This window comes from Delphinus delphis, chromosome X (assembly GCF_949987515.2).
Source record: "Delphinus delphis chromosome X, mDelDel1.2, whole genome shotgun sequence".
NCBI classification, from domain to species: Eukaryota; Metazoa; Chordata; class Mammalia; order Artiodactyla; family Delphinidae; genus Delphinus; species Delphinus delphis.
The window spans coordinates 884,700-1,116,210 of record NC_082704.1 but is presented as its reverse complement, the minus strand read 5'-3'; the positions used below and the strand labels follow the sequence as shown (position 1 = coordinate 1,116,210).

Sequence of the window (231,511 nt, the reverse complement as noted above, 5' to 3'; positions counted from 1 at the left end):
GGAAAACTAGGCTTTCTATGATAGTGCTAAGACTCTCTTCTAGCTTACTGTGCGCAGGCTGAGGTCATCCACAACACACCCTGGGCTTAACACTGCGAGTTGCTGAATTATTCCACCGGGTCTTGTAAGTGAAACAAAGGGCACGCTTCGAAAGACTGGGCCTGGAGGGTTGGAACGGGGACATCGGATGGCGTTGGGCTGAATCTGAGCCCCACTGGGAGGACCACCGAGGAGTCAGACTCCTCGGGAAGGAAGGTTTCGATCACCTCACCAGGCCCACAACGCTGATCAGCTAAGGCATTGTCTCTCCCCTTTCTTTTCCCTACTGTGTTCTGTAGGATGGGTTGGTGGCAGTGAACTCGAGCTAAGTGGCATCGTTCAGCCTGTCAGGCACCCGCAGTAGTGATAGCAGGTTTCTCACCAGAACTAGTTCTGAGTTGTGGTTTGGGGTGTTTTTTCCTGGCTGTTTAACCTCAAAGCTGGTTCTCCAATCCTCTCACCATTTCTGTCAGAGACCCAATATCATTCTGATCAGCTCTTTTTCTGCTTAAATCAGTCAGGATCAGCTTCTGTTGCTTGCAAATTAAAACCCTGACTAGTACAACATCTACAAAGAGTGTGTGGTCAGTCCAAGTTTCCTCATCTCTAAAACACGCCAAAACTGAATGAAGAAATAACAAATATAAAAGGAGAAATTAAAGTTAGAAAAATTAAAAAGTAGGACTTATTAATAATCAAAAAACGGGTTCACTGCCAAAACAAAAATCAATAAAACAGAAAACACCAACTAACCTAACCAACAGGGGAAAAAGGAACAGAGCACAAATTCGCAATGACAAGGAAGCAATACCTCTGAGAAGAGTAAAAACAAATTTAAAAAATCAGAAAAGCATTTCATAAAATTATATGTGATAAATTTGATGGCTTGGATGAAACAGACACTTTTCCAGGAAGAGTATAATTTATAAAACTGACTCAGGGAGAGACAGACTAAACAGACCAATTTCCATAAAAGAAATAGAGTTGACAAAGATCTAAACACACACAAAAAAGCAACAGATACAGTTTAGAGGGGAATTCTGCCAAAATTTTAAAGGGCTGTTAATTCCAACTCTACTTAAAATATTCTAGAATATGGCAAACTTCCAAATTTTTATATGACCCAAGTATAACATTTATGCCAAAATCTGCTAAAGATTGTACAGAAATAAATAAAGCCAAATTTAAAGCCAAAGACCAATCTCACTTATGAATGTTGATGCAAATATCCAATATAAAATATTAGTATGAATAATCCAACAACACAATGAAAAATACACCTTGCCCAACTGGGGCTTATTCCAGAAATGTAGAGGTGGTCTAATATTAGATAATCTATTAATAGAATTCATTGCTTTGCTAGATTTAATGAAAAAGTCATATGACCATCACTAGAAATGCTGAAAAACTTCTTAATAAAATTCAACAATGACTTCTGATTAAAAACAAACTCAGTAATACAGGAATTGTAGAATATTTCACTAACATAAAGAAAATATATTCTCCTAGCCCCAAAGTCAATATTTTTCTTTCTTTCTTTCTTTTTAAAGTATTTAAAAAGAAAATTGTTTTAAGATTTTTTAAAAAATTTGTTCTTCGGCTGTGTTGGGTCTTCGTTGCTGCACATGGGCTTTCTCTTTAATTGTGGCAAGCAGGGGCTACTCTTTGTTGCGGTGCGTGGGCTTCTCATTGTGGTGGCTTCTCTTGTTGTGGAGCACGGGCTCTAGGTGTGCGGACTTCAGTAGTTGTGGCTCGCGGGCTCAGTAGCTGTGGCTCGTGGGCTCTAGAGCTCGCGGGCTCAGTAGTTGTGGTGCACGGGCTTCATTGCTCCGCGGCATGTGGGATCTTCCCGGACCATGGCTCGAACCCGTGTCCCCTGCATTGGCAGGCGGATTCTTAACCACTGCGCCATCAGGGAAGCCCTCTTTCTTTTTTTAAAGAGCAGCTTTATTGAAGTATAAGTGGCACACAAAGAACTGTACATAACTAATGTGTACAATTTGATGAGTTTGACATATGTAGACACCTGTGAAATCATCAGCACAGTCAAGGTAGTAGACATATCCATCACCTCCCTGAGTTTTCCTGTGTTCCTTTGTGTGTGTGTCAATGTGCGTGCAGTAAGAACACATACATGACATCTACCCCTCTAACAACTTCTATAATATAGTATTGTTGGCTATAGGCATTATGCTGTCCAGCAGACCTCTAGAAATAATTTATCTTGTATAACTGAAACTTTATACCAGTACAGGCCAGCAATTCCACTGGTGGGTATATGCTCAAAAGAATTGAAATCAGGATCTCAAAGAGATATCTGTCCTCCCATGTCCATCCATCAGAACATTGTTTACAAAGCCAAGACATGGAAACAATCTAAGTGTTAGATGATGGATGAATGCATAAAGAAAATGCGATATGTCCATACAATGGAATATTATTAAGCCTTACAAAAAGGCAATCCTGTCATTTGTGACATATGGATAAACCTGGAGGACATTGTGTTAAGTGAGATAAGCCAGACACAAATGGACAAATACTGCATGATTCCACTTATATGAGGTCCCTAGAACAGTCAAACTCATAGAAGCAGAGAACTGGATGGTGGTCACTGGGGGACAGGGGGAGAAGGAAATGGGGATTTGTTGTTCAATTGGTATAAACTTCTAATATTTTTCTTAATAGGAAAACATTGAAGGCATGCCTGTAAAAGTCAAGATCAAAATAAGCTTGCCCATTGTCAATACTACTGTTTCACATTGGGGTGTTAACCAACACATTTGGACAAGAGGAAAAAAACCAAGATACGTAAGAATTGAAAACGGAAGTGGTAAAACTCTTTCTATTTTGGGGACTTCCCTGGTGGTCCAGTGACTAAGCTCCGAGCTCCCAATGCACGGGGCCCATTCCGTCCCCAGTCGGAGAACTAGATCCTGCACGCCACAACTAAAGAGCCCACATGCCGCAACTAAAAGATCCCGCCTGCCACAACTAAGACCTGGCGCAGGCAAATAAATTAAAAAAAAAAAAACTCTTTCTTCTTGGGATGACATGATCGTATACACAAGAAATCCCCAAAGAAGAATCAACTGAAAAACTACTACAAAAAGTAAGAGAATTCAAAGGTAAGAGGATAGAATATTGATATGTTGGAATTATATTGGACCAATTTTGTGCATCTTGGCGCCACCTGCCTTCCAGGCCCAGCTGCTCACTCAGTGGGGAGCCATGGCCTCTGCTGAGAGACCCTCCCACCCTTCCCAGGCCCGAGCCAGTGAACCCTCAAATACTCCAGTTCCTTCCACCACTTCTGGATTTAGATGAGACACCAGGCCAAAAAACACTGGCTTTCCCAGTGGCTGCCCCAAAAGGCACTGAGAGACAGGAGCCGTAAGGGAACTGGCAGATACATTTATCTCCCTTCTTTGTTGCAAAAGACGGTTTCAAGGTGAATCGGTTCTACAGAGCCTGTCCAAATCCATCCAAATATCCCAACCAGTGGCTGTGTTTTCTCACGAAGCTATGGCCAACTCAGTAACACACGAATTTGCACATTCTTTCCTTTCTTCCTTTTTCCCATCACTCTCACTGCACTGAGATTACAACCCCAACAAAGCCTTGGCAAAGAAGCCTTGGCGCAAGTTCTGTTTTCTAAGGAATTCAGGTGAAGACAGAAACCAATAGCCCTATGAATACAAACAAACAAACAAAAAACCCCAAACAGGCATAAGCCTAATAAGAATTGTGTAAAGACCAATGTGAAAAAAACATAAAAGCTGACTTGGATAGAAAGGCTCCACACCATGATGTCAGTTCTAAGTTCACTTAAAAATCTAACTTAACTCTCCTCCCCAGTAATAACAGGTTTTGTTTTGAAATTAAGCAAGCCGATTCTCAAGTTCATGGGGGAAAATTAAATCAAAACTAGCCAAACTAAACTCTAAAAACTCTTAAAACTCTATAACTCTAAAAACTCCAAAAAAAGAACAATAAAGGGGGACTAGCCATATCACTATTCAAATCAACTGTAAAACCTCTATAATGAAAGCAGCTTAATAACGGCACATGAATTGACAGAGGGAGCAATGGAAGCTGAACCAGAAACTGAAACAAAAATAAATGTGGTATTTGTCTTTCTCTTTCTGACTTACTTCACTCTGTATGACACCTCTTTCTGACTTACTTCACTCTGTATGACACCTCATTACAAATACCGTATGCTAACACATATATATGGAATTTAAGAAAAAAAATGTCATGAAGAACCTAGGGGTAAGACGAGAATAAAGACACAGACCTACTAGAGAATGGACTTGAGGATATGGGGAGGGGGAAGGGTGAGCTGTGACAAAGCGAGAGAGTGGCATGGACATATATACACTACCAAACGGAAAACAGATAGCTAGTGGGAAGCAGCCGCATAGCACAGGGAGATCTGCTCTGTGCTTTGTGACCACCTAGAGGGGTGGGATAGGGAGGGTGGGAGGGAGACGCAAGAGGGAGGGAATATGGGAACATATGTATATGTATAACTGATTCACTTTGTTATAAAGCAGAAAATAACACACCATTGTAAAGCAGTTATACTCCAATAAAGATGTAAAAAAAATAAAAAAATAAATGTGGGAATTTCATATATAATAAGGAAGGACAGTATCTCAAATCAGTGGGGATACAGATGAACTTTTTAATAAGTAGTGCAGGCAAAACTGTACAGCCATTTGGAAAAAAAATAAAGTCGGATCCATTCCTTACATCTGCACCAGGATAAACTCCACATGGACCCCAAATCTCAATGCCCCAGACTCGGCACCCAAGGGCCCGAAGCGCTGAGCAGGTGACCTCCCTGGGGAAGAGTGGCCGTGGGCCTTGCCTGAAGGGCGGGAAATGTGCCAAGTCGCTGCCCTGATGGGGCCACACCCAAAGGCAACCACCCCCGCAGTGCAGCCACACTGGAGTCCCAAGCCTTTGGTGGGATGGAGCTGAGGGTCACACTTTCAAGTCAACCCAGGTTTTGGAGACCCCATCCCCGGCCACGTGCAGGCACTTGGGTCTCCCCTGTAGACCCCCATGCCCTCAATAAACCTGAACACTCAGGGAAGAAAATGAATAAAACAAAACAAGGGGCTTCCCTCGTGGCACAGAGGTTAAGAATCTGCCTGCCAATGCAGGGGACACGGGTTTGAGCCCTGATCTGGGAAGATCCCACATGCCGTGGAGCAGCTAAGCCCGTGCGCCGCAACTACTGAGCCAGCGCTCTAGAGCCCATGAGCCACAACTACTGGGCCTGCGTGCCACAACTACTGAAGCCTGCGCTCTAGAGCCTGTGCTCCGAACAAGAGAAGCCACCGCAGTGAGAAGCCTGTGCACCACAACAAAGGGCAGCCCCCGCTCACTGCAACTAGAGAAAGCCCACGCGCAGCAACGAAGACCCAACGCAGCCAAAAAAATAGATAAATAAAATAAATTAATTCAAAGCAAACAAACAAAACCATACAAGCACCAGAAGAAACCACAGGTGAATTCCTTTAAAACCAGGGAGGGGGAAAAGGCCTTCCTAAATCTGACTGAGAATCCAGAAGCTGTAAAAGAAAATACTGACACATTCTACTACATACACTTTTTCCCTTTGCACACACACACACACACACACACACACACACACAACATAAGCAGAGTCAGAATACAAGTGACAAACTGGGGAAACGTACACAAATCTCTTCTCACAAAGGACTTATCACCCCTCAGAAACTGCGACTAAAAAGACCAACATGTCAACAAATGTTCAACCTCCCTCCGAATAAAAGAACTGCACATTGAAACGACGCAGAAATACCATTTCTCACCTATCAGATGGCAAAAATCCCCAAGTTGAACAACACATGCTGGAAGGAATGCAAAATGGAACATTTGTTAATGTCTACTACATGTATAGATTCATAGCCCCAGCAATCCCAGCTCTGGGAATCATACAGATATACCTGCACAAGTACAAAATGTCACATATACCATGCGACTAGTTGTGGCAATGGATGCAAAATCAAAAGAGCGGAAACAACTCAGGTGTCCAAAATAGGGAACTGGTTGAATAAACATGCTACAGCCACACAGCAGGACACTGTACAGCTGTCAAAAGTAGTGAAGATCTCTGGTCACTGACATGGGCAGAATTCTAGAACAAAATTTTTTTGAGAATTTTCAAGATCTACTCTCTTAGCAACTTTCATATATACAATTCGGTGTTACTAGCTATAGTCGAGATGCTGTATATTATATCCTTAGGACTTACTTATTTTATAACTGCGAGCCTGGACCTTTGGACCACCTTCTCCCACTTCACCCCCCAACCGCCATCCCCCACCAATCTTTCCTCTGTATCTTTGAGTTCCTGCTCAACATTTTTGTTTTTTAAGATTTTACATAAAAGTGAGATCACATGGCATTTGTCTTTCCCTGTCTGACTTACTTCACTTAGCATAATGCCCTCAAGTTCCATCCATGTTGCTGCAAAGGGCAAGATGTCATTCTTTCTTACGGCTGAGTAATATCCCACTGCATGTATATGTATGCACCACAGCTTTTTTTTTTTTTTTTTGCGGTACGCGGGCCTCTCACTGTTGTGGCCTCTCCCACTGCAGAGCACAGGTTCCGGACGCGCAGGCTCAGCGGCCATGGCCCACAGGTCCAGCCGCTCCGCAGCATGTGGGATCCTCCTGGACTGGGGCACGAACCCGCGTCCCCTGCATCGGCAGGCGGACTCTCAACCGCTGCGCCACCAGGGAAGCCCTGTACCACATCTTTATCCATTCATCTGTTGATGGGCACTTAGGTTGCTTCCACACCCACCTTGAATATTGTAAATAATGCTGCAATGAACGTGGGGGTGCAGATATCTTTTCAAGTTAGTGTTTTCGTTTTCTTTGGATAAATATCCAGAAGTGGAACTGGTTGATCACATGGTAGTTCTATTTTTAGTTTGGGGGGGAACCTCCATACTGTTCTCCGTAGTGGCTGCACCAATTTACATCCTCACCCGCAGTGCAGGCGGCTTCCCTTTTCTCCACACCCTCTCCAGCATCTGTTATTTGTGGCCTTTGTGATGGTGGCCATTCTCACGGGGGTGAGGGGACATCTCACTGCAGTTTTGATTTGCTTTTCCCTGATGATTAGTGATGTTGAGCATCTTCTCATGTGCTTGTTGACTGTCTGTATGTCTTCTTCTTTTTTTTATTGGAGTACGGTTGCTTTACAATTTTGTGTTATCTTCTGCTGTACAGCAAAGTGAATCAGCTCTATGTATACACATGTCCCCTCTTTTTTAGATTTACTTCCCATTTAGGTCACCACAGATCTCTGAGTAGAGCTCCCTGTGCTTGCCTGTATGTCTTCTTAAATGAACAGACTAAGATATAGAATGGGATACTGTGTAAGAAAGTGGGGCGTAAGAAGCTATGTACAGGGCTTCCCTGGTGGCGCAGCGGTTGAGAGTCCGCCTGCTGATGCAGGGGACACGGGTTCGTGCCCCGGTCCGGGAAGATCCCACATGCCGCAGAGTGGCTGGGCCCGCGAGCCGTGGCCACTGAGCCTGTGTGTCCGGAGCGTGTGCTCCGCAACGGGAGAGGCCACAGCAGTGAGAGGCCCGCGTACCGCAAATAAAATTAAAAAATTAAAAAAAGAAGCTATGTACATATGTCCTCGTATTTATAGAAAGAAATACTGGAAGTGTGAAGGAAAAAACTAAGAAAAATGGTTACTTGAAGGCTAAGGGCAATTAAGATGGATGAAGACAGAGGTGAGGGTGAGATTTTTCATTTTTGAATCATGTAAGTGTGATACTTATTCAATAACAGTTTAAAAGCTGAGATAAAAGCAGAAGAAGCAACTGAACAAAATTGCCCCAACATAGACCCATGAAAGGATTTAAGACTTAGGTTGCAATTAAAATCATGCTGTACAAACATAAATACAAATGTCTTTTATATATGAAAAGATGTTCAACCTCACTCATAAAGAAATTCAGTTAAAATAAAATACCATTTATCAACTCTTGACTTTACAAAGATCAAAACGTTTGATAATACACTACATTTGGGGCATTGCAGAGAGACAAGCACTTTGATATCTATTGGCATTTTACATTCACATACACTTTGACTAAGAAATTCCACTTCTAAGCATTTTTTTACAAGCAGAATTAATTGCACATGACTACACAGACCAATGTACAAAGATATTCATGGCAGCATTGTTTATAGTAGCATGGGACTGGAAACAAGAAAAGGTCTATCACAGTAGCTGCATACAGTGAAATATTATGAAGTTGTTAAAGATAATGAGAAAGATCTCTATGTGCTGATATGGAACAATCCCCAAAATATACTAAGAAAGAGGGTTATAAAATAGTGAATATAGTATACTACCATTCGTTCAAAAAATATGCTTGTACATGCATGGAATATATCTGGAAGGAAAATCCGCAATGCTTGCAGCTGGAGGGGGAAACTTACTTTTCACTGTATATATTTTGATATGCTTTGATTTTGAATCATATGCATATATTCCTTAAAAATACACTCTCTCTGGCAACATATAGTGAAAATATATAGAGAGGAAGGACTCTTCAACAAATGGTGTTCAATCAATTGATTAACTATTTGTAAAATACAGTGAGTACAATAAATACTAACTGAAGAACATGAAAACACTAGTTAGAAAAGGTATCTGCACCCCTATGTTCATTGCAACATTCTTTACAACAGGCAAGATTTGGAAACAACCTAAGTGCCCACTGATGGATGAATGGATAAAGATGTGTATACATACACAATGGAATATTACTCAGCCATGAAAAAGACTGAAATCTTGCCATTTGCAACAACACGGATGGCCCTAGAGGGTATTATGCTAAGTGAAATAAGTGAAAGACAAATACCAAATACCATATGATTTCACTCATATGTGGAATACAATAAACAAATCAAACAAAACATACAAAAACAAACACATAGATACAGAGAAGAGAGTAGTGGTTACCAGCATTATGCTAATGTCAAAACCAGAGAAAGAGTACGAAAGAGAAAAACTACAGACCAATATCCCTCATGAACAAAGTCACAAATACCCTCAGCAAAATATTAGCAATTAAATCCAGCAATACATGAAAAGGGGCTTCCCCGGTGGCGCAGTGGTTAAGAATCCGCCTGCCAATGCAGGGGACACGGGTTTGAGCCCTGATCCGGGAAGATCCCACATGCTGTGGAGCAACTAAGCTAAGCCCATGTGGCACAACTACTGAGCCTGTGCTCTAGAGCCCGCAAGCCACAGCTACTGAGCCCATGTGCCACAACTACTGAAGCCCGCACGCCTAGAGCCCGTGCTCCCAACAAGAGAAGCCACCGCAATGAGAAGCCCGCACACTGCAACGAAGAGTAGCCCCCGCTCGCCGCAACCAGAGAAAAGCCCGCGTGCAGCAACTAAGACCCAATGCAGCCAAAAATAAAATAAAATCAATTTATTTTAAAAAAACAAAAACATGAAAAGGATAAAACATCACAACCAAGTGAAGTTTATCCCAGGAACTCAAAGCTGGCTCCAGATACAAAAATCCATCAGAATAATTCACCATAGTAACAGACAAAAAAAAAAAAAAAAAAAAGAAAATGCATATTATTATTTTTACACATGCAAGAAAGGCACTTAACAAATCCAATTCACGATAAAAAGTTTCAGCAAGCTAGCAATACAAGGGAAGTTCGGCCTGAGAAAAGGCACCCACAAAAAGCCTACGGCTAATGTACTTAAAAGGTGAAAGACTAAATGCTTTCCCCCTTAGATCAAGAAAAATCAAGGATGTCTGTTCTCATCATTTTTATACAATATTGATAGTATTGAAAGTTCAAACTATAAATAAGTGAGTTTAGCAAGGTTGCAGAATACAAGGTTAATAAACAAAAATCAACTGACAAACGAATTCTAAAACTGGTATGGAAAAGCAAACGACCAACAATAGCCAAAACAACTCTGAAAAGAAAAACTAAGTTGGAGGGCTAAAACTGCCTGCTTTCAAGAATTACTATAAAGTTCTTGTCATCAGAACAGCATGGTGTTAGCATAAAGATGAACAAAGACATAAAGGGAACAGACTAGAGAACACAGAAATACTTACATAAATATGACCAATTAATTTAAAAATTTTTTTATCGACAGAGAAATTGTTAAAATATGTTATGTCTATGACCAGGAATGTTACGCAATGGTTTAAAAGAATGAAGCAAATCTATACGTACTAACTTGGAAAGATGTCCAGGATTGTTGTGAAAAAAGAAAATCGCAGGACAGTTTGTATAGTATGATCTCATTTGTGCAAAAAGAAAATTGTATCTTCTTCGAAATTTTTAAAGAATAACACTAACCAAACTTCTAACAGTTGTCATCCCTAGGGAGGGGCGTGGAAGGGAATGAGGAGGGGTGCACAGGAAGGATAGGATGTGGGGAAAATTAAAGAGGGTCTTTCACTTTTTACTGTATTTATTCCTAGATCATTTGGCTGTTTATAAGAATAAGTTAGTATATTTGTGAAAGAAAAAACAGAAAAGAATCAACCATCTTTTAAAAGAGCAGTAATTCACCTGTCAGAATGGCAAAAAGTCTACAAACAATAAATGCTGGGGAGGGTGTGGAGAAAAGGGAACCCTCCTACACTGTTGGTGGGAATGTAGACTGGTGCAGCCACTATGGAGAACAGTATAGAGGCTCCTTAAGGAAGTAGAAATAGAGCTACCGTATGATCCAGCAATCCCGCTCCTAGGCATATATCTGGAAAAGATGAAAAGCCTAATTCAAAAAGATACATGCGCCATAGCAGCACTATTCACAGTAGCCAACACGTGGAAACAACCTCAATGTCCATTGACAGAGGAATGGATAAAGAAGATGTGGTACGTATATCTACAACAGAATATTACTCGGCCGTAAGAAAGAATGAAATATTTGCAGCAACGTGGATGGACCTAGAGATTATCATACTAAGTGCAGTAAGTCAGAGAAGGACAAATACCATATGATATCACTTATATGTGGAATCTAAAAAAAAATACAAATGAACTTACAAAACAGAAATAGACTCACAGACGTAGAAAACAAACTTATGATTACCAAAGGGGAAGGGTAGGGGATAAGTTAGTTCAGGATTAGTAAATACACACCACTATGTATAAAATAGATAAACAACAAAGACCTACTATATGGCACAGGGAACTATATTCAATATCTTGTAATAACCTATAGTGAAGAAAATCTGAAGGTGTACAGCTGAAAGTAACACAATATTGTAAATTAACTATAGTTAAATTTAAAATTTAAAGAGCAGTGATAAAACTATCTTTCATAGATTCGAGAATGAAACACCAGCTTACCTCGGACTGAAGGACTTACCTAAATACAGACTTAGCTTCCATCTGTGGTTTACAAACATTGACAGAGAGCTACTTGGCTGGCAGCGCAAAGAACTAAGTTATTGCCCTAGTTGTGCCACTAAGTAGCTTCGTTATGTCATTGTGTAACACATGTGAGACTCTGGACTTCTGGAGGACAGGGATAAAGTCTCTTTTGCTCTCTCTAGCCAATGGCATAGGGCCTGGTTCAGAGTTGGTGCTCAATTAAAAGGAAGACGGAATGAGCACTCCCGACAGGATCTGAGTGAAAAGCGGCTTGTGAGCACTGACAAATGATCGCCATCTAGTGGCAATACGGGATTCCTACAGAACTTAAAGACGAGCGGAAACTGACTATGGGGTGTGTTTCAGGGACTCCTTTCAACCAAAGAGCATCGACTGTCGAAACGACTATGTCCCTCATTATAAAAAGTTCCCAATCATAGCCTGAGAGGCCCAGGTTTATGTCTTGGAGTGTTGGTAAGATGACATCTAGGTAGTCTTGTGTCCTAAGTCTCCTCCTTCACCACCCCATCACATGCCCCACACGCCTATAAGCTGTGCAAAGTCCACGCCTGCCACACCTCCACTGCACCTCAAGAGAACGAAGCTCATGTAATAAGAGGTACGGACACCCATGCCTTCCCGAGGTGGATGAAGTACTAATAAAGTTTCCTAAGCCAGTCTGGTCAGGACAAGATAGAAAACAGGATTGGAAAAAAATCTGCCACGAACTTTGCAGTCCAGGTTCGGCACCTTCCTGCATCATCTGACAATATGCCGTAAACATTTAAGATGTCTCACATTCCGAAGGGCAACAAGGAAAGCTACCTCGAGCTGGCTTTGTAAGTGCTGCGCTCTGTGACAGACCCTCATCTGAATATCATGAGTCTTCAAAGCAGATGCACCGTTAGCGAAGCAGCTGGTGCCTTAGAGGCTGAGCAATAGTGGACCTCGTGTCTATAGACTCGGGGACTCAAAAAGAATGATGAAGGTAAACAGTGGTAGTAATCAGAAGAATCTAGGTGTGTCTACGTCTATGGCATCTACACGCTAAGTGGAACATGCCTCTAAAACGCTGCTCAGCAGAACAAACGGCAAAAAGCTTCGCAAAGAGGGCTTCCCTGGTGCCGCAGTGGTTGAGAATCTGCCTGCCAATGCAGGGGACACGGGGTTCAAGCCCTGGTCTGGGAAGATCCCACATGCCGCGGAGCAACTGGGCCCGTGAGCCAAAATTACTGAGCCTGCGCGTCTGGAGCCCGTGCTCCGCAACAAGAGAGGCCGCGATAGTGAGAGGCCCGCGCACCGCGATGAAGAGCGGCCCCCGCTTGCCACAAGTAGAGAAAGCCCTCGCACAGAAACGAAGACCCAACACAGCCATAAATTAATTAATTAAAAAAAAGAAAAAAACTTCGCAAAGAGTCGCAAGAGACGGACACTAGTGTAGTCCCGGGTCAATGGAGAAAGGGGTCTGAGCAGCTGTACGTTGCTTGTCCCGAGGACGCGGGTGGACATAATGAATGTTCGAGCTGTGGCTCGTACATTTAAGGTGGGCTCTCCCGAGTGCCCCTTGTCTCATCCTAGCAAAAGTCCATGGTTACCGGAGGTTCTCGAAAAGCGCAGTGTCCGCACAAAGGAGAAGCTGAGAAGCGACACCCTGAGGAAGGCTGTGGACGGTCGTGTCCGACGACAGCTCCGCGGGAAGACGGTGCTCGCGACCCCGGGGGAAAGCGGAGCCTCCGCGCCCGCCCCGTGCAGGCGGCACGTCCCGGGGTCCCCGTCCCTCTCCCCCACCGCGGCACGGCGACAGGGCCGCTCTTTCGGGAGGTTCCCCCGGCCGCTCCCGCACCGAGACGGACGCCCGGGCTCGCCCCACCCGCCTCCCTCCCGTCGGCTCAGCGCGCTCCGGCTCGACGTGCGATCTCGCTTTCCGTCCGCCGGCCTCGCCCGCAGCCCGAGCGCGGGGCTCCCGGGCCACTCCGAGGCCACCCCGCGGCCACCCGGGGCCCCGAGGACGCGCGGCGACGCCCCTACTCACGTAGCGCTGCAGCTTCCTCTCGGGGGGCGACTTGACGAGCCAGCCCGTGCACACGGCGTCGCCCGCGCTCATCGTGCCGCGCTTCCTCCGGCTGGGCCGGCGTCCGCGGCGGGAGGAAGTCGGCGGGGATGCCGGCGGGGCGGGCCCAGCGCCTCCCGCCCGCCCGCCCGCCCTCCAGCGCCGCCCCCGCGGCCCCGCGACCCCCGTCCTGAGGGGACGGGCGCCACCCCCGGCCTCGGGCAGGAAAGCCCTGCGGGCCAGAGCCGGTCCCCCGCCGCCCTCGCCCCCGCCCGCGGTCAGCCGCGTCTGAAGGGCTGGTGCCCGGGCCTCGGGGTCACGAGAGCCGAAATCTAGACCCCGCACCTGCAATGTCAATGCTTAGGGATGAAGAAAAGCCTAACTGCCCCTTGACTTCCCGTTTCCACTTGGTGGTTTGCAAATTACTGCTTCTGCTGTGCCCCTCCCCCGAAGACCTCTTTATCCGGTGATGAGCTCTGCAGCAAAACTAAATCCAAATCATCCATAATCAAAAGGTTCAAAACTGGAAGTGCGGTTTGCAGTCTCTTTGACCCGAAGGCTTTAAAACATGGATCCAAGAATGATGGTGCAGGCGGTGTGCTGAGCCCGGTAAGTAACAGCCACGCACATGACACTTACGCAGACATGCGGCTGCAGGGCCGGTGAGTGTGCACACCACTGGACAGGCATTAGCTCCCTGGATCCATACACACTATCAAGTGGGCTTGATCATGATCTCAGTTGTGCGCGTGAGTGAAATGAGAAACAGGATCATATCACCCTCCAAAGTCGCACAAGTAGGAACTCAGCTGAGAGGCAGCCAGGCCTCTCTGTGCTGCTCTCCGAGGCACACTCTGCCCTTTATGAACACACTTTATAAACGGAAAAGCACGGATATCAAATTTCGGGGCCGCATCCACAATGCTAATCCGAGTGATTAGTATGGCGTCACCTGGCCAGCTCCCTGACCTGTAGTGCTCTTTTCCCTCGGCGTGACACCTCTCCCTTAGAAGTGACACTTGGAAGAAACAAATGCCACATCATTTCTTTGACTTACAAAAAGACTTCTCAGCCTCCTACCATACATCTGAAATTTCCACAGTGATGACTCTTGTATGGTAGGGTTCATGTGTTGTTCTGTAATCAGTCAGGGTTCAGTGGAGGGAACAGAGTTTGCTCTAGGTGTTTCAAGCAGAAAGGGATTCAATTTAGGGAAGAAGGTGCTTATAAAATCAATGGAGTGCTGGAGCATTGGGAGTCTGTGGGCGCTGAAAGCAACAACAACTCACTCCTGGCAAAATAATACTGCTATCCTATCCCTCCTACAAAACTAAAAAGCACTCCCTAAAACAGGACACCAAAAGGCCCATCCGTCACTGTAGCCATCTCTAGTTCAGACACCACCTCACTTCAATATCCTAAAACCTAAAGAAAAACATAAAGCTAACCTCTATCAGTCTTTATTTGACATACATAAAATCTGGAAAGAAGGAATATGGGAAAAGTTTATATGTTCACCACACACACACACACACACACACACACACACAGACGCGCACACACAGCTACTACAATTCTCCTTTCTATAACTGATCTTGAGATCATAATTTCATTGGTCTTCATAACTTCCTTCTTCGCTACAGTCCCTGTCCTCCTTTTGCTCTCCAGCCTCAGCTGGTCAGAATTCTTTACCTGGTAAGTCAACCAAACCTTTATTCCCACTGAGCCTGAATCCTTAGTGGTCCTGCCTGGATGTGACAGTAGTAGGAGATGCCCCAGAGGATCCCTTGGATTTGAGACATAGTCCTTCCCAATCCCCTGGTATAACAGTGACCCTGTTTCAACTTGGCAATCAATGTCAACCATCCAAGCCTGCTCAGGAGACCTGTGGTTCAGTGGCATAAAGACCCTAAATGGCAATATGATGGGACCAGCGTGTGGGTCCTGGTTGAAGCATTCCTACCTCGGAACCCAACAGAGCTCTAAGCCGCTCCACGCTGGGAGTAGATGAGTAGGTGTGACGGTGAGAGGAGTCCTTCCCACTTCTTGATTGTGGGCCCGTGGATTCTGGCTAAGGAGGAACAGCACCATATAGCGGCCACCAGCTCACCTCCCCCTTTCAGTGTCTTTTCACCCACCTAGCGTAGGAAGTGAGCCTTCACTAGACTGACCAGCACAGATCCTTTCAGGCCAGGGGTTTCAGGGCAATCTCTCAGTGTCAGCACGTAGCACACGTCTTGTGTCTTATAGTGATTGCCTTGGTCGGAAGCACTGTTATGTGAAATATTGTGAAACTGAGTGCAGGACAGTAAGTCTACGGGTGGCCATGCTAGCAGAAAGGTGGCCCATGACAAGCACCTATTCAAGTGAGGACAAATTGAAGAATAGGGTGGCCCCTTCCCCACAGATGTGGTCTGATTTCATCAATCGCCACAAGGTGGTGGGCTCGTCCCCCAGGGAAGGCTACCTTATTGGGAACTCGGTGTGGGTCTCTGCTGTGGACAGGCAGAGTACTTAGCAGCAGCAGTGACAGTGGCCATGACCACATCAACTGATGGCAGTTCCTGGGAGGGGAGCCTCACCCCTGCTGATTCCTTTAACCTCTGTAAACAATCTCCCCATTAGATTCTCCTCAGTTCAACCCATAGAGCCTCTCATTTGCTTCCTTCGGAGACCCTGACCAACAGACCTATGAGGTTACACGTGGGAGTCGAGGGAAAGAGTGTCACCCACAGCAGGGGCCACAGAGGTTGATCAAAAGGAAAATACGATGGCAGTAGAGGGCATGATTTCCTTCAACACTCCAGGAACCCACAGTCTGTTTCTCCTTTTAGGACTTGCCAAAGCTCCATGTAACGTTGCAGTGCATCGAGTGGCTGGTACCTGCCGCAGAGACTTTCCTTGCCTGGGGTTCCACTAAAAACACGTCACCTTACAGATTACTTGCTGAAGCACTGGTGGCACAATTTCATGTCGTATATGTTGCCTGCAGAATCTGAAGAGCCCCAGCAAATGCGGTGCCCCTTTCTGAGTGGTAGGTGGTATGCAGTGCGGCAACTCACTGAATATCCAGTACGGTCCAGACCATCTCAAAACATCACTAAGGGTCAGCCTCTTGAGTTTTCATGGGCGTTATCTCCCACACTCTGGCATACAGGTGTCCTAATGAAGCATCTCTGCTACCTCTTGTCCACCAGGTGCAGTAAGCGTGATGTCTTCGGTGTAATGGCCCAGCATGATGTTCACCGTGATTGTTGAAACAATCGAGTTCCATTCATCCGAGATGATGACAGAGAGTCACAGGATGGCTTGTTTGCACTCCAGCCTGGGGAGACTAGATAATTTGAATAGCAAGTGGTTTTTTGGAACCTGGATTCCCTTTGTGGCTTACCCATTTCTCATTTATTTAAATTAGGTTTAGGAAAAACAAATACCGTATGCTAACACATATATATGGAATCTAAAAAAAAGGGGCTCTGAAGAACCTAGGGGCAGGACAGGAATAAAGATGCAGACGCAGAGAATGGACTTGAGGACAAGCGGAGGGGGAAGGGGAAGCTGGGACGAAGCGAGAGAGTGGCATGCACATATACACACTACCAAATGTAAAATAGATAGCTAGTGGGAAGCAGCCGCATAGCACAGGGAGATCAGCTCGGTGCTTTGTGACCACCTAGAGGGGTGGGATAGGGAGGGTGGGAGGGAGGGGGACGCAAGAGGGAAGAGATATGGGAACATATGTATATGTATAGCTGATTCACTTTGTTATAAAGCAGAAACTAACACACCATTGTAAAGCAATTATACTCCAATAAAGATGTTAAAAAAATAAAATAGGTTTAGTTTGAAATAGATAACCAACAAGGATCTACTGTATAGCACAGGGAACTATATTCAATATCTTGTATTAACCTATAATGGAAAAGAATCTGAAAATAATATATATATATATATATATATATATATATATAAAACTGAATCACTGTGCTGTACATCTGAAACTAACACGACATTGTAAATCAACTATACTTCAATAAAATAAATGAATAAATAACATTTTTTTAAAAAACAAAAAAGAGCAAGGCTCCCCAACCAAAAAAAAAAAAAAAAAAAAGGTTTAGTTTGGCAGTTCTTTAAGTACTGTAAATCTTGTAACTAGGAGGACTTATGAAAATAAATGTCCACTATTAAGGAAGAGTTTCTATTTTAATTATGTTATGTGGGGCCAAGTGGCCATGCATCTAACTTATTCTCTGTGAAAAGAGAGAAAATTTGAAAAGAAAATTCTTCTCCAATTTCTGGATGAGGGACAAACATGAGGAGATAGTTATACGTGTGTGTGAAAGGCCAATAATGTAAAATCTGCAAGTAAACACAAAGAATTATACACCATGACCAGGTGGGGCTTATCCCAGAGATGCAAGGCTCATTCAGTATATGAAAATCAGTGATATCCACCATATTGACAAGCAAAAGAGGAAAAGTCACAGGATTATATCAATTGATGCAGAACAAACCCAATATCAATTCATGACAAAAACTCTCACAAAACTAGGAATAGGGGGAATTTCCTCAACTTGTTAAAGAACATCTATGGAAGACATATGACTAACATCATATGACTAACTTCGTACTTAAATGGTGAAAAACTGGGCACTTTCCCCTAATGGTTGGGAACAAGGCAAGGCTATGTGCTCTCACTACTCTTATTTAACGTAGTGTTGGAAGTTCTAGCCAGTGCAATAAGGAAAAAAAAAGAAAAAGAAAGAAAGAAACAAAGGGCACACAGACTGGGAAGAAGAATTAAAAGTGTCTTCATTTGCAGATGATATAATTGTCTTCATAGAAAATCCAAAGGAATCTACATGAAAAATTCCCATAACTAATAAGTGAGCTTTACAGGGTTGCAGGATACAAGATCAACACATAAATCTCTGTACACAATTTCAAGGCTCATTATATAACTACAGTGATCAAGATTGTGTGATATTGGTAGAGGAATAAACACATGGATAAATGGAACGGAGTAGAGAACCCAGAAATAGACCCACATACATTTACCCAACTGGTTTTTGACAAAGGTATAAAAGCATCCGCATGGGGTATGCCACTCCCAGAAAGGGGCCCACCAAGCATCGTACTTTCTTCGTGACAGTGGGTTCGAGGTACAGCAACTTGTTTTTCTCTCTGGAGGGACAATGCCAATATGCTTCAGTCCACTGGTGCCCAGAAACTTCATGAAAGTTTTGGGCCCCTGAGTTTTTATGGGGCTTATCTTTCACTCTGTGGTGAAATATTTGCTACTGCCCGTGCACTAGATCCAGTCAGCGTGACGTCATTAACGTGGCAGACCAGTATGATGGTTTGGGGGACAATGAGATGATCACGTCAATGCCCAGGGACTTCATTATGTGCCCGATAATTGAAGGGACAGTGACCGGGGCTTTCTTTTGACCCTCTTTCCATAATTGTGCTCAGTCCTCCAGGAAGCCTCTGTGGGAATTCATCCAGCTGCCAGTTATGCGATCAGGAACTGGGGAAAGAGCCACAGGGGGTCCACCGGGAGGAAGACGCAGACTAAAGACTCCATTTCCGACCAGTGGACCACAGTGGAAAGTCGGAGGAAGGTTTAAAGTACACAGTTGTGTTATGTGTACCTGGCCTCACCTTCGCTTGAGGGCTGAGTCTGTGAATTGATGGGGTCCGGGAATTAGATGAGGGGCCATGATTTTCCATCGTGGTGATTCAAAGCAGGCTGCCGTTCACCAGATCTAGAGTTTTTGTTGGTGGTGGTCTACTACAGGTGGCCTTTTAACAGGATTCCATGATTCATCACCCTGAAGATCCTTGGGGATAAAACATCCTTGCCATCTTTACATGGCCTTATCCTCTTCGGTGTCCTTCTTCTCTTCTAAGGATACTTGTCGTTGGATTTGGGGCCCACCTGAGTCATCCAGGATGACCTCATCTGTAGATCCTTAACTTCAGTACCTCTACAAAGACCCTTTTTTCAAGTAAGTTCGTTTTCATAGAGTCCAGGGGTTAGGTCCGAAGTGGGGGGCCAGTCTTCATCCCACTATAGATGTGAAGCCATTGAAGGGCTTTGAGTAGAGGAGGGACATGGCCTGACTCACAAGTTAATGGCTCTTTCCAGGGGCTGTGTTGAGGAGACAATATAGTTGGAAAAAACAGAAAGAGGGGGTAAGTGCAGGAGGCGAGTGGAAAAATGTAGGAGAGCCATGGTGATGACATGGACTCCAGTGACAGTATTGAGGGTGGTGAAAAACTACCAGATTCTGGATCTTTTGAAAGCAAAGCCGAGAGGATTTGCTAACAGATCAGATGAGGAGTGTTGGAGAACCATTAGTGAGTACCTGAAATTTAGCCAAATATATACCAACGGAGCATTATAAAATTATGGGATGGGGAGTGTAATTAACTGCTCGTGGATTGGTTGATATTGAGGACTTTGGCTATGTATAAAAAATCAAGCTAGAGCATTAATATTATTACTACGGGAGGGAAGAGGGCTTGAACCTGGAGCTTGCTTGGCCGTTCAGTACCACAGCCACGAACCCGCCTTGACTGTCCAGCAGTTCACATGGAGCCCCGTCGTGGAGCTGAAATCTAGCTGTGCTGTAACCGTAAAGCGCACGCCAGAAAGACTTGGTACAGAAAAAAAACACAAAAAGAGCGTAAAATATGCCATTCACAATGCTGTGTATTGCTTATATGTTGAAATGATAATATTGTGGATCGCTGCGTTAAATAAAGTTTGTTATTAAAATCGATTTAACTTTTAACGTTGTACTTTCTTTTCCAAATGGCTGCTGGAGAATTTAAAAGTCCACAAGTGGCTCGCACTCTTGTTTCTATCGCCAGTGCCACTCTAGCTGGATGGGAATTACAAGCGGCAAAGGACGCTATGCGCCTCAACGTCTTCATTTTGCCATCGGGACTGATCCGACAGCCACCTTCAAGGGTCGGCGAGGAAGCAAGGAGCGCTCAGGCGGGTGCCCGTGCGTTCCCGTCCGGGTAAAACCTCAACGAAGGAGAGCGAACCGCTGCCGGGCCATGCCCACAGACTACGAGCCGCCCCGGCGAGCTGCGCAGGCGCTCCTAGACCTGGCCGCCGAAGGCGGGGAGAGGCCCAAGGCGCACGCGCGGACGCGCCAGCGTCCCGGCCGCGTCCACCAATGAGAGTGTGCAGCCGTCCCGCGCGCGCTTGGGGCTCTGCCCCGCGAGCCCGGCCCCGCCTCGCCCCGCCCCGCTGCACGACACGCACGGGGCGGCGCACAGGTGGGCGGGCCCTAGTGGCGCGGCCTGACGGCGGCGGGAGTCCGCGGTAGCTTCCTCGGCGCTAGCCCACGCGGCTCGCACGCTCAGCGGGGCAACATGGCGGACGCGGAAGGTACGGGTGGTTCTCTCGCGGGTGGCCGGGCGGGTTGCCGCGGGCCGGGGCCAGATCCTTCGGCTAGGGGAGCCGGGGGTGGGGGGACAACTTCGAGGCCCGAGCTTTCCGCTAGCTCCAGCTGCCGGGCCTCCTGCCGACCTTGTCGCTTGGCCTTGGCTCCACGGGTGAGGGCGAGAGAGCGAGAGGCCCCCGCGGTGACGTGACGCCACCAGCCCGGGCCTCCCGCCGACGGTACAGTCCCCTTAGGGCCCGGGCCGCCGCCGCCGGCTCGGACGCCGCGGTCAGCGCCGCGCGATGAGGGGAAGCAAAGGGGCCGAGGGGCTCGGGCGTGCGCGGAGCGCTAAGTCGAGAAAAAGTTCTAGGGGCCACCAGCCCTCGGGGACCGTTGGGCGGTCGCTTACGGGCCCGCGGCCAGAGCGCCGTGGGCGTTTCAGCCCCGCGCGGCCACGTGGTGAGCCGGGATGGAGGGCGACACGTGCGGCTGCTGTCTGGAGCCCGCCGTGCAGCCGCGCACTCGGCCTGACACCGGCGGCTTCCCCTGTGATCCTAGACAAGCATCCGTTTTCTACCTACCCTTGTTTTAAACTTCATTGTCTTTATTTTCGGGGAAAACTCCTAATTCTTGTGTGTGTGTTTTTTTTAAGTACTTATTTTACCGAAGAAGCATAAGAAGAAAAAGGAGCGGAAATCCTTACCAGAAGAAGATGTAGCAGTGAGTACGAATATGTTGTACTTTGCTTTGACTGAAAAGAAAGGTTTCTTAGCTGACAGATTACAGAAAAGAACTGTTTTTAAAGGCTTTGGAGGAATGGGCTGTAATTGAGTGGTCGTTGTGTAGAAAGTACACAACGCCCGCCAACCTGGGTCTTTGCTGTGAGGCACACCCAGCTAAGTGTTGCTGGCCGCACCAAGTGCTCCCCCTGAAATTCTCTTATCAGACCCACTGCCCCGCTTTCTCTTAAAATTGCTGTGCCCGTCGTGGTGGCACTTCGCTTACGCTTCTCAGCTCTTTGTTCATTTCTTTTTCCTTTGGAGGTCCCGGGGAAAAGGCATAGACTACCTTGCTTTTTATTTCAAAGGTATAGACTTCTGTGGTAGTAGTGGAACTGTTCAAAGTCAGGTGGGAAATCTAACAGGCTGTGTTTCTGTCCTGTGGAAGGAAATACAACACGCTGAAGAATTCCTCATCAAACCTGAATCCAAAGTGGCTCAGTTGGACACATCTCAGTGGCCCCTGTTGCTAAAGGTATGTGTTTCGCATCAGGTCAACGCTTGGCTTTTACATTGTTTTTGAGCATTAAACAGTTGATTGAGAGTGCATCCTGGACTTAGGAAATGCTAGATGAGGCCGTCTAAAACACTGTTCCTCAACGTGTCTGAGATGAAGGACCAGGGTTTGTTCGGGTTTTTTCCCCCTTCATTTCCAATGTACCCAACACTTGTAGAATACAGGTAAATTTTACAACAGTGTCACGCTGCTATCACATTTTATAATCAATTCTCAATTTCTGTACTTAGCCTCACCTTACAGACCTGTCCTGGTTTGTGGAGTAGAACATGCTTGAGAGCATGCGGCCAGTGCCTGGCATGTTAACTTGCTCCCTAGAAGTTACTGGCTATCGTGTTGGGTTTTAACTAGGGTACTTCGGTGATGAGTTAAATTACAAGTTTCACAAATGACATAATGGGCGCCAGCTACGAGATTAGGAGGCAAATTTATTGAAAGACTCCTTGACACACCGTTTGAGTAAATCACTAAATATGAGGTAAAAGAGAGATTTGCATATAGAATTGAATACAGTTGAGTTTCTGCTTGGCCAGATGTGTCTGCCATTTAGACAGCATCTGCTTCTCTATTTTTACCTGCTGGTAAACCAGGTTGGCAATGTCCCTACTGTCATGGAACTTAAAATCTAGGGGTGGGAGATGCAGTTAAAAAAATCATTGCTGCTTGTGGAAAGTACCAAGATGAAGCTAAGGGGCTTCCATTGACGGGAACCCTTTCAGGCTGGTGGTGGAGCCCTGGAAAGGAGAGTGAGAAGGGGCAGACGTGAGGAAAGTGGGGTAGGAGTGCCTGGGGCAGGTGCAGACCAGTCAGGTGTGCGGAGCCGTGTTGCCAGTCCCCCTCCATTTGGTCCCGGAGAAAATCAAAGCTAGTCCATATTGTACTCATAAGCCTGCACAGTGAAGCCCAGTTAGTTCTGTAGTACCCCAAGAGGTCTTTCTGGAGGAGGGATCAAATTTGTCGTTTTCTTACTCATATAGGTAATTTTTCCAGCATGTGGGGAGGCTTAGCGGTCTGTCACAGCACATAATGGAAATATAGGAGTAAGATCTAAAACAAGAAGCTGAAGCGTCGCCATATCATGGTTCATGGTGGTCCTGACTCTTGTTTCCCACATGTTAATGATTTATTGTTTGTTTTGTGTTGTATCATTGCTTTCTAGAATTTTGATAAGCTAAATGTAAGGACAACACATTATACACCTCTTCCTTGTGGTTCAAATCCTCTGAAGAGGGAGATTGGGGACTATATCAGGTAAGTGTGTTGGAAACAGCACTGTCCAAACTTCCGTTCTTTTCAAAATGACCCTTTCACATCAGTTATTCACGGAGGTAGCGGTGGCATTGCCCTAAATACGCTATCCTGTACCCATGGTGAACTCTTCTTTTGTACTCTTCAGATTTAGTTTTCATTAGAGGACCAGAGCCGATGACACAGTAATTTCTTTCCCATTCTAGGACAGGTTTCATTAATCTTGACAAGCCTTCCAACCCCTCTTCCCACGAGGTGGTAGCCTGGATTCGGCGAATACTCCGGGTAGAGAAGACAGGACACAGTGGTACCCTGGATCCCAAGGTGACTGGTTGTTTAATAGTGTGCATTGAACGAGCCACTCGCTTGGTGAAATCCCAGCAGAGCGCAGGTATGTGGGAGAGGGAGGGAAGACGGGGCTACTTTGAGATTGGAAGGCTTTCTGTGTTTCCTTTCCTTTCTACCTTTTGGCTCTCAGAAATGATTTCTTCATTAGTAAAATCATAAAACAAAAACAGAAAACAGAAGCAAGGGATATTCTTGGTGTGTGTGTGCCTTCTGTCCTCAGCCAGACCCTGGTGGGGCTGCCTTGTTTGGAGTTCTAGGTGCTTTTTATGCACACGTTGAGCCCAGCTCCAGGCCTGTCACTCCACGCTCCTCTAACCGCCCTGCTGCTTCTGCCTAAAGTGCCTCTCCTTCATTGGCATTGGGGAGAATTCTACTTGACCTTCTAAGGTGGTCTCCAGTCAGGCTCTCCACGGGCGCTCCGGCTGTCCCTGTCAGCATGTTGAAAGTTGAGCTCTCGATGAGATAGCGTCTTCAGTCCTTTCTCACATCTGCACCGTGAAATCTGTCTTAATGCAAATTTTACAGAAACAGGAGTTCAAATTGCCTGCTTTTTCTGGCTGTACAAAATGGGAGTGATATAAGCATATAGAAAATACAGAAAACTCAGTGGCCACACCTGACTACTCTTTTGTCATTTTACAGGCAAAGAGTATGTGGGAATTGTCCGGCTGCACAATGCTATCGAAGGGGGGACTCAGCTTTCTAGGGTAAGTCTGTAATTGTAGGGAAGGCACCTGTTAGCAACTGGGGTCTCTGAGGCCCTTGCCCTTGTCAGTGGGCTGCCGTGGCCAACCTGCTCATGTCCTTTCTGAGGAGAGGCTTCTGCTCAGCACTGGGCCATCCCTATGTAGTTGAAGAAAGAGTCAAAAATTGAAAGGCCCTTTTAGATCCTAAATGATTGAAAGAGACCTTTTGTGTTTCAAGTGTGCCCTTAAACTCCCCAAATCTGCCCTTTGATCTTATTTGAGTTTTGCTTTGTGCTTATTCTCAGGCCCTAGAGACCTTGACAGGTGCCTTGTTCCAGCGACCCCCGCTCATCGCTGCAGTGAAGAGGCAGCTCCGAGTGCGGACCATCTACGAGAGCAAGATGATCGAGTATGATCCTGAAAGGAGATTAGGTGGGTCCTTAGGCCTGCGAGGCACTGAGCCCACGTAGAGCACACGCGCGTAGGAATGAATTCTGGAGAATTAGTCTCTTAAAAGTAGATGCCTTTAGTATGTGGTGTAGTCGTGGCCTGTGTCCGTTGTCTCTAGTTTTGTTGGTGCGGATAGAGAATAACTCTGGGTTTCTCAACCAGCGGTGTGTTTACTGCTTTTGCACGTGTCTTAGGAATCTTCTGGGTGAGCTGTGAGGCCGGCACTTACATTCGGACGCTGTGTGTACACCTTGGTTTGCTACTGGGAGTTGGTGGTCAGATGCAGGAACTCCGGCGGGTTCGTTCCGGAGTCATGAGTGAAAAGGTACGTCATCGCGGGGCTAAGAGTTTTAGAGCCGGCTGGTACTTGGGTCCTCCAGCCCTTGGTGGAACTCTACCTGCTTCACATCCAAGAAAAGGCAGTTTCCAAAGTGTTGAGTTCAGTTCAGGGCAGCTTCCCTGTTCTGTTAATTAAACTTTGGGACATTGAAACACAGGCTGGCGGGGGGGTGACTGGATGGATAGCATTACTCTATTCATTTACCTCCTAGCCTACAGATATGGCTGCTTAGATTTAATAGACCAACAGGTAAAGAGTTGACTCCGAAGAGACCGGAGACTAATGAGCTTGGACTAGCAGACGGGACTAAATTCATTCCGTGTTTGGAAGTGTGAGGTCCGTTTGCCTGTCGGGGATACAGCGGCACTCGAGTAATTTTCATATGTGGCTACTTTCCAGGACCACATGGTGACGATGCACGATGTGCTGGATGCCCAGTGGCTGTATGACAACCACAAAGATGAGAGTTACCTGCGGCGAGTTGTGTACCCTTTGGAGAAGCTGTTGACCTCTCATAAACGGCTGGTCATGAAGGACAGTGCGGTAAGTTCTGTTTGCACCAAACGTGACCTCGAGAGATGAGATATGGTCCGTGTCCTGAACACTTCATTCTATTTAAAGAGATGAAATTGGGCTTTGTGAACTTGTAGCGATTATTTTCCCTTGGTTTATTTTCTGGTTTCGTAGATTGGACACTGGATTCATTTATTTGTTTTTTTGTTCTTGGAAGCATTTATGATTAACTTTTTATTAAATCAAAAACAAATATAAATTAAAGTAGAAGTTTAATGCTAGGAGTAATTTCATTTCGAAATAAGGCAAATACTTTAAAAGTAAGTAACTTGGTTCAAGAAATAGACTATCAGTGGTACATAAACTTTGCCCTCTTGTAAACTGGTAGTTCTGCATGTGCCTAAGACACCTTGGTTTATTTAAATTACTGCTAGAAAAGGTTGTTTTGATGGGGATAAAAGGTTGAGACTAGAGAGGTTCAGAGATACGATAAGTTAGTTCTCCATTAAAGGCTTTGTTTTGTTTAAATAAATCCTAGTTTGAGGTCATAAAACCTAAACGTCACAGAGATTATCAAGCTTCTTTTCTTAGTATACTTACTAAATAACCTTAGAGTAATCTTAACGATGAAAGGAAATCTGCAGTTATTTGTGTTGCTTTGGGTTTCCTCTTTAGTAGTTATTTAAGGTTGAGTAGTCCAGAATTGTAAATAGCCTTATTTTTAATGGTATTATGGTCAGAGAATACGGCCCTATAAGTTAAGATGCTTTGTGGCCTAGTGCGTAATCAATTGTTGTTAAACAAGTAGCAATAAAAATTTTTTCTAACTTTTAAAGATGTAAATTTTTGTATATATTTAATAACTCGAGCTTGCTCGTTCATATTTAGATCTTAAATTACATAGATGTTTGATGACTGTATAGATGTTATAGTTTGTAGTAAAAGACAGAAAAACTAATGAGGCATACCAAAACATGCCCCTATAGCGACTGAAAAAACTTAATCACGTAAAACAGAACAACATAAATGTGATCCCCCGTTGCGCTGGGGTCAAACTGGTCGCTTCTGGGTGAATTTCAAGGGAGGGTGGAATATGGTGAGTGAAGACAAGGTGGCACAAGGCGGGTTGGACGCATGGAGTGCTGTCGAGCTCGGGGAGAGTTGGCCTCGGCCGTCTTGCTTGTGAGTTAACTTTGGGAACCTGTCATTATCCAGATTTCCCAATAAATCTGATACACCTCCCAGCTCTGTCAGAGGTTTTTCCCTTAATGATTAGAGGCATGGAGAAGAGCAATTAAGGAAAACTGAGGCTGGGTGTTGGTTTAGTATGAAGGCAGCTCTAAGTGCCCTGGGTAGGAGTGGCTGTTTACGGCCCCCGCTGACATTTCTGAGTCGACGTGCGTGAAGCGCCTGGCCCGTGCTGGGTGGCTGCCGTGAGCCTGAGTCCCTTCATAAGCTAGACCGCGGCCAGTGGCCATGGGTGTCATTGGTCCTCTGTCACGGGTGGGGGCGGGGTGCAGGGCGGCGGCCGCCTGGGGCCGCGGCGCTCACCAGGGACACCACCCCGCAGGTGAACGCCATCTGCTATGGCGCGAAGATCATGCTCCCAGGCGTCCTCCGGTACGAGGACGGGATCGAGGTCAACCAGGAGGTGGCGGTCATCACCACCAAAGGGGAAGCTGTCTGCATGGGTAAGAGGCGAAGGCGCCCTTGGCCCTCCTGCGCCGCTGCAGCCAGGCTCACTAACGGGCTCCCCCGGGCCTGGCCCCTCGGGCTCATCCGATCGCTGTGTCGCTCGGGGTCTGTCGGGGTGCTCACAGCAAAGGGCCATGTCAGACAGGCATAGGCGGCAGGGAGGTAAGTGGGGCTTCCTCTCGCCCCACGGGCTGCTGTGAGGAGCTGTGTCTCAGCAGTTGGGCTCTCCTCGGCTCTCCAGTGAAAGGAGGAAATCATCAGCGAAGTGGGGGTGAATGGCTGTGGTAATTAAAGAGCCTTCAGTCCACTCCTTGTCTGCTTGCAGCACTACCTTGTGAAAGTTTAGCTACCGTCGGATTGTCCCTGTGTGTGGCCTGAGCTCCAGGCAGGACACGCGTGTCTTTGGGGTTCCTTATTGAGGTGTCCCTTCCCCTCTGGCTGCTTGCTCACAGCTGAAAAGGAATTCTGATGACCTGCTTTATTTCTTGTGCAAATTACAGGTTAAATAGCTGTGGTTTACTTATTAAGAGGTCCCTTCTGAGGACCTAGGAAGCATTGATTTTTATGAGTGTGATTAGTGTCAGTATTTTTTGAACTCGATAAGTAATGTGCTTTCACAGCTTTTCTTCCTCTAATGGTGGATTTCCTCCATATGCAATGCTCAGCAAAGGAAACCTCAAGGCAGGAGAGCTTAAGAGTTTTAAATAGGTTTTTAAAAGTTGTGTAAAACAGTGGCATTCGGGCTCATTGATTATGGAGTCTTTCCCCTTCAAGTCGTTCTTTTATCTCATTCCAACGCCTGCAGCTATTGCATTAATGACCACGGCAGTGATCTCCACCTGTGACCATGGTATCGTAGCCAAGATCAAGAGAGTGATCATGGAGAGAGACACTTACCCTCGGAAGTGGGGTTTAGGTCCAAAAGTAAGTGGGACTGGGCGTGTGCCCTGCTGCCTTATTCTGTTTTGCCTTGTTGAATCCTCACTTGGGCAGCTCCCACTGTGTGTCCACTGCCACGTCCTTGCCTCGTGCTGGGCTCTGGGGAGTCAGTGGTAAGTAGAAACGGGCCTGTCTCAGACCTTAGAGATTTCAGTCTAAGGGGGACAGTAGATAGGCAGTGCTCAAATTGCACAGTGGCGTGGTGAGGGCCTTATGAAGGGGTGTGGAGAGGTGCCTAACACGTCAATCAGCAGTCCCCGATGAAGGCTTCGGCCTGGTCGGGGAGTCGGGGTGAGGGATCTGGAGCCACGCTAGTGTGCGGTACGTAGTGTTAGATGTTGAGGTGAAGCGGGGAGGGAAGAGTCCAGGGCTGATGGAATAGCATGTGCAAAGGCCCTGTGGTCAAAATGACACTGCAGAGGCTCCCACTGGTACAAAAAGGTTTGCAACCTTTGATAAGTCCCATGTTTGCTCCTATTAGAGGGAGGGTGAGTTTGGAGCACTCTGTTGAGAACACCCAAGGGGGGCACCTTAGTTGCTGTGTGTGTGTGTGGTCGTGGTACATGCTTTATGTGTTGACACTGTACTAACGTTGAAACCCTGACGGTCCACCAGGCAAGTCAGAAGAGGCTGATGATCAAGCAGGGCCTTTTGGATAAGCACGGCAAGCCCACGGACAACACGCCTGCCGCCTGGACACAGGAGTATGTGGACTACAGGTAAGGGCGGGCAGGATGTTTCCCAGCCATGTGGTGGGCAGAGGGCACGCTGGCTGCAGTGCTATAGTGACCGCAGGGGAGGAGGGGAAGGCGGGGAGCCCAGACGTGGGAAAGGGGTGGATTTAGTTTGGGGGAAACGTGTAGGACCTGAGGGGACTGGCCTTGGGGCGTGTGGAGTAGCCGCTTAGGGCGTTGGGCAGCACGACAGACAGTTAACCGTTTCTAGTCTGGCTCGTGGCACTCCAGCAGGAGTCAGTCTGCGACAGCAAGTGGTGAGTTGTTCTGTCCAGCATCAGGATGTTGATGGTGGCCTTAGGCTTGCCGGATCTGCTGGGAATGACTCTCACCTGTCGCTCCTCTTTCAGCGATTCTGCCAGGAAAGATGTCAAAGCCCCCCAGGTAGTTGCCGAAGCAGTCAAAGCCCCAAAGGTGAGTGGCGTGCTCTGAGGGCTTCGCCATGTGCCGTCCAGCCACACGTGCTGGCTCAGCGGGGTGGGCCTTCCTGCCCCCCTCGGGCTCTGCAGGCTCCAGTTCACGTTCCCTGTCGTGTCTGCTGGCAGGGGTGTGGGCTCAGCTGAGGCCATGACCCCGGAACAGGGTTGGGTCAAGGGGCGGCACAGGCATGTTGAAGTAGAGGCCGTGACGCTCGGGACCGGACAAACCCCTCCGGACGGCACCAGCTCAGTGTTGCGACCGGCCGCGGGAAGCACGCGGCGGCTGCTCGGCTCGGGGGCTGCGGGCTGTTGGTGTTAGACTGCAGGATGGCTTGTCTGTACCTCGGGTGGCACAGAGTGTCCTGAGAAGAGCTGCTTGTGCCCTGCTTGGGGCCCGCGCTTGCCTGTCTTCTCTGAGCACTCGTGGGAGCGCCCCTGGGGGGCATGCGGTCCTGCCTTTGGCTTCAGTGAGGACGTGGCCTTTCTGGCCCGGCCCTGTGTTGCTGCCCTGGCGCTCCTGCTGTGCCCCTGGCTTCCTGGTCTTTGAACCCTTGGTAAACAAAGCCCTGTTGGGGTCTTTGAAAACTTCCTGTTGGATCCAATCAGCGTCTTCTCTGCTGGCTCCTCCCCTTTTGACTTACTGAAACTTTCTCATCCGCATTTGCCCAAGATCTTAACATTTGATCAATTGTCTCCACCTTAGCGGAAGCGAGAGAGTGAAAGCGATGAAACCTCTTCAGTGGCTCCCCAGTTGGTCAAGAAGGAAAAGAAGAAGAAGAAAGACAAGAAGGCCAAAGCTGCTCTGGAGAGTGTGGACCAGCCGGGAGATGGGGTGTGTACAAACACGTCCAGGGCCCAGGGCTCTCTTTGTCCTTGAAGGGGAAGGAATTGCCCGCTGGTGCCGGCTTGGTTACTCGGGGAGTTGCCCTGTGGGAAGGACGGGGCCGGGCCCAGCTTTTTTATAGTAGCGGCTCAGAGTTAGGGTTGTGTTGATGGTGGGTGGGGAGGGTGCATGGCTGGGGGATCTAAATGCAGGGGCATCGTGGAAAACGCGGGATTTGTGTTATGTGCAAAATTTACGTATTGCAGGATATCCTTACGGATCCTGAAAAGGCTTAGTTGACTGTGTGGAACTTCCCTGATTTCCTTTGGGGAGAGCGGCAGTGCTTAACAGACGCTTGCTTTCTCTTTCCCCCAGGACAGTGACACCACCAAAAAGAAGAAGAAGAAGAAGAAAATAAAAGTGGAAATCTTCGCTGACTAGTGGACGCCACTTGAAGCACTGTGTCCAGGTGGGAGGAGGAATTAAAGCCTTATTGAGAAAACATAACTACATTTGTTCTTGAGGGAATGAACCTGAGATCCCGGAAAGGGCGGAGAGTCCGGCGCGTTGGAGCAGCTGCTGCGACCTTGCTGACGTCCCCTGGCGCGGTCATCCCATCTTGTCCTGTTTTAAGGACACCGGTGAAGGGGGCGGGTGTCTCCCCTTCAGACCCGGCACTGCCCGGTGAGCATCCGCAGCTGTTTCCTGGGGGCCGTTTTCACGTCATGGGCCTCTCCTAGTTTGCTTCCCCCTTCCCTCATCAAAAAAGTTTATAAAAATCAAGTCTGCTCAGCAAAATGGTATAGGGCAAGTAAAAAAAAATATAACTGAATCATGTTATTAATTGAGGGGTAATCATTTTTCCAGTGTCTTGTGAGGACTCTAGTGTCAGTCTCCTCTGTCACCCCGTATTTCCCTTCTAGATGGAGGCCTGGCCAAGGGCTCTGTCGTTCCATCTCATGAGTTATTTCCAGTCACTGCGTCACTGCTTGTGTATATAGGCACCACTTCAGACACTTAAATCCACCTGTGAGAGAATCCCCAAAAAACCATGTCTCCGTTCTTTGTTTTAATCCTCAGTTAGCTTCATTGCTGGGAGAAGGTTGTAATTTTTACTTATTAAAGTTTACTTATGAAATTTTTAAAGTATTCCTGTTGGATTTTCTGATTGTTGATCTCAAACTAGGAGGACAGAAAATATATTTTGATTAAAAATGTTGGGTTTCCCTGGTGGCGCAGTGCTTGCCGATGCAGGGGACGCGGGTTCGTGCCCTGGTCCGGGAAGGTCCCACATGCCGCGGAGCGGCTGGGCCCGTGAGCCATGGCTGCTGAGCCTGCGCGTCCGGAGCCTGTGCTCCGCAACGGGAGAGGCCACAACAGTGAGAGGCAAAAAAAAAAAAAAAAAAAAATGTAGGGACCTTTATGTCCTAGTTGAAATTTGATGCTTTTCCTTTATGTTTGGTTACTTTTCTTTCTCTGGTTCTGCGTCTTGTAACACTTCCCTCTGGGCCCGTCATCTGGCATGAGATCAGATACTCTGGAATCTTCATCAAGACACTGACGAGATAAGAGGGGACTCATCACAAATTAAGTGATGTCCAAGCTACTTGAGAGGAGAAAGGTTCTCAGTATTACGTGGTGGGTGTGCAGGGCAGGAGGTGCCAGTGCCTGTGTCTGTTGACAGCCCTTAAGTATCTGCAGACACATCTGGGCACAAACTCGACGAAGGGAGCCACTGAAGCTTTTGCTTGGGCTGGAGGGCGCAGTGGTGGAGGATGTCTAGGAATCTGAAGGCCTTGGTGAGAGGTCTAGAGCAGTTTGTGGGGAAGTGCTGCACTGCTGGCTTGTCACGGCCTCTGCTGCCCGGGACCCTGAGCGCAAGTTGCACACCTGGGCCCTAGACGTGCCAGGATGTACGCCTCCGGGAAGTTCAGTGTGTGGCCACGGTGGGTTCCCATCTGGGGTAAGATGCTCTGGGGTGCTTGTCTACGTGGGCGCTAGATTCAGGAGACCTGCAGTGTGACTTTTGAGGGCACAACTGCATCTTAGTTCTTTGGGGCTAATGTGACTCTCAGCTGTGTGAACAAGGGAGCAGAGTATTTTGTTCTGGACACATTAGTTTAAATCTGGGCAGCAAGTCGGGGGTGCTCTGAAAACCATGTTGAGAATAGAAGAGAAAGCTAAAAGGAGTGGTTATTAGGAGGAAGGATAGATCTGGTAGACATGTCGAAACCAAGGCCAATGCAAGTGGAAGCAAGGACTTCAGAGCACTCTCCCCACTGGAGCAGAAACTGGACGGTCCCCTTACACCTTTGCTCCCAAAATGTTTTTTGTTTGTTTGTTTTGTTTTTTGTTTTGTTTTTTGCGGTACGCGGGCCTCTCCCTGCTGTGGCCTCTCCCGTTGCGGAGCACAGGCTCCGGACGCGCAGGCTCAGCGGCCACGGCTCACGGGCCCAGCCGCTCCGCGTCACGTGGGATCTTCCCGGACCGGGGCACGAACCCGCGTCCCCTGCATCGGCAGGCGGACTCCCGACCACTGCGCCTCCAGGGAAGCCCCCACAATGTTTTTATATGTTACACACACGTATGTGTTCACATGCACACGCCTGGCCCAGCACACAGGCACCAGCCACGTGCACGTAGGCTTTTAGCCTGGCTGACCTCTAGGCTTAAGGTCCTCACAGGCCTGAGGGAGACTTGTGAACCCAGCAGAGGCGTCTGGTGTTGGTACCATCCTCCAGCAGCTGCTCCCAGAGGCTCGGGGCACAGGGCGAAACCCAGAGAGTTAAAAGGTACAAGGTCATTGGCGTTTTATTTTAACACAGCAACACTTCTATTGCTTTTGAGGGTTTCGCTAGAGCAGACCTCATCCTATTGCACAGCTGTTTCATTTGGCAGTTTAGAAAGTTGCAGTTAAAGCTTTCTTCAAAGCAAAGACAAATGAAATGCCCAGTGTGATTGAAGGTAAAGGAGTGCAGGCTTCAGAGGGACAGGGTCCATTGCTTTTCCTCCCCGTGTGTACCATCTTTGATCAGCAGCTGTGTTTGGGTAGTACTTCCGGACCCCAATTTCCAGAGATCCTTTGGAAATCCTGATCCACGGGGCCCCGTCTATCAGGGAAGTCAGAGCCCAGCCCTTCAGAAACCTGAACAAGATGGATACCCACTGGTCATGAGGATAGTTGCAGAGAGCTGGAAGCTGAAACAGAGCTAGCTGGGGCGATCCTGTTTGTCTTAAAGCAAGGGGAATGGAGTTCCTAAGGCTCGACAGGGGCCCATAGTCGTTCCCCCTGTTCTGCAAGCTTAGTAAACCCAGGAGACGGGCACCCACTGCGGAGAACTGCATGCCCGGTCAAAGGCTTCTTGCAATTTCTTAAGGGTTTCATCGACGCTGTTATTGACCAGTGAGAGGTCAAAGTAGTGAGCATACTGGCCACGGATGGCCTCGGAGTCCTTCTGCAGCTGCTGCAGGGCTTCCGTCTGTGGAGGAGACAGAGAAAGGGAGGGAGGGAGGGGGAGAGAGGGCGCCATGGATGGAGCAGGGATCCACCCGTCTGCACCCCAGCACCACCGACTCCAGTAAAACATACAAGTACAGTGAGATTGTGTTTCCCCTCTAGCAGATTTCACCGAAGATGAAACTGCATAACATGCTCCTGGCATAGGGACGACCTCTCTCAACGTTCCCAACACAATCCTGCCTGGAATCTCTCCTACAGATGTATTTGCACGTGTCAAACGCCGTACACACAGGGCCATCGACCGTCGTATTATTTATAATAAGTTTTAAACCTAAATAGCCATCAAGAAGGCAATGAGGAGACTAAATGAGTGTCTGCTACATCCACACGATGCGAGACCACAGCTACTGAGAGAGCGCAAAGCAAGGCGCCTGCAGGGTGGGTTTGGGGCGGCTGGGCTCTGGGGAGCGGGGAGGCCTTTCAACACGGTCCTGGCCTCCTTCCCGCCCCTCCCCGCACAGCACGCACCACGTGGGCCCAGGGCCGCCTCTGTTCTTCACAGTCCCTGCCCTGCCCCCAGATGCCCCTCTTAAGCCCATGGCGCACCAGTGTCAGGATCTGCTCTTCTGCAACAGTGGCCTGGCTAGTGCATTAACAACTGTGTGCTGAACAGACGGGACAGGCACACGTGCTCTGGCCCCTGGCCGGGCGGGAAGGGGACAGCAGCAGGCAGGGTTAGGTTTAGGGTCGGGAAGCTGAGCTCTGCCGGCGCTCTGGCCAACGATCCGGACCGATGCCCGGTCCTCACGGGCCTGGAGAGCGGCCCCCACCACCACCCAGCACAGACCCTTCATCCCACCTGAGTGCCCTGGTCAGTGGGTGCGATGAACACAATGAAGGGTGAAAGTTCTGCTGTCCGAACAATCTTCAGGGTCTGGAAGGAGGGAGTGGAGGAAGAAGAGAGGGGAAGAACAGGAGTTAGCTGTCGTGACGGACCTTTGCGATCGGCATCTTCGGGCCTCGCCAACCCCCGCGCCGTCTCCAGCATTTCTGGTCCTGCTGTTCTTCCTCCAGGTGATCCCAGGGAAAGCTCGTGGCACAGATCTGCACTCGCGGGAGGGTCCCACGAGCTGTGCCCTTCAGCACCCTTTTCCCATCCGCTCCTGCCTTCCATGCCTACCCACCTGGGGCTCAATGTCAAGGATGGCGATCTTGTCCTGCTCGTGGATCTGGTGCACTGTTTCAAATTTGGTGCCAAACATGTTGCCCTGGTAGCTGCCAAACTCCAAGAACTCGTTGGCAGCGATGCTCCGCGTCATCTCCGCTGTGGAGACGAAGTGGTACTCCTTCCCGTCTTCTTCACTCTTCTTGGCCGGCCGTGTCGTATCTGTGCACGAGAACCCAAATCCCTGAGCAACTCAGGGCCTCCTGGGCTCCCGAGGGCTCGGACGCTGGCGTCGCCACCGCCACCCCAGCTGCGCTTAGCGCACGGAGTTTCCCGGAGGGGTGTCTCACACAGGACCCCGAGGGGCTGACTTTGGGAAACGAAGAGGACCAGGAAGTCCCCCATCCGCCCAGAACACATTTAACTGTCAAGAGCCAGAGTACCATCCTCCTCCCTTTATGAAGAAGCATCTCTCAAACACCAACCCCAGGGACACGGAAGCTCAGAAATGAAGAAATGACAGCTGAAAATATTTTAGAAACAGATCTCCGGGCTACAGTCAGGATTTCTGGGAAGTACACTGAAAGTCTCCTTTTCGTTGTTGGGAAAGAAGAGTACTCTGGTTTGCTTTAAACTCACACTGCTAAATGCTGGAATGTCCTTAAGTCGCAACGTTTGCGATTACTCGTGTAAGTGACCCTCTGAGTAAACCGTGCTACGCATGCTGTAGCTTGAGGCGCGACCCCTGGTCGCCTGCGTCATCCTCTGGTCTGTCTCAACGGGCACCTTCTCCTCAATCCACAACTGCCGCGCGTCTTTCTTTCCATCTTATAAAACGATGACTCTTCTTTGACCTGAGTTATCCTCACCTCTTACCCTTTCTAACTCACTTCTCATTCTAACTTACTGAATGATGGAACTGTCGTGGTTATTTCTACCTCCAAGGCCTTCTGCTTTCTGACCCCAGTGTGTCACTCTGTCCTCAAAGGCAAAATGGAGAAGGAATAAAAAAAATACAAATAACAGGTTTAGAATCCAGTTTTCTACACAGATTCGCTCCTGGGAATGCAACTAATCTAAGCGTCCGCCTGACTGCTGGCCTGACCCTTCTACAGCAGCTGCTGGGGTTACGGGGGCCTTACTGAGCGCTACTTTGAGAAAACATTTCATGAAAATTGGTGGCTGTCCTGTAATTTCCTTAGCCACTCAATGGACCGGAAGAGAGCTCTCAGAGTGATTTAGGCATATGAGAAAGTGTTTATAATATAAATTAAAATGAAAGAAAGTAACATAAGTTTTTAATAACATATTATTTGTTTAATCTTTTAAAGCAGTATAAAAATGTTGACCACTGCTTCTCTTATGTAGACAAACAGCACAGCTACTTTTTTAGTGGGAGCAACTATGGGCACAAATTTGTATCTTTCCAAATTGGCTTTTCTTTTTATAATCAAACATTTTTTTAAAAAAAATCACAAAGGAGGGACTTCCCTGGCGGTCCGGTGGTTAGGACTCAGCGCTCTCACTGCTGGGGCCTGGGTGTCATCCCTGGTCAGGGAACTAAGACCTTGCAAGCGGTGCGGTGCAGCTGAAGAAAAACAAATCACGAAGGAAAAGACAGATGACCGTGGCAACGTGTCCTTGAGGCCCCCCGAGCTACTCACACGGGGCGGGGTACGCGAACTTGTCCGGGCTCTGGCTGAGCAGGGCGCTCTTGATGTGGCTGCGGCCCACGCCGCTGGCTCCTGCACAGACAGAGGAGATAAAGGCTTCCATTTCTTGCCCCAGGCACAAAGGTGGGGCTAGGAAGAGGAATGGGATAGGGGTTTTCATCTCTCAGACCCTCGAGATGAGCTACAGGTCAAAGCGAGTTGCGTGGCTTCTGGGCTGGTGTCAGGAGGACCGGGGGGCTCCAGGCGCTGGGGTCCCAGTTAGGATTCCGAAGACGACTGGCATTTCCGCAGAGGAGCCAGCTACCACATGGCATTTTCTGTTTATTTCTGAAGTATATTTGCCTTACTGGACTCTGAATGGAACTGACTTTTACTGGAAATTTAAACAGAACCCTCATACAGGTCCTCTAACCAACTCATGTTTTCACTCTAAAGATGGGGAGGACCCGGAAGCATAGGCCTGGAGCACCCCTACTGCCGCCAGACGGACAGACAGCCCGAAAGAGTTAGTTGCTGAAAACCATGTGAGGTTTACCCTATGTTGTAACGTGAACCCGGTAAGGACTCAGAAAACTCCTTATATCTGCTCCACGTGGAGGACCCAAGACACCTGCCTTCCCGTTTCCTTTTCTTCCTCACTGCCCTTGTTTTTTTGTTTGTTTGTTTGTTTTGTTTTTTTGAGAGAGGGAGTGAGGGAGGTTACGTACTGCAGGCAGGGAAATAAGAACAGAAATGCAGAGATGTACTCTAAGTGGCAAAGCAATGAGAAGATACCGATGAGCACGAGGGTCTTCCTCTTGAACGCAGGGAGCCGAACAACTTCCTCGTAAGAAACAACATCCAACTGATCAAAAACTAGAGACAAAGAAAAGCAAGCCGTGTTCATGCCAGAGCTGGGCACACAGCGAAGGCTGCGACCGGCTATACCGGCTCGGACAGCATCAGGGACAACCTGGATCGTGGATGCCCTTCCTTGGGGTCTATTTTTTGGTTTTCCCAACCCCCGCACCATATAGACTCAGCACGGCTGTTGGTCAGTCCTCTGGACTCGGATTTTCTCTAATCTTTTGGCCCCCAACCTCTCCACTTCTTCTCCACAGTTCGTTACCCGACGCGCCTGTCATCTCCCCTTATCTCCAGCTCGCGCTGCTGTCCCTTCCTCTCTGCCACCAGCGCGATGCTCCGGCCACATCTGCCTCACTGGAGGCCCCTGACATAGCTTTTAGGCCCTGTGCTTTGCTCCTGTCTTTCTCTAGAATGCTCCCGGCAGGAAGGAGGCATTCAATAAGTAGTGGCGCAATCGCAGATTATTCTTCACTTGCTATCTACAATCCACTCAAACGCATTTATAATGTTCATATATTTCCAAACATGGCAGCTAAGGGACAAAGTGTGAATTAGTTCTAAGGAAAACAGGCCACTGTCTGGGGCTGTTCAGACCCTGCAGTTGGCCACACTGATGGCACTGATGTACTGAGAAGGGTCTGGAAGACTGTTGGGTTGGCTCCCTGGGGGTGAGAACGATGTGCCGGGCAGCGGGGAGGCTGGGGAGCGTACTTGCGCTGTGCTTGGCCAGGTACTTGTCTTTGTACTTTTTCTTCTTCCCGAAGGGACTGCAGCTCGGAGCCTCACTCGGAGCAGACTGAGCCCCGCTCGCCACGCGCCTGGAGGGAAGAGATGACCGAGGACACTGGTGGCTTCTTGGTGTAAAAGCCCGGGGTCATTCGCCTGTGCCGTCCCTTCTACACAGAACCCCCAGACCCATGTGCCTCCTGCCCTTTGTGTCATCCCAGACCCCGTCCTCCTCCGGCAGAGAAAGAGGGGGCTGCAGTCCCAACGCGGGCTTAGGGACCTAAAGCTTAGGGAAGGCATTTGTGGCAACACAGATCCACGGATGAAGGGAGAGCCAGTCGTCCTCCTTCACCCATAAGGGCCAGTCAGGCTCATCAAGGCATCACTGGCCCCCCCACCCCGCCCATTCTTCCAGGAAAAGCGGAAGGTTGGCCCGGTTGAGAAACAGAAACTATACACAGGATGAGATTTCCGTAGCTGAGCAGCGTGGCGGCCATGGGTCCCGCCATTGGCAGCTCACCACTCCTGCAGCTCGGGGGAGGGGATCAGGCCCGCCGACCCCTGGGAGGATCCTTCCACCCGTCCCTGCCACCAGTTGCTGTCATCCTTGTTGATGATCTGGATGACGTCCCCGGTGACGAACTTCAGCCCCGCCTCCTTGCAAGGGATCAGGTTGTCCTTTTTGGGATCATAGTCAAACTGTGCTCTCATGAACATCTGAAAAAGAAGGCTACTATCTGAAATGCACTTGTTTCCTTGTGAACGCACCCGAAGTCCTGACCCCACGATCTACTTCTACACGGAAGCTTGTCAGTTACAATACACGGATACACGTGCTCGCCATAGCATTATCTATTAGAGCGAAATATTAGAAACAATCTGATTTTCCAAGAATGGGGAATTAATTAAATACGGCCATCTACAGAATATATTACCATGCAACTACAAAGATCAATTTGTAGAAGAGTATTTAATGTCCTGGGAAAATGCTGCTGATATAACATTAAATGAGAATATCATTAAATAAAAACAATACCTAGTACGCTTGAAATTTTAAAGGAGTATTTCTTTCTACATAGAAACAAAAAAGACCGGAAGAAGCTATATCAGAATTTAATACCAGTTACCTCTGCTAGGAAGATTAGGGGTAAAAATCCAACCCAAAGAAATAAAGAAATAATAAAGAGCAGAAACCAGTGAAACACAAACTAGAGTTGAAAGGATCAAGAAAGGCAACATTGGTTCTCTGAAGACTCATGAAATTAAGGCTGATTAACAAGCTAGAGAAGACACCATTTCCCAGCAGAGAGCACAACGTAACACCACTATCACAACGGCCAAGATGAAGGAAAAAAGCCCAGATAATTCTAAGTGCTACAGTGACCACGTGGAAGAGCTGGGACTTGCAGCCGTGAATGGAAAACCCTGGAAAGTAGTTCGGCAACATTGTGAAAGAGGCACGCAGCCTAAAGCTCGTCAGAAATGCACCAAAACTCAGGTACAGAGAGGTTCATGGCAGCACTAAGTTTTGTAAGAACTAAAAAGCTGGAATCACAGAAGGCCCTCCAGAGCACAGTCATACAACAAATGAAGAAGAAGGAATCGCCTGTTGCTACAGCACAGACTTCACACCGAGTGAACAAAATGAGACACTAAAGGATTCATACTGCATGAGGCAATTTACACAAATTTCAAAAAGGGGCAAAACTCGTCTCTGGAGTTAGAAGTCAGGGCTGGCGGGACTGGAAATGGGCACGGGGACGCTACGGTGCTGGTCACGTGGGTGTGTTCAGTTTGTGAAAATTCATCTACTTTTACACTTACGATTTGTGTCCTTTATTGTATATGTGCCCATATATACCAAACCTTCAATTTAAAACAAGTTTTTTAAAAAAGAAAATTATACCATCATACGATAAGTGACCCGTGGCAGAAACTTCAGAGTTATTTTTTTAAAACTTCCTTCTTCCACGTTTATCTGTCAGGGCCCCGCAGCCTGCCAGTTTGTAACACATGTTAGTTTGGTTCAGAGAGTACCAGGCAGCTATGCTTGCTGAGATATTTACAATCACATCACTTCAATCAAATTCGAAGAATACACACTGGGCCTGAATCCTGCCATCATCACAACAGAGAAGATGGTGCCACCTACCTGCAGTGCAGGAAGCCGATTTTGCTGGTTGGGAATTACTTTCAATGAGATCATTCCTTTGGTTTCTTTCTATTAAAAAAGAAAGGTGAAATAAAATCGTCATGTAAAACGAGCCGGGGTGACTGGGGGTTTCATTAAGTCATTTTTCCCCTCCCAAAGTCCTGGGCATTTCTTTCCCAATAGCCATCTTTACTGTACACTTTGAAATCTTGTAGCACAATGCTTCCTCCAAGACAGAAGTGTCATGTGCCCCATAACCAGCATAACAAAGAACAACGAACAAAGGCTAATAGTTTTCCCTCCTCCGCGCAGTCGACCCCCAACAGGTCCCCAGAAGTACTTAAAATGAGCCCTGGCACACGAACAGCCACACATTTCTCCACACCAATAAAGGGCCAGTCATGTGCCTAAATACTTACACACAAATTCAGACATGTGTATTTTTGCTAGTTGGTTTTAACAAAAATGGGATTATACTATATGCATTACTCTATGACTTGCTTCCAGGTTGATACATGAAGACCTCACTCACTCTGTCTCATGGCTCTGCCGCATCCCTTGCTCAGCCACCATCCCCATTACTGGGCGTGTCCACTGTTGCCAGTTTTTTTTTTATTACAATCTGCCGCAGTAGACACCCTTTAACGCGTGTCCTTATATATTTGCATTTGATTTATACAGAATAGAACCCCATGATGGAAATGCAGAGTCAAAGGATAAAAACAATTTTACAGCTATCCTCAAACTACTCTTCTAAAAAACTATAAAAATTCCACTCTCACCAGGAGCATATGAGAGTCCCTTTCCCCTGAAATTCTTGCCAGAATTACATGTTAACGTTCGTTTTAAATTTCTGCCAATCTGATGGGTGGAAATTATTTCATGGTTGCTTTATTTTGTAATTTTATTACCATAACCAAAATTGAGCACTTTTCAAGAGCTCATTGGCCACATGCTTTTTCTTCTTATATATTTTGCCCAGTTGTCTAGTTGGTTGTTTGTCTTCTGAAAGCCCAGAGTCCTAACCACTGGACAGCCAGGGAACTCCCTAGTTTTTTGTCTTTTTACACAAAGTTTAGAAGCACTTTAAATATTAGAGTTGTTAACTGTCTACCTATTATATGCACAACAAGTATTTCTCCAAGTGTATTGTTCATGGTAACTTTTGCCAGGACACAAATTACCTTTTACACAGTTGATTTTATTTACGTAAATCAAAAAGAAGCACAAATGTTGAATGTTCGCATACTTGAAATGGTTTTTATGCAAGACGAAGGGATACAGCTGTGCCATCGGCTCAGAGAAAACACGTGCATCACGTTCTATTGAGAAGCAACCATTAGGCCAAACTGCTCCTCGTGTTGGTGACCATGAAACGATCCAGCCAGTGTCCCGGTGGGAAACAGGTGGCCCACTCCAGAGGGTGGGAAGACGCTGAATGAAGGGTCTGGGGCACGTGGTCCGACACTGTTTGCAATTGGTGGATATGTCTTGTAAGAGTCGAATTTTCATCTACCTGTTCTCCCTGCAGTGTTTTCTTTTCTAGTCTTTTCTTTGTGGAAGGAACTGGGTCGTTGGTCCTACAGAGTTGCTCATAGGTGGGTTATGCCTACTTCAGAGTTATATCTTACAAACCCCTTCACCCTCCACATTCATTTACCAAGGTCCTGTCCATTCTATTTCGGTTGTTTCTTTTCTTCTGCTTGTTTTGGGTTTCATTTGTTTTCCTTCTTCTAGTTTCTGTGGGTAGAAGCTGAGGCTGTTGACTGAAACTTTCTCGTTTTATAATCCAGGCGTTTCCACCTTGGTCCGAGTTCAGTGGCATTCCACAAAATCGGATACACTGTACTTTCATTTCTATTCATTTAAAGACAGTGTCTAATTTGCCTTGCGATTTCTCCTATGGCCTGTGACTTCTTTAGAGGTGTGTTAACTTCCAAATATTTAGGGATTTCCAGGTATCTTTCTGTTTTTTATTTCTAATTTCATTTCATTGTGGGTGGACGGTGCATTTTTGTATGGTCTGAATCCTTTAAACCTGTTGAGGCTGTCGTGTGGCAGAGGGTACACAGTCTATCCTGCAGGATGTGGCAGTCCTGACAGTGTTTGCTTCAAGTATTCTGAATCCTCTGTCATCAGGTACATGAATATTTAGGACGTGAGGCATTTCAAGAAGCAGGGTAAACCCGGTCCCTGTTATTTCATCTGGGTCAGAGGTGAGGTCTATCCTTAAACAGCCATGCTTCAGAGCTCTCTAAGGTTCAGTTTCCTCAGCTCTGGTTCAAAGTAAACTTTTCCCTAAGTTGCTATTTTCTGCTTCATTCCCTGGCTGGTACCCTGGCATCTCCTTGCTGAGTGCCTGAGGGGTGCTTCCTACCAGCCGTGACCAATTACACCCGACTACCCCACGTGTTTTTTCCTGCTTTGGTTACAGGAAGGGTCTCTGCTGTGTTCAGGGGCGGACAGGGATGGTGAAGAATCTCGAGAGGCAAACACCCAGCACGATGCCCGGCACAGCTGCGTCTAAAGAGCACATTCAACATTTCACCTATTATAGCTCAGTTGTTCTCTGTAACAAATCTATGACATAAGAACAGCAATTACTACCATCTTCATTTTACAGATGACCTAGAGAAGTGAATTCACCTGCTCCAAATCACAGGGCTGGAGTAAAGGAGAGCGGGATTCAGAGCTGCCATTGCAGTCCAATGCTCTTTCTAGACAGACACTCTGGGTCTTTTGCCTTGTTTTAGAAGTTTACTAAATGAAGACAGAGAGCTGTCATTTCTTGCACAGAATAAAGATTAGCAGTGGTAAGAGGCCCTTCAATGAGGTATAAACACTTTCACAGAAAAACGAGGTACACAGACACCAATGCGGATCGATGCTTCACGAAGACAAGGGCATAGTGAATACCCACCATTGCCTTCTGCAGCTGATCTACTGAGTGATTAGTCACGTTCGTGCCGTTGATTTCTAGGATCTCATCTCCGACGTGAAGGGAGCCTACCAACAGAAGAACAAACGTTCAGACGAAAGAGGTGTCAACAGAAGTCAAAACGCCACAGAGAAGAAACCACGATCTAGAGCATGTTGTACGACAGACTGTAGAACACACAGGGTTGAAACCATTCAACCACGAGAGATGGGAATGTTCTGTTCATGGCCTTCAGGGACCTAGCAAGACAGGCACTTGACGGTTTAAGATTATGTCATCCTCCTTGACCTCAGGACTCCAACTGCAAAATAAAAGCACTTGGTCCTGAAAGTGTCCTGGAACTAGAGTCCCCCTGACGTCAGGGGGCTATGACACAGCTGAACACACTCCAAGGAACAAGAAAGCTCAATGTTTCTCTGTTGTTTAGCTAAGACCTCCAAATGCTACCAAGTGGTAAAGTTGATCGCTGTTTAGATTCTATGTGAAGAATGGGTATCGATACCTGTGCTACCCTTGATGCCCAGAAAAGCACTTTTACTCAATGACGCATCTGCAAATTGACGGCAGCGTCACATGGCGATACAACCGTTACTTGTCGTTATTTGTTAATATCTCTTTTCTCAGTTTATTTTTTTTCTTTTCTTTTCTTTTTGGCCGTGCCATGTGGCTTGTGGGATCTTAGGTCCCCGACCAGGGATGGAACCCGCACCCTCGGCAGTGAAAGCGCGGAGTCCTAACCACTGGACCGCCAGGGAATTCCCTATTTTCTCAGTTTAACTGGTAGCCTCAGGAGGTCGAGATGGTCTGTTTTCTTCACTGCTATGTGTTCACAGTCTAGTGCAAGGGGTTGCATATAGTAGTTGCTCAAATGTTAACTAACTGCAGAAGTATTGGCATGAATAAGTGTATGAGAATGCTCAGAGGGAGCGACAGTGGCGCCGGGCGATTCATCATTCGAAAGAGCCAGTCATTACGGCACAAGAAAATCTCTTGGCACGCACACAGATGCTCCCTGTTTTGAACACTATAAGCTTCGTGCCCCTCAGCCCTGGACAGGGAGTAAAGGATGAATCCCTGAACAGAACACGCCTGCACCTTGTCTGTGAATCATGCCGCCGTGGAGGATTCTGGCCACCGTGCAGGACTGCTTCTCATTCAGCTTCAGCGTGATTCCCTGGAAGACAGACGAGGGCACAGCAAGCTTAACTGCAAGCTCTTTCTGAGTTGATCTTTAAGACAACTTAAGGCAACTTCTTGGGAGAAATATTTTCTGTCTGCACACGAGGTGTCATCAGTTGGCAGGGGCAAGAAGCCTGCCATGAGGGGCCTGGGGTGGGGAGGAAGAGGGATTACCATGGGCTCCGCGGTGACCTTCTCGAACTGGATGAGCCGCACCTTCCGAGCCTCCTGGCCCTGGGCCCGGGTGGGGCTCCCCGGGGCGGCGGGCCCGTTGGTGTACATGTCCTCCGTCACGGCGCTCAGCTGGGGTGACACAGTCTGTCGGGTCAAAACAGCAGAGAAATGTATGAAGCAAGCAGCCGTCGGGTCGTTGTTGCGCGTCCAAACCCCAAAGGCTCAGCAAACCAACGCTTATCTCCTAAGGCTGGTGGCCAGTTGCATTAGACTTGATGTGAAGCATTATTTACCCAAGTGGCTACCCCTGCCATCAGCCCGAGACGACACATCAACTGTGACCCCTTGACCCCGACCATGAAGACAGCAATGCTGGACGGATTACACTCTAGAAAGATGTCTTTAGTATAAATCTGAAGTAATTTAAGGCCCGTGGCCTTGGCAGGAGGGCACACAGAGGGATGGATTTTGTAATCCATGGTGTTGGGTCAACCCTGCACAGGCCAAGGGCACGTTGGTCCCCACAGCACTTTATATACAGAACCAGTTCCAAACGTGCAAGGTAAAACCACCAAGCTTTGAGAAGAAAGCACAATACATCTTCAAAACCTGGGAGGAGGCAGAGAACTGTAAAAAATGAAAACTAAAACTACAAACACTTTAAAGTTAAGAATATCTGTTCGTGGAGAAACTCCACTGAGACAGGCAAAGGTTTAGTAGACACAGAGAGCAATAATCAAACAGCATACAATTGATCTCATCAAAACTAAAAACTTCTCACCAAAACTCTCAGCCTGAGAGTACAAAGACTTATACCTACAACATGTAAAGAATTCTTCTCACTCAATAACAGGATGATGAGCAATGAAAAGATGGACGAAACGTCTGAACAGACTCTTCACTAAAGGCCTATGAAGAGCCAACGTCACCGTGATACCACTCCGCAGCCACTAGGGAGCCTACAGTGAAAAGGACAGATGTTGGAAACGCCCAGACATCGCCGGTGGGAACGCTAAATGGCGCAGCCCCGTGGAAAAGAGTGTGGCGATTTCTTATATCAAGTTAAGCATTCGTTGACCCTATGCCCTGGCAACCCCACTCCTAGGTGTTCACCCACAGAAAGGCTTGCACACAGAAGTTCACAGCAGCTTTATTCACTATAGCTGAAAAGTCCACCTGCAGGAGGAGACCATTCATGCTGTTTTAGAACAAGCAAAAAAAACTACAGTAAAAAAAATTTAAGACAGTGGTTGCCTCTCATAGGATGGGAAGGGGTAGGCTGGGTAAGGGCATGACAGACCTTCTGGAGTGGTGATGTTCCAAACTGTGACCAGGGTTGCGTTGCACAGGTGTATGCATTTGTTAAAACTCATCCAGTGCATTTCACTGTATGTAAACTTAACCACAAAATTTAAAAAAGAACCATAAATACTGAACCCTAGCTGATGATATGCATGCTGAAGCTTTTAGGGGTGCAGTGTTCTGATCTTTGCAACTTATTCTGAAGTGCAAAACAAAAAAAAAGGTGAATGGATGGTTTTGGGATAGATCTGTGATAAAGCAAGCATGGCAAAATGTTAATGGTAGAATCTAGGAGGTATGGCTAATGGAAGTTGCTATAAAATTGTTTCATCTTTTCAGTGAGATTGAAAAATTTCAGATAAAACATTGGAAGGGAATGGCACTAAGACAGTGAAAAGGCCATGGAGCAGGGAACTGGAACCCTTGTGGGGTATCCTACTGTGGATGGACTTTGGGGTGCTTCCAGGTTTGGGCTTTTAAGAACAGTGTCGCTCTGAGACCACACGCCAACGAGAATAAGTGGCTGCTGGACAATATGAATAAATCTCCTTGAAACGCTCCTTCTCCTGATACAACAGTCAATCAAAAACCATATGCAGAAGGAAGAAGCCCGACCCTGGTTTATGTGAGGATTGAGCTGAAAATGGATTGTGGCTGCAATCCAGCCACACCTGGGGGTGCCCCTCAGAGACCGTGGGGAGGGAAGATCTTCCCAATGGGTGGAGCCGTGAGCAGGACACCTCGTCAGCCACTTGGTGGCAAAGGAGAAGCGGGAATATCCCCAGGTGGGAACAGCTAGACCTATCTGTCTGTCTACAGAATGAGGGAAGTACTGGCAAAGAGAAACTGCCTTGTGTAGCAACTAGAACTTCAAAAACCCCTCATGCCGTTGAGTCACACGGCACTGCTATTAAAGCAGAATTGTCTAACAAAGGGCGATACTTAGAAAAGTGACTTATGAGACCTGGAGCCCAGAACCACACAGAACTTCAAGGCCGTCTACAGTAGATAAGCCATTAATACAGTTACCACTGCATCTGTGCGGGGGCATCCTGGCACACAGACACCATGTAGCCCTGAAAAGGAGGTTCAGAGGTTAATCTGGAAGACATATTAAGTGGAAAAAAAAAGAGTGAGGAAAGGTATGTTATCATCAGCATAAACAGTGAAAGATAAGAATATCTTCATATTTGCTTGTAAATGCATCATTTCCCTCTGGAAAGAGACATGAACAACAGGGAGGAACTGGGTGACTAGAGAAGGAGGTGAGAAGTAAACTGTATTCGTTTCATTTCAAATTAATTTCTAAACAGGCAAATGAAAGCCTATTATTCCTAAAGCCCTACAAAGTACAATGCTTTCTATTCTGGCAAGATAGAATTTTCCTAAGTGACTGTGATTTAGGTTCAAGTTGGCAGCCTAAGTACTTGCGTGTAGCCTGGACCCTGTTTAAATGAGACCAAAGGGGGAGGGTAAATAGAAACCCACAGACAAAAAACAGGAAGTCATCAGGGATGAGAGATTTCAAAAATTTTTCCAGAAGACAGCAGAGCCTGGAACGTGCACACAGGAGGAATTGGCCGGGGCAGAACGGGCTGGGGCTCGGGCTTCTGAGAAAACGTCTCCTGAAAAGCTGCCCACCCAACCTACAGCTCCACTTTCAAGGCAGGAAGAAGGAAGAAGGGCCAGGCCAGTGGCATCTGTCCCAGAACTTCCCCAGTGGATATCTGCTCATGGCTCATCAGCCAGAACTGCAGAACACAGCGTGGCCATCCCAGGCTGCAAAAGGGGCTGAGAAAATAAGAACTGAGTTGGGCATCTTGCCGCCCCGAACAAGATCAGGGAAAAGCTGGGTCAGCAAGAAGTGGACTAAAGCTGTTGGGTCAGCAACCGGTCAGAATAATACAAAAGCCTTCACTAACTTTCCCTTTTTACAATCTACCTACAGCAAGTCACGAAACGACATTAAGGTCCACACACACATGACAGAGAACAGATGAAGGGAAGGGCTACCGATCCTGTGACTACAGTGAGAGGGAAAGTTGACGAAGGAATGAATGTAGAATTTAAGGTTCTGCTTTATTTTGTTGCGTTTAGTAACAATCAGAAGACCCGTCCCTGTGGAACCTGCCCCCCTGCAGATGGGCACACGCTCTCCAGCTCACTCTCCACGGCACCCTGGGAGGAAAGCTAAGCGTGAGCTGTGGATCCTCCTGCATCTGGGATGTTATTTTTTACCCACAAGTGGCTTCACTCACCCGATCCCTGCAGGTTACATGAAAAAAGTACCTCTGGACGACGTGTAATGTACGTGATGTAAAGGCACAGGCCCTTGAACAGCTGAGACAATTTTGAAAAGGAAGACAGTAGAAGGAATCAGTCTACCTGGTTTCAAGACTTATATGGTTACAAATAATCAAGACGGTGTGGTCTGGTAGAGGGGCAGACATAAAGATCAATGGAACAGGAGAGAGAGCCCAGAAATAGACCCACACAGATACGTCCAGTTGATTTTGACAAGGTGCAAAGGCGATTCAACGGAGGAAGGGTAGTCTTTTCAACAAATGATGCTGCAGCAATTGGACACCCATAGGCAAAAAAAGAAACACTGAACTAGACCTTTAAAATGGATCATGGACTTAAATGTAAAACGTAAAACTACAAAACTTTTTAGAAAAAACATAGTCATCAGGGTTTAGGGCTAGACAAGAGTTCTTAGACTTGGCACCAACAGCGGGATCCATAAAAGGAAAAACTGATAAATTGGACCCTTAAAAATGGAAAACTTTACCCCTGTGACAGCCTATGTGAAGATGATGAAAAGACAAGATGTGGACTGAGAGAAAACATTCCCAAAGCCACATCCAATGGAAAACTCTAACATCTAGAGTACATAAAGAATGCTCCACACGCAACAATAAAAACAATCTAATTAGAAAACGGGCAAAAGACATGAACAGATATTTCACTAAAGAGGATATGTAAAAGGAAGGATGGCAGATGAGGACATGAGAAGACGTTCAATGTCATTAGCTATCAGGGAGAAATGCAGATTAAAACCATAATGAAATATACCACTACACACCTATCAGAACAGCTAAGATAAAAATTGGCGACAAGACTAAATGCTGGTGAGGGTGCAAAGAAACTGAACCTCTCGTCCATGGCTGGTGGGAATGTAAAATGTTACAGCCATTCGGGAAGAGAGTTGGGAACTTTCCTAAAAAACTAAATGACTACTTTACAACCCAGCAATGGCACAAGACAAAAGTCTGTGCAAAATGGGTACATGAAGGCTCATAACAGCTTTATTTGCAGTAACCCCAACCTGGAGACAAGGAGAACAGCCTATAATAGGTGAGCAGTTCAACAGACTGTGGTCTATCCATACCTCGGGACGCTTCCCAGCAATAAAAAATTGCATACAATATGATTCCAGTTATATAACATTCTAGAGATGGCAAAATTATAGAGGAGGAGAACAGATTAGTGGTTGCCAAGGGGACACGGGGAGATGTGACTATAAAGGGGTGGCACCAGGGAGGTCTCTGTGCTGATGGAACAGTTCCATATCTTGATTGTGGTGATGGTTACATATATTCAGACATGTGACAAAAGGGCACAGAACTACACTCACACGTCATACCAATGTCAAGTCCATGGTTTTGATGGGGTACTATTTTTGAGCTTGTAGTAGACAGAGGAGAAGTTATTGCATAAAAGAACTAGCAAAATGGCTGGCAAGTCGCACTTGTCTGCAACCGAAGAGCTATAACTAAGAGCACAGTACCAAAGAACGGACAGAGGCAACAACCAATCCTTGAGACATCTGCAGGGTACAGGATCAGTTTCCAGACTCTGGGATGGGTAAGTAAGAGGCCACAACACACAGTGACCAAAGAGTTCCTCAAAGCATTGCCCATGGCGACCTGGAACCATGTGGTTAAAACTCTTCAAAGCTAGGTAGCTATTGCCACAGACCCATTTAAAGAGAATGAGATCAAATAGCTCTCTAAGTAGACTCAAGAAAACCAGAGGAAAAGCAGCGTCAAGCTGGAAGGAAGAATTCTTTCTCTCAAATTAAGCATCTGTACTAGTTGTATATTTTTACCATGCACATGTGTTAAGAGATTGAATGTACAGAATGAGGAATTCAAGGATTGCTGACTGAATGACTGCTGTGAATACACAAAGAGCTCAAGTCTCAAATCTCTGGCCTCAAAGCATGAAATAAAACTTAGGACTTTCCTTGATCCTGACTTACAAATCTTTTTTCACTAGTAGTTGTGGGGCTGAGAAAGCTGAAAACCAAACTCAGAAATTAATCCTATGGATCTATCAGCATCTACCATTTATCTGTGTCAGTAACCAAAGCAGGTACTGGTGGCCATAAAACCTGACAACATAGATCAGATTATTTTATCATGTGCCGTAAAGTACCATCAATAAACCACGTATGATGATTCACCTGTGTTTCGAGACGTGCTGGGCCCGTCTACAGTGACAGGTTCGAAAGTCTCAGTCCACGGAAGACAAAATGACCTTTGCAAGGGGCCGACGCCTACGTGATTGTGTGCCTGGAACAGGCAGATAAAGCGGCACCCTCCGCTCATCGCCTTCTCATTCGGCTCCATGACACAGATTGCTTTTAACACATCAGCCTTTAAATTAAGGACTCAGCACCCAGGAAAGTTCAAGACTTGCTATCTCAAAGGCTGGTCTTTTAAATGTGCTTATTCATCAAGACGTCCCCCTTCGAGATGACTCAGAGCCACTATCATGCTCACCCAGAAGCTGCAAATGATGAGTAAGATAAACGGAACCCTCCGACGTGGCGACCAAAGAACCAACTAGCAACAGTGAGGCTTCCCTGACTGCTCAGCAAGAGGGGGCCAGCCTCTCCTCAACAGCACCTGACATGCAGGAAACTCCCTCAACCAGCCCCCTGCACCCCTCACCACAGACAATCCCAGGAGCAGGGCTAGACAGACAGACAGATGCGCACGGAGCCAAGGTGCTTCCTTGACCCCAGCCGTGGGTCTGAGACCACACCAAAGGCAGGACACGTCCACAGAGTTCAGCTGGCCCAGACCCAGCTTTGAAGAATGGGAAGGTTACCCGCCTGCCACTCAGGGTAACTAACTTGTCCAGGTTGACAACTTAGACTGCAGTCTGTCCCCTGTCCCATCTGTCCATCCGTCCACTGGCCACGTGCCGGGCACCTGTCCTGCCCCTGAACTGCTCTAACTTTTCTTGTTTCCATAGCTGGTAATACATTCATTCCAACGTGCTACAAATATTTCGTTTGTTTACTTTGTCGCCCCAAAGCTGAGCCGTCTTTCAATCCTTACCAGCCCACGACCACCAAGTGATGCTGAACAACGTGGTCAAAGGTACTAGATGGCATTTCGCAGAGTTCACTTCACAACTTTGAGACCAGCCTTCTTCCCCGCCGCCCCAGCAGGACGGGGGCAGCTCTGCAGCCTCTCGGCCTTTAATCACACACACTGCTGGGGTGGCAACGCCTGTGCGCTGAAACCCCCTTCGGAGGAAACATCTGCAGCGGGTTCAAAGGGCAGAGGCAGTGGCTCAAAGGAAGTTGGGATTAAAAAAGAGATGAAAAACAAACTTGGCAGCGGGTGGCTTTCCCACCCAAACAGTCGGATTAAGAGCCGGTGACAGCGAATGGAGGAAAGAACAAACATTTGTTCAGCCTACTGTTAGGCTCCTTGCCAACTGTTTCCATGTGGAGACTTAGAAGAAGGCCCAGGCCAAGAAGGCAAGTGATCGCCGCAGACGGCAGGCAAGGTCAGGCTCCACTTTGGGAAAGAAAACAAGAAAGACTATGAGAAAACCAAGAGGGCTCAAGGTACCAGAAACAGCTGAGCACTGTTTCACCACAAATGACAAGAGCTGGGGAAGAGTTGGGGAAAGAGGAGCGCCTCCGAGCCAGAATTTTCCGGCAAGTGACTTTTGAGCAAAAACCTATACAGACGACCCTTGAGCGATGACGGGTTTGAGCTGCACGGGTCCCCCGACACGCGGATTTTTCCCATAGTAAACACTGCAGTGCTACACAATCCGCGCTTGGTGGCCTCCGCGGATGGGAGCTGTGGTCACAGAGGAGCCGTTCCAGCGGCAACTGCGTATGTACTTTGCTCATGTGTATTTCTCTATGGGAAGGAAAAATGGAAAAGTGAAGACTCAGAAAAGAGAATGTCATGTTACAAAAGTTGTATTCTGGTTCCCTAATTCAGAGCATTTCTTCCCATTTCCCACCCCTGGGGTCACTTCCCCTCCTTTTTTAGCAACAGTGAAAGATTTGAGCAACTCACTGCTTAGGGGAAAAAAATCTCTGCAGTCAATGAAATGTCAACTGATTTCATCTCCCTTTGCCCCAGGGGACATTTGGTAGCAGTGTCTCAAGACCCCCCCCCCCCCCCCCCCCCCCCCCCCCCCCCCCCCGTCAACCCTGAATGTCCCCTGCCTGGAGCGCTATTCGCCAGTGACGTCCTGGCCCCTGCACAGCAGGTGATGCTGCGTCTCCCCGCCCAGGAGCCCACAGACAGCTCTTCTGAGTGGAAACTCACCTGCAGCCTGACATTTCTTAGGTCATTTCCCATGTGGGACAGGCCCAAGTGAACTTTCAGGGACTTTCAACGTATTGCTTCAGTTCATGGGAGAAGGGCTACTTCAAACAGGACTGAAGAGAAAAGTAGGAATTTTACAACCAATCTTATGTGTACTAAGGGATTGCAAAAAAGAACAAGGTCAGAGAGAGCTCATAAAACGTTTCTCCAAGGAAGGAAACATGTACTTAAATATGGGAGACAGGCTACACTTCAAACCTACTGCAAAATTATATTTTGACAATACTTTTTTTTTTTTTTTTTTTTTGCGGTACGCGGGCCTCTCACTGTTGTGGCCTCTCCCGTTGCGGAGCACAGGCTCCGGACGCGCAGGCCCAGCGGCCACGGCTCACGGGCCCAACCGCTCCGCGGCATGTGGGATCTTCCCGGACCGGGGCACGAACCCGCGTCCCCTGCATCGGCAGGCGGACTCTCAACCACTGCGCCACCAGGGAAGCCCGACAATACTTTTTCAATACCAAATGTCAACTATAATCAGAGGTGAAACTTTGGGCTTCCAGTCTTTAGAACTTTTATAGAAAGCAATCTCCCTAAATGAAGCCTTTGGCAACGTGAGTTTATGAACTCCTTTAAAGCCAACAACTTCCTTACAACTTTTCTTGGTTCTTGCTAGGACAGCAAAACGTGCTACTGCTGCTGGACAGGTGCTACGTCAGGTCAACATCACCACAACCCTCTAAGCAGGTCCACTTTACAGAGAAGAGAAATCAAAGGCACAGGCAGAGCCCAGGGTTGGCAGCAGAGACTGCTAAGAGCCCCAGAGGGAGGGTGAACGTCAGGAAGTGAGAGTCAGCAGGTTCGCGGGGTTAGGCCACCTTTCATCGTGTGGAGATTCTTCTTCCAGTCTCCACACCTCGGCAGGTCTGGACGCTTTGCATTCAGTGCTTTACCAGGTTTTCTTATTTCATGTTCAAATCCTTTCATACACTCAAGCAAAGTGACTAAGCAATAGACTGTATCTGGTATTTTTGCAGGATCAACTCACAGCTCCACAAAAACTGCTTATTACTCAGAGGGCAGTGAAAGGGCCTCTTTTCAAAACCGCACACGACTTCTCCAGCCTCCCCACCAGGAGGAGACAGGTCTACACAGGGTCTGGGCACGGAGTTACAGGTGACACTCAGGTTTTGCTAAGTGAAAAGAGCCAGAAAGAAAAGCCTGCATATGTTTGGAGTCTATTTATAAGACAGTCTGAAAAAGGCAAAGTGGTAGTGTTTTCCAGAAGTTGCCAGGGTGGCTTCCAGGTTTCCGGGGAAATGAACCTAAAGGACCATCAGGGAACTTTCTGGAGTGACACAAATGTTCTACATTATGATTACGGTGACGGCCACATGATGGGATGCATCTGTCAGATGTCACTGAACTGCACAATCAAATCCGTGAATTAGATGTATGCTAGAGTAAACCTCAATAAAGTTTCCAAAAGAAAATTTAATAAAGAGAGGTGGTTTTATTGGGGGGGAGTGAGTTAAGGCTCAGCCAAGTGAGCTGATTGTGGGGAAGAAAAAACAATCCCATGTCCAAACTTGTGAGGAACCAAGTCGTTTTAGAGCCTGAGCCCCTCCTAGGGTACATGCTGCTGCATAACTTCCAATTTTGTCTTGGCAGCTGAATAACCAAGGCCTTCCCCACGGGTTCATCCTGATTTGCAACGACAGACAGGTGTGAATGCGGAGACCTGAGCTGATGCCACCCAGCCCAGAGTCCACAGCTCCACAGTCTGCTTTACTTTGCGGATCTTCAGTTTCCTCATGAGTGAAAGCGGATGGCTCTGCTGAATCGCATGTCCACCTCTTAAGTCACTTATTAATTCAGCAAACATTTCTGAGGACCCACTTACCAGGCATTTAAAATGTAAAAAGTGAGTGTGAAACGGCCCTGCCCTGGAAGATCTTGTAGTCTAGGAAAAAGATTCACACTGTGAGTTCTGAGGCTGAGTTATCAAAGGCAAGATAGCTTCTGCCTGGCCCTCTGTCTCTGTCTGTGTGTCTCCGTGGACATCCTTTCTTGGAACCTGGCCACTGTGTTGTGAGAAGGCCAGGGGACATGGAAGGGCTGCTGGCCGGTGCTGCTGATGGCTGACAATGAGACAGAGCGTCGGCCTTCAGATGAGTGAGTGAGCGAGCATCCTGGTGGCCGTGCCCTTGTGGGAGAGACCCTGAGTGACCACCTTACCTTGCTGGGTCCTCGCCACACCCAGAAGAATGAGAGATAACAAGAAAATTATCAACCCTTCCCTCTGGGAATCTTTGAGGATGGAGGTGATGAGCTATTTATGGGCCATCATAGGAATCTGGGGGGCAGAGTTACCTGTGAGATGACTGCCCACAAACAGACACAGGGGTCCACCCACCTGCACCCCAGCACCAGGGGCCCTGCCTAAATGCACAGGGACGGTGAGTGAACACTTTGGGGCCAGCGTTGGCTTTTACAACCCTTTCTGCTGACACAACCACCAAGCAGTCCTACTCTCGGATCTGCTCCTTACAGTCTTTCTGTGACCCTGACTTCCGTCCACGAAGAAGTTTCTCTTGACCTTAATCAGCTCTCGGTCGAGGCCGCGGCCTCTCCCGATTCTCGCCTAGAGGCGCTTCTGGGGGCCACCAGCCACCGCGCCCGGAGTCCCGCCCGAACCCCGCCGCCCGCCGCGGCCTCCACCCCGGGGGCAGGACCCCCGAGGGCAGGGCGGCGGGCGGGAAGGGACCGCGGCCGGAGGCGCGGCCTAGAGACGAGGACCGGCCTGCATCCCGCGCCGGGCCCCGGGGGCAGCTCACCTCGGGCCGGCTGCGCTTCTGCAGCAAGTGCTCCAGGTAGAGGTCGGAGAGCGCCGTGCGCATGGCGCTCCCGCTCTCGCCCTCGCTCGCCTTCAGCGTCATCTTGCGGGACCTGGGACGCCGGGCGCCGGGACGCGGGGACGCGGGGACACGGGGCCGGACAGAGCCTGGAGCGGCAGGGCCCCGGGCCTGCGGCGCGGAGGCGGCTGAGGCGGCGAAGGCGACTGGGAAGCGGCGCGGCTGGTCAGTCACCACCCCGCAGGCTGTGCGCCGAGAGCGCGGGGGAGGAGCTCCGCCCACGCCCCACCCTCGCCACGCCCCTGCCCCCGCCTCCCGTCTCCCCCCTCCCCCTGGGCCCCGCGGGCCCCTGGCGCGCTACGCACCTGAGGGCCGGAAGGAGGCGCTGTTCCCGCCGAGGCCCCTGCGGCTGAATCCCAGAGGGGTCATAGGAAAAAGCACACCGCTCCCAAACCACAGAGGACCCACGGCCTGGGGCGGGTTGAGCGCTCGACCTACACCCGGGCCGAATTCGTGGGGATGGCAGGGGAGCATCCGAGGGCTGCGACGGCCGCCCCTCCGACTCCAGGCTCCACCCAGAAACCGATGTGGGCACAGGACTTTGAGAAAAGGCCTTTTAAGGCTCCTGTGCTGCTGTTATCTGTCTTAGGCTACAGCTCCTACTGCTAATGCCACAAAAAATTGAGGGATCAGTGGAAGCGAAGAAAGCCAACATTCCTTCCGAATCCTAGAGCAGAATTCCTTATACCCTAACGCCTTCGTGGCGTTAAAACAGAAGCCTAGACGACAGACTTTCTGAACAAAACAAACATTTTCTGTGCTTACAGAGCTCAGGGCTGTCCACGATCTGTACACACCTTTGCCTGATAAACACCTGGCCCCTTGACCCCAAGGGAGTAACCTCGCAGTATTATAAGCAGTTCATTACTCTATGTAATCTTATTTGGACCTTCCAGTACCTCATAGACAAGAAGGGCAAATCCAGGGGCAAGAGTTTGCAGCCAGATCATCCAGTTTTCTCTGCTAAGAGGCTGAGCTCACGTGATTGCTGGCTCCCTTCCCCAAGATTACCCTGAAGGAACTATAGAAGGCTGAGATACACACACACACACACACATACACACAGAGGCAGAGACACAGGCACAGAGGGAGAGAGAGCTATTGAAATTAAGACAGTGCGATACCAGTGCAGGGATAGATTAATGGAGCAATGAGATAGATTAGAAAACGCAGAAACGCACCCAGTCATGTGTATAACTGTGTATACGATACAGGTGCCATGTTAGGTAAGTAAAGAGGGACTTTTCATTAACCAAAGCTGGAAAATGGTTATTTATATTGAAAGAGATGAAGCTGGAACCCTCCTCCATGTTATATGCAGAAAAAAAATCTATTCCAGATGGATTAAGGACTTCTGTGTCAAAAACACAACTTTAAAGCTCTTGACAGAAAACATCAGCAAAGAACTTTTAGACTTTGGGATAGAGACAAACCATTGACTATAAAACAATATTGATCAGTTTGACTTTAGCATTAAGAACTTTTACTCATCAAAAGACAAGCTAAAAAGCAAAAAAGATAAGTTGTGCTTTTGCAGAAAATATTTTCAATACACACAACTGACGAAGAATTCCTACTATGAACATATAAAGGTCTACAAATCAATAAGGAAAACACAAACAATCCAGCAGATAAATGAGTAAAAACCACGAATAAACATTTCACAGATGGAGAAACCCACGTGAACAATAAACATATGAACAGATGTTCAACCTCATTAGTGATCAGACCACAATGAAATACCACTGCACCTCCATTCAATTATCAAAAATTTAAATGTCTAACAATATCAAGTGTTGGAGAAGATGTGAATCCATATGAGTTCTTGAATATTGCTGCTGGGAGTACTGCTGTTGGCAGTACTATCTAGGAGAACAGTTTTGCATTATCTCATAAAACTGAACAGGACCTTCTGAGCCAGCAATCCCACTTCTGGGATAGGTTTTGTGAAACTTGATAATCTAATTTTAAAATATGTGTGGACTTGTAAAGAACAAGAATTGCCAAAGCATTCTAGGAGAACAATGTGGGGGAACTGCCTTCTAGATTGCAAGACTTATAACAAAGCTATGTTAATTAGGAGAGCATGGTGTGGGCACAGAAATAGACAGACCATTGGAACAGAAGAGAGACGAGAAATGGTGACATGACAAGAGGCACTGTAGAGCAGTAGGGAAAGGACACGCTTGCAGTAAGGGCGACTGGGGAGCCATAGGATCAAAACAGAAACCGAGACAGGTTACAGGTGAAGGCAAACACGCCACCTAAACTATTGCCGTCGGAGACTTCCGAGGGAGTGAATCCTCGAGCAAAATGTAGTTAAAAGTTTTTGTCGAGGCAAAGCTCAGCGTGGAAAAGTACTGGGAGGGCAAGTCGGCTGACTCAGGATGCATGGTCATACAGCTGGTCTTTTTTTCAACATTCCCATGCCTTTTTCTGCTCGGCTGGTTCCAGTTCAGGGTGCTCAGTGCTCAGAATCAGGCTTTGCTCCTTGGAATTTATTGCAGCTATCTGCTTTTCTCAATTCCTAGAACTGCCTTGAGGCACACAAATTCAGTTCAAAGTTCATGACTGGAAAAATATAGTTTCTCACAATGTTTTTAAAAAATGAAATTAGACTTTACCTCACACCACACAAAAATGTATTCCGAGTAGCTGAAGGACCTAAAGGCGAAAGGCAAAACTATAAAACTTTTAGAAGACAATATAGGAGACATCCTTTATGACTTTGGGGTAGAAAAGCACTTACGCAGAGGAAAATGATTGCCAACTCGCACTACGTTAAAATAAGCACTTCTGCTGATCAAAATACGTCATATCGAGAATGAAAATACAATCCTCAAACTGAGGGAAGATATTTTCCACAGCTATAGCCTACAAAATATTAGTATACAGAGTATAGAAAGAATTCCTACTGACCCAATAAGGAATAAATGAAACTAAAATTAGAAAAATGGGCAAAATTCATAGAAGAGGAAGACAAATGTCCTATAAACACGTGAAAAGGTCTTCCATCTCATCAGTTATCGGGGAAATGCAAAGTAAGGAAACAATAAGATATCATTACTTATCCGCCAGATTGGCAAAAATTTAAAAGGCTGGTGATGTTGCATCTTCTCAAGGATGCGGATATATTTAATAATTGGCGCCTTTGACTCAGAAAGTCAATCACAGTGTGATAGTCTTCAGAGGAACTCTTGCACTTGTACACTACAAGACATGCATTAATATTTAGAATAAAAAAAGACAGAAACAATACAGATGTCCGTCTACAGTCGATGGTGTAAATGATTAGAGGTCTTTTCTTACAACTGGGTGGAAATGGGCTACAGGCATCGACGTGGAGGAATCTCAAAACAGAAAATCACAGGAGAATGCATGCCTATGATTTAGTTTTTATAGTTTAAAAAGAGGCAGGGCTCTGGCGTGAGGAGACAGGATGGGGATTACAGACCCAATGCAGCCAAAAATAAATAAATAAATACATTTATAAAAAGAAAAAGCAGCTTAAAAATTCTGGGGCACCAAGCCTAGGGGTACTTCAGGAATTTTTAAAATACAAGCAAAATTAAATAATATATTGCCAAACATAACTGGCAAAAATGTAAAGAAAACCAAAGAAACAACGCAATGTTCAAGAGAGGCGGAACCTGGAAACTCGTACAAGCGCTACGTGGACCAGCGTAAGGCTTTAACATGCTCACGGCCTGTGACCCAACGACTGCACGTTCAGCAGTTTGTCTTAAGGAACAAGCTGGGCAAGATATAAAGACTATAAAGATGTGTGTAAGGATGCAGCTCTTCTTTTCATTATTACTTAGACTTCCCTCCCCGGCTCCCATGTGCTGAGTAGGGGGGGAGAATTTAAGTAAACATCCAATCTGATTTAAAGGTTAGTGCAAGCTGATAAGTTAAACTGTCACTTCAAGTTTGATCAGAGGATGGTCTCCTCCTGCTGTGTGGAGTGTGGGACAAAGGGTGTGTGGCTGGATCTCACCTCCGCATCAATGAGAACATCCATTCGGTCTTTCTTTCTCTTCGCATTTTTCAGGAGTAAATTCCTAACCCCGTCCGTGCCCGTGCTTAGGCCCAAAGTCTGGGAGGCATCCTCAGAGCCTCCCTCTTTCCCACCCCTCACCCGACCCATAATCAAACCCTGATGCTCCTTCCTTCACCCTCTGTCTGGATTCCGACTCTTCCTGCAACTCTGCCAATTCCCACCCTGGTCCCAACGAAACTGTCTCTCACCTGGATTTCGGTAAACCTCCCAGCTGGTCTCCCTGCTTCTGACCTTCTCAACGTGGCAACTGAGATGACCCTTTAAAGACACCCATCAAATGACGTCCCTTCTCTGCTCCCTGCTTTCTGTTCGCTCCCAGTAGAGCCCAGATGCTTTCTGAGGCCCACCAGACCTTACTCTCATCCCAGCCCCTGGCCCTGCTGTGCCTTCCACCCGAGCCAGGCTTGGTGTTTGTTTTGTCACCTTCCCAGGACAGGAGGTGTTCAATAGTGCCCACGGAGTGAATGATTTCCAACTCAGAACAGCAAAGGGGAAAGCAAATGAATAATGTGTAAAACTATCACCTGCATTACATTTGCAATAGTGAACAAGTACAAACACCCTAAATTATTATTATATGGGGGGTGGTTAAACGACTTCTGTCGAATCCACTGCAAGGAATACTATGCAACACTTCCTGATATGGAAAGATAGCCACGATATGTCATACAGTGAAGGAAATACGTTTAAATTTGTTTCAGCACCTCTCCAACTTAATTGGCCACAAAGCCCTATTGTGTCATAACTTTTTTGTTTGTTTGTTTGTTTGTTTTGTGGTACGCGGGCCTCTCACTGTTGTGTCCTCTCCCGTTGTGGAGCACAGGCTCCGGACGCACAGGCTCAGTGGCCATGGCTCACGGGCCCAGCCACTCTGCGGCATGTGGGATCTTCCCGGACCGGGGCACGAACCCGTGTCCCCTGCATCGGCAGATGGACTCTCAACCACTGCGCCACCAGGGAAATCCGACAATTTAATTTTACCTGATAGATACTTCCTCAATGCACACAAATAGCACACTCTGCACTCTCTTGGAATCTTCTAGTACTTCATTGGACTGGTTCACCTATGAGGATACTGGGAAAGGAAGAGAAAATGACTGCTGAACTGAGTTTAAATTCCAGTACACTGTCTTGGTCTGCACAGAGCTACTTTGTAGTTACATCACCTTTTCCAAGATAGGATTTTGGACAGCTTCTTTTCTTATCACGAACCAAGTAATTTCATATTGCAAAAACTGCGTTCATGACTTGAGAAAGTAAGAGTAAGAGTGTGGTATCAGAGTGTGATCAGATAGTTTTTCGTCTTTTGTTTTTAAAGTTTCTCTTAAAAAACTTACTAATTAAACAATATGTTTTGTTGTGGAAAGATTGGAAAGTGCAGACACACAAAAATAAACATGAAACTACATAACAACAACAATAGTGATAATTAAAGTCACCTATTCACTATCACAAGGAGATGACCAATGTCTAAATCTTTCGTTAGGTCCTTAAAAGTTTTTTTCCCTGTACATATAGTTTTTCACAACAAATTGGGTGAAATTGCATATCCTCTGTTATAATCTGCTTTTTTCCACTCAACAATATTTCATGAATCTGATTCCATGTAATTACCCTTCTACAGCAACGTTTTGGTGACTGTATAGCTCTCATTGTATGAATGTTCACTGCTTTCTTTAACCAGCCAAGAATCATTTAAGTTGGTTCTATTTTTTCACTAGTATAAACCATACTAAAAATTCGTAGATTGAATACGTGTGTTTTTGCGTACTTGCCAGGGCCCCGAGAGGTTGGCCAGCCTTCCATGCTGATTTCCTCAGGTAGCAAGCAGCTAGCCTAAGCCTTCTGTACAGCCACCGCTAATGGTGGTGGTGAATAAAGGGGGTGAATAAAGAGGCGCAGAGAAACTGTTTGCAATCCTGACTGTGAAATGCATTCATAAAAAATCAAGTATTATTCGGCGTCTAGTATGTGCCCAGTCCCAAGTGCCAATTTTTCCTGGGACTTGATGCACCCCGTATGACTAGAGACTCAAACCTTCCTTTGATTTTGCAATATTAAAAAAAATTAGGCCTTGAAGTGTTTTCTTCTGTTGAATTATTTTGGTTGTTTTCTACCAAAAAATTAATTATGTCTCCTGCATCTATCATTTTTTTCTCTAATCTTACTTTCACTAAGGTCTTTGTTTATCCAGCTTTTTGGATCCTTTTATATTTTGTCATCCATGTCTTCTTTTGTTTTGTTCTTACTGTCCTTGTTTGTTCCCAGCAAGCAAGGGTTTACTGGTTTTTCTCACCAGGCTGAGCCATTTACTTCAAGAAAGGAAACATTTCTCTCGGCATGTTGCCTGCCTGTCTTCACAGAAGCCCCTCCGTGTGTGCGTGTTTCAGCAAACCTCTGATGTTTCTGATGCAGCCGGCCTGTTGGCCAGAGTTTGAGCAACAGTGATTTAAAAGATAGAGAATCAAATGTATGTTGACTTGAGTCCTGGCTTCTTTAGTTGTGAAATGCAGTCTTCCTCTGTGCTTGGGAAGAAGGAACAGGGTTGGTGAACACAGAGCCTGTACTTCCTGCGGCGGGGGAAGGACAACTCTGAAGGGGGTCACCGGAGGCCTTGCAGGGCTTGCAAGGCGGTTCAGCTTCTCGCTTCCTGCCCCTGCCCCCCGCAGGCGTTGATCCCTGATAATACCCTGCACACCACACTCCCGCCACACAGTCTGCTTCCAGAGTATCTGGTTCTCTCAAGTCTGGGTGTGGCTCTTCTTGGTTAAGAGAGCTTTGAACCGAAGTAGACCATGTGCCCCTGGTCTCCAGCTTCCACCCCCACCCCTGCCCCATACAGTGATGGTGCAGGAAGAGGGCAACGGCTGTAAACCCTTCCCTTTGAAAAGAGGAAGACCGGGAGGCCTACAGCACTCCCTGCTCTGTAGTCATTCTGGAATCCTGCTGGCCAGACATTGATCAGGCCCAGCTCTTCCTCCGAGAAGGGGGAGCTCCCTGCCTGTGGCCCATCCTCCAGGACGCTCCCTGGTCCACTATTCTCTGTGGCTGTGCCTGAAGCAAGTGTCCTTCTCATGGCCGATCCGAGGTCTGAGTACTGCTGTGCGGCTCAAACAGTGAATAGCTCATTTAGTTCTGTTTGGCTCCTGTGAGTTCCAGGTGCCAGGAACCATATCCAAGTTTGTTTCCTAGACATGGTTCTTGATCTGTGGTCGTTTTGAGGTTATCGGGAGCCTTAGGTGGGGATGCCACACCCTTCACCTGATCTTTGACCTCAGCCACTTTATTAGAGTCCGCAGTTTGAACAGCCCTGAGCCACCAGGTTGTAATTATTCAGTTGTCTTATTTCTCTGTCTCTAGTAATCAGGACAGAGACAGGCAAGTGGTCATGTCTTAGTAAATACTGATTGAATTAATGAAATTCAGGCTTTGCTAGCTAAGCTTAAGTATTCTGTTAGCTATTTCAGGAATCTCTTTGGCTTCATATGATTTAATAATAAATATTTCAGCAAATTTTCAGGCAGTTGAAAAGTTAATCATATGTTTTCCATGTATAGTTCCTAAACTAAAGGGAAGGATAATTAGGAGTTAATGAAGTTAGTGTAAGAAAAAAAAAAGATCAATTGCAAACACTGGTCTTTAAACGTCATGTGTCAGTGGCTGGAAACATAGGGAGTGGGTTAGAGAAAAAAAGAGAACGTGCAGGAGACTTTTTCAAAGGGGCACACATGGGCTTTCAGAGTGGTGTTCCCACAATCACCTTCCTCAGAACTTTCCCTTAGTTACAGATGCGCAGGCTGGTGTGGAACTTGGCTGTTCCTGCCTCTCCTTCGGTTCCCCCTCTCCTCCCCCCAGCAGCTTACGTGAGGCAACAGAGGGTCCCCATGATCGCTGAAATGATCAGAAAAGCAAAAATGGCAGCTGTAGGGATGGAGCTCCTGATGAGATCCCACAGGTAATCACTGAAGTTGCTCAGCCAGGACCTGGGAGTTTCTGCAGGAAGAGCATAGACAGTCACTGAAGAGAGCCCGAGTAAGTGATGAAGCTGGGATTTGAAACCTGGTTCAAGTTCAAATAGTTGTCCCAGATCTCAGGCTCTTATAGTTGCCCAGGGCCCATATTCCTAACAACTTTGCTGTGCTGAGAGATTAAAGGAATACACTTTTGGGAAAACAAAGGTATCCTCCGATGGACATCATCTTTTCCTCCTTGTATGTGAAATAGGAACAATAATGTCCGCCCCAGATCGCTTAAAGGTTGTTTGGAGGTGTCTGTGAATCAATGGGGTACACTGTGAGCAAGGAGCACGACTTAATAGACACCATGCTGTTGCCTAGAGGGTGTTCGGGAAGCTGAGGGCCCTGGGTGTCCCGTGAGGAGAAAGGAGATGGCTGCCTGCCCAGTGGCACCAACAGGAGGAGGCCGGGGGCGGCCGGCAGAAGGAGGTTCAGGGTCTGCTGATCGGGGAAGAGGCAGGGCAAACAAAAGTGTCTGTGGTGTGAAGTCAGGAGGGTTCACCACTCACAACGGTACCCTTTCCAGCGATGGGAAGGAACTCGGCACCACGCTGGGCTTCGGGAGGAGCTAAGCCATGGGTCAGCGGCTCATCAGCTTTAGCTGAAATTTCGCTTCCTTTCTGAAGTCCTCTTGACCCCTCCCCCCAGACAACTTCAATTATCCCTTGTCCTCGGGGAGTATTTGTCATATTTTATGGAAGGTTGACACCTGTGGCTTTGGCTTAGTGGGTTCATGCTTGTTGAACCAAACCAGAAATACTTTGCTTTCCTGTGAACATTTTTTTTAAAATACAGAATCACTCTTTCCTGACCGGAGACAGGAATCTTACGTCCTATGAAGATAGGAACATTCATCGTAACAGCAAACACACCCCTTGAGCGTGGTTCCAATCCATCCTGGTCTTGTTTTCCGAAGGCAGATAAAGGTGACAGAGACAAAGCGACAGTTTCCAACAAGAGGCAAGTCAGAGAGCACAGCAGAAATCCAGTGCTCAGCAGCTTTGGGGGTTCCATGCGCCCTCCCGAGGGCCTGCACCGAGGGGAGATGGCTTTTCCCTTGGCTCGTCCCAAGGCAGCTCTGTCTGAAAAGTCAGAAAATGGTGGTTTAGATTTTATTGCAAACCTAGAGCTATTATGAACACAAGAAAAATTCACTTACTGACACTGTTGAATCCTGAACACAGTCAGTTTCCAAGGCAAAAACCAACCCGCCTTCAAGAAACAAAACACAAGACAGAAATTGACTGTGCTCCATCGGATCGGGTACCTGACATCCCCTCCTAAACCACATGCCCCTTTGGGCTTTTCCAGCTCAATTAGTGGAAACTCTTAAGTTGTTCAGGCCAAACCCTGTGGTGTCATCTTTGACTCCACTTTTTCAGTCCCACATCCTTTTCATTTTGTTTTGTTTTGAGTTGGGTTTATTACTGAATCAGCAAATAAGCGGTATAAATGGTTAACCAGGTATGAATTTCAGTGGATAAGGGGGCACAGTCCATCATGGGGGTGGCGGTGGCCCAGAAGTTCTGCAGTCACAGGAGTTCATAGCTTCCTGCTTGCTGCCACTGAACAGCCAAAGAGATCTCACTTTGTTGTAAGTCAGGTAGTATCCTACTGACTTCCCTGACCTCATGGCCTATTATCTACTCTTGATCGCTCCACCTCAGCCTCATTTCCTCTGGAACAAGCCACACGTGCTCCTCTCTGTTTTGTTCACATAGGCTGTTCAGGTGCTCAATAAATATTTTTTGAATGAATGAATGGGTGGTGAATTGGGGCAGATATTGTTCATTGCCTGTCATCACCACCCCCTCTTCACTTATTACGTGCAACCGGAGAGGCTAGAAAAGCGGAATCGCTTTCTCCCAGCCAGCCTTGCTGCTAGCAATGGCTGTGGGACATAGTTTTGGACACTGAAGCATAATGGAGATCTGATGGGTGGCTTCTGGGAAGACTTTCTGCTGTCTTGATAAAAGAAATGGCGCTACCATTTCCCCTTTGTGTTGCCTTGAACATTCTTTAAGTGTTACCTGGGGTTGGAGGAGCCATCCTGTGACCATCAGGCAATGGACACAAGGAAAAGGCCAAGAAAATGACACCTATTCTGGCTCTGACAATTTTAAGCCACTAAACCAACACCTCTATCTGCCCACCTCTCAACTACTAGGTCTGAGAAAAATAAACCCCTATTTGAGCTTTCTATTACTTAAGACATTTAGAACTGACATTCTCACCCACTGTTGAGACCCGTGTCAGGTAAGGTGGCAAAGAAGCCAGTGAATCAGGCCTCCGTCTTAAGAAGAAGCTGGCCAGAGTCTTCCTTCAAGGTTTCTGAAGTTCCAAATAGAATTCTACTCCTCCTTATGATGTCATCTACCGCATTTGATCTGCCCCCAGTCTCCCTCTATTTGACAGCTAAGCATACAGATGTTTTCTTCTGTCTATGCATAAATATTTGTGTCGATACTGAAACCCATCCTCATGGTAGCCATATCCTCTTGGGCTTGAAGCTTTCTAAGATATTTTGTTTGCCACATGGTATCTACTGCACCTTCAAATAGTGTATGTATGGGATTTTAATAGATGATAAAGGTGGCATTTCATTTCAGTGGGGAAAAAGAGATGGTTTAATGTGATGACTGGCTATTCATTCGGATGCACTGACTGAAGTGACAGCCATACACACAAAAATAAACTCTAGATGGATCAAGGACTAAACAAAAATAAAACCATATACATATCGGGATAAAACAGGAGTGGAGTTTTTTGTAATCTTAGGGTGAAAAAAGCTACTTTGAATATGTCATAAAACCCCAAAGCCATAGGTGAAAATAATGATAAATTTATTGCATAAAAATGTAAAGCTTTCATACAGCAAAACATTGTAAAGAAAGATAAAAGATTAATGACAAACTAGGTGAAAAATTCCACAACATATATGACAGATAATAGGTTAATGTCCTTAACATACAAAGAACTCTTACAAATCAATTTTTTAAAAAGGATGATCAGCTCCATAGAAGAACTGGCATAAATGAATCAGTCAGAAAAGCAATGGATAAATAAATTGTGATATATATTATATAATGGATTACTCTACTGCAATTAAAGTGAGCCACTAGGAAATATATGCAATAAGGGTTGTTTCCAGTTTGGAAGTGTTATGGGTAGTTTTGCCCTGTCTCTTGGTTCACATGGCAGTTCTGGGTCTAGGTCATTACCCAACAGAATTGCCACAGGCTATCTTTATGCTCAACTTTTGTAGATAATGCCAGATTGTTTTCCAAAATAATTATACCACTTTGAGTTTATTTTTGTATATGGTATGAGGAAATGTTCTAATTTCATTCTTTTACATGTAACTGTCCAGTTTTCCCAGCACCACTTATGGAAGAGACTGTCTTTTCTTCATTGTATATTCTTGTCTCCTTTGTCATAGATTAATTGACCATAGGTGTGTGGGTTTATTTCTGGGCTCTGTATCCTGTTCCATTGGTTTATGTGTCTGTTTTTGTCTATTTTTGAGCCATTACCATACTGTTTTGATGACTGTAGCTTTGTAATACAGTCTGAAGTCAGGAAGCATGATTCCTCTAGTTTTGTTCTTGTTTCTGAAGATGTTTTGGCTGTTCAGGGTCTTTTGTATTTCCATATAAATTTTAGAATTGTTTGTTCTGGTTCTGGAAAAATGCCACTGGTATTTTGATAAAGATTGCATTAAATCTGTAGATTGCCTTGGGTAGCATTGTCATTTTAACAATATTAATTTTTCCAATCCATGAACACAGTATATTTGTCCATCTGTGTCATCTTCATCAGGGTCTTGTAGGTTTCTGAGTACAGGCCCCCCATTAGCCAAATCAGCTGGAGTATGATTGCAAACACTGAACTCGTAAAAGTGATCCCAGGAGATCTGGGCGATGCAAATACAGCATTTCTCACATTAGGTTCACTACATTCTGCTGCAGCCTCTCCCGGATTCTGGTTGGTCACAACCTCTAGAAAACTTATAAAAGGGGGGTTTGTGGGATGGGCCAGAGGCCAGACTACTGCCTTTACTCCTTCTAGTGCTAATGGATGTCAAGGTTAAGAATCTCTCTCTCTGCTACTGGATCAAGGCTCCATTTCTAATTTTTTAAATGTTAGCTTCACCTCATAAATTATAAAATTTCATTGTTCACATTTTTATTTCCAGTATAAAAGCACAACTCTCAAAGGCATTTGTTTTCACACACCAATGTTTTGTTTAACTGATTCTTGAGGGAACCAGCGGGAAGACAAAAGAGCTGGTTTCAAGAGCATTTGAAAAATAAAGATGTATGTGGTCAATGGGAAAAGAATGCCAAAACAAGGTGATTAAGTTAGACATAAAAGTGGTTAACCTTTTACAGGGAGTCAAACCATATCACCTTATTGATTTCTGTAAATTAACCTCTAACCTTAATGGACTTTTACAGGACAGTAAACCATTCCCAACCTTATCTGTCAGGGATGGGGCGAGGTGGGGGTTCCTCTTGGGCAGTTAGGGTACAGAATTTCCTGGTACATTTTGTTGTGTCGTTTCAGCAGGAAATTAGCTGAGGAGGGAGTAAAATGAGCGCATGATTAGAATTACAATGTTGTATCTCCTATCCCAGAGAGCCATGGATTTTCCTCATTTTTCTGTGGAAATATTAAAAATATGTCCTTTAGAAGCCTAGTATGATCATGACCTTTCTTGGTCACCACAGAGGAGGAAGTGGTGGCCGTGCCCAGAGGAGAATGCTTTCCAGCTGAGTTTCCTCACTGCTTTTTGCCTGAGTACCTTGGAAGGAAGGACCAATCTGGGAGCGGCCGCAGCAAATGCGCAAGAGGTAAATTGGATGCAACAGCCCCAGAGAACGCAGGACACATGATGATTGATTTGGGAGGCTTCAGGGCATATCTGCCGGGACTGAGGAATTGGAATACATAGAAAAACGATGGCACCGTGGGCAGCGTGGGGCACGAAGTGACCCGGAGGGCGGGCTCAGAGGGATGCTGGACCCGAACCAGGAAAGGGCCCGGGGCCAGGAAGGAAGGACCGGGCCTCAGTACTGCTGCTGCGCCTCGCAGCCCAGAAGCTCCAGCCTCAGGGCGATGTGGTGCGCCCAGCTCTGCGGGTGAATTCGAAGGAAGCGGGTAAACAGCGGGGGGTCTAGAGCGTTCACCACGGGTGTGAAGGAGTCTTGATTTCCCTGAAAAATCTGAAAGAGGAGAGATAGCATTTGTTGGTTGACAGGAAAAGAGTTATAATGTTTACACACACACACACCCGAGAGGCTCCCCAAGTCCATTGGCCTCCTGCTTGGTCTCCCTAAGCTCCGCCCCCTCACGGGCACCCACTCCAACGCCCATCGCCCAGCACGCACGCTTTTTTTCACTTCCAATTGAGGGACCCACGCTTCCGGTAGTCCAGGATTGAACCCTGGGAGGTGACTGGATGACTCGGTCCCCTGTCTCTGTACCTGGGAAAGTGGTTGTGACATCTAGAATTAAGAGCATCCTTGCTAACCTCCTGTGGAGGCCGTGCTTCCAGCTATGGCTTCCCTCTGGAATCTTCTCACCCACTTTCCCAACTAATTCAAGGAAGTTGTAAACATCATGATATTTTACTCCCAAATACTTCAACCTGCCAAGGCTTTGGGTCTCAGTTTAAATGTTACCTCCGAAACAGGACTCTTGTTGACTCTGAATCTCCTCTTGTTCATTTCCTTTACACCATTCAGAATCTTCTCATTTATCTGTTTACCTGCTTATTGACCATTTCATTTGTTTTCACCACCAAATGTCGGTTCCATGACAGCAGAGACCTTGGTCACTGACCTTCCACACGTACAATATATATAGTATATACGTAGCAAATATACTATAAACATTTGTTAAAGGTTGTGTGTTTGATAAAACTTCCGGGAAACAAAAGAGATTCTTGGATAAATATTTGTGGCATACTTTGGAGGCTTGTACATCTTCTGTTAGACTTATTCCTTGATCTTTTCCCTCAAGAAACTGAAAGAATAATACAAGGAACACTTAAATCTCCTTTAATCTACAACAGACTCCTAGTCTCTGGTCTTTTTTTGTCCTTCATGGTGTTGACATTTTAAAAAGTCTAGGACCATTGCGTTGTAGAATGTCCCACATTCTAAATTTGTGTGACTGTTTTCTTATTATTAGGTTTCAGTTCAACATCGTTAGTGAGAATATTAACTAGGTGATGTGCCTTTCCCACCATATCACATCAGAGGACACGTGATGCCGATTCCTCCAGAGTTTGACCCTTAGTTAAGGTGATGTCCACCAGATCTCTCTTTTATAAAGGTAATAACTTCCCTTACCCAACAATCTGTGGGGTTAGACTTTGAGACTGTGTAAATATTCTGTTCCACGTTAAGCTTTCATCCAATGGTTTTAGTATCTGCTGAAGCTCCTTGCAAGTATTATATACTGTATTGATGATTGGTTTCTTAATTTTGTCATGTCTTCTACATTTATTAGCTGGAATTCTTCTGTGGAGAAGAACGTCTCCTCTCCCTTTATATTTTTGATGATGATAATGGACTCCAAGATGTTCCAGTAACACCTAGCAGTTTCCTGGCTCTGGTCTTGAAATCTCTAAGGAGCCCAGGTTCCTTTTACTAGGAAATGGTATTTGGAAACCAAGACTGTTCTGGGTTGGCTTAGGCTCTGCTCCAGGCCAAGGCTCACGTACGCCATGTCTTCTCAGCTTGGACATTTTTATCTCATGGCAGAGAGCAGAGGCACCAGAGACTGAGCCAAACACAGGATCACATTGAAAGCTTCTGTTGGAAAGTGGTTTATATCATGTCTACTTACACTGCATTGGTCAACATGAGTCCTACTATGAAGCCCAAAGTCAATGGAGTTTTCAAAAAAGGAGGAAGTGAAAAATCAAGAATAATACCTTTGTGACTTCCCTGGTGGCCCAGTGGTTAAGACTCCACCTGCCAGTGCAGGGCACATGGGTTCGATCCCTGGTCTGGGAAGATTCCACATGCCGTGGAGCAAATAAGCCCATGCGCCACAACTACTGAGCCTGCGCTGTAGAGCCCACGAGCCACAACTACTGAGTCCGTGTGCCTAGCGTCCGTGCTCCACAACAAGAGAAGCCACCGCAATGAGAAGCCCGCGCATTGCAATGAAGAGTAGCCCCTGCTCGCCACAACTAGAGAAAGCCCGGGTGCAGCAACAAAGACCCAATGCAGCCAAAAATAGATAAGTAAATAAATAAAATAAAAGAATAATACCTTTTACCTCATCTGCTATTTTCTGTTCATTCATCACAGCAATGAGGTGATTTTACAATATGTAGTCAGAGATAAGAGGTTTGGGTGGCTTGTTAGGTTTCTTAGTCCACAAGCACCCTCTACTGTTGATAAAGAGAAGTGCAATTTCTGTAACAGATGGGATAGTAAGATATGTCTTGGGATTTTGTGACTCATTTATGCTTTTCCAGAACACTTAATTTCCACCACTGAAACTTATGGTATTCTTTGTCTTCTAGTTATTCTGTGAGTTATGGGTGGTTTTATATTCAATTTTAAAATATATCTACAGAGAGATAGTTAGATAGAGAGATGGTTTTTGAAGGCTGTATGGAGAGATTTAGGCAGCTGCCATTATTTGATGAGAATGTGCAACTCAGTATTTGGAATTTTAAAATGCTATTTTAAATTAGTTTTCTATTTGTTTCTGGCATGTAGAAATACAATAAAATTTTCTATTGATTTTGTTTTCAGCAAGCTTGCAAACTTATCTTAGTAATTCTAATAATTTAGATAGATAGATTCTTTTGGATTTTCTATGTATGCCATCGTATCTTCCACATATTATGAGAGGGCTTTTTTTCCCAATCCTAACACATTTTATTTCTTTTTCTTACCTTACTGCATTGCTTTGGCCCTCCAATACAGTTTTTAATAAAAGTGGATGGGGCAGATTAAAGATGGCTATGAATTTTTTTGATACTCCTCCCATGTAGAGGTAGGTGTATTTTGACTTTTTTTTTTTTGGCCATGCCACGCAGCTTGCGGGATCTTAGTTTACCGGCCAGGGATTGAACCCAGGCCGTTGCAGTGAAAGCGCAGAGTCCTAACCACTGGACCTCCAGGGAATTCCCTTTTTTTTTAAAAAAAAATTGAAGTATAGTTGGTTTACAATATTGTGTTAGTTTCAGATATACAGTAAAGTGATTCAGTTATATATACTTTTTTTCCAGATTATTTTCCATTATAGGTTATTACAAGATATCGAATATAGTTCCCTGTGCTATACAGTAGGTCCTTGTTGCTTATCTATTTTATGTATAGTAGTGTATATCTGTTAATCCCACACTCCTAATTTATCTCTCTTCCCCCCACCCTTCCCCTTTGGTAACCATAAGTTTGTTTTCTATGTCTGTGAGTCTATTTCTGTTTTGTAAATGAGTTCTTTTGTATCATTTCTTTTAGATTCCACATATAAGTGATATCATATGATATTTGTCTTTCTGTGTCTGACTTACTTCACTTAGTATGATAATCTCTAGGTCCATCCATGTTGCTGCAAATGGCATTGTTTCGTTCTTTTTTATGGCTGAGTAGTATTGCATTGTATATATGTACCACATCCTCTTTATCCATTCCTCTGTCCTTGGACACTTAGGCTGCTTCCATGTCCTGGCTATTGTAAACAGTGCTGCAGTGAACATTGGGGCGCATGTGTCTTTTGATTTGTTTTAAGTTGGGGGGGCAATTGATTCTGCAGGCTGATAGAGTATGGCGGCAGAGGTGATGCTGTGCCAAGTTCAAGAGGACTGACGGCTTCCACCTTGGTTTCTTGGAATCTAGCTTTTATGTAAGAAGAGTGACTATCCTAAGACCACCATGCTGAGAGGCCCTGAAGAGACGCCAGTGGATGAAAAGGTCAAGGAGAACCAAGATACCAGGTAGGTGAGCAAAGAAACCAGCTAGGAAGTAGATCCATCCGTCCATACCCACTGAAACCCCATGGATCACAGACAAACCAGCCAGACAGATCAACCTAAATTCCTGATCCACAAAATTGTGGCCAAGTTTCAGGGTAGTTTGTGATGCAGCAATAGATAAATGGTATCTTATTTTTAATCTCAAAGGGAAACCTTTCTGTGTTTCACCTAAAATATTATATTTGCTGTAAAATTTTTGTGAATATCCTTTATCAGATTGCGTAGTTTCCCTACTAGTCTTAGTTTGCCAAATTTTCCCATTAAGAATAGATATTGAATTTTATGAATCTTTTTCTCAGCATTTATTAATGTGATGGATTGCATTAATTTTCTAATGTTAAGCCAACCTTGCATTCCTAGGATAAATCTAACACATACATATTGCTAATATTTTGTTTCGGATCTATGTTCATGAGTAAAGGTGGCCTATTATTTTCTTTTCTAATAAAATTGTCTTTGTTGTCATCATTTAAAGAGTTGGATAATGTAAATACAAGCTTTTTCCATTTTTCTGGAAGAATCTTTGTAATAATGGTATTATTTCTCCCTTGATAATTTGGTAGAGTATTTAATATAGCCATCTGAATCTGGAGGTTTCTTTGTAGGAAGATTTTTGAACACCAATTCAATCTTTCAAAGGTTGTAGGAGTTTCCGCACTTCCACTGCAGGGGGCCCAGGTTCCATCCCTGGTCGGGGAACTAAGATCCAGGAAGTTGTGGGGCGTGGCCAATAAAAAAAATGGTTGTAGGAGTTTCAGCGTTTTTGATTCCTTCTTGAGTAAGTTATATTTACTAGAAATTATCCATCTTACCTAATCTTCCAAATTTACTGTCATAAGGTTAATAAATATCCTCATTTTTTTATGTTGGCAGGATTTTACTGGGTGGTAAAATCAGTCATGCAAGTTGGAAATTTTGTTTTTTTTGGCTGTGGCTGCACAGCTTGCGGGATCTTAGTTCCCCCACCAGGGATTGAACCCAGGCCCTCTGCAGTGGAAGCTCAGAGTCTTAACCACTGGACTGCCAGGGAAGTCCCTGAAAAATTTTTTTAGTTTTTGCTTGAATGCATGAAAAATATTTCACCAGATTTTCTTTCTTTTGGGGGCAGGTTTCAGATTTTTCCTTTTAGCATCACATGGATATCATTAATTATCTTCTGATTTTCATTATTGCTTAGAAATCACCTGTCAGCTTGTCACTCTTATTATGGTAATGTATGTGTCTTCTGGTTCCTTTTTATTGTGGTAAAAGGTACATAACATAAAACTTATCATCTTAACCATTTTAAATTGTAAAATTCAGTGGCATTTAGTACATTCACCATTATCTAGTTCCAGAATATTTCTATCACTCCAAAAGGAAATCCAGTACCCATCAGGAAGCCACTCCCCGTTTACCCTTCTCTCCAATCTCTTGTAATCACTAATCTGTTTTCTGTCTCTCTATATTTTCCTATTCTGGATATTTCGTATAAATGGAATCATACAATATGTAGTCTTTTGTGTCTGACTTCCTCCACTTAGCGTATTTTCAAGGTTCATCTATATTGTAGCATGCATCAGCATGTCTATGTTTTTTAATGACTGAATAATATTCAGCTGTATGGATAGACCAGAATTTGTTTATCCACCAGTTGATGGACATTTGTGTCATTTTCACCCATTGGCTATTGTGAATAGTACTGCTATGAGCATTTGCCTGCAAGTTTTTGTTAATTGCCTATTTTCAGTTCCTTTGGGTACATACCCAGTAGCAGAATTCCTGGGATCATATGGTAATTCTATGGTTTCTACAGTGGCTGCCTATTTCGCATTGCCATCAGCGGTATGGGTTCCAATTTTTCTACATCCTTGCTAACACTTCTTACTTCCTGTATTAAAAAAAATTATAGCCATCCTAGTAAGTGTGAAGTAATATCTCATTGTGGTTTTGATTTGCATTTTTCTAATGACTAATGATGTTGGTGTTGATGTGCTTGTTGGCCATTTGTATATCTTCTTTGGAGAAATTCCTATTGAAGTCCTTTGTCTATTTTTAAATTTGGTTGTCTTTTTGTTGAGGTTAAGAATTCTTTTCATACTATTTTTCTTCTGTTGTTTGTGATTATGGTTCACATCTAAAACACCATTTGTAAAATCCAAGGTCATGAAGATTTACCTCTATATTTTCTTCCACGAGTTTTAAAGTTTTAGTTCTTATATTTAGGTATTTGATCTATTTTGAATTAATTTTTGTATATGGTGTGTGGTGACTTCATTCTTTTGCATGTGGCTATCCAGTTTTCCCAGTATTATTTGTTGAAGAGACTATTCTTTTCCCATTGAATGGTCTTGGCACCCTTATCGAAAATCAATTTACTATAGATGTATAGCGTTATTTCTGGACTTGAATTCTATCTTTATGTCACTACCACAGTGTTTTGATTACTGTAGCTTTGTAGTAGGTTTTGAAATTGGGAAGTGTGAATCCTGTAACTGTTTTTTCAAGATACTGTTTTTGCTATTTTGGGTCCCTTGCAATTACAGATGAATTTTAAGATCAGCTTGGCCATTTCTGCAAAAATGGCCATTGGGATTTTGATAGGGACTGCACTGAATCTGTAGAAAGCTTTGGTTAGTAGTGCCATCTTAATAATGTGTTCCAATCCATTAACCCAGGATGTCTCTCCATTCATTTAGGTCTTCTTTAATTTTTCAAGCAATGTTTTGTAGTTTTGAGTGTATAAGTCTTGTACCTCCTTGGTTAAGTTTATTCCTAAATATTTTATTCTTTTGGATGATACTGTAAATGAAATGTTTTTCTTAATTTTCTTTTCGGACTTTTCACTACTAGTGTGTGGCAACACAACAGATTTTTGTGTGCTGATCATGTATCCTACAACTTTACTGAACTCATCTATTGGTTCTAATAGCTTTTTGTGGGTTCTTTAGGATTTTCTATGATAAAATCATATCATTGGTGAAGAGAGACAGTTTTACTTCTTCCTTTCCAATCTGAATGCCTTTTGTTTAGTTTTTTTTTTTGTAATTTCTCTGGCTATAACTTCCAGTTCAGTGTTGAACAGAAGTGGTGAAAGTGGTCATCCTTGTTTGTTTGCCACTTCTCCACTATTTCTTTCATTCATTCTGGATTCCACTTATATATATATGGCTTTCTCTGTATAGCATATGTCTCAATTTCTTTTTCATATGTTTCACCTTCTGTGCTCCATTCTCGGTAATTTCTTCAGATATATGTTCCAGTGACTAAATTCTCTTTGGCTGTGCCCAATTCACTATTAAGTCTTTCTTTGATTTTTAAACTTCAACAATGATGTTTTCTAATTTCTAAAAGTACTGTTTTTTCCAAAACTGCCTAATAATTTGTCATTTATTTTTATGTTTCCATAGCTCATTGCTTTAAATATTTTGTGCATAATTACTTTATGATATATATCTGATAATGTCAATATCTGGTATTCTTCAGATTCTAAATTTGTATTGATTGTTTCTGCCCATTTGTAGTCAAGTTGGCTTGTTATCTTGTATGTTTGCTGATCTATGTTTATGATCTTATCATTTTAATATGTAGGAATCCTGGAGACCTAAACTGGGAATGCTTTTTCTCTAGAGAAATCATTCTTCCAGAAGCCAGGAGGTGCTACTTATCTGCAACTAGGTCTGCTACTTTCTGGGTTTCATTACTTAATGCAGAAGTCTCACATTCCATTCTTGCATTTTGCTCGAAGCTTGGTCTCCTGAGAACAACACTAATATAAGCATTTGCCTTTACGAAAGTTCCTCCATTTTACATTTTCTCATTTTTCACCTCTCTTTGCTCTGATTTAAGCTCATTATTTTAAAATAAAAGCTCATTTTTTTTGTTTGTTTTGTTTTTTGCTGTTGGTGGTGAGGAGGCTGGAGAGTCCCCTTTCTTCATTGAGTGTAGCAGTGCATTAAGAAGTATGTACTATAGGGCTTCCCTGGTGGTTCAGTGGTTGAGAGTCCGCCTGCCGATGCAGGGGACACGGGTTCGTGCCCCAGTACGGGAAGATCCCACATGCCGCGGAGCGGCTGGGCCCGTGAGCCATGGCTGCTGAGCCTGTGCGTCTGGAGCCTGTGCTCCGCAACGGGAGAGGGCACAACAGTGAGAGGCCCGCATACCGAAAAAAAAAAAGTATGTACTATCAGTGCTATAGCCTTTTAAAAATTTTGGTAATATATACATAACATATATTTTAACATTTTAACTCTTTTTAAGCGTACAAGTACGTTTGACAACAAGTACATAACATGTACATTCACAATGTTGTGCAACTATCACCACCAACCATCTCCAAAACGCTTTATCCTGCAAAACTGAAACTCTGGGGAATTCCCTGGCGCTCCAGTGGTTCGGTCTCTGTGATCTCACTGCTGAGGACACGGGTTCAATCACTGGTCAGGGAACGAAGATCCCACATCCCACAAGCCGCGCAGCGCGGCCAAAACAAAACAAAAAACCAAAAAATAAAAACAAAAACAAAACTGAAACTCTGTCTCCATCAAAAATAACTCTCCATCCTCCCCAGCTCCCAGCCTCTGGTAACCTCTATTCGACTTTCAGTCTCATTGTAATTGTTAATTTTACATGTCAACTTGTCTAGGCCATACGTGTCCAGATATTTGGTCAAACATTATTCTGGGTGTGTTGGTGAGGATATTTTTGGATGAGATTAACATTTAAATAGTAGAGTGAGTAGAGCAGATTGCTGTCCCCCCCACCCCAAGCGGGTGAGCGTTATGCAATCAGTTGAAGGTCTGAATAGAACAAAAAGGCTGACCCTCGTCTGAGTAAGAGAGAATTCTTTTTGCATGGCCCATTTGAATTGGGACATTGGGTTTTTTTCCAGCCTTTGGGCTCAAACTCAAACATTGGCACTTCCTGGGTTCAGACAGGAACTACACCACTGGCTCTCCCCGTTTCCAGACCTTCACACTCAGACTGAAACTTTCGCCATTGGCTCTCCTGGGTCTCCAGCTTGCTGACTCACCCTGCAGATCTCGAGACTTGTCAGCCTCCATAATCATGTGAGTCAATCGGTTCTGTTTCTCTGGAGAACCCTGACTACTATATAAGTAGAATTATATAATATTTGTCCTTTTGTGTCTGCTCTAATTAATTTAGCCATGCATGTTACAGCATGTATCAGAGATATGCCCTTTTTAAAATGGGAATTTCCTCTAGAACATACATTATCAGTACTCTGGTTCACTAAACTGCCAGAAGCAAAAATGTTTAATCCAGCCTTGAGGGAACAAGGAATTCTTGGAGGAGATGATGTTTATCTGAGACTTGAAGAATGCACCAGGTGAAAGGGTCAATAAGAAGTACCTAGAAAAAATGTTCTAGGTAGAAGAAACAGTACATATAGAAGCCTAGTGTGAGAAAAAACATGCTGTTTTTAGGGACTTGAGGGTTCCTTAGTATGGGTGGAGCTTAGAAAGCCAAGGAGCAAGTAGCAAGAGACTATGCTAGAGAGGTCGGTAAGGGCCACCATCCTGAATGACACCAACATCTGTGAGGATAAGCAACTTTTGGCTCTACTCTGCTCTTCCCTGGGAGGATGCATTCTTGCTTGGAGTCACTGTGTCCTCCCAGGATGCCTTTCATCGTGTCCTATTACTATAGATACTCAGTAAAGTTTATCCTGAAAGTCTGGTCATATATCAACCTTGTTATGTTTCTAAATGTCAAGTTCTAAGACAGGCTTTGTGCCTTTCCTGTGAGATTAGCGTACCTTTACTTTGCCATTCTGAAGAAACAGAGTCCAGTTATGGCCATCTTGACTACTGGATATGAGGAACTCCTTCACATACATGCTGGTGAGCAGAGATTTCACCCCCTGGGTGGTTATTCCTGTGACTCTCATTGTCTTCCGGAAGTCCACTTGCAGCCACTCTTTTTGATTATTTGCCTGGGGAATGCACCAGGTGCATTAGAGTAGTATCTTTTTGGTCACTATTTGCTCCCATAAATCCCCAAATCCCTTCTTAATCATATCACAGCACTTATCACTGCATATTAATTATCTGTTTGTCAGTCTCCCTTATTAGACTCGAAGCAAATTGAGGGCTGAAAGTTTTCATGATTCATCTCTGTATCCCCAGGGTTAGCCACTTAATAGGGGCCCAGTAAAGGTTTGCTGAATGAATATATGAGTAATATACAGACTGACTAGAGTATTAAAAGTTTGGCAATGTGTTATACAACCTATTTTGTTTAAAATAAGCCCCTGGGGGAACAGAGACCATTAACTCCATCCATTTCCCCAAGCTAGTCAGTGATTGAAAATCACAAACTGAGTGGTTCCAGAAAAGAACTGTGCCCAATGAACTGTACATAACTATGACCCTTTGCTTTGTTGATATTTCTCTGTAAAACTGGATTTCAGCCACTCCAATTCTTTGACAAATATTAGCCCAGTACTACATATAGATATTCTGTTTCTAGGAGGTTCAATTAGGGATCATTTTCCCCATTCACATGGCACACCCACTAAATAAATATCTGTGGGGTTTTCTGTGTATAGTCAACTTTCCTTGACACTCTTTGTGGGAACAAGCAGGTGATAGAAGTAACTGAAGAAACAGTCAAGAGCTTACCCTATCCTTTCCCAACCACTACTCCTTCTTCTGCATCAGTTATATGGCAAATTTGTTCCCTCTTACCCGGGGTCTCCAGGCATTAGTCCTCCCTTGGAGGTGAAGTCGGGCTTGTGAAGGAGACCAGGTGGCAAACATATTGCTTAAGTGGGATGAGGCAGTAATCTGTGCATCTGATATTGCTTTACTCTCCATTCCCAGTGCCATGTTGCAACCTCAGAGAAATGAAAGGAGAATGTAATCACAAGAACAAGTTGCAGCTGAGGTTCTGCTGGCCTGTCTCCACTGATATGTTCTAGGGCTATTGTCATCACGAAGTCATTTTCCAGGCACTAACTTTTGCATGCTACTGTTAAGATGCCCCCTATTTTCTTGTCAGCTCTGCTCAGCTCTGTTGGACTTTGATTTGCCTTGTTAATAGTAGTGTAGGAGGTGGCTGCCCCTGGGGAATCCCATGGTTAGGATGACCAAGTCATGGGTTTGCCCAGGACTGTACTGGTTTTAGCATTGATAGTTCTGTGTCCTGGGAAATCCCCCCAGTCTCGGGAAAGCTAGGATGGTTAGCCATCCTACTCATGGTTGGGAGAGGTAAGGACATGGGATGACTTGACACTTACTGTTTAAATCACAGCCCATCAACTCCATGCGAAGAGTGCTGCGGATGCTGTAATGCGTTGGGTGCAAGCGGACATACCGAGCAATAATTGGAGGGTTAAAAATATTGTGTTTTATCCCAGATGAATCCACATTGCCAAAGAAGACCTGTAGGGAGGTATTAGCACAGATACATGTAAAATGAAGAAAGAATAAGAAGCAATTCCTCCCAATCATATCTTTCTTCTAATTGGCTCTGTGCATTTCTCAACAGCACCGAACACCCAACTAAACCATTCTGGCCAGCCAGATGTTAGAATGCAATATGCGAAGGAGAACATCACAGGGAGAAGAATGGAACAAGGGAGATTAGGTCTGAGCAGGTTAAGTGTCTACTTTGGGGTCCTGTAAAACGGTCATTCATCAAAGTTGTGGAAGCCATTTAGGCCTTTGCTAACCCAGTGTGGGCCACAGACCAGGTGCATTAGAATCACCTGGGAGACACGCAACATCTTGAGCCCTATTCCAGGTCTACTGAATCAAACCATACAGTTTGAGAAACAATAGCTTAGGGCAGAGGCCGCTGCAGCTGTGAAAGGGGACTTGGAGTAGGCGGCCTGCCATATGGTCTCAGGATGACCTTCCAATAATGTGTGTGTGAGTGTGTGTGTGTGTGTGTGTGTGTGTGTGTGTGCTGTGGGGCGTTAATTAACGATCCCTTGTGTATGAATTCATGAGACACATGTTAATATCCAACTTCTGGGGTTTAGGAACTTGACATGTCTAGGTTCTACAGAAAAGTACATGACATATTTAAGGAATAAGGAACACAGTTTGAGAAATATGGTAGTAATTCCAATTCAAAAGGCCTAGATTTAAATCATGGTATATAGAAAAAAGAAAGTTGAAAATCCTCTCTCATAAAACACCTGGGATTCTCTGTCTGCTTGAACACACTAAAACAGGAATCAATGTACGGCTGTTGTATAATCAGACATCAGAGTTATAGTATTATGGGGAATTTAAAAAATTGTTCTTCCATGTAACAATTTTTTCTTCCTATGGGATAAAAATGTTAATAAATGTATAGCATTGCCCCAGAAATCACAGCATTTAAAAAATATTTTTATTGGAGTATAGTTGCTTTACAATGTTGTGTTAGTTTCTGCTGTACAGCAGAGTGACTCAGTCATACACATACATGTATCCACGCTTTTTTAGATTCTTTTCCCACACAGGTCGTTACAGAGTACTGAGTAGAGTTCCATGTGCTATACAGTAGGTCCTTATTAGTTATCTATTTTCTATATAGTAGTGTGTATATGTCTATCCCAATCTCCCAATTTATCCCCCCCTTACCCCATGGTAACCGTAAGTTTGTTTTCCACATCTGTGACTCTACTTCTGTTTTGCACATAAGTTCATTTGTACACTTTTTTTCGATTTCACATATAAGTGATATCATGTATTTGTCTTTCTCTGTCTGACTTACTTCACTCAGTATGACAATCTGTAGGCACAGCATTATTTTTGATAAATAGATCTGCTTCATTTTTAACTCAATTATTGTGTCTTGATTAGATACCTTCTTAGGAAGACAATGTATTAATTCAACAAATAGTTAATGACTACAGAAATCCTAGATTCCATGTATTATGTGCCAGAAACTATGTGCTAGGTGGCTTCACTGGTGAATTCTAGTAAATGTTTAAAGAATTAATGCCAATCCTTCCCCAAACTCTTCCAAAAGATAGAAAAGGAGGAAAAACATCCTAACTCATACTATAGGGCCAGCATTACCTTGATACCAAAGCCAGACATATATACCAGAAGAAAGAAAATTACAGACCAATAGCCTTTATGAATATCGATGCAAAAATCCTCAGAAGAATTCTAGCAAGCTGAATCCAGCAGCATATTATAAATATTACATTCCATGTCCAAATAGGAATTATCCCAGGAATGCAAGGATGGCTCAACATAAGAAAACTGATTAGTCAAAACCACATTGATAAAATGAAGGGGGAAAGCACCCTCATGATCATCTTAGTTGATGCAGAAAAAGCATTCAACAAAATCTAACAACTTTCATGATTAAAAAACAAACAAACAAAAAACACCCAGCAAACTAAGAATAGAAGGGAAATTCCTCAACAAAATAAAAGGCTTTTATGAAATACCCTAGCTAATGTCATACTCAATGGGGGAAGACTGGAAGCATTTTCCCTAACATCAGGAACAAGAGAAGAATCCTTGCTTTCAGTGCTTCTACTCAAGACTGTAACGGAAGTCCTAGTCAGAGCAATGAGGCAAGAAAAAGAAATGAAAAGCATCGAAGTTGGAAAGGAAGTTAAACTACTTCTATTCTCAGATGACATGCTCTTCTGTACAGGAAACCCTAAAGAATCCACAAAACACATTAGAGTTAACAAACGAATTCAACCAAGTTGCAGTATACAAGATCAACACACAAAAATCTGTTGTGTTTCCATATCCTAGCAATGAAAAAATAATCCAAAATGAAATTGACAACAGTTCTATTTCACACAACATCAAAAGGAATAAAACACACAGAGATAAATTTAGCCAAGGAGGTGCAAGGCTTGTGCACTGAAAACTACAAAGCACTGCTGCAAGAAATTAATGATGACCTTAAAAAGAAAAGGGGAAAGACAGCAGATTTTGTGGACGGGAAGACTTAATACTTTTAAGATGGCAATCCCACCCAAAGTTGTCTAGAGATTTAATGAAATCCCTATGGAAATCGCAATGCTCTGTTTTACAGAAATGTAAAAGCCAATCCTAAATGCATACGGAATTTCAAGTGACCTTGAATAGCCAAAATAATCTTGGAAAAGAAGAAAAAAGTTGGAGGACTCACACTTCCCTATTTCAAAACTTAGTCCAAAGCTACAGTTATCAAAACTATGTGGTACCAGCATAAGGATAGACACGTAGATCAGTGGAGTCCAGAAATAAACCCATAGATCTATCCCATGGGTTGTAAACCCAAATGAGTTGAAAACAGGTGTTCAAACAGAACCCTGCACAGGAATGTTCACCAGAGCACTATGCCCGACGGGCACAAGGCGGAAGTCACCCAAATGTACATCAGCTGCTGAGCGGATACACAACATGTGTGGTCTAGCCACGCATTGGAATATTATTCAGCCTGCTGAATATTATTCAGCCAGGAATATTATTCATTTGGAAGCAGATATATAGTCGTGATGGTGGCCCAGCACCGCCAGTGTATACTTGGTGCCCCTGGATGGTCCGCCATTAGCTGCCTTCTCTGTACAAAGTTCCCATCTGGTGGACAGTGAGAGTTCCACCAAAGAGAGGGTCCAGCGAACACAGTGAGCAGGATCCTGCCAGCGCCATTTCTTTGCAGGCCCAGGACCCCGGCGGAGGGGGTGGGGGCGGGGTGAGGTGGGGTGGGGGAGGGGTTATGGGAAAGCAGTGACCTCACAGGGTGCTCCCCGACCAATGAGGGCCCGGCCTATGGTCGCTAGGATACGGAGGAGGGGCCTGAGAACACCGGTTGTCTTGAGATGTTGGGACCAGCAGGCACAACCGACCGCCCCTCATCCCGCCGCACCTCATCCCAGCGCACCGCAGAGCGAGGCCGTCGCAGAAAGCGCGCCCAACGGCCAGCATGCCGGGGAAGAGGGGCCGTCGAGGGTCACCCGGTCGCCGCTCCCACACCGCCCGAGCCGAGCTGTCCTTCTCCGTGAGCCACATGGAGCGCCTCCTGCGGGAGGGCCACTATGCCCAGCGCCTGAGCTCGTCCGCACCCGTCTACCTAGTGGCCATCATCCAGTACCTGGCGGCCAGGGTCCTGGAGCTGGCGCGCCATGAGGCCCAGAACAGCAGCAGGAGGCGCCTCACTCTGGAGCTGGTGGACTTGGCGGCCCGCAGCAACGCGCTGCTCAGAGACTTGTTCAGGACTATAGCACCATCTCCCAGGTGGCCCCGGCCCAGCCCTAGCTGCCCAACGACACCTGGGTTCCCGGCCCCTGGGGGCGCGGCCGTCAGGCGCCAGGTCCGCTCACCGACCGACCGCACAGCCCGGGCGGCCCCGGCCTGCCCGCCGCCTTGGGCACAGTCACTGCGAGTCAATAAAGTGTTTCAAGAGACCCCCTGCGCATGCTTCACTCACTTGGAGTGGGAGGTGGTGGTGGTGGGACACCCCTCGTCGGAGGGATGGGGGCGGGGGTCTGGCCGGAGTTGGGGGGTGGGGGGCGTGGAGTCGGGGGTCACAGAGAGGAGCGGTCTCCCACGGTGACAGTGCATGGGGTGGCCCTGGGTGGGAGAGGCTGGCTGCGGCGGGGCTGGGGGCGGACTGGGGCCTGGGGTGAGGCCGGACAACAGAAGGCTCCCCCGCTGGCTCTGAGCAAGTCGGAGCCAGGCCAAAGTCCCCAGAGGGACGGGGCTCCTTGCGGCGGCGCTCGACACCGCGAGGGCGGTGTCGTGATAGGGTGAAGGTGCCAAGGCGACCGACCGCCCTGGGTGCGGGAGGTAGGGGTGGGCGGACAGAGCGCTTGGCATGGACTCCCATGGGGCAGGGGCTTTGACGGGAAGATTGAGGCATGATCGGGATTGGGGTGGGCGGGACACAATCAACACATAGGCAAAGTCGGAATTAGGGTCACGTGGGGTCAAGAGTTTTTGGTTGTGTTCCCCTAGCGATGCCAAGAGATGCCCTTCTTGGCAACCTGCGTAAACAAGCTGTCACCTACCGGTTGGAGCCCTGTTCTGGGAAGATCCCACATAGCAACAGGGGGCGCCCAGCCAGGCCCCGCCCCAGCACCATTGGTCCGCTCACAGAACCCCGGACAGCGGGCCACGCCCCGCCCCAGGGCCCCCGATTTGCATACACCACCCGCAGCCTGTCCCGGCCGGGCCTCCGTGCTTGCTATTTTGCATATCACCAGGGCGACGAGAGCTCCGGGCGGCCGAGCCGGCGCGGTCGCGTGGTGGGCCGGAGCCCGTCGCAGGACACGTCTCAGCCCGCCGCCGTCGCCCAGCACGTGCGCCCACTTGCGTCAGCGCGCCCGGAAGTGCCTAAGCGGCGATCATGGCGGCTTCTGCGGCCGGCCTGGGTGGTGGTGCGGGCCCCGGGCCTGAGGCCGGGGACTTCCTGGCGCGCTACCGCCAGGTGTGCAACAAGCTGAAGAAGCGGTTCCTGCGGAAGCCTAACGTGGCGGAGGCCGGCGAGCAGTTCGGCCAGCTGGGTCGCGAGCTGCGCGCACAGGAGTGCCTGCCGTACGCGGCCTGGTGCCAGCTGGCCGTGGCCCGCTGCCAGCAGGCGCTCTTCCACGGGCCCGGGGAGGCGCTGGCGCTGACCGAGGCCGCGCGCCTCTTCCTGCGGCAGGAGCGCGACGCGCGCCAGCGCTTGGCCTGCCCCGCCGCCTACGGGGAGCCGCTGCAGGCCGCTGCCGCCGCCCTGGGCGCCGCCGTGCGCCTGCACCTGGAGCTAGGCCAGCCGGCTGCCGCCGCCGCGCTCTGCCTCGAGCTGGCGGCCGCCCTGCGCGACCTGGGCCAGCCGGCCGCCGCCGCCGGCCACTTCCAACGCGCCGCGCAGCTGCAGCTGCCCCAGCTGCCCCTGGCCGCCCTGCAGGCGCTCGGCGACGCCGCGTCCTGCCAGCTGCTGGCGCGCGACTACAGCGGCGCCCTGGCGCTCTTCACGCGCATGCAGCTCCTGGCGCGGGAGTACGGCAGCCACCCGGTGCCGCCGACGGGGCCGCAGCCCCCGCCGCAGCCGCAGCCCAAGCCGCCGGCGCCGCAGCCCGGGGCCGGCGCGGCCTCCGCCCCACCGCTCGCGCTGCTCCTGCCCGGCGCGGGGGCCGCGGCCGCGCCCTCCCCCGCCGCGCTGGGCGCCTTCGCCGACGTGCTGGTCCGCTGCGAGGTGTCCCGCGTGCTGCTGCTGCTGCTCCTGCAGCCGCCGCCCGCCAAGCTCCTGCCGGAGCACGCGCACACCCTGGAGAAGTACTCCTGGGAGGCCTTCGACGGCCACGGGCAGGACAGCAGCGGCCCGCTTCCCGAGGAGCTCTTCCTGCTGCTGCAGTCCTTGGTCATGGCCACCCACGAGAAGGACACGGAAGCCGTCAAGTCGCTGCAGGTGGAGATGTGGCCCCTGTTGAGCGCCGAGCAGAACCACCTCCTGCACCTCGTTCTGCAGGAAACCATCTCCCCGTCGGGCCAGGGGATCTGACGAGTCCCTCCCAGCGACTCTGTGCCTGTCCCCGAGCCTCACGCACCCGCCTGCGCGTTTACGGGGACACAAGAGGCGTTGACCCGGCGCTTCTGCCTTTGCAGTGTATCTTACCCATGTTGCCAGCAGAGGAATGTGGTTGACTACAAGTTACGTTGTTTCCACAGTAGCGGCAGAAAAAAAACCATATGGTAGAATCGGAGTAGAGTCTCCCATTCTCTTCCCCAGAAACTGCAACAGAACCATGAGAGTCCCTTCCGCCCCCTTTCCTCTTCTGTTTTCACCCAACTGTCCCCACCCACCCCTCTTCCCCCGCAAGGGTCCCCTCCCCCTGCGTCCTTCTTTCCGACTGAGGGTTAATTTGCACAGCTCTGGCTCGCTACTTAAGCTGCATGATTTTTTCACGATGACTCTGATTAGCGTATTTCGATGTCCGCCTGCATGATCGCCCAGTTCCCCCTGTGTTTCATGCGCCCCGTACGTGTTCGTGGGAATCATTGGATTCAGTACTACGCTGTTGTCGCTACAGCCCTCAGTCCATGATAAAGCCATTCTGACCCTCCTAGCTTGTGGTTCGTATTTACCTTATCTGTAAAGTGGGAATAGCTTATCTACCTGGCAGGAGGCGGCAAGCAGAAGCAGATAGCTCCCTTTTAGCTCCAAGATGGATTCGTTGATTCGAAATGGACAGTGTGCCTGTGAATCTACAGAGATCATTTGCGATGTGCTCCTTTCTCAGCTGCGGTGCGAATGTGTTCGGTGCAGAGCGGGGTGGGAGTGCGGGGAGGGTGAGGGCGCGGTGGGCTCCAGAGCAGAGGTGTCACACGTGCACTGGAGTTTTCAGTTCTGGCTCCATTTCGAGAGGTACGGGTAATCCACGTGGCAGCTTTTATTTGTAGTGCGGATCCTTCTACAAATCTTAGTTAACTCCAATATGTAAAATCGGCATGCTGCTTGGGTATCGTGTGATCGTGTGTGTGCCAGACTGTGCCCTTGTTCCCCAAAAGCAGGATGGCGTTCCATTTTTAAACACTAAATTTCCGAGGCTTTTTGGTCCAACCGTTGCATGCAAACCGACTTAGCTGTTTTCTCAAATTCAATTTTATTTCCTTTAGTGTTGAGAGTGATGGTAGGAACTCTTCAGAATGTAATCTCGTTCATTCGGCTTGGGAAAACGCATCCTTTGGGCTGAAGTTGTAGACGGCACTAATCTTTTGAGGTGAGATTTAAGGACACAGTTTGGGAACAGATCTTGGTTTTGCGTATTTGGGGGGGGAGGGGAATATGTGGAGTGTCGTCACTATGAGTTAAGTGTCCCAAAGTGGATGGGGCTTTTAGGGTATTCCTTTCTCCTTCTATTTCAGCAGTGTGGAAGCAGTGGCTGAGGAAATGTAGGGGAGGCCCATGTGAGACAGATTCAGCCACCCTTCCTGTGCTCTCACTTGGCTGCCCGAAGGGACTTTCCGAGCCCTGAAAGCCTAGTCCAGCTTGTTGCCACAGTGGTAAGGGTGCGTGCTCCCCTGTGCTCTTGCTTTTGCTGGTACACTCTTGTCAGCCTGGGCTGCAGCTCTGGCCTCCTTCCTATTGTCCTTATGACAGGAATGCTTAGGAATTATGGGCCGTGACTGGTGACAGCATTTGGGTTTGGGCGCAAGGAGAAGCCTCCTTAGACCTCTGGTCTAAACTCCTTGCTTTGAGGAGGCGGGGGGAGGGATTACCAGAGAGCCTGGTATTGGGTATACAAGCATAACTATAGAAAACGCTAAAGATTTTTTTCCGTTTGCCGTTGGTTCATTTATGTATCTCCCTCAGAAACTTCATAGCACGGAGAGCTGGGCCAAGGCCAGATTTCAGTGATTTTGACAGAAATCTCTTGCTATATGTCAACTTATGTTGACAGGACATGATTAGTGTTCTTTTTAACTTGAAAACCAGAGGGAAAGATCTGCATCGTTGAAATGTTCATTGACAATTCAAAATTAACATTCAAAATATTATGAAATATTGAAAATAGTGGCAGTGAAGCAGTGATCCTGAAAGGGTGCTTGGGCTCCCCTTTACAAGGGACTTCTATGATGAGAAATGTTGCTTATGAAAAAATATTCTGTAGGTAAATGGTACAAAGATACTAAGTCATTTGAGAACCACTATACTGGAGGAAGACGACTAAGACTGAAATTTGTAAATTGGGCAAAAAGCTCTGGGATAGAAGGGTTCTGGTTAATGTGAACTGTCTAGGCATCTCTACTGCCATTAGACTAGACCAACAGTCCACAAACACTTTCTGTAAAGGAGGAGAGAGAAATATTTCAGTCTTTTCACACCACATAATCTTCCTTGTTTGTTTGTTTTTGAAACTTTAAACACGTAAAAACCATTCTTAACTCACAGTCCATATGCAAAAGCAGGTTGTACTCCAAGTCCATGGGCTCTAGCTCGTGCAGCCCTTCACTAGAACCTAGAACATAGCAGTTACTCAATAACTGCTCAAGGAATGACCCTCATGAGTGTAGTTAATAACTATTTTATCTTTGTCATTGAACAAGAAAGGTTGAAAATAAATGAACTAGTCATTTAACTCCAGATTCTAAGAAACAAGAAGATAAATGAAAGTGAATTTTTAAATTTTTAAACAGAAATTAATTAATTAGAAAACAACACCTTCAAATCTATGTTTGATTTTAAGACCAAGAGTTGATTCTTTTAAAACCCAGTAGAATAGATAAACACCAACTCTGATAAAGGGGGAAAAAGAGAGATACATGTGTGCATGTAGGTAAAGATATATGGCATGGGAAGGGAGATAGAACTTTAATGTACACATTTACAGCAATTAACTATAGGTAACAGAAAATGAGAATGCCAGTAATCAGATAAGGAACGGAAAAGATAGTTCAAGTATCTACCACTAAACGAGGCACAGTGGCTTTTCCATCCAATTTTCGTTAAACAGATGATTACTACATTAATTAAACTATTCTAGAGCAATAGTTTAATGGAAAAAGATGGAAGCTTTTACACTGTTTTCAAGGTTAGTATAACTCTAATGCCAAAGCCTGATAAATACAGCCCCCCAAAGAGGTAAAACAACTTTATTGATTGGTACAGATAGAAAAATTCTAAACAAAATGTTAGCAAATTGGATCCAGCTAAACTTTAAATGACTGATACACTATGACTTATGGGCAGTTTTCCCAGGAATGCAGCACCACGTTGTGCTGGAGCCCCAGCTAGGACTGGCTTGTGAGAGCCAATTGTGGGCGTCTGCTCCCAACTCTGCATTCAATGACACTGTGTCAGCAGCTTGAAATCAGGTGTGATGGGAATATTTACATCATGGAAATCAGCAAACACTACAAATAAAGGCCTTTGTGCTGACTGCCCCCCACTTTGCCCCAGAGCTGGTTGTTAAACATTTGCCAGCCCACCATTGAGTGTGAGTATAATCTGACAATAGCAAAGAGAAGAAATGTGATCCTATCCAAGATGCTGAGAAAGCATTTGATGAAATTCTACAGCCATTCCAAATAAGGTAGGAGTAGCAAGAAACTAAAAATACTTGAAACTAACAGCATGTTAAACAGCAAAATATGGGATCCATTCCCATTAAAGTCAGAAGCAAGATCTGCTAATATTTAATAAACATATGCTAATATATCTATATCTATACATATATATCACACTGAAAACAAAAGAAGAGCAAAGAGCATTTTGGTCACCATCCAAGTCTACAAAGACTAATATCTGCTGCAGCCGCTGATGGACAGTGCACTTGGTGTTCAGAGGAAGAGATGAAAGGGATAACAGGATGAGGCACTCTGTGCTTTAGACAGGAAATTAAAGATGATAACAGGATGCTCTGTGCTTTGGACGAACAGGCCGTTAGGTAGTTAATATGCATTTCAGGAAGAATTTTAATGAACCCTGCTTCTTGCATCTTCCCGTACATAGAAAAACACTATAATCGTGAACTCGAGGTATCTGTTCTTTGTGAATAGTAGTAATATTTTACCAAGATTCATGCTTGACTGCATGTATTCCTTAACAAAAAAATCATATGTAAACTAGCCTCCCCTCAACCCCTTTGGAGCAGTTCCTCAGAGCTATCTGAGAGGCTGCCTCCCAGGCTATAGTCATCAGTAAAACCCTGAATAAAGCTTGATTCACAACTCTCACGTTGTGTATTTTTCTTTTAGTTGACAACACAATATATAATGTTTATGTGTTTGTGTATGTGTCTGTGTGTGCGTGTATTAGTCACAAAGGCATTTAGAGTGATTACTATTTCCTGTTTGCCAGGTCCTGTCAGCATAATGTCATCCACGTAATAGACCAGTCTGGTGTTCTGTGGGATGTCGAGATGTCTGGGGTCCCTAGGGTCTATATTATGATAAGGAACAAGGGAAGTGGCATTGCCTTGAGGCATGGACAGTAAAGTTAATACTGTTGTTCCTACTTCATAAATGCAAATCTATTCTGATTTTGGTTGTCAATGGAAATGAAGAAGAAAGCATTTTCCAGGTCTGTAGTTTCACATTAGGTGCCTGAGGCTGTGTTAATGTGCTCCAGAGGAGATACTACACCTGGAATTGCAGGGTTTTTGTCATCACCACCTGATTAAATTTGTGATGATCTGTCATTTTTCCATGACTCGTCTGGCTTTTGTAGTGGCCAAACAGGGACCCTAAGGAGACTAGCCACTGGCTTGGGAAGCAACTATTCAAGGTGTAGTCACTGAGAGACTTGTATGCAGAGCATGGATGACTGCTTCAGAGACTGGGGAAGGGTTACCTCTTCAGGCAAAGGAGGTTCAGGGCAATTTGGCGGTTTGCAGTTCTCAGCCTCATGCATGTCTGCCTACATGTACCCATCCCGGGACTTCCCTGGCGGTTTAGTGGTTAAGACTCCAGGCTTCCACTACAGGAGGCACGGGTTGGATCCCTGGTCGGGGAGCTAACATCCTGCATGCTGTGCAGCACAGCCAATTTAAAAAAAATGTACCCATCCCTGGTCTCAGAGTTCCATTCCTTTCCACCAGTGCCCTTACCTTAGCATAACAGGCCTGGTGGGACTGACCATTTAATTGTCACTGTGACTCTGCAGTTCACATGCTCAGCTACTAGATTTGGTATTAGGTCCAAGTATCTGCCTGTAACCACAGGACATGGAAGGCTCCTCCAGAGCTCCATGGATGCATCCTGATTCTCTACATATGTTCATGGGTGTTCTTTGCATATATTCACAACATTTAATTTCTTTTTTCCCTATGTATGCCGTAAAAGGAAGGGCCATAAAAAGAAGACAGGTCACTCTACAATCAGGTATGCTAAACTTGTTGCCACAGCAACTAAATGCCACTGTCAATTTAATCTCCCAATGTCTTCCTCACCATCTGTAGCTCATCCCATTGTATCACTCACTGGTGATAATCTGAGAAATTGCGATGCCCCCGCATGTCATAGGTCACTGCGCATCCAGTCTTCTCCCCAAGCAGGGAATTACACCTGTGCTCCTTGAATATATTAGCAACATAACCCTAGAATTCCATTCTGAAGGTCTGTTTCCTGGGGCTACTTTTGGCAGCAATTACTGTACGAGGCAGGGTTCCAGCAAGAAACACGGAACACTAAAATTCGTATAATTTGAGGAAAGGTTAATAAAGGTACTAGCTAAGAAGGCGGGGGCAGGGTGCTGCCACCCCTAGGCCTGGAAGGCTGAGGAGAAGATTAGGTAGACAAAATGAGCAGAACTTCTGTGCATTCCTCCCACTGAGAAGTGGGTCCCTTCTAGGTCCCTGCCCCTTGAACGTGGGTGGATGTGTGACCTGCTTATAACCAACAGAATGTATTGCAAATGATACTACATGACTTAAAAGACTAAATTAGAAAAGGTGACGTCATCTCCACCTTGCTAGTTGGGCCAGTCATGCTGGGAGAAGCTACTTCAGTCAACAGCCCCAGAGGTCGCTCAACACCAACCACCAGACATACAAGTAGAGATGCTTCCAAATGATTCCAGCCCCTAGCTGTCACATCTTCCCAGCTGAGGCCCCAGATACCATGGAGCAGAGAGACAGGCCATCCCTGCTGTGCCCTGTCCAAAGTTCTGACCCACAGAATCCAAGAACAAAACGAAATGGGCTTTTCTCATGACGCTAAGTTTTGGGGTCATCGGCAACTCGGCGATAGTAACTGGGACATGTAGAGAAAACCACTTTGAGGGGAGCAGTGGCCTTCAGTGGAGAGTTAACAGCCAAGGGAAGAAATACCCTGATATTCCACACATGCCAGGCTCACAGAAGAAGAGGCGTGGTAGCGAAGCAGGAAAACGGATCTGAAGGGGCAAACAGAAGTCATCTTGCATGGGGCCATTTTAGGATTTGAACCTTATTCTGAAGACAAGAGGGAGACATTGAAAGGTTTAGGCAGGGGACTGATAGTATGATCCCCAAAACGATGTGCAGCTTTTATTAGAGAAGAGACTAGAAACAGAAGAAGACTAGTTAGGAATGTAACATAATACGTCAAGTGTGAGGTGATGGGGCCTCGGGCTGTAGTAACAACTGTATAAATGAAACAGAAGAGATGGGAGAGGTGTTACCAAGGAAGAGTTGGCTGGATGTGTGGCTGTTCATCAGGGGGTGCAAGAATGAGGGAAAAGTAGATGATGAAGCTACGGTTTTGAGCCCGCTTGCCCTTTCGTCACTTCAAACCTAGAATGTCCATAAGCAAACTGACAGTCTTATCAATCTACCCAGTCAGGGATCACACGTTTCTCTCAGCAGAGCACCTGTTCATTTCTATTGCCTATGAGATCCTTGATGCTGCCACTCTTTTGTCCATATGTCCGTAGTCACTCCTATTGCCCATGAGTGGAAAATTCTTTTTTGGGGGGTTAAATTTGTGGAAGCTATGAGTGTTTGTTCCATACCTGAAATCTGTCAAAAGCTCTTTAAAAGATTCATGCATTCTCTTAAAAGGACTAATTACATACCATTAAGGTCCCAGTGGAATTCCCTCGATAACTCCGCCACTGCTTTCCATCAAGGCTATACATGATGATAAATTGAGAGATGTAGAGGCTGGAAAACTTCTGACGGGCGCCCTGGGTCATGATGCTGTGAATAATCATTGGTGTCAACAGATCCACCTACAGATGAAAACAACCCTTTATTTTAAATGTATGTACCACCTTCTGAAATCATTTATCAGCTTAAGAAGAATCTACATGGATACAGATACACCCAGTATTACCTTGGAGGTGCAGGTGAAGCAGAGACCAATGCTGAAATGTGGATGCATGTGAAGCTGTGGAATAAATGATGGGAACGTGTAGGAAATGTGCTCACTGAGTTCCCAGACTACTTCCTGACAAAGGAAATCACTTCCACATCATTGAGCTCCAATTTCCTCTGCACACATCCTTTGTGCTGCACAAATTTAGTGCGGCTTCTTCTCTGTTTCCATTTCACTTTATATATAATTTCATTATAGTAAATTATTGCACCACATTGTAAAGTTTTCATGCTTTTTGCCTTCCTTGTTAGACTGAGATCCTTAATGCAGTAAACCTGTCTGAGTCACCTAACCTCTCTATGTCTCAATTTCTTTATCTGTAAAGTGGAGGGAATGATGGCATTTATGGCAAAAGGTTACCAGAGGATTAAAGAGTTAATACATTACATGTGCTGAGCTCACTGCCGAGCAGTAACGGAACAGTTACTACCTGTTAGCTTTTATATTCTCTCTAGCCCCAGCACCTAACGTAGCATCTGACGTAATACTGATGCTTAGCACATGTTTTGGAATGAATGAGTGAATAACAGTGGGTCTTAAAGAGGCAGGCATGGGTCACACAAGCATTACAAGGCAGTAGCTATTACAGGAATTTTGACATCTGTTACTGCCCTAACAAGCCAGTCAAACTTAACTTCTCCCAGATTGGACTGGTCATGACTCTTGTGCTTAATGACTATCTTTTTCAGTTGACTGTAAGCTCCATCTATACATACACTCATTCATTCAAAGAATATATTTTTAGCATTTGTTATGTGCCAAGCACTGTTCTAGGTACTGGGAATAGAGTCGTGAACAATTAAAAAAAGAGTCCTGCCCTCATGGAACTTAAATTTGAGTTGGGGAAACAGACTATATATTATATATATGTTTTATTTGTTTACAGCTACACAAAGAAACAGTACAGTTCAACATAAGTCATGATTTTGTACCCGGTACTTTCAGTTGCTTATGCCACTTATTGGCTGTGTGACATGGGACAAGTTATTTAACTTTTCTGTGCTTCACCTTCCTTATCTGAAATGAAGATTGTTGTGGTAGGGATTTAGTCGCTTGATTTGTTTTCAGTACATAGTAAGGAAGCCCTGTATACTTTAATATTTTGATCATGATTTTCATAAAGTATAAAAAAGTTTACTGATCAAGTCAGTAAACTGTGTGAAACTGGAAGACTAGAGAATACTTTGGGAGACAGAGCTTGGCAAGCTGGAACACTGGCCAAATCTAAGAAGCAGAAATTTAATAGGCTGTATCACTCAGGGTTCTTTGGCTATGCTTGGAAAAGGTGCTCTGTTTACTAGTCTCATCAGACTGTATCCAGTGAGGCAGATAGATTTCCCCAAATAGAAATGAGGATGCTATTACAAAAAGGAAATACATAGAACAGATGCAGGGCAGCCAAATAGATTAAAATGTCCACTATGCGGTGATACATATAAAGTTGAAAGTGATAACCACAGAAATACAAGGTGAGAACATCTGGTTTGGCAGCTTCACAAACAAAAAAAATACTTAGGAATTAGCGAACAGTCAGGTCAAATTGAGTCATAATTGGCAGTGCCTACAAAACAAAAAAAAAATGAGCTGATGTGGCATTAACAGATGTACTCTTTGTGTCTGCTTGCTGGTAAGCTAGCTCATCTTTCCCTGATCCCTATTTATTATTTTATTTTAATTTTTTAAATTAATTAATTAATTTATCTTTGGCTGCGTTGGGTCTTCGTTGCTGCGTGCGGGCTTTCTCTAGTTGCGGCGAGCAGGGGCTACTCTTCGTTGCGGTGCGCAGGCTTCTCATTGCGGTGGGTTCTTGCTGCAGAGCATGGGCTCTAGGCACGTGGGCTTCAGTAGTTGTGGCACATGGGCTCATTAGGTGTGGCTCGCAGGCTCTAGAACGCAGGCTCAGTAGTTGTGGCACACTGGCTTAGCTGCTCTGCGGCATGTGGGATATTCCCGGACCAAGGCTCAAACCTGTGTCCCCTTCATTGGCAGGCGGATGCTTAACCACTGCGCCACCAGGGAAGTTCCCTATTTATCATTTTAACCTCAGGGAAAATAGGAGAGCAGATGCAATCTTGCAAAGGAGTAAAGTATGTAGGGGAATTTCCTCAGCTGACTGAGAAAAAGATGAAAGCTGACGGACTAGAAGAGGATGCAGGTGGGGGAAGTAGGTGGTAAAACGTGTGTAATTAGTCCTGACTGATCACATGTTGATGTGAAAATATTTTTGGATATTTCGGGTTAAAGAAAATGTATTATTATTATTGTTATTTTTTTGGCTGTGCTGTGTAGCTTGCAGGATCTTAGTTCCCCAACCAGGGATTGAACCCAGGCCCTCAGCACTGAAAGCACAGAGTCCTAACCACTGGACCACCAGGGAATTCCCAAGAAAATGTATTATTAAAATGATTTTCATTTTAATGATGTTCCTTTTTTTAATGCAGCTACTAGAAAATGTAAAATTACATGTGTGGTTTGCATTTGTGGGTCACATTACATTTCTATTGGACAGCACTGCTCCAGAGGAAATGGGGAAGTGAGAAAATACGAAAGGCTGGGTCATTTAAAAAGAAATTGAGTTAATCTAGGACACTTCCAGTTATGGCTCCAAGTTGGTTTATCAGATTGGACTAACTTCAGTAGGTGTTTCTTACTACTGGGTGGTGTAGAAATGTGAAGAAGAAAGATTCAGTTTTAGAAAATGAAGAAGCCACATTTTCTTGGCTTGTGGGATGGGGGATTGAGCCATTTGTTTTTGTATTAAAATGAAGGGACTGGAGGACTCAAGGACATCTAGGCAGTTGAAGGCATCTAAAGGTAGAATACAGTCTTGGGAGGTGGTAAGTTCAATGTTATAGAAAATATTCAGAGATTCTAATCCCAACAGAAAGATTAAAAACACAGTGTACTCAATTCTATTCCTGAGTCTTTCATTCCTGACTCTTTTGGTACAAATCATAAACCACTCTATTCTTCAGCTCTTTCCTCGTCTATTACATGGAGTTTGATGAAAATGACTTTGGTATAAAGGAGATATAAAACTATAAAACGCTTTGAGCTTGCAAGAGGAATGTGTGATGTGATGGAATGCGATGCATTTTCTAACCTTGATCCAGGAAAAGGGGTCCTTGGTGCTCCAGGCATTGATTGATCCAGAATAATGAAGTCTGGCCAGCTTTGGGGCCCACTGTCCTTTGCCCAAGAAAGGGGAGAGAGATTAGATTCAGCTGGGTTGGTCCTAGTCATTTAGGAATAAAATTACTCTCTTGAGAAAGGTTAATGCTAGCTGTGGAGACGTTAAAGGCATAAAGCATATTAGTATCAATGACCACCAATGTGGCCTGCGGGCTGTAGGTTGAGAACTCTCATCAGTGACTACTACCAGGCCTGTCCTTGTTGTCCATTGTATTTTCTAAAATTTAATAATTTTGTTGATTGTTAGTACCTCTAGTTAGCTAATACTGGAATGTGTTACCATCACTATCAAATAATATTATTATTTCTTTATTACCTAACGTATGTTCACTGGAGAAAAATTAGAAAATAAAATATAAAAATAAAACGTAAGTAAAAATAAAAATAAAAGAAGTAAAAAACAACATACTTCTGCCCAGAGAAAAATAATACTATTTTAGTATATAACTTTCAAGCCTCTTTTTCTTTCTTTTTTTTTTTTTTTTTGCGGTACGCGGGCCTCTCACTTTCGCGGCCTCTCTCCTTGCGGAGCACAGGCTCCGGACGCGCAGGCTCAGCGGCCATGGCTCACGGGCCCAGCCGCTCCGCGGCATATGGGATCCTCCCGGACCAGGGCACGAACCCGCGTCCCCTGCATCGGCAGGCGGACTCTCAACCACTGTGCCACCAGGGAAGCCCTCTTTTTCTTTTCTTTTCAAAGTGGACTTACATTTGGTAATTCCTCCAGCAATTTGTTTTTCAAATGCAATTTTTTCCCTCTAAAACAGAGTTTGGCCAACTTTGTTCTGTAAATAATTTAACCTTTGCAGATCATCTTGTCTTGTTGCAATTACTTAAATGCTGTTGTAGAGCAAAAGCGGCCACAGATGATTGTAACTGAAAGGGTGTGGCTTCTTTATGGAGCGAAATTAGAATTTCATGTAATTTTCACATGTCATGGAATACTATTCTTCTTTTGTTTTTTTCCCCCAATAATTTAAGAATAGAAAAGTGATTCTTAGCTTGAAGGCCATACAAAATCAAGAGATGGGCTGGATGTGGCCTGCGGGCTGTAGTTTGAGAACTCTCTCTAGATCCAGTTCAAGCTTTCTATCACTGCTCACAGAAAAATGTAGCTTCTTGCTACAGTGAAGAGAATGGACTCAAGGGAAGCCATACGGAAGGCAGGCAGGACATTTAAGGTGGTAGTGGCATTACTCAGGTGAGAAGTGATGATGGCCTGAATTAAGATGCTCACACTGGGAAATGGAGAAGAGAAAATAGATTTGAAAGGCACCTATGGAGACGGATTGGTTATCTGAATCTTTCCAATAGAAATAAAAAAGATATAATCAGCCCAGTGCTTTACGAGAAAGGAATAGTATTTACCATATTGTCCTGAAGCTGTAATCTGAAAATCTCTAATGCGTCCAGAAGCCATTCCCAGTGGAGTCTGACATTCTGAAATCACATGAAGGGAGCACGATAGTTAGAAGTGCAGAAAGTATAGCTGCACAAATGCAAGTCAATGAGAACACCAACAAATGCTCATATTTTTTAGTGTTTACTATGTGCCAAGAACTGTACTAAATATTTTATTGTACTATATCATTGAATTCACTCCAACAGGTAGGTGCTACTGCTACTCACATTGTGCAGCTGAGGAAACTAGGGTCAATACGTAAGTACACCAGTGGTTCTCCTACTTGTTTAGGGTGAAAACTCAAATTCTTCCAAGTGATATTTGTAAGTTATCTTTGGTAACTGAACCAAAACTAAGTTTCAAAATTTGCTCTTGGAGCTTCAGGGTCAAAGCGTTCAAGGCTTCAAGCCTATCTGCCCTCCTCTGAGGGCTCTGATGATTTCTACCAGCAATATTCGTTTTAGATTTGGAAAGGACTGTGAGCTGGTATTCGTTTCCCGACAAAAGCAACCGTCCTAGGAAGGGGGAAAGAGGTATAGAGGTAGGTGCCACTCACTCCTGTTGTACACCAGGAAGAGCGTGCTCATCCCAGCTTGCAGGTGCTCGCCAATAAGACATTCTATCCGCCAAATTCCAACTTTGGATGGTAGCATTTCCACTGTCTCAAAAACACCTTATCAAAACCAAAAGGAACAAAAATTATTTCTTTTCACACAAATGGGCATAAGATACACTGGCTTATGCAGAATATCGAAGGAGATCTACCCAAGTCAGTTGCACCATTCTTGGACCCCTCAAACCCAGAGTGCTTGGCATGTGACCCCTACAGCTGGAGGCCCTGGAAATTGAGTACTGACCCCAGGAAATGGGAAAGACTGGGTGACGGGATGCTTTGGTGGTGGAGACAGGAGAAAGATTGGCCTGCACTCAGTGCTTTTCGAAGCCAGAGGTGTATTTCTCATTGACGAGATGTGGGCTCCCTGCCTTGAGGGGTAAAGTAACTCCAGGAGCAAGAAGCTAGAGGGTGAATGCTGAGGGGCTGAGGAATCAGTCACAGTGACCACCCAGAATAAAGGTGGAAACAACCAGGTCAAGAGGATTTCATGAGGGACGGTCCCAAAAGGGAGTCTCTGAAGAGCCCCTGAAAGTACCCCACCAAACATAGAGTCAGATTGAAATATCTGCCTGGTGCAGACAGTGGTGCCATCCCTCGCCTCTGCCCTTGCCCCGCTGCGGTTCAGACCAGCAACAGCCAGGAGTGCAGGGGGAAGCATAAGGTAGCGAGACAGAAAACTCAACCAACTTGGAGGACGAGATACTGAACTTAAATCAAGTTCAGAATTTTGATTAATATCTTGGAGTAGACATTGTAATTTGTGACCTGAACTATATTTGTGATGTAAAGTGACTGCAGGACTCTTTATTACTTAAGAGTGAGCAGAGTATGGTAGGAGGAGCTTCAAGATGGCAGAGGAGTAAGACGTGGAGATCTCCTTACCCCCCGCAAATACATCAGAAATACAACTACATGTGGAACAACCCCTACAGAACACCTACTGAACGCTGGCAGAAGACCTCAGACCTCCCAAAAGGCAAGAAACTCCCCACGTACCTGGGTAGGGTAAAAGAAAAAAGAAAAAACAGAGACAAAAGGATAGGGACGGGACCTGCACCAGTGGGAAGGAGCTGTGAAGGAGGAAAGGTTTCCACACACTAGGAGCCCCTTCGCGGGCGGAGACTGCAGGAGGCAGAGGGGGCAGCTTCAGAGCCGCGGAGGAGAGCACGGCAACAGGGGTGCGGAGGGCAAAGCGGGGAGATTCCCGCACAGAGTATCGGTGCCAACCAGCACTCACCAGCCCGAGAGGCTTGTCTGCTCACCCGCCGAGGCGGGCGGGGCTGGGAGCTGAGGCTCAGGCTTCGGGTCGGAGTGCAGGGAGAGGACTGGGGTTGGCGGCGTGAACACAGCCTGAAGGGGTTAGTGCACCACGGCTAGTGCACTGCAGGCTCGCCCCGCATCCGTACCCCTCCCTCCCCCCGGCCTGAGTGAGCCAGAGCCCCCGAATCAGTGGCTCCTTTAACCCCGTCCTGTCTGAGCTAAGAACAGACGCCCTCCTGCGACCTACACGCAGAGGCAGGGCCAAATCCAAAGCTGAGCCCCGGGAGCTGTGCGAACAAAGAAGAGAAAGGGAAATCTCTCCCAACAGCCTCAGAAGCAGCGGATTAAAGCTCCACAATCAACTTGATGTACCTGCATCTGTGGAATACATGAATGGGCAACGAATCATCCCAAATAGAGGAGGTGGACTTTGGGAGCAACTGTAGACTTGGGGTTTGCTTTCTGCATCAATTTGTTTCTGGTTTTATGTTTATGTTAGTTTAGTATTTAGAGGTTATTATCACTGGTATATTTGTTTATTGATTTAGTTGCTCTCTTCCTTTTTATATATATTTTTTTCCTTTTTCTCTTTTTGTGAGTGTGTATGTGTATGCTTCTTTGTGTGATTTTGTCTGTATAGCTTTGCTTTTACCATTTGTCCTACAGTTATGTCTGTCCATTTTTTTTTAGTATAGTTTTTAGCACTTGTTATCACTGGTGGATTTGTTTATTGGTTTGGTTGCTCTCTTCTTTTTTTTAAATTGCTTTTTAATTTTAATAATTTTTAAAAATTTTAATAATTTTATTTTATTTATTTATTTTCCTTCTTTCCTTTTTTTCTCCCTTTTCTTCTGAGCCATGTGGCTGACAGGGTCTTGGTGCTCCTGCTGGGTGTCAGGCCTGAGCCTCTGAGGTAGGAGAGCCGAGTTCAGGACATTGGACCACCAGAGACCTCCCGGGCCCATGTAATATCATACGGCGAGAGCTCTCCCAGAGATCTCCATCTCAACGCTAAGACCCAGCTTCACTCAATGACCAGCAAGCTCCAGTGCTGGATGCCCCACGCCAAACAACTAGCGAGACAGGAACACAACCCCACACATTACACCTAAATCAATTAGAGAAAGAAGAACAAAAAACCCCAAAGTTAGCAGAAGGGAAGAAACCATAAAGATCACATCAGAAATAAATGAAAAGGAAATGAAGGAAACTATAGCAAAGATCAATAAAACTAAAAGCTGGTTCTTTGAGAAGATAAACAAAATTGATAAACCATTAGCCAGACTCATCAAGAAAAAAAGGGAGGAGACTCAAATCAATAGAATTAGAAATGAAAAAGGAGAAGTAACAACTGACACTGCAGAAATACAAAGGATCATGAGAAATTACTACAAGCAACTATATGCCAATAAAATGGACAACCTGGAAGAAATGGACAAATTCTTAGAAATGCACAACCTTCCGAGACTGAACCAGGAAGAAATAGAAAATATAAACAGATCAATCACAAGCACTGAAATTGACACTGTGATTAAAAATCTTCCAACAAACAAAAGCCCAGGACCAGACGGCTTCACAGGCAAATTCTATCAAATATTTAGAGAAGAGCTGACACCCATCCTTCTCAAACTCTTCCAAAATATAGCAGAGGGAGGAAAACTCCCAAACTCATTCTACGAGGCCACCATCACCCTGATGCCAAAACCAGACAAGGATGTCACAAAGAAAGAAAACTACAGGCCAATATCACTGATGAACATAGATGCAAAAATCCTCAACAAAATACTAGCAAACAGAATCCAACAGCACATTAAAAGGATCATACACCATGATCAAGTGGGGTTTAGTCCAGGAATGCAAGGATTCTTCAATATACGCAAATCAATCAACGTGATACACCATATTAACAAATTGAAGGAGGAAAACCATATGATCGTCTCAATAGATGCAGAAAAAGCTTTTGACAAAATTCAACGCCAATTTATGATAAAAACGTTCCAGAAAGTAGGCAGAGAGGGAAATTACCTCAACCATATATGGGCCATATATGACAAACCCACAGCCAACATCATTTTTAATGGTGAAAAACTGAAACCATTTCCACTAAGATCAAGAACAAGACAAGGCTGCCCACTCTCACCACTATTATTCAACATAGTTTTGGAAGTTTTAGTCACGGCAATCAGAGGAGAAAAAGAAATAAAAGGAATCCAAACTGAAAAGAAGAAGTAAAACTGTCACTGTTTGCAGATGACATGATACTATACACAGAGAATCCTAAAGATGGTACCAGAAAACTACTAGAGCTAATCAACGAATTGGGTAAAGTAGCAGGATACAAAATTAATGCACAGAAATCTCTTGCATTCCTATACACTAATGACAAAAATACCTGAAGAGAAATTACGGAAACACTTCCATTTACCATTGCAACAAAATGAATAAAATACCTAGAAATAAACCTACTTAAGGAAACAAAAGACCTGTATGCAGAAAACTATAAGACACTGATGAAAGAAATTAAAGATGATACAAACAGATGGAGAGATATACCATGTCCTTGGATTGGAAGAATCAACATTGTGAAAATGACTATACTACCCAAAGCAATCTACAAATTCAATGCAATCCCTATCAAACTACCAATGGCATTTTTCACAGAACTAGAACAAAAAATCTTAAAGTTTGTATGGAGACACAGAAGACCCCAAATAGCCAAAACAATCTTGAGAAAGAAATATGGAGGTGGAGGAATCAGACTCCCTAACTTCAGACTATACTACAAAGCTACAGTCATTAAGACAGTATGGTACTGGCACAAAAACAGAAATATAGATCAATGGAACACGATAGAAAGCCCAGAGATAAACCCACGCACATATGGTCACCTTATCTTTGAAAAAGGAGACAAGAATAGACAATGGAGAAAAGAGAGCCTCTTCAATAAGTGGTGCTGGGAAAACTGGACAGCTACATATAAAAGAATGAAATTAAAACACTTTCTGGGCTTCCCTGGTGGTGCAGTGGTTGAGAGTCCGCCTGCCAATGCAGGGGACACGGGTTCGTGCCCCGGTCCGGGAAGATCCCACATGCTGTGGAGCGGCTGGGCCCGTGAGCCATGGCCGCTAAGCCTGCGTGTCCGGAGCCTGTACTCCGCAACGGGAGAGGCCACAACAGTGAGAGGCCTGCGTACCGCAAAAACAAACAAACAAAAAAAAACACTTCCTAACACCATATACAAAAATAAATTCAAAATGGATTAAAGACCTAAATGTAAGGCCAGACACCATAAAACTCTTAGAGGAAAACATAGGCAGAACACCTTATGATATAAATCACAGCAAGATCCTTTTTGACCCACCTCCTAGAGAAATGGAAATAAAAACAAAAATAAACAAATGGGACCTAATGAAACTTCAAAGCTTTTGCACAGCCAAGGCAACCATAAACAAGACGAGAAGACAACCCTCAGATTGGGAGAAAATATCTGCAAGCGAAGCAACTGACAAAGGATTAATCTCTCAAATATAGAAGCAGCTCATGAAGCTCAATATCAAAAATAAACCAACTCAACCCAAAAATGGGCAGAAGATCTAACAGACATTTCTCCAAAGAAGACATACAGATTACCAACAAGCACGTGAAAGGATGCTCAACATCACTAATCATTAGAGAAATGCATATTAAAACTACAATGTGGTATCACCTCACACTAGTCAGAATGGCCATCATCAAAGTCTAGAAACAATAAATGCTGGAGAGGGTGTGGAGAAAAGGAACCCTCTTGCACTGTTGGTGAGAATATAAATTGATATAGCCACTATGGAGAACAGTATGGAGGTTCCTTAAAAAACTACAAATAGAACTACCATATGACCCAGCAATCCCACTACTGGGCATATACTCTGAGAAAACCATAATTCAAAAAGAGTCATGTACCACTATGTTCACTGCAGCACTATTTACAATAGCCAGGACATGGAAGCAACCTAAGTGTTCATCGACAGAGGAATGTATAAAGAAGATGTGGCACATATACACAATGGAATATTAGTCAGCCATAAAAAGAAATGAAATTGAGTTATTTGTAGTGAGGTGCATGGACCCAGAGTCAGTCGTACAGAGTGAAGTAAGTCCGAAAGAGAGAAACAAATACCATATGCTAACACATATATATATATAGAATTAAAAAAAAAAAAGGTCCTGAAGAACGTAGGGGCAGGACAGGAATAAAGAAGCGACACAGAGAATGGACTTGAGGACACAGGGAGGGGGAAGGGTAAGCTGGGACGAAGTGAGAGAGTGGCATGGACTTATATATACAACCAAATGTAAAATAGATAGCTAGTGGGAAGCAGCTGCATGGCACAGGGAGATCAGCTCGGTGCTTTGTTACCACCTAGAGGGGCGGGATAGGGAGGGTGGGAAGGAGACGCAAGAGGGAGGGGATATGAGGATATAAGTATACGTATAGCTGATTCACTTTGTTATACAGCAGCAACTAACACACCACTGTAAAGGAACTATACTCCAATAAAGATGTTTAAAAAAAAAGTGAGCTTAAAGTCACTGGGCTTATCAGAATTTTTACACAGAAACAGGGGAAGTTTACTTTCACTATTAAACCTGTTTTAAAGGGACACTGGAGAACTAAAATGAAATTATGTTTTGATCAACATTGTGAGGAGTGCTTAATCAATATATTGCTTTCATACATAAACAAATCAGTCTTTGGGAAACTACTGGTGCCATGTGGGATTTGAGGTGGTAGAAAAATCCCTTTTTCCTAGGAAAGTGCTGTGACATCAATTATCCATTTATTCTGTTCTATTTCCTTGATAGCACATCATCTGTATCTGAAATTATCATGTTCACTTGCTAATTTATTTATTATCTCTCTGTAGGGTAAAGTTACTTGAAAAAGTAAGCTACCCGAGAGCAGGGAGTTGGTCTGCTTTGTTCACTGGACATATCCCCAGGGCACAGACCTTTAAAGTAGGTTTTCAGCAAGCACAGTAAGTTGAAGAAAGAGCACAAAGTGGCTCGTACCCGGGTAGAGGTTGTAGACTGCCATTTTATACTCCTCCGTTTTCCGTACAGTGAACACATGTCCACTGAAATGAATAGAATGGATATTTTCATTGCTGCCCATGCTGAGCAGATACCATCGGATCTTTTGATCCTGAGCCATTGCTAAACCAGGTAGTGTATCCATCACATAGCCATTGATTGCTGGAGAAAGAACACAGAGAAAGCTGTTAAAATCTGTTGTATAAGTGTCTTTCCCTCCACTCCAGTCAAAAAATATTGATCCCTATGAGGATTCCACTCCCATACATATAGTCTCAAATCATACAATGTCGAAACCTCAGGCTCAAGGTTCATTTCGCAGCGAGTAATATTTGGGTGTGGAATATATTACCATGGAAGCGATACTTTTCTCTAAAAGTGGGGTCCTCCATCTGGATGTTGCAGGGAGCCCTGCAGTTCCTTTCCATGTTTTCAGTGAAGTACCAGCTCTTGGTCTCATCAAAAATAGTGAAAAACAGAGCAAATTCCTGCACTGTCACTTGTCTCCCATGGGCAGCGCTCAGAGTGTTTGTGCGGCAGATCAGAAGGGGTCCAATCAAGCCTGAGTGCACATCTTTTTCCTGAAAGACACCAGTCCTGTGAGCAAAAGTTCTCTCACCCATGAACCAGAGTGGATTTCTCATCAACTTTTATGCCACTCCAACCCACTCCCCATCTTCCCACAGTACAATTTCTTCCTCTTTAGTAGATTCCAGAGCGATATGTCTAAGCCATAAATATGATGACACCTCCCCTATTTAAAGCTTCCCATTATGCTTAGGATAAATACCAAACTTCCAACATAACACAAAGCCTCTTTCTTTTAAACCAGAAAGAGGCCAGCACAACACAGACCTGCTTACCAGATCAACATCAGAAAAATACGCCCAGGCTTTGCAGTCAAACTCATCTGTAGTTGGTGCCATATGATGCTGCACTTTCCAGAAGTAAGTTTTGGTTTCATTAGGCTCGACAAACTTTTTTCTAGGTTCTGCTCCTTGCCTCTGATCTTCCTCATAAGAAATAAGGCTAGAATAGAAGGAGTAGGGACGAGATGCCTGGTTTTTAAATGTTACCTGCAGAGCAAGAAAAAAAAAAGAAAAGAAATTTAAAAAAGCAAGTGTTATGTTTTAAGATCTTGTAAAGTTCTTAGGTTAGGGTTTATAGCCCTAATAGCAATGCCGATTTGGGGGGTTTTTATCCAGGTTTTTAATAGCTGGAGGAAATGGTACAGAGTATGGATGTTGTTAGAACCCAAACCTAAAGATCTACAAAAGAAACTGAGACATTTTTGAATTCCAAAATCTTTATGGCATGAACTCAAAGTTGCAAAGGAGAAAATTTCTAAATACTTAAAAGCAATTCCAAAGTAAAAGGGAAAATATCACCACAGGGGTTTTAAGAGACCCTAACTCCAGGAACTGATACTCTTAAATTAAGGTTCTTCATGACAAATGCCAGGATGAATACTTATGATATTTAAAGAAGACTTGTTTTTCAAATTTAAAAAAATCATACATTTTCATGGGACATATGGAAAGTAAAATAAAATTGAAGTCAGAAAAAAATTCACTCACAATCCCATAATTTTAGATCCTCCAATATCCTTCATGTAAACAATCAATTGGGACAATGGATGACTGTTTCTGGAAAAAATAAAACTACCTTGATCTTTGGCTCACACACACCAAAAACAAATTCTAGTCTACAGGAATTATCGATGGATTAAAAAGTTAAATGTTAAGAAATTAAACTGTAAAAGAAAGTTGAAAAAAGTATAGGTGATTTTAAGAAAAAAAAATCTCTGTATAGGGAAGGATTTTAATAAACAAAAAAGCTATGAAAGTGTCATAAAGGAAAGATTTATGGGTTACTACCTAAAATTTCAAACCTGTTTTATTTTAAAAACCATTATATACAAAATTAAGAGAAAACAAACTTGGAAAAATATTATTCACTAAAATGATCAATGATCATTAATATATCAATGATCTATAATATACAAGGTAATATAAATGAACAAGAAAAGCACTCCCTCCAAAAATTTCAACTATGCAAATAACATTAATAGATAATTCATTAGAGAAAATCTTAAAATGTTCGTGTACATTGCACTCCTGGAATTTTATCCTAGGAAGAGGGTCGTGGCTGCAGCATTACTTAAATAGTAAAAAACAAACAAACAAAAAAAAAACTATCTAAAAGGTTGTTCAAAGTAGGTGGTTAAGTAAACCATAAAATCATATAATGGACTAATATTCCATCATTTAAAAATATACGTAGGGTTTTTGTTTCCTGGTGCGCGAGGAGAGGGGATTAAGAGCGCTGTAAGGAACTCCAGAGACGGGCGCGAGCCGCGGCTAAAAGCGCGGACCCCAGAGACGGGCAGGAGACGCTAAGGCTGCTGCTGCTGCCGCCAAGAAGCCTGTGTGCGAGCGCAGGTCACTGTCCACACCCCTCTTCCGGGAGCCTGTGCAGCCCGCCACTGCCAGGGTCCCGGGATCCACGGACAACTTCCCCGGGAGAACGCACGGCGCGCCTCAGGCTGGGGCAACGTCCCGGCGGCCTCTGCCACCGCAGGCTCGCCTTGCAGCCATGCCCCGCCCTCCCCCCAGCCTGAGTGCGCCAGAGCCCACGAATCAGCGGCTCCTTTAACCCCGTCCTGTCTGAGCGAAGAACAGACGCCCTCCTGCGACCTACACGCAGAGGCGGGGCCAAATCCAAAGCTGAGCCCCGGGAGCTGTGACAACAAAGAGGAGAAAGGGAAATCCCTCCCAGCAGCCTCAGGGGCAGCGGATTAAAGCTCCACAATCAACTTGATGTACCTGCATCTGTGGAATACATGAATAGAAAACGAATCATCCCAAATTGAGGAGGTGGACTTTAGAAGCAAAGATATATATTTTTTTCCCCTTTTTCTCTTTTTGTGAGTGTGTATGTGTATGCTTCTGTGTGAGATTTTGTCTGTATAGCTTTGCTTCCACCATTTGTCCTAGGGTTCTATCTGTCCGTTTTTTTTTCTCTTAATAATTATTTTTTTATTTTAATAACTTTATTAATTTTATCTTACTTTATTTTACTTTATCTTCTTTCTTTCTTCTTTTCCTTCCTTCCCTCCTACCTTCCTTCCTCCCTCCCTCCCTCCCTCCTTTGTTTCTTTCTTTCTTTCTTTCTTTCTGCTTCTACTAATTCTTTCTTTCTACTTTTCTCTCTTTTATTCTGAGCCGTGTGGATGAAATGCTCTTGGTGCTGCAGTCAGCAGTCAGTGTTGTGCCTCTGAGGTGGGAGAGCCAACTTCAGGACACTGGTCCACAAGAGACCTCCCAGCTGCACATAATATCAAACGGCGAAAATCTCCCAGAGATCTCCATCTCAACACCAGCACCCAGCTTCACTCAACAACCAGCAAGCTACAGTGCTGGACATCCTATGCCAAACAACTAGCAAGACAGGAACACAACCCCACCCATTAGCAGAGAGGCTGCCTAAAATCATAATAAGTCCACAGACACCCCAAAACACACCACCAGACGTGGACCTGCCCACCAGAAAGACAAGATCCAGCCTCATCCACCAGAACACAGGCACCAGTCCCCTCCACCAGGAAGCCTACACAACCCACTGAACCAACTTTAGCCACTGGAGACAGACACCAAAAACAGCGGGAACTACGAACCTGCAGTCTGCAAAAAGGAGACCGCAAACACATTAAGATAAGCAAAATGAGAAGACAGAAAAACACACAGCAGATGAAGGAGCAAGGTAAAAAACCACCAGGCCTAACAAATGAAGAGGAAATAGGCAGTCTACCTGAAAAAGAATTCAGAATAATGATAGTAAAGATGATCCAAAATCTTGGAAATAGAATAGAGAAAATGCAAGAAACATTTAACAAGGACCTAGAAGAACTAAAGATGAAACAAGCAGTGATGAACAACACAATAAATGAAATTAAAAATACTCTAGAAGGGATCAATAGCAGAATAACTGAGGCAGAAGAACGGATAAGTGACCTGGAAGATAAAATAGTGGAAATAACTACTGCAGAGCAGAATACAGAAAAAAGAATGAAAAGAACTGAGGACAGTCTCAGAGACCTCTGGGACAACATTAAACACACCAACGTTCGAATTATAGGGGTTCCAGAAGAAGAAGAGAAAAAGAAAGGGACTGAGAAAATATTTGAAGAGATTATAGTTGAAAACTTCCCTAATATGGGAAAGGAAATAGTTAATCAAGTCCAGGAAGCACAGAGAGTCCCATACAGGATAAATCCAAGGAGTAACATGCCAAGACACATATTAATCAAACTGTCAAAAATTAAATACAAAGAAAATATATTAAAAGCAGCAAGGGAAAAACAACAAATAATACACAAGGGAATCCCCATAAGGTTAACAGCTGATCTTTGAGCAGAAACTCTGCAAGCCAGAAGGGACTGGCAGGACATATTTAAAGTGATGAAGGAGAAAAACCTGCAACCAAGATTACTCTACCCAGCAAGGATCTCATTCAGATTTGATGGAGAAATTAAAACCTTTACAGAGAAGCAAAAGCTGAGAGAGTTCAGCACTACCAAACCAGCTCTACAACAACTGCTAAAGGAACTTCTCTAGGCAAGAAACACAAGAGAAGGAAAAGACCTACAATAGCGAACCCAAAACAAATAAGAAAATGGGAATAAGAACATACATATTGATAATTACCTTAAATGTAAATGGATTAAATGCTCCCACCAAAAAACACAGACTGGCTGAATGGATACAAAAACAAGACCCATATATTTGCTGTCTACAAGAGACCCACTTCAGACCTAGAGACACATACAGACTGAAAGTAAGGGGATGGAAAAAGATATTTCATGCAAATGGAAACCAATAGAAAGCTGGAGTAGCAATTCTCATATCAGACAAAATAGACTTAAAAATAAAGACTATTAGAAGAGACAAAGAAGGACACTACATAATGATCAAGGGATCCAAGAAGAAGATATAACAATTGTATATATTTATGCACCCAACATAGGAGCACCTCAATACATAAGGCAAATACTAACAGCCATGAAAGGGGAAATCAACAGTAACACATTCATAGTAGGGGACTTTAACACCCCACTTTCACCAATGGAAAGATCATCCAAAATGAAAATAAATAAGGAAACACAAGCTTTAAATGATACATTAAACAAGATGGACTTAATTGATATTTATAGGACATTCCATTCAAAAACAACAGAATACACATTTTTCTCAAGTGCTCATGGAACATTCTCCAGGATAGATCTTATCTTGGGTCACAAATCAAGCCTTGGTAAATATAAGAAAATTGAAATTGTATCAGGTATCTTTTCCGACCACAGTGCTATGAAACTAGATATCAATTACAGGAAAAGATCTGTAAACAATACAAACACATGGAGGCTAAACAATACACTACTTAATAACGAAGTGATCACTGAAGAAATCAAAGAGGAAATAAAAAAATACCTAGAAACAAATGACAATGGAGACACGACGACCCAAAATCTATGGGATGCAGCAAAAGCAGTTCTAAGAGGGAAGTCTATAGCAATACAATCCTACCTTAAGAAACAGGAAACATCTCGAATAAACAACCTACCTTGCACCTAAAGCAATTAGAGAAAGAAGAACAAAAAAACCCCAAAGTTAGCAGAAGGAAAGAAATCATAAAAATCAGATCAGAAATAAATGAAAAAGAAATGAAGGAAACAATAGCAAAGATCCATAAAACTAAAAGCTGGTTCTTTGAAAGGATAAACAAAATTGATAAACCACTAGCCAGACTCATCAAGAAAAAAAGGGAGAAGACTCAAATCAACAGAATTAGAAATGAAAAAGGAGAAGTAACAACTGACACTGCAGAAATACAAAAGATCATGAGAGATTACTACAAGCAACTCTATGCCAATAAAATGGACAACCTGAAAGAAATGGACAAATTCTTAGAAAAGCACAACCTTCCAAGACTGAATCAGGAAGAAATAGAAAATACGAACAGACCAATCACAAGCATTGAAATTGAAACTGTGATTAAAAATCTTCCAACAAACAAAAGCCCAGGACCAGATGGCTTCACAGGCAAATTCTATCAAACATTTAGAGAAGAGCTAACACCTATCCTTCTCAAACTCTTCCAAAATAGGGCAGAGGGAGGAACACTCCCAAACTAATTCTACAAGGCCACCATCACCCTGATACCAAAACCAGACAAAGATGTCACAAAGAAAGAAAACTACAGGCCAATATCACTGATGAACATAGATGCAAAAATCCTCAACAAAATACTAGCAAACAGAATCCAACAGCACATTAAAAGGATCATACACCATGATCAAGTGGGGTTTAGTCCAGGAATGCAAAGATTCTTCAATATAAGCAAATCAATCAACGTGATACACCATATTAACAAATTGAAGGAGAAAAACCATATGATCATCTCAATAGATGCAGAGAAAGCTTTCGACAAAATTCAACACCCATTTATGATAAAAAAACCTGCAGAAAGTAGGCATAGAGAGAACTTTCCTCAACGTAATAAAGGCCATATATGACAAAGCCACAGCCAACATCGTCCTCAATGGTGAAAAACTGAAAGCATTTCCACTAAGATCAGGAAGAAGACAAGGTTGCCCACTCTCACCACTATTATTCAACATAGTTTTGGAAGTTTTAGCCACAGCAATCAGAGAAGAAAAGGAAATAAAAGGAATGCAAATCGGAAAAGAAGAAGTAAAGCTGTCACTGTTTGCAGATGACATGATACTATACATAGAGAATCCTAAAGATGCTACCAGAAAACTACTAGAGCTAATCAACAAATTTGGTAAAGTAGCAGGATACAAAATTAATGCACAGAAATCTCTGGCATTCCTATTCACTAATGATGAAAAATCTGAAAGTGAAATCAAGAAAACACTCCCATTTATCACTGCAACAAAAAGAATAAAATACCTAGGAATAAACCTACCTAAGGAGACAAAAGACCTGTATGCAGAAAATTATAAGACACTGATGAAAGAAATTAAAGAGGATAGAAACAGATGGAGAGATATACCATGTTCTTGGATTGGAAGAATCAACATTGTGAAAATGACTCTACTACCCAAAGCAATCTACAGATTCAATGCAATCCCTATCAAACTACCACTGGCATTTATCACAGAACTAGAACAAAAAATTTCAGAATTTGTATGGAAACACAAAAGACCCCAAATAGCCAAAGCAATCTTGAGAAAGAAAAACAGAGCTGGAGGAATCAGACTCCCTGACTTCAGACTATACTACAAAGCTACAGTAATCAAGACAGTATGGTACTGGCACAAAAACAGAAACATAGCTCAATGGAACAGGATAGAAAGCCCAGAGATAAACCCACGCACATATGGTCACCTTATCTTTGATAAAGGAGGCAGGAATATACAGTGGGGAAAGGACAGCCTCTTCAATAAGTGGTGCTGGGAAAACTGGACAGGTACATGTAAAAGTATGAGATTAGCTCACTCCCTAACACCATACACAAAAATAAGCTCAAAATGGATTAAAGACCTAAATGTAAGGCCAGAAACTATCAAACTCTTAGAGGAAAATATAGGCAGAACACTCTATGACATAAATCACAGCAAGATCCTTTTTGACCCACCTCCTAGAGAAATGGAAATAAAAACAAAAATAAACAAATGGGACCTAATGAAACTTCAAAGCTTTTGCACAGCAAAGGAAACCATAAACAAGACTAAAAGACAACCCTCAGAATGGGAGAAAATATTTGCAAATGAAGCAACCGACAAAGGATTAATCTCCAAAATTTATAAGCAGCTCATGCAGCTCAATAACAAAAAAAAACAAACAACCCAATCCAAAAATGGGCAGAAGACCTAAATAGACATTTCTCCAAAGAAGATATACAGACTGCCAACAAACACATGAAAGAATGCTCAACATCACTAATTATTAGAGAAATGCAAATCAAAACTACAATGAGATATCATCTCACACCAGTCAGAATGGCCATCATCAAAAAATCTAGAAACAATAAATGCTGGAGAGGGTGTGGAGAAAAGAGAACCCTCTTGCACTGTTGGTGGGAATGTAAACTGATACAGCCACTGTGGAGAACAGTATGGAGGTTCCTTAAAAAACTACAAATAGAACTACCATATTACCCAGAAATCCCACTACTGGGCATATACCCTGAGGAAACCATAATTCAAAAAGAGTCATGTACCAAAATGTTCATTGCAGCTCTCTTTACAATAGCCCGGAGATGGAAACAACCTAAGTGTCCATCATCGGATGAATGGATAAAGAAGATGTGGCAATATATACAATGGAATATTACTCAGCCATAAAAAGAAACGAAATTGAGCTATTTGCAATGAGGTGGATAGACCTAGAGTCTGTCATACAGAGTGAAGTAAGTCAGAAAGAGAGAGACAAATACCGTATGCTAACACATATATACGGAATTTAAGAAAAAAAATGTCATGAAGAACCTAGGGGTAAGACAGGAATAAAGACACAGACCTACTAAAGTTGGACTTGAGGATATGGGGAGGGGGAAGGGTAAGCTGTGATAAAGCGAGAGAGAGGCATGGACATATATACATTACCAAACGTAAGGTAGATAGCTAGTGGGAAGCAGCCGCATAGCACAGGGAGATCAGCTCGGTGCTTTGTGACCGCCTGGAGGGGTGGGATAGGGAGGGTGGGAGGCAGGGCGACGCAAGAGGGAAGAGATATGGGAACATATGTATATATATAACTGATTCATTTTGTTGTAAAGCAGAAACTAACACACCATTGTAAAGCAATTATACTCCAATAAAGATGTTAAAAAAATATATATGTAGGGGCCTTCCCTGGTGGCGCAGTGGTTGAGAATCCCCCTGCCGATGCCGGGGACACGGGTTCGTGCCCCGGTCCGGGAAGATCCCACATGCCGCGGAGCGGCTGGGCCCGTGAGCCATGGCCGCTGAGCCTGCGCGTCCGGAGCCTGTACTCCGCATCGGGAGAGGCCATAACAGTCAGAGGCCCGAGTACCGCAAAAAAAAAAAAAAAAAAAAAATATATATATATATATATATATATTATATATGTGTGTGTAGGAAGTGTTTTTAATGACATAAGAAATGTTTATGACATATTTATTTAAAAAAGGATGATCCATTGTTTAATTTTGAATACATAAAGAGAATACATAGGAAAAACATAAGAACATACAGCAAAATGATAATTATGGTATTATTTTTCAACTTCCTTATTTTCTACACTTTAAACTTTTTCAAAAGTGAGAATACATTATTTTTATTTAAAAAATTATTGGAGTATAGTTGATTTACAATGTTGTGTTCGTTTCAGGTGTACAGCATAGTGAACCAGTTATACATATACATGTATCCACTCTTTTTTTTTTTTTTGCAGTACGCGGGCCTCTCACTGTTGTGGCCTCTCCCGTTGCGGAGCACAGGCTCCGGACGCGCAGGCTCAGCGGCCACGGCTCACGGGCCCAACCGCTCCGCGGCACATGGGATCTTCCCGGACCGGGGCACGAACCCGTGTCCCCTGCATCGGCAGGCGCACTCTCAACCACTGCGCCACCAGGGAAGCCCTATCCACTCTTTCTTAGATTCTTTTCCCATATAGGTCATTACAGAGTATTGAGTGGAGTTCCCTGTGCTACGCAGTAGGTCCTCGCTGGTTATCTCTTTTATATGTAGTAGTGTGTATATGTCAATCCTGATCTCCCAATGTATCCCTCCCTCTCCCCTTCCCCCTCGGTAACCGTAAGTTTTGTTTTCTACAACTGTGACTCTATTTGTTTTGTAAATAAATTCATTTGTACCCTTTTTAAAGATTTCATATATAAGCGATATCTTACGATATTTCTCTTTCTCTGTCTGACTTCACTCAGTATGACAATGTCTAGGTCCATCCATGTTGCTACAAATGGCATTATTTCATTCTTTTTATGGCCATTATTCTTAGAATCAGAAATCTAAAATACACACACGGGATTAATTTTCTTGTAATTTCATTGTCCTCAACTTACCATGATGTTGTCTTCGACTTCTGCTCTTATATATGGTCCCAAGAGTCCCAAATGTTCATTTAGTTCTCCGCGGTATAAGGGCTGAGTAAAGGAGCCATCAGCATATTCCTCAAATACCACCTTTTTGAACTGAGGGACACCTCCATTCTCAGCTCTGGAGAAAAAAGCAGAGGAAAAGCAATATCCTCATGGACCAGGTGGGTAGAAATGCCTCACATTGTTGTGTTCCCTGTATTTGAGATACATTTGGTAGAATTGATGATGAATTGGAAATGTAATGGAGAAGGGAGGGACAAAGAGGGATTAGAGATAACCTCCCGGTTTCTGATTTGGGCAAATGGATGGATGGTGATGCAGTTCACTGAGATGGAGAACCCTAGAAGGGTAGGTTGCTGTATACAGTTTCGGACACATGGGGTATCTATGGGAATTATATTGGGAAATACATGGAGACTGGGAGTTCACAAAAGAGGTCTAGATGAAGATTATCTATATTTAGGTGGTAACAAAATCATGGAAGTGGCTTATCAAAGCCAATAGTCAATTTTATGTCCTCATCTTACTCAACATGTAAGCAACATTTTGCATAGTTAACCACTCCATCCTCCTTGACATACTCTCTCCAGGCTTCTCTAGTATATAAGATCCATGAAAGCAGGGGGATTTGTCTGTTTTGTCCACTGTTGTACTCCCAGCAGCTGGAACAAGTGCCTGCCACATAGTAGGTGCTCAAAAAAGATTTGTTGAACGTTGAATGGATGTAGGGTTTATAAACATACTCTAAATATGAGAGCCTCAGTGTTCAGTCCTTGGACCACTTTTCTTTGCTTTTTAAAAATTCTGTAAAAACTGTGAACTAAAACTATACAATAAAGTGCATAAAACATAAATGCTTTTGATACAAAAAATGCAACCACCACTAAGATCAAGAACTTTGCCAGCAGCCCAGAAGACTCACTGTTATCTGCCTTTTCAATCACATCCTCTCCCTTCCCACTAAGTGTAACCCCCATTCTGATGTTTATAATTATTTATTTGATTTTGTTCATAACCGTACCACTTATGTATACATACCTAAAGAATATAGCTTAGTTTTGCCTATTTTTGAAGTATGCAAATGGAACCATACTGCATACATTCTTTTGTTTGTGATATTTTTTACTCAGCATTATGGCTGTGATTCGTCTATGTTGTTGTGTGTAGCTATAGTTTGTTCATTCCTATTGCTGTATAGCATTCCATTGTGTGAATATAATGCAATCATGTGCATGTGAGTAATTTTTGGTGCTTATACATAGTCCTGCTATGAACCTTCCTATGAATTTCTGCTGGGCACATCTAGGAGTGGAACTGCACCATTTTCCATTTTCATCAGCAATGTATGAGAGTTCCATTTGCTCCAAATCTTCACAAACACTTGACATTGACTGTGTTTTTACATTTTTGGCCATTCTAGTGGTTGCATAGCAGTGTCTCTGTGGTTTTATTTTGCATTTCCCTGATTAATAATGAGGTTAATTTCTTATGGGTAGTAGCCATTTGGATTTCCTCTTGTGGAATTGCCTATCCAAGTTTGTTTCCTTCTTTTTTGTACCAATTTTTCTATTGGATAATCAGCCTTTTTTTCTTATTGATTCAAAGGAGTACTCTATACATTCTTGATATGAGTCTTCGTTGGCCTTTTGTGCTGCAAACATCTTCCCTTCTGTGGCTATTTTTTCATTCTCTTTTTGTTATCTTTGGAGGAGCATAAAGTCATCATTTTAATGTAGTGAAATTTATTTAAAAATTCTTCATAGTTAGTGCTTTTTGTATCTTGATATCAATTCTCTTTCTTTTCCTACCCTGAAGTTATTAAGATATTCTTTTACTTTTTTTCTTTCTAAGAGATTTAAGGTTTTATATTTATGTTTAGACTTGTAACCCACTGTTAGTGGATTTTTGTGTATAGTGCGAGTTAGGGATCCAGTTTAATGTATTTCCATATGGATATCAAAAAATTTCAGCACATTTATTGAAAACTGCTCTTCTGTGACACCTTTTCCATAAATCAAATGCCTATAAATGTGTGAGTCTAGTTTTGGATTTTCTGTTCTCTTTCACTGACCTATTTGTTTACTCCTAAGCCAATTATCACATTACTATAGCTTTAAAATAAGTCTCAATGTGTTATACAGCAATTCCTCCTATCTTGTTCCTTTTCCTCAAGAGGGTCTTGGCTATTCTTGGTGCTTTGCATTTTCTTAGTAACTTTAAAATCAGGCTTGTTGAGTTCTGCAAGAGAAAATACTTGTTGAGATTTTCACATAGGTTGTGCCGAATCTATAGATCGGTTTGGGGATAGTTTACGTTTTCATAATATCGCATTTTCCAGTACATGTACATGGTATATCTTGGCATCTACTTAGGTCTTCTTTAAAGTTTCCCAATAAATTTCCATAGGTTTTTCCATAGAGGTCTTGAAAAATTTTTGTCATACTTATTTCTACGTACTTGTTACTATTTCATTCCATTGTAAATGACATGTTCTTTTAATTTCATTTTCTATCTGTCTGCTGCTACTATATCGATATACAATAGATTTTGTATATTGATTTTCAATTCTACAAACCTGCTAACCTTCCTAGTTAATTCTAATCACTTATTTGTAAACATTTTTTATATGTATAAAATCATATCATCCGTACTCAAGGACAGTTTTATTTCTTTCTTTTCAACCTTTATACCTTTTATATGTGTTTACTGCTTGAGGGTTCAGTACAGTATTGAATAGAAGTGATGATAATGATTGAGAATTTATCTATTTCTCTATTTAAGTCTGTCAAGTTTTGCTTTATGTATTTTAAAACTATATTATTAGGTTCATAGTAATTTAGGAATGTATGGCTGCCTATTGAATTGACTGTTTTATTATTATAACATTTCCTCCTTATCTCTACAAACCTCTTGCTTTAAAGTTTCCTTTCTACTTAACTGAGTACTTAGATTTTTAAAAAATATTTATTTATTTATTTGGTTGCACTGGGTCTTAGTTGCAGTTCGCTGGCTCCTTAGTTGCGGCATGTGGACTCCTTAGTTGTGGTTTCTTGCTTATTTTTCTTGTTTTATTTCATACCCAGTATCTTTGTGTGCTAGAAGTTGTATCTGGAATATTTGTGAAAATAACTTGAGGCCTAGAATGTTGGTTTCTTATACTAGAGAGGTTTTATGTATTCTTCAGCCAGATGTCTGCAGGCACTGCCAATCCAAGACATGCTTAAATTTTGATCAAGAATAGAGATTTCATGGACAACACAGATGACAGAAAACTGGGCTGTAAGTCAATGAAGTGCAAGTTAACTGGTTTACCATTACTTTGAGGATGTAGCCCTTTGGGGACCTAGCATAAAGTGGGCACGGTTTACATCTACTTTTACTCCCTTATCATCCCATCAAGTCTTATTTGAATGCTATTAATAAGCTCATAACTCCTAAATTTATATCTTTAGCACAGACCTCTTCCTTGGATTCCAGACTCATATATCTAACTGCCTACTCAACATCTCAACTTGGGGACTTCCCTGGTGGTCCAGTGGTAAAGAATCCACCTTCCAATGCAGGGGACGTGGGTTCGATCCCTGGTCGGGGAACTAAGATCCCACATGCCACGGGGCAACTAAGCCCATGTGCCACAACTACTGAGCTCGCAAGCCTCAACTAGAGACCCCATGTGCCACAAACTACAGAGCCCACGTGCCCTGGAGCCAGCATGCCACAACTAGAGAGAAGCCCGCACGCCACAACGAAGAGCTCATGCGCTGCAATGAAAAGATCCTGCATGCCTCAATGAAGATCCCTCGTGCCGCAACTAAGACCCAATGCAGCCAAAAAAATTAAAAGAAATTTTTAAAAAACACAACTTGGATCTCTAATAGGCATCTCAAATTAAATATGTACAAAACAGACCCTTGAGTGTTTCCTCAAATAAATCTGTTCTGCTTCAAGCCTTCCACGTCTCATTAAATGTCACTATCATCCACCTAGTTGCTCAGGACAAAATCCGAAAATCTTCTTTGAGTCTTCTCTCACCATTCCTCTCCATACTCAATCTAACAGCAAGCCCTCTCTGCTTACCTTTAAATTATAATCAACATCCTTACATTCCTTTTGATTTTCACCACCACTACCCTGTTCTAATCAATAGCTTGATCAATGCTGGTGAGACTAATCTGGTGGAGAGTGAGAAACTGATGATGTAAGAGAGAACAAGGGACTTGCTGAAGCAACATTTTTCATGAAGGGAGAAAGGATGGGATCAAGTGCAAAACTGGACAGTATATTGGTACAGATGTCAGTAAATGTGGTGTTGGAAGTCTGTGGAGTTCAGTGCAAAGCATCAGCTAGGAGTGAGAAGGGGTGTTGGAGAATGGGCAAAACGTGTTGGAGACTTAGGGAAAAAGCAGAAAATGTAAGATAGAGGTCCAGGAGAGCAGGAAATATTCTAAGGTTGCTGTGCAGCAATAAGGGCTCATTTGAGGTAGAAAGCAAGGCTGGGAAGTGACAATGACTAATGAAGAGGGATAGCATCTACCCTTCCTCTAGGTCCTATATTATCTGACCACTGCTCATCTCTGCCACCTCATCTCCCTACCCCTGCACACACTTCCTTACTGTACTACATTCATGTTGGTCCTTTTTTGTTCCTCAAACATGCTAAACTTGTTTCATTCTCAGGGCCTTTGCATTTCCTGTTCCCTCTGCCGGAAATGTCTTCTCTCAGACCTCTGTTAGCTGACCTCTTATCATCATTTAGGTCTCAACTCCACAAAGAGAATTTCTCTGACCGTTACAGCTAAAGTAACACCCCCGTCACTCTACCATATTATTCAAGTCTACCTTTTGAACGGCACCAAGATTCCCCTATTTAGTTTTCTACTAATTTATTGTCCCTTGCTCTCCCAGGTAGAATGTAGGCTCCTACTTTGCTGCACTCCAGTGTCTATGCAAGTGTCTGGCATATAATAGGTGCTCAATAAATATTGGTTGACTGATTGACTCTCCTTATGTTTATCTTCCAAATGTCTCTGTGCTTTCTCTCCCCTGCCCAACCTCCCTCTGCTCCCCTAACAATCAAATCCTCCCACTTTGCCCTCTGGATCCCCAGTACTATGGAAAACAACTTTCCCTGCATCCTCAATCTCTTTACCACACACTTCACTGCTTCCTCCTGCCTCCATCAGGGCTCTCTCAGGAGACTAAACCTTACCCTGCAGCTCATAGGGCTGATAGGTGAGGCTGACTTTCTTCCTGCTCCCCATGGCTGTTTCTGACCCCCTACCCTTTTGTAGACCCCTCTTCTTCACCATCCCACCAGAGTGAGTTTCATGCCATCTGGGTTTACCATCCCGTAACTCTCATTGTTAGTGTCATCATCTAATCTCCCATTTGCTCCTCAGCTTCATCTAGACTTTGCCATCTGGTTCTCAGTTTCCTCAATCTTTGGAGTCTCACTGCTGGTTGTGCCTTTCCTATTGTTTCAGCACCTGGTAAAATCAAAGGTCACAACAGTAGGACAAAGGAATAATCAATGTACCCATACCTGTTTCTTAGTGCATGGGGGGATCTATTCATCCCATAATCCCAGAGCCGCTCCACTGCAGCAATAAAATAGTGTCGCGTTCTCTTTTGAAAGCTGCGGGGGTCCTGATTTTCACCCTCATCATAAATGTCAAAATCTTCTCTCTTCGTATCAAGTGAGAAAGTATCATCATAGTCAATTTTGTCTTCCTCTGGCTGAAAAGTAGTAAGGGTTATTTCCCTTTGATGGCGCTTCAAGACTGTTGGATTTTGAGACCACAACCTTCCAGTCCCTCCTTGCTTTACCCAGGTGGCTTCTCTTTGGGTCTTATCTTGTACTTCATTTATTGCTGCTATTGAATGATTGTTTTCACAAGGGTCCAGGGGCAAAATGATGTCTTTTGTCTTAAAAGCTCTGTGTTTTTGTGACTTCTCTAGGGATTTCTCTTCTCTTGGTATCAGGGTAGCATATTGGTTATCCCAAGCAAGGGGACCCAGCAGCTTGGGGGGAGTATTTTCAGAGCTTTCTGTTGCCCATTTCAGAAAGGGCACTTTTCCAGGTCTATTTACTTTATTCAGTTTAACAAGTCCCTGTGTTTTCTGAAGGAATATCTCTTCCCTGAGATCCAGGTGGGCAGGAGAACCATTGCTAGTTTTTGTATGGAAAAAGTCTTCCTGATGAACAACTTTGCCAGATGCTTCAGGCAATCCTGGTTTCAAGAGAACAGTGTTCTCAAGTTTCTTGTACAGGAGTAAGTTTGTGGCCCGTTTCCCTAGGGCGCTGACATTTCTTTGACCTCCAATTACTTCCAAGGTTAGGAAGGCTAAAGAAAGGTTATTTCTCTTGGCTCCTTGTAAGAAATGACTGCTTTCTTGGACCCCAGAACTCCTTTCCACAAAGCTATAACTACAGGCGGATGCTGGAGGATGAGAAGAGTTGTCTTGGGATGGAATCTTGGTCACATCTGTAGGTCTAATTGTTGGGAATACTGATACCTGTGCAATGGGTAATGCAGAGCCATTTGTTTGAATGTCATGACTCCTCATAGAACAACCTGATAAGAATGACTGAATAATGGCCCTTTTCTCCTTCCTGTTGTACTCTATCTGTGTGACGGTGCCCTGGGTCAAATATTTCATGTTTTTGGACCACTGAGTTGAGGTGTCATTCAAAGTTACCCCCCTTTCGAGCTTTATTTCTTCCAGTGGGAGTCTGAATTGTTTCAAATCCCGCTTATCACGTTGAGGTATAGCCTTCTGCTGACTTGGAATAGGAGACATCTTTGTGGTGCTTGGATATTTATCTAGCGTTTTCTTTGTTTGATTTCCCAAGTCTTCCAAGTTTGCTTCCTCCCTTCTTTTTGAGAAATGGGCCATGTGAATCCCTGCTCTTTTTGCTGAGCCATTCAATGACCTGGTGTCTTGAAGTACTGGAGAATATGTCTCCTCATCTGAACCTTCTACATTTTGTTTAGTGCTTAGTGAAAAAAGGTTCTTCAGAAAATTCTTAGTCCCAGTCACTGTATACACCTGAGGCAAAACTACATTCTCTTGGATTAATTTTTCTTTCCTTTCTATCTCTTCCTGAGACCTTTTTTCTTGATTCTGTGTATCATTTTCTTGGACATTAGCCAAGTTAGTAAGAAATACGTTCTTGCTATTTGGAAAAATCATCGCTTTAAGACCTGTGCCCTTGCTAAATTCCTCCTCTCCTACTACCACCTTATTCTTCTCTGACAAGAAATTCTGATCTTTCACAGATTTTTCTGATCCCGAAGATGTTAATTGCTTTGGATTGGGCCTTTGCCCAGAACTTAAGGAGTTCTTGCCATGGGTCCTTTTTATCCAATTTGTTGAATCTGGCAAGAACAGAGTCTTGAAGAGCGATGGATCTGGATATTCTGCATCTAGTGGCACAGAGCCTTCTTTGTTTTGGTGGATCATTTCCATATTTTTTGACGAATTAGTTTTATTTGACACATGATTTAGTCCCAAAGCTGTAGTATTTTTGTCCATAAACATTTCATCATGAATTAAGGAAGTTACTTCTTGAAACTCAGTATTACTTTCTAACATAATATCTTGCAAGACTGATGTACTATTATCAATTAATAATGCTGGGTCATCAATGTGAGTCTTTGTATTAGTTGTTGAGTTAACTGGTGCCTTGTTTGTCTTTACTAAGGAGATATTAACTTGAAATAAAGCATCATCTTTGGTCAATGAAGCAGGTCCACGAACTCTTTCCTCTTTAAATAACCTATCACTCTCCACTGATAATACATTTTCTCCCAGTGAACTTTCTTGACTATTTGTTAAAACTGCTTCTAATGACTTGGAATCATTATCTTCTTTACTCAAGCCCAAAGGTACACCAGACCCAATAAAGTGAGATGAATTTTTGCCAAATACATTGGCACCTAATTGACTACTAAAATTAACTGGCATATTTGGGGGTCCTAAGGAACCTGTCTTTTCAGTACCTGCTGACAACTTGTCTGATGGAATTGTTGGTGGAGTCATTAGGTTGTTCGATGAACTAGAAATTTTAAAATCAAGTTTCTTCAACTCTACTGTTGTTATAGTTGTCCCCAAATTCTCATTCAATCTTAACGGCAGCTCTGGCTCAGGCGTAGATACTCTTTTCCCACTGTGATGGAGCTCTGGTGTGAGATGTGCCACTTCAGACGGGCGCTTGTTTCTTTCTATTGCTCTAGGTAAATGATCATTAGCCTTATTTCTGGCTTCTTGGAGATCAGATAAGGATAATCCATGTGGAGTAGGATTCTGTCCCAAGAGCACCAGCAAATCACTAGAGGAGACACTTTGTTCTTTAAGCAGCTGCATTCTCTCTCCAGACTGAGGGTCAGTCTTCTCTACATCATTTTCTGGAGTTGTGGTGGCTTTGAATTGCATTTGCCTAGTGCTAGGGTGCCTTGAATTCTGGGAGAAGCTTCTGGGTTCAATGACATTGTTTTCATTCAGCAAGAAGGTTGGAATATCTTCATATGTGTCCTCATAATAATCACCAGTGTTCCTGTCACAACTATAAACCTTCAGTAAGGCTGTCATGCCTCTGTTCCGAAAGTCTGAGTTGTGGCACCCCAGAACCCACAGACCTGGAGATGAGGAAGAATAAGACTCTGGTTACTCATAACCCAGGTCCCAAGCAAGATTTGTGTTAGAGGTTCTCTTCTATTCCCAGATAAATGAAAAATACTACTCAGTACCATTATATAGCAGGTTGTTAGGTTAAGTCCCTGACACATGGAACAGTAGTACAACAATGGTAGTAAAAGTGGTTTTGCATTGCTGCTGTTGTGGTATATCTGTTTGTGACCACAAGAAAGGGCTGCGATTTAAAATGAATATATATATATATATATATATATATATATATATATATGGATAAAAATGGAGAAATGTAATTATACACAATAGTGGAGAGTCTTACTAGTCACACAGAACTCTTTGGTGACAAGGGAGCAGGACTTACGTTTAGGATACAAATAACATAAAATCCCACCACAGTTCTAGCAATATTAATTTCTACTATGAACAGGATTATCTGAGTAAAAGAATTTCATGGTGGTAAAGTATATGCATAAACATAAATGAAAACAAATACACCTTTACTAAGCTATCCATCAGGTACCTGAACAGTCTCATCAAGTCACAATATTTGCAAGCAAAATCTTAACTGAATACAGCTTTTCCTCAAAGAGAAAACTTTTCTCAAAGTATATTTCCACAGAGCCCTATGAGACAATGGGATGCCCATGGAAAAGGTTCCTGTGGTCAAACATTCTGGAATTAATGCACACTGCAATCTATGTGCAGCCAGATAATCACTCGAATGGGAAATGAGAATAAAGAGATTTTCTAATATACAAGGATTCAGAATATCTACCTCTAATTCAGCCATTCTCAGGAAGTGATTAGAGAATGTCTTCTACCAAAATAAAGGAGTATATTAAAAAATACGAAGACATGGGATACAAAAACCCAATTTCATGATATTTAAAGCATATTTTTGATGGTATAAAACCATATTGGTTCAGAGTAGACCAGAACTGGAGCTGAAATGAGTAATTTAAATAAGGTTTTTCACTTTAAAAATTCCACTGTTATAACTTAGATAAATCTAATACTTCCTTTTCCTGAGGAAGACAGTAATTGGTTGAGAAAAGGGGAAATGAAACTCCATAAACAGGTCTAGAATGACATCCACCATACTCTGAGAAGGGCCTGGGATTGGGAATAGTGATCAAGAGGAACTTTAGTTATATCTGTACTGGTTGAATTTTCGTAAGGAGAACATATTTTTGTATTACATGTGTGAATAAAAATAAATTAAAACATTATAGTAATTAATTAATAAATTTCAATCCAAGAGCTTAAAGAAGAGTTGATTCTGATTAAAACTCAATAAAATAAATAACCAAATAAAAATAAGAAATTCCACACATATAAAATTTGAAATAAGGAGATATAACCACAGATGCAAAGAAAATTAACTTATATTTCCCTTGGACACACCTCAGCTGCCAATCTCCCACTCCAACTTCCGAAACAGGCATAAGACGCCTGGCCAAGTTTGAGATTTGATCAGCACTACAACTATACGGACCTGCCTCCAACGTCAGTGATATAACTGGGGCTTTCAATGAACTAATTAATTTTTTAGGCTGATGTTCAATCCTGGAGCTAGTTCCTATCAAAGTAACCGAGAGAGACAGAGCCCAGCTGATCACAAGTGGGTAGGAGCACACCTCAGGCTTCATTAGGCAAGAGCTCTTTAATGATAGCATGTGCAATATCCCTAGCATGGAATATTAACCAATTTTTTAAAATGATGATGTTCATCTATATTTAGTGATATAGAAAAACATCAAATACATTATTAAGTGAGGGGAAAAAGATTACAAAACATGATATAATCACCATTCTACTATCTGTTTCTGTGAGTTCTTTTTCTTTTTTTCAAAAAGATTTCCCATAGTAGTGATTCCATACAATATTTTTCTTGGTCTGGCTTATTTCACTTAGCATAATGTCCTCCATTTATCATTATTACAAAATATTGGCTATATTCCCTGTGTCATAGTATATATCCTTGTAGCTTATTTATTTTATACATAGTAGTTTGTACCCCTTAATCCCCTTTCCCTATCGTGCTCCTCCCCCCTTCCCTCTCTCCACTGGTAACCACTAGTTTGTTCTCTATATCTGTGAGTCCGCTGCTTTTTTGTTATCTTCATTAGTTTGTCGTATTTTTTAGATTCCACATATAAGTGATATCATACAGTATTTGTCTTTCTCTGTCTCACATATTTCACTTAGCATAATACACTCCAAGTCCATCCATGTTGCTGCAAAGGGCAAAACTTCATTTTTCAATGACTGAGTAGTATTCCATTGTGTGTATATATATATATATATATATATTCCATTGTATATATGTATGTATGTATGTATGTGTATATATATATATATATATATATATATATATATCCATCTGTTGATGGACACTTAGGTTGGCAATTGTAAATAGTGCTGCTATGAACATTGGGGTACACATCTTTTTTTTCAATTAGAGTTTTCTTTTTTTTTTTTTGGATATATACCCAGGAGTGGAATTGCTGGGTCATACAGTAGTTCTATTTTTAGTTCTTTGAGAACCCTCCATACTGTTTTCCATGGTGGCTGCACCAATTTGCATTCCCACCAATATTGTGTTAGCCTTTCATTTTTCCACTTCCTTGCCAACATTTGCTATTTGTTGTCTTTTTGCTGATGGCCATTCTGACAAGTGTGAGGTGATATCTCATTGCGGTTTTGATTTGCATTTCTCTGATGATTGATGATGGTGAGCACCTTTTCATGTGCCTCTCAGCCATCTGTAAGTCTTCCTTGGAAAAATGTCTATTCAGGCTTTCTGACCATTCTTTAAATTGGGTTGTTTGTTTTTTTGATGTTGAGTTGTGTGAGCTGTTTACATATTTTGGATATTAACCACTTGTTGGTCATATCATTTGCAAATATTTTCTCCCATTCAGTAAGTTGTCTTTTTATAAAAATATTTATTTATTTGGCTGCATTGGGTCTTAGTTTCAGCATGTGGGATCTTTTGTTGTGGCAGGCGGGCTTCTCTCTAGTTGTGGCGCATGGGCTCTAGAGCACACACGGGCTTAGTTGTCCCGCGGCATGTGGGATCTTAGTTCCCTGACCAGGGATCGAACCCACATCCCCTGCATTGGAAGGCGGATCCTTAACCACTGGACCACCAGGGAAGTCCCAGTAGGTGGTCTTTTTGTTTCTGTTTTGTCGATGGTTTCCTTTGCTGTGCAAAAGCTTTAAGTTTAATTAGGTCCCATTTGTTTATTTTTGCTTTTATCTCCTGTAAGAGACAGATCCAAAAAAATGTTGCTACTATTTATGTCATAGAGTGTCTCATCTATGTTTTTTTCTAGGAGTTTTATCGTATCTGGTCTCACATTTAGGTCTTTAATTTATTTTGAGTCTATTTTCGTATATGGTCTTAGAGAATTTCTAATATCATTCTCTTACATGTATCTGTGCAGTTTTCCCAGCTCTACTTATTGAAGGGACAGTCTTTTCTCCATTGTATATTCTTGCACCCTTCGTTGTAGATTGACCAGAAGTGTGTGGGTTTATTTCTGGGCTCTCTATCGTGTGCCATTGATCTATATTTCTGTTTTTTGTTTTGGCTATTCATTATCTTTTGTGTTTACATATAGATTTAAAAATTTTTTGTTCTAGTTCTGTGAAAAATGCTATTGGTAATTTGATAGGGATTGCATTGGATCTGTAGATTGCCTTGGGTAGTATAGTCATTTTGACAATATTGATTCTTCTAATCCAAGAACATGGTATATCTTTCCATCTGTTTGTGTCATCTTTGATTTCTTTCATCATCATCTTATAGATTTCTGAGTACAGGTCTTTTGCCTCCTTAAGCAGGTTTATTCCTAGGTATTTTATTCTTTATTATGTGATTGTAAATGGGATTGTTTCCTTAATTTCTCTTTCTGATAGTTTGTTGTTAGTGTATAGAAATGCAACAGATTTTCTGTATATTATTTTTGGCCCCTACAACTTTACTGAATTAATTGATGAGCTCTAGTAGTTTTTTGGTGGTGTCTTTAGGATTTTCTATGTATAGTGTCATGTCATCTGCAAATAGTGATAGCAAATAGTGACAAAGAGTGACACCTGTTGGTGGGTGAAGCTGGTCCCAAGGCTAGAGCAGGCTCACTGGAGGGCAGGGCCAGAGTCCAGGGGATTCTGGGGCTGGTGCCTGCCCACTGGTGGGTGAAGCTGGGTCCCAGGGTCTCTGGCTGGGGGTCGCTGGGGGTCCCGGGTCTGGTGCCTGCACACTGGTTTGTGGGGCAGATCCTGTGCCCTCTGGTGGACAGGGCCATGTCCAGGGGCAGCTGTGGGCTCAGGGGATCTTAAGGCAGCCTGTCTGTTGGTGGGTGGGGCTGTGCCCATGCCCAGTTAGTTGCTTGGCATGAGGTGTCTCAGCACTTTTGCCTACAGGCAGGGATGGGTCCTGAGGCTTATAAGCTAGAGGGAGGATTTCACAATGGTGCTTACCAGCACCAGTGTCCTCATAGTAGAATCAGCTCCCCAAATGGCTGCCACCAGTGTCTGTGTCCCCAGGGTGAGCTGCAGTTGCCTCCTACCTCTCTGGGAGACTCTCCAGATCAGCAGGTAGCTCTGACCCAGGCTCCTATTACTGCTTCTGCCCTGGATCCCGGAGCAAAGAGTACAGTTTCTACTTCCCACAGCTCTCTGGGACTCTAGAGAGTAAGCCCTTCTGGTCTTCAAAGCCAAATGCTCTGGGGGCTCGTTTTCCCAGTATATGACCCACAGGCTATGGAGCCCAACATGGGGTCAGACCCCTCTCTCCTTGGGGAGAACCTCTGCAATGGTACTTATCCTCCTGTTTGTGGATTGTCCACCTGGGTTTATGGAACTTGCCTATATTGCGACTCCACCCCTCCTATCCATCTTGTTTGTTCCTTCTTCATACATTAGTTGTAGAAGATCTTTTCTGGTACATTCCAGTCTTTTCCACTGATGGTTGTTCTGAAAATAGTTGTGATTTGGTGTGCCTGTGAGAGCAGGTGAGCTCAGGGTCTTTCTACTCTTCCATTCATTCATCAATGGACACTTAGGTTGTTTCTATGTTTTGGCTGTTGTGAATAATGTTGCAATAAACATGGGAGTGCAGATATCTCTTCAAGATCCTGATTTCATTTCCTTTGTATGTATACCAGAAGTGGGATTGCTGGATCATAGGGTAGTTCTATTTTTAATTTTTTGAGGAACCTCCATACTGTTCTCCATAATGGCTGCACCAATTTATATTCCCACCAACAATGCACAAGGATGCCCTTTTCTTTCTTTCTTTCTTTCTTTTTAAAAAAATATTTATTTATGTATTTGGCTGTGCTGGGTCTTAGTTGTGGCACACAGGATCTTCATTGTGACATGCGGGATCTTTAGTTGCGGCATGCAGGATCTTTAGTTGCAACATGTGGGATCTTAGTTGTGGCATGCAGGATCTAGTTCCCTGACCAGGGATTGAACCCAGGCCCCCTGCATTGGGAGCATGGAGTCTTAACCACTGGACCACCAGGCAAGTCCCAAGGATTCCCCTTTCTCCACATCTTTGCCAACACTTATTATCATGTGATTTTTTTGATAATAGCCATTTTGACAGGTCTGAGCTGATATCTCACTGTGGTTTTGATTTGCATTTCCCTGATGATTAGCGACATTGAGAACATTTTCATATACCTGTTGGTCACTTGTATGTCTTCTCTGGAAAAATTTAATGGTATTCCATAAATCCTGTAGGCTTTCTTCATTCCTTTTTTTCTCCTCTTGACTGGATAATTTCAAAAGATTTATCTTTGAGTTTGCAGATTGTTTCTTCTGCTTAATCAAGTATGTTGTTGAAGCTCTCTATTGCATTTTTCATTTCGTTCATTATATTCTTTAGCTCCAGGATTTCTGGGTTCCTTCCTTCCTTCCTTTCTTCCTTTCTTCCTCCCTTCCTGCCTCCCTCCCTCTTTCTCTCTTTCTTTCTTCTGCGGTTCAGCAGCTCCAGTTCCAGGGAGGGCACAACAGCATAGTCTCCATGCAGTTCTGTCAGTTGAGGTCAATGTCAGTGAAGACTGTGGAGGGTCCTTGATGGTCAAGGCTGTGAGTGTCTGTGATGGAAGTAGTGGTGAGGGTTGTTGGCCTCCTAGATGGCAAAGGATGCTGGGGTCCTCTTGATCACCTTTTCACCCAGAGACTGAGGTCCTAGCTGAGGGGATTCTTCTCGGTGCTGTGTCTGGCATGAGAGCACACAGGCCTTGATGGCAGTGCTGGGTTCTGGGACAGAGATGCACATGCATTGATGGTGGTGCCAGTGTTTGGGGTGCAGGTGCTCAGAGTGACAGTGTAGTTCATGGTTCCTGAGCTTGGAGTGTGAGCACATCTGCTGTAGTGGTGCCAGTTTCAAAGGCACAGGCATGCACAGATCGCCAATGAAGCTGGGGTCCACATTCTCTTAAGGCATGCCACATCAGCTCAGGTCCTGGTGGGTGGGGTGCAGTGGTGTCTTGGTGCTTGGAGGGGCAAGGTAGAGCAGCAACATGGGCCCCAGGGATGATGGGGTCCTCAGGCTCTGAGTTGCAAGCACACCAGCAACTCAAGCCCTGAAGATGGTGGGTGCTGGGGCAGGCCTAAGCCCTGAGGGGAGGATGCAGCTCCTCCTCTGGGGGGAAGGCAGCGGCTTGGACTCTAAGCAGGTCCATCAGGTGGTGAAGGCTGCTGGTGTTCCTGGTGGTGACAAGAGGTGTTACAGTTCTCCTGTTGTCCTTTCCCCATGGGAAGAAATCCCTTAGAGGGGATCCCCTTTGGCACCAAGCTGCTTCAGACTGAGGGACAGAATGACACAAGTCAAATTTTTGATACGCTCTTCTATTTGGCCATCCTCATCTTTGTGCTCCACAGTGTTTCTGATACTTCTTCATTCTGTTCTAGATTTGTCCAAGAGCTATTTTCATTGGTATGTACACAGTGCAAATATTATTCACAATTTCAGGAGAAATGAAGACTTTTCAGACAAGCAAAACCTGATAAAATTAATTAACCAGCAGACGTGCACTATAAGTGTTAAGGAGATACACTATAAATGTAAGCGCATAGATAGGTTGAAAGTACCAGAATGGAAAAAGTATATACCACACAAACATTAACCAAAATAAAGGTGACTGAGGCACATAAATTTCAGAAAAAGCAGATATTATGGCAACAAGTACTACTTCAGAAAAAGAAGGACATTTCACAATGATAACATGGTTAATTTAACAGGAGTACATAACAATCTTAAATTTGTAAGCACCTGATTTTATTTTGCCTCATTTATTTTGAAACAACAAACCCAACAATTACAGGTAGAGCTCTTAACATAGTTCTCTCAGTAACTGTAAGAAGCAGACAAAACATCAGCAAACTTATAAGGATTTTAACAAAATGATAAAGCAACTTGACATACATGGAACAGTCCACCTAACTGCAAAGACACATTCATCTTAAGTTCCAACGAGCCATTAGCCAAGGGAAACCATATGCTGGGCATAAAGCAAGTCTCAGCACATTTCAAAGAACTGAAATCATGTAGAGTATGTTATATGACCACAGCGAAGTAAAAATACGAAATGAGCAACAGAAAACTAGAAAATATCCATATGTTTAGGAATTTAGTAAACCAGTTTTAATAATTATGAATAAAAGAAGTCACAATGGATATTAGAAAATATTTCTAATATTTTAATATAATTGATAATAAAAATGACTCATCAAAACTTCTGATATGTGGGATTTTTCCCTGCTCTTACCAGTTTTATTCAAAATTAAGGCACAGAAAAAAAGAATTAAAAGGCATAAGTGTTGGAAAGGAAAAGCTGAAACTGTCAATATTTGCAACAATTTGATTGTGTACAAGAAAATCTTATGGGACTCTATAAAATAACTGCCAGGTCTTACAGTGAATTTAGCAAGGCTGCAAGATACAAGGTCAATATACAACAATTAATTGTATGTCTTTTGTGTATATGTTCCAGCAAAACGTTATTTACAGAAACAGGTGACCAACCTGCTCACTAGTTTCTTTTTTTATTGAGATATAATTGATAGATACCACTGTGTAAGTTTAACCTTTACAGTGTATTGATTTGATACATTTATATATTGCAATATGGATCACCATCATAGTGGTAGCTATGTGCCTTTATCACATCACATAATTATCATCTTTTTGTGGTGATATGCGGTTAAAGCAGGGTGTAAAGTGAGCTGCAAGAATGATGTACTGATAGGGAATTCCCTGGCGGCGCAGTGGTTAAGAATCCACCTGCCAATGCCGGGGACACGGGTTTGAGCCCTGGTCCAGGAAGACCCCACGTGCCGCGGAGCAACTAAGCCCATGCGCCACAACTACTGAAGCCCGCGCACCTGGAGCCCGTGCTCTGCAGCAAGAGAAGCCACCGCAATGAGAACCCCGCACACCGCAACGAAGAGTAGTCCCCATTCGCCGCAACTAGAGAAAGCCCGCACGCAGCAACGGAAGACCCAATGCAGCCGAAAATAAATAAATTTTTAAAAATAAATAAATAAAAATTTTAAAAAAAGAATGATGCACTGACACATACCACAACGTGGATGACTCTGGCTGAGTGACAATTATGCCAAGTGAAATAAGCCAGACACAAAAGGACAAATAAAAGGGATCAGACTTTTCCCTCAAGACACATAAAGCAGAGTTTTAATTTGTCTTTAGAATTTAAGTGATCACCAAAGTAGTTTAAAAGCTTCTCAAAATATTGATATTTTAAATATCTTTCTCTGCCTACACACAGACACACACACAGACAGACACACACACATACACACACTTTCTTTCTTTGGTTTCGACAATTACAACCATATTATGCATACTGTTTTATAATATTTTTGCAGGTATTTAATTCATTCATTCATCGAAAAAACGTTTATTAAGCGTCTACTATAGGCCAGGCACTGTAAACATTCGGGATTCAGTGATGAGCAAGATAACAAGGTCCCTGTCCTTAGAGACCTTACAACTTAGCTGGAAAACAGATAACAAAGACATAAACACGAATAAACAAGATACTTTCAGAGGTGTTACTGGAGTTTTGTCAGGTTCTTCACTCACTTCTTACAAAACTGCATTTCTTGAAGTAAGATAAATTTCTGGGTATGAAGGTGAATCTATATTTTTATATGCTGAGATTGGTTTTTATTCCCAAGAAATTTCCCCATGAGAATTTATCTCCAGAAAAGCCATAAGTGTAAGAGAATAACTACAGTGTGTAGGTAGTTTTATGTGCTTCCCTCTGCAGATGATGGGGGTGGGAGGGACAAGGAGCCCTTGTTACTCAGCTGCAACAGTGTGTGTTAGATTTAGGCCGGGCCTCTGTTCCTCCTGTACACTGGGCTGGTGCTCTCAAAAGCAATGAGATATCATCTCACACCAGTCAGAATGGCCATCATCAAAAAATCTAGAAACAATAAATGCTGGAGAGGGTGTGGAGAAAAGGGAACACTCTTGCACTGCTGGTGGGAATGTGAATCGGTACAGCCACTATGGAGAACAGTATGGAGGTTCCTTAAAAAACTACAAATAGAACTACCATATGACCCAGCAATCCCACTACTGGGCATATACCCTGAGAAAACCAAAATCGAAAAAGAGTCATGTACCAAAATGTTCATTGCAGCTCTATTTACAATAGCCAGGAGATGGAAACAACCTAAGTGTCCATCATTGGGTGAATGGATAAAGAAGATGTGGCACATATATACAATGGAATATTACTCAGCCATAAAAAGAAACGAAATTGAGCTATTTGTAATGAGGTGGATAGACCTAGAGTCTGTCATACAGAGTGAAGTAAGTCAGAAAGAGAGAGACAAATACCGTATGCTAACACATATATATGGAATTTAAGAAAAAAATGTCATGAAGAACCTAGGAGTAAGACAGGAATAAAGACACAGACCTACTAGAGAATGGACTTGAGGATATGGGGAGGGGGAAGGGTGAGCTGTGACAAAGCGAGAGAGAGGCATGGACATATATACACTACCAAACGGAAAATAGATGGCTAGTGGGAAGCAGCTGCATAGCACAGGGAGATAGCTCAGTGCTTTGTGACCACCTAGAGGGGTGGGATAAGGAGGGTGGGAGGGAGGGAGACGCAAGAGGGAAGAGATATGGGAACATATGTATATGTATAACTGATTCACTTTGTTATAAAGCAGAAACTAACACACCATTGTAAAGCAATTATACCCCAATAAAGATGTTACAAAAAAAAAAAAAGCCTTGCGGTAGTTATGGAGGGAGAGAGAGGGCGAGAAGCTGACAGCCACATTCGTCCAGAAGGCTGCACAGTGGTTTGATGTTATGTGTGCAAAAGGAGATAATGATGTACTTCCCAGCAATACCAATGTTCACAAGGCACACGGAAACACGTTTAGTCCCTGCGTGTTAACTGCATGTATAAATGTATATTCACCACTACAGTTTAGTAAACACACTTAAACTTTTGGCTGATGGCAAGTAAAAGCACTTTTTAGAACAAAGACTTTTAACTTAAATACTTGATGTGGTGTTGTCTTTAAAATGCCTTGTAATTACCAAAATCACTTGAACCATTTAGTATCTACCCAAATGTAAGCTAGTGGGCAAAAGAACATGTGAATGGCTAGTGAAGCAAACACCACTGTTAGTAAAAGAATAATATAAATAACTAACCTGGGTTTTCCATTGACATGAAGACAGTTTCTCCTGAGAAGGGGAATAGGGTAAGTGTGTCTTCATAGACCATTTTGTGTTTGAAGGTATATCCAGAGAAAAAGACAGACAGGAAGTCAGTCTGTGCTCCAACACTTAGAATGTACCAGTATGCCACCTCATGCAAACAAACCGACAGTTGCAAGCTATCAAAAACATAGCCATTGATGCCTGTAAAGAGAATGGAGAATAAAAGATTTTAGCAGTACCTGCATGTATTACTTTGGACTGTCATGATCTGATTAGAAATGATTATATGTTATGCCCGTTACCTTATTCCCAAGAAGAGATAACATTATACCTTTCAAAAAAGTAAATTGTTAATACTTGATCAGCTAGGTTCCAATGTCAACGTGTGGAGAGTCACAGACCATCACAGTACTGATGGATTTAGATGCTGTATGGTGGGCGGCAGGCTGATGAGCAGCAGGACGTTTGCATGCTCTCAGAGTATCTCCCTATACACTGCTTATTAGCTGCAAGGAGAAAAATAATAACTACACGGAGGAAAAAACCAGAAAAAAACTCTTGATCTGGTGATCAAAATTAGTATCTGCTAGTGTTCCAAATTCAAGGAAACAGGTATCAAAGAAGCAGGACAACTAGATCCATAACTAGACCCTGAAACAGAGAGAGGAAATGCTACAAAATATAGCACTGATGGATACAACTGATGAATATTGGCTACCAATTAGGTAAGGTTATTGTATAAATGTGTTAGATAATGTATTCTATGACTGTTAAATTTTCTGGATTTCATAACTGCACTTTGGTTATATAAGCAAATATCTTTATTCATAGGAAATACACAATGAAGTATTAAGAGATAAAGGGGCACGATATCTACAAGCTATTCTCAAGTTGAAAATAAGTAATAAAAAGTATATATAGAAGAAAGAGAGAATGATAAAGCAAAAATAGCAAAATCTTAAAAATGAGTGAATCTGGATAAAAGGTATATATATATATACCCATTAAGGGTATATATATATATACCTATATATCTATATATATATACCTATTCTTGCAGCATTTCTGAAAGTTTGAAATTATTTCTAAATAAAAAGTAAGTAAAAGTAACACAGATTTCAATTTATAAACAGAATTGTTTCTGAAAGCCTCTTCCATACATCTATCTGTCCATCCATTCAATAAACATTTGTTTACCTGCAAGGTGGAGGCCCACAAATCCACTAAGCAATGCTCAGACACTAGCTTAGTGCAACTAATTGAGAAGCAAAGTTTCTTGCCCTACAAAGTGTTAAAAGATATTTTAAAGTTATTGTAATTAAAAGCATGGTCTGAATGCAGTATAGATGATTATGTCAATCAGAATACAGAGTCCAGAAACAGACACAGATATAAATGGAAATTTAATACATGACAAAGAGAGCAACCCAAAACAGTAGCAGAAAGAATGAACTATTTGGTAAACGCTGGTGGAAAATATGACTATTCATATGGGACAAAAGACCCTGAATAGCCAAAGCAATCCTGAGAAAGAATAACAAAGCTGGAGGCCTCACACTTCCTGATTTCAAACTACACTACCTTTGTAGTGATCAAAATAGTATGGCACTCGCATAAAAACAGACACATAAATCAATGGAAAAGAATCAAGAGCCCAGAAGGAAACTCTCACATATATGGCCAACTGATAAATGACAAGAGAGCCAAGAATACTCAATGGGGAAAGGATAGTCTCTTCAATAAATGGTTCTGGGAAAACTGAATAGCCACATGCTGAAGAATGAATTTGGACCTTTACATTACATGATACACAAAAATTAACTTGAAATGGATTAAAGACAAGCATAAGACCTGAAATTGTAAAACTCCTAGAAAACATAGGGAAACTTGTCTTTGCAATGATTTTTTGGATGTGACACCTGAAGCACAAGCAACAAAAGTAAAAATTAATAAGTGGGACTACATCAAACTAAAAATCTTCTGCACAGCAAAAGAAACGATCAACAGAATGAAAAGGCAACCACCTATGGAATGGGAGAAGATATTTGCAAAGCATGTATCTGATAAGGGATTAATGTCCAAAATATATAAAGAACTCATACAACTTAATAACAAAACAAACAAACAAGCAAAAACAATTTGATTTTAAAAATGGGCAGGGGAACTGAATAGACATTTTCCCAAAGAAGACATACAAATGGTCAACTGGTACATGAAAAGATGCTCAACAGCACTAATCATCAGGGAAATGTAATCCTCAGTGAAATAAGTCAGAGAAAGAGAAATACTGTATGATTCCACTTATATGTGGAATCTAAAAAATATGAACTCATAGAAACAGAGAGTAGAATCGTGGTTACGAGGGGCTGGGGTGTGTGTGTGGGAAATGGACAGATGTTGGTCAAAGGATACACACTTCCAGCTATGTAAGGGGAATAAGTTCTGGGGATCAGCATGGTGATTTTGTTAATAATACTGTATTATATACTTGAAACTTGCTAAGAGAGTAGATATGAAATGTTCTCACCACAAAAAAGAAATGGTAATTATGTGATCTGGTGGAGGTGTTAGCTAACACTATGTGTTATACACCTTAAACTTTTATACAATTTTATATGACAATTTTATATTAATAATGCTGGAAACAAAACAAAACAAACAACAACAGTCTGTGTATAAAGGGTAAAATTTCAAAGGTATTACCCCCGCAATGGGAAAAGACGTGTGCATAACTCCCAAAATAGTAAAGAAAAATCGGAATTTAAAAACACTTAATTGATCAAAAAATAAAGGAGAAAATACTAAAAATTTAGAAAAAAAGGAAACACAAATTACTATAAATAAATCCCATGTAGATAGGATAAACTCCCCATTTAAGAGGGAGATGGTCTAGGACTTCCCTGGTGGTCCAGTGGTTAAGACTCTGTGCTTCCACTGCAGTGGGCACAGGTTCAATCCCTGTTCAGGGGAACTAAGATCCTGCATGCCAGGCGGTGCAGCCAAAAGAAAGAGGAGAGAGAGAGAGAGTGAGAGAGAGAGTGAGAGAGAGAGAGAGAGCGAGAGAGTGAGAGAGATGGTCTAATGGGATCTCGTCCTCAGCACAGATTCTCCCAGGGTCTCCGCACAGATTTGCTCTGGCCATTGGCTCCTCCTGACTGGCAGAGTCATCCTTGGGGGGTTTCTCCTCTATTCATATGGCTTTCCTTCCTGGGGCTGCTTGGCAGAGAGTCCCTGGCTCAAGGCTCAGGGGTTTGGAGCTGGCTCCAGGTTCTCTGATTATTTCCAAGTTTTAGCAATTATGGATAGAGCTGCTGTGTACATTCATGGACAGGTTTTTGTGTGAACCTAAGTTTTTATTTCTCTAGGGTAAATACCCAGGAGTGGGATTGCTGGATCATATGGTAGTTCTATGTTTAATTTTTGAGGAACCTCCATACTGTTTTCCATAATGGCTGTGCCAACTTACATAGCCACTTGTAAGTACAAGGGTTCCCATTCCGCACATCCTTGCAACACTTGTAATCTTTTGTGATTTTGATAACAGGCATTCTAACAGGTGTGAGGTGATATTTCATTGTGGTTTTGATTTGCATTTGCCAAACTGTCTTCCAGAGTGACTAAACCATTGTACACGCCCACCAGCAATGCATGAGGGCTCCTGTTGCTCTGCACAGCATATTTAATATTGTCCGTTTTGTTTTATTTTAGCTGTTAAAATAGACATGTGGCAGTATCTCACTATGGCTTTAATATGCATTTCCTTAATGGCCAATGATCGAGTATTTTTTCATACGCTTATGTGCCTTCCATATATCTTCTCTGGTAATGTGTCTGTTCAAATCTTTTGCACATTATTAGGCATCTGTTTGTCTTCTTACTGCTGAGTCTGAGAGTTTACATATGGATATGTGATTTGCAAATATTTTCTACCAATCTGTGGCTTGTCGTTTCATTCTCTTTAACAATATCCTGTGTAGAGCAAAAGTTTTTCATTTGATGAAATCCAATTTATCAAGTTTTTCCTTCTATTAATTTTGATTTTGGTGTCATTTATCAGAACCCTTTGCCTAACTCCAGGTCATGAAAATTTCCTTCTATGTTTTCTTTGAAACTTTTTGTCGTTTTACATTATACATTTATATTTTTAAATATAAATTTATTTCTTTCTTTATTTATGGCTGCGTTGGGTCTCCGTTGCTGCGCGCGGGCTTTTTCTAGTTGCGGCGAATGGGGCCTACTCTTCGCTGTGGTGCGTGGGCTTCTCATTGCAGTGGCTTCTCGTTGCGGAGCACGGGCTCTAGGCGCGCGGGCTTCAGTAGTTGTGGCACTCGGGCTCAGTAGTTGTGGCGTGCAGGCTCTAGAGCGCAGGCTCAGTAGTTGTGGCGCACGGGCTTAGTTGCTCCGTGGCATGTGGGATCTTCCCGGATCAGGGCTCAAACCCATGTCCCCTGCATTGGCAGGCGGATTCTTAACCACTGCGCCACCAGGGAAGCCCTTACGTTATACATTTAGATCTATGATCCATTTTAAGTTAATCTTTAAGTGTGAGATTTAGGTTGAGGTTCATCTTTTTGTATATGGGTGACTAATTGTTCCAACACTATCTGTTGAAAAGACTATTCTTTCTCCATTGAATTGCATTTCCATCTTCATCAAAAATCAATTAGTCATATATGTGTGGGTCTATTTCTGCACTATATATTCTATGTCATTCATCGTTGTCAATACAATGCTACCTTGGTTACTGTAGCTTTATAGTAAGTCTTAAAATCAGGTAATATGAGTCCTCCAATTCCATTTTTCTTTTTCAAAATTGTTTTGGCTATCCTAATGCCTTTGGCTTTCCATATAAATTTTACAATATACTTTTCCCTACCAACAAAAAAAATCCTCCTGGGATTTTAATAGGAATTGCATTATATCTATAGATCAATTTGGGAATAGCTGACATCTTCACTCTATTGAGTCTTCCAATCCATGAATGTTGCATGTCTCTCCACTTATTTAGGTCTTTTAAAATTCCTTTCATCAGTGTTTTCTAATTTTCAGTGTACAGATCCTACATGTTTTGTTAGATTTAGGCCTAAGTATTTCATTTTTTGAGCTATTATAAATGGTATTATTTTTGTAATTTAAGTTTCCAATAGTTGGCTATTGTTACATAGAGATATGACTGACTTTGGTATGTCAACTTTGTATTCTGCAATCAGACTAAACTCACTTATTAGTTCTAGGAGCTTTTTTGTGGTGATCTTGAGATTTTCTATGTAGATAATCATGTCATATTCAGTTTTAGTTCTTTACTTCCAATCTGCATGCTTTTAAATCTTTCTAGTTTCCTTCCCCAATTTACCTGCTGCCAACTACTTTTCAGGGTTCTCAGATAGCTGCTCCATGCATTTTGTATGGAACAATCCTTAACTATCATTCAGTAGGATAGACAGGGTGATTCCATCTTAAACAGAACCAGAACTGCAAAACGCATATGTTTTTAATTTTGACGGTTTCAATCAGATTGGTTTCAAAAAGACTGTGCTAGCTATCCACTAGCATTGTATGCTAATACTCTTTTACTCACAAGCCCACTAGTAATAATTATATTATAATTTTGCCAGTCTGACAGGTATTAATTGTTATCGCAATGGTATTCTATTTTGCATTTCTCTGTAGTGAGACTGACGTTTTTTATCAAATTTTTGACCATTCTGACTTGTGTGTGTATATAAACACATACACATATGTGCTCCCACCCAAATTCATATGTTGAAGGTTCTAACCCCTAGTACCTCAGAATGTGACTGCATTCAGAGATAGGGTCTTTAGACAGGTAATTCTTTAAAATGAGGTCATTAGGGTGGCCCTAACCCTATATGATTCGTGTCCTTATAAGAGGAAATTTGTACACAGACATGTGCACACACGAAGGAAAGACCACCTATAAGCCAAGGAGAGGGACCTCAGAAGAAACCAATCCTGTTGACACCTTGATCTCGGACTTCTGGCCTCTAGACTTACGAGGAAATAAATGTCTACTGTTGAAGCCACCCAGTCTCTGGGACTCTGTTATGGCAAGCCTAGCAGACTAATACAACATATATGTTTTTGTTTTATTTTTGGTTTTTTTTTTGCGGTGTGTGGGCCTCTCACTGCTGTGGCCTCTCCCGTTGCGGAGCACAGGCTCCACACGCGCAGGCTCAGCGGCCATGGCTCACGGGCCCAGCCGCTCCGCGGCGTGTGGGATCTTCCCGGATTGGGGCACGAACCCGTATCCCCTGCATCGGCAGGCGGACTCTCAACCACTGCGCCACCAGGGAAGCCCCATATATGTGTTTATATATTATTATATAATCATAGAAAAATATGTTTTAACATGGGCTACTGGACACAAAATGATTAGTGGAAACGTATAATATGGAAGGAGGAGAGAAGATAAGAGGGAAGGGGAAGCCAAATAAATATCAAAAAGATCATGTTGTACACTTTAAATATGTACAATTTTTATTTGTCAATTATACCTCAATAAAGCTGCAAAAAAAAGATGTTGGGTTTTTTTAAATGTATAATGTCGTGATTAATTTGACTGTTAAATTGTTATAGCTGGCAAGCTTTTTACATATGTAGAATTGCATTCCCTTTGTATTTCATGTGTAATTTACTGATTGAGCACATTTCATATTAAGGATGGCTTATGTATGTTTGGGTAAATGAAAACTGTGTGTCTGATTTATCCTTTAAAAATAAACTTCACTGAATATTTGATGCCTTCTAAAAGAAAATATATGCATTATATGATCATATTTATGCATTTATATAAAATTGCATATGTTCATATGTAATAATGTTTAAGGAAATATGACTCTCATGTGGCACATAAATTAACTGCCCATCAATTTGGTGTCTTCAGTTTCCCTTTATCCATTACCCACTGGACTCAAGTGCTGCTTTACTTACTGTGCATGATGTTGGAGACTTGGAACTCTGGATCCTGGGGCTGCACTCCATCTGCATTGGGGAGGAAGCGCTGAATATTCTCTGTGAGGTACCAGCTTTGATTCTCATCAAATACAGAAAACAGGATGACATTTCTCTTGTCTGACATCATCTATTAATTACATGGAATGAAAGGAAGAAAGAAATGCTACTAGTATTGTCAGGTAGAAATTAGCAGTCTATGATGGAAGTGATGGCATGCATATGATGTATCTACAATCCTCTGGTTCAATGCCATTTCTCCCTAGGGTCACTATTATGGCATGTCCCAGGGCCTGGGAGCAGTGAGTATATGTTTAGAGCAAATGTGTCCTCAGAGCAAGAGGGTAACAGGACCCATTAAACTTAGTTTCTTCTGGACCCAAGGCTATATGCTGGCTGATTGTTTTGGTAGAGTCTGTAGCCTCATTCTCTCCATGTTTAGATTAGAGAATTTTCACTCTTTAAAGACCCAAGTGATTATTCAATGTCTTTCTTAAACAATTTAGTCAAATCAAGTAAGGTGAATGCCTTCCCTAAACTTTCATCTAGCAAATGCCCTTCCACAAGACTACCAATCTGTGAAAAACTAAAAATACAAAATAGAAGTAAAATAACAAAGCTAAGATGAACCATAAAATGTTTACTAACACTAACACTTTTAGGTTTTATGTTTACAAAGTTGAAAGTTTTTTGGGGGGGAGGAGCTGTTTGTATATGAACCGAAGTTATGAGTTAGTCACTTGCTAATTGAATCCGCTAAAAATTAATGTATAAACGTCACTAATATGTATAAATTTCATCTTGTGTAAACTATTACTACAGAAATTAAAATGCTGAGGGGAGGAGATTGGAGAATATAGGTACATTTCAGTCCTCTTCCAAAAACTGATGGAAAACTATAATTAGGAAAAATTAGGAAAGATACTTGGCCAAACTGATGCCTCTCTGGGTTTGTGTGCCACGTGTTTTACCTGCATTAAAGTTCATAAAATGTTTTCAGACTAGTAGGAATCCTATATATCATAAATAACCAAATGGACATGTAGTCAAGCCTCAGCAATATGGCAATGAGTTATTTTGCAGCCAAGCAATGAGTTTTTGTGAAGAATCAAGCTTTTTAAATTCAGAGTATTTAATTTTTTCTAAAATGGCAGAAGTGGTCCAAATTCTAACCATATTCTGAAATATTTTACATATTGCCTTGAATTTTGCTCAACAAATATTTACTGAACTCCTACTAAAATACCGCACACTATGCTAGATGCTGCACATGTGTTCATTTTGAGGTGTCTTTGAATCTCCCACAGTGAGACGTCCAGGGGTGACGTCTAAGCTATCGTATACATTTGTGGGTCATCTGAAAATAGGTGGTAATTGATCATGTAAAAATGGGCAAGATCACTTACAGAGAGAGGAATTTTAGACTGAGAATGAGTATTATAGAAATAATCTAGGGCCCAGGCTCTCCTATCCATCCAGCAGGCAAGTTTATTACACCAAAGTCAAATTCAATAAAAGCAGTGAGAAACCCAGCTCATTTCTTTTTTTGCTCAATAGTGCAGACTACTATATTTTCTGCAGGCTCTAGGTGGATGTACACTGAGAGAATATAGGAAATACTATCTGCAAGTTCATGTGCGTCATCATTCCATTTTAGCTTCAGACCCAGCACTTGGAAAGAGATGAGCTCACCTGGTTTCCTCTTTGATCTACAGATTCTTTGTAGCAGATGAGGAGAGGGCCAATGAGTCCTGAAGCTACATCTCTCTCTAGATTAACGAAGCTTGAGTAATATCGGGTCAGGCACCGAGGATCTGATTTAGTTGGCCCATCTTCTACAGTCACTGTCCATTTATATTTGAATATCTGTCCTGGCAGAATGGGCATATCTTTCAAATGTTTCACACCTACCCACACCCAAACCCCAAAATAGCTTGATTAGAAGTATAACAAGGCACACATTGGTAATCGTGTCGTTATTACAATGGCTCTACAAATGTATATGTACATATAAATTTTCTCAATAAGTGAAAACTAAATTTGCACCTCTTATAAGTTTAAGATTCACACAACTTTTTACAACAAAAATAGGTTCAGGAGGGCTTCCCTGGTGGCGCAGTGGTTGAGAGTCCGCCTGCCGATGCAGGGGACACAGGTTCGTGCCCCGGTCCGGGAATATCCCACATGCCGCGGAGCGGCTGGGCCCGTGAGCCGTGGCCGCTGGGCCTGCACGTCCGGAGCCTGTGCTCCGCAACGGGAGAGGCCACAGCAGTGAGAGGCCCGCGTACCACAAAAAAAAAAAAAAAAAAAAAAAGGGTTCAGGAGATTTCTGCTAGCATGTTAATTTGAGTTGAAATGAGCAGGTCTACCCACTAATAGAAATAATAGATAATAATATTTTTAAACATTTTTTTAAACATTTTAAATACATAACTGAAAATGTATAAAGAAGAAAAAAAAAACCCAAGTGCCAAAAAGAAAGACACAACAAAGCCAGAGTGGCCTGAATAGATGCTGAAAGACTGCACACTGAAGTTTTAACTCACATGTGGTATCAAGACTTGTGGTATCTGGCCTCTGTGAGGAATGGAAGCAAGAATTAAAATCTGCCCTTGGGCTAAAGGGTCCTCAGGACAAGAACTGTCTGATTTTAGTAATTAAAACTCACTTTTGCGTATGTTTAATACCTAAAGATCCAGTCTATATCCATTCCCTAACCATAGGTCAGGGTTAACGTAATAGGGAGTGAGGGTAGATGGGTATTAGAGGAAAGGGCAAATAGAGTTTTGCTTAGTAGGTCCTGCTGTGTGAGCGCTCTCTCTCTGACTACACTGTTTGGTCACCAATGCTTTCTGTGTGGCAGGTGCTGAGATGCTGGTCTTTTCCTAGGGTACATGTATGGTTTCCTTGGAGTAACCTTCGGGACCTCAGCACCGTATACATGAGAGATGCTTACTTCAGTTATCCTTCCGCAGCCCTCCTCCCTCCCCAGCTCTTCTTATGTCTAGTGATGTATGCAAGAGCCTGTTATTTCTGGCATCCCTCACCCTGTCAGGCTGCCTTCTTAGGCAGGGTATCTTCAAAAGAGAGCAAGCCAGCTACTTGCAACAGTATCTACTTTTTACGGAGAAAACTCATGCATCCTAGCCAGGTCAAACAGCAGAAGGGCAGACTGCTCCACTCTTACCCTCTCTTCTTATCTGCTAGTTATAAGCAGTAAAGCCTTCAGAGTTTTCCACATAAAAAGCAAGTTACCAGGAATTGTATTTGCGTATGCCTCCAAATTTCAGGGTACACATTCAATATCTCCCCAGAATTCTGTTACATTGCCCTTCTCCCATAAAGGAACTGCAAGTCAATTTAGCATTAGAACTTTCATCAGCAACAATGAGTATCAGAAAACAGTGGATTGAAAATTATTTATAACCAGCCTATCTATACATCATATAATACTGAAGGACTCATAAAGCTTTCCCCCTATACACTAAATGTATTCAGAAGTATATTGAAGGTATACTTCCAGAAAAACAAAAGAAATCAAAACCCAGAAATGTACAAGATAGGAGCAGTAATGGCACTAGCCTACAAGTCCAAATAAAACAATCCGAAGATGGCAGCCTTGCAGCAGGCCTAGAAAGCATATAATCCAAATTAGAATAGTCAGCTGGTGAACTACGAGAACATCTGTAGAAGAAAAAAGGATCAGATACCAGTAAACAGCACGATTAAGAAGCTGGAAGACCTAAGGGATATGCTGAAAAGGCATACATTTCTTCTCCTGATAAAAGAAAAGAAAGTCGGGGCTTCCCTGGTGGCACAGTGGTTAGGAGTCCACCTGCCAATGTGGGAGACACAGGTTCGAGCCCTGGTCCGGGAAGATCCCACATGCCGCGGAGCAGCTAAGCCTGTGCACCGCAGCTGCTGGGCCTGCGCTCTAGAGCCCACGAGCCACAACTACTGAAGCCTGTGCGCCTAGAGCCCATGCTCCGCAACAAGAGAAGACACTGCAATGAGAAGTGGCCCCCGCTCACCACAACTAGAGGGGGCCCGCGTGCAGCAACAAAGACCCAACGCAGCCAAAAATAAAATAAATGTATTTGAAAAAAAACACTGCAACAAAATATTTAAAAAAAAGAAAAAAAAGTCTTTTTTCAGGAATACAAACACAAAAATTCCAAGATCAGCATGGTCCTAATATAAAGCAAACTAAAATTTACCATGATTTTGAACTACTGGTAGAGAATAAAGAAGGATAATCCATTTGACCTTAACAGTAAAATCATTGGAACTGTAGACAAAAGAATAATCATAGCATATCACCTAGTCCTGCAGTAAACTCATATACTTATAATAAGAAACATACTAAAATAATATAAATGCTGGCTTTTTGACTTTGAAAGTTTAGAATAAATATATAGAAAAAGCAAGGAGTTATTTGAAATTACAGTGCAAAATGTAAATGTTATCAACTTTAGTTTTATAAAAGTAAAGGTATAGCTGGCAGCAGTGGGGGAATGGAGGAGAAGAAGTGGGAAACTGTTGTTAGTACCTTAATGTATACAAAACGTAGGTATTTAGCATGTTTTTTTCAATTCTAATGATAGCCAGTTGAGGAACTAAAAGCACTGATGAAAGTCTAAAACAAATGGAATGGAAGAAGCACAATGCTAAATCCTCATTTAACACAAAATAAACCTATAATGTCTAAAGCTGAAAAACAAAGGAGTAGCATATAAATGATTTTTTAGAGCTATAGAGATAACTACCAAAAATCTAAAACAGAAATGCTTAAAAATGGATGCCTCTAGGGAGTGGAACTTACAGCCTTTCAATATTTTAAGCATGTATTATTTTGATAAAATAAATGTTCATCCCCAAGTAAAATTAAAGCAACAATGAAATACCACTTTTCACCCACCAGATTAGCAGGATTTTAAAAGACTATTATCTTCTAGCTATCAAGGATGTGGGAAATTATATTTTCATACATGACTAGTAGAAGTGCAACTTATTACTTCATTTGGGGACAAAGGCCTGGCTATTAAAAACAAAAATACAAATATTGTGACTCACAGGAAGATCAGTGAACCCCAAGTAGGATAGATATGAAGAAAATCACAGCCAGAGAAAAATGGCATACAGGGGAAGAATGACGGAATAGAATTTAGCTATTATAAAGGCAAGAAGATAGTAAAACAATATTTTGAATGTGCTAAAAGGAAAAAGAAACCCTCTCAACCCAGAATTCTATGTCCAGCAAAATTATCCTTCAAAAGCGAAGGCAAAATAAAGACATATTTTCAAATAAAATAAAACTGAAGAGAATAAGGATGGTGGGGTGATAAATGTGCGTGGTTTTAGTTGTTATTGCGGCTGTGCCCTCATCTGTACCTACAGGTAAGGAAGACCTATAAAATTGAGGTAACACTTACCTTTTGGAAATCTCCCTGGGTGCAAAGGACTGACATCAGTGATTCCATGAGGGTAGATGTTATATGGTCGGCTTGCTTTATTCTTAAATATAATCTGAAAGTATAAATGAGGTATAAGATTAGGTACAAGACAATTAGGATCAACAAGAAAAGTGTGGCCTACCTCCAGAAAACAAAAGCTGCCTTGTATCTATAGTATGGGGCTTTGAGCCTAGATAAAGCTCAAAATGTTTGTTCTTTTCATAAAATTGCTCAGACAGCTACTTAGGTTTCTCACTAAAGGTTCCTTTCCATTTATTTAAAATTATTTTAATCACTTCAGGAAGAATTCCTTGCACCTTCTGACATTAGTAATTGAAATTTGGATGTCTGCTGAGGGTACTGCTTCCCCTCAGCCTTTCCCACCATTTGGGCCCTGAATTCCCCAACAGCGGAAGGGAAAACTGGTTCAAGTGATAAAATCTTCACCGGATGCGCAGGCATGACCAGAAGGACTGCTGATTAACAGCATTAAGCAAGGGTGGCAGTTGGAATTGTCTGATTGCACGAGCTTTAAAAGAGAAGTAGGATAGAAGAGTGATAACATGGAAGCAGCATTAAGAACTCTGAACATATCAGCTGGGCTCTATGCCTGAGGTTCTATGATATGAAGATAAAAAACCAACTTCTGGGCTTCCCTGGTGCTGCAGTGGATATTTATGTTATACTTTATTTATTTTATTGCTCATATTCTTCCAGCTTGGCTGTTAGAAGCTCCTATATTTCTTTAACATTGTCCCATCCTTTTATTTTTTGAGCACTTTCTTACTTTTTGGAACCACAAGATTCTCCAGGCTCATCTTATGTTTTCCCTGGCCCAGCCCTAGAATCATCCATTCTCCAAATGGCCTTGGTTCCTTTCATCAGAGAATGGTATTAGAAACCAAGATCTGGGTGTGCTCATTGCTACTGGGATGTCATTGCTTCTAGATCCTCTCAGTGGACAGCGCTAGGAAACATACTAACCTAAACATACACACACATATGTAATTATTTCTGTATGCATCCATCTGTATCTATATTTGGCGAACATGAACTCATAGTAATGTCTCCAACTGTAATCCAGTATCACATGATTTATTCTAGCCTTTCCTTTTTGTTTATTTATAATTACCCTCTTCAACAATGACAAATATAGCTCCCACTGTCATTCATTTACTTAATCTTCAAATAATAACAGTTTTGTTTATTCATTTCCAATCTTAAAACTTTTTTTCTCCTAAGAATACTGGCTAGGATTTCTAGTAAAATATTAAATAGAGGTTGTGATACTTGTTACTGTTTCTTGTCCTGATCTGATCTTAAACAGAAGGATTTCTCAGTTTCACCACCAAGTATGATTGGTGCCTATAGATTTTCTTCAGATATTTATCAGGATAAGGATGTCCCTTGTGATCTCAATTTCCTATGACTTTTTATTATGGATGGATGTTGAACTTTGATAAATATTTGTATGAAACTATTGAGATTTTCAAATTATATTTTACCCTTTTATGTGTTAATATGATGGATTACCATATTTGATTTTCTAATGTTAAATTCATCTAGTACTCCTCCGATAAATCAACCAGGTCATAATGTATTATCTTTTTAATATATTGCTCCATTGGGTTTATTAATTTTTGTTTAGGATTTTTTGAATCCATGTTTATAATGCAATTGGTCTGTAATTTCAATTTTCCTTTCTCATACTGTCCTGCTCAGGTTTACAACTGAGGCTATGCTAGCCTAATAAAGAACTGGTGGGTCTTTACTTTTTTCTTATACTCTACATTTAAAATTTTAATATAAAATTATATATTCCTTGCATATTGGTATAAATTGCCAATAAAATGGTAATTCTTGCTAGGTTGATAGCGGTTTTCCTTCAACACATTAAAGACATAATTTCATTGTCTTCTGGCTTCCTTTGTTGCTTCTGAGAAGCAAGCTGTCAATTTATGTGGCAGTTTTCAAACATGGTTCCCAAATTCTTCGACACTCCTCCCAACAAGAGGTAGGCCAAAGTTTCCCTCTCCTTGATTCTGGGTGGACTTTGGCTGCTTTTACTCAGATTATGCCATGAGATGCTGTGTGACTGCTGATGCTGGGTCATTAAAGGTGAGGCACTTTCTGACTGGTTTAGTGGAACACACACAGTTGGAGTCCTGAGCTGCTAATACGCTTTCTGCTTTATAAGTTGGCCTTTTTAAGATATTTCACATAAATTAAATCATGTAATACGTCTTTTTTGCTTGGCTTCTTTAACTTATCATAATGTTTTGAGTTTTATCCATGTTGTATCATGTATGAGTAGTTCATTTCTTTTAATTGCTGACTAGTGTTCCAATTATATGGGTACACTACATTTTGTTTATTCATTCACCAATTGGTGAACATTTGAATGGCTTCCAATTTGGGGCTATTATGAATAGTGCTGCTATGAACATTCACATACAAGTCTTTGTGTGGACCTATGTTTTCCTTTCTCTTGAGTATATGCCTAGAAGAAATTGCTGGCTCACATGGTAATTCCATTTTTAACATTCTGAGGAATGGATAAACTGTTTTCCAAAGTGGCTGCAAATTTTTACATTCCCATCAGTAGTTTATGAAGCTTCCAATTTCTCTGCATCCTCACCAACGCTTGTTATTATCTGTCTTGTTGATTATAGCTATTTTAGTGGGTGTGAAATGGTATCTCATTGCGATTTTGATTTGCATTTCCCCAATAGCTAATAATGTTCAGCATCTTTTCATGTGCGTATTGGTCACTCCTTTATATATCATCCCTGGAGAAGCGTCTATACAAATCCTTTGCTTATTTTTCAGTTGGATTATTTGCCTTTTTAATTTATTTTTAAAACATTTATTTATTTGTTTGTTTTGGCTGTGCCAGGTCTTAGTTGCGGCACGTGGGATATTCATTGCAGCATGCGGGATCTTTAGTTGTGGCATGCGGACTACTTAGTTGTGGCATGCATGCGGGATCTACTTCCCCGACCAGAGTTCGAACCCAGGCCCCCTGTATTGGGAGCACAGAGCCTTACCCACTGGACCACCAGGGAAGTCCCTATTTGCCTTTTTATTACTGAGTTTTTTTTATTACTGAGTAAGAGTCCTTTATAAATTCTGGATACTATTCCCTCATCAGATATATGATTTGCAATTATTTTCTCCCATTCCATGGGTTGTCTTTTCACTTTCTGGTTGGTATCCTTTGAGGCACAAAAGTTTTTAATTGTGATGAAGTCCAATCTATTTTATCTTTTGTTGCTTGCTGCTTTTGATGTCATATCTAAGAAACCATTGTATAATCCAAGGTCACAAAGATTTACTCCTGTATATTCTTCTAAGGGTTTTAGTTTTAGCTCTAACATTTATATCTTTGATCCACCTTCAATTTGTGTATGGTATAAGGAAGGGGTCAAACTTCTTTCTTTTTCATGTGGGTATCCAGTTGTCCGAGTACTATTTGTTAAAAATACTATTCTTGGGCTTCCCTGGTGGCGCAGTGGTTGAGAGTCCGCTGCCGATGCGGGGGACACGGGTTCGTGCCCCGGTCCGGGAAGATCCCACGTGCCGCGGAGTGGCTGAGCCCGTGAGCTATGGCCGCTGAGCCTGCGCGTCCGGAGCCTGTGCTCCGCAGCGGGAGAGGCCACAACAGTGAGAGGCCCGCGTACAGAAAAAAAAAAAAAAAAAAAAAAAAAAATACTATTCTTTCCCCATTGATTGGTCTTAGGACATTTGTGAAAAGTCAAGTGTTCACCTCCTACACTGCTGGTGGGAATATAAATTGTTGCAGTCACTGTGGAGAACAGTATGGAGGTTCCTTTGAAAAAACTAAAAATAGAGCTACCATATGATCCAGCAATCCCACTCCTAGGCATATATCCAGAAAAGATGAAAACTCTAATTCTACAAGATACATGTACCCCTATGTTCATAGCAGCACTATTTACAATAGCCAAGACATGGAAGCAACCTAAATGTCCATCTACAGATGAATGGATAAAGAAGACATTGCATATATATACAATGGAATACTACTCAGCCATAAAAAGGAACAAAATAATGCCATTTGCAGCAACATGGATGGACCCAGAAATTATCATACTAAGTAAAGTAAGTCAAAGAGAGACTAATTTCATATGATATCACTTACATGTGGAATCTAAAAAAATGATACAAATGAGCTTATTTACAAAACAGAAACAGACACACAGACATAGAAAACGAACCTATAGTTACCAAAGGGAAAACGAGGGGGTGTCAAATTAGGAGTATGGGATTAACAGATACAAACTACTATACATAAAATAGATAAGCAACAAGGATATACTGTATAGCACAGGGAATTATACCCAATATTTATAATAACCTATAATGGAGTATAATCTGCAAAAATACAGAATCACCATGCTGTACACTTGAAACTAACACAATACTGTAAATCAACTATACTTCAATGAAAAAAATAAGTCAAGTGTTCATAGATATGTAGGTTTATTTCTGGACTCTCAATTGTCTTCCATTGATCTATATATCTATCCTTATGCCAGTACCACACTGTCATGATTACTATAGTTTGTGGTAATTTTTGAAATTGATGTGTGAGTCCTCAAACTCTGTTGTTTGTTTTCCCCCAAGATTCATTTGTTTATGAAGGGTCCTATGCAATTCCATCTGTATTTTAGGATCAGCTTGTCAATTTCTGCAAAAAAGGCAGTTGGGATTTTGATAGGGATTTAATTTGTATCTATAGACAAATTTGGAAGAGTCTTAACAGTAAGTGACTCTTCCAATCCATAAATATATGTTTTTCCATTTATTTAGATATTTAAAAAATTATCTCAGTAACAATTAGTTGTTTTCACTGTACAAGTGTTGCACCTTTTTTGTTACATTTTTCCCAAGTTATTTCATTCTTTTTTTATGTTATCATGAATGAAACTGTTTTCTTAATTTCATTTGCAGATTTTTCATTGAAGTGTATAGAAATACAACTTATTTTTTAGTATTGATCTTGAATCTTGCAAACTTGCTGTACTTGTTTATTAGTTCTAATAGCTTTTTAGTAGATGCCTTAGGATTTTCTGCATAAAAGATCATATCATCAGCAAATAAAGACAGTATTCTTTCTTTCTTTCCAATCCAAATGCATCTAATTCCTTTTTATTTTTTGCCTTATTGCATTGGCTTCCAGTTCAGTATTAAATAAAAGTAACAAGAGGGGACATCCTTTTTTTTTTTTACTGTATGATCTCACTTATATGTTGAATCTAAAATACAAAACAAACAAAACAGACGCAACAGATACAGAAAACAAGCCAATGGTCGTCAGAGGGGAGGGTGGTGGAAGGGCAAAATAGGTGAAGGGGGTTAAGAGGTACAAACCTCCACTTAAATAAGAACTATGCCATGGAGATGTCATATACAGCCTAAGTAATAATATTGCAATAAATCTGTATGGAGACAGATGGTTACTAGACTTACTGTGGTGAACATTTCATAATGTATGCAAATATCAAATAACTATGTAGCACAGCTAAAACTAACATAATATTGTATATCAACTATATTGCAATACAAAAATAAAATAGAAGCCTTTTCTTCTAACTCCAGTATCAGTCTAGAGTCTTGCAGCAGTGGAGGGAGGTTGCTCTTGCTGGAGTTTGCTACTTAGCAATTTTCTGGTAATTTGATGTTTGTGGTACCCTCCATTTCCTAGTATCGTATGAATCATGTGTAACTTTATTTGTACTCCTTGTACACCTCATGGTTTTTTTTTTAAGATGTGTGGACAGATTTTGGTTCAGGTAGATGATATTCTATGGACCTTGGCATAACTTACCTGTTATTTCTTATTTTTTTAAGTTATTAATTAATTTATTTTGGGCTGCGTTGGGTCTTCATTGCTGTGCCTGGGCTTTCTCTAGTTGCGGCGAGTGGGGGCTACTCTTCGTTGCAGTGCATGGGCTTCTCATTGTGGTGGCTTCTCTTGTTGCAGAGCACGGGCTCTAGGCACACGGGCTTCAGTAGTTGCCGCGTGTAGGCTCAGTAGTTGTGGCGCACGGGCTTAGTTGCTCCGTGGCATGTGGGATCTTCCTGGACCAGGGCTCGAACCCGTGTCCCCTGCATTGGCAGGCGGATTCTTAACCACTGCACCACCAGGGAAGTCCACACTCCTATATTTTCTTATCAAAGGTTCCTCATCTGTTCAATTGTGTTCAAAACCAGCTGAGTATGTAGGGCCTTTCACAACATCTTTAACTGCATCCATTGAGCTTATCACTCACCACGCCCTTCTACAGCAGCCAAACCAGATTTTCTTGCCAAACCAGACTACATATCGCATTCACTCTTCTTGAAATATGTCCTCTCCACAAGTCCTGTTCTCTTTTTTCCTTACTAAATTGTAAACTTCTTATGAAAAAAGACATGGTCCAGTTTGTTTTTGCATCCTCCATACTTGGCATTGATTGAGTTGATTTTCAAACACTCTTCAATTTTATTCTGAATTTGACCCTTGTAGGTGGGAATGCCCACCTAGTATAAGCCATACCTTTATATTTAGGTTTTCACGCAGAAGGAAAACGCTTTTCTTTCATCTGCTTTCCCTCCAAAATATGCCTAGTGTTTCTAAATCTCTTTTAAAATTTTAAACAGAAACCTCAAAAAACTTCTAATGACTAGGAACCCAAATCATCCTTTCTAACCCGTTTGTAGGACAGTCTGCACTTGGGGTCAACAGTGAAGTTAGGAGGCACCCTCTGCAGGCCTGGCCTGGCCTTGACCCTTTGCTGCGATGCCAACAGTAGGCCGACCCAGTTCAGAGCTGGGGCAATGCTTCCGTGGACATGTTCGCATCCATCGTCCTTCCCTTGTCTTCCCTTCGTGTCGTCCATAAGCCTCGACCCTGAACACAAATAGCAGGATGTGGAAATTACCTCCCAAGTCACCGTCTATCCTTGTATGGAACGCTGGGGTGTCAAACTTGGCTGCCAGCCTTCCTAAAGACAATTTTAGCAGCTCCCGACGATTTTAGGCAGGAGCTGCCGATGGCACAAAGTTCTCAGGCAACTTCTAGAGCCTCTCGCCAGCTTCCCCTGCTGCCAGGTTACCATTTCGGTCAGGCAGAGACCCTCCGGTTCCCCTTCGACCGCTGGACCGGGCGTCCCAGTTAGTTCTGGGTGACTTAAGGTCACGTCAAGAAAACAACTGAAAGGGCAGATTCGAGGATGTGGAGACCGCCCCGTGCCCACCCGGCACTTTGCCGAGTCTCCGCAGGTGCAGCGGGGTTGGACGGGGGGCCACGGCGTCTGGGCAGCAACGGCGTGATGGGGCGAGTGGGGCCTCGGCGCCCCCGGAGCTGCTGCCCCTGCCCCCGCCCCGCCAAGAGTGGACATCTTAACTTGTTCCTAATCTCAGGGGGAAAACATTTAGTCTTTCAGCGTATTATAAGTTTTTCTTAGATGTTCTTCATCAAGTTAAGGACCTTGCATTGTGTTGCTAGTTCACTGAGTTTTTTCTATCACGAATGGGTAATGGAGTTTGTCAAGCCCTTTTTCTTCACATATTACATGATCATGTGCTTTTGTCCTTTATTCAAGTAATATGTTGTATTGCATTAATTTTCATATGTTGAACCATCCCTACATTCCTGAGATAAATCTCACTTGATTATAGTATATGATCTTTTTAAAACGTTGCTAGATCTGGCTTAATAATGTGGAGGATTTTTGCATCTATATTCACAAGGAATTTTGAACTATAGTTTTCTTTAAAATTTTTGAGACTTGGTTTGTGGCCTAATGTATAATCTATCCTGGAGAATGTTTCCTGTGCATTTGAGAAGAATATATCTTCTATTGGAGTTGGGTGGCCTGGTCTGTAGATGTCTGTTAGGCCTAGTTAGTTTATAGACAAAATGAAATTAGCCATTTGTTGATAACTGTTGAAGCTGAGTGATGGGTTCAAAGAAGTTTATTTTACTATTCTTTCTACTTCTGGGTATGTTTGATAATTTCCGTATAAAAAGTAAAAAATAGTCCTCAAGTTCTCACATTAACAGAAAAGTCTTATAGGATTCAGCATATATAAGAGCATAGCTTACAAACATGAAAGAATGAGGTAGACCTACATATACTGATATGAAATGATATCCAAGATATATTGTTAAAATCTACATAGTGCTTCTATTTTTGTGTGAAATATGTGCACATACACTTGTATATGTATGTACTGTTTCTGAAAGGGGATATAAAAAACTGAGAGCAACGATAGCTGGCCAGACTATGGGACTGGAAGTCTGGGAGGAAGGAAAGCTTGCTTTTTCTTGCATAATCTTTTTTGCCTTTTGAGTTATTTGTACTGGCTAATTCAAAAATAGGTAAATAAAATTCATGAAGAAAAACTGTACGTTAATAGTTAATTAAAATTTTAAAGAAGTAAAATGAAGGTAGACATGCCCTACAAATATCAAAACACATCACAAGGTTGCAGTCATTAAAACAGTGTGGTAACAGATCAGTTAAACAGAACAGATTGTATCATTTTAGTATAGAATAAAAAAGGCATTTTAGAATTAGTGAAGAAAGGATTGATTGGACCAATTGGCTGTCACTTGGGGAAATCCCTATTTGACACGATGCTCTATGCCCAAAAGTAACTTCCAGAGCAATTAAAATGCTTATTGTAAAAATAAAAATGTAAATGTAAGAGAAGAAAATATAGTAGACCATATTTATAATCTCTTAGAGGTAGTGAAGATGTTCCTAGGCAGAAAACATAAATGAAAAATATCCAGAAAAATATAAACTTAAAGATTGAGAAAAGATCTTGACTACATAAAGACTGAAAATTTTTATAGGACAAAAGACATCACAAAGGAGTTAAAGTACAAGTGACAGACTGAGAAAAATATTTGAAAGACAAATAACAATGTGTTAATATTTATAATGCATAAAACCTTTTACAAATATATAAGCAAAATATAGCCATGTTAAGAACCTGCCTGCCATATCAGTAAACAAAGGATGCCGCAGCCATCAGTGAGCCCTGAGGTAACTCAGGAGAGGAAACAAAGAATGCCCGGCTGTCTAGCAGTCATCAGACTGCAGCCACACCCAACGGTGCAGCTTAAGGAAACGCAGGATGAGAAAGCACAGGATACAGATAGCTGAGGTGCAGTGCAAAGGAATGATTTCAATAAGCCTAGACTCTTGCATCTTCCCATACATAGAAAAGTACTAAATTCCTTAACTCGGGATACCTGGTTTTCTTTAATTAGCAGTAATCTTTTGTTCCTACTGCCTGCCATTTGTTGCAAAACTCCTATATACCCTGGCTCCCCCCTTGCCTCCTTGGAGCAGTTCTCTCAGGGTTACTTGAGACACTGCCTCCTGGGCTTGAAGTCCTAAGAATGTCCGCCAAATAAAACATAACTCTCAACTTTTAGGTTGTGCATTTTTTTACCGTTGACATGCCATCTATCTATCTCTAAATTGATTGTGAAAACATAACTCCCTATTTTTTAAAGCCACTGTTATTTGAAGCATAAGTATTGTTAATATGCTATATCAAGGGTCAGGAAACATTTTCTGGAAAGGGACAGATAGTAAATGCTCTAGGCTTTGTGGGCTATATCTACTCTCTGTCACATATTCTTCTTGTTCTTTTCCTTACAAGTCAAATGTAAAATCCTTCTAAAAGTTGTAGAAGGATATGTATGAAAGTCTAAGCAATGAGTATTTCAAAGGAGTGTCAGGTTTAATGGGTGGCATTAAATATTTTGTTCTATAATATTTTAAAACAAATTTATACTCCACATTTGCGTAACATTTATAATTTTTAAAAGATCCTGCCCATTGGAGACAAGGCTGAATTATGAAGTTTTAAAAAACTCAAAACCCTCCAGACTTTGTCTTCTTACCCAACCTTATATCTTTTCCTCAACTTACCAAAAGTGTGTCTCCAACTTCTCCATAAAGTAAAGGTCCCAGGATTCCTGATTCATACTGAATAGCTTCACGAGTCTTAAATGTTTCATCTGTGTAAGCTATAAATCGGACTTTTTTGTACTTCCTACCAATCCGCTGAGGACCATTGTTCAAATACAGACTTTTATAACTTCTGTGTGAGACACAAAAAGATGAGAGGTTGGAATGGAGAATTCTAGGTAAAGGACAGGTTGCTAAAATCCACTCTAAAATAGCTCATATGATTTAATCAAGGAAAGGAGTGAGAAAAATATAAGCATCCCTGATGTTTAGCTATGTTAATCTACCAAACATATTAATGCCCTTGCCACTTGATTCTATACCTGTACCTAACCTTAAACATGGCTTAAGGATTTGTTGTTTTGAATAACTGGGAAGAATTTTTGATTATGGGGAAGAGATAGCACCAAGAGTCAAAAGGTACTTGCCTGTCATTGGAGGTAAGGACTGAGGGAGCATAGTCCCAGTCGTCCTCTTCAGCAGCAATGTAGTGGACCCAGGTTTTAGGATGCTTCTTCGCAACTGAGCGGATTTGGATAAAGGGAGGAGCGCTGTCACCATCAAATCTGACCACATCCATGTCAGAGTCATAAAAATCATAATCTTCTTCTTCATTACTCTTCATCCATTTGCGGGGTTCTTCTGGGCAGCTATCTACTGTGACATAAGCTTCCATACCATCTGGAGTCAGACAAACGAATGTCAGGTTCCAATGAGACTTTCTTGCCTTAACTCTTATGACTTTGTTCTTTCGTGTTAGGCCTTCAAGGCCTTCTCTTAAGTGTTCCCTTCTCCACACCAATATCCTTTCTTGCCATTGTCCTATATGTATTACCTTCCCCATTATCTGGTACTTTCTGGTTTCTTCCTGTGGTCTTTGCACTCACCATTTCCCTTCTGCCTGACTCTCCTCCAATATATGTTTTACCCCTTTTTCAAGACTCACTCATTTGCTCAGAATATCCATTTGTATTTGCTATATAATGCTCTGGGCATCACTACTGATATCCTGGAGCCCTTATGATGATAACCTAGACAGTGTACTTTTTTCCTTTTCCCTAAATTTCTCATAAAACATCTCTTCAGCTATGACCCCAAATCCCTCTCTCCATAGTACTGAAGCCTATTTAATGTGATCAGGCTGGGAAAACAATGACACACTGTCCTCCTCACTCTTGCCACCTCATTTTCCCCTCCCTATATCACAGGTAGATTCACCAGTACATTCACAGGTACTACTAATAATCAAGCCCTCTGACACTCAAGGTGAACTATTTGCTCTGAAAACGGGCAACTAGGGAATCTCAGTTGAGGGCTAACTACATAACCCTATCCTGGACAGAGGACAGTAAATTCCATTAAAAGAAGAGCTGGATATTTATAATACTCCTTTTTAAGATCCACAGACATTACCATGTTGGTGGGAAGAGATATGACAAAACAGTAGAAACTGGCCAAGGTCCATCAGGAGTGTCTGAGCAGTAAGGAGTGTTATTGGTGAGATCTCCAAAGAAGCCTGGCGATGGTTCCTCACAAGAAATGTGTGCCCTTCAAGGAAAACTGAGTGCACTTCAGGGGTGGTGCCCATCCCAATCACATGCCAATAGACTGATTTCTTATGACATCCAATCAGACCTGTAAAGTAAGAATAACACATCTATAAGCAAGAAGTAGAGAATTTGAAATGGAAAACACTTTCTAGGATAGGATGAACAAATTGTCCTTACAAATTTTATTATCTTGACTTGGAACCAAACTTTCCAAGGACACTGGGGTACTGTCAAATTAACAGCTCTTGCCAAAGTCATCAATGGCTATCATGCTGCTAAATCCAATGGGTATTTTTCAGTCTTCATCTGCATCTGTTGACCATTCATTTCTTCTGGAAATTCTCTCCTCCCCTGGCCTCTGTTTCAACAGAGTTTTGTTCCCCTAAGGCTTAGACTGCTCCTTCTTCTGTCTCATTTTGTGACTGCTCCTTCTTTACCCATCCGTTAAATGATGGACCACTCCAGGGCTCATCCCTAGGCCTTATTCTCTCGTTCATCAAATTTTCTCCCTGAATAATATCATTCATTCTCATGGTATTAACTCCAGACTGATACAGACTGATACCTTCTCAATATCTTCACCTGGATATCTCATAAAACCCACAGGTACAAAACCAAATTTTCAATCTTTATCACCTCACCTTATTCCAGACTTCTTTATTTCAGTGAATGGTACCATCCCGAATTCAATTATGCAAGTGAGAGTTATTCTTGTCCCCACTCTCACTTCTCACATCCAATCTAACGTCAATGATGGCAATATAACTAATAACAGTAATGTTTACTGAGCACTTGTGTAACATCAAGCACTGTCCAAAGTATTTTACAAGTTTTAACTCCCAATAACCCTGCGAATGTAGAAACTATAGTTATCATCCCTCACTTAGAGGCGAGGAAACTGATGCCCAGAGAGGTTAATTAACTTGATATGTGAGAGCAGGGACTTGCATGTTTTGAAAGTTAATTTCTTTTCTAATTCTGAAATCATGCATATTAATTATAGAATTCTTGAAAAATATAGAAAAGAGTTAAGAAAATATCCTTCCTCGTCCTTCATTATTTTCTTGGGTGTCTGAATTTTCCAACTTCCTCTTTCTTGGTTTACTCTCTGGTTTTATTGTAGCACATATTCAGTGGCTTCTAAGGGCTACCATTTCTGAAAATGTCTTTATTCTTCCCCCAAAGTTAAGTTATAGTTTGGCTATGAATTCTAGGTTGAAAGTAACTTTTCCTTTAGAACTTTTAAGGTATTGGTTTATTACATTGCCAGTCTAATTCTCATGCCTTTGTATGTGACCTGTTTCTCCCAGGGGAAGCTTATATATCTTCTCTTTGTTCTTTGAAATTCCACAAACCTAATTTTATTTATCCTGCTGGGAAATTTTTATATAAAGACTCAACTCTTTTCTTTTTTTAACACTTCATTCTATCATTTCTTTGATTTTAAAAATCTCTTTTTCTTTTGCTTTCTGGGAGATTTGCTTTCTCAATCTCTTTTTGTTTTGCTTTCTGGGAGGTTTGCTTTATACCACTTTCTATTAAGTTTGTATTTTGACAATCATATTCCTAATTTTGTGAGCATATTCTTGTTTTGATTGTTTCTTTTTCATATAATCCTATTATTACTTTTTTTTTACTTACTAGAAACGTGTTTATTATATTTATTATAAAAGGATGTAACTCAGGAACATCCAGATGGAACGGATGATAAGGCAAGGCATACTACTTTTCTTTATCTTTGCATATTGTCTTTGTGTTTCAGGCTTTCCTTAAATATCTGTTCATCCTTGGATGCCCATTTACATTTAAGCAAAAGAAACCTTAATTTTCAGATAACTGAGGAGAACTGGAGAAGAGAGCTCTGTGGTGAATGCAGAAGCTCTTGAGGATTCTTGAGCAGGCTGTACATACCTGGCAGAGACCTGTTTATATAGCCATTGATTGTGTGCATTGCAGATGCAGGGTCCACAGCCTGTGTCAAGGACTCATTTTTTCCTGAGTGCCAACTTTTCCCTGTTGAGAGAGGATGCGAATAGAGGGCCAGCTAAGTGTCTGTCTCATGTCAGCACAGTAGGCACAGATGATTTGCCCTCAAAGTCAGTAAGAAAAAGGGAGAAGACAGTTACCAAAAGGCAGCTATTTCTCGCTCAAAGTAATGATCTCTCCCTATATTTATCCATGACACTACTTGGAAAGGAATAATGACAGATGATAACTAGTGGAAGGGAGAATATCGGTTAATTTGCACCATGATGATTTCATTCTATTCATTAGCTGACTTATTTAAAAGGAGGCACATGAAAAGCATCCTAGGAAAAGGCTGCCAGTACCTGTCCCTGTCCTAACTGCTTCATCCAGTTTGCAATAATGAAAGCCCAAGAACCCGAAAGCTTTCCAACCTCATCCCTGGAATTAACAAGAGTGAAAGGCACTATAAATATTATTATTAGCAGCTCCTTGTGCAAAGGACTGAACCTTTCTGAGGCACCCAGCCTTTGGGGAACTCTCATAAGTTCATTTATCCCTTGATCCACTCATTTGTTCATTCAGTTAAACATATTTACTGAACACTGCTGAGCACTAGGCACTGATGACAAAGAAGACACAGCCTCTACCTTCTAGGCGCTTACAATTTAGCTCGAATAGACAGAGAAGCAGACAATTATAATACAGAGTGAAGAGTGATGTAAGAGAGATAAGAACAGGCTATTATGGGAGCAGAGAGGAGAAGGAACCTCACTTTGCCTGAAGAGAAAGGAATACAAGGTCAAAGAAGATAAATATTAAATAAAGCCAGCAATGATGATTTAGTGTCATAAGGAGGAAGCTCAAGGTGCTGTGGAAATATATAAAGAGGCAACTAACCTGGACCAGAAGGAGGAGAAACTTGGTGTGAAGCTGGAGACAGGCTTTCCAGGCAGAAGCAACAGCATAAGCAAAGGTCCGGATACAAGAAAAAGCACGGCGTGTTTTGGGTGTTACACAAAATGTGTTCGGTGTGGCTGCAACTTGAACGGTGATGAACGGTGAGGCAGGAAGAGAAGCACAATGAGGCTAGACAGGTCGTCAAAGACTAGGTCATGTATCAGTGTGTTAAGACGTTTACATTTTGCCTTGATGTAAAATTGAAGGATTTTAAGGGCTGGGGTGACAAGATCAGATTCACATTTCGGTAGGCTCCCTTTGGCTGCTATAGTAATAATGAAGTGTCAGGGGGCACAAAAAGACAAGGAGACTAGTCAGGAGAGAGACGATGGGGGGGTCTCACTTCAGAAGGTGATCATGACGGCGACGAGGACGAAATCACCCGCTTAATCCTTACAACCATCCTATGAAACAGTACTTATTATTTCACTTTTCAACTGGATAAAACTGAGACACAGAGGGGTTAAGTAACTTGCCCAAGTTACTTAAAAGTAAGAGATGAAGATAAGAAAAAGTATACTCATAGAAACACAGAACACGAGGGGGGCTGCCAGGGTCTGGGGAAATGGGGAAATGTTGGTCAAATGGTACAAGCTTTCGGTTTTAAGATGAACAGGTTCTGGGGATCTAATGTGCAGTGTGATGACTATAGTTAATCATACTACACTGAACACTGGAAATATGCTAAGGGAGTAGATTTCGGGTGCTCTCACCACACACAAGAAATAACTCTGTGAGGAGATATGTTAGTTTGACTGTAGTAATCATTTCTCCATCTGTATCTATTTATCTAAAATCATCATGATGTACACCTTAAATATATATGATTTTTAGTAAACATTTCTTTAAAAGATAACAGGGGGCATTTAGAAAGTAAAGCAATAAGTCACTTCAAAAAGGGCTTGTGGGACCAAAACTAGGAGCTCTTAAATGCTGTGACCAAAGACTGAAATTCTCCAAAGGATGTGATAGTCACTCAATTGGGCTGTGTTTTCCTGAGGAGATAGAAACCTTAGCCACTCGTATCCATGATTGGCGACGTGGGAAAGTAAATAAATGTCTCCCACGTTTAACCAAAACTAACAAACAACCAAACAAAACAAAATTACATACATGAAACGTTGTCGCGGGTACAGGCCTTGCCCCTAGCCCTTCACACCAGACCTCCTGGTTTGACACGTCACCTGCCGGTTTGACTCAGCTGCGCCGCTGGGAGCAGAAGCTGCCCACGACGCTCAAGGCCAGACAGCCGCAGCAGGCCGTGTGCAGAGACGCTGTGCACGCACTGCGTCTGCAGCTGCGCCTGCCGGGAGAGCTCCGCCCCTTCCCTCGTCCCTATAAAGCAGCCCCGCCTACGGCCTGTCGGAAGGGCGTTTGCTCTAGAGTCCAAGCTCGCACTTCTCTGTTCTTTGCACAAAGAATAAAACTTTCCTTTGCTTCAAACCGGAAAAAAAAAGAGAAAGTAAAGCAAAAAGTCTTTGTTGATGGATTTAATAAGAGGGACAAGGTTACCCAGCTACTCTATCTTCTTACTTCATAGCTGCCAGTGGAACTCAGCTTACATTTTTTCCTTGGAATTCATTTTCATCCCTGTCTGCATCATTCCTGAATGATAACGTCGTTTATGATCTTTCTGTAATCACTTCCTCTGGACATTAACAGCCCTCATGCTCAAGTACCACATTAAATTAATATATTTCATTTCTTTCAGGAGACCAAAATTCAGACTGCAGCTCACTAACCTTCATCAAACACAGCAAAAAGTAGTACAAATTCGTGCAAGGTCTGCGTCCTTTCTTTGGTCAGACTCCCTGAAAAAGAAGTGAGAGCACTTATCTTCTATTGAAAATCCTCTCATAGGAAAATGACACTACGAGGATACATTACTTCATCAACTGCTTTGTCTCTTGGTCTCTTACTAACTTTACCATAACATTATTTCCTTGGTGTCACATCTCCTATGCCAGTAATTCTAAAATTATTCGGGGTAAAGGACTTTTTTAAAAATTTCAGATTTGTTGCAGACCCTTGCTTTTATAAAATACACTAAGAATTAATTACTAAAAAAGAAATTAAAAAGACATACAAACTACAAGTCCATATAACCATATTTCATATATATGTATATTCAGAACAAACAGAAAACAGAAAAAGAGGGCTTCTCTGGTGGCGCAGTGGTTGAGAGTCCGCCTGCCAATGCAGGGGACGCGGGTTCGTGCCCCAGTCCGGGAGGATCCCACATGCCGTGGAGCGGCTGGGCCCGTGAGCCATGGCCGCTGAGCCTGCACGTCCGGAGCCTGTGCTCCACGACAGGAGAGGCCACAGCAGTGAGAGGCCCGCGTACCGCAAAAAAAAAAAAAAAAAAAAAAAAGTTATGAGCAAAATAACTACTGTCTATATTAAACACATACTCACACTTTAAATGAACACCATGTATATCAATATTTAAAGTTATCAATGTTACAAATAAGCTTGCTTCATGCTTTAACTGTTGAATTTGTTAGCTGTCTTTCTTAGCATACTTTTTCACTTGATTGGGAAGTTTTCTTTGCAGGTTTATTTTGAGTAGGAAGATTTTTGTTTATAATGTTCTTTCCTCTCTTGTACTTTTTTAAAAAATTAATTAATTAATTTATTTTTGCCTGCATTGGATCTTCATTGATGTGCACCAGCTTTCTCTAGTTGCAGCGAGCAGGTGCTACTCTTCGTTGCAGTGCACGGGCTTCTCTTTGTGGTGGCTTCTCTTGTTGTGGAGCATGGGCTCTAGGCATGTGGGCTTCAGTAGTTGTGGCACACAGGCTCAGTAGTTGTGGCTCATGGGCTCTAGAGCGCAGGCTCAGTAGTTGTGGTGCATGGACTTAGTTGCTCCGCGGCATGTGGGATCTTCCCGGACCAGGGCTCGAACCCGTGTCCCTTGCATTGGCAGGTGGATTCTTAACCACTGTGCCACCAGAGAAGTCCTCTCTTGTACACTTAATGCTTGGAAAGTAAAAGCTAAATTGGACGAAGAAACTAACTCACCCATACAAATTTAAAATACAGGTAAAGCTGTCTGAAAAGATTTTAATTTTTTTATTATATATTTTTTAAATTATCAAGTAGTGAAACTGATGTCTTTCGGTAGGTGAATGGATAAATAAACTGGTCCATTCAGACAACAGAATACTATTCAGCACTGAAAAGAAAGAAGCTCTCAAGCCATGAAAAACATGGGGGAACCTTAAATGCATGTTACTAAGTGGAAGAAGCCAATATGAAAAGGCTACATACGGAAAAGGCAAAACTATGGAGACAATTTAAAGAACAGTGGTTGCCAGAGGGTAGGAGAGGGAAGGATGAATAGGCAGGGCACAGAGGATTTTTAGGGCAGTGATATGATACTATATATGACATATATATCATACTATATGATATATGATACTATATGACGTATATGATACTGTATGATACTAATATAATGGACACGTGTCATTATACATATAATCCAAGTCCACAACATAGTGATTCTATGTTTCTATACATTACAAGAGATCACCACAATGAGTCCAGCTGCCATCTGTCACCATACAAAGTTATTACAGTGTTATTGACTATATTCCCCATGCTGTACATTTCATCCCTGTGACAAATTTATTTTGTAACTGGAGGTTTGTACCTCTTAGACTCCCTCATCTATTTCACTCATCCCTCCACCTCTCTCCCCTCTGGTAACCACCTGTTTGTTCTCTTTATCTATGAATTTGTTTCTGTTTTGTTATTATTATTATTTGGCCATGCTGTGCAGCATGTGGGATCTTAATTCCCCAACCCAGGACTGAACCCATGCTCACTGCGTTGGGGGCATGGATTCTTAACCACTGGACCACCAGGGAAGTCCCTCATTTATTTTGTTTTTTAGATTCCATATATAAGTGAAATCATACAGTATCTTCTTTCTCCCTCTGACTTATTTCACTTAGGATAATGCCCTCTGGTCCATCCATGTTGTCACAAATGGCAAGATTTCATTCTTTTTCATGGCTGAGTAATATTCCCCACATCTTCTTTATCCATTCATCTGTTGATGGACACTTAGGTTGCTTCCATATCTTGGCTGTTGTAAATAGTGCTGCAATGAACATTGGGGTACATACATCTTTTCGAATTAGAGCTTTCATTTTCTTCTGAAAAATACCCAGAAGTGGAATTGCTGGATCATATGGTAGCTCTATTTTTAATTTTTTGAGAACCCTCCATACTGTTTTCCATAATGACTGTGCCAATTTCCATTCCCACCAACAGTGCAGGAGGGTTCCCTTTTCTCCACATCCTTGCCAACACTTGTTATTTGTGGTCTTTTTGATAATAGCCATTCTGATATGTGTGAAGTGATAGCTCAAGGTTTTGATTTGTACTTCCCTGATGATTAGCAAGTTGAGCATCTTTTCATTTGTTCATTCACTTGGCACTATGTTGTGCACTTAGAACTATAATAGTGTTGTAGGTCAATTATACTTCAATAATTTTTTTTTTTTTGGCTGCACCGTGCAGCTCGTGGGATCTTAGTTCCATGACCAGGGATTGAACCCGGGCCCTCAGCAGTGAGAGTGAAGAGTCCTAACCACTGGACCGCCGGGGAATTCCCGGGAAAAAATTTTTTATAAAAGGTTTAATTTAAATTACTATGATTTTTAGAATAAGAACTTATAAACATGTATAAATGCTTGCTTTTCTCAGATTTTTATGTTTTTGGGTTACAGATGACTAACCTCCTGAAGTGGTCTATATGCCATTGATCACACACTTGGATGTATTTACCTTCACGGAGGTTTCAAGGCACCTAACACAAAATTATAAAAGGCACTACTGAGACAGCCCATAGGATATCTGAAGTAGAAAGCAGAAGAAGAGAAGAGAGACCTAATTCCAGAACTTGGCTTTTCTTGAACATTAGAGTGCATTCTGGCTACACAGGATGGGCATCTGTTCTTCTCGGAGACTACATTATTCTCCTTTCCATGGCAGGACACTAGGGAAAGGAAACCTCTTTCAGATGTTTGTACTTGCCGGCTTATTTCATCTCAATCCTACTCTTTCTTATACTTACCTTCTCTACAAACCAGCAGGGCTCCAATGAGGCCTGAGTTCACGTCTTTCACCAGGTCCACATGAGAAAGATATGAGTAGGTGAGACATGGTGGGTCAGAGGCCGTTGGACCATTTTCTTTCAGGACCTGCCAGACGTAGGTATGACTTTTACCAGGAATGACTTTATCATCTTCCTTCTCCCTTTGGCTGGTTTTATCCTCATATTCAGCACCTAAATCAAGGAGGGATAAAATTGTCCTTCCTATGCCCATTGCCCACTCAAGGAAACATCAAGTTTATTGTCACCAGTAGACTCTACACAAGAAACAGTGTTCCTGAAACTTAATTTGGAATACTAACAAGTAGCAGCTATACATGGGGAGAAGCCTTATATGTTGCAGAGGAGTTCTTGACCACTAATGCAAACATGAGCGGTTGAGTGGTCCTCTGAGACCTCCAGATTGTAACAATAATACTGCTTTCATTATTGCATCTTTTTACCTAATTCAAGTCAGTTCAACTCAGTAGACATACATGGGTATGTACTCTCGTCCCAGACTCTTCACTGAGCACTGGTGAGGGTCAGGGAAGGGTGAGACGCAGAGATTTTTTTAAATGTTGTTTTTAACTTGGTTCTTCTCTGGCGGGCCAGACCATATCAGGGGCAGATATTTTCTGGCTGTCCCATCCTTAGTGATGTTAAAATTGACCCCTGGATTATCCTGATACCTCTATTCTACACTGAGCACTATATGTTTTCATTGTTAGTGACGTGTCATTGCTTCTACATCATTTCAGTGGACTGAAGTAGAAAATATTGAAACTCACTGACCATAACACTTATACTTCTATTGAACTATTTTTCTAGCAACGCACCTTAGCTTCTCAGATTCATCAGGGTCTCTGAGACTCCAGAGCCTCCCAAGGCATTCAGGGTGCTCCTCATCTATACCCCATCGTACCCCACAACAGCTATACATCTAATAGAGGGACCTCTCCAGCAGAGCTGTACAAGAGACCCCCTGCACTGGCCCACTATAAAGTCAGCCTCTTTGCTAAAGGGGTGCCCCTCCAGTGAGCACTACGGACGATTGGCTTCATCCAGAAGCAAAAGCAGACCAATACCTGTGCTTGGCAGATCCTGGGGGACATTTAGAAAAACGTGAGTTGTACCTCAGGTTGGAGAGTGTGGTTCAGGTGTCTGTGTGATTGTGGGTTGGTATAAAATTCTGAATAGTGAATACATTTGCATAGGGAGGGAGGGGATCATGGACGGGTAAAGAAGGGGCTTCAACTATATCTATAATGTTTAATTTCTTAAAATAAAGTAAGCAAACATGGCAAAATGTTAAGATTTGCCGAAGTGAGGTAATGGGTACATGTTTGTTTGCTCTATTATTTCCCGTACCTTTTTTTGTTTGAAATATTTCATTAGGAGAAGAATGTCCTTTTTCCTAATACTAAGGTTGGGGTTGGGGGGTTGATGAGAGGCCAAGAACGCGTGAAAATTATACCCGTCTTGGCAAGGCAGACGGTGAAAAATTGTAGGGTCAGTACATGGTGGATTCCAATGAGAATGAAGAATTGTAGGAGTGGGCAGTGAGAGAATGACAGCTGGAAAAGTAGGAAGTGATGTTCAGAATGTTGAAAGCTTGAACCTGAGATTTTGGGTTCTTCTCAGGTTGCTAATAACAAGGTCTATCCTTCGGTGAAGACAAAGTTGATTTGTCAAGACCAAGTGAAGTAGGCGGCGCCTGGGAAAAAGCATTGTGCACAGCCCTTAAAGTTCACATATCTACTGATGTCTCCATCAGAGTCTTACCTGAGCTTATATATCAGCCACCACAAATATTCTAAGCAGAATGTGTTTTGTGTAATTTTTATCTCCTATTATATGAGGAAGAACACTGTTGGGACATTTGAGAGTTCAGAAAGTCTGCCTGTCTGCTTCCAGTGTCCTGGTTAGCCCTCTAGTCAACCCCCTGCTGCTGCTGGGTCAGCCTTGCCCCAGGTCTGGCCTAGGCCCCCAGAAGCTACCCTGCTGAGACATCCCAAATTCCTGGGTGTCCAGCAGGAGTTGAGACCCACATTCTGACTCCCCATGCCAAGGATTTTTGTTGGTCTCAGTCGTGAAAGGCCACAGCTCAGTGACCCCTGGGCATGACTACTCTACCACAGGACAAATGCTGTGTTTCAGAGGCTACTCCACTTCACTCTCTGGTGCCTTCAGCTATTTTTCCTTTGCCTGATGTCTGCTCAGCAGCTTCAGGTTGGTACTTCTTAACTCGTATGCCCCCATACTGTCTTTCACAGCTCCCTCAAAGTTTGGCAGCTCATGGCCAACCTCATCTCATTCCTACTCAGAGCCTCATTTTGTGGACCTACTTACAGCCTAGGTTGGCGTCTTAGAACGCCACTCGTCCAGAGAAGAAATTAAAAGCCTTTCTCTAGTACTGGGTTTCCATTTTCAGCTCAAGACCAAACTTGAAATTTCCTTTGACAGACACTCCATGTGAACTAGCTATCTTGGCATACAGCATATGGCCACATCCAACAACAATATGGCAGGGAAATGTACTCTTGCCACTCTGGGGGAGGAGATGACTATTTGGTGAACTGAAATATAATTTACCAGAGTTGGTTTGGGAGATAAAAATGACAGGCTTGCAAAGCTATAGAGATAGAAATCAGATCAGAAGTTGTCTGGGACTGAGAGTGGGAATGGGGCTTGAACTGCAAAGACAGAACTGCTTGACATGGATTGTGTTGGTGGCTGCAGAACTGTCTAAATTTAGTAAAAGTCATCAAACTACTTTAGATGAGTGGATTTTATGGTATGTAAATTATACCTCAACAAAGCTGTTTAAAGATGCTGTAGGGAAACCATACACAAAAATTAATTTAAGATGGGTCACAGACGTAAGTATGAAAGGGAAAATAATAAAACTTCTAGAGGAAAGCATAGAAGAAATTCTTCATGACCTTGGGATAGGCAAATGTCTTAAATAAGACACAAAGCTCTAACGTAAAAGGAAAAAAATGTGATACCTTTTTTGTGCTTCATTAACTGTTGAATTTTCGTGCTTAATTAACTTTAAGAACTTCTGTTTACCAAAAAAGAAAACTATTAAGAGAGTAAAATTAAAATTCAAGCTACAGACTGGAAGAAGATATGCAAATATTTATATCTGTCAAAGGATTTGTATTCAGAATATATAAAGTACCTCTACAAATCAATAAGAAAAAGATAAACAACTCATTTTTTTTTCAACAGGAAAACATTTAAACAGTTGATCAGATACTTTACAAAAGGATATCAGAAAGGTCAACAAGCATATGAAGTTGATACTCAACATCATCACGTCACAGATTTAACTTACATCCTGGGGCCCCCAGGCTAGTCTAAGAAGGCCAGGAGCCTGTGGATCATAACATATAAATACACAGGCTCGTGCTAGGATCGTAAATCGCATGGGCATTAGGCCATTGACTCACTGTGTTGTTCCTGGGTAGAACCACTGTAGCTGTATGTGTGAGAGATGATAGTCTGTTTTTCCAGAACTCACCAGGCTTAGGGTGCAAAAGAGTCATCTCTATGGTCAGCTCCCAGCTGCAGAATTGTGGGAACCCTGGTCTCTCTAAAATGCCCCTAGATTAGTTCTGGAAGCTTCCAAGTAGATAAACCTCATAGAAATAGCCTGCCAGGCACAAGTCAGAACCTGGGATGACTTTTCCTCTATAGCACCTGCCCCCTCCTGTCTTTCACCTTCCCCCAGTCCAGATCTGCCCTGACCTAACGAGTGCAACCTAGAAAACTAATGCTTTCCAATTTCAGAATGAGAAATTAGTCAACGCATAAGCATAGTTAGACCGTACAATACAGGGCGTGTGCTCCAATAATTTCTTAATGATTTACTTGAATCTCCTTGATCTGTATATGCCATAGTCTATCTGGGCAATATCACAGTCTGTTGTGGCTCTCCCTTCACCCCCTTCCTGCACTGCGAAGGTTAAGGAGAAGCTAGTTGGGGTGGGGACTGTGGCCAAACAGGTTGCTTGCTGTAATGAGGTCAGCTTGTGCTTCTGCTAGTTGGCCCTAATCACATATTTAGAAATTGGTGGGAGGGGAGGCAGAGGAGATATCTGGAAAGTCTGAATCTAAGGAAGGAGAAGGAGAATTCTGTTTCATTTCTATACCATGGGCCTTGATCCTCCCTAGGAAGTTTTCTGGGCATAGGAAGGCAGATACAGTGGGATTTTTTTTTTTTTTTTGCTTTATGCAGGCCTCTCACTGTTGTGGCCTCTCCCGTTGCGAAGCACAGGCTCCGGACGCGCAGGCTCAGTGACCATGGCTCACGGGCCCAGCCGCTCCGCGGCATGTGGGATCTTCCCGGACCGGGGCATGAACCCACATCCCCTGCATCGGCAGGTGGACTCTCAACCACTGCGCCATCAGGGAAGCCCCTACAGTGGGATTTTTAACATCCGTGGCCTGGCTCCCCAAGGGAGAACAGGGAACAGCAACAAACTTTAGGGTTTAGACTGAAATGACAAGGTTCTTGACTTCATGAAATGGGCCTAGGTTTGAATCCCGAATCCACCTTTCAGTAGCTGTATGCCCTTATACTCAATACTCTTCTGTCCCTAGGATGACAGGACAATAGGAGGCCATTTGACTCACCTTCAGAAGACTTCCAGTAGGATACGCCGATAGCATGAAGACTAACAGGATGAGAAGCCATATTCTTAAGTGTAATGACCACCGTGTCATAAACCTCAGCCTGAATGGTAGGACCCAGCAGACCTGAAAGAATGAGATGTCCCCCAAAGGTCATTTGGAGGGTGGCACTCCAGAAAACCTGTTATCACAAAAGTGATGGTCAAAGTCACAGTAGAGAAGCATGCCCCTATGGTTATTGATAAAAAGTAGTAGCTGAATGAATGAATACATAAACTGCTATAACCAGCTCAGCCTCATAGTTGTTCTGAAGACAGATTTCTGGCAATTCATTCAATGCATTTATTCTTTCAACTAATAATTGAGTTCCTACTATATTCTAGAAACTGCCCTAGGCACTAGAGATGCAGTAGTTAACAAGACAGATCATGGAGATCACATTTAGAGACATTAAGCATGTAAATAAAGAAAGAAGAAAATTGTAGGTTGTTATAAATGCTATAAATGATGATGGCGTGCTAGAAAATGATGAGGCAGGAAGCAGAGGACACTTTAAATATGGTAAACTAACATGTGGTTGAAGCAAAGTGAATGAGCAAGGGAATAGTAGAAAATAAGGTTATCGAGGCAGGCAGGGCACGTAACATGTAGGACTTTGTAGGCTACAGCAGTTTGGATGAATTTGGAATTTAGAAGAAGCAGACTTGGGACTTGTTTTGGAGGAAGAGTGTAAAAAATATTAATAAACAGAAACATCAATTAACTAGAGTTGGGAGACCAGAAGGGGGCGCTCTCACACCCTGTGACAATAGCAGAACCCAAGGGGAAGAAGACGCCTCATCTTTCCTGGCAAGGACTCAGCCAATGAGCAGCCACAGACTCTTTGTTTACTCTAGCCCTTCCAACTTCCTTTTCCCCTCTATAAACTGTGTTCCTCTCCCTTTGCTATTCAGGGACTTGTTTGTAGCTTGCCATGGTTGCAGATCCCAGATTGCAATTCTCTGCTGATCCTGAATAAACCCATCTTTTCTGGAGAAATATCTGGTGGTCTATTTATTTCAACAAGGTCAACAAGTCAACAAGACTTGCTCATGGGTTGGATATTGAAGATGGGGGGAAAGAAGTGAGAGAGCCAGGAATGACTCCTGTGATTTTGGTTTGTACAAGTGGGTGGTAGTCAGGCCATGGCACAGAAAATTTAGAGGAAAATCAAGACTTCTGACTTATATACATACTAAGTATAAGATGCCTACAAATGGTTTTATTGAATGGACTGGATTCAATGGGATGAAAATATGAAATAGGCTTATTTTTCATAGTTTTTAATTGTATGTGGAATTTCCCTTTGTTGCATTTTGAACAGTCCCACTTTTTTTCCAGTAACCTTCACATAGTAAGAGTATCATTTTTAGGTACTAATAAATCCAGTCTGGTCTAATATCAAATTTTTGATGTCACCTGCAATTTAAGGGTCCCTCCCTCCTCCAGTTCAGTTCTGAAACAGGCTCAGAAACCTGTAATGGGAAAAGGAAGTTTGGTTGGCGGCTTCACCGCTTTCTCATTTTACTGCCTCTGGACTTTCTAAAGTTGGAGCTAGTGGACAAAGGACAAGTGCAAAAAGAGACATGCTGACAAGATCTTTCTTGGCTTTGGTACCCCCTGGATGTGGCACATGCCAAAATTCTGGGTCTTTCTTTCTTAGAGAACTTATATGAGTTCTTTAGAGACTCTCTCCCTCTCAATATGGCGACGCCCTACTCCACCTCCCCCTGGCATGGGATACGCCCTCTCCAGCTGTCACTTTATCTCTCCCCTCAGTTTCTGCTTCTGACAGTACAATCACATAGACCTTTTCTGTTGGGATCACCTAGCCCTGGCAGGAAGTCCTCTCAGGCAGGGTCTTCTTGAAGCGAGTCTTGTCCTATGACCTTCCTGGTCTCACACGTAACAGTTGCAGTGCAGTTAGCCTCTGCTATAGCCCACTCTCCTTATTACGCCATCAGGGGAAGCTCCCCAACACTCTGGCATTGAAAGTTTTTCCAGATAAAAATCAGGCACTAGTCAGTATCTTCCAAGCTCCAGAAGAACTATGTCAAGTTTTCTAAATGATTCTCCTGAAGCCTCCCTCACTGCAGCTTGACATGAGGGAGAGGCCGCCCTCCCCCCATGGGAATATACAAAACACCAAAATGCTTTCAAAAGAAATCCTCAAGGGGACTTCCCTGGTGGCGCAGTGGTTAAGAATCCGCCTGCCAGTGCAGGGGACATGGGTTCCAGCCCTGGTCCAGGAAGATCCCACATACCACGGAGCAACTAAGCCCGTGCGCCACAACTACTGAGCCTGCGCTCTAGAGCCCGCGAGCCACAACTACTGAAGCCCACGTACCTAGAGACCATACTCTGCAACAAGAGAAGCCACCGCAATGAGAAGCCCGCGCACCACAATGAAGAGTAGCCCCTGCTCGAGGCAACTGGAGAAAGCCGGCACACAGCAACAAAGACACAAGGCAGCCAAAAAATTAATTAATTAATTACATTTAAAAAAAAGAAATATTCAAATCTAAACTCTTTCATAAGTTCCTAACCTTCTTTTATATAGGCTGGAGGTATATGATGGGCTAAAGGTTGCTGAACCAATTTTGGACCACTACCTGACCAAGTCCTGAATAGGTGGCCTGATATCTCTCTTTAGAATTTGGGGGTACTTGTCACCTATAATTCTGAGCAATCATTCTAAGGTAGGAAATGTCTCATCTTAACATCTTGTTACATGCTTATTTGACACCTAAGTGGAGGTATCAAGCAAGCAGTCTGAACTAGAGATATAAACTTGGGACTTATTGGCATGTATGATATTTTCAAGCCATGAGACTGGATAAGATCAGCTAGGGATTGGAAGCAGAGAGAAAATAAAATGAACCCAGGTCCAAGATAAAGGGCACTCAAGCAGAGGAGGAGGGCCCAGTAAGAAGACTGAGACCATTCAGCCAGTGTATTTCCCCGAGAGGTGGTAATAAGGGAAGCCTGGCCAAGAAAACTGCAGCCCCAAGACTGGGGAATCCTTGCAAGGAAATAAGATACCCAGTTTCATAACAATGAGTCAATATTGTTTGCATTACCCATCCATGGTGGCCTGGGCTTGGCAATGTTGAAATGCTGATCCATGAACTCTACAAACACAGTCTTTTTGTACATGGCTGAGGTGTTGAATGGAAAAGATCTTGGCACTCTAGGAGAAAACCTGTGTGAAAAAAGGAAAAAGTCATTCATTTTGGTTGACCCTTCTTTGAACCCACTTTAAAAAACAGCTATGGGACTTCCCTGGTGGTCCAGTAGTTAAGACTCCACGCTTCCAGTGCAGTGGGTTCAGGTTCGATCCCTGGTCGGGGAACTAAGATCCCGCATGCCGTGTGGTGTGGCCAAAAAAATAAAACATAATTTAAAAAACAGCTGGAAGTAATGCTTCCACCCCACTCTCCTCTACTGTTAACAAGGCAGATTGGAAGCTGTATATGAAGTCACAGAGAAAACTGCTGCCCCCCAAATTAGAGAGACAGGTGAATGCAGAGAATCACAACTGACTAGAACAGAAACCTTCAAGTAGGAATGCCTGTGGGAACCAGTGCTGTAGTAGGAAATAAAATAAATAAATTTTAAAAAATAATAAAAATAAAAAAAGTTAAAATATGCCAGAGCATTCTGTTCTTATGCCTACCCTCATGAGAAATTATTTTACCAGAGCTTATCATTCTGGGATTTTAATCACAGCTTCATCTACCTGGAAGAAGGAAGATACCCAACATCACCCTGCTTCTCCTTCCATGTAGAGGAAAGGAAATACCCAACTCTAGCCAGCCTGTGTCAAGGGGTGAGACTGAGAAGCAGTGGTGAAGTCCACAGTCCGGGGGCACAGGCTCACTGAAAGACTGAGACCTGATCACAGGGCTATAGAGCACTTCCCCTCACCTCACCACCACGTTACTAAAGGCCTAATTTACCGAAGTTCCTTTTATCCAGTGCATCACATCCATCATTCAACAAAAACTTACAAGGCACACTAAAAGGCATTAAAAAAGAACCCCACAGTTCATAGAGACTGAACAAGCAGCAGAACTAGAGTCAGATATGACAAGAATGTTGGAAGTATTAGACCAGAAATTAAAAAAAAGACTATGACTAATATGTTAAATATTTTAATGTAAAAAGTAGACAACATGTAAGAACAGATGGATAATAGAAGCAGAGAGATGGAAATTCTAAGAAAAATCAAGAAGAAATGGTAGAGATCAAAAACACTGTAATGGAAATGAAGAGTGCCTTCGATAGGCTCCTTAGTAAACTGGATATTGTCAGGAAAAAATCTCTGAGCTTGAGCATATAACAACAGAAACTTCCAACACTGAAAAGGAGAGAGAAATTTGCTCCTCAAGGGCTAGAGATCATACCCTGAGTCATATCCCTGAGTTGTTTTGCAGATACTAAGACCCCCACCGGGCGGAAGAAGGTAAGGGCATGCTGACCACCGGCGTGTAGACCCCAGACCACTGGAACCAGAAGGCTGATGATGTTGACTCCCTCCCGAAATACCACCTGGTTACCTCACCGCCAACCCGTCAGAAGAACGTCCATAAGCTGATCAGGTATCCCGCCACCCCCTCCCTCACCTTGCCTTCAAAAGCCCTTCCCCGAAAGCCATCGGGGTGTTCGGGTCTTTTGAGCATATGAGCTGCCCGTTCTCCTTGCTTGGCCCCAGGTTGGGCGTCTTGCAATAAATGCTGCACTTTCTGCCAAGGAAACTGCACCAAACAACCAAGTAAACTGAATGACTTAGCCAGTTGATGTTAGCCAGCCTCAGTCGTTGGCACCCCAATGCTGCCAAGATGGACATATAAATGGAGGAGCCATGATGGTGACTATGCGTGGGCTCAACATCATGGACTCACCACGGCTGATCTAGCTACTGCTGTTGTAGATGTCCAGCTTGCCAGGGACAGAGACCAACGCTAAGGCCCTGATATGTCATCATTCCTCAGGGAAACTATCCAGGCACTTGGTGAGCCTCGGTAAGCTGAGCCCCAATGAACTCCTCCCAATAAACTTCCCGCACACATACATACACAAAAGAAAAGAAGCAGACAATCCTTTTTTTTTTTTTGAAATTTGTGTGCTTAAACAGCTATAAAATCACCCAAGGAAGCACAGAAGTTGTCACTACTTGCACAATGTTGTTGGCAACATTCTCTTTCATCCCATGTGCTTCAGCTAATTCACCGACAGCCATAAATCTGTGGCAATGCTGTCGCCCGTGATTAGCAGAACCCCGCTCAGAACGACCGAAAACTTAAAAGGCCCCCAAACGGTGCTTCCCAGCGAAAGGGCAGGCGTGAGGCTGTCAGAGCTCTTTCGTGAGGCACACAGTGGCCCTCCGCCCACCCAAACTGCGGCTATGCTAAGGCGAAGCTGGTACCCAGCAGGGTGGAACCATCTGGTAGGTCCCCGAGTTTGTGCCCCTGGAGCTCTGATGAGGGGTGTGGCCCAGAGACGTAGGTTTGAACGGCTCTGGTGAAAAATAAACGTGCATCGAATGGCAGACAGAGCAGACGCTGCTATGCGAGTTTCTGGGAGTCGCGCTCAACACGAACGGCAGGCGACGATGGAAAGAAGAGGCATAGACACAGGCAGACACACCAGACAGCCACTTGCAGAAGGAAGCCCTGTGAGCCCTAGTCAGTGTTGAAACCAAGGAGGAAGGACAAGCCCAGGAAAGGAGGGAGACGCCCCTTCGGAAGACACAAGGGTTTGGCCGAGCCTGAAAATGGTGAGCCGGCACCTAACAGTTTAGCAGCTCTTGCTTCACATAAAGATTGTTGCAAGCGCGAGAGAAACTGGCCAAGCGACAGTCACAGAGGAAGACCTCAGCAGCCTTGGAGGGATGGGGCAGCAGATGGACTGAAGACACTCCTTCCAAGTGTGCACTGTTTTGCGTACACCTCTCTCAAGGAGGAGGCAAAGATGAGACTGACTTAATTCTCTCCTCCCTGACAGCCCTCCCCTCCCAGGGAGCCTTGCAGCTCACTCAATCCCAGGGTTTCCAGGACACCCGAGAAAGCACGTGCCGGGAGCAGCTCGGCCAGCCCAAGGCCAGGACAAGTGACTCTATGTACTGGCTGAGGGCCAGAAGCCAGCGTACTGATAAGGAAGCCCTTCCAGTAAAAGGAGCTGATTTACGGAGGCAGGCGTGGGGATCTGCATGGACCAGAGTGCACGAGCAGGCTGAATGAGCAGATTGTCAGAGGCCCATCTCATCTACTCGTGCTACACAGCCACCTTTACCTCAAGTCACACCCACAGTCATGTGGGGGGTCCCTGACGGCCGGTTGCTGGGGGGGAAGAAGCCTGAGATTATGTGCAGTTGGGTCAGCTTGGTATTCAGGCACGAGCCAAAAATTGACTGCTGTTGTATTACAGCCCCACTCAGGGGTGGATTCAATGGACAATGGTGAAGGGTAATCTCCCGGTGGGCCAAATTCTGCCTAATGTTGGTTGTTCACTTTGAGCAGAAAGAGAAAACCGCCCAAGGTTCCAATATATACAGACTAATGGACAGCAGCAAATGGCTTGGCTGGCTGTTCAAGGGCCTAGAAAGAAAAGGACTGGAAGGTCAAGGACAAGGATGTCTGGGGCGAAGGCATATTAGTGAGTGGGTACAAAATAAAAAACCTTCATGTCATATGTTAACGCCATCAGAGAATAGCTACTGTGGAAGAAGTGCAAAACAATAACAGACAAAATGACTGACGATTACCATTAGCCAGCCTCTACATGGGCCATCTCAGTGCTGGCAAGATGTGAGCCAAGTGGCTGTGGAGGCGTGGAGAGAATGAATGCATGGACCCAAAAGCAAGGGTTCCCACTGACTAAGGCTGATTTAACTTGAGTTGCCTCCCCAAATCCAACCTGCCAGCAACAGAAACCAATGCTGAGTTCCTAACTGGGCACTGTCCATCATGGAGACCAGCCAGCGATTCGGTGGCAAATTGCATTGGATCCCTTCCACCCTAGAAGGGCTGGCTCTTCATTCTGAAGAGAAGAGACATGTATTTCAGGGATATGTTAGCTTTCCTGCCTGCAGGGCCTCAGCCAGCACCACTGTCTGAGGGCTCACAGAGGGTTTGATTCACTGATGTAGGATCCCATATGATATCATATCAGACCAGGAGACCACTGTACAGCAAAGGAGGTGCTGGAGTGAGCCCATGACCATGGCATCCACTGGCTTTATCAGATGCCACCCCATACAGAAGCTGCCAGACAGAGAGAGCAATGGAATGACCTCTTAAAGGCACAGCTAAAGCTCCAGCTTGGAGGCAGGGCTCCATAAGGATAGAGGGTCAACCTCCAAGGTGCTGGATATGCATTGATTCAAAGATGGTTCTGTGGCCCCAATGAGAACACACGGGTTTAGGAACCAAAGAATGGCAGCAAAAGAACCTCTCTTCCCCCGTGACCCACCCGGGGAGTCTGCGCCGCCCATCTCCACCTGCAGCTCTGGGCTCGGCAGTGTAGAAGGTCCTCACAGCACAAAACACAAGAGTCTCACTGAGTGAGAAGCAGGGGCGCCGCCTGGGCACCTGGGGCTACCGTACCCAAGGAGCGGCGCGCCAGACGAGGAGCCCCCGGGGCACGACCACCAGGGGGGAGGGCTGTCTCACGCGAAGCAGGCAGGAGTGGGTCACACCCCAGGGCAGCCACACCAGGTGAGGGGCGCGATGAGACGGCCCCTGGGGCCTGGAGAAGCTGCCCCCGATGCAGGTGAGCACACGGACAGTGAGTGAGCGGGGGCTGTGATGGCGATGGGGAGGGGGCGGCCAGGAAGGTACTCGAACCCGGCCACCTGGGGGGTGGGTGCTGCTGGAGGACAGCCCTCAGCTCCGGTATCTTCGAGGAGCGGCCCGCCGGGCTCATGCCCCGCCCACAGGGCCTGGACGCCCCTTTTCCAAAGCAGCCCACTGGCCCTTCTCAGGGAGGCCACGCCCATTCCCAGAGCAGACCACAGCCCCTTTCTGGAGCAGGTCACGCCCCCTCCCCAGGATAGCCACGCCCCTTCCCAGGATAGCCGCGCCCCTTCCTAGGATAGCCTCGCCCCTTCCCACGAGAGCCAGTGCTTAATGACTGATCAGTACGGAGACACAGGGGGCCCGGCCGCGTTGGCCCAAGTGGGACAACTCAGAAGGGTCATTCCCGCTCCAGAGCTCCTTGTAGGACTGGCCTGCACTGCGGCCCAGCTTCTCCCTCCGCCCTCCCCTGCTTTCCCAGGTATTGATCCCAAGAACACTCTAAATAAAATTCCTGCACGTTGATATCCATCTCACAGTCTGCTTCTGGGGAACCCAAATGGTGATATTAATTCATATTTAAATGTGCTGTAATTTCATCCATCTCTAGAAATTTCCATGGCATTAGCCTAGGCATAGACCTACATGGCTTTTAGTCATTTTACATTATTTGATGCCTACATCATTGAGTATACTCCTCCCTTCGGTTCATTTGTCCCACCTCCTGGCCACTTTGAGACTATGCCCTTCCACAGTCATCAACTCATCCCTAGTTTGTTCCCTTCCCCTTTTCCCACTCCATCTCCTTGGTTCTCCTGAGTCTACCCTACTCAGTTTCTCCAAAGTTTCCATTGGTTTCTAACAAGACTCAGACCCATGTCCAGAGATAGGTATTTTGACATACACTAGCACAGTACTTTCACTTTAATATTTATGACTAAAATGAAAATATAAGACATAAAAAATGTTTACTAGATCAAGAGCTTGGACGAGCAGAGAAGGAACAGGATCACGAGCACACAGAAAACAAATTTTTCTCTCTCTGAGGGAAGAGTGAAAACCAAAAGCCAGATAAAAGATCAAGATTGTGAGACAGAAACAGAAGGCCTAGGCCCTAGTCAAGTGGGACGTGATTTATGTCTCAGATTCAGGGTAATCTGCACAGTAAGTGACAAAATGTTCCCGGGTTCACAGATTTTACTCCTTCCTAACTTATGTGGGTTTTTTGTTTGTGTATTTCCCTTGAGGTTTGATATATAAATCTTGCCAAATATATTTGGCAACAATGTCCTTGACCTGAACTGTTCTTTCACATTTTATCTAAAACCAATCGGAAAACCTATTATATTCCCTGACCCTTGCTTAGAAGAAGTTGAGCAGCTGCAGGAATAGATAATACAAAACTGAATTTTCCCAGATGTTTGTTTCAGACCTTGGCAGAGGTTGTCAGGATGTGTCCAGAGTCAGCTTATCCTGTTAATCAGTATCAAAATAATCTAGACTATAAAATGGTGTCATCAAAATAAAAATTCTATCAACTTTTTCCTGGTAAATACATGTGACTGCCTATAAAACAACAGAAAGCTAGATAATAAATCATTTTCTCCATTCAATTCAATTTTACACTCGGTCTATTATTCACTATACCTCAGCCTGCGTGTTAGATGAAAACTATAATACAAGCACAATGTATTAAGTACAAATATTTCAATATTAATCTTCAAAAAGACCAACATTAATGGATAAATGGTCAATGGTTCATTTAGATACCAGGCTACCGACCATCTGGGCCTCTACTTCAGGATCATTAACACTGCACAACCACAGGCTTGGATCGCTTCCTTAAACCATACACAAAAGTTAACTCAGTGTATCAAAGAACTAAATATAAGAGCTAAAACTACAAACCTCTTAGAAGAGAACAGGTGTAAATCTTTGTGACTTTGGATTTGGCAATGGCTTTTTAGATATGACACCAAAACCACAAGCAACCAGTGGAAAAAAGAATAGATAAATTGGAGTTCATTAAAATGAAACTCTTTGTGCTGGGAGAAAATATTGAAAACAGGTATATCTGAAAATTCACTTCTATCCAGAATATACAAAGAATTCTCAAAACTCAACAATAATAAGACAACCCAATTTAAAACTGGGCCGAAGATTTGAATAAACATTTTATTAAATAAGATACAGGAATGGTCAATTACACATGCAAAGATGCTCAGCATCTTTAGTTATCAGAGAATGTAAATTAAACATACATAAGATACCACCACATAGTCATTAAAATGACTAAAATTAAATACTGGTGACATCAAATATTGTCCAGTGTGTGTTGCCACTGGCACTTCCATGCATTGTTGGTGAGCGTACAAAATGGTACAACCATTCCAGAAATCTGTTGGTAGTTTCTTATAAAGTTAAACATGCATTTCAGCATGATCCAGCAATTTCACTCCTAGATATTTATGTAAGATAAAGGAAAGCAGATGGCCACACAAAAACTTGCACAGGTATGTTCATAGCAGGCTTATTTATATTAGCCCCTGGAAACAATCCAAAGGTCCATGTGGCAGGGAAAAGATATACACATTGTGATATATTCCCATAATTGAGTAGTAATCAGCAATAAAAAGGACAGAACAACTTCATGCAACAACCTAGGTGAATTTCCAAATCACGATGCTTAAGATAAAAAGCCAGACACTGAAGAATGCATACTGTATGAATCTACTGATATAAAAGTCTTGTAACTCCAAAAGCGCATCTGTAATTCCAGAAAGGAGCTTATTGCCTGGTGCCAGGTAAGGGTAGAGAGACTCACTGAAAAGTTGCAGGAGGGTTGACTAGGGTGGTGGTTATGTAACTTGCATGCGTTTGCCAAAGCGTATCAAACTGTACATTTGAAAATCTGCGTGTTTCATTGTATGTAAACTACACCTGTGGTAGGCAAAATGTTGTTCCTCGTGACCTTTGCCGTTTGGTGTTATGCTCATGAATATGTTCTGTTAGACAGATCCGAAGCATGAAACAGACTTGATGCACTCTTGCTAGCATGAAGATGGAGGGTGCCGCATGGGAACTGAGAGAAGGAACTAAATTCCAATTCAGCCCGGAAGTGGATTCCCCTACAGAGTCTCCAGTAAGGAGCAAAGCCCTGTCAACACCTTGATTTTGGCCTTGTATGATCCTGAGCAGAGTATCTAGTTGAGCCCACCTGGACTTCTGACCCACTGAAACTGGGAGATGATAAATGGATGTTGTTGCAAACTGCTAAGTTTAAGGTAATTTGTTACACAGCAGTAGGAAACTAACAGGATGCTCAAAGCTGATCCAAATACCAAAAAAATAACTTGACAACCAAATTAAAAATGTGATTAAAAATCATGCTTCTAAAGGAAATCAAAGAGGATATTACAGACTCTACTGAAAACAATGAAAAGAAAACTCTTCATAACATAACCTATGGGATATGGAAAAATTGTTCTCAGAGAAAAACGTATAGCTTTAAATGCCTTCACTGTTAAAAACAAAGGACAAAAGAAAGAGAAAAGAACATATTATTTTCCCTAAGATATTAGAAAAAATATAGCATGACAAGCCAAAAGAAACTATCGTTGATAAAGATAAAATATGAAAATTAATTAAATATAAAAAATAACCAGGGACTTCCCTGGTGGCACAGTGGTTAAGAGTCCGCCTGGCAATGCAGGGGACACAGGTTTGAGCCCTGGTCTGGGAAGATCCCACATACCGTGGAGCAACGAAGCCCGTGCGCCACAACTACTGAGGCTGCACTCTAGAGCCCTTGAGCCACAACTACTGAGCCTGTGCTCCAGAGCCCATGCTCCGCAACAAGAGAAGCCATCGCGATGAGAAGCCCGGGCAACGCTACGAAGAGTAGCCCCCGCTCACCGCAACTAGAGGAAGCCCGTGCACAGCAACAAAGACCCAATCCAGCCAAAAATAAATAAAATAAATTAATTAATTTAAAAAAAATAACGAAGAAGAACAAAAAAAGCCAAAAGCTCATTATTTGAAAAGACCACCCCCAACAACAACCAAAGAGAAGTCCGTTATAAACTTGTTCATGTAGAAAAGGTAAATAACAAAAATTTAGGACTTTAAGAATGAGAAAGGGCAAATAGCTACAGATGATGTGGAGTAAAAGAATCATGAGAGAGTGCTATATGCAACACAGTGGCAACAAAATTGAAAAAATAAAGGAAATGATTTCCTAGAAAGGTATAAAATTATTAAAGCTGACTCCAAAAATAAGTTGAATTTTGATTTGACTAGTTAACATAGAAGAGCCTGAAGAGATGATTAAAGATATTGCAAATGTCACTTGGACCAAATGGATTCATATGTGAGTCTTATCTAACTTTAAAACAACAGATAACTCTAATGTTATCTGAGCTATTTTAGGCAATAGAAAAGGATAGAACACTCACCAATTCATCTGATAAAGCCAATAAAACTTTAATACCAAATCTAATAATAATAGTAAAAAATAAAGTTATATATCCAGAAAAAAATGAAAACAGTAATTTGAAAAGATACATGTACCCCAATGTTCATAGTAGCACTATTTACAATAGCCAAGGCATGGAAACAACCCAAGTGCCCATCAACAGACAATTGACTTAAGAAGATGTGTTTTACACACACACACACACACACACACACACACACACACACACACACACACACAATGGAATACTACTCAGCCATAAAAAAGAATGAAATCTTGCCATCTGTAGCAACATGGATGGACCTAGAGAATATTATGCTTAGGACCTAGAGAATATTATGCTTAGTGAAATAAGTCAGACACAGAAAGACAAATACTATATATTTCACTCATACGTGGAATCTAAAAAATAATACAAATGAATGTATATGCAAAACAGAAACAGACTCACAGATATAGAAAACAAACATGGCTATCAAAGGGGAGAGGGAAGGGGGGAGAGACAAATTAAGGGTATGGGATTAACAGACACAAACTACTATACATAAAATACGTAAGCAACAAGGATATACAGTATAGCACAAGGAACTGTAACCATTATCTTCTAAAAACCTATGATGGAATATAATATGTAAAAATACTGAATCGCTATGCTCCTCACTTCAAACTAACACAATATTATAAATCAACTATACTTCAATTAAAAAATAAAGCTATAGATCAATTCCACATAATAAAGGCACACAGTGTCTAAAAAAATATTAGCACATAGAACCCAACAATAATCAAATTGTATGAACATTAGATTTTATTCCAAGAATGTAAGGATATTCAATGTCAGGAAGTCTACTGACATAATCTATTTGTCCTCAACATATTAAAGGCCGAAATTCATATGATGCTAGAATGCTGAAAAGCCATTACTAATGAAAATTTTATGGCAAGGAGTAACAAAGACCACTTATCAAGAACAAACAGCAAATGTTATTCTAAAAAGCAAAATATGAAGACTGTTTCAAGTAAAATCAATAAGGTAAGAAAAAGAAAGAACTGATTAAACATTGGAAAAGAGCTAGAATCTGTCTTATTTTGAATATGATTCAATACACATAGAGACTGCCATGTAAAATTATTAGAATTTATATGAGAATTCAGTAAGGTAGCTAGATTTGAGATGAATATACACAAACCAATAGCTTTTCTCTATTCTGGTACTTAACATCAAGAACATAAGAGAAAACATTTGATTAACAATAGCAACATATTTATAAAATGCATAGGGATAAATGTCCTAATAAATTACTTACACTTATTATATTAATAAAATTTATGTATAAATTTAATGAAATTTAATGAAATAGATACTAATATATATGAGAATTTTACATGATGAATGTTTTATTCAAATCAGTGACAAAAGATGTATTGTTTGATAAACGGTGCCTTGCGATAGGCTATTAATACTTGTAAGAATAAAATAGTTCTCATAATCTAAAAAAAAGTGAAAGCGCCCAAAGAAAAATGGGCAAAACATGTGAATAGTCAAACCTCAAAATATAAATGCAGTAGTCAACAAGCATTTAAAAAGACGTTCAGCCTCATTAGAAATAAAAGGAATGTGATTATGGTAATGATGAAATATCACTCCATATCTACTAGATTGGCAAAGATTAAAAAACAAGGTAAAACTTCTTATTGCTGATGTGAATGCAGGGAGAAGGGCACTCCTATATGTTGATGGTAGAAATGTTTGAAGAGTTCTAGCCTTTTTTGGAAATTAAAACTAAAAAGGAAATATTCCCTTCATTCCAGCAATATCCCTCTTGAGAATGTGTCCTATAGGAATAAAAGCATCAGTATGTAATGATATAGGATATAATGGCCAAAAACCTGGAATAATAGGGAATTTTATTTAGCCATTAAAAAGACTGAAGTTATGCCAACTGTCTTGGACAGAATTCTATCAGGTGTTAGTGAGTGAGAATAGTGTGTAATATCCCATTTTTGTAAAACAATGACCAAGAAAACCTTTATTTGCATATATGTGCATACGTGCGTGTACATGAATATATATTACCATACTAGGGTTACCTGATTGGGGATAATCAAGAAGGGGGTTCAAGTAAAAGGAGTGGGGAGCAAAGCAAAAAGAACAGAAAAGATTGTAACGTATGTATGACATGACCATATTTAATATTTACATTACCACTATATATGTATTGGGTTTAAATCTTTATAATACACATTTAAAGAAAACAAAACAAAATTTAAAACAAATGACTTCAGCATTCAACTCAATAAGCAAAAAGTTAGATCAACTAAATGAACCAAAGGAAGCTAGGAAGAAGAAATGAATTGATGAAAGTAAAAACAGAAATTGATAGAACCAAAAGATGGGTCCTGACAAAAGCAATAAAATCGAGAAACTTCCTGGAAATATTATTTATGAGAGGTAAAGAGAACATACACAAGCTAAGAATGGAGATATAACTACAGACACAGAACAGTTTAACAATATCCCAAGACTATTATGTAACTTGATACCAATACATTATCAAATCTAGGGATAACCGATTGCTTCCTAGGAAAATGTATATAACCAATATTGACTGAAGAAGAGGTAGAAAAATCTGAATAAATCAACAACCATAGATAATATTGGAAAGATTATTTAATACTACTCTCCCCAAATGCACCAGAACCCAGAAAAGATGAAAAGTTTCTGAACTCCTGGCTAATACTCTCCTTACAGCAAAATTGCATGTAATATTGATGGGTCTTAGGGCTCTTCTCCCTGTGGAAGCTGTGGGGTAGGCTGAGGGAAGTTTCGGTCTGTCTCTTATGCTGCTTGCCTCTTCGCCCTCACTCGACTCCACTCTCTAGTTTCCCGTGTGGCAGCATGTGACAAAGAGAAGCAATGGACAAAACAGCCAGAGTCACAGCCCCACCATCCTGACCGGCCATCTAGAACAGGCCTTTACCTTGTGTCCACGTGCAGCTCACTGAGCAGTTCACTTTGCATATAGTCCCAGGACAGTTCCACCGCGCCCAGGTAGTATCTTCTGATGGCACCAAAGCTGAAAGGCAAAAGGCACAGAAAGAAGCAGGTGGAGAGCTCAATTTGCATGGCTCTGATTGCTAGAAAATGTTCGACTGGAGAAACGAAAGATTAATTCTTCTCTAAAAATATCTTTGGCTCCCAGGAGAAAAAAGGTAAATTTTGTATGATTTAGTGAAAAGTCCCACAATTTTCTCAAAGGACTTTAGGGAACTTGACTGGCTGGAGTGACAGCAGCATTAGCGCTCAGCAGTGACGGATAGGATTGCTTCCTTTTTGGCAGTGGGAAGCAGCACAGGAAGAACTGAGTAGGAAAAGGGAGGCTGAGCTAAAGCTTAACCCGTTCACCTCTGAAAGCAGCAGGGGCACAAGAATGCTGCTTTGCTCAGAACCTTTGAGGAAAGGAAAGAGGGGGCTGATGTTGTTGAAGATTCTGGAATCCACCTGCACCAGCAAGAGTAATATTCTAACAGTCTCCCTGCTTCCGCCCTTGCCCCTCACAGACACCAATGAATGACCTTTAAAACCATAAAGCGGATCCAGTTACTTCTTTGCTCAGAAACCTCCACTGGCTTCTGGCCTCACTCAGAGTATAATCCTACATTTTGACCATGGCCTAGAGTCTTCCCCATGATCTGCATGTCCCTTCCCCCCACCTCCAAGGTTTCATCTCACTCCAGCTACTGGCCTCCTTGCTCTTCCTTAAAACACCAAGCACACCCTTGCACCTGGACCTTAGCATCTGCTGTTTCCTCTACCTGAAACCCCTTTTCCCAGATAGCCACACGTTTCCACTCCCACATCTCCTGCAAGTCTTGGCTCAAATCTCACCTTCTAATCAGCTCAAATCTGGACCAGCGCCTTGACACTGTAAGTTCTCTAGCCCCACCGGCACTACCGATATCTCTCTTGGCTGCATTTGCTTACAGAGCACTCATAACTACCCAGCATCCACGTATCTATTTCCCTTGCATCGTTGCTACCTGATGCTTCTTAAGGTTGTTTACATTTGGCCTGAGTATAGGCTATATCTCCTTACATCAAAATATAGCCATGCTGAGCTCAAGCAGAGAACCTACTCAGTTTAATGTATATTAGGAGGCATGAGAGCCTCCCAAGGGCCTCAAAGTATAGGAGCTAATAAGAATCTTGATCAGGGTTTCTATAAGAAGTGTTATCACGGACAGTCCACTTCTGCACGGATAGGAATGTGTTTGGGAGCCATTGGCAAGGTATTGTCCAGCTTGGAAACAATCAGGAAGAAGCCCCTTGGGTAAACATTTGCTGAGACCTTCTCTCTGCCAGGCACAAGTTTGCAGAGATAATAGCTGGCATGTAATATATTCCAGGAACTGTTCTAAGTGCTTTCTAATGCAGCAAGCATTCTTGTCTTCATTGTACAGGTGATGAAACTGAAGCACAGAGACGTTAGGCAACTTGGCCATGGTCACACAGTTTGTAAATTGTAGCATTCATACCCATTTAATTGGGCTCCAGGAGTCTTGCTCCTAACCCTTTTACTATACGTCCATGCTTCAGAGATGAATAAAATCCAGTTCCTGTCTTCTGGGAGTCATGCTGCAGCAGCGGGGACAAAAAGGTAGATACATAGTCACAATACAGAGTGATAATTCTGTCATGAGCTTTACACATTATGTGATTTAATCCTCACAATAAGACTGCAAAGTGAGTACAGATGAACCATCTGAGGGGCAGAGAGGTTAATGGTTTGCCAAAGAGCACACAACTACCCATTTGTCCTAACCAGACAGTGTCTTAGGCACTGGGTGCAGAGCAGTGAAAAAGAAACAACTGAGAAACGGTAAGCAATACCTGAAAAACAGGAATACCTTACGTATGTTAGAAGGTGAAATAAGTACTGTGCCCAAAAGGAAAGTAAGTAGGAGAAGGGGAAGGAGGGGTGTACTAGGCTGCAATTTTAAATGAGGATGGTCATGGAAGGCGTGCCTGAGGAGCAGGTGACCTGTTAACTGAGGGCGAGAAACGACTGTGATTTGGACTGGGACGGAAGCAGTGGAGGGGCGAGCAGGGCTGGATTCATTGTGAAGGTGGCGCTTCTGCTGGTTGCTGATGAACTGGGTTTGTGGGCTTTGAGAAAGAGGAGTTCAGAATAAACAGCAAGGGTTTTGCAAAGGTGGCGTTGCCGTGAACTGAGACGGAGTAACAGCGAAAGCTGTCGCTTGGGGCTGGGGCGGGGAGGTGCGCCGCGGCACGTGGTTAAAGGGCTCGGCGGGCGCTGCGGGCAGCTAGGGCTTTCCTTTCTGAGCCCGTCTCGGTCACTGGGACTGCAATGTTTCTTAAATGTCTGTCTTCTTCCAGTAGCACAGCGTCGGGCACAGAGCGGGCACTGATAAATACGTGCTCAATGTTAACATGAGCAACCACTACAAGCCCGCTTTCTTTATTTTTAGTAAAGTAAGGAGTGAAGCAGTCTTCACTGTCGAAAGGCCGCACTGCGGTCGCGCACGGGGAACCCCCTTCCAGGCGAGCTGCGAGCTACACTACTTGCTGCGGCATTACTCCTCCTTGAGAGACCTTCCGCGCACGCGTGTCCCGACGCGCCTGGGGGTCGGCGCCGCGGGGCTTCTGACACCGCCCTCGGCGCCTTGTGAAGCGGCTGCGCCCGGGGAAGGGGACTAGCCGCCCCGTGCCCCGCCCCGCCCTGCCCCGCCTCTTCCGCCGCCGCCGTGGGAATGGAAACATCTACCCCACGTGCCGGAAGCCAGCTAGCGCCGACGGTGGCGCGCCACTCCGCGCCTTACCGAGCCGAGCCCCTACAGGTGTCATCGCGAGACGAGCTCGCCGAAATGGCCGCAGCCAGTCAAGGTAAGGACGGGCGCTCGCCGGTGGCGCCGCGAGGAGCCGACTTCCCGGGCTCCGGAAGAGACGGGCTCCGCGCCTCCCAGGCCCAGCAGTGCCCCTGGGGGGCCCGAGCGCCGCAGGGGCGGGGCGGGCGCCTGGAGCTCCTCTGTGGCCCGGCCGCTCCCGAGGTCCGGCCAAGGTCAGTGGCCGGGCTGGAGCCGGACTTGCCCTCGCTGTTGACTCCGGCCGGGCTCCTCCGCCTTCCGGCCCCGCCCCCGACAGCCTCGGCCTGGAGACATTTTGTCCCTGTTCCCGGAAGCACTCTGGCACCTTGAGACTAAGGCAGCGTCTTTGTCCCTTTGGAGTGTCTTTTCAAACACCGGGCCGGCGTCTTTCCGCGTGCAGGCCGCCTCTACTTGTGCTATTGATGGTTTTGAAAGAGTACACGTGGTATGGTTCTTGGAAATCGCCTATTTAGTCCGCGTAGTGAAGGGGAGAGTCCGTGAAAAAAAAGCCTGTAATAAAATACACAGTGGACCACGTCTTTCAGTTGTGCTTCTTATCCTACTTCTTTGAATGCTTCAGTCTATGTTCAGTTCAGTACTGGCTCACAGAACCATTATCAAAAACTCAATTATATAAATTTAAAATTACATAAATTATGTTAAAAACAGGGTGAAAATGCTCAAAATTCATTACTTCCTTATTGTTTGCCATGTTTAGTTATTATCTGTACTCTTGAGGTTCTGGACATCTGTTGTGTCTGTGTGGTGGAAATAACGTAGCGTGATAAGTCGCGTCTCTTGCCAGCTCCGCATTCAGCGCTGTCACACGTCAGTGACGTCACACCCTGGATGTTGGTATACACTACTAGTCAGCCCTCCCCCCACCCCAGCGCGCTTGTGAAACGTTTACCTGGGGACTTCACTGGCGGTCCAGTGGTTACGCCTTCACCTTCCAGTGCAGGGGGTGCAGGTTCCATCCCCGATGGGGGAACTAAGGTCCCACGTGCCTCCTAGCCAAAAAGCCAAAGCATAAAACAGAAGCAATATTGTAACAAATTCAATAAAAACTTTGAAAATGGTCCAGATTAAAAAAAAATCTAAAACAAACCAAACCGTTTACCAGCACACCTGAATTGAGGTGACCCAAAGGTGTTGGAATGCACAATGGAATTATTTTCCTGCAGAGCAGACTGCCCTTATTTAGTTAAAATGTATAGTTTGCTCAGATATTTGCACCTAGGAAATTGGTGGGAGAAACTTTGAGGCTGACATTAGGAATTTCAATCTTTATCATATTGATGATCACATAATACTGTAATCATTGCTCTCCTGGGCTCACAAGCAAGGCTGCTGACTGGTCGGTATAGTGCTTAGCAGTGTGTGTTGAATGACTGAGTGACTTTGGGTGAACTCAGTGTCTGTGATTTGATCCCTTTTGGCTGGAGCCCTCTATTGAGCTAAGGAGCTTGTTAAAATGACATTAAAACAAAACTCAAAACTCATTCTTGTTTTCAGTGATGTTCTTTAACCCAGGGAGAGAGTTTCTTCTTCAACACAGCAGTAATGTTTTGCGGTTACGTTAGAACAAAAATTTTCATTTAACTACTTGTGAGGCCATAGAAGGCCCAGTTCCTTAAACATCCATATTTTGGCTTTGCTAAATTAGTATCTATGGTCCATCTTGAATTAATTCTTCAGTTATATTTTGTGATTGTGTAAAGTAGGGATTGAGGGTTTTTTTGTTTGTTTAATACACATACCTAATAGTTCTAACACAATTTGTTGAAAGGACTTTCTTTCCCTATTGAATAACTTTGGTGCCATGTGAAAATCAAATGACTGTATGTGTAGATCTACTTCTAGACTCTATATTCTCTTCCACTGATATATTTTTATATGCTTAGGTCAGTTCTACACTGTGTCAAATAGGGTACTTTTCTAAGTCTTGAAATTAGTTACCTGTGTGTTACTGTAGTTTTATAAGAAGTCTTGAGATTCTTTGAACTTTGTTGCTTTTTCCCCCACAATTGTTTTGGCCACTGGTGGCACACTGTATTTTCCTAAGTGATTGCAGCAATATCTCCCCATTCCATATGCTGTTTTTTTCTGTGTGACTTTGACACTCCTCCTGCTGAGTACTGGGGTCTATATTCCCTCTCGAATCTGAGTGGAAGTTTGTGACTGCTGCAACAGAATACAGTGGAAGTAACACTGCATGGCTTTGGAGGCTAGGTCTTAAATGGTAATATAGCTTCTGCTGAGCCCTTGAGTTTCCTTACTCTCTTACTCCCTTTCTTGGGACAGGCAGCCTTGACCCTAGCCACCATGCTGTAAGGAAGCCCAAACTAACCCAGAGCAAGGCAGCCTGTATGTGTGAATGTAGTAGATGATTCCAGACGCCTGCCTGTAATTCTTCCAGCTGAAGCCACAGACATATGGAACAGGGATGAGCTGTATCCTGTCTGAATTCCTAATCCATAGAGTCAGGGAGTATAAAAGTGATTGTTTTGCTCTGTGAATGAAGTTTTGGGGTAATTTGTTGTACAGCCATAGTGACTGGAATACTACTCTAGGTCCTTTGTACTTCCATATAAATCTTAGAGCCAGCTTCTCAATTTCTAGATAAAAACTTACTTTTTGATTGAGATTGCAACTCTGCAGTGTTTCCTCATTTACAGTGTAGAGTTCTTTTGCCTCTTTCACTAAATTTATTTTCCCACAGAGAGAGGGATTAGACATTTTGTTAACTCTTTCCCTTTTGGGACAAATAAATCACCCTCTGAGCCTCTACTTCTTAATTACAAAATGGAGTTAATAAATAGTACCTTGTTCTGTACCTACTTTGTTCTGTGGATTTAATTATATATACATGTTTATTCCTTAGCACATTGCCTGGTAAATAGTAACAGCTCAATTAAATGTTACCTCTTTTTCTTAATGTCTTTATTGGAGTATAATTGCTTTACAATGGTGTGTTAGTTTCTGCTTTATAACAAAGTGAATCAGTTATACATATACATATGTTCCCATATCTCTTTCCTCTTGCGTCCCCCTCCCTCCCACCCTCCCTATCCCACCTCTCTAGGTGGTCACAAAGCACCGAGCTGATCTCCCTGTGCTATGCGGCTGCTTCCCAGTAGCTATCTGTTTTACACTTGGTAGTGTATATATGTCCATGCCACTCTCTCACTTATCCCAGCTTACCCTTCCCCCTTCCCTTGTCCTCAAGTCCATTCTCTAGTAGGTCTGTGTCTTTATTCCTGTCTTATCCCTAGGTACTTCATGACATTTTTTTTCTTCTCTATCCTGCTCTGCCACTAGGTTCATCAGTACCATTTTTTTAGACTCCATATATGTGAGTTAGCATACGGTATTTGTTTTTCTCTTTCTGACTTCACTCTGTATGACAGACTCTAGGTCCATCCACCTCACTACAAATAACTCAATTTCGTTTCTTCTTATGGCTGAGTAATATTCCATTGTGTATATGTGCCACATCTTCTTTATCCCTTCATCTGTTGATGGACACTTAGGTTGCCTCCATGTCCGGGCTATTGTAAATAGTGCTGCAGTGAACATTGTGGTACATGTCTCTTTTTGAATTATGGTTTTCTCAGGGTTACCTCCTATCTTTATAATCACTGGAGATACACATAGTACTGAGAATTTGTGGGCTATTGAATAGTATTGAGTTACTCCTGAAAAGGAGAGGCAAATGAAGAAAACCCATTTCATTTAGGATGCATTATTAAGTATTACTACCAGTTTTTCCTAGGTCCTTTTGGCTGTTTTTAAATTTCAGGGGAAAAACTGGAGTACTGATTCTAAATTGTCTAGGTTTTTTTCCTCTGAGATATTTGTTGATTTTAGTCTGATTTTCAAAAGTTGCTGGTCAGAATTTCAGAGTCAGTTTACTCTTTAAAATAGATTAATATTTAGATGTCCATATTACAACTGTCTCTGTTTCCTTAAAAATCTCTTAATCTAGGTTAGGAATGTTAGTGATTTATTGTAAAAGTAACTTTTCTTATTCAGTATCTTAATTCTTGTAGGAAACTTTGAGGGAAAATTTGAGTCACTGGATCTTGCAGAACTTGCTAAAAAGCAGCCATGGTGGCGCAAGCTGTTTGGGCAGGAATCTGGGCCTTCAGCTGAAAAGTATAGCGTGGCAACCCAGCTGTTAATTGGAGGTGTCACTGGATGGTAAGTGATGTAAAAATGTCCAGTATCTTTTTTTGCATGACTCAGTGTTGGGGTTGTAGGAACCATCTCTTTTAAGCAATGAAAATACATTGACTTGTGAAATTGATCATTTAATAAACATAATGCTAAAGTGCTATTTAATGGTTCCACACAGTGAGTATTTACTACATGCCAGGTACTGTCTTAGATATTTCTATAGGTATCTCATTTCCTTCTCACAGCTCTGAAATTGTTACTGTTATTATCTATCCTCATTTAATAGAAACTAAGGCTTAGAAAGGTTTACTTGACCAGGGCCACATAGTAAGTGCTTTCTATCACTGTAGATCACGTTGCATCTTCTAGAATTATATATAAATGGAATTATACAGTATGTATCTTGTTTGTTTGGCTTCTTTCACTAATTTCGAGGTTCATCTGTGCTGCTGTTTATCCATTCCCCTTTGATGAATATTGGTTTGTCTGCACTTTTGGGCTAAAATGCTGTTAACATTCGTGTACAAGTCTTCGTATGAACATATGCTTTCATTTCTTTGGGGTAAATATCTAGAAAGAGTTAGGCTGAGTCATAGTAGGTGAATGTCTTAACTTTTTAAGAACCTGCCAAGCAGTTTTCTAAAGTATTGTCTTACATCTTACATCTCCCCTAGCAGTGTATGAGGGTTCCAGTTTCTCTACCTCCGCACTAACACTTGGCATAATGTCTTTTTTTTGACGTATAATTGATTTACAGTGTTATATTAGTTTCAGGTTGCAGTGTAGTGATTCAGTATTTTTGCAGATTATACTCCATTAAAAGTTATTATAAGATAATGGCTATACTTCCCTGTGCTATACAACATATCCTTGTTGCTTATCTATTTTATACATAGTAGTTTATAGTTCTTAATCCCCTACCCCTATCTTGCCCCTCCCCACTTCCCTCTGCCCACTGGTAAACACTAGTTTGTTTTATATATCTTTCAGTCTGTTTCTGGCATAATGTCCTTTTGATTACAACCATCCTAGTGGCTGTGAAGTGATATCTCATTGTATTTTTTTGTTTTTGTTTTTGTTTTTTTATTGTGGTACGCGGACCTCTCACTGCTGTGGCCTCTCCCGCCGCGGAGCACAGGCTCTAGACCCGCAGGCCCAGCGGCCATGGCTCACGGGCCCAGCCGCTCCGCGGCATGTGGGACCCTCCTGGACCGGGGCACGAACCTGTGTCCCCTGCATCGGCAGGCGGACTCTCAACCACTGCGCCACCAGGGAAGCCCTCATTGTGGTTTTAATTTACATTTTCCTGATGAATAATGATGTTGAGTATCTTTTCATGAGCTTATTTCTGCTATCCATATGTCTTTGGTGAGGTATCTGTTTAGATATTTTCTGCATATTTTTATTGGGGAGTTGGTTTTCTCTCACTACTGAGTTGTGAGAGTTCTTTATGTATTCTGGATACAAGTCTTAGATATGTGATTTGCAAATATAATCTTCTACTCTGTAGCTTATTATCTTGACAATGTCTTTCAAAGAACAGAAGTTCTTAATCTTGACATACAATTTATCAACTCTGTTTTATAGCTCTAGCTTTTTGAGTCATGTCTGACAATATTTGCCTAATCCAGGGTCACCAAGATTTTCTTCGATGTTTTCTTCTATATGATATATAGGTTCAGATTTTTCATTTAGTTCCATGATCCATTTTGATTTACTTATTGTATATGTTGTAAGGTAGGAATCCAAGGTCTTTTTTTTTGCATATGGATATCTGATTGTGCCCACATGATATGTTGAAAGACTATCCTCCTCTACACTGAATTGCCTTTGTACTTATGGTGAAAATCAATTGACTATATGTCTTCTTTGTTAAACTGATTTGTCTGTCTTGGTGCTAATATCACACTGTTTTGATTACTGTAACTTTATAATAAGTCATGAATCAGGTAGTGTAAATCTTACAACTCTGTTGCTTTTCAGAGTTGATTTGACTGTTCTAGGTACTTAGCATTTTCATATGAATTTTAGAATCAGCTTGCTGCTGATTTCTACAAAAAGCCTGGTGAGATTTTGACTGGGATTGCATTGATCCATAAACATGGTTTATCTCTCCATTTGACTGTGCCGTGCAGCTTACAGGATCTTAGTTCCCCGACTAGGGATTGAACCCACACCCTCAACAGTGAAAGCTCTGAGTCCTAACCACTGGACTGCCAGGGAATTCCCTGTTTCGGTTTCTTTTAATTTCTCTCAACAATGCTTTGTAGGTAGGTCTTTCACATCTTATATCAGACTTATCGCTAAATATTTCATATTTTTGATGTTATTGTAAATGCTATTACTTTTAAAATTTCACTTTCTCATTGTGCATTGCTTATATTATAGAAATGCAATTGATTTTTGTATATTGATCCTGTATACTGCAATCTTGCCAAAGTCACTTACTAGTTCGCAGAGTTTGGGGGTCCCTAAGACTACCCTCATGTTTGATAATTCCCTAGGAGAATCCACAGAACCCACTGAGAGCTGGTATACTCATGGTCACGATTTTTTACAGCAAAAGGATACAGATTAAAATCAGCCAAGGGCTTCCCTGGTGGCACAGTGGTTAAGAATCTGCCTTCCAATGCAGGGGACACGGGTTTGAGCCCTGGTCTGGGAAGATCCCACATGCCGTGGAGCAGCTAAGCCCGTGTACCGCAACTACTAGAGAGAAGCCCGCGTGTTGCCATGAAAGATACCAAGGGCCGCAATGAAAGATCCCAAGGGCTGCAACTGAGACCCAACACAACCATAAATAAATAAATATTAAAAACAAAATCAGCCAAAGGAAGAGGCACATGGGGCAAAGTTCAGGAAAGTGGAGTCTGTATGTTTAAAATGGGTTTCTTGGGACTTCCCTGGTGGTTCAGTGGGTAAGACTGCGTTCCCAACGCAGGGGGCCCGGGTTTGATCCCTGATCGGGGAGCTAGATCCTGCATGCATGTCACAGCCAAGAAGTTTGCACCGCATGCTGCAACTAAGAGCCCACATGCTGCAACTAAACATGCTGCAACAGATTCCCAGTGCTGATTCTGGATCAAATATACGTGTGTGTAATAAAAATAGGTCTACTGTGTATGTGTATATATATGTATATTTTTTAATTAAGGTGAAATTTACCTAACATGAAAGTGGCATTTAGTACATTCACACCTTTGTGTAACCACTGCCTCTCTCTAGGGTCAAAACATTTTCATCACTCCAAAATAAACCCCATCCCTGCTGAGCAGTTACTCCCCATTCTCCCCTCTCCCCAGCCCCTGGCAACCATCTGTCTGCTTTCTGTTTCTATGGATTTACCTATTCTGAATATTTTATATAAATAGAATCATACAATATGTGACCTTGTATGTCTGGCTTCTTTCACTGAGTATCATGTTTTGTTTTGTTTTGTTCTGTTCTTTTGGGACTGCACCGAGTGGCATGCAAGAACTTAGCTCCCCGACCTGGGATTGAACCTGTGCCCCCTGCAGTGGAAGCAGGGTGTCTTAACCACTGGACCGCCAGGGAAGCCTCCTGAGCATCGTGTTTTTGATGTTCATTCACGTTGCAGTGTGTGTCAGGACTTCTTTCCTTGTTATGGCTACATCTCGCCAACACTTATTATTTTCATTTAAAAAAACCATTTTAATATAGCCACCTTAGTGGGCATGACATGGGTGTGAAGTGGTGACTAACGATGTTGAGCATCTTTTCATGTGTTTCTTGGCCATCTGTACATCTGCTTTGGAGAAATTGAGTTGTTTGTCTTTCTGTTCTTGAGTTGTAAGAATTTTTTATATGTTTTTGATATTAGATTCTTACCAGACATGATTGCAGATATTTTCTTCTATTCTTTAAGTTGTCTTTCCACTTTCTTGATAATGTCCTTTGATGGACAAAAGTTTTTAATTTTTATGAAGTCCAGTTTATTCGTTCTTTTTTGTTCTTTCGTTGCTTGAATCACATATTTTTCATAATTCTGTGTCTCTTAATTGTGTAATTTTAATGGTTGCTTTAGGGTTTATAGGATGTATCTTTTACTTACCACAGTCTATCATCAATAGATATACCACTTCATGTAGCGTGTAATGCTCTTACAATAGTATACTTCTGGGACTTCCCTGGTGGTCCAGTGGTTAAGACTCTGCCTTCCAGTGCAGGGGGTGTAGGTACAGTCCCTGGTCAGGGAGCTAGGATCCCACATGCCTCACAGTCAAAAAACCAGAAACATAAAACAGAAGCAGTATTGTAACAAATTCAATAATGACTTCAAGAATGGTCCACATCAGGGCTTCCCTGGCGGTGCAGTGGTTGAGAGTCCACCTGCCGATGCAGGGGCACGGGTTCGTGCCCTGGTCCAGGAGGATCCCACGTGCCGTGGAGCGGCTGGGCCCATGAGCCATGGCCGCTGAGCCTGCGTGTCCGGAAAAAAAAAAAAAAAAAAAAAAGAATGGTCCACATGAAACAAATCTTAAAAAAAAAATAAAACAGTATACTTCCATTTTACCCTTGGTTTTCATTATCATACACTTAACCTTTACATTTTTTCATTAAATATTGAATTCTTATATTTTTAAATAATGAAAATGAAACCTTTTGTATTTACCCGTATAGTTTATTTCTTGTACTCATCATGCTTTTGTGTGTATCCAGATTTCCATCTGGTATATTTTCCTCCACTTTTAATATTCTTTGTACTTTTGGGCTGCTGGTGATGCTTTATTTTTCAGCTTTTGTATATCTGAGAAAGGTCTTCATTTCATCTTTGTTTTTTGAAAGATATTTTTACTGGGTATAGAATTCCAGAGTGACAGGGTTGTTTCTTCCCCCAGTACTTTAAGAATGTTCCATTATCTTTTGTCTTGCATTATTTTCTATGAGAAATGTGCTATCTCTGAATTTTATTCCTCTGTACCTAATATGTCCCTCCCCCCGCCTTTCAGGCTGCTTTTAAGATACTTATTATTTGTTTTGTGCTTTGAGTTCATTAAGCTGTTTGGATCTATCAATTTACAGTTTTCATCAAATTTAGAATATTTTCTCATTATTTATTCAAATATTTTCTATCCTTCAACAGTTCTAGTTAGACATATTATTACACTGCTTGAAATTTTCCTGTAGTTCACTGACACTGTTTTATTTTTTTTAACTTTTTATTTTGGGATAACTATAGATTCACAGGTGCTTGTTAAAAATAATCCAGAGAGTCTCTGCACCACAGATACTGAGCCTGCGCTCTAGAGCCCGCATGCCACAACTGCTGAAGCCTGCGTGCCTAGAGCCTGTGCTCTGCAACAAGAGAAGCCACCGCAATGAGAAGCCTGCACCCCAGCAAAGAGTAGCCCCTGCTTACCACCACTAGAGAAAGCCCGTGCGCAGTGACGAAGACCTAACACAGCCAAAAATAAATAAATTTTTAAAAATGCAAAAAAAAAAGTCCAGAGAGCCCATCCTTCAGTTTTCCCCAGTGTATAACTATAGTTCAATATTACAGCCATGTTCATGTATTTTTCTGTTTCATTTTGATAGTTTTTATTGCTATGTCATGTTTACTGATCTTTACTTCTACAGTATCTAAACTGCTGTTAGTTCCATCAAGTACAGTGTTCATCTCAGACATATAGTTTTCATCTGTAGAAGTTTGATTTGTATCCTTTTAAAATATGTTCCTTGTTCCTACTTATTATGTGGAATCTTTCCTCCAGCTTCTTGAACATGGAATACAATCATAATCACTTCTGATGTTTTTGTCAGCATTCTGTCATTTGTGCCATTTCTAGGTTGCTTTCAGTTGATTTCGTTTTTTATCATTATGGGTCTGTTTTCCTGCTTTGCCTGCCTGGTAGTTTTTAATGGGATGGCAGTATTGTGAATTTTACCTTATTGGGTGCTAAATATCTTTTTTATTCTTATATAATTGAGTCTTGATTCTTGTTCTGGGACACATTTACACATCGCTTTAAAAAAATTCCACATGTGTTCTGTACCTTACTCTATAGAACTAATTTTAAAGATAAAAGAGACTGAGAAGAAAATTGCTGGAGTTTATATATACTTCATTTTTTTCTCCCAAATTTCTTTGGAGGGGAAAAGCACGTTTATCCATGTTGGGTTTTTGAAAAAAAGATCGGAGAAATAAGAGCTAGTTGACGATCCAGTTGGTTGCCTTTATCATGAGTGAATCTTAGCTGCAAAATGTCAGTTAATGCCTTCATGTCAGGGACTTAGGGCCAGTGGATACAGGGTACAGGCAGTTTACTTCAGCTTATACTCACATTTAAGAACTGAGATGAGTCCTAATGGGTTATTTACTAGTCCTATCATTCCTCCAGTTTAGGAGTCCCTTCTGAGATATACCTAGCTTTTGTTTAAAAACATTTAAAATCCTTGTGAGGTCCTCCATGCAATGTTTTATTGATATTGATATATTTTTTCTCCTACTGAAGTGTACCAAGCAGTAGGTGGTAGAAAATGAGGGCAGAGAGGTAAAGGGAGACTGGATGTAAGTGTAGGGCTTTATAAGCCGTCTTCAGGGCAGAGTTTTCTGTCAAGAGCCATGTGCCGACCAGAGAAGATGGCACTGAGAGCCTGTCCCTTATCCCATGCGACCACTCTGGCCTCATACACAGTCACGTGTTTACTCGCTTCAGGGCTGCGCCCTCCTTGCCGCCGTTTCTCTTCCATATTGCTGACTGGAGTCTCTGCTTTATCCTTTCCTGTGTTGATCCATTCTCCGCAGTGTAGCCAGAGTCATCTTTTAAAAACACGGCTTGGGAGTTTAAGGGATTTGCTCAAGACCACAAAATGAAGTGAGTAGTAGAGCCAAGATCCGAGTCAGGGTCTTCGTGAGCTTGGAGCCTCTGCCGTTCCCTCGTTCTGGAGGGGACGGGCTTTATGCCTGGAGTAGGAAGGAGCTGGGCCATCCCAAGGTAAGCAGGCTCTGAATGTTGTTAGAAGTCCATGCTTGTGTTTGTCTGACAGCTTGTTAACTTGATTTTTGTAGGTGCACTGGTTTCATATTCCAGAAGGTTGGAAGGCTGGCTGCCACAGCTCTGGGAGGTGGATTTTTCCTGCTTCAGGTCTGTATGTGGAGTCTTTCCCCGGTTTCACGTACCATTTGAAATGCTAGTAACCTTCCGAGTCAGACTTCTTCAATTACTAGGTGGATTACAGCTTGCCACTTATAACATGGGGACACGTGCATATTCCTTAGCTCCCTTCCAGGGTTTTCAAGACCACTTGAAGTATGAAGCAAGGGTGATTTCGGAAATCCCAGGTGTGATGCAAGCGCCCTGTGATATGATTTATTCTTAGACACAAAGTCGATGAGAGACATGAGGGCTAAATGACACTGGTCAGATGGCCTCTGCTGGCCCGTGGCGTGGAGTTTGTTTTGAACCACTGGCTGCTGGCTCCCTGAGGCTGTGTGTGTACAGTTGGTTTGCAAACCTGACTCCACATTGGAATCACCTGGGAATTTTATAGAACACTGATGCTTGGGGCCTGCCCCCCACCTCCGTCTGATTTCACGGGCAGTAGGCCTGCTTGTATATCGGAGTATTTTTAAAGTTGCAGGTGATTCTGAGGTGCAGTCAAGCTGGAGTGTCCGGATCCACAGCTCTTTGTCTCCTCTCGAAGGTAGCAGCCCTCGTTTTAGTGAGGTCGTCCCACGTTAGAATCACAATTTGAGTGAGTTTTCCAGATGCGTCAGGTGAAAATGAAGTGTGTGGAAGAGGCCAGAAGAGGCCCGCTTATGACTGGAGGGCCGGGGCGGGTGTGGTACAGCATCACTGCATCACAGACGCCCTCAAAACCCAATGCTTAAAGTGACCATCTTTTATCATCTCAGTTTCTGTGCATCAGCAATTCGGGGAGGGGAGGGTGGGCGCTTGGGCTGGCAGCCTCAAGGGGTTCTAGCCAGAGGTGACTGGAGCTGGGTGAGCAGGGAGCTGGGGCGGGTCCAGGCCTCTCCCTCCCCTCCCTCACTCGGGTCTCAGCTCCTCCTGCGGCCTCAGTTCTCCAAGCGCCCTTGTTTCAGAAACATGGTGAAAGCTGCCTGCCCTTTTCTGCCCAAGCCTGGGAACTCCATAGCATCACTCTGGCAGCATCCTGCTTGTGACTAGCAAGGCACCAGCAGCTGCCCCCGGACCCGTTCCCTGCGTAGCTTCTTGGCTCCCTCCCTGTGGCTGTTAGCAGACAGGCCCCTCCTCACCCCTCCTGTTGCCTTCTGGGTTGCAGTCATCTTTCCTTCCTCGCACCCCTTCAGATGCAAGTGCAGTGACAGCTCTCTTGCACTAGACCCACAATCCTGTTCTGTCCCTGTGGTTTCCCTGAGTATCTTCATATTGCTTTGAAATGCCTTAATCTGAGTGCACCCTCTGTTTCTTTTGGGGGTTCTGACTGACAGAAGTAATGGGCATTAGAATAATCTCCAGGAAGGACCCTTGCACTGGGATTCTGGTATTGCTTGGGTCAGATGTGCAAGGAGTGCAGTGCAGGTAAGACATGGGGGTCTGTGCTGTGCACGCATGTGCCCTGTCACCAGGGTAGTCACGATGTTGGGAGATCAGGGGTGTGGTTTGACATAAGGATCCAGTTTCCTTTCATCCGGATTGTTGTCCCAGCAGCATTTAGTGAATAAGTCTTCCTTTTCTCAATATTTGTACCGTTGCCTTTATCATACATCAAAGTTCATATATGTGTGGCTCTGACTCTCCTTCCTGTATCTGCTGAGCCTTGATAGTGGGCAAGACAAGGTCCTCCACGTATTCTTCAGGATCGTCGTGGCTGCTTTCGTACTTTTGCTTCTCCATCTAAACTTTACAACAGGCTTGTCAATTCCTTTCAAAGATTCTGTTTAAATTTTCATTGGGGGACTTCCCTGGCAGTCCAGTGGTTAAGACTCTGTCCGCGCTGCTATTGCAGGGGGCGTGGGTTCGATCCCTGGTTGGGGAACTAAGATCCCGTGTGCCGCACGGTGCACCCAAAAAGAGGGGAAAAAAAAGAGTAATAAGAAAAATGTTTGACTGGAATTGCATGGGAACCATATAGATAAATTGGGGGAGAATTAATATCTTTTATGATATTGTATCATCTAGCTGTGAACACAGGCTTCGTCTCCATTTATTTAGGTCTTCTTTAATGTCTTTGCCTAGACTTCTCTTGTTTTTTCCATATAGATCTGGTCCATCTGTGGTTCAGTTTTATTCCTAGATGCGTTGTAAGAGCTTTAGTTGCTCTTGTGCTTTTCCCCAGGCGCTCACCCTGAGCCCTAAAGCTGTCTCCCAGTTGGACTCCGAGTGATACAACTACTGATGTAGAACATCTTTTCATGTGTTTATTTACTGTCCAGATCTCCTTTTTGGTGAAGTATCTATTCAGGTCTTTTGTCCGCTTTTAAATTGGATTGTCTGTTTCTGTACTTTTTATTCTGTCCTATTAATCTGTGTGTCTTCTCCAATACCACACTGTCTTGATTGCTGTAAAATCGGGTAGTGTGATTCCTCCAACTCTGTTCTTTTTCAAAATCGTTTTGGCTGTTCTAGTTCCTTTGTCTTTTCATACACATTTTAGAACCAGCTTGTTTACATATCTGTAAAACAGCTTGCTGGGATTGGGATTGCAATAACTCTGGCTTAATCATTTCTCTTTGAGTTCTTTCTTCAACAGACATTTTGTAGTTTTCAGTGTACAGATCCTATATGATTTTTGTTTAGATTTGTACCTAGTATTCGATTATTTTGCAGCTATTGTAAAACCATAAATTTCATTTCCATTTCCAATTCAAATTGCTAGCATATAGAAATACAATTTATTTTGTGTGTTTATCTTGTAGTGTACAGCCTTGCTAAACTCGCTTTTTGTGTGTAGGAGTTTTTGTTTTTTGTTGGATTCTTTGAAATTATGTAGACAAACATGTCTACAAATAGTGACATTTTGACATCTTCCTTTCTGATCTGGACGCCTCTTACCTTATGTTCTTCCTTGTTGCACTATGACTTCATTTCCAGCACGGCGTTGAATAGGAATGGAGACAGTAGACATCCTTGCCTTTTTGTTAACATTGGATGAAAGTATTCAGTCTTTCACCAGTAAGTATGATTGACGTTAGCTGTATGTTTGTAGATGCTCTTTAGCAAGTTGAGGAAGTTCTCCCTGTTTCTGTTTTTCCAAGAGCTTTTACGGGAATGTGTGTGGAATTTTGTCAGAATGTTTCTGAGTCCTGCCTGAAGTCTAGGCCAGGTGATACCTTAGCAAATATGGGAACTACACGGCTCTGGGCTTCTCCAGTCAGATGCTCTTGTTTCCTTCAGAGCCCCCAAGTAGCTGTTCAGTGTACTTCGTCGTGTGGGAGAGACAGGGTGGAGTAACAGAATCGGAACTTGAATGTAGTGTACGATTTTTGAGATGCAGCTATATTGCTGCTACAAGTAGTCTGTTCTTTTTAGTACTGAGCAACATCTTGTGTAAACATGACACAACTTGCTTATTCATTCATGTGCGGATGGACATTTGCTTTATTTCCGGTAAAGCTGCCGTGACGAGCTGCCATTCTGGGTATAGCATAATGGCACGTGCAGTTTCAGTGTTGGCGGATGAAGCCGAACGGCTCTCCTAAAAGGCTGCTGGTAAACACTCAGTAAGGGTGTGATAGGAGTGTCCATTTCCCACATCCTTATCAACACTGTATATTTTCAGTGTTTTACTCATCTCCAATCTGATAAAGAAAGTATAGCAACTCAGTAATTTTAGTGTTAATTTCCTTGATTCCTTGTGAAGTTGAACTTCTCCCTTTTGTTGACCACTTTGTTTTGTGAGTTGCCTTTACCCGTTTTTCAAATGGGGTTTTTTCCTTACTGATCTCCAGAAGAACTTCACTTTTTATAAGTATTAATGTTTTGTTTGTTAGATATATTGCAGATATTTTCTCCAGCCTGGTTTGGGTGACTGATTAGTTGGTTGGTGCTGTTAACTAAAAGAGAGACTAGAGGGAGAGCAACTGACTAGACAGTGGAGAAGAATTTCAGTTTTAGATATTTTGAGCTATCCAGGGAGTTATGATTTATCATATCAGAAATTTGGAGGAGAGAAGTGATACACATGGAGGATTGACTGATGGCCTAATCAGTCTCTTCGTTCCCTGGGTAACACTAATCCATCAGGAAACTCCATGTGTGAATGAGTTTTATCCTGTTCGCACATTCTTTATGAAATGCTTCTCACTGAGTGTGTGTGTGTGCGTGCCTGCTGTCTTGAGCAAGGGAAGTAGCCATGTTCTGTAGGTATATTTGGATGTGCTTCTCCCTTACAAGAAATCGCTCATGAGAAATCTCTGTGATTTCTTTCTGAGCAGCAGTGATTACTACATGACACCCTTGCCCTGTTCACATTGTTGAGAAACTCAGGCTTATGTCGCCTTTAAGGTTTCTTTACCTTACATCTTGACTTCCAGTTCTGATTTTCATTTACCATTTAATTTTTTTAAGCTCACTTGAAATTTTATCGAGATGGGTAAGAGTATAAATAAAGTAAAAGAGTTGCCAGCAGTCACCGAAGGCCAGTGTGTGGATTTCCGTTGACAGGCATAGGGCCTCGCACATAGGGTGGGTGCTCAGTAGATGTGGAGTGAATGTCGTTGAAATACAAAAAACTGGACGGCAAATATCTCCAAAGATAGAAACTCAGAAGGATTTTTGGTAACATATTTCAGTGATTTATCCTGTGTTTCTCCTTTATTGCTGTCGTTTTTTAAACTAAAGCTTGCAAACCATACTGGCTACATCAAAGTGGACTGGAAGCGGGTAGAGCGGGACATGAAGAAAGCCAAGGAGCAGCTGAAGGTCCGCAAGGGCAGCCAGACACCTGCGGAGGTCAAAAGCAAAGCAGACGAGGTGAGACTTGTTTTGTTCCTGTGCAGTGTGTGAAGGGTGCAGACAACTTTGTGTGTAAAAAATGGGGTAGACACACCAATATGTCAGCCTCAGATGGAATATCCTCACCTCAGTGGCAATTTAAAAGGTTAAACCTACAAGGACCAAGGACCAGTAGGTTTGGTGACATTTATTGCTGAGCGAGAGTGCAAAGCGCTACAGGCACATATGTGGATCGAGCATCCCTTGAAGAAGTTCTTGTTGGGATTGGAGCGGCACGTGAGGGGTGGGGGGGAAGATGTACCTTGTACAGCCACTCTGATCACTTTGAGTCAGTCACATTTTTGTCTTCATACACACACATCTCTGAAACGTCCAGAATGTGTAGCCCAGGGGTTGACGAGCTTTTTTTGTAAAGGGCCAGATGGTACCTGTTTTCAGCTTTGTAGGCATTGTGATCTCTGTCACTACTGAACTCCACTGTGTAGCGTGAAAACAGCCATAGACGATGGGTAGGCAGGTGGGTGTGGCTGCGTTGCAATGAAAGTTTATTTAAAAATAGATGACGGGCTTCCCTGGTGGCGCAGTGGTTGAGAGTCCGCCTGCCGATGCAGGGGACGTGGGTTCGTGCCCCGGTCCGGGAAGATCCCACATGCCGCGTAGAGACTGGGCCCGTGAGCCATGGCCGCTGAGCCTGCGCGTCCGGAGCCTGTGCTCCGCAACGGGAGAGGCCACAACAGTGAGAGGCCCGCGTACCGCAAAAAAAAAAAATAAAAAATAAATAAATAAATAAATAAAATAAAATAAAAATAGGTGACTGGCTGGATTTGGCCCACGGGCTATAGTTTGCTAACCTCTGATCTAAGGCATGAAATCAGGTCAGATTATACTGGAGGGACAGGAGAAGGGCTTCTTTTTTAAAAGGATGTATTTTGTTACTTCTTTATTACCTTTGGAAAAATGTCAAATGTCCCAAAGATATAAGTGCACTTAACCAGGGAGAAATAAACCGGGATCAAGGTGTCAGGAAGGTGCCTCGTTAAACCTACAAGGACCAAGAGAACAGGAAGGGAATACCAGGAGACAAGAAATATTAGCAAATGTTTGAAAGTTGGAAAGCACATAGATGAGTGGTAGATAACTTAGCAGAGGAACTTCCCTGGTCCGGTGGCTAAGACTCTGTGCTCCCAGTGCCGGGGGCCTGGGTTCAATCCCTGGTCAGGGAACTAGATCCCGCATGCCGCAACTAAAGATCCCACATGCCGCAACTAACACCTGGTGCAGCCAAATAAATAAATATTGTTTTTAAAAAAATGACATTCCCTTTAAAGAAGAAAAAAAGAAAAAGACGATTCTTTGTGGTGGCGAGTGCTCAGCCAAAGGTGTCCATTGCCAGAATACTACTCAGCCATATAAAAGTATGGCATTTTGCCATTTGCAGCAATATGGATGGACATAGAGATTATCATACTGAGTGAAGTAAGTCAGACAGAGAAAGACAAATATCATATGACATCACTTACATGTGGAATCTAAAATATGACACAAATGAATCTATGAAACAGAAGCAGACTCACAGACATAGAGAACAGAGTTGTGGTTGCCAAGGGGGAGGGAGGGAGGGACTGGGAGTGTGGGGTCAGCAGATGCAAACTAGTATCTATAGGATGGATACACAACAGGGTCCTACTGTAGAGCACAGGGAACTCTTCAATATCCTGGGATAAACCAGAATGGGAAAGAATAGGAAAAAGAACGCATATATGTGTACAATGGAATCACTTTGCTGCACAGCAGAAATAAACACAACATTGTAAATCAACTACATTTCAATGAAAAAATGAGCACATCTTACTTTATGTAAATTATACCTCAATAAAGTGTAGTAAGATGGAAAAGTTCGAAAAGAAGAACAAAAAACCCCTCAAATAAATAAATTTTTTATAAAGAAAGCTGTCCGTTGCCCAGAGTGGAACGTGGCATTTGTGCACTTAGATAAGTCCTTCCTCCTTCCTCCCTTCCATCCCTCCTCAAGCTCAAGGTTATGAAACTTACACTTTTTTCACTTCAAAAATTTTTTTTATTTTTCAGACATTTACAAAAGTAATACATGATTGTTGAAAACTTCTTTAATGATACAGGAATGTATATAATAAAAAGTATAAGGTTAATGTTTGATTAGAACCAACTGTTGCCTTACAGTGTGCACTTATATAAAGTAACCAGAAGGTTTGGAATTGGTTCATTCCACAAATGTTTGTAGTATCCCTCTTTGTGGCCTGGCCCTCTCACAGGCCCCAGGGAGAGTGGCTGGTCCCCCCTGAGAGCCCGTATTCATATTTGGGGAGCAGGAAATGAAAATGTTCGGGTTAGTGTTTAGCAGCAAGGAGGCCATTGGTCATTTCTGCGAGAACAGTTACAGTCGGGTGGTGGAGTTGAGAGCCAAGGTGTAGCAAGTTGAGGAATGAGTAAAGATGATGAATGAAAGAGGTTATGTCAGGAAATTGTATGATTTTTGTCATTCCCCCTGAGGGCAGATGGCAAGAGACAATGCGTCAAATAGGGAAGTATAGTTCCAGCCAAGTCGGGGAGGAGTGAAGACACAGGCACAGTGGGAATGAGGGGGCTCGAGGGTCCCAGGAGGCTGGGTGGTGGCGTGGGAAAGGTCGGGGTGGGGTTAGGGAGATGAACCCCTGTACTTAAGTTCAGGAAAGCAGTAGGCCAGGCTACAGGGTGTATTCCCCTCGTGAATACTTTTCTATGGTAGCACTTGGGAGAAAGTTCCCTCTGGGATGGAGGTCGATAGAGCACATGCATGGGAAGCTGTAGGAATGTGAGAAAATAAGGTTTCAGAGGAGCGTGTATGGATAGATGGACAGACGCGTGGGCGGGAGGAACGTGTGGACAGGTTTGGAGGAGACACCAGTTTACTGAATGTGGTGCCTTCTCTCTTTGCAAAGTCCCGTCTGAAAAGCATCCCTTGAATGTGATCACTGTGCGCTAGCACCCCGCCACTACCTTATCCAAAGACACGTCATCTCACCTTCTGATCTGCGTCCTGCTTCCTAATAATATCCTCAGCAAAGTAATCCACTGTGCTATCTTCTGTTCCTAGGTGGTGTCGTTTGTGAAGAAGAATGTTCTAGTGACTGGTGGATTTTTCGGAGGCTTTCTGCTTGGTATGGCGTCCTAAAGAGGATGACTTCACTTCCTTACTCCTGGTTTTTCCAGCCAGCAGCCTCTTCACTCCGTCATAGGATAGCAAAGCCTCTCCTCTTCGTCCTCCTCTCCCTCGCCTTCCTCCCTGCCGTGGCGTATCTGAATGGCTTCTGTAGGCATCTGTTGGTACAAGTGGATAATGGCCCCACCATGACCTTGACGGCAACGGAAGAGACAGTAGACATTAACTCTTCTCCCACCACACTCCCCCCTTGACTAATCTCTAGGTCAGCAAGAATATTCCTTTGTCCCCTATGTAAGATACTTACCAGAACATGGTACAAGATGGCTCACCATGGAGCGTGAGTGGACCCTCAGAGGTTGTCCCAAACTTGATTAGGAAGAGAAATAGCAAGCATATAAGATACCTTACTATGTCCTGCCTGGAAAGGAACTGAATACATTTGCCTGTAAGCATGAAAGATTTTGGTATCTTGGTGTCTACTTTCTTTTGTAGTAGATTTTAGGTTACAGAATGAGAACTACTTGTACTGGCTCTAATTATCCTGACAGAATGGGAGCATGCGCACTACAGTTGAAAAATCTGCATATGGAATGAACTTGTGCTAAAGATACATATGCTGAGCTGAAGGTATTGTGTTTGGTGGGAAGGTCTTTAGGGAAACCAACCAATAGATACATTTAGGATGGTCCGACTTAGTGAATCACTTAGAGGCATTGCGGTATTATCTACAGATGTTTTCCACCATACAGGATGATGCGTCTCATGCTGGTCTCCAAAGGATTTATTTATGGTAAAATAAGTGACTTTAGGTGGAAGAGGGAAGAAGCTCTTGGATTTTTATTTAATAGAAAAGGTTTTAAGCTTTGAAATGTGAAATATTCTTTACCTCTTGTCAAACATCAGGGGTAGCCGTAGCTCCTCTGTGCCAGTTCTACTATTTATCCAGTTAGTATGAAATATATAACATTTGAACCAGAGTTTTTAAATGGTGGCATTCCAAGCATTAAGAATTGAGAACAGTAGCAATAGCAACAGCACATGTGAAATAAATTATTTCTATCATCAAAGGTAATCTGTCTCAGGAAGACCCCAACTCTTAGAATTTTTCTTTAAAATAAAAGTTTATAGATATATCCATGCTTAGAAACTTAACACATTTTTCTGTACTGGCCTTCTGTTGTACCATCTAGAATACCCACTGCAGGAAGGCAAGGCTTGTGTCTTCACCATCATATCCATGGAGCCAAGCACTTCATAAGTACTCAGTATCTGTTGAATATATGAATAATGAGCTCATAGGAAAGTATCTGGAAGAGGCACTGATCCACAGGATTGTGAGACTTTAGGAGTTCTGAAAATTCGGAAAACTTGGAATTAACTTCTTAAACTTGCAGGTGACCCCTTGCAGAATGTATGTTCTTAAGGCCTTCCTTTTAAAATGTTTGCCTTTTAACTTACCTTGGGAATGATGTATTGAATTTGGAAATTGTAGCTACTAGTGGATGTGTGGAATTTTTTAGAATTCATCCATTTGCATTCTTCTCCTTACGGTAGTATTTTAAGGCAACACTAAGTTTGGCTTGTAACATGTATGAATTACATACAAATCATAATGCTATGAGCCACCTTGTTCCATATTTTTGTAGAAGAACTCAAATTTTTTTCACTTTTTATTATGGAAACATTCAAACATATATAAAAATACAGAAAATAGTACAATGACCCCCACGTGTCCATCAACCACCTATAATGATCATCAAATTATATCTTGTTTTATCAATTGTTTTGAAACAAATACCAAATGTGTCATTTTATTATATTTTGGTATGTGTCTGTAAAAAGGTAAGAACTCATCTTAAAAATCATAAATGCAATACCCTATTATCATACCCATCTGACCCCACCCAGACCAGTGGAATGGGGGCTGCAGGTAGTGGGGTGGGGTGGCCTTTTTCCATCTCTTTTTCCTGTGATTATTGGTGATGACAAAGATTAGCAGGTTGCTCTAAGCTGCTTTGAGCGGGTTATAATAGATAATAGACTGAAGTAAGATTCTAGCTTCCGCCTGAGGGACATGGTTGAGGTCAGTGTTACGGGTTGGCCTCATCCTATTGCAATCAGGATGGCTCTGAGTTCTGCCCGCTGAGTGGGGCCACCACAGGTGGAGGGGCAGAGTGGGTGCTGAGGTTGAACAGTGGCGGCGCTCTGGTGCTCATCACTGGTGGCATTTAGGAGAGCTCCCTCAGGCAGTTAGGGGAGCCTCTAAATGGAGGCCCTGTTGTCAGCAGCTTTGCTTCAGGTGGCGAAGTGAGAGGTTTCCCCCCAAAGAACAGCTGCCACCCCTTCACGCAAAACTGAGACACCAGGACCAGGCAACTTCACCCGTGGATGCTCTGTTTCCATGTGACTGGCAAGGCCTGTTTCACGATGCATTTTTCTCCAGTACCCAGAATCCAGTAACAGGCTGTGCCTCCTTAGTGATGGGGGCTGAAGAGATGGCAGATTTTCTTTGACTGACGGAGGGATTAAGCGTTTCCAGTCGTCACTTTGACCGTGTTTGGGTTTTGGCTCCCCTTGTTCGGGGCTTCCCTGCCTGTAGTTGGGCCTGGACTGGAGAACCTCTGACAGCTGGTGGCCAGAGTGCCTATGAGGGTCTTCTCCCTTTTTTCTGCTCACCCCAGAGCCCCCATGTGCTCCTTCTGTCCCCTCCTGGCATCTCTGCCACTCTGGACCACCCTTTGACCCAGCGTCCCTCCTTGTGATGGACCAGGTGGGATGGGGAGCTATAAGCAAAGGAGGGGGAGAGGGATCAGGTCCAACAAGTAGACCCCCGTGTCTTCAGTCTTTCTAAGGCTCTGTATCCTCACTGCTAACACAGTTTGAGCGTGGGGACACCTCCGCCTGAGTGGCCCCATTGTCATGAGTGTCACTGTCATTGACTTTCCTCCCGTTGCCCATCCGGGCCACTTCTCTGCTCCCGCCCCTCAGCCTCGGGACACTCATTAACAGGCTGACATTGCCCCCTGCTGGACCTGGCAGAACACAGGACATGACTAAAGGAGTGAATCTTACATAATTCTAGCTAACATACTCTTGGGGTGGGTGCTCATGGTTTTGAAATGCTTAACTACTGTGAAAATGTTCTCCCCATCATCCTTTTGTTTGACTTTTGCCGGAAAGATGGACGTGACTAATGGTTGAACTCTTATTTGGAAACCTACTTTTGTGTCGTTTGGGAGATGTAATAAGTTTCTGATTGAAAAAAATGGTGTAGGGATGGATTTTAAATATCTGAGAATCATTAATGTTTCACGATGAAACACTAGTTTCTTCTCTCAGGGAAATTTACTTAGGGCCAGTTTTGGACCCTGCAGGCAAAATTAGACTGCTGCCCTCTCTGCTCCCTCCACCAGCTTACCAGCTTCATTTCTTTGTCATGGTTCTAGGTCTGGGGGCTTCTTAATCACTTATACAATAGTAGTGTGAGCTCTTGGAGAACTGGGCAGAAAACATACCTTATTCTGGACCTGATTTCCCAGAAATCATACAGTGTGGCTTATGTCTCTGATATTTGATACTTAAGGAATCATGAATTTCAAGAGCACTATTTTTCTAGCGAAAACTGAGTGTTGCACTTTCTTCACGTTTTTAGAAAACTGTAAAGTCAGCTTATTGAAACACCGAAACTACCGTCCTGAATTTGAAATGGTCAGAAATGCCATTATGATGATTGAGAGCAGTGGTTTGCATCCTTGCTTGCCTGCCTGCCGTCCTGGAGACTCTGGTTGCACTGGTAGCGGCGGGGCAGCCTCAGGTGTTTGAGGAGCATCTAAGGTTGGGAACCACTGAACTACAGACTTGGAAGCTGGTGTAATAACGTCACAGTTCTGCTGAACAGGCCTTTAATACCTTTTAAATCAAGTGCCATACAATTTCAGATGCCTTCCAAGCACTGAACAGAGCATAATATTAGTTTATTAAATGTTACAGGAATTGTGTGGAGTGGATGCATGAGCGGCATGATGGCTGACCAGGGCCTTCTGTCATCAGTAGATGTAAAGCTCTTGGACAGAAGGTTGTGGGGTAATGGAGTGTTCATATGGTGCCACCGTATCACCCCACAAATGAGCTCCCGTGACCAAGGGAAAACTACCTTTCCAGTGGAGAGGTCTGTCTCAGTCATTAGTTAACCAAGTGATGAAACAGCATCACTCAGAGCCCACTTACAGCAGGCTTTTAAGAAGTCTCTAAGTGGAGGATGAGGTCGTATTTCTCACCTTCCCAGCTCTCCCCTGAAGACTGAGATTCAGTGCTAATCATGGTCCCTAATAAATAAAAAACGGTTGGTGTTAAGCTTCTTTGATGTCTCTTTTATTTCCCTGTATGTCATAGTAATAGCTAAGAAGAAGAAGATTGAAATCAATGTCTGCTAATAGATGTTGAATGAAACTGAGACAGTTCTGAGTTTAAAGATAGGCAGGAATAATTGTTTGAAGCTTTAGGAGCCCTAAAGAAAGGAGTATACTTGGGGAAAAAATTAAAAGTCTGAAACTTGAGTAGTTAACTCAATAAAAATAATTTTGTAGTAAAGCACAGGAGAGCAATCTCTTTGATCATGTAGTGACTGCTAATGTGAATCCAACACCACTATCAATTGATACTTTTAAATGTAATTTAGATTTGTATATGATGTAAATGTAGTTATAAAATGTTTCATTAAATTTTCTACTATTAACACAAGACTTCAAATGATTTTATGAGAATATAGCACTCTTTCCCTAGTTTGTGGACCAAACATCTCTTAAGGCAGCATTTCTCCAAGTCTCTGGAGAATGTTCCCCTCCCGAGAGATGCTATCTGCAAAACGGGTTTGCTGGTACAAGTTGGCAAGTATTGCATACAGTAGTCCTTTCCAAAGAATCATACTTCACATGAGCATATGAAAAGCTTTGAAGTCTTCACAGGAAAGAAACCTGTTTACTTCTGTGGAACCTAGCATTCCCAGACTTACCTTGCCAGGCAAGCCTTTTTTCCACCTGTTACAGCAATTCCTAGAAATGCTGCTTTAAAGAACACGTGGTCCCAAAACAGTAATGGTATTTGAATATCAGGGACTATCTTAGTTTGTTCACAGCAATGTGGCTTCTCTCTAGCATGCTGGCAGAGGGAAGGAGGGATCCTCCCTGTTATGGACTGAATGTGGTTCCTCAAATTTCATGTTGAAATCCTAACCCCTAAGGTGATGGTATTTGGAGGTGGGGTCTTTGGAGGTGATGAAGTCATGAGTCTGTTTTATGAGGGCACTGATCCCTTCGTGAATGGGATTAGTGGCCTCATAAAATAGACCCCAGAGAGCTCCCTTGTCCCTTCTTCCATGTGAGGACATGGCAAGAAGACAGACAGCCATTTATGAACCAGGAAGAGGGCCCTCACCAGACACTGAATCCGCCAGCACCTTAATCTTGGGCTTGCTGCCTCCAGAACTTTGAGAAATAAATGTCTGTTGTTGAAGCCACCTGGTCTATGATCTTTTTGTCATAGCAAGCCGAATGGACTGAGACAAGGACCCATCAGAATTTGTTTCAGCTCTTGCTTAAGAACTCATCTTTTTTCTTTATTTGTGGGGGAGGGTAGAGTGATGGTGGTTCTAGCACCTATTTGAGGAAACCAAATGGCCCCTTCGATACTGTCCCCCCTCAACCACTATGTGAAGTCACACAGCTTCAGCAGCCTTGTGTTAGCACCATCAGGATCCACTGGAATAGGTTTTGATTATGAGGCTATAAAGTGTAGATAAACCACTTAAGAATTCTAGTTCTGTTGCTGCCTAACTTCCAAAGAATTTGTTTCCCCAGTTCTCTCCTGATGATAAATTAAGAGTCATTAAACATTCCAAGAATCATTTCTATGCCTTTCCTGCCACTCACTGAACAAATATTAAGTGGCTTCTGAGCTACACACTATGGTGGGGGATGCAAAAGTGGAAAGAAATATTCTTACTGGCATCTGGAAGGACACTTTGCTCCAAATTATTGGACACTGACTGGGTCACACAGGTGAAGGGCTCAGTCCCACAAGACTGCACCCACTTGGGACTTCCCTGGTGGTCCAGTGGTTAAGAACCCGCCTTCCAATGCAAGGGATGCAGATTCGATCCCTGGGGGAACTAAGACCGTGTGCTGCAACTACTGAGCCTGCACGCTCCAGAGCTCGTGCACCACATCTAGAGAGCCCGCAGGCCTCAACTAATGACTTTGTGCGCTCTAGAGCCTGCGTGCCGCAACGAAGATCCCTCATGCTGCAACTAAGACCCGATGCAGCCAAATAAATAAATAAATATTTTTTAAAAAATAAATTACTGTTTGTTTCTGTAAGTCACTGAGATGTGAGGTTATTTGTTGTGTGGGTAAAGTTGGTCAATACAGAAATCATCCAAAAGTGGCAATTTGAGGAAAGGTTGAATTTTACAAAAAAAAAAAAAAAAAAAAAAGACTGCACCCACTTGTTCAGACACCTGTTCCAAGTCCAGGTTGTTACCTGTGCTTCTGACCAACTGGCTTTAAATCTGAGTTTCCCAACGACACCTCCTTGGGTTCAACTGATTTACTAGTGCAGCTCATAGAACTCAGAGGAACATTCACTTAAATGTTTACCAGTTTATTATATAGGATATTATAAAGGATATAGATGGACAACAGCCAGATGAAGAAGTGCGCAGGGTGAGGTCCAGCAGGGCCTGACACACAGGAGTTTCTGTCCCCATGGAACTGGGGTGTATCCACTCCTGACATGTGGGTGCATTCTGGTTCACCAACCTGGAAGCTCTCTGAACCCCATCCTTTTGGGTTTTTATGGAGGCTTCATTACACAGTGTTAAAATAAAAACTCATGTATGCACCCAATATAGGATCACTCAAAGCCCACGACGAAAGATAAGGAAAGACACTATATAATTATAAAAGGATCAACAGAAGAACAGGATATTACACTCATTAACATATATGCACCCAATATAGGAGCACCCAGATACATAAAGCAAATACTAGCAGACATAAAGGGAGAAATTGATGGGTATACAATAATAGTAGGAGACTTTAACACCCCACTCACATCTGTGACAGATCTTTGAGACAGAAAAATCAATAAGGCAAGAGAGATCCTAAATGATACAACAGAACAGACTTAATATTTTCAGGACATTACGTCCAAAAAAAGCAGACTACACATTCTTTTCAAGTGCACATGGAACATTCTCTGGGATTGACTACATACTAGGGCACAAAACAAGCCTCAAAAAATTTAAGAATATAGAAAATATTTCAAGTATCTTTTCTGACCACAACAGCATGAAACTAGAAATCAACCACAGAAAAAGAAACGAGAAAAAAACAATTACATGGAGACTAAACAACATGCTACTAAAAAACCAATGGGTCAACAATGAAATCAAAGAAGAAATTAAAAAATACCTTAAGGCAAATGACTATGAAAACACAACCATACAAAATCTATGGGATGCAGCAAAAGCAGTTCTTAGGGGGAAGTTCACAGCAATACAGGCCTTTAAGAAACAAGAAAAATCTCGAACAAACAACCTAACCCACAACCTAAAAAAAATCAGAAAAAGAACAAACAAAACCTAAAGTCAGCAGAAGGAAGGATTTACTAAAGATCAGAGAGGAAATAATAAAACAGAGATTTAAAAAACAATAGAAAAAAATCAATGAAACCAAGAGCTGGTTCTTTGAAAAGGTAAAGAAAATTGACAAACCTCTGGCCAGGCTCACCAAGAAGACAAGACAGAAGACTCAAACAAAATAAGAAATGAAAGAGGAGAAATCACAACTCATAACTCAGAAATACAAAAAACCATAAGGGTATACTATGAACAATTCTATGCCAACAAATTTGACAACCCAGAAGAAATGGACAACTTTCTAGAAACATACAGCCCAAAAAAACGGAGTCAAGAAGAAACAGATAATTTGAACAGACCAATCACTAGAAGTGAAATAGACTCTGTAATAAAACAAACAAACAAAAATCCCAACTCCCTACAAACAGAAGTCCAGGGCCAGATGGCTTCACAGGCAAATTCTACAAAACATACAAAGAAGAACTTATACTGATCCTTTTCAAATTCTTCCAAAAGACTGAAGAGGAAGGAACACTTGCAAAGACATTCTATGAAGCCACCATTACCCTGATACTGAAACTAGACAAAGACACTACCAGAAAAGAAAATTACAGGCCAATATCTCTGATGAATACAGACGCAAAAATTCTCAACAGAATATTAGCAAACTGAATCCAACAACACATAAAAAAGAGCATACACCACGACCGAGTTGGATTCATCCCACAGTCACAAGGATGGTCTGATATGTGCAAATCAATCAATGTGATACACCACATCAACAAAAGAAAAAAACCCCATAATCATCTCAATAGATGCAGAAAAAAACATGCAGTAAAATTCTACATCCGCTCATGATTAAAACTCTTACCAAAGTGGGTATAGAGGGAACATATCTCAACATAAGAAAAGCTATTTATGACAAACCCACACACAGCCAATCCAATACTCAATGGTGAAAAGCTGAAAGCCTTCCCATTAAAATCTGGAACAAGACAAGGAAGCCCACTCTTACTTCTCTTCAACATAGTATTGGAAGTCCTAGCCACAGCAACCAGACAAGAAAAAAATAAATAGAAGTTATTCAAATTGGTAGGGAAGAGGTAAAACTGTCATTATATGCAGGTGACATGATACCATATATAGAAAACCCTAAAGACTCCACACAAAAACTACTAGAACTAATCGATGAATTCAGCAAGGTAGCAGGATACAAGATTAACATACAGAAATTGGTTGCAGGGGCAGAGGGGTGGAGGAGGGAGCGGGGAAAAATAAAAGAAATTGGCTGCATTTCTTAACACTAACAATGAAATATCAGAAAGGGAATGTAAACCAACAATCCATTTTAAAATTACATCAAAAAACAATACTTAGGAATAAACCTGACCAAGGAGGTGAAAGACATATGCTGAGAACTACAAAACATTAATAAAGGAAATTGAAGATGATTCAAAGAAATGGAAAGATATCCCATACTCTTGGATGGGAAGAATTAATATTGTTAAAGTGGCCATACTACCTGAAGCAATCTATAGATTTAACGTGATCCCTATCAAATTGCCCATTACATTTTTCACAGAACTAGAACAAATAATCCTAAAATTTATACGGAAGCACAAAAGACCCAGAATTGTCAAAGCAATCCTGAGGAAAAAGAACAAAGCAGGAGGCATAACCCTCCAGACCTCAGACAATACTACAAAGCTACAGTAATCAAAACAGTGTGGTATTGGCACAAAACAGACATATGGATCAATGGAACAGAACAGAGACCCCATAAATGAACAAACATACCTACAGTCAATTAATCTTTGGCAAAGGAGGCAAGAATATACAATGGGAAAAAGACAGTCTCTTCAGCAAGTGGTTTTGGGAAAGCTGGACAGCTGCATGTAAATGAATGAAGTTAGAACACACCTTCACACCATACACAAAAATAAACTCAAAATGGCTTAAAGACTTAAACATAAGACATGATACCATAAAACTCCTAGAAGAGATCATAGGCAAAACATTCTGACATAAATTGTACCAATGTTTTCTTAGGTTAGTCTCCCAAGGCAATAGAAATAAAAGCAAAAATAAACAAATGGGACCTAATCAAACTTATAAGCTTTTGTACAGCAAAGGAAACCATAAACAAAATGAAATACAACCTTTGGACTGAGAAAAATATTTGCAAATGATGCGACTGACAAGGGCTTAATTTCCAAAATATACAAACAGCTCATGCAACTCAATAACAAAAAAAAACGAACCCAATCGAAAAATGGACAGAAGATCTAAATAGACATTTCTCCAAAGAAGACATAAATGGCCAATAGGCACATGAAAAGATGCTCAACACCGCTAATTATTAGAAAAATGCAAATCAAAACTACAATGAGGTACCAGCTCACACTGGTCAGAATGACCATCATTAAAAAGTCTACAAATAGCAGGGAAATCCCCGGCGTTCCAGTGGTTAGGACTCCGAGCTTTCACTGCTGAGGGCATAGGTTTGATCCCTGGTTGGGGAACTAACACCCTGCAAGCCGCAAAGTGCAGCCAAAAAAAAAAAAAAAAAAGGCTACAAATAACAAATGCTGGAGAGGGTGTGGAGAAAAGGGAACCCTCCTACACTGTTGGTGGGAATGTAAATTGGTGCAGCCAGTATAGAAGTTCCTCAAAAAAACTAAAAGTAGAGCTACCATATGATCCAGCGATCCCACTCCTGGGCATATATCCGGAGAAAACTCTAATTCAAAAAGATACATGCACCCCTATGTTCCCAGCAGCACTGTTTACAATAGCCAAGACATGGAAGCAACCTAAATGTCCACTGACAGATGAATGGATAAAGAAGATGTGGTACATATATGTAACAGAATACTACTCAGCCATATAAAAGAAGGAAATTTTGTCATTTGCAGCAACATGGATGGACCTAGAGATCATCATACTAAGTGAAGTAAGTCAGAAAGAGAAAGACAAATACCATATGATATCACTTATATGTGGAATCTAAAATATGACACAAATGAACATATCTACGAAACAGACTCACAGACATAGAGAACAGACTTGTGGTTGCCAAGGGGGAGAAGTGGGGGAAGGAAGGATTGGGAGTTTGGGATTAGTAGATGCAAAGTATTATATATAGAATGGATAAACAACAAGGCCCTAATTACTGTATAGCACAGGGAACTATATTCAATATCCTGTGATAAACCATAATGAAAAGAATATGAAAAAGAATATATACATGTATAACTGAATCACTTTGCTGTACAGCAGTAATTAACATTGTAAATGAACTATACTCCAATAAAATTTAAAAAAATAAAAAATAAAAAACTGAGACCAGCCTTGAAAACTCCATGAACAGACAAAACCAGTTTAGTCACGCAAGCAAGGCTTAATTGAGCTTATTTTAGGAGACTAACCTGACCTGGGTCATTTCTCGCTTATGCTTCTGGAAAGCATAAGCTAAACTGTTTCCTAAGGCTGATATGAGGTTAGCCACTGACCAATTCCCAACCATTTAAGAAAATTCTAATATTATAACCAATCACTGTGAAGAATAAGCAGTCACTGCCCTCATGCTGTGTAAGCTGCTTTATAACAGTGCCCCCCCCCCCCACCCGGCCTCATTCCACGTGTTGGTCTGAGTGCTCTGTGTTCACAAACTCTTTTTGGTGTGTGCACAATAAACTTTCACTAATTACTACTTTGATGATTCATTGGCTTTCTGTTATTTTTCTGTGATCCTTTGACAAGTCACAATTGATTAAATCACTGGCCGTTGGTGATTGAACTCCAATATTCTCCAGCCTCTCGCCCCTCTCCCCTCCCCTGGGGTCATGGTGGGGGTGGGAACTGAAAGTTCTAACCCTCTAACCCTGCAAGGCCGTTCCCCTGGCAACCAGCCCCCATCCTAAGGTTACCTAGGGACTTTCAAAAGTCTCATTAACATAACAGAAGCCACCTTTATTGCACTTATCACTTAGGAAATTCCAAGCGTTTTAGGACCACAGTGCCAGGAATGGAGACAAAAACCAAATATATATTTTGTTATAATGAAAGCAGCTCTTTTACCCCTTTCCTGTTTGCCCATTTCTGTTCCCCTGTAACCTTAAAAGAACCTAGTTATAGGAATGAGATCACCAGGCAGTTTAACCTAACTCCTGACTTATACTCTCCTGAATGCACACCATGCCTTGTCTAACCTGTTGATTCTTTTCCTAGATAGAAGTAGTTAGCTCTCTACCCCCAATAGCCCCCCTAAGCAATCCTGCACGCAGATCACACGGGCAAGAAAACATCTGAAGAAAGTCAGCCAGTCTGCATGCAAAGGAGAATGATGCAGAATCCAACCTCCTTCCTTGACGATTCACTGAGATTCTTACCCCCTTTCTCCCTTTAAAAACTGTCATGGTGGGGCTTCCCTGGTGGGGCAGTGGTTAAGAATCTGCCTGCCAATGCAGGGGACACAGGTTTGAGCCCTGGTCGGGGAAGATCCCACATGCCACGGAGCAACTAAGCCCATGTGCCACAACTGCTGAGCCTGTGCTATAGAGTCTGCAAGCCACAACTACTGAGCCCACATGCCGCAACTCCTGAGCCCCTGTGCCTAGAGCCCGTGCTCCGCAACAAGAGAAGCCACCGCAATGAGAAGCCCGCGCACCGCAACGAGGAGTAGCCCCCGCTCGCCGCAACGCAGCCAAAAATAAATAAATTTTTTAATAAAACCAAAAAAACTGTCACGGCTGAGCAGAATCTTTGGGGTTGGTCTCTGGACACAAACCCACCTTCTCCCCAGAATGCCAGGTTTTCTGATTAAAGCACCTCTTCCACTGACACTTGCCTCTCCACTATTGGCTTTTGAGTGGCAAGCAGCCAAATCTGACTTCGGTAACAATAAGTCAACATATCACATATACCAAACCAAAAAGTTTCACTTAAAAGGTTTATTTTAGCAGCTCAGTTTTATCACATTCTACTTATTTGTTTAATATATTTATATTTGTTCTGCATAGATGGCATATTAACTTTTATAGTTGACTTTTTCATTTGATATTTGCTGCTACCTGGCCTGAAGAAAGAGTCAGGAGGATAGATAAAACCCGCGTGGTGGCAATGTGGGGCAGCAGTTTGCTTCTCAGCAGAACTTTACTGTCATGTGGGCTTCAGCGTCAGCTTCTCTTCCTCTTCTTTCTCAAATCCTGAACAGACGAGAGATCTTCCCTTGGGATATCGAGCACAACACTTACGCAGTTCTTGGATGACAGCCTGACACTTAGATTCCATGTAGTTGTTGGCTGAAAGACAGATAGACAGGCCCTAGTCATGATCTCGTAGGACTAGGGCACAGGGAGGTTTAGATCTGAGCTTCCCAGTCCTTTTCACTTTATTGTATCTACAGACCTGGAGGAAAGAGGATGTACCCAAGTGCACTGAATTCTTCCTGATTTAGAGACCCATCGACAGGTCAATAAGGAAGTATGAGGTACAAAGTGGTCGAAAGGTATTTTTACATATAATTTCCTTTTCTTTAACGCTGATTCCTTACATGCCTTTTTCCAGGGCAGTGGTTTTTAACCTTGTGTGTGTGTGTGTGTGTGTGTGTGTGTGTGTGTGTGTGTTTGGTCACTAACCCCTTTTGTTAATTTGGTGAATTAGAGAAATGCAGGAACCATGCACGTTATTTTGCACTCAGTTTAAAGTGGTTGCTGGACCTTCCCTACCAAGTCTGTGCATTAGGGGTTGGCAAACTGCAGCCTCAGGGTTGAATTCCACTCTTTTTTACGGCTGAGCTAAGAATGGGTTTTGCAAAAGGTTGGAAACACACACACACACACACACACGCACACGCACACACCAAAGACCTCCTGACTTCCAAATCCTAAAATATTTCCTGTTTGGTCCTTTACATAAAACATTTGCAGATCCCTGCTATACATAGACCCTAAGTCAACGAGGACTTGACCTAAAGGTCCTAGGTCAACTGCAGGTGATGAGTCCCCCAGTACTAAAATGGGGTGTATGGGAGTTAGCCTGGGATAAGGAAAGACAATTCTGATTAGAAAGAGAGTATGGTTGGGTGGCTAAGTCCAGGTTTGGACCCAGACCAAATGGGTTCAAACCATCACTGTGCCCCTTAATAGTTCTGTGACCCTAGACAAGTTACATAGCTTCCGTGTTGATTTCCCTATCTATAAACATGGGCCACAGTATGTCGGCCTCATGGGTGAAAGGATTACAGCTTAATATGATTTAAAGCCCTTACAGCTGAGCTTGTCATCCAGGGAGTACTTAATGCTCACTCTTAGCCCCTCTAGCTCTCAATCCACCCACATTGTAGTGAGGGGGGTGTATCCAGTTCTAACTTGATTTGTGTTCTCCTTTAGCTGTATGTTGCTAATTCAAATCAGGTAAGAATCAGATAGAATCAGGTAAGAATTTATTTGGGAGAAGAAATTGGGAAGAACATTCTTTTCGTTTTGGCGGGGGTGCCACTCTTCGAGGCTTGCGGGATCTTAGTTCCCTGACCAGGGCTTGAACCCGGGCCCACGGCAGTGAAAGTGCTGAGTCCTAACCCCTGGACCACCAGGGAATTCCCCTTCCTTTTTCTTAAATTTGGAGGAAGGGAAGAAAAGGATGAATAAAATGGCATTATTATTGTACATTAACATTTCAGATTAAAAGATTTTAAAAAGATTGCTTACACCATAAAATGAAAAGTCCAAGAATGAAAGTTAAAAGTCAAAGGAAATATACAAACAAGGGTTTTCTTTGGTGGTGAGTCTTTGGGTGAACTCTGAACATTTTTCCACCCTCCCTTTCTATATTTTCATGGGCATCCATCTCTATCTATTACTTTAGTAATGGGAAAAAATTATCCAAAAAGTCAGCTTTCAAATTCAGATAGCCCTGTAGCCTTTTCTGTTTGTTCTGCTAGTAATCATTTGCTGATTTAAAAAAGTAAAATCCGGGCTTCCCTGGTGGCGCAGTGGTTGAGAGTCCGCCTGCCGATGCAGGGGACACGGGTTTGTGCCCCGGTCCGGGAAGATCCCACATGCCGCGGAGCGGCTGGGCCCGTGAGCCATGGCCGCTGAGCCTGCGCGTCCGGAGCCTGTGCTCCGCAACGGGAGAGGCCACAACAGTGAGAGGCCCGCGTACCGCAAAAAAAAAAAAAAAAAAAGTAAAATCCCCTAGCATATGGTCAAATTTATCGGCTTATTTAAAACAAAATGGACAAATCACTTACATCAAATACGCTTTAGCTGATTTACTTTTGCCTTCAAGAGTTAGTTGCCTGACTTCCAAATGTATTTTCACCCCCATCCCTTCCAACCTGACTGCTTTTAAAAAGTGAGCTGTCAGCCACAGTGCAGTCTAACCAACCCACTTAAAACTAGTCTTTTCTAAAAAGGACTTTGCTCAGCTTAGTAATTCTCAACTCTGGCTGCACATTAAAATCACCTGGTTAGCTTTTTAGACTGATTCCTGCCCAGACCCCACCCCCAGAGTCTGATTTAACTGTGCTAGGCAAGTGTTTGAAGCCCTCCAGGTGATTCTAAATGCACAACCGGGATTGTAAACCCCAAGCTTAGGTCACACCACTTTTTACTTTCTGCCATCCTTGATGACACAGTGAGGAAAATCTTTAGGATAAGTTAATTACAGAAATATTACATTCTGAGAGGAGTTAATATAGTCTGCTGATAAAAAGAACAATTGTTCTCTGGTTAGTTCACAGATAAAGTTGAAAACTATAGAAAAGCACTTAACATACTACCTTGTAAACATTTCTGTATTTCACAGGCTTGTTTCTGGCACGGATCCTTCTGCGGCATATCCAGAAAACTAAAATAAGAAAAATGATTTTTACTTTGTCTTTTATACATAAAGACTTTAAAGCCCCTCGATGGAATTTTCTTCTGAGACAAGCAGTATGCTCTTACAATTGCTGGAAAACAATTACACTAAAAAATATTCTTCCTGCTCATAGGATGAATTAACTGTATTTTTATAATATTCCATTCGGCTTGGAAGATATAAATAGCTTTACATAGGGGAAAAAACCCCTTGACTTCAACTCATCTTGACTATTGTAAACCAACGTTGGGCTAGAGGAGCCGGCGCTGCAGCCTGACAAGTCGGCCCACTGCCCGGCTCTGTCACTCAGAGAACCACTCTTGATAAATGCTTTAACTCCTTGAGCCTTTTTCCTTATTACTTGTGTGTAAAATAGAGATCATACCTACCTGAAAGCATTGATGGAAGGATTAAACGTGATACAGTATATAAAGTGCATAGAACAGTGCCTGGAAGGCAGTAAGGACTCAACACGTGATAGCTATTATTCCCAAGATTTTTAAAAAAGTAAAACCCTTCTTTTAATGTATACAAACTGCCATGAGTATTTTAACTCAGGAAATAATCTTCATCAGGTAGTGAATCAGCAATATTTGGTGCTATTATTACTTCCTGAGAAAGGTGCTAGGTAAGCAGCTAAAACGTTTTTTGGAGTTCTTACAGAAACCAACTTATTTAAAATATTTGTAACCAGAGAATAAATTTAAGTGCCCACGATTCTGATCAGCAACTTCTAAAAATTTGAAGACACAATTTCAGAAAGGAAAAAGGCCCAGGAGCCTTTGTAGCTAATTTCATTAATGCAAATGATCTCCCCTTTTTTTTTTTTCCTCAGAGCCCCCTAAGTTCTTAGTAGATCCAAGTTAGGTCAGTACTGGGATGGGAAACACTGGAGCAAAACCTAGGATATTTACAGGATGGGAGAAGGAAAGGCAGGTGAATTGCTGCAGGGCAAATAAGCGACAAATAGATGTTGATGCTGCTAGGAGCTGCTCTCTTCTCTCTAAATCAGTACCAAGTCCTTGGTGATCAGGGCATCTGTTCTGTAGCAGGTGCTGACTTTTGTGGGATTCATCAGATCCCAGTTCCAGCTGATGATGTCCATTAACGGTTCTATGGCAATTTCCAAAGGAGTCAATTTCAAGTTACGTATCCTAACTAAGTGCTTTTGTTGACTTGCTTTCTGCCTGCATAACCCTTTCTCTGCAGTTCCACTTTCGGTGTTCTTCATGACCCTTCCTAAACTTCTGTGTTCTTGAGCAGTTTTTCAACCCACTCCCTCCCCACAGGCCCACAGGTGGGTGCACTGCAGTGGTGGATGACGTGATTGCCATATACTGAACAGAACAGAGGGGCATATCTTCCTAGAATCCCAGCACCTGGAAAAAAAAGATCATTAAAATCACCACAATCGAATAGGGTGAAAAAGAAGAAGGGGGGTGGGGACAGGGGAGAAAAAGAAATACATACCAGATTAATCATCAGGCAAAAGCTTAAGCAACAGCTCCTGTACTCCCCTGACCTGTCAGAAAAAGAAAAGTTTATAGAGTACTCTGTTATAAGAGTCCCAGTACAATGAAAAATTATTAAGCAACATGTGTACCATTAAATGATGCTGGATCTGCCACAAGCGAGAGTTGTTATCCATGTAGCGCTCCTCGGGGTAGAGTTGCCACATGAGAGGTAGCTGGGAGGTGAGAAGGTGACTTGGCCTGGCTGCGTCACCTAAAGGAACCTGAACTTGCTGAACTCGTGCCCTTAGGAAACTCGTCTCCTAATGGAAAGAAACGATCAAAAATAAAACCAAAGACTTCAGGATATTGAGACTGGTTAGAAACCAAGTTGCTTGAAAGCAAAAATCAAGAAAGAAAGAAACAAAATGTAAACAGTTACCTCTTCCAGGACGGCCACCCACGTGCGCTGGTGTTCGTCGCGGTAGATACCCTCTTGGTGAACCCAGAGGTGATCGGGTGGAGCCCCCACATCCTCTCCTGCCATCCTGGGCTTTGGATTCCAATTCTAGCCCTGCTTTTCTCCACCTAAGCCTGCAGCACCCGCGCACAGGACACAGGTGTGACTTTTTGGGTTGGAATGAACTCACCAATGAGCAAGGTGACCTGGTACTAGCAACCACCAACTAGAAGCAAACCTCACCTATGTCTATCTGCACAGCCTAAACAGAACTGAGGATGTCTGAAGCTCCCTGGCAGACACTGAAGTGACACTCAGGCAGAACCCTGGGTGATGCTGCTGACTGCGAAGCACTCAAGAATTCTGCTAGGTGAGGGGTTCCGTGGAAATGTGGGCCTAGCGCTACAGGAAGCCGGGCAGTGGTCTCACAGTCTTTGCATTCAGCAAGCAGCATCTGACAAAATGCAGTGAGCAACGGAATATGCACAGGAGTGCGCGTAAGGGCACACTTATTTGGGCAGGAAAGCAGTATAACAGACACATGCATGCCATATTCTCCAGGTAAAAGCCCCTTCCAAGCAGTTTCCATTTTAAAAGGTAAGACTGTGAAGGTCAAATCATGTAATGTGCATGGCTTTCTAAATTGAAATTAGAAGTTTGTTTTAAGGGCAAACGACCTATTTATCAGTTTGCTTAGAAAGGCTACTTATAATGGCTAGGCATTTCCAGAAGGGAGTTTTCATTTTAGGGAAAATACTTATGGTCGCATCGTTGCGACAGACCCTGGGGATCATGATGATTCAGAGCTGAGAGACAGCAAGTGATAGTCACCCATCTAGGTCCTTGTTTCACTTTAATAATGCTTCAGGATGTCACAGGAGCCCATTTTTCCATAGACGCGTGGGTTTAAATTCTGTTTTCCCAAGTCAGAAGGTCAGAAAAGCCCATCTGCCCTTTGGGAGGTGTAAAGGAAGCACACCTCTGGGCAAACTCTTTCCATAACGCAGACTCAGCTCCGACCCCATAAGGATCCTCTGCCCAGGTCTGGGTCTCATTCAGGGCCTCACAACAACTTGAGCTGCATTTTACAGGAATGAACCTTTTGGAGCCAGCTTACAGCGTCGCAGCGTGCTTTCACTGGGTGTCTATGTTGGACAGAGTGCAGACACGGCATTGGGGGATCTGCTCCAAAAAACAGAGGCCTCCTATTCCCGTTAGGCGGCCTTTAGGTAAGAGAGGGACTGCAGCACAACTTGGGAGGTTGTTAAACCCTCAAATGAGATTGTCAAGAGGAAACGAGATGCCAGAACACAGAATGGTGCCAGAAAGAAGAACTAATTGAGCTGAACCAAGCCTTCTTTTCAAGAACAACAATCTGAGTCTGATTTGTTGTTGTTGTTTTTCCTTAACACTGCTGGTTTGCCTTCCCTAAAAGGTAAGTGGAAACTATCTTCTATAGACTTAGGAAATGGTCTGATTGTGGTGAATAGTTGATGAGCAGCACACTTGCCTCGCCCATTGCACCCTGCGTGGACCTGACGCTGAGCCCATCGTAGCTTTTGTCTTACAGGGCTCCCTCATTTCAAACTCACCTAAAGCGGAACACCTTCTCCTAAACCAAATCCTGATTCTCGCAGTGGCAACACAGCCTCTCCTGATCCTGCGGACTCAAAACTTGTGAGTTATCGTGGACTTCTTCCTCTTCTTCAGTTGGTGCATCCCACCTGTCACCATTTCCAGCAAGCACCACTACCACTGTACTTGAGACCAACTTTCCCCCAATACCAGGTTCATCATGTCTAGCGCCGTATCCTTGCTCTCGCTTTCCACTCACCTAATGTTCCTCCCCGGGCCTCTCTGCCTATCTCAGTACTATTACCACAGAGGGCAGGTGCCTGCCTTCTTGATGAAAACTTCCTGCCTCTTATGAATACTGTAGCATTTATGTCTAAACTAAAACTCAGGTTTGGCCGCTAATTATAAATTGCTTCGCATTTTACTCTGCTTATTTCACAAGTCCTGTCCGCGCCCCCCCACCCCAGTACAGTGTTATAAGCACCTCAACGGAAGGAATAATACAGCACTGGACACCCTAAGCCTCAAATACTAGTCAAACAGTGTTCCTGTGAGCGGATGGATACGTATGCTGAGTAGAGAGGGGAGGCAAAGGCCACATGAGCATGGGTAGGGAGTGACCCTCTGGGTCTGTTATATAGCTATACATTATTTTGTTCAAAGCCATTTTTTTCCATTTAGCAGATACAATTGTTCTGCCTCTCTTTCTCCCCAAGATTTTGGAAAGGAGAGATAAAACAAAACCCAGTAAATACTAATGTCAAAATAAAATATATTAAAGTCTGAATTTTGAGTACAAAAGAAACACGTGCCCCCCCCAAAGTGGAGACCAAATGTTAAAGGTTTTAGCACCATCTCAACTTCACAGATAGGTCCTAGCAGCAACTAACACGTTGACACATTGACATTTAAATCTGTTTTGAATGAAAAGCAAAATTTTACTGGTTACATCGACATTAAAAGGAAATAATTCCACTGGCATAGAGGGCAAACAAATTGGATGCTCTGAGTTAGTAAGAATCACTACAAAGAGGCCTATGAGTCACTACAAAATATTCTCAGAAGAAAGGCAGCGTGGTGTGCTGCTGTGACCTGAAGGACAACATGCTGGGCATCAGCAGGATGAACCTGGGACAAACGCCAGCACACAACCCTGGACTTGCATGCGCTACCAGAGACAGCGTGAAGGCCCAGCGAAAGGCAACTGCAGTGATCAAGGGACTGAGAAGCTGCCCTGTGAGCACGAATCAAGAGCCTCAGCAGAGAAAAGCCAAGGCTCAGTGAGAGGGATTAAGATCAAAGCCACAAAATCGCAGGTTGTATGAATGGAATACAGTTTCCCTAAAAGTGATCCTTGGAACACTTGCCCCTAACTTTTTCCTTGGTCAAATAAGTTTGGGAATCTTGTAGAATCATAAAGAACATAAGTACAGTAAAACCTCTGGCAAGGTATGCAGTAAAGAAACTTTATTTTAACATTCCCCAAATTTATTTGACTAGAGAACATTCTCCTCCATATGACAGTTGTGCACAAAATTCGGGACCCCTTGAACCAAGATGAATCTCTGAAAACCTCGAGATAAACTTAGGTACAATGTGCAATACAAAACACAGAACATAAACCTGTTCCACTCAACTCAAGTAATACTACCAGCTGCAAATTCAAATGGATTCAAAAAAGTGTTCATAGGGACTTCCCTGGTGGTCCAGTGGTTAAGACTCCGTGGTCCCAATGCAGGGGGCACAGGTTCGATCCCTGGTTGGGGAACTAAGATCCTGCATGCCGCACAGCGCGGCCAAAAAAAAGAGAAGTGTTTATATACCTTTATTACCCATGAATGCACTAAAAAAGATTGTCCCCGTGGGGGTTACCTTGATGCCACGGCCAGGGACCACACTGGCCTAGACAGAATATTTCTTAATAAGGCAGTTTGTGAACTATGTCTTAAGCAGGATAGACCACACAGAAGGGCTTGCTTAGGTAGGTAATGCAAGTAAAACCATTATTTTTCATTTACAGAATGAATCATTTTGTCTTTTAAAAGAAGTATAATTTGGTTTAATTTCCAGGTGTTTGAACAGTTTTTAAACATGAATCAGTTGAATACACTTACTTTATTTGAAGTCAATTAATAAACTCATCTACTTACAATGGGTGAAGTTACCAAGCCCTGGAGTCAGCCCGGCCTGTGTATGAATGCTGATTTTGCCACTTACTAGCTCTGTGACCTCGGATAAGTTACACTCTCTACACTCCAGTTTTCTAAGATGTCAAATGAGAATTAAAGAACAAATTAATTGTAACTGTCAGCACTTACCTAGCACTTCCTACATGTTTATTTATATATTGACTCTTTTAATCTTCACAGTCACCCATTAGATGGATACTATTATTACCCCCACTTAAAGATGAGGGAAGTAAGGCACAGAGAAGTTAGCTAACTTGCATGAGGTAACACAGCTAGGAAGTTGCAGAGGCTGATTCCAATCGGGGCAGTTTACACATACAAGGTATACAAATGCTTAGTAGAGTGTCTAGCACATGATAAGCTTGCCATAAATGTTAATAGTTTTTTTCTACTCCAATTAAACTTTAGAGCTGTAAAATGCAGCCATGAGCATTATAAAAGGTAGAGAATATCATTGTGGGATATGAGATTGACTAACACCAACCATAGACAAAAGGTGTTTTTCTTCTCGAAGCTGCCTAAAAGTGCTTATAAACGCAAGACGTCCCATCACAAAACATAAAAATAACAACAGCCATACTTGCACCATCAGCGCAGGGCATACTAGCCGCGAATAGCCATTGAAAACAATATATGCTGTAAAATTGAAGCTTAAGAGAAAAATTAGATGGGTCCAGTGTAATTGCACACATGAAATTTCGCCCCAGCTTCATCATTATCAAAATTAATCATGGAAGGATGTGCAATATGATTCTTAAACATTAGGTAAAAATGGAGGTTGCTGGCATGGATGTTCCAGATAGTTCCACTGGACGTGGGCCCTATTTGTGGGGAGATCGGGGTTGGAACTGACTTGGGAGAAAAGAGCAAAGCATCAACACCTCCTCCAGCAGCACCCTGGGCATGTTCCCTTTCCAGTACTGCCCTGTCCGCCTGTCTCCCAACTACACATGGAACAGAGAAGCAGATCAAACCCACAGAGGCACTGACTGGCTGTGGCGGCAGCACGGCATAGATTTTTCTTTGGTTTTGAATCGTTCCCAGAATCCGCGTGTAATTCCTAGCCTCGGGAGTGGGAGATGTGTACTGTCCCCTATTGCACGTTTATCACACCTCAAAAGAAAATTACTTTTACATATAATTTCACCAGGTCTGATATCACCGAGACAAGGCGAGCTGAGGAAACTTGTGCATATCTGCTGCGATCTGCGATACATCCGACCTCGAACAGAAACTTCAGTTCCCCTTTCCCCTTCCCTGTATCGAACAAATAAATACCTAAAGCCTTTGGAGAAAGTAGCAGCCGCCAAGCTTAGGAGTGATACTTTTTCAGACACAGTATAACACTGTTTCTGCCAAGAGGTTACTCACATGAATATAGTGTTTCTTGGGCTAATTATCCGCCTCGAGAGCAGCGAGGCTACAACTTCAGGTCACCCACCCCGGGCCACTCAAGCCGGGATCGGGACGTGAGCCCGGGGCGAGCCGAGGGGCATTCCGGGCCGAGGTCACCGAACCGAAGTTACGGGGCGCGGGCCGGCCACCGGAAGTGGTCCAGGGAAAGAGAGTGGTCCCAAATTCAGGGCCCCTAACTTGGAAACAAAACAAAATAAAAGAAAACCTTAACTCAGGACCGAATTTCAAAAGAGCGTCCCTTGGGCTCGAAAGGCCGGCGCGCGCGGCGATGCCGCCTGAGGGAGGTCCCCGGAGCGTGTAGGCCGCGCACGGCTCTTCTCGGCGGGCGGGCAAAATGGGCGCCGGCGCTCAGGAGGCGCCGGCCCAGCCGTCCGGGCGCTCCTCACAGACCACGTCCGCCCGCGGCCCGAGAGCGCCGCCTCCCTGCCGCCCCCCG

The 231,511-nt window shown here is 43.1% G+C and overlaps 8 protein-coding genes and 3 non-coding genes across 13 annotated transcripts in view; 6 read left to right on the top strand and 5 right to left on the bottom strand.

Moving 5' to 3' along the window:
- The window catches only part of GAB3 (GRB2 associated binding protein 3), a 57,784-nt gene extending 44,195 nt beyond the window's left edge, over positions 1-13,589 (bottom strand). For both annotated transcript variants that reach the window (XM_060001831.1, XM_060001832.1), the window contains exon 1: positions 13,510-13,589. In XM_060001831.1, the coding sequence (XP_059857814.1) occupies positions 13,510-13,581 (72 nt within the window). In that variant the 5' untranslated portion in view covers positions 13,582-13,589. The remainder of the gene's footprint in view (positions 1-13,509) is intronic.
- A 7,208-nt stretch (positions 13,590-20,797) lies between these two features.
- DKC1 (dyskerin pseudouridine synthase 1) lies at positions 20,798-31,570 on the top strand. The gene is made up of 15 exons (XM_060001599.1): positions 20,798-20,938; positions 21,586-21,653; positions 22,101-22,187; positions 23,389-23,480; positions 23,684-23,868; positions 24,468-24,532; positions 24,817-24,943; positions 25,156-25,286; positions 25,701-25,844; positions 27,385-27,505; positions 28,315-28,433; positions 29,064-29,167; positions 29,533-29,596; positions 30,305-30,433; positions 30,800-31,570. The coding sequence occupies exons 1-15, from the start codon at positions 20,923-20,925 to the stop codon at positions 30,863-30,865; spliced, it is 1,518 nt and encodes a 505-aa protein (XP_059857582.1). The 5' UTR covers positions 20,798-20,922; the 3' UTR covers positions 30,866-31,570.
- LOC132419077 (small nucleolar RNA SNORA36 family) lies at positions 25,386-25,521 on the top strand. The gene has a single exon (XR_009518091.1). It is a non-coding gene; the product is annotated as a small nucleolar RNA SNORA36 family (small nucleolar RNA).
- On the top strand, positions 29,370-29,498 carry LOC132419079 (small nucleolar RNA SNORA56). The gene has a single exon (XR_009518093.1). It is a non-coding gene; the product is annotated as a small nucleolar RNA SNORA56 (small nucleolar RNA).
- A 1,652-nt stretch (positions 31,571-33,222) lies between the features above and the next one.
- Positions 33,223-55,708, bottom strand: MPP1 (MAGUK p55 scaffold protein 1). Its single transcript, XM_060001859.1, has 12 exons — positions 55,464-55,708; positions 44,738-44,881; positions 44,480-44,558; positions 43,367-43,452; positions 40,447-40,515; positions 38,815-39,011; positions 38,280-38,386; positions 37,497-37,577; positions 36,714-36,794; positions 35,069-35,271; positions 34,744-34,818; positions 33,223-33,903 (listed from the first exon to the last, which is right to left on the bottom strand). Exons 1-12 carry the CDS (start codon positions 55,563-55,565, stop codon positions 33,727-33,729), a joined length of 1,401 nt encoding a protein of 466 aa, XP_059857842.1. The 5' UTR covers positions 55,566-55,708; the 3' UTR covers positions 33,223-33,726.
- Positions 55,709-55,838: 130 nt separating this feature from the next.
- Positions 55,839-64,631, bottom strand: SMIM9 (small integral membrane protein 9). Its single transcript, XM_060002695.1, has 4 exons — positions 64,490-64,631; positions 63,465-63,594; positions 58,171-58,205; positions 55,839-55,975 (listed from the first exon to the last, which is right to left on the bottom strand). The coding sequence occupies exons 1-4, from the start codon at positions 64,629-64,631 to the stop codon at positions 55,839-55,841; spliced, it is 444 nt and encodes a 147-aa protein (XP_059858678.1).
- Positions 64,632-66,449: 1,818 nt separating this feature from the next.
- Positions 66,450-186,971, bottom strand: F8 (coagulation factor VIII). Of its 2 annotated transcripts, XM_060002873.1 has the most exons (26): positions 186,321-186,971; positions 174,150-174,271; positions 171,034-171,156; positions 166,372-166,584; positions 163,028-163,096; positions 160,272-160,373; positions 158,224-158,445; positions 157,239-157,491; positions 156,772-156,943; positions 146,792-146,885; positions 143,052-143,266; positions 141,339-141,489; positions 134,379-134,588; positions 120,537-123,633; positions 114,959-115,112; positions 105,754-105,966; positions 105,243-105,471; positions 104,870-105,052; positions 98,501-98,617; positions 97,911-97,982; positions 96,454-96,539; positions 93,049-93,204; positions 79,862-80,006; positions 79,311-79,459; positions 78,380-78,556; positions 66,450-68,842 (listed from the first exon to the last, which is right to left on the bottom strand). In XM_060002873.1, the coding sequence occupies exons 1-26, from the start codon at positions 186,464-186,466 to the stop codon at positions 68,687-68,689; spliced, it is 7,026 nt and encodes a 2,341-aa protein (XP_059858856.1). In that variant the 5' UTR covers positions 186,467-186,971; the 3' UTR covers positions 66,450-68,686. The 2 variants fall into 2 exon arrangements, with proteins under 2 accessions (XP_059858856.1, XP_059858857.1); XM_060002874.1 differs by lacking the exons at positions 174,150-174,271; positions 186,321-186,971 and having other exon boundaries at positions 166,372-166,498; positions 171,034-171,118.
- Positions 84,919-90,230, top strand: F8A1 (coagulation factor VIII associated 1). The gene has a single exon (XM_060003089.1). The coding sequence runs from the start codon at positions 84,919-84,921 to the stop codon at positions 86,053-86,055; it is 1,137 nt and encodes a 378-aa protein (XP_059859072.1). The 3' UTR covers positions 86,056-90,230.
- Positions 162,169-162,296, top strand: LOC132419078 (small nucleolar RNA SNORA25). The gene has a single exon (XR_009518092.1). It is a non-coding gene; the product is annotated as a small nucleolar RNA SNORA25 (small nucleolar RNA).
- Positions 186,972-189,111: 2,140 nt separating the features above from the next.
- Positions 189,112-213,308, top strand: FUNDC2 (FUN14 domain containing 2). Its single transcript, XM_060002432.1, has 5 exons — positions 189,112-189,244; positions 193,278-193,428; positions 200,435-200,510; positions 205,191-205,322; positions 208,417-213,308. The coding sequence occupies exons 1-5, from the start codon at positions 189,112-189,114 to the stop codon at positions 208,492-208,494; spliced, it is 570 nt and encodes a 189-aa protein (XP_059858415.1). The 3' UTR covers positions 208,495-213,308.
- Positions 213,309-224,904: 11,596 nt separating this feature from the next.
- On the bottom strand, positions 224,905-226,143 carry MTCP1 (mature T cell proliferation 1). Its single transcript, XM_060002831.2, has 4 exons — positions 225,878-226,143; positions 225,588-225,758; positions 225,455-225,506; positions 224,905-225,363 (listed from the first exon to the last, which is right to left on the bottom strand). The coding sequence occupies exons 1-3, from the start codon at positions 225,980-225,982 to the stop codon at positions 225,459-225,461; spliced, it is 324 nt and encodes a 107-aa protein (XP_059858814.1). The 5' UTR covers positions 225,983-226,143; the 3' UTR covers positions 224,905-225,363; positions 225,455-225,458.
- Positions 226,144-231,511: the final 5,368 nt, after the last annotated feature.

Bases quoted from the DNA above. Each gene is read 5' to 3' on its own strand.
- DKC1 (XM_060001599.1), top strand. The intron at 23,869-24,467 runs GTATGTGGGAGA...GTCATTTTACAG, and splicing joins GAAATCCCAGCAGAGCGCAG to GCAAAGAGTATGTGGGAATT. The intron at 29,597-30,304 runs GTGAGTGGCGTG...TCTCCACCTTAG, and splicing joins AAGCAGTCAAAGCCCCAAAG to CGGAAGCGAGAGAGTGAAAG.
- MPP1 (XM_060001859.1), bottom strand. From the start codon at position 55,565: ATGACGCTGAAGGCGAGCGAGGGCGAGAGCGGGAGCGCCATGCGCACG. The intron at 37,578-38,279 runs GTACGCTCCCCA...CTTTGTCTCTAG, and splicing joins CCTGGCCAAGCACAGCGCAA to TTTTTGATCAGTTGGATGTT. The intron at 35,272-36,713 runs GTGAGTAGCTCG...TCTCGTGCACAG, and splicing joins GTTCGCGTACCCCGCCCCGT to ATACGACACGGCCGGCCAAG.
- SMIM9 (XM_060002695.1), bottom strand. From the start codon at position 64,631: ATGGAACCCCCAAAGCTGCTGAGCACTGGATTTCTGCTGTGCTCTCTG. The intron at 58,206-63,464 runs GTAAGCTGCTGG...TTTCGCCTTTAG, and splicing joins GGGACCCTCTGTTGCCTCAC to GTCCTTCAGCTACTCGGAAT. The intron at 55,976-58,170 runs GTGAGGTAAAGT...GCCCGGGTGTAG, and splicing joins GGAATACATTTTTGTGTGGT to GTCGAGCGCTCAACCCGCCC.
- F8A1 (XM_060003089.1), top strand. From the start codon at position 84,919: ATGGCGGCTTCTGCGGCCGGCCTGGGTGGTGGTGCGGGCCCCGGGCCT.
- F8 (XM_060002873.1), bottom strand. From the start codon at position 186,466: ATGCAAATTGAGCTCTCCACCTGCTTCTTTCTGTGCCTTTTGCCTTTC. The intron at 166,585-171,033 runs GTGAGTCAAATG...TCCTTGATTTAG, and splicing joins CTACTGGAAGTCTTCTGAAG to GTGCTGAATATGAGGATAAA. The intron at 80,007-93,048 runs GTATGTAATTAG...ACCTCCCTACAG, and splicing joins ATTCCACTGGGACCTTAATG to GTCTTCTTTGGCAATGTGGA.
- FUNDC2 (XM_060002432.1), top strand. From the start codon at position 189,112: ATGGAAACATCTACCCCACGTGCCGGAAGCCAGCTAGCGCCGACGGTG. The intron at 193,429-200,434 runs GTAAGTGATGTA...TGATTTTTGTAG, and splicing joins ATTGGAGGTGTCACTGGATG to GTGCACTGGTTTCATATTCC. The intron at 200,511-205,190 runs GTCTGTATGTGG...TTTAAACTAAAG, and splicing joins GTGGATTTTTCCTGCTTCAG to CTTGCAAACCATACTGGCTA.
- MTCP1 (XM_060002831.2), bottom strand. From the start codon at position 225,982: ATGGCAGGAGAGGATGTGGGGGCTCCACCCGATCACCTCTGGGTTCAC. The intron at 225,759-225,877 runs GTAACTGTTTAC...TCTTTCCATTAG, and splicing joins GGGTGGCCGTCCTGGAAGAG to GAGACGAGTTTCCTAAGGGC. The intron at 225,507-225,587 runs GTACACATGTTG...TTTTTCTGACAG, and splicing joins AGATCCAGCATCATTTAATG to GTCAGGGGAGTACAGGAGCT.